This window comes from Chamaea fasciata, unplaced genomic scaffold (genome assembly GCF_029207755.1).
Source record: "Chamaea fasciata isolate MVZ Bird 193981 ecotype frontalis unplaced genomic scaffold, bChaFas1.0.hap1 SCAF_3, whole genome shotgun sequence".
Taxonomy (NCBI): domain Eukaryota; kingdom Metazoa; phylum Chordata; class Aves; order Passeriformes; family Sylviidae; genus Chamaea; species Chamaea fasciata.
In genome coordinates this window covers 160,179-420,713 of record NW_027094088.1, presented here as the reverse complement: position 1 = coordinate 420,713, position 260,535 = coordinate 160,179, and the positions used below count along the sequence as shown (strand labels likewise).

The window sequence follows — 260,535 nt, the reverse complement described above, 5'->3', positions numbered from 1 at the left end:
ATTGCACTGTATATCAACAATGGATGCTTAGAGTCTCATAAGGGACAATGATCCTAAAAGTTACTTTTTGCTCTGAAAAAATATGTACCTCTCATTTGTTAGGAGGTGTCCAAAGTTTTGTGTGTGAAATAATCGTTGTACACCTTGGAGAGAAAAGAAGCATTCTTAATTAGTTTTTCCATGCCTTGCACCAGGTACTGACAAATAAATACTAGTGGTGGCCACTTGTCAACCTTCAATCATCTATGCTTCAGCAGCTGCAGGACTGTTCTCTGGTATTTCTAAGCTTCCTTGAAGAAGTAAACTAATTTTCAGTAGTTCAGTTCCTATAAATGGATGTATTTTCAAGTGGTCCAGTGACAAATTCACTGTTGCTTATAAAGCACTTGCATGCCAGAGTGAATGCACAAGCGGCTGGATGAATACCTATGATCAGCTCAGAGAAGTAAACACTGGAAATGTCTAACCTTCAACTTGAGGCATTTTAAAACTTTTTTTCCAACACCAGACTCTCTGCTCTTTAAGAACTGCACCTTTAGGAGCACCCACCCTGTGCATACACACCAAAATCTATTAATTTGTTTTAAATATAAAGTTTAATCTATTGTGCTACATTTGTTTTCTCAGTAAGCAGGGTCACCCATCTGTCTTCTAACAAAACTCACCAAAATAAGTCTCTTCTTGCAAAATCTTGGTCTCTCTGATGAGCTCAGTTACTTTGATACTATAATGCAGAAAAATGATGCTGTGAGATTTCCATTTCTTTCCAGAAGGAAAGGACTTTGATGTCAGGCACCTGTGTGCTGGTTTGAGCCTCTTCACACTCCACATGAAGCAGAAACTGTGCATTTTTTTGAAAATTAATAACTGAAAACCTCTGCTTTTTAGTAGAGTGTATAACCACAGTTGTCTGGAAAGGTGATGTTTTACCAAGTTAAAATGTTTTAGTTGCATATCTCTGTGAATTTGTAAAAGCTATTTTTTGGTTCAGCTAACAAACTGAAAACCTCATCAGTTGTGGAATAGTAGTTGAAATGCCCCAGAGGGACCCATTTCTGAAATTTTCATGGTAGTGTCCTTGGTGAATAGCTGGGCCATGGTTTTCAGGCAGTCTGTACATTGAGTCACGGTGCAGAAAGCACTTGCAGGGAAGATGGCCCAGCAGAGCAGGCAGGTGTCCTGTGGGCAACCACAGAGCTGGTCTGGAAAGGACTGCTCAGCCCCGGGGAGATGGGACAGGTTGGCTCACAGCAAAGTTCGTGACAGCAGAGAGAGCTCATTGTTCGACACTTTGTTTGTAAGCAAAGCCCGGCACTGCAGAGAGTGAGGTGGGAAACAAGGCCTTCATCCCTGCTGGTGTGGGCTTGAGGGCTGGGTCACATCAGAGCTACCAGGGAAGCAGAGCACAGCAAAGCTGAGGACTTTCCCAGACAAGCAGAGGTGGCTTGTGTTAGGGACCACAGCCAGAGGAGCAGATCAGCAGAAATCTGCTCAGTAAACGTAGTGGCTGGCTTTCTTCAGTCAGAGGGGCAAGCCCTTCTTGGGGACAATTCAGCTGTTTGAAGAGCACAGCATCCCAGAGGGATGGTGGAATCAATTGCTAAATTTCCCCTTGTGTTCCTGGAGCAAAGAGAAAGCAAAACGCATTGGAGTTGACCTGGGACCAGCCGTTTGCCCACCACCCATAAAAACCTCTCACTTATCCTCATGAATAACAGGGGTTTGAATTTACCAAGCAAAGTGATGGGACCCTCCAGCCTGCTATTCATTACTCCAATTAACAATCACTTGCCTGAAAAATGGGCCAATCTGTTTCTTGGGGAGCCACATAGAAAATCCACAAGGCAAGCCAATTAGCATACCAGTCCTCACCGTCTAGGGAACCTAATTTAGTTATTTGGTTGATCTAAGTACCAAAATATTGTTGTTTTGTTATGGAGCATATAATGTTTGTTAAATGGCTGCAATCCCCCGGGGCCCATATGCTGCTGATACTCCCTGCGTCCCCCCAAGCTGGCAGAGGCAATAAGGCAAAACTGTTTTGTCCCGCACATGGCCCCTGTATTTTCCTGGCACAACACGGCAGCTGGACGAAGGCAGAACAAACCTTCGCCACCCAGGGTGGGCGGGATAGCTTCCCTCCGAAATAGTTGCACACTTGAGCAAGCCCATTGTCTGCCCAGAAAGTATTTCAACCGCCTCTTACCAGGCAGCCGCGGCTACAAATAGTGCGCAGAGCCAGTGTTTGGACAACCTGTCTGCACAGCGCATTGTGCAGGAGCAATTAGTTTGCAAATTGCCCATTTGCACATCCGCGCATGAATTAGTTACACTGCTCCCACAGGGTTTGTTATTCTTATCGTTGCTGTTAAGGAAGGGCCATGAATAAAAAAAAGGTAATTTGGACGAACGCCTTTCTCCCCGCCAGCGAAAAGTCGGAGCCTCTTCTTCGGCGACGATAGGCGGAAGGTGGAGTCCCTAAGCTGGAAAAGAGTGATTCTGCGGGATGTTGCCTCTTCGTGTTTCTAATTCTCTGGGCTGATGCTGGTGTAATTGTGGCACGAGTTGTGCAAAGAATTTTGCTCATTTCATAGCTTTTTTTTTTTTTTGGTGAAAGAAAACACATGACAGCTGTCATACCTGGTCAGCAGAGGGACAGGATAGGTGAGGTGTGACTGTATCTGTCATATATCTGTCACCTGGCATTTTGGTCAGATATTCCAATTAATCTGTGCCTGCTGAAGAGGTTGTGCTCTCACCATCTTCGTTCATTTGTGCTAGTATCTAAGGGTTCTGCTGCCCAGCTTTGAACAGGCTGATGTTTCTCCACCATCCTCTCACTCTCCCGAGCTGGGTTTTAGCTCAGCTGCTCGCCTTGCAGGCCCTAATACAAGTATTCAGTTGCTGCTGTATGATCATCTTTTGGACCACTCCATTCCTGACAGACGTCCAGAGCCTTTGGTAGTCCAGTGGTGACTGCCAAGGCTGAGAAAAAATATAGAAAAGCAAGTTGTGGTCAGGTGATGTGAGTGTCCTGCATGGACATCTGCTTTTCTTCTGGGAAATCTCAGAAGCTGATGTGGGAGATGCTCTGTGGCATTTATGTTTTTAACTTCAAGTCGCCAGAGGCCTCATGGCAGCAGCACCCCACCCCCTCCCCAAATAAAAAAATAAAAGAAAATCCAGCTCTGCCTCATATCTTTACTCTGTAGTTTCTGATAATGTCTTTTCTGAGGGTCAGTGGTGTCACTCTACCCCATGTGCACATGACACTCTGTATGAACAGCCAAGTTCATAGTTGGCACAGTTAAGAACAGCACATTTTTTTTGGCTGCTGTAAATAACATTAGGGAATCCATGGTGAAAAATATGCCCTTTCTTTTTTTACCCAAATTCATCTTGCTTCTGGGAGAGAATATTTTCCAACCACCCAAGGCATTTTATTTAATATTTTCTTAGCTATTTTAGGTGCTATTCCAAAGGACTGTCTCCAGTCACCATCTTTTCCATGGAGAGGTAGATGTGTTTTTTGAAAGCAACAATCTATTTCTGCAAGTGGCTCAATTTGCTTGCACATCTGACCAGATCCTGTGCTATTTAGTGTTGATTTATCACCTTTGCAAACGTGATGGAAACTCAATAACCTTTAATGTTTCTTTGCAGCTCAGTGGTTAACCAAACTCCACTGGGCTGAGAAAAGGCTGATGTTGATTTGAGGATTTAGCAGTCAAATAGATTGAAAACTTGCCAATATGGGCACAGCCAATTTTGTATTACACTCATTTCTATTTAAACCAGAATGAAATAAAATTTCTTTGAGAAGCTGTAGTAGTATTTTATCAGCGTGTTAGCAATCTTTGAGCCAATTTACAATCTCATAGAAAAGGGTCATTTGTCTGTTCTGAAACCATAAAAAGCAGGACTTCCTCATGCTGTTTTAGCTCTCCCAAATTCTTTACATATTGAGTTACCTAATTTTCCTCCTTGGAAAGGTAAGGAGCAGGTAGTCACCTGCAAATTTCTCCAAAAGATGTGACCACTGCTTCTTTCTTTGTTTGAAACTGCAGAAGTTTATTGATTTAAAATTGTTCTGAACAGTGTATGAGAGCTCAACAACCAGCATTTTGTAGGAAGGCCAGCTAACAAACAGGAAATATGTTTGCTCTTGGTAAAAGAAGGAACTTCCTTCTTACTGTCTTTGTTTCTATTAGTCATGGTGTATTTCAGTGCTGTCTTTTTATTTCAGTGTCTGTCCTTGCCAATTCCTGCCTGCTAGTTGGTAACCATTGGTGTTACGATTTCCCTGGAGCTGCTGCAGTATAAAGCAATTGTGCCTGTGATCCTAAGTCTCACTTCCTTGACGGTCCTGAGATTTGAGGGACTCGGGCTGTGCATGAGGTAAAAAAGGATCAGGATGCAGCTTTCCTGCTACAGGCCACTGCTCTTCGATCCTAACTGTGGTCTAAATGCTTTGGGGAATGGGTGGCTGCTGCATTTTATTAAAGACGTGCAACTGAAATAATAATCGGATAAAAGGATCATTTATTGTCGAACGATTATGGAGCTGCATTATGTGATTTCATATCTTTTCCTTCAAAATCTCTGCATTTCAAACCAGCTTGCGGTTTTACTCTGTGCCATTAACACTTTGGTATTACACAGGAGTATATTTCACATGGCAATTCAGTGGGATATGGATTATGTTATCAGGAAATAAATAAAATTTTCTCAAGTTGGCCTTGGCTCTGCTGGTGGTAATCATGAAATTGTTTGTCCTTAAGCTATGGCAGAGGATTGGATTCTTAAAAAGTGGATAGAGAAAAATGCTTTTAGAGTGATTTCTTTACAATAAAAACATGATAGTCTTAAAGCTAACTGATAATCTTTGTGAGTCCATTCCCTGTGAAGCAGGAGAGCAAACAGATTCCCAGCTGATATAAGTCAACATAGTCCTGTTTGCTAAGAAAGCTGGGTCAGTCCACAGCAGCTGAGGATCCAGCCCCGTGACTGAAAGAATCCTCATCTTGCTGGCAAAACAAGGGAAAAGACTGTAACAGGATTTTGTGAGGACAAATAATATTACAGAGCAAATAAGATGGGCTGGAGACCAAATAGGATGGTGGTTTCATTTGTCATTTCTCAAGATTTTTTTTTTTTTTTAATTGGAATATGCACCAATAGAGACAAGTTGTCTCGTGGAGCCACTGAGGGCTGTTAACCTTTTTTAGTACGGTTCAGTGTCTACCACTGTAGTGGAGTTAGGCTCATGAATGGTACACCTTTAATAACAAAACTCCTGACTTAATCTCCTCTAGAGGTCTGCGTGACATTACTAGCTGTAATCTAACCCTTCCAGGTTATTGTCGATGCACTTAGGGGCATAAAACCTTCTTTGGGAGAATTAGGTATTTTCTCATTATGCACGCCAGTAGCTTTTCACTGAATATCACTCAATTTCCATGAAAATCTGAGTTTCTCTGGCAAGTTGCAGTTTACCTAGTCTATAAAAAAGGATCTTCAGAATTTTCTACTGATCTGTTATCTACCTACCTGTGAATTAATCGGGTGAGATACTCTCTGATGGACTGCTGGGAAGCGAAAGCAGTTTGTCTTCAGAGCAGGCAGATGCAGGATGTGTGTGGGGAAGAAAATGCTGCAAGCAGATGAGTCCCTGCTGTATGCAGAGTCATTTCAGGACAACGGCCTGGTGGCTGAAGCATCCATCCATTTCTGTTCCTTCCTCTGCCTGCAGGACCTCGTTGCCATGTGTCCTGGGAAAATGTGCAGCTGCTTGGGCTTACCACTGACCAGCAGCTTAAAAGGTGTTTAGGGTTCCCAGGGTTGCATGTAGACACCTAAAGTCTGAGTCCCAGGCAGGCACAGCCCATGCTGGATCTCAGCTCCTGTGGGGAAAGTAATGCTTCTTTTCTCTGCTCTTGTATATCCAGATTTAGCAAACTCTCCAAGAAAGGGACCCTCTCCTGCTTTGCTTGTCATGCTAATAGTAAACAACCACAGCATGGAGACTGGAGTGACCACAGCAAGAGGAGCTGTGTTTGCATTGCTGGGTCACCCCTCCTTGTGTCACAGATGCTTTACTGATCTTGTCCTCATCTGGGATGTCTGGGAATGCACAGGCAGCAGGGCTGTACCAGGGGTGCCTGTCCAGGTGCCCTCCCCCTTGGGAGGCAGGGGCTGACCAGTGCCTGCTCTCACACTCCTCGCAAGGTGGAGCAGGGAAATCAGGTCACAGCAGAGAGGGGTTGCAGTTTTGCCATCTGCAGAAAGGTTTGTGTGAGTTTGACATGCTGGGTCAGTGGCAAGTGTCCAAGGCACTGGGAATATTGGAGAGTCTCATCCTACAGGGTTATGAAAGGCAAGGAGAACTTTGCTGGCAGATGATATCTCCAGCCAGGTCTCACCTGCACCCAGCTACAGCTGCAAACCAGTGTTGGTCTTGTGCTGCCCAGATTTTGTATTGCTGAAATGTTCGTGTGTGTGGAAACCTTTGCGGAGACCATTGCTGAGATGTGATCATGTGCCGAATCCTGCAACACAGGAATGGAACAAGCTGGTGCATTCCCATTTCCCACCATGGCTTGAGCATGGGGAAGAAGCAAGGGGGGAGATGTTACGGTGTTTGGTACTGTGGCTGTATTGTGAATAAACCCTCTCTGCTCCAATGTACAGGAACACAGGACAGACCTGGCAGGGGTCTCCATGTCCTAGAGAGCTGGTTGTTCAGGGAATCACTGAGAGCTCATGGCTAAGCTGGAAATCAAATTGGAGCCTCTCAGGTGCTTGAGACAAGTCGCCTCCACCTTCTCTTTCTAACCAGCTCATCTCAGGTCCTGTGTGCCATTCAGCTTAGAGGGCTGCACAACACTGGAGAAATCCCAGGCTGATCTGTCTAACTCCTGCCAGATAGTTTTGTTCTGCTTTAAGTTCATTGCTTTTTCTTTTCAGAGACTTGTTCAGTGGGGCTTGGCTTGAAGAGGGGCTGAAATGCCATCACACATTCTGCACCTCATGAGAGGAAGTGTAATTGAGCCACCTACCTCTTAAACACATTGGCCACCTTTGAATAATCAGGGAGAGCCACCACAAGGGTTAAACACTTTATTTAGATGGCTTTGTTTGTTACGTGTGTGCTTTGCTTGTTCTGAGAATTAACAGAAGATAAGCTAAAAGTTCATTTATAAGAGTATTAAAGGATAATTATGATGGAGTAAATGCAGCAGGTCAAAAGGCATTATGATGAACAGAATCGTAATATAGGGCTTGGGAAAATAAGCTAAAATGTACAATGCCTAACATCACTCACTGAATGCCACAGAAAGTGTTCTTTCTCACAGTTTCTCTCTGCTTCTACATTCCCACTCCTAATTAAAGTACCTCCATCAGAACTCTGCTGTTTGGGCATGAATATGTCATGATAATCAATTGCAGTAACTTAAATTAAACTTTTGGGCAGGCATAAATATGTGACCTTTTAATATCAACGAAATGATAAAAAAGATTTGGTAGGAAATCTGTTTCAATCAGATTAGAGGAGAAGTGGGTAAAGCTGATTACAAGCCCACTAAACACAGTATTTCAGCAGTATTTGTTCAGAAACAATAGCGTTAATTCTACTTTAACAAGTATTATCTGGAAAATCAATAATTAATGGTAACCCATTATCAACTTGTAATTTAGCACAGAGATTAAGTTGGAGGAGAAGTGAAAGCGAATGGACAACCTGCTTTTACTTGACCTGTCAGGCTGATGGATTAACAAGTGACAGTAGGGCTTCATATTTTTCTAAAGGAGAGGTGGTAGAAATAAGTCAATTTGGGCCTCAGTTTTGCCCCTTGCCCTCCATCCTCCTCAAGCTTTGCAGAAGAGCTGCCTTGTGCAGCCAAATCGCTGCAGCCGGGGGGTGACATCTGCAGTGGCACTTAGTCCTGGGACAAAGCTGGGGGGGGCATCACCCCCAAACCCACAGGATGCACGGACAGAGGTGAACAGAGGAGAGGAGAAGGTGCTGTTTGTAGGTGGTGCGAGCATCAGCAGCATCACCTTAGCTGGGCTTCCTACAGGGGCATCCCCCTCTTTAACATCTTCACGCGACTCCCAGCTTGCCCCCTACCGTGCTTCCTTCCTTGACTGACAGGACTTGTAGTAACATGTGGGAATGCATGTGAGCAACCAAATTTTCCTCAGCCAGCTCCTTCCTTCCCCTTACCACATCAGCTCTGTTTGGGGAAACAACCTTTTCTGTCGTCTGTGTGGCGCTGGGACTCAGATGCCACCTGTGCGTGGGCTGGAAGTGGTGTGCACAATTTGTCTCTGCACCAGGTCATTGCAGCAGATGCCAAACAGATGATGGTTTTGTGAAGACAACATTCTTCCCGAGGATGCAGATGTCCTGATCAAAGATCTGTGTGATGCACAAGTGCATGATTCTCTCAGGGTGTCTCTATGTGTGTTTGCTGAGGCCAGAGCAGGCTTTTAGAACAGGAATATTGCTGAATTTCAGGTGGACAGCAGAGAGCCAACACTTCTACCTCGCGGCTGGTCTGCCCATCTTCTTCTTCTGGGCAGAGGCTCTTTCTTCCCAGAGCTGAGTTACCTACCTGTTTTTGGGCAGAGTGGGATGCAGTCCGTGGGCTGTAGTGGTTTATGAGAGCAAGAGAGTAAAAGGAGGTGGGTTGAGGACAGTGGAAAGCAAGAAAGCCAGTGCTAGAGGGCTTGTGGAGGCCCTGGAGCAGCTGGACATGGCTCTGTAGCCACCCACAGGTGGATGCTCTCTGCCTTGCTCAGAGGCACTGGGCACAAATGACGAGCAATGGCCTTTGTATAGAAGAGAGGCAAGTGTGCAGGAATATATTATCTCTTTTTGCAGAGCTAGAGCTGGAAATAGCGGCCTCTTGGACTGGCCTTAGGTTTCCCACCAAACTTGCCCTCACTCTTGGTGTGGGTGAGGAACACCACGGCAGCATGAGAAGCACAAGAGGTGTACTTGTCTCTCTGTTTCCACTGGCTGCGTCCTCCACTTCTGAGCTGCCCTGACAGGGCAACTGGCAGGCTGATGTCCCGACACTGGCTGGGCACAGCTGGCCCTGGGGCACAGTGTGCAGAGGGGTGGTGATGGGGCTTTCATGACAGTCAGCAGGGCGGGATGCTCTCTGCAAAGGGAACAGATTGAAGGCAGATTGTGCGGGTGAAGCAGCACCGTGCTACATAGATAGGGAGTGGCTTCAGAAATGGCATTTAATCATTCAACATTAACACAAGACATCTGTCACCACCCTTGGCAGTGATGGTGCTACACAGCAAAACAATATGTTCTGGTGCTCCTAATCACAGGAAAAACACTACTTTTTTTGCAGAGAGTTCTTTTAGTGCCCGGCACAAATCCTTCTATTTTATTATAGCAATCCCAGCCAAATCCTCCAATAAATGGAGTTTTTATTAATGTGCAGCTGTTGAATGAGAAAAAAATAAAACTCAGAAATAAAAATGAATCCCTGAATAATCAGGCTGATCCCATGCAGTAAGAACAAACAGGCCGACCACATACTTACAGCTTTTTGGTATTATTTAAAAATATGGTATGGGCTTTTCTTTCCCACTCTATTTTTTACACAGACCTGATTAGATTTTGCTCAGGAAGATCCAAACCACTTCTGTGAGCTGGAAATGCAGCAAGGAGTGAGAGGAGCTAGGATGAGGGTTACATCCAGTGTGTGCCTGATATTTGCCTGCTGTCATGGTCAGGAATTTGCTCCAGCCAGGGAAGTGAGTGGCTGGGTGGCACAGTGCCCGGGGCAGCTGGGTTTGGCTTTGCAATGAGGGGTGTGCTTGCAAAAGAGAACAGAAGAGAGTGTCAAAAGAATCAGGGTGGAAAAAGCTAAGCAACAAAAATCCTCTGACCATGGCAGCTCTCAGCAGAGGATGGCATGGTTTGCTTTAACTAGCTGCAGTTTGGTGCTCTTTGCCTTGCCAGGTGAAATGCCAGTCAAAAGTGCTATTCTGCAGCTAAAAATGAATGAGGAGTGATCCCATGGTGCTGTGGTGGGTGAGGCAGGTGCTGAGCTGGGGGAAAGAACAACGCCCACCCCGCATTTAGCCCCAGGTCCTTTCCCTGTGCACGTCCTGCTCTGCCAAAGCATCTGCGAGCTCTGTGTGATGAGTGGAGAGGCCTGCCAGGAACAGAACAAATCTCCTTCCTTTATGCTCGCTCTTGCTGCCGGGAAATCTGGTTCAGCCCTGCCCCACCCTCGGCCCAGCCCTGCGACTGCACGCGCGATGGGAGCCGGGCTAAAGCAGGTCCCAGGCTCCGGTCCAGCTGGCAATCCTGCCACCATCCAGGGCTGCTCCCTGATGGCTCTGGCCCAAAGGAGAGTGCTGAATGGGCAGAGATGTAGGAGAATTGCTGGAGCTGCCTTCGGATGTGTGCAGGTGTATCCAGGTGGCTGAGACCTCGGACAGCCCCATGTGATCCCACCTAGAGTCAAACCTCCAGCAGGAGGGCAAAGCCAGCATGGGAAGCACTCCCAGAGCCAGCAGGGATTTCATGCTACCCGAGGCCCTCCGAGGTTAGCTGTGGCCATTGGGACAGTGCCTGTCACCACAGCCAGGCCCTGACCACCCAGGGGTGCAGCCTGGCCGACGTGAGGCAGGAGGGAATGTCCTGAGCAGATAGCACCCTGCCTACGAAATGGCACGACCATCTCTGCTATTCATTCTGATTAAATTCGAGCCAAAGTAAAGCCCTAATTCTTCTGATTAAAGCTTAGAAGTTAAGCTCTTCGGACAGGATGTGTGCCTTGCCCTGTGCTCTCCTAAACCACTTTGTCCATTCCATGACAAGACACTAACACACTCCTATGTGTTTTTTCTCAGACAAATATGGTATTTATATGTGGTCACCTGGCTATTTTGGAAGCAGGGAAGTAGAAGGAACTGCTCCAAGCAAAGCAGAGGTCCACGTCTGCCAGGGTTCATCCTTTATGGATTGGGCTTTTCCTAGAGGAATTGCCCTGGGAGAGATGCCTCAGCCCAGGCATGGGTTGGGGTGTTACAGAAACGCTGTGTCACCTCAGGTGCTCTCCAAGCATGGGATCAGTCGCTGTCACCGCCCTGCAGGGAGTGGGTAAAAGACAACTCACATGGTGAGCTGGGGTGTCAGGGACAGGAGCAGATTCGCTAGTGTTTCGGCCTCCATGAACAGGTACTTTACCCAGGGTAGCTCTGTTATGAAGCTTTCCTTGAGTGCTCTGTACCCTGAGGGTGTGGGATAGGACTGTGGAAGAGGCTCACCTGCATCGCACTTGCCTTTAAGGAGAAGCTCCTGTCACCTGCTGGGAAGTGTGGCCCTGGGCAAGACCTGGGCTGCTGTGGTTTCAGCAGGGTCTGGGGACACATCCTCAGGGACTCGTCTTCCACAGATGTTCAGCTTCGTGCAGGGAATCTAGGAAACTTCTGTCTAGAACATCTGGCATGGGGAAGCTCTCCCATCGTTTCCTCCTCTGCACCACAGTCAGAGGCACAGCCTGGTATTGTTTGTCACAGATCAATGCATTTACCCATGTGGAAAAATGTCATTACCACCAGGGCTCGGCTTTTCTTTCCCCTTGAACCGCCCCTGCTGTGCTGGTGAGGGGCTGGCTAATTGCCTCTTTTCTCAGGTTGCCCCTGGGGATGGCTGCCCCACAGCCTGCCACGCAGCTCAGCTGCACTCTCAGGGCTTCCCCAGCCGAAGGGGCTGCTTTGACAAACAAATGAACACTCAGCCGCTGTGCAGGACCGTGGGGCTCTTTGTTACATCTCCTCCTGTGAGCTAAAGAATCAAAGGGAGGGGTCACTTAAAAAGAGAGGGAAGGATGCATCACGGGCTCCCAGCCAGGAGGGGAGATGCAGGTAACCTGCTCGTCTGTGCGTCCTGCTGGGATGGACCCCAAAACGGCACTGAGGCACAGGTTTCCTGCCCCGGGCAGACAAGAGCAGAGGGAAGGGTATTGCCCGGGGTTTCTGCTGTCACTGCTGCGTGTTCACCTCTCAGGAGTCTGGGAGTGCTTTGGCTGGAAGAGCTCTGCAGGAGCTGCAAAGGAGGCTGAGCCGGGGGACGTTGAAGGAAACTGGTGACCAGGCATCTTTTCCCTGTAGAAACTGGAAACTTTCTAGGTATCAAACAACAGGAAATAAGAGCCTTCACTGCAATTTCCAAATAGGAAGAAAATACATTTGTTCCACCATCAAAATCCATCGTAACCTCAAGCCAAAAGGGCAGACTGCAGACAACAGTCCCACCACAAATGAGGGCTTTATTTCTTCCTCTTATTACTTTTCTTCCTCTTCTTTTTCCCAGAGTGTAACAATACCAATAATATAAGTCCTGTTTGAGATGATCAAATAATTTTTCATTGTCAGCAACATTCAATCTGTTCACTTTATACAGCATGTTCCCTTTTGGCATCAAGGCCCACCTTGACTATGTTAGAGGAATCCTGTCAAAGCAAAACCCAGGTGCCTGTAGAAAAACTGGAAAGTCCTCTGTGCTAAGGTCTATCCTTTATTGTAGAAAAAATAAGTCCCCCAAGAAAATTTTACAAGTTTTACAACTCAGTGCTGCCAGTGTAAGAGGATAGAGGAGAAGATGGTGTAGGAGGGACATTGGTGAGAGCAAGGCTGAGCTATAAAAGGAGAACCAGGAAGGAGAATTCCCCAGGTGTTGAAAGATGCCCTTTCTGCATCCAAAAAGAAAATTGCAGAAGGCAGTGTCAGAGCACAGAAAACACATCACTGGGTGTGTGGAGGAAAGCTGGGCAGGAACAGCTTTCCTGCAGAGCCAAGTAAAATGGGTGAAGTGAGCCACAGGAGCCCCATCTGTATTTCTCACACCAAAAAACGTGGTTGCCTACAAAGATGAGACAGGCAAGCACATGCACTTTCATTCTTCTGAGAAGGAGGATCCATGCACATGAATATATTTAGGTTATTTTTCTCTTATTTCTATAGGTCCTTTAGGTGGTCTGTTTGGGACAACACAGCTTGGGTAAAGGGTCATTTGCTTGTGCAATGTCTGATGGCATTTGTGAGACTTCCACATCAGTCTTCAGCTAAAAGACCCCAGTTTAGGTCTCTCAGGAGTCCAGTTGTTTATGGGGGAGAGGGAGGACACTGTGAAACTCATTAATGACTGACCTGGTCTGCCTGAAAACCAGCAGTTTGTGTTGGGAAGCCATGCTTCAAAACCTCCCCGCTCACTGCAGAGTAGCTGGGAAAGCCCAGGTGCCATTTGTCACAGCAAGCCCAGGCCAGTGCTGAGAAAGGGATCGGCACCTCTTTGCACAGCTTAAAGCTCTGAATTCACCTGCAGGCAGAGGTGCCCGTTTCAGCACCTGTTAGCACTCAGGAGAGCTCATCTAGAAAGCCGTATTATGGGGAAGAGTGAGAGTAGTTGCCCGTGTGCTGGTGTCCCCTGCTTTAATTAGGTTAGTTTCTTTCATGGCAAGTGCTGTCATACCAAGCTGAAAAATCAATACCATATGGCACAGCAGTCAGATAGCAAACTTGGAGATTAATTAAAGGAGAAGTGCTTCTGTTAGGTCTCAGAGCACAGCGCCTATGATTAGGCATGGCTGAACTGGTTTGGAAATGCAAAGGCTGGGCAGCACCAGAGCTGAGCTGGAGGCTCTGCCACTCTGGGGTCAGAGCAAACTGCAGTCTCCCTTTCTTTACTCACTGAGATCACTGGGTAACACGTTTTCCTGGATTTTCTTGTGTCTTGCTCCCAGGCCGGGGGACCGAGGTGCAAAGGGAAGCATTGTTCTGGAAGATCTCTGCTTGGTGAGGTGCTGGGTCTGAACGTGGAGAAAGTGCTGCCAGGGGGCCGGCTTTACTCCTAGGCTGGGAGCTGGGAAAGCCATGGGAAGGAGAGGAGAGGAGAGGAGAGGAGAGGAGAGGAGAGGAGAGGAGAGGAGAGGAGAGGAGAGGAGAGGAGAGGAGAGGAGAGGAGAGGAGAGGAGAGGAGAGGAGAGGAGAGGAGAGGAGAGGAGAGGAGAGGAGAGGAGAGGAGAGGAGAGGAGAGGAGAGGAGAGGAGAGGAGAGGAGAGGAGAGGAGAGGAGAGGAGAGGAGAGGAGAGGAGAGGAGAGGAGAGGAGAGGAATCAGACTCCATCACTTGGGAAGTTCCATTTCCAGGGCACAGACCAGAGTGGGACAATGTCTACCCCGCTTTTGGGACTTGCTGATTTAATGAATGTGGCAGCTATTGTGTGTGTTTGGGACCCTCACAGCCGTTTTTCTTCTGCCGATACTTTCTTTTCTTTTCGGCTTTAATGAGTGTTTCTCTAATTGACTTGATGATTTCTGTTTAATTAGCACATTTTGGAGGAATGATCAAAAAATAATAAGATAAAGTAATCAGACAAGCATAGTGCAAAGGAATAATAGCTCCTTTGTGGGGCTAATTGGAATGGACAGTCCATCGGCTAGTTTGGGGCTCCTCACAGTTGGATATTCCCAGCCTAGTTGTGCCTTGTGCCCAGAGCTTCCAAACACCCACATAGGCCCAGCTTTGGTAGTCATTTCAATTAGCTTTAATGAGCTGCGAATGAGCACCAAGGAGAACCGACTCTGGGCCTGACCTGTTTTGCCATTGCCCAGACTTTGCTTCAGGCTGTGGCAGCAGAGTTTGCCCAGAACCTGCATCAGGTGCCAGGCCCTGGGTAGCACCAGGCAGAGCATCTCCAGGGAGGGCTGTCCCAGCTCACACACCCTGTGCAGGACAAGAGGGGGTTGCCCACGGGGATGTGAGATGGGCGGATAAACAGTACTAGAAAGCAACAAGTTTGGCAGAAGCAAGAAGGAGGGGAAGCAAAAAGCAGCAGCTGAAGGAGCAACCAGAAATCGGAGATACCACTGTTGTGCCTACTCCATCTGGGTTTCTTCCTGAACACTCTGTCCCTCCCTGTTATTCCCATACATACACGTCTGGAATAAGCTCAGTCTCCTCCCTAGGAGCAGGAACAATGCCTTCCATGGGCTACATCACCTGCAGATCCTTGGAGATACACAGGGTGAGCTCTGCTTGCTGACCGACTGCCAGCCATGCTTACAGTTGATGCTGTAGGTGCAGCACCTTGATGGCCATTTGTTTGGCCAGGAATTAATTAGGAGATGGACTCCAGGCTGCTGTGACAGCTGTCTGCGTGCGGCACTTCCCAGCAGTTTGATTAAATCTGTGACACTCCAGATGTGAGCGCCCTGTGCAGCGGCACATGGTTTGCTCTTAAACTCCACTTAAACCGTGACTGCTCTTCTGGTTTTAATCAAAGGCAAATGCCTTAAGACAGAAATCTGCAGAGGAATTAGTAGGGATGTCTCTGGGGCATGCGGAGTGGGACATGGAAAGGGACCCCCCGTGCCAAATTAGGGCTGACAACACTTGCCGTAAGCTGGGCTGGCAATGCCACTGCACTGAGCAGGTGGTGCGTGGCCAGCTGTGGCTGAGCTCAGCCTGCAAACCCTCTGCTTCACCCACATCCAGTCGAGCTGCAAACGAAGCACTTCCCACAGCCTGACAGTGCAGAGAGCACAGGTTCCCTCATTCATTTGACCTGTTCACACCGCCTGCCTCTGCAAATCCATCATCCCAAAACAGACAGTACTTGGCCACTGCATAGACCTGTTTCTAACTGGCCAGGAGTGCACACACGACCCACCACTGAGCCCTGCTGCAGCCTGAGGAAAGCCCCATTGCCTGCATTTCCAGGAGGAGGCTCATCTATAACTTAGAGATGGGGATTTAGCCTTGCAAAACACAGGTGTGACTGGCTGCAACAGCCACCTCTTTGCTGCTTTCTCCCCAGCTATGGCCTGTTTCTCAGTTCCTTTTCACCCTCGTGTCAGAGGCAATGCTTTCTCAACAGCCGTCACTTCCCCATGTTCCCAGCAGGATGTGGAGGAGGCAGAAGAAAAGCCCTTTCCTTTTGTTTATTGAGGTTCCCACCCTTGCTGAATTGCCTGTGTTGCCATCAGCTGGCTGCTCACCCTGCTGCACTCCACTCCTGGGTCACCCTGCACCTGTGCAAGGCCCACCATGGCCACCAGCAGGCTGGCTGAGCTTGCCCTGCGCAGCAGGAGCCCAAGGGCTGTGGGGCCAGCACCATCCCGGGGAGCAGGCTCCAACCTGCCCCTGTGCTGCTGTGCCAGGAGCAGATGCAGGTGTGGGCTGTGGTGCTGGGGAGGAGGACTGTGCTGAGACTGCTGGTGCAGGTACAATGGATGGGTGTGCAGTACGAGCTGGGCTTTTGGAGATGGGTTCTCCATCCAGCCTGGGGCACAGGAGCCTCTTCCACCCCGAGCTGCCTGAAACTGTCAGATGGTCCTTTATTATTGACCTGATTCATATCTAAACCAGGGAGGTGAAAGCTGTCTTATCCCATTACTAATCCCCTAAACCAGGCCCTTCAATACCTTCTCCGTGCTGCCCCCTCCTCTCTGCTACAGCAGGTGGTTCCAGGCTGAGTGCACATCCTTCTGGGGCTTTCCCTGAGCCCCGTGGTGAGGACAGGGTCTCCAAAAACCCACCAAATGCTGGCTCTGGAGTTATCATCAGCTGCGGGGGGGTCTGCCAAATTGCTGCATGTATCTGTAACTCCTAAGGGCTTGCAAGGCTTGTTCCTGGGGTCTGAGTGGGACAGCTCCAGGCATCCATCCCATCATGGGTGCCCTCCATCCTATAGGTCATGGCAGGTGTCTGACACGGTGGTGGAGCAGCCACGGGGAGGAGGGGATAACCTGTCCCACCTTGCTGGGCCCCTAGTCCTGCAAAGTGCAGCAGGGACGGGGGTGCTCCAGCACCAGCTGCAGGCAGTGTTCACGCCCTGGGACACGGGACTGCACTGGGGTCCTGTGGCCTGCTCTGGTAGAGCCCCGTGGAGATCCTGGCTGCTGGGGCACCTTGAGGCTGCTGGGCCGGCTGGCACAGGCATCCTGCCCGTGGAGAGGGGGGGCAAACCCCAGGGAAATTAGAGCAAGGGGCGATGTTTGATGTTCTGCTCTTTAAGCGATTAATAATCTTTCGGCGTCGGAGAATCAGCTGAAAATCTTCCTTAGAAAATAATGAGCAGAGAAACATTTACTGATTAGTCTAATCCCAGCTAATCCTATCTGATGAGCATATATCAAGATATCCTTTAACTGATTTATTGTCCAAAGGACCGGTGGAGATGCCCGTCTTCACCGTGGCTGGGGGAGCTGGGGGTGGCAGCAGGAGTGTCCCCACACCCCATGCCACGTCCTGTCCCGGGAGCGGGTGTGTCCCCAGCCCCCAGGGCATGGCCTGGGTCACCCTCGGCCCGGGCGGCAGCGCCATATCCAGGCCACCTTGCCAGCACGGGGAGATTTAATCGCTATTTCCATTTCTGCATCTATCGGCTTTCTCTTGGGTTTGAGCTTTTATGTTTCATAAACTGATTAGGAGCAATTATACGTGCTTTATCCCCAAACTTTCCAAATGCCTAGGCCATATGCATATTTAAGGCTTCATCATCTCTCCCAACAGCTCAGCCTCAATGTAAACTGCTGAAATCAAGCTGATTCTGGGACAACATCAAAAATTAGGGTTTTAACCACTAATATCTGCTCGAACAGGAAATTTGTTGTGGGTGGTGGCCGGATTATGACTTCTAATTACTGTGGCAGATCCTCCCTGCCTAGCAGTGAAAGTCTCCTATTCCAGCAAAACTGCAGCAAAAGCACTCTGGAGAAGCGAAGGTGCCCAAGGGGACCCCGAGGTGCTCTGTGCCTGGGCAGGGGGCAGCCCCAGGGGGGGGGATGCCCCAAGCATCCCTCCATCCTGAGCACACGAGCACCCTGAATTGGGCGGCTTGGGAAGCATGGCCACACTCCCACACCTCCCATTCCCCTCACACCCATTTGCCTTCCTTGGTGAGAAGCACGACGGTCCAGAGGGTCCCCCCCGCCAGCCCCCAGCGCCGGCCACGGCAATTATCCTAAATGAAAGTTATTGTTCTGCTAATCCCGGGAACAGCTTGCGATGGGAGATTTGGGTCTTTCTTTAATAATGCAAAGTTAATGCGGAGTCCCCTTGTAATTATCTTTATCAGAAGGACCCTCGGTTAATCTGACCGTCCAATGAAGGCCTGGATCAGGCGGCCCGTGTAAGCCGGTTGTAAATCATTTCCATCAACAGATGAAGGGAAGGGGGAAAAAAATTGCAGCCCAGGTGCAAGAATCTGGGAGCAAAAGGGAGCACAGAGGCCAGGCACCTCGAGGCGGCCGTGGCCCTGGTGACAAGACACCTGGGGTCAGGGAGGGTCCTGCCCAACAGCCCCAGCCTGTCCCCATCCCTGTCTCTAGGGTGCTGAGCCCAATGGGATGTGGGGCTGAAGGGTCTTGGGCTGGAATGGGGGTACCGGGGAGTGCACTGCCGGGCACTGGAAGAGGAGATACGGGGACACAGGGACATAGCAGGGGGTTCCTGGGAGGAAACCCGGAGAGGGAACCCACGGGGATGTGAGGCGGGTTTATGGAGGAGGGGGGGAACAGGGTGGCCGGGCCGGGGCGGGACAGGCACTGGGAGGTGGTCCTGGAGAGGATCTGAGCGACACCGCAGGGGACGCGGCGGGGGGCGGTGAGGACCGAGGGGCGGGGGCCGAGGGGAACGGAGGGAGGGACGGCGAGAGGGGGCGGCGGGGGCCGGGCGGGGGCCTGGGAGGGCCGCGGGGCCGGTGCGGGCGGGAGGGGGGACAGAGGCCGTTAATCCGGGGATTGGGAGCACCCCCCCGCCGGTCTGGAGTGTGATTGGAGCCGGGACCGGCGGCGGGACGATAAAAAGGGCGGCGGGCGGCGGCGGCCGGGCCAGGCGGCGGCGGCGGCGATGCCGGGCCGGGCGGAGCCGTCGGGGGGACGCGCGGCGGCGGGGCCGGTGGCGGTGCCCGTACCCGTACCGGTGACACCCGGGGCGGCGGCGCGGCCGGGAGGCGCGGGGCTGCGGGCCAAGGGCTTCGCCATCACCGACCTGCTGGGGCTGGAAGCCGAGCTGCAGCCGCCCCCCGGGCCGCCCCCGGCCGCCACCGCCGGTGCCTACGAGGGCGGCGGGGCGCTGGGGCTGGGGCTGGGGCTGCTGTGCAGCCTGGGGGGCCCGGGCGCCCCGTGCCTGCTGCCCGCCCCGCTGCCGCTGCTGCCCGCCCGCGGCCCCCGCCCGCCTCCCGGGCCGCCGCCCGCCGCCCGCCGCCACAAGGAGAACATCTCCGGTGAGCGGGGTCGGGGTCGAGGGTGGCCGCCCAGGCGCGCACGGGGACCCCCGTCCGGAGCCGCTGCCGGGGCTGCCCCGCACCCGCGGCCGCGGCCGGCATCCTCCCGGCCGTGCGCGATCGGCTCCCGTGCTCCCGGTCCCGCCGGGATGCCGAGCCTTCCACCCTCCGGCAGGCGTGGGCTCCCACCCCCTGCCCCGGGACGGCACCGCCGCTGCGGCGCCCCGGGCTCGGCCGTGCGAGGGGACCCGTCCCTGCCCCGGGGCCGCGGTCGGGGAGCTGCGATCGGTTGCCCCGCTCTCGACGGGAACGTGACTCTTCCCCTCCCGCATGCTGCTGCTGCCAGATGAGGACAGCCTGTCTGGGGACGCCGGCGACATGAAGATGTCCACCTCGCAGATCAAGAGGAAAAAACGCCGGCACAGGTAGCGCCCGGGAGCCAGGCTGTCCCCGTTCTCACCTCCTCGCTGCTGCCACCGTCCTCCCGGTGTTCCTCTGATCCCCAGGCTGGGGCGGTCGGTATCCCCGAGGGGGGATAAAGGGAGGAAAGGGAGGAAAGAGGAGGGCTGCAGCTGGGGTGGGGGGAGGATTTTCCGGAGGAAAACCTCAGCATGGGGGTGCTGCCAGCCTCGCTGTTTGCCCAGGGGTCCGGACGGTGTGACAGGATGCTCTCTCCTCTCGGCAGGACTGTGTTCACAGCTCACCAGCTGGAGGAGCTGGAGAAGGCTTTCAATGAAGCGCACTACCCCGACGTCTATGCCCGGGAGATGCTGGCTGTGAAGACGGAGCTGCCGGAGGACAGGATACAGGTAGGTGGCTGCAGCCGTCCTCTCTCTTCCGTGGAGTCTGCGGGCTGCCAGCATCCGGCCGTCTCCTCTGCCCCGTGGCAGTGAGTGCAGGTGGTGGGAACGTGGTGGCACTGAAACGCTGCAGGGCGCCCGGGGGGAGGCTCAGCTTCTGCCTGCTGGCACCGAACAGCTTCCAAATGGACGTGCAGAACCAGGGGACTGAGCCGGCCCCAGCAGTTGCTCACTGCTGGCAACTTGGCTCTGTCCCCCCACTCAGGCAGGAGCTGGGAGCAATTCGGAGCTGCTGGGCCAAGCTGTGACACGGCAGCTTGCTCACTGGCTTGCCCCTGTGAGGGACACGTGGCATTTTAGGGCCTGATGCTGCTCCCTTATGGAACAGCTCAGTGGCTTAAGAATGAGGTGGTGGTCTGGGCAGCGGCCTGGTTATATCTACACCCCTCAAGCCTTCGAATACAGGAGTGGGGTGGGAGGAGGGACCTGGGCACCTTCTGTCATCACTGGTCACTGCATTAGGGAGCCCTTTTTCTGGAGAGGCTGGTGCTTTGTGGATCAGGCAGGGAGGCCCCGCGGGCAGGCAGAGCAGCGTAGGGTGACTTTGGCTGGGATCACCCTCCTGTGCCACGATCAGCCTCGTGTTAACATGTGCTCCCTCTCCCCCCCTTCCTCCCCTCTCTGACACCCACGTGTGTGCCCTCCCTCACACCCCTCCCCACACGCCGCCCTCCCGGCGCCGCCTGCGTGTCCGCACCCCGTGTCTGCACACCCCACGCCTCCACACACCCCACGGCTGACCTGTGCCCTGGCCGGACGTTCCCCCGTTCCCAACGGGCCCTGGACGCCCGCCCCGGGGGCTGTCTCCTCCCCAATCCCACCCCTCCGTGCTCTCCTGGCTGTTACCCCTGAAGGTTTGGTTTCAGAACCGAAGAGCCAAGTGGCGGAAGCGGGAGAAGTGCTGGGGCCGGAGCAGCGTGATGGCCGAGTACGGCCTCTATGGGGCCATGGTGAGGCACTCCATCCCCCTGCCCGAGTCCATCATCAACTCCGCCAAGAGCGGCCTGGTGGGATCCTGCGCCCCGTGGCTGCTGGGTGAGTGGGAGCTCGGGGAGCTGCTGGGGGGATCAGGGCTCAGCTTCTTTCCTGTGGCTGCCCTTGCCTTCTTACAAGAAGGAATGGGGGCTCCCCGGCCTGGGCTGTGTGCAGGCTGCCAAGTGCCCCGGGTTTTCCACCTCCTCCTTGCAAAGAGCAGCTAGGAAAGGAAAAGGAAAGGAAAAGGAAACCCTTTTACTGCTGTGTCAGATGGGTGCCTGCACGTGGGTGGGTATCTCTGCAATGCTAGCAGGCAGCACGGGAATTGCAAGGCATCTAAGAAGACACTACCACCCACCCCTAAACTGAAGGTTCCTCAGAGCTGCCCCCTGCTCACACAGAGTCAAAATCCAGGTTGGAAAGGGTCAATACAGCACACCTCTCCCTTTAAGCCTTCCCTGCTACAGGGGAGGTACAGACTAATTTTGCCACAAGCCATCCCCTCGGGCTGCAGAGAGCAGGGCTCTGGGTTGGGAAAGGCTGGTCGCTAGAGAGATCTTTCCCTGGGATGCAGGCAAGAACTGAGGGAAGCAGCAGTTATGCAGGAGGTGATCCTGAGCCATCCCAGGCAGAAATAAGCAACCTGTGCCCTTGGCTTTGCTCTCTCCCTTCTGCAAGGTATGCACAAAAAGTCCATGGAGGTAAGCAGGAAGGCAGAGAGCCAAGAGAAGCTGGCAGATGGCTGGCGAGTGGAGCAGGAGGAGGAGGAACTCAAAGGGACTCAGGCCAGTTCCCAGAGGGGCTCCGACAAGCTTGGGCCTGCAAAAGACTCGGAGGACACAGCCATCGACCTCTCCAGGACAGCCAAGCACGAGAAGAGGGGTGTGCTGAGGCAGTACATCAACGGGGACCCCCCCACAGAGCAGAACGACAGGGACCACTGAGCCTGGGCTGCCCCGGAGGAGGCCAGACCTCACAGCATCCTGGCCACGCCATAATATTTATTGATTTATTGATATATATATTTTTTTTCTTAAATAACAGAACTTTTATCTCAATTCAGGGCATTTTCAAACTGGGCACACGCATCCCCTTGTCTCCTCACTTTCAAGCTGTTCACTTCTCAGCAGAGCCGGGGTGGAGGGCGGCAGAGGGGTCGCATGGGGCCAAGAGCAGTGCGAGGACAGGAGCGCGTTGTGGTCAGCACCGATTGCTGCTGGGGAGGAGCCCCCTTCCCCTCCGTGCTGGGACCACTTCCCCAGCTAGCCGGAAGCACAAAGAGGAGCAACACAAAGAGGAGAGTTGCTCCCTCCTCCAAGACACAGGTGCAAGGATGCTGCAGGAGTTTACAGACGCCTTCTCCAGGCGCTTCCACCCCGGCGCAGCAGCTGTGTGTGAGCCCTTCCAGCCGAGCACACGGCTCTTCCACCTCAAGGGGTTTTGAAACAGGGTAGGGTTCATCCTCAAGCTGGTGTAACCTGACTGACAGGCAGGTTTATACTCCCTGAGGATCCAGCCTGCCAACGCAGCCTTATCACTGGATTTACACTGTGCATCTTCCTTAACTCGTATTTGGGAGAAGGGGGGTAAGGATGTTTTTGTTTATGCAATGATTTTGTACACTCTTGAATGTCACTTGCCACACTATGCATGATAGAATAGACCTTCTTGAGAAGCAAGCCATAGTACCCTGGAGCAATTAAACAATTTTGTGAATTGACATAAGAAGATAATTTGTAATTGTCTGTAAAAAGTGTTAATGTCAGAGCTGTTTCTTGGTCGCCCTATATTTATGTCTAAAAGCACTTTAGTAATCTGGAATTTTGAATGTGGCTCTTCCTGTATTGTCCACCATTTATTTATTACACATCCATAAATAAAATTGTGGTGTATCTTTGGTTTTCATGCTCTGCATTGCAATTTATACCTTCCTTTGACACATCTCATGGCAGTTGCTGGACTGGTCCATGCACATGCCTCAACAGCTCTCCTGGAACACCTCCAGTTTCATCTACCAGCCAAAACATAACGGAAAATTATCCAAAGGTTTTATTAAAATCTGAGTAATTCCAATTTGGAAAGTGTCCTAATACAGCTCAGGGGGTGTGTGGCCAGGTACTGATGCCATCACCTGGTCCTGCCTCTGCTGCTGGGCCTGGCTGCTCTCACAGATGCAGCCACAGGCTGTGCTGGACAGGGGGAGAGTGGGGGGACAGTTCCTGGGAAGAGCAAATCATTATGTGGCAGATTTCCTGCCTTTCCCCTCCTTTGCACAGCCAGACCCCACCAGGCAGCCAGGGGAGGGGTAACATATGCACGGCAAATGCAAGCTTTGCAGAAAAAAAAAAAAAGTTTGCTGGGGGGGCTGTGGAGAGCACAGTTCAGGAAAGGACCAGCCAGGGCTTATTGCAGCAGCAATTAGGCTCACTGAGAGCCGAGACTTAGCACATTGGAGGCCTAATCCTGCCTGAGCAGCATCTGCAAACCTTTTATTTGGGCTGTGCCACGCTGGCACTGGATGCTTGCAATCCCTTTTTTCCCCCCCTTTGGTCTGCCTGCTGCAGATGGCCTGGCTCTTTGCCTTGTGCTGGCTGCAGCGCTGTGAGAGCAAGCACGTCACCACCACCAGTGCCACAAGGGGAGACACTGTAATTCCAGCGTGTGCAGGGTACAGACCCCTGACGCTCCTGGTAGTGCCTGGTGGGCTCCCAGCTCCCACCACAGGCTGGGAAGGAGGAGCCAAGAGGAGGGCTACTGGCCCGAGGCACTTTTCATGTGCTGGGAAGGGACCGCGGGGCACAGGTGCTGGTGGGTGGCAGTGACTGCCCAGGCTCAGCTCCTGCTGACAGGGTCTGGTGCCCTCCTTGGGGCAGGGAGTCACTCCGGGACTCCCAGCTGTCTGCACTAACCCTGGCAGGGAATTAATTGTCCATTATCCCCCAATGTCACTGCCTGGAGCAGCAACAGGAGCAGGCCAGCACGTTCCTGTCGTTGCTTCAGGTTTGATCCATCCTGAGATCAGTGGCAGCCAGACCCAGCCACGGCTCCTGCCAGTGCTGGCTCAGGCCCGGGCCAGTGACAGGAGAAATTCTGATGCCAGGCCGCGGCTGCCCCTGGCACACAGCTCCACTGCTGCCCACGTCAGACCCCACGGCCGTCCTGGTGGCCGCATCAGGCCTGGTGCCATGAGCTTCCCTTGGTAAGGAGCCCTGGGGGTCCCTCAGCCACCAGTGCTGGGCTTGCTCGAGCAGGAGATCCCTTCCCTGTGGCCCAGGCACGAGAAGACAGTAAATTCAAGGCCGGTGTCCAGCACATGCAGATGTCCCCACTGACCGAAGCTGGCTGCCAGGCAGCCGGGGGTGCCCGGCGGTGCTGGGGCCGTCCCGGGGACGGGCCCAGAGCAGAGAAGGCTGCAGGGCTGCGTTTGCGGAAGCACCTTCACGGTGCCATTTCCGCGCAGCTTGAGCAATACCGGTATGGAACCGTGTCGCCTCGTTTCGGCCACTCCTCCCGAGGCGCGGGAGGATCGGCAGCGCAGGGAGCGGGTCCGAACGCTTTGTCAGCGCTCCCTCGTGTGGAGCGGGGCGGTGCGACACGGCCAGCGGCCCGGGAAAGGGCCAGAGGCTGGCTGGAGCCCGGGGGGCAGCTGGAAGCCTCACTCCCTCCTCTGATCCTCACAGACCCCCGCGGGGGCGCGTCTGGACCCGTGCTGTGGATGCAGAATTCAGGAATCCTGCGGGGTTTGTGTTTCATTACTCCCCAACTGCATCCCCAACGGGCACTTGGTACAAGGAGCAGCCTCTGGCAGAGGGCACAGGCGCTGATCAGAGCCTCTGGCTTTCTCCGGACTGCTCCAGGGCCGGTCCTGCCCTGGGGTGCACCAGGCACAGCATCGCCCGCTAGCTCAGGAAGGGGATTGTTCCCTCTGCTCTGCACTGCGGCGGCCTCACCTCGAGTCCGGGGGGCAGTTTCGGGCACTGCAGTGTAAAACAGACACTAAAATTATCAGAGAGCTTCCAAAGGAGGGCTATGAAGATGCTGAAGGGTCCGGAGGGGAAGTCTTGTGAGGAGCAGCTGAGGTCACTTTGTTGAGCTTGGAGGAGGCTGAGGAGAGACCCCACCGCAGTCTGCAGCTTCCTCACGACTGAAGCACGGGGGCAGACACTGATGTCTTGTCTGTGGTGACCAGTGACAGGGCCCCAGAGAATGGCTCTAAAGCTGTATCATGGGAGATTTAGGTTGGAGATTAGGAAAGGTTTCTTCACCCAGAGGGTCACTGGGCACTGGAACAGGCTCCCCAGGAAAGCGGTCACAGCACCAAGTCCGACAGAGTTCAGCGGGTGTTTCGACAAAACTCTCGGGCACTCTCTGCGATTACTGGGGTTGTTCTGTGCAGAGACAGAAGTCAGAAGTTGGACTTTGATCATCCTATGTGTCCCTTCCACCTCAGACTATTCCATGATCCTGTGATTTCCTAGGTTAGTTCAGCACTAGCACCGACACAAGTCCATTCTTTTAAACCAGGTGCACGCGTTCAGCCCGCAAAATCTCCTCATGCTGCCACCGGCGAGGGCACCGGTTCTGCTGCGAGTGCCCTTTCCCTGCGATCCCACACTCCGCTGCCGCGAGGCTCGTGGGGAGCGGAGCAGCCGAAGGCCCGCCCGCCCTTCTGGCCGCATTCCCGCTGTGTCCCCCCTTCCGCAGGCTCTGGCCGCAGACTGCGGGAGCCCGGGGAGGACGGGCGACACCGGCTCACCGGGCGCCGCCGCCGCTCGGAACGCGCGGCGGATGCCGGCCTCCCCAGCGGCGGGGGCCGCCCTCCCTGCGCCGCCGCCCTGCGACCTCGGCGGGGCGGGGCGGCGCCCGCGCTCCGCCCCGGGCCGTCCCCGCTCTCCGTGCCGGCCATGGCGGTGGCCGTGCTGCGGCCGCTGGACGCGGCGCCGGCCGAGCTGTGTCCGGCCGCGGCGCTGCTGCTGGCGCCGGCGGGGCTGTGCGCGGCGCTGCGCGGGCGGGGCGGCGCGCTGGTGCTGGCGGTGCGGCCGGCGGGGCGCGGCGGGGCGCAGCCGGTGCTGCTGAGCGCCGTGGCGCTGGAGGCGGGCGGGCGGCGCGGCGCGGAGCTGTGGCTGCGCGGGGCGCTGCTGCGGCGGCTGGGGCTGGCGGCGGGCCGGAGGGTGGCCGTGTGGCCCGTGCGGCGGCCGCCGGCGCTGGCCTGGGTGCTGCTGGGGGCGGCGGGGCGGGCGGGGAGGCTGGCGGGCGGCGCGGTGCTGGCGCGGCGGGGCGAGGCGCTGCCGGGGCCGGGCCCCGGGCCGGGCCCGCTGGTGCTGGAGGCGCGCCCGGCGCTCCAGGGGTTGCTGGGCAGCGGGACGCGCACCGCCCTCGCCCCCCCGCCGCCGCCGCCCCCCGCCCCGCCGGGCGCCGCCCGCGGCCGCCCCCCGTCCTCCTCCACCGCCGCCGCCGCGCCGCCCCTCGTGTCCCGCTTCGCCGCCGCCGCCGCCGGGCCGCGGCTGCGGGCGGTGCCCGGCGGGGCGGGCGGCGGCGGCGGGGCGGAGGTGTGGGTGAGCCGGCGGGGGCTGCTGGCGCTGGGGCTGTTCCAGGGCGAGTGGGTGCGGGTGGGCGCGGAGGGCGCGGCCCGGGAGCACCTGGCGGCGCTGCTGGCGCGGCCGCCGCCCTGGGAGTACCCGCGGGCCGCCCGCCGAGCCCCGGCCGACGGCACCGCGCTGCTGGCCCCGGCCCTGGCCTTCAACCTGGGCTGCGATCCCGCCGCCGCCGCGCACCTCCGCCTGCAGGTGAGCCCAGGCCGCTGGAGCATCCCGGGCAGCGCGCCCGCGGCACCGCGGCTCACGGCGCACCCCGTCCCCTCCGCAGCGGTACGAAAGGACCGGCGCCGCGGATGGCAGGGGCAGCCGGTCCGTGCTGTCTGTGCCCCCGTTCGCCAAGGAGCTGCATCTGGAGATCGTCTGCTCGCCGGCCTACAGCACACGGGGAAGCTACGACTGCGTGCTCTACAGGCACTTCGAAACACCGCGGTGAGCTGCGCGGGGTCCGTGAGATGCTCTGTGTGTGTGTGCCACACGCTGGGAACGTGCACATCTACACCCCCAGGGCAGGTGCCGTGTGGTTTTAGAGTGTCCCCTTGCACTGTCCTGTCACGAGCGTGCTCTGCTTGGACACAACACTTCTTGTCCCGTCCTTCCAAAGTCATCTCCAAGTCTCCCGCCTCATGATTTCACCATCCAGTGCTGAGGGCTCACAAGTGCTGCACCCAAATCTCTTGTGGGCCGTGTTTGTAATCCCAGTTTTCAGCTGAGTAGTCAGGAAACTGGATGTGTTGCCATCTTCTCTTCTGACGCCTGTGCCCGAGCATCTTTCATGAGGCTGCCAAGGCTTTCTGTTGGAATTATCCCTAGCTATTCCATAGAAAAGGTGGCGATTTCGTCTGAATGAGACACTCTGACAATCATCTTGTATACCATTCCCAGAAGGCTCCCCTTAGTAGTCTGGATAGGCCTGGTTCCACCCAGTGCATGCCAAGTCTTTCAGTGGCTATTGATAGTTCTATTTACAGGCAAGGAGTGAGTCAGTATGAATAGTGACTTTCTTTTGTCTAAAAACACTTGTGATGCAGGGCAGGGAGGGCACACAACCAGGAGGATTTACTCTCTTTCACTGGTGAAACTCTCGGGGTTTTTTGTAGGCTGGTCCAGGAGGGAGACATCCTGTGTGTTCCAACATTTGGAAATGCTGAGTTTATAGAACTAAATGCAGACAAGTTCCTAAGGTAGGTGTCAACAAACTTCGGCTCTATTACTTGGTACCAGAAGAGCAGAGATACTTTTCCATTATTGACTCTTTTGAAATCAGACAGTTTATTCCATTCTGATCTGTCCCTGGATTTTAGTGTTTTATCTGTCTCTTAATATACTGTGAAGAGGGAGATGTTTTTGTTGGGTTATTGACAGCTGCAGCTAGGAGGGAGGCCTCTGTTAGCTCATTCGAGTAGTCAGGAAGGGAAGAAAGGAAAAAAAGAGGTAGAGCAACTGATGGGGATAAAGAGTAAAGAGGAAGGGGTGGCCTGAGGGCAGTCTGAGCCACATAAAGCAAGCTGAGTGGGAGCTGGGCTTCTCAACTCCTGACAAACAATGAAATGTGAGTATAAGCCCCGGGAGTTCATGTTAGAAAATCTTTCCTGTTTGGCCACCAATTCTGCCTTTGGTTTTGCTCGTGTGCCTTTGGAACAGTGATGCTGAATGGGGGAAGGAAGGTCCCCTTTGTGTCAGGATGAGGGTGCTCTGAGTGGCATTCCCAACACTCACATTGGCTGGTCCTTACGCATGCTGCAAGAGGACAAGAGTATCTCTGCTTACCTGTCATTTTCAGCCCTCTGCTTGTTGACATTGATATTGTTCCTTCCTTCAAGATCTTGGCTAAGCAGTTTAGAATGCTCGTTTTTTTTCCCCCTTAGGTGGCCAGAGCTTTATTTCAAGGTGAAGAAGATCGTGGGCATGGTGGAAGGCGAGCAGTCCGAGGGGTACCTGGTGGACACCCAGAACACCTCTCTCTATCTGGTGAGATGTCACTGGGGAGCAGAGAGGGGAGACCTGAGCCTCAGCTTGCACTGTGGGTGACCACTGTGGAGGCTTGTGCCTCCTGCCATTGGGAAATGACGTTTCAGGATGGATTTTGTCCCTCGGTCTTTACTTGGGTGGTGTTTTTCCTTTCTCACAGGTGGGTTCCACAAACAGCACCGTCCCGTCTGCCCCAGCCCGTGACAGCAGTGAGTTCTGGAGCAGTTTGTCCCCTGCGGGGCTTTCTGACGTCGTGAAGCAGCTCTGCGATGCTCTTCGGCCTCACCTGCACCGTGGGTGAGTTGGAATTCCTCGGGGTGAGCCCTGGGAGAGGAGGGATGGGGGCACAGGGGGATGTCCCTGTCTGTTGCAGGCCCAGGGCGCTCCGTGGCGTGGGCAGCGTTCTCCTCTCGGGGCCCGGCGGCAGCGGGAAGCTGGTGGCAGTCAGGGCTGTGTGCAGCTGCCTCAACCTCCACCTCCTCAAGGTAACTCCTCCCGTGGGCAGTGGATCGCTGGGTTTACAGCACACACAGAATTATGGAAATGTTCTTTGAGTCAGCCCTGCCTTCACCCCTGCTGCAGCCATGAGACCAGCCTGTCCAGGAGCTGCTTCCCTGTGCAGGTGCGGACAAGTGAGGCACAAATGATGCTGAGATCTTTAGCTGAGAGGGAAAAGAAGAGCAGACCTTTGGTTTCATGCCTGCACGTGTAACAGACCTGGCTCAAAATCTCTTGGTGTGTAAAACAGCTGCCCTGAGACTGTGCTCACATTCACCACCACCCCTCTGCCAAGAGCAGTGAGGTGGTGGGTGGAATTCACTGGAGTTGGTTTTATGTGGAATATGATATAGTTCAAGGCGATGGTCAGCATTAAGAATTTGGTTTTATGTCAATGGCCCCATGAAAACTTGTGCTCTGCTCTCCTTATGTGTAAAAAATCAGATCACATTTTATGTAACAAACTTGAGAGTGGGTGCTGTTGCTCGGCAAATCCGTGTCTTGACCCACAGAGTAAACTATTTTCCCCCTGTTCTTTTCTCTCCAAGTAAAGCTGTAACGCTGGGTCAGTGGAGCAGGTAGATAATGCCTTGGCCTGCTGCTGTGCAACTCATCTGGACATGATCCTTTGTGGTGCTGAGCTCTGACTTTCCTGCAGATGTGCCACACCTCTTGGCATCCAGTGCAAGAGTGCAGGGATTTCACAGGACCTTCAGATCCGTGTTTAGGATGTGCTTGGGAGCACTCTGTCACTGTCATGTCCTCGGGTTCTAGTGGGGTTTGTGTGCAAGGCTGCAGCTCTGGTTTCAGCACTGTGTGCTGCATTTAAAGACTTACACGCTTACTGTTGAAGACAGAGACACTTTCTGTCCATCTTACCCCAGCTTTTATGCTCTCTCCTCCCTTTCTCACTGACTGCAGGGCTTACACTGCCATTCCCCTGCTCTTCCCTTTCTCAGACTGTTGTGTCTGCCATCCCACCAGCACACAGGAATTCGTCCCCTCTCTAATCTCCACCCCTTGATGATAGGCATTTTTTTGTCCTTTCTCTCTGCCTTCCAGTATTTGCCTACAGATACTGCTGCCCTTAGGCCTGCCACAACCCTAACTCCTGTTCCTGCAGTACTTGGAGCACAGGAGTTCCTCAGCTCTGTATCCCTGTCCTTACCCTTGAGGGAGCTGTTCTCCCTGCTTCAGGCTGCCTTTTCTGAGGATGAAACTTGGGGGATCCCAGGGATGGTTTGGGTCTCCCTGGACAGCCTGGCAGCACCAGGAGGCAGCACTGCCTGTTCCCAGGCTGCTGTTCAAGGGTCACCAGTCGCTTCTCCCCCTGCGTGACTTCATCAGGTGTTTGCTTTGTAAACAGTGCCTGGGCCTCTCGCCACCCCTAACTTCCCCCCAAACACTGTCGCCTTTACCTTCCTCCTGCACTTTGAGCCTGCCTGGCACTGCTTGAGCAGTTTCCTGGGCCTCCTGCTCTACTCACTGCACTGTTCTGCAAGATACTTTGTTCTGCCAGTCTTCCACAGCTCTCACCTCCCTTCCAGCTGAGGTTGCTGGGCTGTGATACCCACTGTGTCGATCTCTCTGGTCCCTTTGCCTCACCTTTTTCAGAGTAAGACCCTCCTGCCCACCTCACCTCCTGCAGAGGAGCAAGGAACAGCCATTTATCCATGCCACGGCATCCCGAATGTGCCTGTTCTGAGCAGGACCGGAATGTGTCTGTGGGAAATAGCGAGTTTGATCTCCTCTGAGCCGTGAATTTCCTCTGGAGAGCCGTGCGGAATGTTGTCCCCAGGCCCCCAGCTGCTGTCTGTGCTGCAGCTGTGCTGTGTGGTGTGTCTGGCAGGTGGATTGCGTCAGCCTGTGCAGTGACACCAGTGCAGCCACAGAGGAGAAGGTGCAGGTGGCCTTCGGCCAGGCCCAGCAGTACCAGCCCTGTGTGCTCCTGCTGAAGGACATCGAGGTGCTTGGCAGGGACCGGGACGGGCTGGGAGAGGACGCCAGGGTCATTGCTGCTCTGAGGCAGCTGCTGCTGGACAGAGACCCAGCACTGAGGTATGGACCCTGCACGTGTGCTGTGGACATCCCAGGAAACGGCTCGCTTCTGCCAGTGGCCTAGCCGTGGCAGGGCCTGTGTGGTGGCAGTGTAAGAGGGCACTTCCACAGGCACCGTCCCCTTTGTGTCCACAGCCACCCTGTCCTGGTGATCGGCACAACCTGCAAGCCCCAGGATGTTCCCACAGATGTGCAGACTGCTTTCCTTCATGAGGTGAAGATCGAAGCCCCTTCCGAGGAGCAGAGGAGGCTGATGCTGAGCGTGCTGACTGCCAGCCTGCCTCTGGGCAAAGAAGTGAGCCTGTCCAAGCTGGCCCGCAGGACTGCCGTGAGTGAAACCACAGCAGCATGTGGGGATGGGCAGGCTGGGAGTGCTGGGCCAGTCTCCCCTTGGAGAAAGGGGGTAATTCCCACAGCCCAGACAACTTTTTCCGTGGTTAATCCTGGTGCTCAGACACCAGCTTCTAAGTGCAGATTTCTAGTGCCTACGGACTCCCCGCCTTCTGCAGAGGTGTTGGCGGATGTTCAGCTCTGCTAATGAAAAAACATGAAGCTAGAGCCTTTAACCAGAGGCTCAAGGAACAGCTCTGCAGGGAATTTTTCCCCATACTTTTACTGACCTGGGTGCAGCTGTGGTCAGGGCCTGAACTGATGCTCTTTGTTTCTACATTCACAGGGGTTTGTGCTGGGGGATTTGTGTGCCTTGCTGTCCCACAGCAGCCGGGCTGCCTGCACCCGCATCCAGGCCCTGAGGTAGCACAGGCAGCAGGGCAGGGGTGGGGAGGGGCTGCAGCCAGCGATGGGGCAGAGCCTGACTCCTTTCCCTTTCTTTCCTCACCAGTTTTCCAGGCGGGCTGAGCGAGGAAGTGGAGAGGGATTTTTGCGCTGCTGGGTTCCCGGTGCTCGAGGAGGATTTTAGTGCTGCTCTGGACCAGCTGCACGACGCCCACTCACAGGCAGTGGGGGCCCCAAAGGTGGGGGAGATGCTGGGCACAAGGTGGGGGTGGGTTCTGCAGGGCTCTTGGCTCAAGGTGCCCGTCACAGATCGGGCAGGGCTGTGCTCTGGCACGTTGCTTCCTGCTCTGTCCTTCTGTGTATTCCCCCAGCTTTCTGTGAGAAACAGTCCTCTGGACTTTCCCCCATCAGTTTTCACCCTCTTGGCTTGGAATTTGTCAGGGGAGCTCTTGCAGTGCTAATTGCAGACCAGTTAATTAGCTGGTGCTGGAGCTGGCATGGACTTTGCTGACAGACAGGCAGCTTGAAGACCTTGGGGTTTCACCAGGGAAAGTGACACGGAGAGTCTGAGAAAACCAGCAGTCGGCTTCTCAGGAGGGGGCTGATCTGCCTCTGGCAGCTCGGCTCCCAGGGAATTTGGGGTGACTGGTCTGGCTGGGTAAGGTGGTGTTAGGACCAAGCAAAGTGATCAGAGCCTCTTTTCCGTGGCTGTGAGTGCGAACAACTGAGTTCAGCACAGGACAGGAAGCTGTGGCCTTGGAGCAGCTCCCCTGGCACCTTCCCCAGCTGCCCACTTAATTCATGAAGCGAGCTCTGTTTGATGGAGTTCGCCGAGTTTCCTGTAAGACAAATAACCACAGAGCATGCCCAGCAGTGGGCTGTGTGAATGGGAGTTAATTTTGTTTGTATTTTACGTTCCTTTATTGATTTCTTAGTAATTGGCTGCGGTCAGGAAGCCCATTAGCAGACCCGAATACTCTCCACATACGTCACTTTCAGTTCCCTGCTTCACTTTCTGGTTACAACACATTTGTCTGCACTCACAGCCTGAGCCTTCTGGAGAGAACTGACTCCAGACCTCCACTTGTTAACAGTGCCTGCACCGTGTCTTAGACTTACAATGTGCTCCCCTGAAAACAACTTTGCTGCAGTTTTCCAGCTCCTGTGCTCATGTCTGTAGAGCTCTTTCTACTGAGACAGGATGAGCAGAAGTGCAGAGGAGAGGGCAGCTCTTCCACTCATTGTCACTGCAGAAGAAGGGCCTGTGACCTTTTGCTTTAAAAGTTGGGGGTTTTTATTTTGAAAATCCTTGTTTTGTTTGACTTAATTTTCCTGGTACACAGCTAAAGAAATAAGATAAAATCATCTCCACTAGTGAAGGAAGGAGATGCAAATTGGCCGAGGGGGAAAGAATTTTGCCCTAAGCTATTTTTAAACTCCCCACTTGTGCTGGCAGCAACAGCCAGCAGGTGGGGGGAAGTGTGGGGCTTTGCTTTCTCTACATGCTCCCAGGAGAGCTGCTCTGACTCTCAGGAGGATGTCATGCAGGCTGTGGCATTCCAGCTATTCCTAAGGCCATAAGCAGAGCAGCAGTGTGCTCTGGGATAGTTTCATAGCTAATAGCCCAGGCGGCATTGGCTCACGTGTCTCAGGTTTGGTGTCTCTGTTCTCCGTGACCCCTCACGTGTCTGCGGCTGACCCCATCCCTGTCTGTTTCTCGTGAGCATACATGGACTTTGTTCTTGCATCCCCCCTTTCAAGAGCAGTGAGTGTTCCATACACTGTCCTGCAGGGTGTCTGTCCCTCACGTCCTCCCTGCCATCACAGAGGTCCTGGCAAGGTGTGAAGCCTCGCCCCTATGGGGGACAGGGTGCCCTGAACACAAGTCACTCATAGTTGCCAGATCCAGATTTTATTTTATTTTATTTTATTTTATTTTATTTTATTTTATTTTATTTTATTTTATTTTATTTTATTTTATTTTATTTTATTTTATTTTATTTTATTTTATTTTATTTTATTTTATTTTATTTTATTTTATTTTATTTTATTTTATTTTATTTTTTGTTATTTTTACCCTCCCTCATGCATCCCAAAGGCTGTCTGCAGCAAGACTCTCTCCCCTCAAAGCTGCAGGCAGCCCTGGCAGATATTTTCCGTGGGGTGATTCTGCTGACAGATGATACGAGGGGCAGGGGAGGGTTGGAGATGAAGTGCACTCTGCGAGTGCAGCATGTCTGGGGACATGTTTGTACAGTTTGTTTTCTCCATTGCAAAGCTCAGAGGAGGGGAGATGTGGATTCTGGATACTGGAGCTGCCCAGGCACGCTCGGGGCTCAGGAATTAGTGCTGACAAGGATTCTCTCTCTCCTGGCAGATCCCCTCAGTGTCCTGGCAGGATGTTGGTGGGCTGCAGGAGGTGAAGAAGGAGATCCTGGACACCATCCAGTTGCCCCTGGAGCACCCAGAGCTGCTGTCCCTGGGTCTGTGCCGCTCTGGTCTGCTGCTCTACGGGCCTCCAGGGACAGGGAAGACCTTGCTGGCAAAAGCTGTGGCTACAACGTGTGCCATGACATTCCTTAGGTGAGGAATGTGGGAGTGGGGGGTTCACAGAGTGGGACTGACTTCCTCCTGGCAGGGGGTGGGTGTCCTCTCACTGACTGCCCCCTCTCCCTGCCCCACAGCGTGAAGGGGCCGGAGCTCATCAACATGTACGTTGGGCAGAGCGAGGAGAACGTGCGCAGTGGTGAGGATGTGCATCCTGCCCCTGCCTGGGGCACATGGGGCTTTCCTGCAGTGCTTAAACCCCCCTCGCAGCTCCCACCCACGGCTCTCAGCCAGGCCTTGAGCCCAGCTGTCTCCTACAGTCGGTAGCTCCCTGCTCCTTCCCCTGCTGCTCTCTCTGCTCCTGTTGCTCCTGTCCCAGTGTTCCTGATGGGGCAGCAGCCCCTCAGAGGCACCGCTGAGCCTCGGGGCTGTCCTGCTGGGCGCTGCCTGTGCCCAGCCTGTTGAGCAGGAGCAGTTGGTGGTGGTGATACAGTGGCCATCTGGTCTGCACCCACAGCTCTTCCCTGCTGAGAACGTAGCAGGTCCAGTTGCTGCTGACTGCTCCTCCACGTCTTTCTCACCTTTTGTGCTGTCTCCTCACAGTGTTTGCCAGAGCCAGGGCAGCTGCTCCCTGCATTATCTTCTTTGATGAACTGGATTCCCTGGCCCCCAGTCGTGGGCGCAGTGGAGATTCAGGAGGTGTCATGGACAGGTGAGTGAGCATCAGGTGTCCTTGGGAGAGCAGGATTCCTGCCTCAGCTGCAGCCCGTGCATGAGATTGCCCTGAAAGGCAGAGTCCATTCCACCGCTCTTCCTCTGTTTTTCCCCTCTCTGCTCCCTTAAGCTGTCAGCACAGCCTGTCTCTTTCTGAGCATTAGTACTGCTGTTTGCATTGCCTCAGGTTCCCGATTGCCCAAGCTAGTTGTGCAAACATTTGGTTAAGACAGTCTCTTCCATCTGCTTCTGTGGCTGCCAAGTGCTCCCTTTGGCCTCTCCAAGGTCATCCTTCACACCCCTGCTGTGCTGTCCTCCTATTAGCTGCTGTTTCCCTGTGGTGGGAAACCTGTCAGCTGCTTCTGGTAGAAGCAAAGTATGTACAGCTTAGAGATACCCGGAAACAGGGTTATTTTCCCTAGGCCTCCTCTGCTCTTCTGCTAAGCTGGCAGTCCCCATCCATTCTTCGTGTTCTGAAGAACTGTCTGGGGTTTGGACTAACATGCAGTGAGCCCACATGCTTGCTGGCTGTCCTGGAGAAGTCTGGATGGCTCTGTAAGGGCTCTTCAGGGAAGAGAAATAGGAGCTGAAGTCCAAGAAATGGACCTGCCACTGGCCTCACTTCTTCCTTTTTCCAATGGTGGCTGAGAGAGACACTGGGTGACACTTTCCAAGGCCTGGCTCTAAGTATCCTGTCTTGCTCCCTGCAGAGTTGTCTCACAGCTCCTCGCAGAGCTTGATGGCCTTCATTCCAGCAGAGAGGTGTTTGTCATTGGAGCCACCAACAGGCCTGACCTCTTGGACCCAGCTCTGCTACGGCCGGGCAGGTATGTCACATCCTTCCCTGCCTCACTCCAGGGCTCCCCAGGCCGTGGTGGGCAGGGCTGTGTCCCCACCGTGTTCCCTCTTCAGAGATTGTTGGCGAAGGGCCCTGGCTCACAGGAAGCCAAGGGGAGGCTGGTGCCTGAGGCTGTAGCAGCAGTGTAAGGTACCAGGGCTTGTTGCCCCCTCCACTCTGGTTACTGCCCCAGCAGCACAGCAGGGCAGTGAGGGATCTGCTGTCGCACCAAACAGTGGCAGGAGTTGGTGCCCCAGGGCCCTTTCTGCACAGCTGCCCCCCAGCCAGTCCTCAAGCCTGTGGCTTGCTTGTCCTGGGGCAGCAGCACTTGGTATCTGCTGTTGTTGGACCCTGTGTGGTCCTGTCAGTCCAGTTCCCCAGCTGCCACTGTCCCTCCGAAGAGCAGCCCTGCCCTCCAGCACATCCACTGCCTCAGGCTCTGTGTCATCCACAAACTGGACAGCGAAAGGGGCTGTCCCAGGGCCTCCCTTCAGCTCCTGCTGGTGCACAGGGCTGGGCACGTGTGGCAGGTTTGCTTTGGCTGTCCCCAGCTGTCCCCTCTCTGCTGGCAGGTTTGACAAGCTGGTCTACGTGGGCGTCAGCGAGGACCGCGAGTCGCAGCTGCAGGTGCTGAGCGCTGTCACCAGGAGGTGAGTGACCCTGCGCCCCTGCAGCGTCCTGCCAGCACCTTGCAGGAGGTGCCACGGCCCTCCTGGGGCTGCTGCTTCGCCTGCTCCATCTTGGCTTCATGTCTGAACCCTGGGGAGCACCCGAGGTCGCTGAGCCACAGCCTCGGGCAGGAGGGCAGAGCAATTTCCAGAAGCTGAGCTGGGACTGGTTTCTCTACAAGGTGGGCAAAGCTCAGCCTGCCTGAGCAAGTGGAGGGGCTGGTAGAGTTTTCCAGACACTGTGCCACCATGCTCTTCTTAATCTCAGCCAGACCCTAATGGTGTAGTGAGGCTGCAGTGCAGCTGCAGGACAGGAAGCTCCCATTTCATTCCTGCAGGAGCTCCCCTGCTGTTTCCCAAGCCAAGTGTGAAGGAAGCTCCGTTCAGCTCGCTGCCTCTCCTCCTGTGGTGCACAGGGCTGTTCAGGCTGTGATCTGTGTCCCTTCCCAGTCACTGGTTGTGTGGGATCACTGAGGAGCAGGGTTTGGCTGCTTTCCAGCCACTCTGAGCTCCTGAGAGGGAGAAGATGAAGCCCTGCAATTCGGGTGCAGAGGTACCACCCACCACAGCTGGGTGAGTGGCTGTGACTGCCTCTGCAGGGACTCTGTCCTGGATAGCTGTGATCACCTCTGCCTGTCACCGTAAGTTAGTAGGAGAGGTGAGAACACGGGCTGGCTGCAAGCAGCTTGTCACACCCTGTGTCTTGGCCACCATGCCCTCCAGCAGCTGCTGGTCGTGCTGAAGGAGGCTCACTGTCTGCAGCGTGGCTCTGATGGCATGCTTTGGTGTTACAGTGGTTTCTACACTGTCATTAAACATGTTCTCATCCAGCCCTGGCTGTAGGTCGTTCCCAGGCATGTGGAGCACCTAATTTATCTAGGTGAGAAGTCAAACACCAGTGGCATAAACAGACGGTGTTCTAGAGAGTTCATCCTGCACCATGGCCCCAAGACTACTCCCTGCATCTTTTGTGCCTCCTAGCCTGGAACCAGAGAGGCCCAGAGAAGCTGTGGATGCCCCATCCCAGGACGTGTTCAAGGCCAGGCTGGATGGGGCTTGGAGCTTCCTTGTCTAGTGGAATGTGTCCCTGCCTATGGCAGGGAACTTAGAACTGGATGATCTTTAAGATCCCTTCCAACCCAGGCCACGCTGTGCTGTGGTGCTGTGATTCAAAGTTTCCTTTGATCCTGCTTAGCAGGAGAGAGGACCTTGCTGCAGGGATGTTTCAAAGAAAGGTGATTGTTGAAAAAAAAACAATAAAGCAAGCTCATAACTTTTTCCTTTTTTTTTTTTTTTTTTTGAGCATGCAGAGCACATTCTGGAAGTGGCTAAACATGGGTACTCTGCTTGTTCCTGCCCAGTCGCACTGGCTGCCACAGCACTCCTGGTCTGTTTTTTCTTGGCTCTTACACCTGCATTTTTATCTCTCGGCAGGTTTAAACTGGATCCTTCCGTGAATCTCACCACCATCCTAGAAAAGTGCCCAGCTCAGCTGACAGGAGCAGACATCTATGCCCTGTGTTCAGATGCCATGATGTGCGCTGTCAAACGCAAGGTGGAGTGGATTGAGGAAGGTAGGAGCCCTGCCCTTACCTGTCCCAGTTGTTGGAGCAGCCCAGGGGCAGAGAGGAGAGTTAACCACTGCAGGTGGCTGGGCTGTGTGAGAAGATCCTCGGCAGCTCTGGGACCGCAGTGCTGGGCTCTGGGTATTGCCAGGCAGGCAGTTTCTGCAGATGTGGTCATCTCCATCCGCCCCCTGTGCTTGGTCCCCGGGGGAAGGAGAGAGGCACAGGTTTTCCTTGCAGTCTTTGATGGCTGGGGAGTGGGCTTCTGGATCTTGCCAGCTGCCCCTGTTCTCAGCCCTTTCATGTTCCTCTCATGCAGGGCTGGACACTGAGAAGTCTGCTCTGATCCTGACCATGGAGGACTTTCTGCAGGCTGCTGCCAGGCTGCAGCCATCAGTCTCTGAGCAGGAGCTGCTCAGGTACAGACTCATCCAGCAGAAGTTTGCAGCCTCCTAAAGCTCAGCAGAGCTGGGACTGGAGAACAGGCACAAACAGGCACCTGCCTGCTCTTCTCTGATGCCTCCCGGGCCCCCTTCCTTCGAGCTTGGGTGGAAATAGTGTCTGTGCAGTTTCCCAAGCCGAGGCCTGGTGGAAGTGCTCCTCTGCTCCCCCAGGAGGGTGGTGGGTCCTGTAAGGGTCCCTCACACGTCAGCAGTGCGTTGTGGCTGCTGGGAACTTAGCAGGGTGACTTCCTTGTGGGGACAGAGCCGTGGGCAGTGCAGCAGTGTCTCCATGGGTGACAGGCCGTTCATTGGTGGGGGAGCAAGGCTCAAACTTCACCTGGTTTGGCAGCAAGTGCAGGGCTGGAGGCAGCTGCTTGTTGGGCTCTCAGCCCCCAGGGAGAGGTGCTGGCCAGAGGGCAGTAGGGCACAGGGCACTGCTGCTCCAGCTGGCCTGGACTTGACATAGTCTCTGAATAAATACAGATTTTTTAGCACTAGGTGCTCACTGCCTGACCTCGAGTTGTTGCTTCTGATGGTGTCTGTAGGCTCAGGAAGGTCCCTGCAAGTTTTTGGGTGGGCTCGGTGGTGCAGAGAAATCATTGTCCTGCAGGTAGAGAGGGGAGCACACCTGTCAGCTAGACTGGGGCCACTCTGGTCCTGCCAGAATGGCTGGAGCCCGTGGTGGGTGAGGAAAGCCTGAGGGAGAGGCACTTGCTTGGCTGCGAGCTGAGCTCCCTCTGCAGAAGGAGCCCAGTTCTTGCTGGAGGCACTGGCTGACAGGACGAGGCACTGGGAGCAAGTGGCAGCAAAGAAATTCCCATCGGATAAGAGGAAAAACGTGTCACGGGGAGAAGAAGGGGAGCTTCAGCTTTGGAAATACTCAAACCTTGTTTGGAGCAGCCTGGAGCTGCACTGGTCTGCACCACTTGGCCCAGACCCCCTGAGGTCATGTCTCACCTCCCTCTGCAGCTCACAGCAGCTGCTGGCAGCATCACAGATCCCGATTCCAGCCTTTTCCAAGGGTGCCGAACAAATGGCACCCCGTGTTTGGCAGCTGCTGTGGCCAGGTGCCTGCAGCTGCCCTCAGCCTTTGTGCAGCCCAAGGGGTTGCTGGTGCCAGGCTTTGGCCCACCTGCAGAGGCACTGAGCCTGCTGACAGCTGGATCCCTGGGCCAAGCGTGGCTGTGAGGGCCTGCTCCCCCTGGAGCTCCTCTGCTAAGGGCTGGTTCCACAGGAGCTTCTGGCATTCCCTGTGTGAGTCCCCAGCTGCTGCATGCCTGCAACACCTGGTGCTCTGAGCGTGTTCAGGCAGGGCTATCCCTGACCACACTGCTCTGTGCTGCTGGATCTGGGCACCACATCTTCCCCAGGGAGGAATGGAGGGAGCTGCAGCCACAGCAGCAGCACTGGTGGAGGCTCCAGCGTGGAGCCTCCCCACTCTGGGAGCTCCAGTGGCAGGGTGGGTACCCCTGTATGGGGCTGAGGGGTGTCAAGAAAAGGAGCCAGCGCCTGACTGGGAGTGCACGTGAAAGAAACAGGTCCCAGCACACTCGTGTGGGCCGTGCTGCAGGGACTCAGCTGGGATGTGCAACCACCTGGGAGCCAGCTCACCCCTCCTTCCGCTTCAAGGGAGCCCCCAAGCCCCACACTGCTGGCATGCTGGCACCTGCAGCTGTGCCTGCAGCCATCCTGTGCTGCCCCCAGGCTGAGCACCTCCTTCCAGAGTCCTGAGGAGGCTGTGGCCGTCCCCCTTGCCCCATACCCTGCCCATACAGGGACACACGAACCACGATCGCAGGCAGCTCTCTGTTCTTAATTAAGGGGAGGGGTCTCCCAGGCGGCTCTCAGCCATGTCCCCACCCCCTGCTTGGACCCACAGTTGCTTGGAGCTCTCAGCCACCACAGTCCCATCCCCGTGGCCCCCTCAGCCTGTCTTCTTCACGACGTGGATGAAGTAGCAGGGCACGTGTGCCTGTCCGGGTGTGTAGGGCTGGAAGTCTCCCAGGACGCTGTGCTGGCACTTTCCCTGGAAGGCACCTTTGAGCAGAGCTGTGAAGGCCTCCAGCCGGTGTGGGTAGTAGGAGAGCCGGAACTTGCTGCAGGGAGGCAGTGCTGGTGAGGCAGGGGGACAGCGGGGCACAGTGCCAGCCATCCCCCGCACCGGGAGCCACCTCTGCAGCTCTCCTCACCTCAGCTCGGGGTCTGCCCCCGCCTCGGTGGGGGGCACCTGCACCGTGTAGTCCAGGGTCACCATGTGTGCCTTGTTGTTCACCAGCAGCACTGAGGTGGTGATGTCCTTGGTCAGGTCGCTCTGGGAGACCACAGGAGGATGTGTGGGTCCTGCGGGGACTCAGCGGCCCCCAGGCTGGGCACAACGCTGCTGCCTGCCCCACCTGGCCCCCTTGGGGACGTGGGGCTGGGGCAGGGGGGACTGGGACGGGGCAGGGGCTGCCAGCCACCCACCTTGTAGTAGATGTTCTTCCCGGGCGGCGCGCAGCCCGTGGCCAGGATGTGATCGTAGTTGCGGTGGTCGATGACCAGGACGCCCCCGGGCCGCACCATGCTGGCAATGTTCCTCAGGGCCAGCTTGTGGTCACTCTGGTCCCCTGGAGAGGGAACTATGGCATCTCCAGGCACTGGCTGTACCCCACGGCACGGCCCACGTGCCCTCATCTAACCCGTACACACGTACGCATGCACGCACAGATACCTGCCCCTACCATCTTCCCCCAAATCTCAGCTTGGAGAACCCACAGCCCCACCCATGGCATGAGCTCAGGCATGTTCTCAGCCTCACTGGAGCAGAGCATGCCACGTGGGAAACCCACCACCCGACTTTGTGGCACAAGTCTGGGTGTGCCTCCAGCCTTGCCAGACCTGTGACACTGATGCACAAACCTCCACCGTGAGCATGGAACCCAGTGGGCCCACTCATGTCACTGACTGTGGCCTCAGCTCCACCCTCCTCCCTGGAGATAGGCCATGAAACAGCAGCTCCACTGTGTGTAATCCCGTCCCACTAATGCCATGAGTTAGGACACGTCCTCAGCCTGCTGGAAGACACCATGCACACATGCATAGGGGCTCCCCCTCCTCTCCCCTGCCCCAACTCACCTTTGAAGTCAGGCAGGTGCGCGAAGGAGTTCCCGAGGCAGATGACTGCATCAAACCCATCCCCTGGCTTCTCCAGGTCCTTCTCCAGAGTGAGCCAGTTGGCCTCCTCAATGACTGCAGCACAGGGAAATGGATGAGGGCAGAGAGACCCAACAGCCTCCCCTGTCTGCGAGACCCCACCCCAGCATCACCCAGCCCTCCCCGGGCCCCTGGCCGGCAGCCGGACAGGCAAGGACCATGGCTCGTCTCGGCCGAGCAGCTGTCACTGCCAGGTCCCCCCCGCAGCAAGGCCACCCGGATGAGTGGCCTGAGCACCCAGTGTGCTGGGGGAGAATGTCAGTGCCCGCAGGCCCCTCCCGGCCCCCACAGCCCCCGCACCCCATCGGTCGAAGGGCTCCTCCTTGCGCCGCTCCCAGCGCTCCTTCAGCGCGTACTTGAGCATCTTGTCGCTGGCATCGACGCTGGTCACCTGGAAGCCCTCCTCGAGCAGCATGATGGAGTCCACCCTGGGGACACGGCTGTCAGCGGGGCTTGGAGGGAGGGGGCACTGGGGATGGCCGGGGGCGGCCAGGCCCCGGGTAGCCCCGGGCAGGGAGAAGGGACACCTGGGAGGCGGGCGGGAGCGGGGCGCGGGGCCTCACCCGGTGCCGCAGGCCACGTCCAGGACGGAGCGGCAGCGGTGCTGGCGGAGCAGCGCCAGGAGCCAGCTGCGGTACTCGGCCGTGCGGCCCCGCGTGTCCCCGATGTACAGCTGCCACACGCGGGCCGCCCGCCCATCCGCGTACTGGTCCGGCAGCCCCTCGGCCCCCACTCCCAGCGACCGCGTCCGGTACACGCTGTCCACCATCCCGCCGCCGCTGCCGCCGCCCGGCCCCGACACCGCCGCGGCCCCTCGGCCCGGCCGCGCCCCGCCCCCGCCCCCGCCTATCCGCCAATCCCCGCCGCGTCCGCCCCCGCGCGCCCGCCAATCGCCGCTGGCGCCGCGCCCCTCCCGCCCCCGGTCGGGCCACGCCCCCCTGGCCGCGGCCCCGCCAATCAGCGCCGCCCGGCAGCGCTCGCGCCGCGCCCCTCACGGCCCCGACCTTTGCGGCGGGGTCAGGGCCCGGGCCGGGCCGCCCCTCACCGGCCGCCCCTCGCCGGGCAGCGCCGGGCCCGCACCCAGCAGCAGCAGCAGCAGCAGCAGCAGCAGCAGAAGCAGGGCCGGCAGTGGCGGCGGCGGCTCTGGGGAAAACGTCTTTATTTACAGTCCCGGCGGCGTGCGAGCAGCCGGCGGCGGGGCAGCGCTCGCGGCGTCCCGGAGCTGGAGCCCCCGGCAGGGATGCGGCAGGGCTGGGTCCGCGGCTCTGTGACACCGAATCGCGGGATGGCACCCGGGCTGGCGAGGCGGGGCCAGGCGCTCCGGTCTCCCCCGGGTCACAAGTCCCTTTTCCTTTGGTACCCATAGGCACAGCGGGGTGAAACCCCGGAGCGGGCGGCCCCGGGGGCAGGAGCTGCGTGCCTACAGCTCATCAGCTGGGCTGTGGGTGAGCGGAGCCTGCTCCTGGACCCCCTCCAGGGCCTCCCCTGTGTCCGGAAGGCTGGCAGCTCCCTCACGCTCATCCTTCTGGCCCTTTTTCTTCTTCTTCCCGCTCTTTTTTTTGCTCTGCTTCTCCCCTACGCTTGCCAAATCACCCTTCTTGCCAGTCCACTTCTCTGCCAGGCAGCCTAGGGAAAAGAGGACAAGAGGGGCAGAGGGGGCTCTGATGGAGAGGCAGGGCTCCCCATGCTTTAGCAGGCTTCCCTGCCCTCCCAGGCATTCCTGCATCATTTCAGCCCCAGGCAGCAGCCAAGACTTACTTGTGTCCTTTCCTTTTAGCACGTGATTGGCACAGAGAAACTGGGAGAGGTCCTCCGTCTGGTGGTGCCTGTACCAGTCTTCGATCACATCTTCATACTCCTCTACCAGCACATCGCACTAGGGCAGAGGGGAGAGCCCAGCTCCAGACACGTGCTGGTGCATGTGGCAGGACCAGGATCAGCCTCCTGCCACAGGTCCTGCCAACACCCTGCAGTGTACCCCTGGATGCTCTCCCCCTCCACTCCAGCCTCCAAGGTCAGAGCAGCCCCTGAGGGCCAATCCCAGGAGCGGGGTACCTGCTTTTTGAGGTCAGCCACCTCAGCGGAGGTCTCGTTCCACAGCTCGTAGGGAATGTCCATCACCACCTTGACACCCTTGTGCACCAGATTGTGCAGGGTCTCGAACGTCTCTGACATGCCCTGTGAGGGAGGGAGCAGCACTGCCTGGTGAGGTGGTGATCCTCCTGCAGGGCTCCCACTCCCTCCTCCCAGTGTCAGCCACACAGCCCTGCCCAGCCGTGCAGGAACATGCATGCCAGATCCTGGGGCACCAGCGTCACCAGGGGGGAGTTCAAGGGGCAGCGAGTCCCCCTCTGCAAACCTGGTCCCAAAGCCAAGGGGACGACAGCCCCTGGTTCCCTCCACGCCAGCCCACAGCCAGCACAGACAGCACCCCACTTCTGACTGGGGGCAGCGTGGCCTCGCACGCCAGGCACTAGCAGGGGATCCAGCGGATGGGAAGAATGAACCTGGATTGTCACTCTGGCAGTGCAGGGATGGGTGAGTCACGGCCCATGAGGAGGGAGAGCAGGAACAGGAGGAACAGCCCTGACCTTTGCGAATCTGTTACTGCCGCTCCTCTCCTTGTGCAGGTTGTAATCCAACAGCCGCTTGCAGATGTTCTCTGTCACCTCAATGAGCCGGATGTCCCTGCACGGAGAGGAGGAGGGGCTCACCAGGGCACGGGGTGAGCCTCCCAACGCCCTGGGGGCAGCGACAGCATCGGGAGACTCCCGTCCCACCCCCACTTACGACTGTGTGTACTTGACAGCAGAGCCCTTCCCGTCCAGGAAGCCGTACTTGGTGTCGATCACCTCCTTGGTCCTGCCCGTCTCCTCGAAGGCGGATTTCAGCTCCACGGCCACGTACTTGCACACTGTGGGAAGGAGAGAACACACACGGCTTAGGGGTGTCACTGTTCTGACAGGCAGAGTGACAGAGCAGCTGGGACAGCAGCAAGAACCAGCCCCTGGAACTGGGCACACCAAAGCTGCTGTCAGCACAAAACACATCTTGGCCATCCAAAGAAATAACCAGGAATGGCTCACCTGCTTCCAATGGAGAACACATGAAGCAGGAGCACCCAAACCAATATTTCAGTGTAAACCAGCTGCTGTGCACAGCTGGGAAGTCACACAGGCTGCAGCTTTCCCCCCAAAGCCTCCATCTCCCTGCCACAAGCTGCTCTCTTCCTTTTGGAAGAGCAAGGGCTCTTTTCACAATGCAAGCCCAGGGTGGCTCAGAGTGAGCCACCACCTGGTACTGGTTCTGTGCTCTGGGGACACTGGGGCTGTGCTGGGGACTGAGCAGCTGGCAGGGCTGGGTGACAAAGGTGCTGGCTGTGAGCTCCAGCAACACAACCCGGGGCTCTGCCTGCAGCAGAGACCGTATCATCAACAGATTTAGAACACAGTGCATGGTTATTTTTATAAAACTAAAAAAAAAAGCGCTTTATTTCTTCTGTAAAAAGAGCCCAACAGAGCTATAAAAACAGACAGCAGGAAGAATATCCCAGGGCTTTACAAGTGGGAATGTGGAAGGATGGAAGCCAGGCATGGTGTGGCCATTCCTCCCCCAGAAACAGGGTCTCAGGAGGCTGGAGAAAGCTTTGTCCAGTGCTGTGGGATCCCGTTTGTCAGGAGTCACCCCTTCTTCGAGCTCCACTTTAGGAGAAAGGGCCAAGCTCCAGCAGGAAAGGTCTGTCAGCAATGAGCCACTGTCTTCTCCCAGGCAATTCTGTGAGCTGAAAGACGCCCCAGGCAGGAGGAGAGTGAGGTGGCTTCCTCGGAGCTCCCAGACACGTTGAGAAGCCCTGTGCACACCTCCTGCACAATCCTTTCTCTGCTGGCACCAGGGGCTGGGGGCGACCGTGGCCCTTTCTCAGGTGGGATGATAGTTCCTTCCTGCAGCCCCTTGGAACTCAGACCTCAAGGCTGTCCCCCTCCAAACCACACCTGCTGCCGTGTCCCCACACATGCCAGGAGTTCTCACTGCTGAGTCCAGTTATCCAGATCCTTCCTGCAGCTTTTGCTGTGCACTGCCACAGGTTCCAAGCCTGGGCAGGAAGAGGAGCAGAGTGTGGTCAGTGCTTGCTCTGCTGCTTCTCTGAGCTTACGCTGGTGCCACAGCAGAACCCGGACATCAGCATCTCCAGAGCTGCCTCCCGGGCAGGGAAAGCTTTGTAAAGAACTCCCTATTTTTCATTATTTTCTCTCTGCTGTCCAGCTCCACATACGCTTGCACAGCAGACAGAGGAAACCGCACCAGGCAGCAAATGTCCGTCACGACCTACCCCGGATTGCCTGTGAACCAAAGGGATGCTCAGATAGGAAGCATCACGGAGACCCAACTGTCAGCAGCACACACGGGCAGTCCCAGCTACGAACCGACAGGCGACCGAGCGACTGCCGGGAACAGCGGTGCCCGCGGGCGGGAGGCGGGCACAGGGGCAGCCCGCGGGGGCGCAGCCCCGCACCAGCAATCCCCGGCCCGAGCAGACCGCGGGCGGCGGCCGATCACCCCGGTCCCCGAGGCCCCGCTTACCCTCGCACTTGCTGGGCAGTCGCACCCAGTCCGAGTCGTCGCCCCCCGCCGGCGCCGCCGCCATCAGCAGCATCAGCACCGCTGCCCCCGCCGCCGCCGCCATGACACCGCTTCCGGGGCGCGCTCCCGCCCCGCCACGCCCGGTTACCACGGCGACCCCGCCGCGCCGGCCAATGCCGGAGGCGCGCGTGACCCGCGTGTCCAATCCCCGCCGGCCGCCGCCAGCCAATCCCGGCGGGGCGCGGCCCCCGTGGCACCGCCCCCGGGCGGGCCCGCCGAGCGCCCACGTGGGAAAGGCGCGCACGCGGCCGCGGCCGTCCCCGGGGTCCCCGCGGAGCCCAACGCGGCCCTCCTGCCCCCGCAATTCTGGAACCTTCCCGCCCCGATGGGGCCCCTTCCCGCCCTCCGGGTCATCCCGGGGCCCTGCCACCCACAGAAACCTGTCAGCCCCTCTCTCTCGTCCGCCCAAACCAGGATTCCCACCCTGTACCCCCCGAACCAACACTGGGTCTTCCCCCCTCCTCCATTTGGGGGTCCTCTCTCCAATCTCCAGAGTATTTCCAGTGACTTCCGCACCCCTACACCAAACCAGGGGGACTTACCCTTCGGGCATGGCAGTTGCCCATGCCCTCAGCTCTTGGCGAGAAGGATGGAGGTGAAGACAGCATCAGAGAGCAAGACCTTCAGCAGCACCACACGGACAGCCATAAGCAGGGCTGCCAAGGCAGGGGCCGGTGACACTGCAATGGAATGGTGAGGTGGTGCCTGCCACGGACACCCCACTGCCCCCATGTCCTCTCCAGGCCTGCCATGGGGCCACGTTTGGGCCGACTTGGGATCCTTACTCATCCCAGAGACACCTCATGTCACCCTCATGCTGTTCCTGAGGGCAGGCTGCCTCTGACCCAGTTCCCCATTCTTCCCACCAAAGTGAAACTTCCCTCCCTCTTCCCCAGTCCCACAAGACTGTGGGGAAAACCCATCCCAACCACCACACAGCCCCAGCCAAGTCACTGCCAGGGCTTTCTCCCTGGCAACTGACATTCCCAGCAGGCAGGGGCCAGAGACTCACCAGCTGTGCTGCACAGCTCTGCCGCCTCCTCGTTGCCTGTGGGATGAAAGAGCAGCTGGGGGGACGCTGGCAGCCCAGCAGCAGGTGCACGGCAGGGCTGGCCACAAACCCCTTCCTGTGATCGGGACAGCAACGTTTGCCCCTCGGGCCTGACACCTGCGCCCTGCTGGCCCCAGAGGCCCTGCCCGCCTCCCTCCTCAGGGGCCGCCAGTGCACCCACGAGGCTGGGCAGCAGCGGCCAAGGCAGGCACGGGTGGCAGCAGGGTCATACCCGTGATGCGGATGGGGCTGGAGCTGTGGGACGGGGAGGTCCTGTTGGCGCCCACATGGCAGGAAAGTTCTCTCTCGCGGGGGGGGTCACTGGAAAGGAGGGAGACGGAGCAGACGGTGCCGCCATCCTCCTGGGAGGCCCCATAGGCAAAGGACTGCAGGATGCTACCATTCCCACCGGAGATCCAGACAGCGTGGCCAGAGCTGGGGGCCAGGTCGCTCACCACGCACACCACCAGCTGCCGGCGCTGCCCAGCCAGCACCATGCTCAGTGGCTGGGTCAGCGTAGGCAGCGGCACAGCTGCCCTGCCAGCTGAGGGAGACAAGGTTTAGGGGCGCTGCTTCCCTCACATCCCACCCAGTACGGCTGCCAGCTCGGCGGAGCGCAGCCTTTGCATCCCGGCTGTTCGACACCCGGCCTTTCCGCCTCCTGGGTCTGTCCCGGGGGTACTCACGGGGCAGGAGCGGGAGCAGCGCGGCAGCCAGCAGCACCCGGAGCAGCTCCATGGCAGCTGCAGCGCACGGGGCCGCCGAGGGCTCAGCGCAGCTCCAGCTGCGCCGCCCACCGCCGGGGCTGCGGGGCCGCGGCTGGCGCGGCGCTCCCCCGCCGCTGGTACGGCCCCGCTCCGCCCCGCCGCTCCTTGCCGGCGGCGCCGCGGGGCGAGGCCCGGCCCGGGGGGGCCGCGGACCGGGCGGGAACCGCCGGGAACCGCCTCGCCCCCGGGGACACCCCCGCCCCAGCACGGCGCCGCTCTTTATACCTCAAGAATAAACTACACGAGAACTCCGGGCCCGCAGGGAACGGCTGCGCCCGGGAGACACGCTCTGCCCCGCGGTGGCCGGGGCGGGCAGAGGGGAACGGAGGACGCCCGGGACAGGGCGGGGTGGCAGCTGCTGGGGACTTAGGGGGAGGACGAGCTCCAGTCCTACAATATCCATGTTGCACATGCACGAGCCAGGCTGGAAATGCCTCTGCTTTATTCTCCTTCAGCTAAACGCACCAAAACAAACCCCAAACCGCAGCAGGGCTCGGCTTGGTGACACCGAACACTTCCAGGACACACCTGGCAGGGCAACCTTGGGTACTTGCAGTCAAGGCTGTTGACTTCACACAGCAGAACTCTGTGCCACCTTCTTTATGATTTAAGGCACATGTATTGCAATAAAGAAAAACAAAACACGTACAATAACTTTAACACAAAGTCATCATTAAGGCATACGTTTTTCAAAGACTTTTCTTGAAAAAAACCCAAAATTATGTATTCTTTTGTAATTTCCAGCATTCACTTCATGCTGCTTTATGACCTCTTCATACCTGCAGTTTCTTTCAAAGAACCCCATCACTCTCAACCCAGGAGCTTGGGCAGAGCAGCAATATTGCCTGATTTTCATGCACATCTCAATAGCTGGTGATCCTTTAGAAGTCCAAACAAACAAACAGAGCCATCTTTCCTTGCCTCACAGCTTGGCAACCACCCTGTCGCAATACAAACATAAAATTAATCTCGAATTCTTCTGAAGAACCTGAGCACTGACTTAATACCTGAAACTCAGGGACAAGGACAAGACTTGGTAAGTGCCTCCTCCCTCCAACTGTGACCATGCCAAGGAGCAAGCTACTCCACATTCAGCTTTGTTTTTATGTTCATGGCTGCCAGCTCAGCCACAAAGTAGCGGAAGACGTGGGGCACAGGGACAACCTCGATGGCATCCACCTGGCTGCAGATGGAGCAGGAATACCTCCTGCTGCTGGTGAGGGAGGAGTGGGACAGTTTCTCCAGCACAGGGGACGCCATGCTGCCGCAGCTGGTGCACACGTAGGCCACGGAGCCGTCGGAGCAGTTGAACAGGCGGTCCTGCAGCAGGAAGGACGTGCCGTGGGCCAGCAGCGCGTCCCGCTCCATCTCCCCAAAGCGGATCCCGCCTTCCACGTTCCTCCCCTTGACGGGCTGGTTGGTGACGGCGTCCCGGGGCCCCGTGGTCCTCACCTGGAACTTGTCGGAGACCATGTGGCGCAGGCGCTGGTAGTACACCACCCCCACGAAGATCTCTGCCTCCAGCTCCACCCCGCTGATGCCACTGTACATCTTCTCCGTCCCAAAGTAGTTGTAACCCGCGCTCGCTAGGGTCTCGCCGAAGTACTTCAGAGCAGACTTCTTCTCGCTGAAGGTGAAGGGAGTGGCGTCGTAGGAGACCCCGTGCAGGGCCGCTGACTTCCCCGCCATGCTCTCAATTAACATCCCGATGGTCATGCGGGAGGGAAAGCCGTGAGGGTTGAAGAGGATGTCCGGAACCATCCCGTTCTCTGTGAAGGGCATGTCCTCCACGGGCCAGAGCTGGCTCAGGATTCCTTTCTGTCCATGGCGGCTGGCGAATTTGTCTCCAATAGTGGGATTTCGGGGAACCCTCACAGTGATGCAAGCTTTCTTCAACTTCCCAGTGCCACGGTCGTTGCTGCACAGCCTAACGTTGTCCACAATGCCCACTTCCTTACTTCTGTGCAGGTGGAGCAACAATCATAGCAAAGGTGTCAGGTTTGCTAGTAATTTGTAGTTTCAAAAGGAAGATGAAGCAAAAAACCTAAACCACTTATAAAATGCCTTTGGACAGATGAGAAACACCACCATTCTTCAAAGTACTACTCAGCAGTGAAAGAACTTAAGGCTATTTAAGAATTAGGGCAAGGAAGGAATAAAAAGGCATCTTCCAAGTGCCATTCAGATACCACTTCCAGGTGATCAGGTAATGTGCCACCCATGACTTAAAATAAGGATAATTTCAACCTGATTCATCTGTATCACACTTTGCACCTGATAAACTGCATCCCACTGCCATTTCCATTGTGTTAAGGCAGAAACCCCTCTCCCTGCCACCAATAAATTCACATCATGCTGATGGGATCCCAAAATAAAGAACCCAATTCAGTTCTTCAATAGAGAGGGAGGTTCAGAGCAGAAAGGGAAGGCCAAGTGTGAGCTTTGACAAAAAGTGTCCTGTTCAGGCACTCATTCTCCAAATGAGCCCTCAGCCTGATATTCCATGTGCCAGAGGGGTTTGCTGCAGGCTGAACTATTATCATGTCCACATACAACCAGCCAAGGCAAATCACCAAAATAATATCCTCCTGGGAGAAGCTAGCTCTGCAGCACACACTGGCTTAGAGAAAAGATGTGATACATGCCTGGGAACCCCCTACAGCACGAACCTCATGCTCTCTGCCACACCATGGACACTGTTATGTGAGGAGAAAAGGGAATATCTGCAGGGGAAGGGCCAACTGCTCTCCCCACGGGGTGAGCAGAGCCAGGAGCCACAGGCTGTACTTACGGGTAGTACGCAGTGAAGGTCTCCCCTGTGTTGAGGTTCATGAAGCTGTAGAAGGGGTCCCCAGGCTGCAGGATAGACCCAACAAAAGGCAGTCCATCAGCATCCAGCTTCTCCCCAGCGTTTGGATCGCTAGGCCTGATGCCAAATACTAAATTATCGCCTGCCTTGCTGGCTTTAAGGGAAAGGTCAATGCTCTCCACCTTGATAACACTTCCATAAGCAAATCCTCTCTGCCAGGAAGATTTATTTACAATCTAGAAAGGAGAAACAAAAGCCTGTAAAAGACTTGCTGGTAACATAAAAGAAAGAAAACGTTGACAAAGGTAAGCATCAGATCAAAATGGGAACATTGCCTTTTTTGAAGCCTCCCTGTAAGTCACCATTCCAAAACCTCAAGCCTCACATAACCCCTATATTTTTCAAAGCTGGAAGGCAACTGCCTTGGACAAACAAAGCTCTGCTCTACTCCCAGCACCTCCAGCACTGCCTGCCGTAACAACACAACCTCTGTGCTGCTGAATCTGCCCAAGAAGTGTGAGGACCAGCAGAGGCAGAAAGCAGGCTCTTCCCCGCTGAGTATCACCCCTACTCCCAGTCCCCCACACAAACTCCTTCACAGGACAGCAGGATTTCCTCCTTCTGGTGGCTTACCATTGCATCTTCCATGTCATAGCCACTGTAGGAGATGACAGCCACGATGGAGTTGGTGCCAACGGGATAGCTGTCCATCCCATAATAGTCATACATGCTGGGCCTCACCAGAGGGCTCTGGGGGGTGTGCAGGTGGTACAGCTTGTTATCGGAGCGATCCTTGTAGTTGTACACAGGGAACCCCATGGTCTGCTTTCCTGGAGGGAAACTTGGATTTATTCCTTTGTGCCTCTTGTTAACAAAAAAGCTGGAAATACTTATAAATTTAGAGGGATTATCATTTTAAACCCGTTGGCATTTAATAATTGACCTAAGCCTGGCCATAATTTTTCTATGAAGCACAATGCTCAATTCCTTTGACAACATTTCATAAGGACGACATCTAATTTTGTTTTCTTTTTGGCAGATTTGTTTTCTTTTCTTCAATTTCAAAATCCCCACTAAGGTTGGTATGGTGTTTCTGGTTTTGCTTACTTGCATACTATGGGCTTTTTTTGTTTTATTTTGTTGATTTGGGGGGGATGTACGTGTGTCTTCCCCCCAGTGTTTCTCAGAGTAAAGGCCCATGTTACATATTTCCAGGCCAAAAAGCTTTTGCTTCTGCAGCATCAACATCCTGGCAAGGGAATCAAATTTTGAACAGTCATATTGCTACTTGCAGAAAAGTATGAGAAAGAGGTAGTGTTTTAAGGACATCTTTCTGATAATACTGTCACTATAAATTCAATATACTAGAGGTGTTACTGAGGTGTTAATCCCCTTGCCCAGGGTTTTGCAGCATTGGGTACTACAGCACTTACCCATCTGGCACTGGTACATGTTCCGTGGACTTTGGTTGTGGTCGGAGAAGGGAATGAGATTGGCCACCACGCTCAAAATGCTGTGAGGGAAGAGCTCCTGGTGGGTGGTCACCCCAGGCACCACCTCTGACTCCAGCGTGGCCACGTTCATGAAGATCTGCAAACATCAAATTAGATAATGCTTGCTCACTGCCTTCTTTTAAAGGGAAGAGAACAAAACAAAGCTGTTTCCAATGGCTTTCTGTCTATTTCTGTTCTGATCTCAAAACGAGCTCTCCAGTCCAGCTGCGACATTTACCAGAAATCAATTTGCAAGAGTGAAAAACCCCCTTCTATCACCTATTCTAGCTCTTCAACACAAGCCTCATCCTCAGGTCTTTACACAAATATTTTTGAAACCCATTTTTGATGCCAGGTACCTCTGTAACATGGGAATATGCAAACCCCACCTGTTCCAGAGTCCCAATCCATTCATTCTTTCCATAGGACAGGTTCCTGACAGGCCGCACCATCCGGCAAGGGCTGGTGAAAATGAACAGCCCAGGATGCAGGCTGGGTTTTCCTGTCTTTGGGATAAGGACAACTTCTGCCCGTGCAGGAAATCTCTTCTCTTGTGTTATCTGTTGGTGCAAAGAAATAACAATCTAAGAACACAAACCAAGTTTAACTACACTGCAACCACCTGGTCACACAGTGAAAATGTCAACCACAGGTGTAGCCACCAACAAAAAGCTACAGAGCAGAGTTCTTGGAAATACTTCTAGAAAAACCTCCACTAAAAAAGAAAGACAGAATATGTCTTATCTTTTCCAAGAAAATGTTCTTTCGAAAATGGCAACTACATAAACCAACAGATAAAACATAAGGGTTAAAAAAAAAGGTTAACAGAAAAGCACACTCCAATTCCAATATATGGCTAAAGACAAGTTATTGGGTAAGATTAAAAAAAAAAAAAAAAAAGAAGGAAATGGAAGCCTAAGAAGTTCCAAACACTCCTATATTTGACCACTGCACGCTGAAGATGTTTAGCTAAGAAACATTTCAAAGAAGACAACAAACCTTGAACCGGCGCAGGGTTTGTGCAATCTCGGGAGCCAACTCCTGCTCTACCCAGCCCACCATGGAGCCATCCAGCACAACTCTGTAGCACTCTGAGTAAGGCTGGCTGGGGGCTGCATCAATAGGGGTGACACCTGTGGGAACAGGGGGTTGATGGAAGGAACAGCCGAAAAAAAAGGCAAAGAAAACAGTCAAGTTATTTCTGCACTTCTCAGTTCACACCAAGGAACTTTCTGAGACGTCAAAAAATTCTTGGCAAAGCCGCAGACAGGTTGAATGGAAAATAAAAAGCATTTATAACTTAGAATGTCATTCCCCTCCCCATTTTTCTGACTGAAATAAGGATTCTCATTTTTGTGGTAATCACAATTGAACTGCAGTTCAAGTCAAGTAATTGCAAAGTTACTACTTAGTCCAGTTTCTCAGAGCTGTGAGAAATTCCTTGTGCTTCAGTGAAGATCCTCACACCACAGCACACAGCTGAGAGACTGACACTGAATGTTACAGGCTGATGTGCCTGTGCAAGCAATGTGTTATTTACCACTGAGCAGCAGCCCAGTGAGTACAGCTCAGACTTGATTTCACCTTCTCAGCTGAGCAGTGTGCTGCGATGCTGCGTGCAGGACCTGTCCCAGGCACAGGGCTGCAGGGCAGGGAGGCAAGAAAGGCCAACACCCCACTGAAGCACGGGGCCGGTGAGACATACCCAGGGAACACAACAAAGGCGGGATGTCCGTCACGGGCGCCATCTCGGTGACGATCTCACAGAGAGCTGTCATGTGGTTCATGAGCCCACAGGGCTCCCCGTCAGGGGTGTCCACAGGGCACAGGAAGCCCCAGGACTCGGGCAGCAGCTTGCGGACAGTCGTGGTCCTCATCTGCGAGAAGGCGGCCCCGCGGTGGATGCAGCGGAAGTGGGACAGGTAGCGGATGAAGTTCAGCTTGTCCCCCACCACGCACAGACCGCTGTCCTGCAGCATGCCCAGCCCTAGGGAACACGGGGGATTCAGGTCAGGACCTCGTCCAGCCGTTAACAAATACAGCATGATGTTGCAAGGCAGTTTCTTATTTTTCACTGACAACCCCTGAAGATGCTCACACTGCATCCCAACAAGGGAGGTGCACGTGCACAGACAACTCAGTGACCTGTAAGAGACCTAGAGACTTTAAATTCCAAGCTATTCCTTAAAATCTAGATCCTTTTACAAATACGTGGAAGTAACTGCCGGTGAAGAGAGTAGGAATTTGCAGCTGGCATGTTTTACCAAAATTCTGCAAGTTTTTAACCTAATTTCATTTTCTTGTGGGCACTCCATTACAACACTATCGTACAGGACACTTCAGGAAGCATCAGCTAAATCTGAATATACATCAGCAAACCAGTTTCTCTCCATTTAAGCTCACATGACTAATGGGGCAGTTCTGATTAAAAAATGCCCCTTCTTTGTCTCACACTGCGCCTTTTAAGAAGAAATAATCTTTGGGACAGCAAACCAATTTATGGTCACTGTTTTGGACAATGCCAAATTTCATTTCAACTATTCATCTGGGTAGAGGCCTTGCTTTCATAACTAACCTGTTCTATACCATGCACGATGCCTATGCTTGTGCACAAATCTTGCTTTTTTCCTCAACCATCCCTTTCTTCAAACCCCTTTTGGCAATTCAGTTACAGTGTACAATGTCTGCCTACAAGCAGCTGTTTCAAGTTAAGAGCTCAATTTTACATTGTTCCTCGTTCTGTTTTACAGGAAGAAAAGAAAGAAAGGCATCTTAAGTCTGCAGATTTACCTGTTTTAGACCGCAGGTTGCCAGTTGCAAGCAGATACTCAAATGGCTTGGTGAAGTCTGGTGCCAGGCTGAATGCCTTCACCAGGCTGTCTGTATTCAGGCTGGTATCTGCCTTTTCTGCTCTTTTCTCCAAAACAAACCTGACAGACTGCAGCCAGGTTTCAAGCCTCTCCTAAGGTTTAAAAGGGAGAGATTTAAAATTAAAACAGGACAGGAAAGGCTCGAATTAGAACATCAGTTCTAATCTAGCACATCAGCTGCACATGCTACAGAACTCCTCTGATGTTAGCAAGATGGACAACTTTTAAGAACTGACAGTTTTCCACACTTATTTCCAACACTGACTTTATTCCATCAAGATGCTGATGGTATATGTCAACACAGAACTAAAAGGAAAACACCCACCCAACAGCTTGGCAGTCACTTCCACCCAGGATGGTGATGAGTCTGGCAAATGAAGTACAATAACAGAATTTCATAAAGCACTGACAAAACCCAAAGCAGAAACTGTACCTATAATCTGATCACAAGGATAACTCTGTATACAGTGTACAACACTGTGTCTACTGTATGCTTTAGACTATTTAGGATCCTAGGATTCAAAAGAAAAGGGGCTGTTGAATCATTCCCCTGCTGATCTGGCAGCAAGGGCTAGGCAGGAAAGCAACTTTTCCTGGTTCCTGGTAGCTGTTCTGTACAGCACTAAAATGCTTCCCCAAGTTTGTTTTCAAACCACTCAAGTAGTACAGAGTTTATTCACAGTCTTTCAACAAAACAATGCAAAAGAAAATTCTGGCTAAAGGGGAAAAGAAAGATTAAAGAATTATGTAATAACTCAGGGAAGTATGAGAACTACTATTCCACAGTGAATTTCGTGGGACAGTCAAGCTTCTGAACATGACTACTCTCCTCCCAGCATCCTGAAGTGAGGTATCCCTATAAACTGAATTGGAATAGATGAGTATTAAGTTCCCTGTTTAAGTCAGAAGCATGTTACCAACTTTCTGGTCCATAAAGAAATTTAAAGATGTGGGAGCCATGACCTTACCTTTAAGAACATAAGGAACAGCTGTCCTGGGGTAAGCACCTCATGATTCATGAGACTGTCTGGATTATCCTCCATGCACTCCCCTTTGGCAAAGGCATAGAGCTTCTGGGTCATCATACAGAGCAGGTAGAACTTCTCAGTTCTGTTGGTCAGGTGAATACAGATGCAATTGCTGAAGGAAGAGAAAGAAGGAGGACAACCACCATGATCTCTTCATGCTAGCCTCATGTCCTTCAAGTTTCTTCTAAATAACTGGAAACCATTTTTTTAAATAAAAAGCCTAACAAGGCGAGCAGACATAAACTACACAATATTTCTGTTAGAACTATCACTGTCCTGCCACAGAAACCTCCAAATCTCCACTGCTACCAAGCCATGTATGGAAAACTGTGGGCTGAGCAACAGTCTAGCACAAACAAAAAAGGAAAACCACACCTAATTCCTAAAAATGGAGGAAGAGCAAACATCTACTTTAGCAGAAAAATGAATTTTTTAGTTGAATGCCCACCACACTGACAGTCTCAAAGCCAATTCTTCCAGTGCTTTCTATCTTTTTTCATGAAATTGGATTTTAAATAAGATTTTAAAGCATCTCTTTTCTGCTATTTTAAAAGATAAAAATGATTCAGACTTGACAGAGATTGTGTGAAAGTGATAATAAACTGCAGTATTTCTGTTCAACACATGGATCCTCAATCAGTCACAGAGCTAGCTTTAACCTTCTCTTCCTCAACCTTTGTGTTTTTCATCAATGACACCACAAAAATCCCATCTAAATAAAAACTGTCACCCTCTTGTGAAACTGTTTTGGGAGTACTCGTGTCAACCCACTAAAATACAGATCATCACAATATTCTCACATCTGCCTACAAATTCAACACAGTGGCACTGGATGACACCCAGGCACAGACCTCAGGATGAAATCTGCAGCCTGTTCATTGCTGTACCACTCAGGCAGGTTGAGTTTGACCCTGAAGCTCTTTCCCAGGTAATCCAGGACGTTCTGCTGTGTCAAACAGCCGGCATCCACCACCGCTCTCATCATCTCAGTAACACAGTTCACATAGAAGGTGTCCTCTTCCCTTCCTTTCACCAGCTCTTCAAAAATCTGGTAGTCTGGGAAATTAACTAATGCCTGAGAGACAGAAGTTTAGCAGGTCAGAAAAATAAGGTCATAACAACATCTGTCTACAAAATACAGCTAAAGAACTAAGGCACCCCATGATTTAGGTTTTCAGCGCTGTAGAAATGCCCTTCCACAATGAAAACTGCAAAATGCTGTGGGATTGAGATGCTGAGAGAGTAATGCAGGGGATATTCATACACCAGTAATGATCTCCATCCAGACCATTCCCTAGAAAAACCCCACAAAACCGTGAGTGGGACTCTCCCTTCATCTCTTGTCCTTGCAGTCACTTCCTCTGCTGCAGACTGAGGGCTTGATTAGTGATACACAGTTTGGATGACCTTTCTCCAACCAGAATAAGAAGGCTGACTGAAAATACTCCAAGTGGAATTAGCTTCTTCTCATTACTTAAAACAAAAATGCTTCACAAAACTTCTGTATTTATTCAACATAAAAACACAAGCGTTCATTGCTCACCTTCAGAGCAAATCCCAAGGGGAGGAAGAACAACTCTTTGCGAAAAATGAAATTCACCATGACACAGCCATTCTCCAAGTAGTGAAGGTTCATATTTATTGCAGTATGCTCATCCTTGACACAGTGCATCAACAGCCCTGCAAAATCACAACATCAGCATGAGCTGCACAGAACCAAGGGGCTGCATTGCTGTGTCACGTCCAGGGAGGTGTGAGACAATTCATGAGAGAAGCTGTGGTACCTGATGGCTGAGAACATGAGGCAGATCCCTCACTTCAGTGTCAGTGTGTCAGCTCAACTCAGCTCTCAGCTAAAGAGAGCTGTGTGTCAGCACAGTCAGCACATTTGCTGAGAGGCTTGGAAGATGCAGAAAGTTTTTAAAGAAACACCCAGGCCTCAACTATCTTGTTCGTAACCTTCAGGTGCAGGACAGAGTAACACACAAGTGCTGTTCCTAACTGCACTCTTATCTCTGTGTTTGGGTGGCACTGCTGCAGCAGCGTTTCCTGCCCCACACTCCTCACTGCAGGACAAAGAAAAATAAAACTAAAAAGGACCAACTAATCTGGCACTGTCTTGAAACAAACTAGTGTGGAACTACAGTGTGTGCTCATGGTCCAGTGAAATCACTAACTGGCAACACCTGAGTTTGTATGACAAAGAGAAGGTGCAGCCATGAACCTAATTTACTCTGCCTTATGGATATTAAATCTGCCACCATGAAATATGGACAAAATCAGTGAAATGAGCTCAGCAGATTACACTGACTTGTACTGAAGGTGGGCTTTTAGTCACACCTTCCACAGAACAAAAGGTGACAAGTCCTGCAAAGCCTGGAATAAAACCTCCTGGCTCCCCATGGGTAGATCAGACAACTCCCACAAGGCAAGTTCCTGCTTCTTGCTTGTACCATCATGGTGGTGTGTTTACCCTTTATTCCTATGTGCAGCAAAAAAAACATTAACACTACATGAGAACTGTAACAAAACAAACTACCAGAATTCAGCTACAGATGGTCTCTCCTGTTTGAGGACTGTCCTCAAGCAGTCGTCAGCAGGATGCTGCAGGAAACTGCTGAGCTTACCATACTCTGTGAAACCAGGGCCTCTGTTTTTCCACTTGTGTCTTGTCACTGCAAGGGGGAAGTTTCGCCTGGGCATAATCAGCATCCTGATTACTTTTTCTAAGCCATTGATTATGAAGTAGCCTCCCATTTCCTGGCAGGAGAAGAAAAATCATTTTAATATACTTAGAAACCCAGAACTGGTATTGAGAGTAAAAGAAAAAAATGCCTGTACTATACACAAAAGCCAAACATTTAAAGGGAAATTTCAAGACATGGTTCAGCACTGCTTTTGGAAAGGCTGCACTCCTTAGCAGGGACTTATGAAGTCTAAGTGTAGCAGAGTGCAAGGAAAAGGATGCACGTTCCACAACTTAGAGGAAGAAAAAACCTTTGTGATCAATGAAACATCTCTGAATGATGTTTCAGAGATCTGACATCTCTGTCACATCTCTGAAGAGCAGACATTAACTTTTTAAAGTAAGTGCTCTGAAGTTTTCATTTTGAGTTTGTAAACCAGAGGGATTTTCAGAGTAGATCTCTCTCTGGTCACATAAAGGCTTACTTTCGTGATTTTGTTTTGTAGTTTGCTCTCTCTTTTTTTCTGAGTTCAAAATGCAGCACTAAATAAATCTGTATTGAATTACAGACAGCTAACATGCTACTGGGGAGACAGGGAAAGAGCTGCAGAAGACAACTGGGAATGGAAACATCTCTTCCAACGCCTGTTCTCCAAATCTTTCTCCCTGCAGAGTCTCCTTCACAGCACCCTCAGTGACTGTGTAGCAGCTGAGAGGTTCTACACCAACACTGCAGGTACTGACAGCAAACAGATCCCTCTGTTCAAGAACAGCCACGGCTGCAAACTTCTCAAGCTGCTTCATCGAGCCCCCGCAAACAATCAAGAGAAAATGGGAAGTCAAACTTGAAACAAAATATAAATGTTCAAGCCCTGCAAAGAGAAGGTGACCTGACAGACTGCTCAGGTAAAACACAGACTTTCCTGACCCTCCAAAGCCCCATTACCTCTTCCTCCTCATGGTGCTGCATAAGGTCTTGTGGAGAAAAACCACAGAGGTTGCACAATTTGGACCTCACCATGATTGGAACATACCCCAAGGGCTGTTTGATAGTCCCTTGTGGCATGCCATTCACTGACCAGCTGATGTCGGCCTAAAACGATACAACACCAACAGTAAGCAAGTTAAGTTGCCCTTTCGATATTTCCTGCGACATGAACTGTACCTTTCATACAACCACAAGCAGCTGAACAGACATGTAGCACTGTAAAATGGTAATAATAATAATTACAATAAAAGAGCCAGTAGATACATGCGTAGAGATTACGCTCTGGGGAACAGCCAACGTGGGTTTGCAGAAGAAAATCACACAAGTCTGGAGTCAGGTAAAGAAGCTGCTTTGTGAGTGAACAAGGTTGGTCTGGCCTTCTTTGCCTTTCAGACCATTCAACAGAGCAGCCTAAATAAAAAAGGCCACAGGATAGGAATGGAAACCTCAGAGGGTAACAGTCAGAAGGGGAAGAAGAGAGCAAGTGTCCACTGAACAGACATCCACACTACAGGCCTGACAAGATCTTCCCTTTCTTCACTCAGCGTGTCCATGAGTGATATGAAAAGCAAGAAAGAAAAGCATGCAGGAAAGAAAATTTATTGACAAATTCTGGCAGTGGGTCTGTAGGAAGACTGTGGGAGCAAAGAATCCTAACTTTACATGCAGAACAATGGGCTTTGAAAGAGCCACCATCATGCAGGAAAGAAACATTGGCACTGCAGTACAAGAACATGGGTTCAACACCTGGGAGCAGCCAAAGTGAGCAAACTGAGTCTCAGAAATTACTGGGAAAGGGAAATGCTACTGAGTCCCCTTTAAATCCATGGGCCAGCCTTACACAGAGACTGCTGCAGTCTGGTCTACAGCTTTAGTGATGGCTAAGGGTCCACAGCTGCTCAGCAGAGTGGGGCTCACATCTTACCCTGGGGCAGTGGGTACTCAGGGAGGGATACGGAGCTAAAGCAGCACGGTGGAAATAGGCAATGATTACTGACTGCTTTCTGCTGTGTGTGGGCAGGGAAGGGGAGAGGTTAACCTGTGCCAGCACAAGGCAATGTGTTTTCACACAGCAAACTAACTACTGCTCCAAGCATTCAGAAAATAATTAAACAGACAGACAATGGGAAATAATTCGGATAAGGAAAATAAAACCAGCTCTAGCTCAGGAAAATCTAAGACCTACAGGGAATACAGCTATGAACAGTCTGCACTGCCCCACTCCATTTTCAGATAAAGTACTGCACTTAAAGTGGCTTTTATCACGGTAAGGTGTCCAGCTTCAAAGAAATAAAACAACAACAATAAAGAAAATAAGCAAAAACCCAGAAATTCCAAGCAAGCATTCCCTTGCACCAGGTGCCTCACACAGGCAATGAGCTCAGACACAACTAAACCATTTTAACAGAAAACAGCAGTGTGCAATCCTTTTACACTACAAAGGAAAATATTTGCTGGGGATGCTTCCTCTCTAGGCAAATTTCAAAAGCGCTTCAGGAAAACCATGAACCTGTGAACAAGAGAGATTTATAGCTGTGGACTTCTGTATAGGAGCAACGCTGCTATTGAAACCCGGACTCCTGCGGAAACAAGACCTGGATGATGCTGCTCTCTGGGAGGACACGGGTCTCCATCCAAGGTCTTCAAGCTGGCTGGCTGCTTGCAGGGAGAAACGCGATAGGGGAAGGAGGGCAGCGGGGCCGGGACCACGACAAGCTTGATGTGCGGGGAAAAACAACATCATCAACACCCCAGGGCCCAGGCGGGGCAGCGCTCCCGGAACACCCCGTGAGGCCGGGGAGTGGGGCCTTTGGCCACAGCACGGGTGCCAGGTCCCGGCCGGGACAGGGACACGCGTGTGCGGGGCTGAGCCAGCCCACAGCGCGGAGACATGCCTGTGCGGGCCCGGGGCACGCGTGTGCGGGCACTTACAGTGATCCTGCCGCGGTAGGTGCTGCGGAGCCCGCGGCACTCGGCCGGGAACACCCTCCTCTCCTGGCACACCGTCCCGGCCGGCACGGCCGGAGGGGCGATGGACACGCCGACCAGCACCAGCGCCAGCCGCGTGTCCTTCAGCGCGAACTCCACCGGGGGCACATCCTGCAATGGCACCGGGTCAGCGCGGCGGCGGCGTGGACGGGCCCGCGCCCCCCGCGCCGCGCCCCCCGCACCTGCACGGCGCGATAGACGCCCTCGCTGACGGCGTAGTTGAAGGACTCGATGTGGGCGCTGGTGAGGTCGCGCTGGGTCGCGGCGCGCCGCGGCGGCCGCAGGCGGTGCGGGTCCGGGCGCGGCTCCGTCCCGGTGCCCGCCATGGCGCGCGCGGCTCCTCACGGGAAGCGCCGCGCGGGGCTCGCGCCGCGTGCGGGGCTCGCGCCGCCTCCCGCCGCGCCCGCGCGTGCGCCCCGCGCCTGGCCCCGCCCCCCGCGCGCGCCGCTCCCCGCCCGCCCCTCATCCCCATCCCCATCCCTGCGGCCGCTCCTCATCCCCATCCCCATCCCCATCCCTGCGGCCGCTCCTCATCCTCATCCCCATCCCCATCCCCGCAGCCGGTCCCTATCCTGATCCCCGTCCCTGCGGCCGCTCCTCATGCTCATCCCCGTCCCTGCGCCCGCTGCTGTCCCCGCCCCACGCCCAGCCCGTAGTTCCGTCCCCCCGAGCTGCGCTCCTCCCGCCAGGCTCTCCCAGCTCCCGGTCGCCCCGTGCATCCGTGTCGCCCATGTCGCTCCCCCCGCCCGGCCACGGGCGCCCCAGGAACAGGAGCCTAGACATCCACCCATCCCCGTCACTCTCTGCCACTTCCGCACGCCTGGAATCCCGAACAACCCCGCTATTCCCCAGCTCCCATCGCTGCCGGGCCAGCCCGGGGACATCTCTCCCAGTTTCCGAGGTCCTGGGGACTTGACCCGGCAGGGACCCGCTGCCCCAAGGAAACACCACAGGCTGCGGGGTTTGCATGTTTTAATGATGGTTTAGGAGATGTGGATAGACGTGAGCTCACCGGAGAGCCGGGAGCTCCGGCATTCGCCAGCCCCACATGCACATGCTGGCCTGAGAGCAGCCGGGCACACGACCCCGAGCCAGGCGTGCGTGCCCCGCATCCTCTCAGCTCCAGGGCTTCCCAAGGGCTGCGGCAGCAGAGTCATGGAGCACGATTATGAACGGCACAGCGCTGCTCTCCTGGGAGAGAGCGGCTTGTGGGGAACAAGAAATGCTGGGAGCAGGGACATGCAAGCAGTCCTGGAGGGCACTGGTCACAGTCACCTGGATGGAATCAGCGTTCGAGCCTTCCTCAGACTTCTCCGGCCTTCTCCACGGACTGTGGGCAGCCACCAGATTTCAGCAGAAGCACAACATGACTAACTCGTATGGAACAAGCCACATGGGAGTTACCTGAAACCCAGAGTCCAGTGGGACCAGACCCTGCTGGACAACGCAGCCAGAACACCTGGGCCAGAAATTCTTCATGGATGACATGAAGGGATTACAACTAAGACTAGAGACATTCTGCAGTATGGTAGGTGTCATCTGGAAATCCAGCAGTATCCTGGGTGAAAGCTCAGGAAAGAGAGTAAGACCTTTTCTATTGACCTTTTTAGCTGAAATAAACTAGAAAACATTTATTGTTGTATATTCCTAAAAAAAGAAACAAACAAAAGTCTCACAGGGGTTTGTGAGCATCACTTGCAAGGTACACCCATGGCTGCAATGCCCAGGCCTCAGCCACACACACATCCTCTACTCCACCTCGTAGCCAGTATTTTGGGCAAAACTGTAGGCACTGTGCTCTCTCTTCCTTTATCATTTACCTTCTGTGCTTTACTTTGGGGGGCACTTTGAGAGAAGGTGGAAAATACACCTTTTAGTCCAGAGGATGTTGCTTATTCCTGAAAAACTCAGCAAAAAGAGGATTCAAGTGTCCCTGAAACACTACCACCCCCAAGCCCAGCTGGAAAGGCAGGGGATGAAGAGCTGCATCGTCTGTAGTTGTGGCTCTACCACCAAGCATTATCTAAATTTCCCTTTTGAGAAGGATGGGTCTAGCACCCCAGACAATGAGCATTTCTCGGTTCATTGTGATGGGGAAAACTTCCTGTTCTCGTCTGCCCTAGAGTTTATGAGAGCTCAGCTGTCACCTCAGGCACATCCTGCATGACAGCAATTGCTGTGAGGTCTTCCCACTGCTGGGCAAAAAACGTGCAGGTTTTAAGCTCAGCCAAGCTAACATGAAAATGTCAATGGAGATGGACTGCAGTGAAATTCTGACACCTCTGTGCTATCAGAAGGTTAGAAAACCCAACCAATCCTTCCCCCACTCCCTGCTTATCACCCAGCCCCTTTCCATCACGATTGTCTGCTGCATGAAGAACTCTGAAATCTCCATCACAAGCAGAGATGGGTACACCAAAATGCTAGGTTCTTCTGAGGAAGGCAGAAACTCCATTGCTTGATTCACTTCCCATTACACACAGGCAGCTTGTAATCTCCACACTGTCTTCTTGTCTGCTTCGTATTTGGAACAGGAACCAGTTTCTTTCCATGACCCTCTCTCCCTGCCAGAGGGATGTGCTGGGCTCACGCTGCAAATTCAGATACACTTCTCAAGGTGGGAAACATGACAGGGATTTAGGTTACACTCGAAGCAGATCTTAGCTCTGAAATTCAGACATCTCAAGGCATTTAACCTCTCCTTCCCCCCAAAGCACCTGATTTCCCAGATGTGTGGCAAACAGGAATCTGTCTCCTGGTCTACAAAACCTCAGCCACCTTCCCCCTAGCTAAAATCAAGCCGTGGACTGAGACTGCAGTATTTGTCAAATGGAGCAGAATAAAATTGGCTGGATCAAATGGGATTTGAGTAGAAAGGTTTCAGGTTCAAGCCTCAATTAAATCATGAAGGTGAAATCTTGAGAGAAGAGCCTAAACTCACTGCAGTGCCTCACAAGAGTCTGGGATCAGGTTTCTGCTACTTGAAACACTCAGCAAAAAGTGATGCTAGAAATCCTACAGCCTGTTGGTGAGCTCCGAGGGGGTCTCTCTACCTCTTTTAAGGAGAACCCAACTGCCTCAGACTGGGACAGACACTGATTCAAATCTCAATAGGAAAAGGGATAGCTATAAATAAAGAAAATCGCCTTCCTTGCTTGGGTTAATTCACCGCCTGCAGTTCAGCACCCTTTTGCCAGCCATTGCCTGGGTGTTCAGCCAACCAGCCTGGAAAATGACCTAAGGAAACTGACGTCCTGGTGTTCCTGGTTTTAGGCACCAGGAGAGCTTGCTCCTTTCTATGTAATAGAGCAGGAACAAAGGAAAGGAGTCACCTATTTGGAGCCGAGCTAAGGCACTAATGATGCAGTAGGTGAGGAAAGAATACACACAGCGGGAGGAGGACAACTCCATCGTTCTCTTCACTCACTTCCCTTAAAAAACCCAATGTTATCTCTATAGAAAAGGAGGAGCTAATACAGCATTACAGTATCCCTGCTGGGGTTTCATTTTAAGGTTGTTCTGTTGTACTCCCAGAGAGATTTGTTTCAGGTATCAAAGTCACAGGAGCTGTTTCTAAAGTGGATTTTGGTGAATGCAGGCAGAGTTATCTGAGCAGCTCTGGCTCATCACAGCTCTGTGAGGATGCCTGTTTTGTTGTTTTTCCCTGTGGTCTCCCAGAAAATATGAAGCCTGTCTCTATGACTTTTTGGCATGTTACTGAGATAAGCCACCCAACTGTGCTGACCCGAGGGGTGCAGTCTCTCCCTGTTCACAGCAGTGGCAGTTGCGTTGTCATCACAGCTTGATGAAGATCGATGACGACTGGCTCATCTTCTGCCCAGTGTCGTTGAGGGGGAAAACGCTGGAGATGGCTACATCCACAATTCCTTGGCAGAGCTCTGCATACAGCTTCCTAAGAGATGAGGGAGAGAGGGAGAATCAGACACCCAGGCAGGACAAACCAGCAGAACCCTGGCCAATTTTTATGTAGAAAGGTGTTTTCCCTGCAAGATCTACAAGATCCATTATAAGGAGTTTCAGGGTGGCAAACAGGAGGAGAGCAGTATCTCTTCCACCTCCTCCCTGTTTACACCAACAAATATCTTCTTTTTCCATGGGATAATTCCCAATATTGCTCCCTTTCAAAAAGGATCACAAACCCCATTATCTGCGTTTACAGTCAGGTCAGGCTTCTGAGCAGAGGCTCCAGACTCCCAGATTTGAGTCTCCACAAGGTGCAAAGGGGCAGAAAACATCTCAGGGCTCCCCGTACCAGCCTTCCAGCTCAGGAGGTTGGGATTTACCACACCAGACCCTGTTCACACGGGAATGGGCCCAGAGGGGCTGCTCTGAGTCATTCCTGGTTTGATAAATGCTGTGCTGGCGTACACATCAGCTGGTGAGCAGGCACAGGGGCCTCGCAGGACCCTCAGGTGTGTGGGATGGGTTTCACCATGGCACAGCTCACATACAGCAGGGTTAGGGAGAAGAGAGACAACGTGTTTGAGATAACAACAGCTTCATCTTCTGCTGGAGGAAATCCACGTGTAACCTCCCTGGATGTGCTGGCATCTGGGACAAATTTAGTACCACAGCTGTTTTTCCCAGGATTAACAATGTCTTTTGCTCCATGCCACGGGGGCAATGTGACAGTGTTTTTTCAGCTCCTGGGAATGTTATTGCTTACAGCAGTGTGTTGGTTTTTTTTTTTTTTTTTTCCCTCTTTAAATGGGAGCAGTGTGATACGAGTGCTATAAATAAGAATAACCCTGAACAGGAGAAGTCACAAATAGCCAAAACCAACCTTACCTGCTTTCAGTTTTCCAAGTGCCCAACAAAGCCCTGGCTCTTCCAAGAGGCACAAGACAAACAGGGCACTGCTGCAATGCAAACCCACCTAGCAACAGCCGAATTCTACCCATACAGCAAGACAAGGAGGCGCAAGGCAGTAATTGCACCATGATGTACGCTGTGGACAGGCCATCCTGGACACTGAAAGCTCCCCGAGCTCCAGCCCCGGAAAAGCTGCTGAACAGGCTGTCTGGTAGGTTTGACCTGCATTTTTTGTCTACTGTTAGTGATGATCTAACCTAATTTAATCAACATCTAATCTGATCAAATTCTAATGCAGTGATGTACAGCCTGTTCTGCTGTTTTGTTTTTTTAATATGATACAGATGCTCACTTAGCAAAAAAATTCTGGTCTCCTGCAGCTGTCTCAGTCACGTAATGCAGCACCTCCTGCTGTGCCCACACAGAGATGCTCATGGCCAGGACTGTTGGGCTGTTCCAGCCTCCCTGTGGCTGCTGGAAGAAGCTATAATCTAATCCCTGTGATACCAAAAGATCAATTAATTCAATTTTTACTGTGCCTGTGAACTCTTAGCAGAGAAACAAGGCATGCAAAATCTGTTTTCCCAGCAAGGATGGCTGGAAGGTAAGAAGACATCTGGCTCAGGAATCCAGGCACAGCCAAATCAAGGACTCAGTCTGGCAACCTGGGGACGGGTTTTTGGTAATGGGCAAATTGTAACATGCACGCAGTGACTGTATAGAAGCAAGACACTTGTAAAATCACATGGGCACATAAGGTCAGGAGTTATCCCCTGGGTGACCTGAATAAATGATGCTCTTCTTAACACTAAATTGGTGGTAAGAATTTGGTAACAGAGATCTGGTAACATCTGCAGCATCCACAGTGTGCTCTGCGGTCCTGCTGCAAATTTAGTCCCTCACTTCCAGCTGCTGCCCTTAATGCTACTCATTTAACATGTGTTCATACAAAGAGCAGCCACCAGTGGCTTCACAAGAGAGACTGAGAAACAATCTGACCCCCAAAGCGTTAAATCAGCCAACGTAACTTCAACCCAAGGGTAATAAAAATGACCCAAGTTACACTCAAACCCATTTGTTCAAAAACCCAGGTTAGTGCCCCATCCCACGTGGGAAAGAAGCTGGGGGATACCAAACACAGAGACAAGAGTAATGAACCCAGCCTGGCTGGCACTGAGAGCGGTGTCCAGTGTTAGCCTGAAGAACTCCCTTGCCATTCACTGTCTTTCACCTTTTTCACTCGGAGCTGGGACATGAGCCACGTTTTGGGTGAGGCACGTGGATGGTGGCATCACCAGGGTATTACAGAAACTGATTTACTCACTGGGCACATGCTGGGGCTCCGTTGACTTCTATTAGCCAGACCTTCAGCTCCTCATCCACCATGAAGTCAAAGCCAAAGAGCTGGAAGCTCTGGTAGTGAAGATGCTTTGTGCTGATCGCAGGCTCTATACACATAAGGCAGCTTCTGTGAAGGGAGAAACAGAAACTCGAGGCTGAGGCTGCTGGGGACACGTGCACTGCACAGTTAAGTGAGAGGGGGTGCCCTGGAACTGCCCCATATTACAAGTTATGTCCAACACATGCCTTGGTCACCAGGTCCCTGCAAGTGAGATCCTGTGACCATGAAAATCCATGCGAGGATACCCCTGAGTTAACTCACGAAAAGCTGGAGAGCAGCACCCTCCCTCACCACTGGGCCAGGCAGGCTGAAAAACACGATGTGCAATGCCACAAAGAGCTGCGGCAGGGCCCCAGGGAACTGCCACTGGATGCTCATTTACCTGCAAGCCCCTCAAAGATTATGCCACGTCTTCTCAGTGCAACTGACAGCGACGGGGCACTGGCAAAGCATATTCCTTCATGAAGGAGTGCTCTGTCAAGACCTGGATCCTCTGCAGCACTGAGCTCTCTCTCCAGGCACCTTCTGTGCCCAGGAAGGAACTGGCTCTTGTGGCCTGAGTAAGATGACCCAGGCAAAAGCCATGAGCTGCTGCTGGCTGATGGTGCGGCAAGCATCCAGAGCCTGCACACCTGAGTCCAGCCTCACTCCCCCTCTATCATCTCTATGCCCTTTTTAATCTCAGCCTCTCCCAGCCCTGTCTTTTGACCTGCTCTCTTCCCTTTCCACTCCACCTTTCTCCAGCCACAGCTGGCAGAGACATGGACACATACCATGGAATCAGCAGCTCCCATGGAGGTGCCTTGTCACTGCCACGGGGGTATTTATGGCCTTATCTTGAATTTATGCCATTGAAGCCCTTCCCTTGTTGCTCTCTCTGCTTCCCCAGCTGCGTCCACACACACCCCCTGTCCCTGCAGGGTTATGCTCTCCTAGGCAGCTGCCTACCTTATTATGTGTTTGATTTGCAGTAAGATGCTATTCTCAAGCGTTGTGTTCAGGGCATCCATCAGGTACTGGTTGAACTCCTCGAAGAACATTTCATTCCCTTCCTCATACCGCCCGTAGTTTTTGGAATATTCCTTCTGAATGCAGTGATTGGTCAAGTGGCAGGTTTTGTCCTGGAAATTAGCACTGTTATATGGTTCGGAAGAGGTCCGCAGGACACCCTCTCTGTAGAGGTAGATATTATATTGATGATCCACGAGAACCCAGCTCCTGGGGGACAGGAGAACAAACTCTAGTCTCAGTGGCTCAGAAAGAAGCGGCATGAAAAAGAAAACCGGCGTTACGAAGGCAGAAAAGGTTACCTGATGTCAAACTTGCGATGCCCTGGCTCTAAAAGCAGAGGGTTCTCCAGGTATTTCTGAATCACGTGCACTTGTCCCTGCTCATCGATGAAGTCCAGGAGCTCTGCAGCCTCTGAAGAAATCAGGATCCCTTCCCCTGGCACAGAGAGTTGAAGACAAAATTAGGCAGAGGATCCTTCTACCTCACTTGGAGCATTTTCAGGCCCCGAGTGGACCGTGGCTCATTAGCCCAGGAGGTGACATGCAAGAACCTACAGCCCCAGTGCCCAGGCAATGTCACAGCCACTCCACGGGAACGAAGCTGTGGAGGGATCTCTTTCCTGCCATGCCACGGGCTCTGGCTCCCCAGAAACCTGGCCTAATGCAAACGGGAACCAGGGGGGTGTGACACAGCACAGCCTGCCCAGGGCACGTCTGCAGGGGGGTGGCTCCTGAGGAGATGCACAGACAGGGACCTGGGCAAGCAGTGAGGCAGCTGCTTGGCTTGGGGGCATTTTGCTTTCTTCTACGTCTTTTTTCTTCTTCCTATCTAGGCCTGGCAGGGGTAGGAGGGTGTGGTGGTGCTTGTATTTGGCACTTGACAAATTTGGTTTTGTTTTTCCCTGTTTTTCAGCAGTTTATAGAGAACAGGGGGCTTGGCACATTTTCTGTAAAGATTTTTGTCTTTCTTTTTTATTTGGGGAGGGAGGTTTGTAGGTTTCTTTATCCCAGACTCCAGACTCTTTCCCTGTCTGGCTTCTCTGGCTGCCAGAGGCAGCCACACATGCACACTCACCGTTGCCTTGCTCACTGCGTTCATTTAAGTTATTATTAAAATCACTGCTGAATAAGGAAAATTACAATTTTAAATTGTTCATCCACGTACTCAGTGTTCCTGCTGTGGAAGCCCCTCGTTAAAGAAATGAACTGTGCCGTTTAAACACTCCCACATTTTGGCTGAGGCTGTCACTGTTCATTTCTTGCAAGAGTCCCAACAGGATAGTTCTGCTGCAGAGCACTGAAGAGAGACCATTTTCCTTCTGGGATTTCATAAAGGAATGATGCCATGAGGGATAAGCCAGCTCAGGTAGAGTTATCAAACACTCCTCTAGCACTGTGCCTGTCCCTGAGGCATTAGTTAACTTTCTGGACTAAACCTCATGACTCAGTCTTAATTTTGTGCTGAGTGTTTTTTGAGGAAATACTGTGCAAAAACCCTCCACTCTTCAAGGGGGTATCAAAGGGGTTGCAGAGGTTTGGAGCACAGGCAGGGTTTGACAGGAGCATCCCATGAAAAATGCTCCCAGCTGTGATTTCTGAAGGTCGCTGTCAGCACAGCCCTGCAGGTACTCCCACTGCTCCATCCTCTGCTCAGCCTTCCAGCCCTACCGACCTCCCTTCCCTCCCAGCACCCTCCACTGAAAGGAAGGCTGTCATCAAAGTATCTTTCTCACCCATGCTTTACGTAGGGGGCAAGATATTTTAGTCTGGTGATCACAGCAGGGCAGGGCAGGGCCTTGCACCGGCACAGCTCCAGGCTGCGCACGGGTGGAAGGAGGGAAACAACATCCCCACGCCAGCAGAGCCACTGCAGTGGGGACATCAGCAGGCACCTGCTCCACACTGGACAGATGGCAAACCAAGGGCAGGGTCAGTTCACTGTGCACCCAGGCAGCAACCCAGTGAGGCAGCAAAGCAGCTTATGTGGGGCAGCTGTCCCTGCTCTCAAAGAAAACACCAAAACCTCCAGCCACAGTTGCTTAAACCCTTAAAACCTTTGAGTCAGGGCATCCTAAACCTTGAATTTTCCTGTTACTGATGGATGATCAAGCTTCTGTTAGACCTGTCCCAAGACAGGGGCTGTGCCTGAGCTGTATCTTTCTTGGTAATTAGCATGAACAAGCTTTCTTCTTCATCAGAAGTAACCCCAGTTGTATAAAACTCCCCTCTAGAAGACTATGATGAGATCCTGCTTTCCACTTTAATTTGCAGCAGCACAGTGATGAATACAACAGGCTACTCTGCTTTAGTGCAGAAAAGATGGGATCACGCTTGCGTGAAGTAGCTGAAGAGTCTGAACCTGCTCAGCCAGCAGCAGACCACAGCAACTGCCTTTTCCAATGCCCAGATGGATTGTTTTTGCCAGGCTACCCACACAGAAACACACTGTCACACTGGCGTAACAAAAGGACTCATCTCCCCTTCGTTCCTGATGAAAACAAGAATACTCTTCCAATGCTTCTTGGTGACACAGCCAAGAGAGCAGAACAGAGAGGGAAGCCAGCGTGAAGGACAGTTTTATCATGCAGCCTCCCTGCAGCCAGCTCTGGCTTTCACATTCTCTTTTTGCAAGGCTGCATCCAAAGTGACTCTGCAAGTATGAGTAATCCATGTGGGCTTGTCCTCTCTGAAAAGACCAGGTCCTTCCTCAGGCTGGGCCCTGCTGCACACATGGCAAGGTAAGTTTTTAAATGCAGCCATTCTAATAACGTGTCCATGGTAACACCGTAACTGACGGAGAGCACAGTTATCAAAGCACTGCATTTACAGCTGTCCAGCCATCTCACAGCTCGCTATTTCTGTCGAGTGAGTGATGGAATGACCCTGGAACAAGGCAGGACACACGATCACTTGGGTATCTATTGTCTTACTCAGATTAAATGGACAGACAGACAGACACTGAACTGCTTGTCTTTGCTCGGGTACCATCCCCTGAGGCTTGGGTGCAATTCAACACACTGAACTCGTGGCTGCTCAGCCAGTCTCTCACTGTGACCATGGGCAGGCCACTGGCACCAGGCACCTGAGTCTGGTTGAAAGACAAGCAGGATTTCCACCCCGGAGAAGGCAAGTTAAGCTGCAGCGTGAGGAGCTGGGCTCCTTGCCCTTGAAGGCTGCAGTGCTGCCTGCCTCCCTGTATCCTGTTGTGCTCCTGCTCTCCACAACCCCTCAGTGGCTGGTCCCTGCCCCCTTCTCCCCACATTTTGGGTGCCAGGCAGCACAGGCACACCACGCGGCTTGGCTGGCACGGTGAGCGAGGCCCTTCACGGACGCACCAGCGCGGCTCAGCCAAACCCTGTAACCCTACAGACCGAGTGAGGAATAAGGAGAAACGGCTCCCGGTGGCGGTGGGGAACGAACCTTTGGCGCCAGCCGAGGACTTGGCGATCCAGACGTTGCCCTCGCCGCCCTCCCGCCGCCGGTGGAAAGCGGCCAGGAACACTTCCCGCTCGTCCGTCCGCGAGTTGTTGATCAGGTGGCGAATCCCGTTCTGGGCCGGGGCCACGGGGGTCTTCAGGTTCGTTGGGTAGATCACGTATGACTCAGGGAACCACGTGCAGGACTCCGAGAGCTCAGGGCTCGTCTTGATCAGCCTGGGTGAGGAGAGACAGGCTGTTAACCCCGGGAGTGCCCCCACCGGCATGGGGATCTTTAAATGGGCAAAAATCATCATTCACTGGGCTCTTCTGCTTGCTGATGAGTGGCAGCTTACAGATAGTCTGTGCTAAATAATCCTGTTTTCCTCAGACCCTTGAAATTTCCTAAAGGTATCATGGCAACCCCAGCCCACAGCACAGCACTGCTCTATGAACCAAGACCTGCACACTCGCATTTACTAACAGCTGAGAGATTTCCACCTAACTGAAACTTGTGGTGCACTCCCTGCATCATCTCTGCACAAGGGAACTGAGGAGGTATTTTTGCTGACACAGCTCGACAACTGGAAAAAGGGAAGCCAGAGCAGTAATGCACTCTGTGCCGGTGCTTAGCCCTCGATCCCATTCCCACTGAGATCAGACCAGGTGTCCCAGCTGTGTGGGAAGAACACTGGGAAGCCACAGAAGGCAAGGGCACAGTTACATGTTCCACATCCCACGGTGTCTGGGATCCCTGGGCACATCCCTCCTACCAGTAATGTCTGGAGACAGCAGCAAATTCCTGTTAGCAGAGCTCAGGCCTGTTTTCTTTCAAAGTCAAGGGAGCTGCCTGCCTCTCCAAATGCCTGTGCTTTACTTAAGGCCAGAAGCAGAGCTCACGAGGTGCTGACTCTCTCCGTGCATTTGTGCCTCTCTGCTGAGATGGCAGCGAGTCAGTGGCACCTTGGGAGCCCTGAGGAATGTCATTTGTTGTCCTCTGGGCTCCTGAGTAGCATGATGCATGGTTGACCCCACAGTTAAAAAGGTCAGCCTAGCTGCAGGAAACAAGAACAGGTGTGCAAGTGCTTTTAGCACGCTAGGTAACAGTCTAAAGAGAAATCCATCCGAGGAGTGCTCTAAGTGCTTGTTTAAAAATATCTTCCACTTTCTGACAAACGCCATCACCACTGCCAGGAAAGGAACTGGGAAGAGGCTCTTTGCAGAGGAAGGAGAGGCCTTGGATCAGCACACACAGTCTGCAGGACTGCATCAGTGAGAGGCAGCACAGACTGTGATGGGCAATCAAATTGCTGAAGGAGACCAAGAGCTCTGACATAAAGACACTCAAGTGGGAGCAGAGTTTGCACAGGGACGAGGGTTATCTACAATGAAAGTTTATCCACATTTCCCCAGGAGACCCTGGCATGGCAGGTCATGCAGAAATAACTCCCAGAGCTCTTCCAGGAGATGTCTCCAAGCATTTGTTTGACCAACAAATCTGATTAGCTAAAGGCACATTAGTGTCCCTTCTCTGTATGAAACAGAGACTAAAAGGAGAAGGTTTTAATTAAATGTCTGCAAGGAAAAAGAGCAGATACGTTTGGGTTTCTTCCTTTTGATTTGGCTCTAATCTGATTCAATACACTCCGTGGTTTCAAGTAGATACAGCTGAGTGGAAATGGCATTTCCCCCCGAGGTTACAGAGAGGCCTTTGTGCACACAAACAGCTCCAGAGACCAGCCCAGGAGCCTGAAGACAGCACATGCTGGGACACTCCCCGGGCAGCTGTTCTGTGGAACACCCTCCAAACAGGTTCAACACTCAGCAAGGGTTAGAGGAGAAGCTTCTGCCAAGCCCATCTAACATTTCAGTGAATTTCTTACTTCACCAGAGATGCTTTGCGGCACAGCTTGTCTGCTCCCCTGTAGTAATTCACCAGCTGCACAAGTCCAGGTTCATGGCCTAAGGAGGGGAAACAGAGGTCAGACAAACTCCTCAATGAATAAAGGCAAAACAGCTGCTTGGTGCAAAGGGCCTGTGCAGTAGGGGAAAAAAATGGAGGCTGTTTCCTTGCCCTGCATTACAGAAACAGGTTGTGAACTGGTTCTGGTTCCTGTGGCTTCTTCCATTTAGTTACAAAAAAACCATGCAGTCACCGACTTGTTTTTAATCTGACACACCCATTCTGCAAAGGGAAGCAATTTTTTCCTAATTCACACTGGGAACTGGCAGCACTACTCAAAAGTGTTCTCCACCTGCTGGTGTAAGTTTTTAAGGACCAAGATTTCAGTTACTCTTAAATACAGGTAGAGGATGCAGGGAAACACACCACGACACAAAGATCACAGCTTACCAAAGGGCCTTTTTTCTTTGTCACGTACAAAAGGACTCCCTCTTGGGCCTGAAACCACAAAAAACTGGGAAATACTGCAAGATTTGGAGTCTTGCTTCTTTCTAGCAGTTTGCAACAAGACCTGTTGGATACCTGGGGTGAGAAGGAACCTCTGGGAGTCTCTGCTCCAACCTCATGTTCAAAGTCTGAGCATCTCTACAGACATGTACTGACTTCTCTAAGTCCTTGTCCCAGTGCTTGGCTGCCAACCCGTGTCCCCTTGACTACCCTGGCAGCCCCTCCTTTGGTAACCCCAGGATGTTTAAGCCTTTCTTGCACTGGCAAGTCCCAAACTGGCCCCAGTATCCAGGCCCGGCCTCAGCAGTGACAAACTGATGGGTACCTCCCTACCAACACTGAGCTCCACACCACAGCCTGCCTGCCTCTGCCTTTTCACACTGCAGAAACACTTGTGCTCAGCTGGAAGCTCTCTGGGAGCCACCAGAATCCTGAAAAAGGATTCAGAGTTTTACTTATCCTCCTCGGTGTTTGCCTGGGAAAAAAGGCCTGAAGCAAACGTTACCTTAAACACCAGGCAGCTGCAAGATCACAGAGACTGAATATCTATTTTCAGCCTGAAAAGTCACTCCTCTGACCTGGGTCACTTTTATTCACAAATCTTTAAATACAAGACAGCTGAAAACCATCCTGCAGAAAAGGTCTGCAACTTCAGGCACTTCAGTGTGCAGCCAGCACATTTTTCTTTACTGAAAAGAAAATAATAAAACCCCACAAATTTTCTTCTGTTTCCAGCTTATCCTGGGGAGACACATCCTCACCGGGCTCCTGAGCACTGCCATGGAGCAGCAGGCTGCAAGGCAGAGTTGGGTGGCCACCAAAGAGGGACCACAAGGCAGGAGGGGAAACTTCTGGGGCACGTTGTGAGGTCTGCAGCATGTGTTTTTACGAGATTAAAAAGCTGCCAAGGCACTGACCAAAGCGGCAATCCTCTCCTGGCCAGCAGGGCATAGAGCCCAGCATCCCCTCAGCACAAACTGCTTTTCTGCTAGATGTGGACACAGCTTAAGGGTACAATCCCCCAGGAATTAGGTTATCAGGGAGAGCCACAGAGGCCCCTGCAGCTGGGCAGAAGCAGTGGTGCATGCCGACAGTCCCCAGTTCTCTCCATGATCCAGCTTAGGCCCTGAGTAATGCAAATCCCTACGGCTCCCCGAATTAATGTCTGCTTCCACCGAGTAGAGCCCTTAGGAAAACCAAGCCAGCTTTGATGCAACAGTTGCTCAGGAAGATGAACCAAAGAAGATAGCGCTTTTTGGAAAACGCACCAAAATAACCGTGTTATTTTTGGTCTGAATCTACTGATTTCAGGCAACCAGCTCCTGCTACAGGAGGATGGTTTAAAGAAGCCAGTGCCAAAGCGTGGCCCCTCTCCACGGGTTATAGACACGTCTTGGCCGTGAGAAATGGTTTGAGGTTTTGGGCATTCCACAGCAACATACGCTGGAGGGCTCAGGGAAGCCCTTCCATCACCCCAGGACACTTCTGGAGGATGGAAGGGGTTGGTTAGAGGTGGCCACAAGCCCACCGTGGCTGGGTGTGCCGTGCACGCCTGCTCTCATCAAAGATCTGCACTCGTTCTGCAATGAGGCCTGATGCTCACAGGCCCTCCACGCCGGGCAAGTCAAAGCACAGGTCTGCCTGCTGTGCCTGCTGCCAGCACGTGTGAGCATCCTCACTGCCTGAGCCTCTCCTGGTGTTTCCCTGCCTGCCACAGACACCCTGACACCGGGAGGTGACCAGATGGCACTGCCATGTGATGGGGACTTTCCACTCACAAATGTGGAGGGAGAGGTGCTGGAGCTGGTGACTTGCACATTGGGAAGAGCAGTCAGAGGTGGGTCTCTGCTGCAGGAAAGGGGCTGCAAAGCCACGCTGCACCAGAGCTGCCGGTGCTCTGAGGGGGCTCTGCCTGTTCTGATGTTTCTGCAGCCAGAAGCAGTGCTGCAAAATCACCCCAGAAAGAAAGAAACCAGGGCCAAGATGACAGTGCATCCCTGCTCCCTGCCACGCCCTGCAACACTGCCAGTGCCTGGCTTGGCTCTCCCTGCCCGTGGGCACTCTCCCTCCCTGCTCCTGGGCTCTGCACCATCCCGCGGGGCACAGGGCCAGGGTGGCAGTGCCACGGGACGGAAGCGGGCACGGCAGGCGGGGGACAAGCCTGCACAGGGCAGCTCCCACAGCCCCGTGCGCTGCCGGGGTGACAGCGGGGTCAGGCAGCAGGGGAAAAGGTGTTGGGGCAGGGGCTGTAGGGGGCCCGACACCCTGAATTACCCACACCCTGCTCCATCACCCTCGCCGAGCCCTGCAGAGGCTCACCCACACCAGCCTCGGCTCTGGAGCGAAGGTCTGAAGGTGCCCGGCTTGGACCTGTTCTGCCTCCTGTGCGACGGAGCAGAAACAGCCCCGCACCGGGCAGGGGATGGGGATGACACTGGAACCACCGCGACCCCAGAGGCGCGGGGCGCCTGGCCGAAGCCCCGCAGCGGCGCCGACAGCGCCAAGGGCAGCGCTGCAGGGCCAGGAGGGCGGGCCGGGATCCGGGGGTGCTCCGGGACCCGGAGGTCTGCCACAGGTCACTGGGGGGCTGCGGGTGACCCTTGCGTCCCCCCCGGCCCTGCCACTGCTCCACCACGGCACAGGCCACAGCCTGGGCGAGTGCTCGGGGGAGCACCGGGGAAATCACTCTCCGGGAGCTTGGGCGGGGGATCCTCCGAGCCAGCAGGGCCCGCAGAGAGCCCGGCCGGCGGTCGGCTGCCCAGGGACCCCGCGGTGCCTCAGCTTTGTTGGGGCGCCGGAGGCCGGCGACAGGGAGCCGCGGGGACAGCGACAGGGCGGGCGGCGGGGCCGGCGGGCAGCGCCTCCCGAACCGCGGGGACTCTGCCCGGGCCCGACCCGCGGGACTCTGCCCGGGCCCGAACCGCGGGGACTCTGCCCGGGCCCGACCCGCGGGACTCTGCCCGGGCCCGAACCGCGGGGACTCTGCCCGGGCCCGAACCGCGGGACTCTGCCCGGGCCCGAACCGCGGGACTCTGCCCGGGCCCGAACCGCGGGGACTCTGCCCGGGCCCGAACCGCGGGGACTCTGCCCGGGCCCGAACCGCGGGGACTCTGCCCGGGCCCGAGCCGCGGCTGCGGCGACCCGCGGGGACGCTGCCCTGCGGCGGGGGACACCGGGGAAGGGAGGGCACAGCCACGGACCGGAGGGGAGCGGGGAGCGGCCGGGCCCTGCTGCCGGCGGGGGCGGGAGGAGCCTTACCCAGCCTGCCGAAGGGGAGCCGGTTCCTCTCGCCCAGCATCAGGTTGAAGCGGGGGTTGTCCCTGCGGAGGCGCCGCCACTGCCCGCTGGCCAGCAGCAGCCGGCTCACCTCGGTGTACACGCTGCTGCCCTCGTCCCGCACCACGAAGGTGTACATGGCTCCGGGGCGGGGGAAGGCGCTCCCCGCCCTACCCCCGGCGGCTCATGGGGCCCCGCCGCAGCGCAGGCAGGGCCCTGCGCGGCCGCCGCCGCCCGGCCCGGCTCCGCATGGCCGGGGCCGCCCCCGCCCACCGCCGAGAGCCTGCCCGGGCGGGGACTGACCCGGAACCAGAACCGCCCTCCCGATCCGGAGCGCCGGAGCCGGCTCCCGCTGTTGCTCCTCCCCGCCCCGTTACGCCGTGCGCCCGCCGGGGCGGGGCCAGGCGCTCCCGGTGTGACACGGGCGGGGAGCTGTCACCGGCCCCGCCGCTCCCCGGTGTGATCCCGGCCCGGGTCTGTCACCGGCCCCGCCGCTCCCCGGTGTGACCCCGGCCCGGGTCTGTCACCGGCCCCGCCGCTCCCCGGTGTGACCCCGGCCCGGGTCTGTCACCGGCCCCGCCGCTCCCCGGTGTGATCCCGGCCCGGGTCTGTCACCGGCCCCGCCGCTCCCCGGTGTGACCCCGGCCCGGGTCTGTCACCGGCCCCGCCGCTCCCCGGTGTGACCCCGGCCCGGGTCTGTCACCGGCCCCGCCGCTCCCCGGTGTGATCCCTTCCCGGGTCTGTCACCGGCCCCACCGCTCCCCGGTGTGACTCCGGGCGGGGTGTCCCCTGTCGCCCAGCACAGGCTTGGTGCCAGAGCTGCAAGCCCCGGTCCCCTGGGTGCTCCAGGCCCCCGGGGATGCTCACGCTCCCTCCCCGCGGGGCCGCTGCTGGGCTCGGACGCCCGGCCCTGGGTGCCGGTGCCGTGCACTGCACTCCCGAGGCTGCAGCTCAGCTCTGAGCCGGTAGATCTCCTCCTTCCTAACCCATTTGACTCTCCAAATCACTTCTTATCGTCTCCTGCCTTAGTGCCTAATTTGGTTTTTCTGGTTATGGAAAGGTCTTCTTGTTTGTAACCATCACTGCTGTCTTCCTCACAAACAAACATGCAGCAGACCAAAGATAACTCAGAAATTCGAAACCTGAAAGTCAGATTTCCTCCCCACCACAAATAAGGTTTGTCTTAACAAACCTATCAATAATGAAGATTCTGAGGGTTAGAGGTGGTTAATGTCCTGTTTTTCCTACAGACACTCAATGAGTAATAACATCAGCATTGCATACTCTATGTGGTTGCTATAAATCATGATATATTTCCAAGAAATAAAGAACATTTTGCTGAAGGAAACACAGATTGGTCATGACCTGCACATTGCCTTTCCTTTTTTTGACAGCACAAGGTAAGTTGTAAAGTGATTCATGGATGGAAAAAAGTAATTTTAAAAAATAGCTGCTGTCTTATAGCAGCTAAAAAAATTCTCCAGGCAGCTTATTTCTACTAGGAGGTGCTCTTGGACCTGGGATTGGATGTGCCTCTGCATCTGTTTCCAGATGCATCCTCAGTGTGTTTTCTCTTCAGTGTTGTGCGTGGTTTAGCTTAAAACACCTCACAGCCCAGCACCTGGGACTCAGATCCTGAAGCCATTCCCTCTTTCTAGTTTGGGTATGTGCTGTTTAACAGGATTCAAAATTTATAGGTAATTCCAACTGATAGATAATTTGGTCGCCCCTCTCTGTTTGCATAATTAAGTGCAAGAGGCAAAGATATTCCATGACGTTAAGATCAATTTTAAGTCCAGTAATGAACTACTCAATATTCCATGCAAAGTTTCCTGTTGCAAGGTGGATTTTGTGTTTTGTGTTTGGGTTTGGTTTGGTGGAGTTTTTTCCCCCTATAACTTAAAGTATAATTCTCGCATACACACTAGATTTAAATGCAAAAGCTTTTTTCTTCTTCGTGTATGTAGGAAGAATGCTTGCAGTTAACCCATTCTCGTTCGGATTCCTGCATGTGCTTCTTGCTGGCTTTGAGCCTCAGTGTGAACTCTCCACACCTTTTCTAAACAAAAGAAATATTTGCAGCTACAGTTTATGCTTTAAAACAAACCACAAATTACCACCCAGCGGGATTTATTAGAACTTATTTGTGTTTGCATGGTTCACACTCAGTATTTGCCTTGCTGCATTGTTTCTCGAGGCGTATAAACCAATGGACTGTAGTTTCTGGAAGGCCGTGCATGGATCTGACAGCTCAAAGTCCAACGAGGCCAAAGACCGGCGGAGCTTAGCACAAGGTGCCTTTATTTCCACACTCTGTTAGAGCTCTGCATCCTCGCTGCTGGCCACGCTACAGAGCGGGTTTTCTCCTGCCAGCTGGCGTCCCGATCTGCCGCCTTCCTGCAGTGTCCTCAGTCCCACTTCCCTCGGGAGTGAGGTGGGCGGGCGGTAAAGGCTCGTTCCCGGGCAGATCAGAGCACGGCTCAGTTGTGCGGTCCTACACGGCGGCTCTCCTCACTTCGGGAGAGCCTGCAGTGGCACGCCCTCGGGAGCGCTGCCTTCTGGTGGCACTTTTACTCTGGGAGAAGAAAAAAAATCATGGCCATGGCTGATGGACAGAAAAGCGAACCGCAGGCAGCAGAGAGGGATGTCCCCTCTCCAGGCCAGAGCCCCCGGGCAGGGCAGGGCAGGGCGGAGGTGACTCACGGTGGCTTCTCGATGTCCTCGATGCCCTCGGGCAGGCGCACGTGGAGCGTCTCCGGCAGCAGGAATGCCACGGCCCCGCTGCACACCGCGACCCCGCAGTAGGTCACCTCGGGCAGGGACCGCCACACCTCGTCCAGCAGGAACATCAGCGGGGCCAGGGCCCCCCCGAGGCGGGCCATGAAGGAGGTGTACCCCATCCCATTCTGCCTGGAAAGGTGCAGACCACCATGGGAGAGAGAGGGCTGCTTGTGTCGTGTCAGACCTCTCCCTTTCCCCCGCAATTTTCTCTAAGCGCTGAGGCTTTTCCCCCCCTGGCTTTTTCCTCTGCCATTTTTTTCTTTTCTTTCTTCACGTCTTCCTAAAACTATCATATTTCCAAGAGATCAGCTGTAGCTGCTGTGAGAAATAGATTTATGTCTATTATGAGAAAGAAGCTGCGGTTCCACACTAAGAATGCCTGCTCTAAAGCAGTTTCCACTTTGAATGTCTAAAACCCTGAGAGCATTTTCTAATAGTAAGACTAGTGAGTGTCCAGCCTGCTTAGAGCTAATCCAAGTGCCTCCTTCTCCCAGGTGCTTCTGGCAGACACTGGAGATGCCTGTGAGCACTTTTGGTCCGAGGAAGGAGACCAGAAATAAGACCTAATTTTGAGGGGACGGGTGGCATTTCACACTGATGACAAGGATCCCAGGGCCTGCTTGTGCATGTACAGGACAAGCACTGCAGAAGGAGCCAACAGTTTTGTCTTCGTCAATGTCTTTGAGCATGAAAGATACAAAGTGGTCCGGGGTATAAAGTAGCAGACCAGTGTGACGGCTTTGGTTTAAATGTGAATGGTTCCCCGCATGCAAGAGGCCATTGAAAGCTGAAGGACTAAAAGGCAGAGGAGGGTACTCTGTGCAGGAAGGGACAGAAGTGAAGTTAGCCGCCGAGCCTGCTGTGATTTGGGAGGGTTTTTTCAGACTTGCACAAAGAAATCAGTGAGGTGATTCCCTCCACCAGACTTAGCTATATCCCAGCCTATGCAAATGCTAAATCTGGTGTTATGTTACCATTACCCAGGTATGTCAAATAAGCTGTTTTTCCTCCTGAAAGGCTGGGTAAACCCTGCTTTATTATCACCCAGTGTCTAAAAGACTCTCAAATATGTGGTAGTATGTGTCCCTTGTAAAACATGGTATTTCAAGTTATTATTTTTAGGTTCTTTTAACAGTTCCTGACAGATGATCACAGGGAACAAAGACTTTACTAAGCACAGGTGCTTTATGGAGTGCAAAGATCTTCCCACGCAGAACACTCCTCACCTTTCCATGCATCTTCCTGTCAGCACAACCGAACCACCCACAACCCAGGTGAAGAAAAGGGTGGCTTTCTGCCTCTCTCTCGTGAGTATAGGAAACCCCTAGAACCTGCCAGCTCCAGGGGCAAGGGGCCAGTGCTGCACACATCCTGCTGTGCTGATGGCCAAGGCCTGAGGGCAGCACCCCAGCCAGGCCCTGGGGCTGTGCTCAGGTGGGTGGCGTCTCTCACCTCACAACCGTGGGGTAGAGCTCCGAGGTGTACAAGAAGACGGTGGTGAAGGCAGCTTCTGAGAAACCCTTGCCCATGATGGCCACTACTGAACGCAGGGAGGCAAAGGCTGGGGGAAAGAAAAGGCGTTTATGACAGTGAGCTGCCCCCAGGAAGAAACTTCCAGGGATAAGAAGGGGGAAGGTTCAGTGCTCCCACACACAAAACAGGGAGCTTCACAGCCCTGGAGCTGCTGTGTCCAGGGTTTGCTAGGTTTAGTAAGTACTCGCCCAAGTGGGAGCTGAACTGATGACAGGATAGGTCCCCACAAAGTCCATAATTTAGATTGGCACTGTGCCTTGCCATTGCTGGACCCTTTAGTAGTCACTTGACAGTGTCTGGAAACCCCCTGCTGTGCCCAGATATTAGGGTTAGCCCTCCTTAGTGACCTCGTCTCATAGACACCCTTCAGGGGCAGGACTTCTCTACACAGAATTGCCTGTGGACAAACCCCTGGCTCTCCTTCTCCAGCGCTGCAGAGAATGGAGCCCTGCCCCGTGTCCTGCGCTGTGTGGAGCAGAGATGGTCTCACCCGTGGGGATGAGGATGTTGGCCCCGATGCAGAGCCCGGTCAGGATGAGTGTCCACGCCTGGCTCTGCCGCCGGCCCACCCGGTTCACCAGCACGTACATGACCATCTTGGCCGGGATCTCAATGGCCCCAAAGACAAACTGGGACAGGTAGATGCTGAGCCCAAAGCCCGTCAGGTTCATGCTCATGCCGTAATAGGAGAAGGCAACACCAAACCTGCAAGGAGAGGGTGGAGGTGGGACCGAGGGAAATCCCTCTGGGAACTGCAGGATGAATTTCCCCCCCTGGGAAGTGACACTGCTCACCACACCACGCCAGAACACAGAGAGATCCTCCTCAGGACTGGGGTCCTGAACAAGCTGATGTAGGAGTAACTCCCTCCCATGGTTTTGTCTGTTGCCATCCTTGTGAGGACCTGGCAGAGATGGAAAGAAAGAAAGAACTCAGCTGCTGTACTGGTAGGATGCAGGCACGAAACCCGAGACAGGCTGGGGACATTGCCCTGCCCAGCATCAGATCCACACATTGGATTTTCCATACATTCCTTTTGCAGAACCATTCTCTGAGCACACATTCTCAGAGGCACATCTTCCTATAACTTTACAGATTGCCTGCTATTTTAGACCTCTTTTTCTTCTCAGGGCTCCTTCTCCCCTCTCACCTACATGCCCCATGTAGCAGACAGGTCTGTAGAGAAATGGCAGATGGAAAAGTCAGTGTTGGCCAGTTCCACCCCCTTCCCCATGTGGCCGCCTGCTGTTGTGTGAAGAGCTAACACTGCGCTTCATGCTATGCTCTTAGGAGTGCATTCATTTGCAGAGTAACTATTTATCCTTCTACTTGTATAAATTCAGAATACCTAAAAAGTCAGGCACTGAGAAGGGAGCCCTGCCTGTGAAGAAGAAGGTAATGCTTGTCCAAAAAGCCTTTTGGCAACTGATTGAGAGCTAAGTACCAGCAGAGTTAGTAAGTTCTACTCACTGTGTATTTACTCCAGTATCCAGTCCACTGAGGCCTCTTGCTGTGGCAAAAAGGAGTGGAAAGGCATTCCACCTAATGGACAGGATTTCTGGCCTTATGGGAGCTGAGCCGGGGCTTTATCTTGAGGAGTGAATTTCTGCTTTCTAGAGCAAAACGCCCACAGTGCCCCACTGACCACACTGCAGGCTAAGCATTGCTCCAGGTATCAAACAAGAAAAATACAGAGAGACAAAGTGGGAAAAGAAGAGCATGTGTCTGGATCTCCAGTTCCTTACCTCTGGTGAGACAGCAAAGTCTTTCCTTCCGTTCATTCTTGCACATCTGAGCAGGTGCCTGTGGGCTTGCTTCACTCTGCCCTTGGCTATGAGCCACCGGGCAGACTCTGGGACCCACCTGCAGGGACAAGGAGAAGAGACCCTCCTGTTGGAGCTGCCTGCTCTCCACCCCACACACATGGCTCTGGCATCTTCTCCATGAGACTTCAGCTCAATATAACAACTGTGGGGCATGGCAAGAGTACTGGGGCGCCCTTTGACATGTGCATGCTCTTCTGCCCCTAAAGGCTGAGCTGGCTGAACTTTCAAACTCTTACCAGTTAAAACTGGCCCCAGGGAAGTTTTATTTACATGTTTGTGCTTTCTGGGACTCTTTAAACTTTGAAATTGTCAGATATTTAAAACCACAATGTGGAAAGGATTCAGTGAGCTCTAAACATGCTTTGTTAGTTGCTAAAATGATCCGGTTTCCACAATAACCAAAGCCTTCTGCACTCTGGAGTCTCCCACTAGAATGGTCTGAGACCAGATCCCTACAATCCAATGTTTGTGATTCCTGTGCCCTAAATCAGATTGCAGTAAAACAAATGAACAGCTGTTGTCACTATTCAAGCAGGAATTGAAAATGATGTGTAGAGCAAAAATGTTTGGAGAATTGGTCTTGTTGAAAGTTTTCATCTCCTTCCCACAAGCTTACAACCTTGGGAAATATAAAGAAGGAAAGATGGCATTTTGCACTCATTGCCACTGTCTCTAGAGAGTAATACCACGTCTTTTGGCTGTCTAATGTCTCCACTGAGTTCTGACATTGTGTCAATAATATCTACAGAGTTCCAAATTAGATTTTAATTCCATACTTCAGAGACTTTCAATTTTCTGCAGTCACTGACCTTATGGGTGCTGGAAGACTGGACTATAATTTGTTGGAGAACTAATCTCCATAAAAGATAGTAACATGAGAAGAAAAATCAAACAGTAATGATGAAAAGGGGTGGGTTCAGATGCATCTGTGAATTTCAGCACTTCCAAGGACTGTTTTTTTATGGCTGGTTGTCCTAGAAAGAGAGCAAAACAACTCAAACTGAAAAAGTCAGCAGAACACGTATTTTACTTGTGTTGGACTTGATCAGTCAAATACCAGAAGTTACTCTTTACACTGTCAATGAATCAACTCTCTATTCTAGTTTGTATTAGGGTTAAAAAAAGGAAAAAAAAAAAAGAAAAAAAAAAAAAAAAGAAGGAAAAATCAAACTTTCTTTGATTAAATGAACCATCTACCATTTTAAGGCTTGAGGAGATGTCAGGTATTTCCTAAACAAGGCTACAGGGGGGAATTGGCCCATCAGGATGGTTACGTACCTGAGAGAAGCCTTGGGAAGTGCAGAGATAAATGAACCTGACCTAGCCTGAAGGTGCCAGTGGCTTTCATGGAAAATTTGGTGGCAAAAGTATCCCCCCCACTGAGGTGGGGACAGAGAACGGGTAAATTTTTTATCTTGGGTTTATTAAGGATTAAAGCCTGGATCTGGTTGTGTCTTCCTTTACTGGAATCTCTTTTCTTGGCTCTGAGCCATGTCTGGCAGAGCTGGCAGCACCAAATCCTGCTTCCACCTGTCCTCCAAATGCCTCAGCCCCAGCCCTGCCTCCTCCTTGTCCCCAGAACTGTGGCATAACCTTGTCTCCTGGCCTTGCTGGAGAGACAAAACCCAGGCCACTCCAGTTTTCCAGAGCTGCCAGGCCGGGGCAATCCAGGTACCGGGCACAGATGAGTCCTGCTCGTGTTGAGGAGGCAAATCCCAGCGTGGCTCCTGTCTGGTGGCTGCACTCACCACACGCAGACGATGCTGAGCAGACACGGTCCTGTCACGGCCACCAGCAGCCAGTGCCACTCCCGCACCAGGTAGGCTGCCAGGGCCAGCAGCATGTTCCCCACGCTCCAGAAGATGCTGCTCAGGATCCCGGTGAAGGTGCGGTGCTGGACATCCACCCACTCCATCCCTGGAACAGGGGGGCGGATTTCAGCTGGGACTTCTGCAGGAAGGCAGGGCCTGCAGGGATTTCTAACCAGGGCAAAGCAAGGGAACATCCCTGGTCTTCTCCTTCACAAAGTCCCACTGTTTGCCCCATATTTGGAACATTTAAAGTGTTCAGCCACGGCACTTAAGCTCTTGCAAAGGTGTAAGCCACTTAAATAAAACTTTAAGAAAAGAAATACTGGGCATGTGTTAAGAAAGAGTGCTAAAACCTCTCTTGGTGATAGAGATTTTTTTAAATCCCATTCAGTAGCATTCAATTGGTCTTCTTCATCAACCCGATTTTTTTCCCCTAACCATGTTGCCTGCACAGTTTCCCATTTCTCTCTCCATTCATCAAAGAAACATATTGAGAAAAATTGTCATTCACATGGAGTCCACCCAGAGCAGAGAGCAGCACACGCGTGAAGCCAGGTGGGGGTCTCCCTGTCTGTGTGTGTGAACTAAAAGCCAGTTTTCCTCCAAAGCTTTGGACGTCCTGCTGCAACCTGTAACAATCAGAAATGTCCCTCCCGAGCTCTACTATAACTTGCAGGAATCAACCTTTATAACAATAAACAAACACAGCGGGCCTTGGGATTTTTCAGGTCTTGTGTGGGCTTTTCCAGTACTGGAGCAATTTTAGCTTGATTTCGGCTAGATCTGCAAAAATCCTGGAAATTTCTGCTGCAACCGTTACTTTTTCTTGGGTACAACACTTTTTGCCCAGTATGTCCCAACTGTACCTACAAAATTATCCAGTGGTTTACTGGATATCCTGAAATTTGGAGCTTGTTTTTATTATGTAATTACCTAAATCCTTCAGCTTCAGTTTTGCCTAGGTACGTGTGATTTTAAAAAAATCATTTTTGGTCGTTTTTCTCATTGTAAAATACAGATCGGCAGCTTAGGAAAACTGTGAGCAAACTGGAAACTGTGGAAGTACAAACACCCTGTAAATGACGCACCATCCTCTCATGCTGAGGACAGGGCGATGCTGCTGAATTGTCCTGACAGTGTGTGCTTGAAAGGCGAGAACTCTGTATGCGTGGAAAGGGGCAGAGACTTTGGAATACGGCTTTTATTGTGTTATTGATGATGCTTGACAGGAATTGGGTAGGCTTGTTGCAACAGAAGTACCGACAAGTGGTTGTTGCATTTTGAGCAGACTGTTAAATATTAATTAGACTAACAGCAACTTGGAATTCTTGGATCCTTGCAAGAGGGACGTCCTGTAATGAAACTGCACACGCAGCAGCTTCCTGACCCCCGCTCCTCCCCGGCCTGGCAGGCACGTCCCTTCTCCCTTCCCACCCACCGCCTGCCAGGAGCCCCTGGGCCCCCCGCACTCACCCAAAGGCAGGACGATCAGGGAGAGCCCGCTCAGGGCCACCCCGGTGAGGGTCCGTGTGATGGCCAGCATGGTGTAGGACACGGAGGTGGCGCTCAGCATCCCGCACCCCACGGAGCACACCAGGGACAGCTGGAGCATGGCCTTCCGTCCGAACCTGCCAGGGGCACGGGCCGGGTTAGAGTGGCCAAAATCTTCCTACCGAGTAGCTGTGGTCAGCTCAGAACTCCATTTTAAATGAGAAGTTTAAATTATTTCTCTATTTTAGATTAATCTGTCCTGAAATTCTATCTTCTGATTCTCTCGTCCAGTCACAGAGTCCTTTAGCTCCTTCTGCAAAGTCTCCACGCTCAGAGCCCATCTCTGCCAGACTCAGCATCACCTCCCCACTTGCTCCCTTCCCAGATCATTTATATTTGTACTGAAAAGCACAGAAATCCAAGCAGAGGCCTCTCCCTTGTCATAATGGAGCACCTGCACCTCCTCTCTTCTTCCTGGCTTTTAATTATTTAGTCATGTTGAGACCTTCCTTCTTGTCCTGCTCTTTTTCTTCATTCTGAATTTCTCTCCCTCCAGCTGTGCTATAAAACCACTGGAGATATGAAGCCAAGGCACACAGTTTGAAAATCAGCCAGGTGTCTTGGGTCCTTGTGAAAATATACCCATATACCCTTGGGTAAAGGTATGGATGTAAAAATTCCCTTCTGCAGCACTGAAGTCTCTGGGCCCTTCACACTTCAGGTTCCCCTCTGCAGTGATTTTGCAGCTTGCTGTAAAATTCTCTCATTTCTCCCAGAGGAAGGAAAGCAGGAAGCCGTTTCCCCATAATGAACAGTGTACAGGGAATAGCACATCCCAACTCCCTGGACTCCCTGCCCTCTGATGGGTTTCCTGGCTTTGCTGTCTGCAAAAATATTTAGTTTCTTAACTGATGTCCTTTCTAGCTTATTACTTGGATTTCTTTTTTTTCCAGGATTATATTGTCACAACCCGACATTTAACCAGAGACAGCAGATTTATCCCTGTTTTCTTCATTGCTTCAGCTCTTCCTTGAGGAATAAATACCTCCCTGCTTCTAAAGAATCTCCTTTACCCTGATCCTCTGGGAATGACAGATTTTGGTTGCTGGAGACTCTTTTGAGCTGTGGCAAGCATTTGCTCTGAGCCCCTCACTGTGGTGTCATTAGCTAATTTGTGTATAATTTACAAGGAGTTAAAACTCTTTTGGCCTTTCTGTTCAGCTTTGTATGAATTAGCTTTCTTCGTTTTTGGGGTTTCTTTTTTTGGGGGGGAGGTTTAGGGTTTTGTTTGTTTGTTTGTTTGTTTGTTTTTTACTTCCCCCCCCCCCCCGAAACTGGTCTTGCAGACTGGATTTGTTTGTTTAGTTTTTTATTGTTCCTGCAGCAATTCTGACCCCAGCCAGCAGCACCTCTGGCTCCTCACCGAGGCCAGAGCTGCTCCTCCGATCCGGGAAGCATTTCCTGGCTCACTGACCCGGGGAGCCTTTACTAAACCCTGCATTGCTTCCCGGCATGGTGTGAACCCCATTTCCCGGCGAGAGGCAGATCCCGCCACGGCAATTCCCCGTTCCCCTCTCCCCGCCCCTCTGGTGGCCTGTGGAGGGTCACCCCCGTGTGGAATTCTCTCGGCGGGGCGCAGGAGCAGCCCGGGAGGGGTCAGACCTGTCGGAGAGGTACCCGAACACCACGGCCCCCATCGTGACGCCGATGAAGAAGAAGGTGGCTGTCGCCTGGTTCAGCCCGCGCTGCTCGCACACGAGGTCCCACTGAAACAAACACAAGCCAAAACCACAGTCAGCGCCCGGCTCGGGCTCTGCTGCCTCCTCCCGCGCCTCCACTCCGGCGGTCAGACTCTGTATCCTGCGGTTTGTATCTGCCCAGTCCGCTGGAGGGGTGGAATCCTGCCCCAAGCTGCACATCAGACAGTGCCACAGTCCTGGAGTCCCTGCTCGCACTGAGACAACCAGCACTGTCTTTCTAATCCAACTGTGCCCCTTTTGCCTGACCAGATTTTCCCTTCCCCGAGACCTTGTGTGGTTTGTACTGTTTTCCAAGGACAGTAAAGCATTAACACCCAGAGGTATCGCCGCTAGCCCTGGCAAAGTGTTTCAGAAGGCAGGTAGTTAATATTTGATGGGCAGGGACCTTTTGCAGGCTCAAGGTTATGGCTGGTTATGAGCTCCATCTCAGTGGAAGACCCTCAGAGACAACATTTGATTTGGCAGAGATATTGGTGGTGAGAGAAGAGAGGCAGCACAGTCCTGAGGAGAAGAGGAGGAAGGTGAAGATCAGTGAGGAGGGATGGCCAGGGGATTAGAAGCTGTAAAATGTTTGGAAAACTAAGAGAGGAAATCGAGAGCTCATATGAAACCCTGACAGGATGCAATCCTGTGCAAATGCCATGTGGCCCACACAGAGAAAATCCTACATCTGTGTCTTTCCCCTGCCACCTCACTCCCTCCCAAATCTCTCAATCATCTGGAGAAATTAAGATGATTATAATGGGAAATGTTGGCATCAATCTAGGCAGGATGAGATGCTCTCTCATTTATTATACAAAAATAATATTAATAAATGTTAGCTCCTAATACTGAGCTTCAGAGAGCTTCCCCCTCCCAGGACATCTTCTCTGAGCAGGTCACGTCCACTGGTTACAACGCACAGATTGCCCTCTCATTCAGTGCACTCAGCAAACACCTCTCCATCTTCTCCTCAAAGCACTGAGCTAATTTCAATTTTGGCTGGATCACAGGCCAGGAATTACCTGGGTGGAGATGGTGGAGGTGAACTGCGAGTGGTCATAGACCCATCCATGCTGGCAGTGCTGGATGATGGATTTGTTTTCTGGTTGCAGAGAGGAGTTGAGCAGCAGGTGAAACTGAGGCTGTGAGAACATCTCACAGGAGCTGAAAGTGCCATCGGGCTTCCGAGGGATGCTGATGAGCAGAACTTCCTCCATGGTGAGATTCACAAATGCCTCTTGGTGTGGAATTGCACAGTGATGAGAGGGGGTAGCAGCAAGAAAATTGTGCAGCAGGAAATGCATGGGGAGGTTGATTCTTGGGAGGCAGAGGATAGCCAAAATCAAAATCTGGAATCTGCCAAAGCCCCCAATTTCCAGCAAGAGATCCTCGAATTTCATCTTTCCTATGGAGTTTGCTCATTCAGAGCAGCTATGTACCAAGGAGCAGCAACATGAGCTTGAAAAGCAGCCTCTGTTCTTGGAGCTCAACTTTTCATACAGCCACCTCTTTGGACTTTGAGACCTTGCTGAAATGTGTCAAAAGTCACAGTGGAACTCTCACTTAGGGTATAGCCAAAGAAACGATCCTGTGTGCCCACAACACATCCCTCTCAAGCAGACCCCGCACAGGGCACCTGCTCTTTTTGAGTCCTTTCCCCCTGCTGTGGTTTTGGAGAGGGACACCTGCGTTAGGAAGGGAGGCTGTGGGGAGAGCGCTGTGAGAGCGCTCTCTCATGTGAAGGTCCTGCAGCAAGCTCTGCCTGGAGTGAGCTGGTCACAGGCCCAGACCTGCTGGACCATGACAGAGGCCTCTGGAAGAGTGGGGGTGTCCCGCTGTGTCAGGGCATCCCAGGACACCAAGCTTGGCTGCTGAGCGCCAGCTAAGTGTGTTTTGGTGTGGTTTGTGTCAAGCCCTTGGAGCAGGGACTGCGGAGAGGCTGAGAGGCTGCCTGGGAGAGAGATGTCCCAGGATGGATGCAAGCAGGGAGGTGTGCCCTTTGGGGTGAAAAGGTGGGTGAGGGCCACCTGCTCACCCGTGCCCTGCAAAGAATGGAAAAAGTGAAAATGTTTCCCCACGAAGTCCTTTTCCCCACCTGGAAAGGTGTTTTCCCAGGACAAAGGCAAGGAGCTGATGAGAGCTGCAGTGCTGGCAGGCAGAGAGGCTGCGCCTCACGCTGGGGCCACGACACGCTGTGCAGGGTCCAGCCCTGTGCTGGGGTGCTCTGGGCACCGATGTGACAGCCCAAGGAGTGAATGTGCAACACCTGACAGGGCCACTGGTGCTGCTGCCTGTGCTGCACAGGCTGGGGATGACATTGGGGCTGTTAAATACAAAGCAGCGGGAGAAGGGGCTGACTCCGCCTGGGGTCCCTGCAGGACCTTCTCCTGCAAGTCCCTCCACACCCTCCTCACACCTGGGGACAAGACGTGAGCCCATGGGCATAACACATCCCAGAAGGTCGTGTCCTAAGCGCAGGGGGCAGACCCTCACACAGCAAGCAGGAGCAGCACCCTGCGAAGGTGCACTGGAGTGCAGCTGCTGAGAGCTTGCTCGAAGTTATCTCCCGCGGCATTTCCACCCGTGCCCTCCCTCCTCCACCAGCCCTGCGCTCCTGAGTGTCGGTAGGTGCCGATACGTCACCTCCAACCTTTCTCCAAGCTGTTGGCCCGGGACGTGCTCTGCTTTGAAGCAGCTCCGGTTTGGGCATTAGCCATGGAAACAGGCTCGTTTGTGGTTGGGATGCAGGCACAGCAGGAGTCTGGGCTCAGGGAATGCTGGAAGTGGTGCCGGCTGCCAGGTGCTGCCAGGTGCTGCCAGGTGCTGCCAGGTGCTGCCGGGAGCTGCCGGGAGCTGCCAGGTGCTGCCGGGAGCTGCCGGGAGCTGCCTCTGCACGGCCTCGCCCGGCAGCCAAGGGTCCAGCCCTAGCACCAGCTAGGGATGAGGAGATCCAAAAAAGCTTTTCACAGGGCTCCTGCTGTGGCCGATGGTGCAGACCCAGAGTCGCCCAGGCGTTAAGTGCTGCCAGGGCACAGAGCACAGTAACACCACGATCTGTGACCCTAAGAGACCTTTTCCCTTTACAGCAGCATATCTGGCCACCCACGTTTCACTAATGGGCTGCCCCAGTGCTTGGTCCGAGGCATTTCAGTGCTCATCCCGGGCCAGGCACGGAGGATGCACACGGGAGTGAAGTAGGGACACCTGACAACCCCGTGCCTCCGGGGTTACAGTTTAAACTGAAGTTGGACTAAAGGACAATTTTTTTTTTTTTAACACCCGTCTTCTAAGAGCAAGGGAGACAAACTCTAATTGATGTGCTGCTGAACATTGACACTGCAAACAGATCCAGCCTCCTCACCAGAAATGAGATTACAGATCACTGTTCTGCAACTCCCAGGGCTCTGCTGCTCGTACTGCATTGCTTAAAATGTACATGGCTCTATTTTTTTAACCCAAATGCGCTCCTTTACCCAGTCACCAGCTTTAGTTGATGACCAACACATGTGCAAGGTCTGTGGCTGACTTGACTGAATTAACAAAGTTAATTAGACCTGGCTTTCTTTTGCAATCTTTCTTTCTGCTCCCTTTCAGAAAGCAAACTACTTGTTGAGAGATTTGGATTAGTAAATTACTTGGTCACTAAGGCGTTAGCTTTTCTGTTTCCAGCAGTAATTTCCTAACACCTTCTATGGAGCTGTAATGGCCTGGATGGTACAAGGAGTGAAGGAGCTGATTTGCTCCTTTAGCAACTGGAGCCGCCCCACAGGAATCTCAACTGCTGCAGAGCAGCTGGAGATCTGATCAGGGCCTGCAGGCTGGTGCTTAAATGAGCATTTTCTCCGTTCTCTCCAAGTTACGCCGAAGTGCCATGAAAATCTGTGTCCATCAGAGCCACTGAGCTGGACCTGGCGTCAGAGGGCAGAAGAGTCCCCTTCTCACTGCGGCTCAGCACAGGCTCTGATGCCTGCAGGAGGCAGATGTGGCACACAGAGGGAGGCTCCATTCTTCCTCCGATTTGTAAAGGCACTTTGGGCAGGGAGATCCCACAGAGCTGGCAGCGTCAGCTGAGGATTCCCGCAGTGTCAGTCTAAGGTGCTCTGTGCCGCACCAGCATGTCCAAATGCTCTTGGCAGGATGTGTGCACACCAGATTTTGTAGCTCTGTCGGGGAAGGGGCAGCCAACAAAGAGCTGCTGGGGCTCCTGAAGGTCTTGGTTTGGTCAGAGAGGAAAGGGAGTTGATGCCATTCTGACTTGGTGCCACGTTAACAAGCCTCTGCTTTCCATTGCTTGCAGTTGTCCTGTGTGCAGCTGTTTTACTCAACCGCACAAATGACAACTGTTTTGGAAGCAGACTGGTTCTGGCCAAAGCTTTTCTTACCTGTCAAAAATAGAACATTGATTCCACCTTAGTGTGAAAGGACACCAGCCACTTCCATGTCTTTTGCTGTGTGTGATCATGAATCCACAGCCAGCAGTTGTGTGCTCCCTGCTTCCCAGACAGATCCCCCAAACCTGTCTCATGCCCCTTCTTACCCCTTTCCCTATCTCATGGAACTAATTTAATGTCATTTTCCCCTAACCGGTGCTTTTGGGAAACTGTAGCGGGGCAGAGATTCAGCCCAAATTATTTGGCTGCATTTTACTGAGGAAAGGGAAAATCCAAACTCCTCCTTCAGTCAGGGAAAAAAAGACACAGCAGGAGTAAGACCAGACAGGATCAAATGTTTTCAGGGGTGAGATTCCACCTGATTAAATCACTCTGTTAGACAGGATAATCCTGTGTGAAGTAAAACATGTATCAAATGTTTTCAGGGGTGAGATTCCACCTGATTAAATCACTCTGTTAGACAGGATAATCCTGTGTGAAGTAAAACATTGCCAGGGCACTCAACACAAACCCACCGGTCCAGGGAGCAGCATGAGCAGGGAATGATGACCCAGGAGCTGGGAAGACTCCAGGACTGGCCACGTCCTCCTCAGCTGGGCACAGACCCAGAGTCTCAGCAGGGCTGGCAGAGCCGGGGTGGGACAGAGCCCATCAACAGCCTCTTGTGAGGCTGCTCCAACATGAGCAGCCTGGTTTAGCTTCTTCCTCAACTCACCTTCTCACCTGACAAAGGCAGAGGCTGAATCCAGCACGTTGTTCCTGACAAACCTGCCTTCCAGAGAAACTCTCGTTTTGCCATCCAGGGCTGGTGACGAAGCCCCTCTGGCAAAGCCCCTCCTGGCAGCTGATCCATGCAGTTCTGAAATACTTCTCAATTTCCCAGTTTATGGTGCTCAGCTTTAGTTTTCATCTGCCTCTTTCTGACATAGACTTTTAGGAGCTTTTATATCCCAGTGTTTATTTTTATGATTTTGGATTCTACACTGGAGTCAAATGTGATTTCTTTTGGCTATAGGAGAAATAAAATCTGTCACCATAGGAATATCTTTCCAAGGGAGCAGGTTTTTTTATTCTTTTCTGTTCCCTCTTCCACCACCCCTTCCTAAAGCTGGGTACTAAACTGTGACTACGTACCCCTGGATGTGGTCTGCACACCACAGGCATGAGGTAACTCGAGCACGATAAAAGGAATTTTGTAAAAAATGTTCTCAGCTTAAGCATCAGATGGTCAGAGAGTATTAAAAGTCAAACCATGCCAAGTTACTGGTTTGCTCTTGCTCAGCTTCTCACATATCAATGTGTAGGTCCAACATGTCCACAAATGTGGCATCGTAACTGTGGCATCTAGACTTTGCAAAGCGTATTTTTTAATTTTGTTGTTGCTGTGGTTATAAAAGCAGGCTTTTCTCTCTGACAAGTGCTGTTTCGGGAGTGGATGGCTGCTGCCTGCAGTGTGGTTGTAAAAAGGTTTATGGTGAAGGAAAATGTCTTGCAACACTAATAAACGGGAGAAAACACCAATGAAAAGGTAGACAGGCTTTTAATGGCATCATCCAGAATCCCCTTTTAATAACAAATCTAATGACAACTGTATCTGATATGAAGAAGAAATGGCATAATTGTTTATTTTTTTTTAAGATGTGATCTGAAATTAAGACAAATTCCAGGTGGGTCTGTACACAGACAGGGCTTCTGTGATGCATGCCAGATTTTATGGCCAAGAAATTTGCCATGCAGTTGAACCAGATTGTGGTTCCTCAGTCGGAGTCCTACATTCTGTTTGCAGTGTGTAAACATTCTCCAGCTGCTTTCCTAAAGAATGCAAAGAAGATATGTAGAGAGATTCAGCCTTGGGATTCAGTCACATTTCCAGGCAGGCAGTACCACGGAGCAGAAGTCCTGTCTCCAGAGCGTGCCAGAGGCGAAGGAAAACATCGGTGAGCCAGGTACGTCGTCTGAGTGTAGAGTCACATGCTATCGTGATAAAAGGAGATATATAAAATTATCTGTGTTTCCAATTCCTGTCTGGAGAAGCAGCAGGTCCCACAGCACAGCAGTCCTGCCGACACTGGCTTCACACACAGGGGTACCCCCACGTCCTGCAGAGCTCGTCCCACCCTCCGCAGGGGTGGTCCCAAGTCTGTGCCGTGCATTCCCGAGGAAACAGCAGCCCCAGCCTCCTCCAGGGAACCTGTGCCAGAGCTCCCTGTGCTCCAGGCAGAGCAACATGAGCCAAGCCAGAGGCAGAGCGGCCACTGAGGAGCACCGTGCTGACACCAGTGCCGCAGTGTCTTTGCCAAGGCAGAGCTCTCACCCCTGAGGCCCCTCTGGTTCAGGAGCTAAGAGCAGGAGGAATTATTATCTTGGTCCCTACCAGGAACCCAGCTCTGGATTTGCTTTGGTAGCTCCCTTCCTCCTTTCAGCACAGAGGGCATCAGCGTTTACTTTAAACCTGCATTCCAGCCATTGGCAGCTCCAGAAATAAAGGGGATACCGTTCCTCCTTGTGACCCAGCGCACTGGCCTGCACGGGGCAGGGCTGCTGCACAGGCTGATGGCCAAGTCTGCCTCAGGCTCTGCAGAACCCCGGCAGAAAGGGACTGACCTGGAGGGAACATCCAGTGACTTTGAAGACAAGATTTGCTGGAGGAGCTACATGAGGAATGAAGTGACAGGAGAGTGACGGTGGATAAATCGCTGTCATTTCACGGGATTCTGGCTGTACTTGGGATCACAGCCCACCTCAGCCTGCAGGCAGAGCTATTCCCTGGCCTTGCAAAGCTACCAACCCCAATGCTCATGGAGGTCTTAACATCAGCTGGCTCTGCTGCCACTGCCAGCATAGTCCCAGCCCCCTGGAATGCAGCACCCGCTGCTGCTGCTGCTGCTGAGGAGCACAGCCTGCAGAGGACCTCGGGAGCCAGCACAGAGCGAGCCCACAGGCTCCCACCCAGCAGCCCAGTTACAGGCACACACCACATGAGGAAAGGGCCTGAACGGCAGCCCAAGCTCTCTTCCTCCTGTGGAGGTGCAGGAGTAGCTGGCAGACAGATGGAAGTGCTTGCAGACGCTCAGGTGGTCCCTGTGGGCTTTGTCAAAACGGCCTAGCACTGCTGGAGCACAGGCATGTTTCAGTTCAGCCAGAAGAAACCCATTTGATGCCAAACTCATTATGTCCACAATGGGCCTTTTACTGTGTTCACAGGATTAGTTTAACTGCAGGTGACTGATGCGTGGGGCAAGGCTTAGGTGGGCATTGGCGTCTGTGCACGTGGAATAGTGGTGGGGTCAATAAACTATACAGAGAAGAAAGAAGTGTGCTGAGGGACCACTGAGCTGCTACCGGAGCTGCCCAGGCTATCAGTGATCGTCTTCTTACACAGATCTACAGCAAGAAAACACCTCTGTGTTGGAAAGGAGAAATGTGAAAGATTTTCTTGCCCCAACACAACCTGCTTTGGATCAAAACTTTCACCACCAAAATCTCAGTGCTTGTGATAGCCAGGGGCAGTCAGTGAACAGCAGCGCTCCAGATCCATGCTCCACAGAGCTGTGTGTCAGTCCAGCAGCTGTTGCACGTCTGGTGGCAAGCAGGACAGCTGTCAGCCACCCAGGCTGGCGTGTTTTGGCCCTGGTTTGTGCTCAGGCAGGTGGAGCCTCACAGCTGACGTGCACTTTGGTAGAGTGGTACCCTGTTCCCCCATCCACATTCACTGCACACAGCAGTCAGCCCTGCACACATCTGAAGTCACAGATGAGACTTCTCTGAAGGTAGCAGGATCCTTTTTAACCTTTCGTCACTATATATAATGGTCACTACTTATATTGTTATAATAATATATATATATATATATATATATATTCTTTACTTAAAAAAGGGCAAGCAAAGTCTCCTGCCTCTCACTGATTCCAAGCACAAGTGACCCAGAGATATTTGCTACCGAAACACCTTTTGCACCAAGGCAAGCAGAAGCGCCTGTGCTGCCAACCAGACAAATTAGTTAAGCAGCTCCATCCACCCATGTGTTTGAGCCTCTCCACAGTATCAGCCTGACTGGTGCCATCTGTCCTTTTCCTCCCTCTGCTCACATAACCCATTGCCACACTGGCTCAGCGCTGAGAACTGCCGTTCAGCTTCCCCCCTTGGCACATCCCTCCCGTCTCCGTGTTTCTTTGCAGGCAGCTCCTGGCCAGCCAGCAGCCATTGGCTCCTTTTCACCAGCCAGGGTGCCACCTCGGCTGGTGGGCAAGGCCCCTGCAGAGTGAGGGCTCTGTCACCAGGCAGTCCCAAAGACTCTTGGAGTCCCAACACAGATGAACAAGACCCGTCTCTATCTCTCTTCCCGTGCAGATGAACGCACAGATGAAGGAACAATGGTGGCCTGCCCAGGAGTTCCCTCAAAACACATACAGGCACAATTGCCTGCAGGGACAGAGCCACACACCCCCAGCAGTGCTTGAGCAGATCCATGCGCCCTCAAGGTGTGACAGAGCTTGCACGAGACTCACAGCAGAGAACAGCCTCTCCCACCTTTCTGGGATGTGACAGCCCACCATGCCCTGTGATGCCAGACTGGATCCTCAGGCATTCCTCAATCACCTAACTTCTCTCTAACATCACAGGCCTCATCCCCTCTTGTTCCCAGACATGTTCTTCTCTGTTTGCTGCACCTGTGCCAGGTGCCCTTTCAACTTTCCTGCAGGACAGCAGAGGAAGAGAGGACCCAGAGGAGATTCTGTGTGTGCTGCTTCCCCAGACGAGAGCACCTCCATCCAGGAGGGCCTGACCTGGGGCACACCATGCTGTTGACGTACCCTCCTGCTGCCCTCCATGCCAGGGACAGCTGGGAAGCAGGGCTGTGCAGGAGTCTGGTAGCACAACCACGAGGAGAGATGACTCACGCCAGTCTCAGATCTCCACGGAGCCAGCTGCACCCTCAGCCCAGTCCTGTCAAACAACACTGTGAACAGCTGTTATTTTCTGTGCTGGCCATCTTTCCCTTGCTTTCTGAAACCTGTGGGACCTCTCGGGCAGCTCTCCAGTATATACCAGCTTTGGCATGCATCCCAGTGGGACCAGGAATCTACTGCACCACAGAGAGAGACGATACCTTGGTGTCACCAGAATCCTGCCTGCTTCTTTTGGTTGGGTCATGGTAGAAAGACCTCTTAGAAGACAGCTCAGTTTCACAGAAACCTTTCAATAAGAAAAAGTCCCCGTAGTCCTGTGAAAGACTTCACTGGATGGTTGCTTCACGATTACAACCCTGCCCGACTTCTTCATCTGCTGCTCTTGGCTGCTCTGACCTCCCTGCTCTCACGTGCCAGAGGAAGACCACAGAACCACAGAACGGTTTGTGTTGGAAGGGACAATAAAGATCACCGAGTTTCAGCCCCTCTGCCATGGGCAGGGACACCTTCCACTACACCAGGATGCTCAGGGCCCTGTCCAGCCTTGTCTCTGCCCTGGAGCTTCCTTCCTGACAGAAAACTGTCCTTTAAACTTTTTCCTGAACAAATACACTGATTGTGCTTTATTGGCTTCCCATGATGAGGCAGGTTTGCTAACCCTGTTAATAGTCCTGTAGTCCTCTTTCAAAGCTCTTTCAATGTAATTTTTGGCATGTGCATTAAGACCTGGATGGATCATCTGGTAAAGGCTTCACAACCAAGTCTTACCATCTGAGCACTCTAAAATAAATAGACCTTCAATAAATTAATAGGAGTCCCATTATGATTTATATTTCTGGGAAGAATCTGTCTTTGAGTTTACTTTGTTTTCTAGTTTCTAAACCTGCAGTGCATACTTAGGTTCTAGTATGACCCATATTTCAAACACAGAGAAAGTTATAGTGCCACCAGAAGAAGTGGTCACAGTCTCCATGTGTCCTTCTGTTGTGTGACCAAATGGTGAACCAGAGTGATGAAATGAGGGAGATAAAAACCAAACTGGAGAACCAGAGCAGTTCGTGTCACGCTGGATCAGCATTTCCAGCCACTTTACCAGAGAGCTGCTGCAGAGTAAATGTGGTAGGAGTGTGCAATGAAGCAGCTGGAACTTGGAGGGTTGTTGCTTTTGATGGCAACACCAGCTCAGTCCAGCAGACACAGCCTGAGTTCCCTCTGAGTTGCCAGTGCTGCTCTGCAAAGATGAGGGCATGTTTTCAGACTAAGCTGTGCTGCTTACTTGACTAGGGTGAACCACATCAATGAAAAACACTTGGAGCTGGGTGAAATAAATTCTTAGTGTTGGCAGCACTGAGATTGTTATATTTAGAGGTAATTCCTGTCTCCTATTTCTACACATTTCCCTGCTGAGGTGTGCAAGGAGTACCCTCTTCTCCCAGCCACCCTTTCACAGCTCTCATACTCCTTTCCAGGACTCCTGCAGATATGAGCAGCTTCAGGATTCCTTGAACTCGATGGCCATCATTGTGACTGCATTCATGTTCAAATGAATCAACGGTATTGCTGTTCAGATTCCTCTGTCAAGCTTTGTTGTCTGCAAACAGTAAATATTTGCAGATAGTTGCAACTGCAGGCATGGGTGTACAGAGCAGCTGTATTTTTGTTCTGTCTCATGCAAAGCCTCTTTTAGGCATGACAATGGTGTGAAGCACAAAGTATCTGGGTCTGGAGTGTTTTCTCCTATGAGGTGTGGGGAAAATTTTGTCCACTTCAAGATCTCATCAAGATCAGACAGGTATCAGTCCTCCCTGCTTTCACTTTCAAGCTTTCCTAATTAGTCTGGGGGCTAAACAGTTAGTTGATTTAGTTCTAGCTGAGTGTTAAGCTTCTGCTCAGATAATATTACTTGAAGAGCACAGCCCTTGCTTTTACATTCACATTGTTTATCCTCAACATGTGGCAGAGGTGAGCACCAAGGAAAAGACATAAACCCCACCTCTGCCACTCAACCCACTGACCCCTCAGATAGAAATGCACGTGGCCATGGCATGGCAGCAAACCTCTCACTGCAAAGCAGCAGGCTTTGGGTATACTACAGGATAATGATTTCCCACCCTGCCGTGTAGGGGAACTTTCAACCACAGTGCCAAAATTCACAAACACCAAGAGTGTGACAATAAACCACAAGGAATTCAGGTGCAAGGGTCACCCAGGCTAAAGGCATCCCGTGACTATTCACATCTTCACGACGGAGCTGTGTCTGTGGACTACAGGTCTGTGGCACCAACCACATGCAGGCCGAGAGGAACCACTCCTGCTGGGGGATGCAGTGTCCACAGATCACAGCCTGGTGTCTGTGACAGAAGTGGCTGCAGTGTGCTCCCTTCTTCATTAATTGGCAAGAGCTTCGATTTCCCAGCAAGCTGCCAACACATCCCTACTTCCACCCACCACACAGGCCTCTGCCGAAACACAGCAGTGTCTGAGCAGCACCGCTGGACAGCCTCCTCTGTGGGACACACTGGGGCAGGTAGGAGCATCCAGCAAGACCTGCCTGTCTCCTAATTCCCACCTGCAGAGGCATCTCTGGAAAGAAGAGCCCTCTCCTCCTTACCCCTTCTCTTAGCACACAAGGATGCATCCATCCCTCTTGAATAAGCTAGTGGCAATCCCTTGCTAACACAGGTGGTGGGAGGTGAGCCAACACTCAGGGAGATGGTGGCGACCAAGGCTGGTGTTTTCCCAGCAAGGAGAAAGGAAGGAGCTGCCCGAAGGACAGGAGCCTTTCCCTTCAGCAGGTCTTGCTCTTGTCACCTCTGCTCCTCCTTCCAAGCTGGAGTCGGTGTTGAGGAGAGGTATTGCTAACAGAGAGGGGAAGCCCTGGGCAGGGAGGCAGGTCAGGCACTGGGCAGGCTGCCTGGGTCACAGTTTGGTGCTGTGCGTTAGCAAGCGTGAGCTGCGGGCTGGGTGTCTGTCTCCCTCGGGAAGGCTCCGTGGCTCCGAGGCTGCCGGGCCCCTGGGAGCTGATTGCGGTGTGGGGTGAGAGTGAGTGAAGCATTCAAGTACAGCTACTGCTATACACTCGTGGGTCCAGCATGGAGGGCTGTGCTGCAGCATCTCAAGTGTATACTATATGCAGAAGTTGCCCAGTCTGCTGGGCTCGCAGAAGAAGATCATTATCTGGCAGCTGCCTTACTTTCCAGGGACACCTGCTTTCCTTTGGTTGCTGGACTCTGAGTCTGGGTTTTTCCTCTTTGTCGTTTTTTGGCCACGCCAGGAGATGGCAGGGAATCTCCTGTAGGCCCCGGGGCCTGAGCTGAGGGCTGAGGTCGGGGGGAAGGAGGAACTCGCAGAGGAGCAGTCCCTGGTTTACGCTGTCGGCAGGGAGAAGGACTTTCCCTCCGGGGCAGCAGCTGGCTTCTGGGGGAAGTACTGGGGTTCCTGGAAGGAAGGACAGGGCTCCGAGGGGATGCACCACTGGACCTCTGCGAGCTGCTCCGTGCAGGAAGAGAAGCGGAACTCGGTGACGAAGGAAGCCGACTTTGTACCTGTGTTGTTCGGCCCTCATATGGGACACTTCCAGCTGGTCTCTGTGTCTGAAGCCTGCAGAGGAAGAAAAGAGGGAGGATGAAGGGGAATTTTGCAAGGGACTCTTGGGCTCCTGGCAGGATTGGCATGAATGTTGCCAGGCAATTACAAGGAGCCTCCGGCACCAGGATGGCAGAACCTACGCTGTGAACCAGGTGGGGCACCAGTTTGAACACCATCCTGTAACTCAGTGCAGTTAACTGCTAAGTGTTTGCCTTAATCCTCCAGCACACCGTGAGTCAACACGCAGGCATGGTATCTGGGACTCTTCTGAACATGCAGAATGGATGCAGCAACCTCTTCCAAGGCAGGAGATACAATCTGGGCATGTGGGCATGAGTTGGATTGCACCAGTTGGCCTCTGATGGTAACTGTGATGGAAGATAAACCAACTGAGGCAATCCCAGCTGGCAGCCTCGCTGCCCTTGCGGCTCTAATTGCAATAGTCAGGCCAGGAGGCCAGGTGTCCCTGCAGAGTCATGGCTGTGCTGCAAAACTGAGAGCTCAACGCTGGGGGCATCTGCTATTATCAGACCAAGTGAAAGGGCTTGTAAAAGGAAGGGTCTCAAACCAGGGCAAGTGAACAGAGGCTAAAAAAACCCAAAGAGAGGTGAGTATTTCACCCACCTGCAGGCTGAAATGACTGTAGGAACAAGGATGGACTATGCATTCAAGCTGAGTAAAGGATTAAGCCATGGGAGCAAGGCCCTGGGTGCGTGTCCTCAACAAGCCCAGTTCTTTGCATTTGTCACCATTCTGGTCTTACCTGCAGGCAGCAGCTGCATCCTGTGGGGAGCTGCACAGCCCTGCCATTGCAGTGGCCACAGAGCTCTCCGACCTCCCCGCCTCCAGCGGGGTTTTCACTGGCACGATAGGACGAGGAATTCTGCTCCTCGTGCTTATGGCTCTCTCCTCTCTCCCCAGCAGCGCAGCCTTCTTCTCTCCCTTCCGTGGGATGGAGTCATCAGAGTCATGGGTGTCCTCCTCAGACCCGGTGGCTGACAGGGTTTCGGAGGCTCGCCGCCGCTCGTCGCTGGAGGAGGCCGAGGAGGAGGCACCTGAGGCCAGCCGGAGGAGGCGGCTCTGTCTCTTCTCCATCACCAGGCGAGCCAGGTCGGGTTGCTTTGCCCTCTTATAAAGCCTTTCTTTGGCTGAGAGTGAAGTTGAAAGGTCTGAGCCAGTGTCCTCCTCAGAGAACAAAATGGGTATCCGGCTTCTATACCTGGAGCCCAGCGGCCTCCTGGGGCCCTGCTGCGGCGTCTCGAGGACGGTCTCTGCTCGCTTCAGGTGTTCTGTCGCTGATGCCGCCTTCTCGAGGCCAGGCTCCCTCGTAGCCACCTTGTCAGGCTCTTCCAAATCCAGCGAGAGCCCCGCTTTGCCGGAGAGCTCCGGCTGCTCCTGGGGAGGCTTTGGCGTGCCGTTGGGAAGGGCCGGCTGCTCCCCCACAGTCTCCGAGGTGGTCTCGATGTGGTTGGCCGAAAGCGCGCAGCTCTCCGTCTCTGCCCCTTCCAGCCCGGAATGAATGCTTCCATTCTCCGCCAGCACCAGGTTGTCCTCCAGCTCCTCCTCGACGATGACCTCCTCGAACTGCCCCGGGGGGCAGTACTCCTCGTGCCGCATCAGCTGCCCGCTGGAAGACATCACATTGAGGTGGGTCTTCTCAGCAATGTGAACAAACGTGCGCTCGACTTTGGTAAACGGGGAGGAAGCTGTAGCCACTGCCACGGGAGGCTTTGGTTCAGATTTAAGGACTGAGGACAGGGTCCCTGGCTCAGACACATCCAGCTGGCTCCCCATGGGCTGCGGCCGCTCGCTCTGAGGTGTCAGTGCAGCAAGAGTGCCCAGATCAACTTCTGGAGGTAAGTCTGCGGCCACCGGAGACTTTTTCAGATCGCCTGGTGAAAACAGCACTAATGTTTTTGAGCCTTCCTCCAGCTCCAGGTCCCCATCAGCAGTGGACGCTCGACCCTTGGACCCTTTCTGGTCATCAGCCAGGAGCGTGGACGGTGCGCACTCCTGGCTGCGCTCCGTGCTCTTCTGACTCAGGTCGCTGCTGGAATCGCTGTGCATGTCAATCTCATTGCCCTCCTCCTCCTCCTCCTCCCCCTCATCCTGCTCATCTTCCTCCTCCTCATAGTCTTCCTCCTCTTCTTCCTCCTCCTCCTCCTCTTTTCCATTCATTTCCAGATAAGGTTCCAGAGGTTTGCAAGGAGCAGTCAAGACAATATTTGAGAAATCAACTTTCTTTATCCGCTGGGATAACTTAGGCTTTTCCCAGTAGTTGCACATATCTTTTCTGAAGTCTTGGTAAGGCAAACTTAAAGGCACTGCCTTGGGCAGGCCATTCATTTCAAATGACTTCAGCATGTACGCCTGCAGGAAGACAAACGTGACAAAAGAGGAGAGTGAGTTAGCATTCAGACACAGCATTGACAGAGAAGACATCAGGACCAACAGCAGCAGGAAGAATCCATGGAGAGCATCTAATCCATCACGCTTCCAAAATACATGCCTGAGCATTCATAACTCCATCATTTGATTCATACAAACCTTAGAAAAGAGAGATTCACAGATACTTCTCAATGAAGGGAAAAAAAAATGTGCCAAAAAAGTTTCTTTGTTAGCAGTCTGTAACCTGGACCTAACAGAACCATTTCCAAGCAATTCCTCAGGAGGGTTTCACGTTTCTCAATCTTCTTCAGCATTTACATATTTATGACAGTATTTATATGTTTACACGATCACTCCTTCCTTACTGGACCCACTTAACAACTGTTTTATGCCCAGGCCACAGTGAACTCAAGGGGCACCTCTGGGCTAGATAAGTTTCCTGATCACTTTCCATTGTCCCTGGGGCAGTAACACTTGTAGTGCTACTGTGTTCTCCTGGTGCACCATCCATCTCCCCTTCTGCTCCCACATCCCTGTAGCCCGTCTCCTGCAGGCTTCTGCTTCCACTAAAATCATCAGCAAGTCATGAAAGCTGGCACATAAAGTGTCATTATCAGACCCCCGGGTGTCCAGCCAGGAGGAGTGAAGGGCAGACAGGACAGGTGGTGGGGGCACTGCTTCTCCAGCAGCAGCCTGCGGTAGTAGCAGGCTGTGGAAAGATTGCAAATGATCCTACAGAAAAACAGTAGCTCACACACACATGCACACACTTGACCAAACAAGGCCAAAATAAATAGGAAATGCCTGTCAAGCATGGTCTAATTAACAATCAGTTGCAAATGAAAATCACATCAGCACCATTCTGCAGGACGGATTTAAAACCAAATCATTTACAGCACACTTTTGTTAGGGCTTGCAACTGTAACCTCTCCATAAAATCAACCGGTCAATAATGCATCACATGTTACCCTTGAAAAGTCCTAATCATGAACAGCAGGACTCCAAACATCTGCATTTTCCAGCGGCATTCGACAGCGCCAGGGGATATTTAGGCTACAGAACTAAACGTGCACCCACTTAACCATGTGAGCTCCAGAGCTGTGAACAGCTACCACATTCACCTGCCCGTGGGAATGGATCTTTTTGTCTTTACTGGGGAGAAAAAGCCCTCAGTGGCTTTTCAGTCCAATTAAAACTTGTGCTGAAGATCTGCATGTACTGAGCCTGAAAAATGTAATTTTTTTATGCTCCTGTATGACAGAGACATTTCAAACAGGTTGGTGGGCAGCATCAAACTATTCTATGTGGTGGTAAGTTGTTATCCAGTTAATATTTCTTTTTATATCTTATAAATTTAAACACAGGCTTTGGCAATACCTCTGGAATCCAAAGCTGCTTCTCTTCTTTCATTAAAGCTGAAACCTGGCCCTGAGGATGGCCCTATATTAGCCTGGTCTGGGCTTTCACTGACCCACTCTGCCTTTTGGATCAGGATGGCAGACGTGGAACTTGGATTGGTAAGAGGCACTTACCACCCTTTGCAAAGGAAATCACCCACGTGGCTTCTTCCCTCAGGCATTTCTTGGAAATTAGTTCATTCAGTAGCCTAGGATTGGATTATGCATGTTGGCTGGGTTTGTTTTTCCCAAGAAATACACCCACAGTGCTATCCTGGAATCCTAAACAAACAGAAGCACTTCCCCAGTGGGAATGGACCTGACCAACATCCTGCCTTGTACTGAGCCTCCCACTGGGAAGGGTTCCACAACTCCAACAACAGTTCCTCTGCTGCTCTACCTCACAGCATTTTCTAGAAGCTGTGTTTGATGATGCAGATGGACAATTGCTGTTTTTCTTTGCACAGTGAAATATGTACCTGTGTAGACCTTCAAATCTCTTCCCAGCCCTTGGCTTGTGTCATCTCTTCTGCTTTGTGGTCAAAGCGAGCTGAATCCAGCCCTGCACAGCATATCCTGTATAGGCCAGAGATATGGTTTCTGTGCCCTGCAGTCTGGCCCACCAGCAGCCCTGTCTCCAGCAAACCCCCTTTCCTCAAGAGCTTTTCCCTTGCAGGACATCGAAAGTTTTCCTGAGGTGAGGTTGCACTAAGCAATAATGTATGACATGGAGCTGTACAGCAGGATGCTGCTGTAAGAAAAACAGTAGCTCTTTGTTTCTTGTGCTCTGGTGCCCCATTGAGTCACACTGTAGATAACTTTCTAACCCCCCTGCACTTCCAGCTCTACAAATTCCTTGCAGTATTTAGCAAATGGACTGTCATTCTGTCTGTCATTTCAATTTCTCCCTGTGTGTTCTGCTTCCCTGTATGGACACTGCACCCTAAGCACAACAGTGACTGCTTTGCTTCTACCTTTGGGGGACCTGGACTGCTTAACTTGCTGCGTGCAGTACCCCAAACACTGCCAGAGCACATTCCTTAAAGTAGCGCGAGACAGTTGCTGCTTTGCCACCGTAAATGCACCACGGAGAAAGTCCAAAGGACACAAGTACCCAGCTACAAGAAATTCTGCTGAACAAGGTGTTTCCAGTTTGAACCCCTCATTAGAGAAACCTGGGTCCTGTCTCGACAGTCTTTTGTACTACATCACGCTCAGCTGCTCTAGGACTATTCCCCAAAGGTCAGAGAAGAACTTTTCTGCTCTGCTGTACTAATGGGGAGGAACTGAGGGAAGATGTCAGAACAGAAGTGGAGAGGCTTAGCCTGTATATTAAAACTGTAGAGTCAAAAAGATACAAGGAATCTCTGAAGATCTCTGCTCCAACCACCCCTCAAAGCAGGACCAACTTAGAGCTGCCTGCGCTGGGCCACATCCAGCTGAGATTTTAGTACCCCAAGGACAAGAATCTCACAACCTCTTTGGGACCCACTCCTAGAGTCTGAGGCTCTTCATGGGGAAAAATGTGGGGGGTTTAGGATCTAATTCCTATATCTAATTTTCCTTTCATGCAACCTTTGTCCGTAACATCTCATCCTTTCACTGTGCACCTCTGAGGAGAGTATGGCATCTCCCTCCATCAGGCAGTTCAAGGCAGAAAAAGGATGCCACAACCAATCCTGTTTATAAGGCAGAACAAACCCAGATCTCTCAGGCTCTCCTCATGTCAGATGTGTCTAGTTCCTGGCCATCCTGGCAGCCCTCTGTCAGGCTCACTCTCCTGTGAGCAGGAACTATGCCATGAGCTAAGGCAGACACATTTCCCTGCCTGTTTAGCCTCAGATCTCCACTCCTGACTCTCTCTTGGCTTGTCAGTCACTTGTCCAGGAATGCCTGTGGTATTACATGTGTCTGAGCATGTGTTCCCCACAAGGTGTGCACGTTTCACCTCTTTAACATTTTGTTTCTTAATAAAACTTGTCTTAGATTATTAACTAAGGTTGAAGTGCTTGTGAGTGCTGCCCAAACAAACATTTTAGGACTTTACCTACTTTATGGTCAAACCTAGAAACCCCCGGATGGAACTCTGGAGTTTTGCAACAGAAGGCAACTGGGTTGCCCAAGATAGAAATAAAATTTGAAAGAACGTGGGACAGTTCAGGGTCTCAAGATGGCCTGACCATGGGGTCTGGTCATACCTGGATGACTGCCCTAGATGTGAAGGACATGCTTTTCATAATTCCCCTTCTTGACCGTGTTTTCTTTTCATTATTGCTTGATCTCTTTATGGACTACTGAGGAAAGGAAAATCATGGCAATGATGTAACTGCACATGAATGTATTAGAATTGTTAATAAGTGAAGTGAGATTGTTCCAACAACTGTCTGTCCCACACACCCAACTGACCTTATTCACACAGAACGGGGATTCAGTGGGCATAGGTCTCATTGTAATCTCTGGCAAAAGGGGCCAGAGCAGGTGGAGACACCACTGGAGTTTAGCTCCCACTCTTACAGTGATAGCAAAATGAGGTGCTCCAACCTTGAAAAGGGTTGGTGTCCCTGTGAAACAGGCAGAACACAGAGAGGATAGCGTGTTACCATGAGGGAACTTCCCACCTCCCAGATATAGTTCATAAGGGTACAGTGTCACCTGCAGGCACTGCTCAGGAACCCACAGGGATCTGTCTATCTGGGACACCTCCGTGGAATTGTGAAGGAATACTTCTGCACATTGCCCCTCCCATGGGAAATTCATGGCTCACGTTTCACAGCCATGACGGTTCAAGACTGGTCCGAAGGGGAAGAAATCCGATGGATATTTCACATTCCACAATATCCCCAAGCTAATGGTTCTGTCAAATGCTTCAAGGGTTTATGTTACTAGATGGAAGTTCAGGTCTCGCTTCAAATCTTATGCTGCAGTTAATCCAAGCTTTTGGATGGACACACAGTATGACTCAAAGAACTGTGTGTTCATCTCCCTCAGTCTCACAGCTCACCAGTTCTTGGGAAATATTAACTATAGATTTGACCAAAACTTAGGAGATCATGTGAGAAAAACCACACAAATCTGACTTGGGGAACTAAGGAAAATATATTCTGAAGTGGCACAAGAGCAATACAACCACATGGAACTGCAACATCCCTGAGCCACCATGAGTATTTGTGACTAATAGGGAATCCTGGGGATTTATCATCATCCCCAGGACACGGGTACTAATATATCATGAGGAATTCTTTCCCAAGGGTGTGAGGAGTGTCACAATGCGGTGTCTGGTCTTTTTCGACTAGCAACAACACCAGGCCTGACATGATTTGTTTAGAGCTAAGCAAACCCTTCTGGGGCACACCAAGTGACTCAGCAGTGATAGAACAAGCATGGTCTGCTGAGGGATGGTGATGCCAGCACACACTGGGATTATATATTATATGTCACATAAATGCAGGAAATCACACACCTTCTGTCCAGTGTTCCCTTTCAGACCATGCTCTGAACCATGGCATCACTGATCCTCCTGCAGAGCCTGACAGATGTGCACATCTGCCACACACCAGCAGCCTCTCAGGGCCGAACTAAAACACACTCTGAAGCATGGGGAAGATAAGCTTTGGCCTTGCTAAAGGCAGACACAGAAAAATCCTGCCTGACGCTCCACAGAATTCTCGGGAGAAAAGGGGATGCACAGACTGTGGAACCCTCTGAGACCACAGCCTTATCCAGGCTCTTCCTCCCAGACCGTCACCTGCCTGCACAAACTGCTCGCTGCCTTTGAGGGCTGGAGTCTTGTGATTCTTCTCCATGAGGGGAATTTCCACCACCCTTTCCACAGGTACCAGAGCCTTCACAGCCCTCGAACTGAAATCACAGTGTGGCCTTCCCAAAGTACATCAAACACATCGCTAACAGTCATATAACTTTGTTTCTACTCCCAGATGTGTCTTGACTGCAAGTTTTTGGTGATCACATGCATAAGCAATAGTGGAACTCTCACTGTTCCACCAGATCTCCTTCAGCTCCCTGTGCAGTGCTCCCACATACCCAAGGATGAGCAGGGGACACCATCCCAGAGCAAAGGAAGTAGAAAAACAAAGAAAGAAAGCAAATAAAAAAACCCAGCCATCAACAAGATGCTGCCTTTGATTCTTTAATAAGGTTTTGGTAGTATACAAGCTTTTTTTGTTTGTTCATTTTTTCTTTTTTTTTTTTTTTTTTTTCCCGATTGTCTGGATCAACATACATGGATTTAAAAAAGGCACAAAATCCATTGCACAGCTTCTATTTCATTTGTTTTTGATGACATTGCCTGTTCATTGTGGTTTCAAGTGTAGGATTTTACAGTACTCTGCAGCATTTACAGCATGATCTACATACAGGTAATCAATGCATGCTTTTATACAGGAGACAGAATTCAAATTCTCTCTCAGTATTTCTATATACACAATAATACAGTCTTTTTCTTCTGAAAAAAAAAAAAAGCTTTAAATTGGTCTTGCATGCTTGGTATACCAGAAGAATTAGTGCAAGCATATATTACAGTGTTATTGCAGTACAAAAAGGGGTTGACCTTAGGCTCTAAAGGGATTAGATAAGGAAGAATAAAAAGACTCGAGGAAAACAAGCTTTGGATCCCTTTAGTCAACGACGTCCTTCCAAACGGATCCCTACACAGTACTGCCTTTAAAGCTACAGCAGGCTGTGTCCCCTCCATCTCCCTGCTGCCTTCCCCCTGAGACGAACATCCACAGCCTCTGCAAACCTTCTGTCCCTGGCAGTCCACGAGGACTCCTGGCAGCTCGAGGAATCCCTTCTGCCGGACCTCTGAATACTGGGGACCTGCTTGGAGGGGACTGCGCTGAGATCCACCGCTTCAAGCAAACTCAAGTCCCAGCAGAAGGAGTTTCTCAAGCAAACCAGGAAGCACAACAGGTTCCCTACAGCTTTTGTCTCCCCTCAGTAGCAACGACCACAGAAACTCACATTCACCTCCTACTCAAGTAGCAGGTGGTTAAATATGGTTTGGACTCTCCTGCTTAGCAGCAACAGAAGTCTAACAGGTGACACAAAGGTAATGCAAAGGAAGGATATGCTGGTCCCTGAGATTCTTCATGGGAGCTGAAAAGTCTGAGAAGCAGAAATCAGGTTCTCAACACGATGTTAATTGTTCCACTGGGAATGGGAAGAGGCCTTAGTCCTGAGAGATGCAGACGACACACAGACAGCAAGAGCTGTAGTCCAGTCTTCCCTGTAACAGCTTTTATTTGGATACTATCAGGACCTTAGCATATCCTGGAAGTGACATTATCCTCTGCCAACATAGACTAAGCTTGATTGGGACTGGGAGATCTGGCAGGGTTGACAACAGTGTGTGGAAAAAGCCTAGACTCTGAGTTTCTGAGGCAGCTCTTTCCTCAAACCAGCATCAAATGAGGTAAAAGTAGCAGGGGTCTTAGAGCTGCCACGCTTACTTGCAGAATCACTGTGTTCCGAGAATCAGCACCATAAATGTTAGAGATGTTCTTCCACCCAGCATCTTACCATCAATGCTCCACAACCTTTTTCTTCATTCTTTTTACCAACGTGAATAGGACAATCCAGTCCTGTGCTGGGTAAGTGCTCTGCTCCTCCCTGTTTGTGCTTTCATATGTTAGGTTTGTGCCAGTTTTCCTAGCATCTTGGATGGAAGCAAAAGCTCTGCAAAGGTGGCATGCCTGCCACTCAGCTTCCAACTCTGTCCCCACCAGTGTCTCCAGGGAGAGCCAAGGCAGAGCTCCCTGTCTGAGCGGACACAGGGACCACCTCATTTCTATCACTCACTGGGGTCTCGGGAAATAGTGAGCCAAGTGGAAGGAAATGATAAGCCAAAAATTCCTCTAGTCCCTAACTGTAAAGGCAACTTAATAGCAGCAAGAAAGAAGAAGAAGAATATTCTGAAAGCTAAACATCTTCCTAAGTCATAAAAATAATCAGAAATCAGCAGTGCTGAATAAGAACCTGATCTGGTAGGGGTTTTCTAGGAAGGACCAAGCTGAAGGGGCAAGAGGCCCACGGAAATCCTCCTCATCTGACTTGTTCAGAGGAAATTTGCCATTACTGTGTTTCATGTTGCCAGATAATTAATTGCACTCATAATTAAACTGAGAAACTTGTTGGAGTTGTTGGAGGAAACCCTGGGGATTTTTACGAGGCAAGTGCACTAGATGAGGTAACTCATTGAACCACTTTGCATATGAAAAAATAAAACCTCCAAACATAGAGCAATTTTCTTTTTTGAACACTAAAAGACATGCAAGTGAATGTAAAATGGGGATTGCTTCCAATCCCCAGGTTACATGGTTAGCAGCTTGTTCAAAATGTACATTCATCGTAACATCATTTTTTTCAATGGCAGGTGTGATATAAAGAAGTTGCAATACAGCAAATAACACTTAGAAACATTTCCCAGAAATTAATCTTTGCACTGTCCCCTGGAACTGCCAATGCAGGTGTTATAGTGAACCAAACACAAAACACGTGGCATTGAAACGCAACAAAAAGCAAGGTAGCGCCACAATGATCAGCCTTTATGTGTTTTATTTCACGTTTTAATAGTACCCAAAATAGATGTTTGCATACTATAAATCATGTCCCCAGTGCCAGCACTGTTCCCATCACCAGAATACTCTGCCACCGGCTGACAGCAAAAGGAGAGACATGTATTTATGTCACAACATATTGAATGAAGAGACCTGGGCTGGGCCAGGTTACTGAAATCAGACCTGCAGCATGCAGAGGAGGCCGAGTGTACCACCTGAACCAGACGCCGTAAAGATACTTTCTGTAAGCGGCTGAGGTTTGTTCTTTGCAACAGCCTTTTCAGCATTTGGGGGTGTGCAAAGTGGCCCACTACTGGCACAGCAACTCTTCTGTAAGGCAGGACCACGCGCGACCACGAGTGGGTCATGCACAGACATAAACATACAGACAATCAGAAAGGGAAGCTCCAGCATAAAGCATCCCAACACCATCCTGGGGACAACAATGAAATCAGGAAGCATATCTGGCTTACTTTGGTCAGCCTCTCCAGAAATTATCTGCTCTTCCAGTCACTCTGGGGAGAGCTGGCAACTACAGGGAAACAGATCACAAAAAAGGTACCCCTTGTTCTCCAGCTGAGAAATAACTGAGGCAATTTTTTCCACAATAAACACTAACAGGATTTTAGGGGGTTGCAAATTATCCATGATTTTAAAGGCTTCAGACCTTGTCTGCTAGGAAATGCAATTTTGGTTTTTTTCAGCTAGCCTCTTGCAGCCCATCTGTTACTGCCAAGCAGAGCTAGACAAATACACAATAGCTATCTCCAAATTGTTCTTTCCCATTTTTACCAAAGGGAAACAAGAAAAGCAAAAATAAAAAGAAAATATTCTCTTTTGAATAGATTGGGATAAAAGAGCCCTTTCTTATTCAATGTGAAAGTAGCAAAATGGTCTCAGCTTCAGGTAAAGTTCCTAGAGTGTCATGAATAAATCTCTAATGACAACCATTAATAAGATGTGTCATTCATATAACCCAGCAGTTGAAAATATAAATAAATTCAGTCGTTGACGCAGAACTGCGTCAGTTACTATGTGGCTGTAATACAAATGTAACCGGATACCACAGAGACTCCGTGTAGCCTAAGGAGGAGATGCCAAACCCACTGGACAAACACGGTTGGTGTTTGTCACCAATCCCCCCAGATAAGCAGTAGAAAATATTCTATTTTCAAGAATAATCTTGTGCTGCTGTCAAGCTCCTAAAATTCCACATTTACGTATCATGGAAGATCGATGGCGGTGTGAGAGAGAAGGACACCAGAAAACAGGAAAAGGACTGAACACCTCTTTTCATGCTTTCTGACCTTCAATCTCACATGCATCCTATTGTTGAGATACTTTACAAGAGAGGAGTGAACAAGCAATGATTGGATTTTCTTGCCTTATTTATTTACAAAGGATCACAGCACCAGATTCAAATAGTGCATTTTTCCATGAGAGAGCAAGGGAAGTTCCTGGTGATTTGCAGTCAAAGAAATGCCTCAGTGATATTTGTTGTATTTGGTATATAGATCCCACCCACTGTCCTGATGATTTACAGATTGTGAAAAAATATGCAGGCCCCTGAAATTCCCTTTGTGCAACCCGACATCTGGCTTCATCCTGACATGTTCTGAAAAGGCTTTTTTTGCTGCTGACTCCCCCATGTCAAACAGCAGGGAAGTGACTCATGGGAACAATAAAGCACTTGGGGATGTTTAGAGTGTAAGAGCCCATAGGAAGATATGAATACCAAAAGTGCTGTTTCTGAATAAACTCCGGAAAGGCTAAACTGAGGTGTTTGCCCTGGTTTCCTAGACTGCACAAGGGTCTTTCTGGCTGCAGAAGGCTTCTACTACAAAACAAATCACCAAGACTCTCAAAAGAGGCTGCACAGGTTGGGGCAAAGTAGTCAGTGGCAAAGATGGTACCAAAGCCTGGCAATGCTACTGAAACAAAAGACAAATGAGGTAGATAAACACTCCAAAGTGAAATCTTTGGAAGAAATGTTTGAAGCACAGAGCAGTGTCCCAAATGACACTTGTTTTGTTTCTCATCTCAAGGGCTCACAGCCTAGCTGAGTTAGAAGAGGAGTGTGTTCACTGGCTTTAGAGCCACTTTTGGAAAAGAAGCAGCCCAGCTACTGAAAAGCCACTCAACCTCTGTGCCCCTGAATGGGCTGGGGAAGGTGCTGAAAACACCTTTGCTTATTATGGCTGATCAGTTCAAGCCACAGGCCTCTTTCCAGAGGTCTTGTATCTAAAAAAATAGCAAAAAGGAAAAAGAATTGTTAACTGGTTCTCAAAGGCATGCTGCCTCCTCGTGTAACACCTGGGTCTGGCTGCTCCAGAGCAGCAGGGGAGAGATGCATGTCAAATGGAAACGCAGAAGAAACAAAGAGCTTGTTTGAAACAACAAGACACTTTGGTGGCCCAATGGCTATGGTACAGGCTTGGTAAGGGAAGAACAGTCCTTATATGTGGCAAAGTAAAGAACACCAATCCCCAAGAAGGAATCCACCAGTCTGTGACAGCCCCGGTTTAAGACAGGCAACAGGAGACAACACTGGTGTGTTAAAGTTTACAGTTAATGAAGAGTGTCAGCTCTGTTGCACTTCTAATTGCCCTCTCTGGCCACCTGAAATACCCCTATTTGATTTGAAACCTCCCCACTCTCCCAGCTCCGAGGCTGGAGAATGGGGACAGTCAATTTGCCAGCCCAGAAAACATCCATTTGGAAGAACTTGAAGAGTCTGCAACTGGAGTTGTGACATTTTCTCACTCACAGAGACCAGGCACTGATTTAAGAGGAACTTAGAGACATGCTCACAACAACAGAAGCGGTTTTCAGCCAGCTATTTCCATGGTTTGCAAACGCAGATGGTACCTGTGTCTTATGGGAAAGAGCACTGCCAGCTGTCTAAATTTAGCTGCTGAGGCAGACTGGGGGGAGCTTGCTAAGTCCTACGGATTCCAGGACTTGAAACTCATGCAAGTGCCCTGAAAATGGAAGGCATCTCCCACTCCCATTTTTGAAATCAAGCTGCCTTTAAACTGTGTGACCCTCACACAGATTCCATGTAGAGCTGAGACTGCTCCCATTGCCAAAATGTGCCACTTTTTTTCCAATTTCCTCCAAGGAAGTCAGAGGGAGGGCAAGATGTCAGAGCAGCCCCATGGCTGCTCAAAGTGCCGTGGGGATTGTACGGGCCACCATGAGCTGGGCAATGCATAAGAAACCGGTGCAGGAGACATGCTCTGCGAGTTCTTGGGAATGGCAAAGGCAGAAGGCGGTGCAGGTATCCAGGGATGCAATAAGGATGCGGGGGATGAGATTCCATTAATGCCAATGGAGGCAAACCACGGCGTTTACCAACGTGTGGAGTGGGACACACACAGGCAACCAAGGTAGAGCAAAAAGATTTTGTCATATGGGGAAGAGATGGGAGAGGCCAACTGGAACAAAGAGAACCTCTCAGTGAGGTGAAGGTGAGGGGGTTCTGCATGTGAAGTCTACCAGCAGCTGGGGGCTATAGCTAACTGCTGCTGTTCTTGCATCCAGATTCAGATTTCAACAGAAGCTGGGTGGCAGCTGCTGAGCAATGTCTCTGCTTCCAGAGCAATGGCGAGATCCCAGAGGAGAAGAGCAGCTGCCTTTTCTCAATCTAACCTGGAGGCCGCTGTCCAAGTACAGCTTCTCCATCCTGGGCAGGGGGTGTGTCAGCTGCCATTCAGCCCAACAAACACAAGTTCTGAACAAGCTCGTCCCTTTCAGAACACCACTCCCGCAGCAGCCTTGACCACCACAATGCCCAGGTTCAGACATACACCAAAGAGCAGGAGTGGTAGGACAGGAGCGACTTCATAGTGAAGAGGTAGCGTAAGGATGGGGTTGTATCACCCATATGGCTGTTTTACAGGGCATTTCTATCTCACTTTCTGTCATCACTACAACAAAAGAGACTTTAAATAGTGAAAGAGGATGCACCGTAATTCTTTCACATGCCTGCCCCCCGACTGCACTAAAAAAGAATGGGAATGACAGACAAGGTCCTGCTCACACCAGGGACCATGTCATCATGGGGGGATCAAGAGGATACTCCTAATGAAAACTGGCATCTGCAGAACTGCACCTGTGTCAGTGCAAGCTATTTTCAGTCAACCCCCTCCCACCAGAACTGACCCCCTGAAAATGAATGAGCGATGGCACAACCACATTTACCCAGTGCTATCTTAACCCAAGCATTTACAGTAACATTTCCACAGAAATCGTATCTCATTAGCTCCTTCCTGAGAGAAGGAGGCTGAGGAGAGAGCAATAAATTGGAAACATCTCTCGTTCTGCATAGAAGGAAAAGTGAAAGGAGCCAAGAGGCCGAGATATAAAAAGATGGCTTTTATATGTATATACAAGTGATGAACATTTGCTCACTGAAGTAGATAATGAGATCCCAGCAACAGCTTCCTGTCCTGATGGCAATGATCTCTGTGAGGGAGTGGCAAATGCTCATTTCCAATTTGGATTCTGAGGAGAACAAGGGCTATGTACAATGGGAAGCAAAAGAAGAGTATCTCCCTAAGGATGCAAATCCCGTTCTTGGACCCTTCTGATGAACACAATTTGCCCAAGAGTCTGATGCTGAAAGGGAATTTTACTTCACTAGTGTTGATTCCCACTGGCTTATTCCATCTGAAGAACTAAAAAAACCCTACCAAACATAAAAGGACAAATAACTAGGGCAACTAACTTTTCAGCCCACAGCCCCATGATCAACTTTACATGTCAACAGCCTTCCATCAGTTGGGGTTTTTTGCCAATGATTTTGGACATATTTACATTTATAATTGCAGTCATTATAAATTAAACACAATAAATAAATGCAATATAAATGTAATCTACATAAGGTTTCTTTTATAATTGCACTGCAACTAGTTTCAATATTAATTTATTACATTTCCATATATATAAAAAAGATCTCTTTTCACATTTCTTTAATTTGCCAACTATTCCTCAACAATGTGTAGATTCCATAGTCATTAATACAGCATTAGATGAAGATGTTTAAAAAACCCTTTAAATTGACTTTTTTAGTACTTTTTGCATAATACGTTACCATCAGGATTCCAGCCATTAGCACCAATTAATTTGTTCAGAATTAAATTGTAAAAGGCATATTGATCATGAAATAAGACTTCCCATAAAATCCAGGCGACAGCAACATGCAATTATTCCAGTATAGAGCCCAAATTTGATGGTTTAACAGGATTGGTTTAGAAACTAATATCCCACCTTACAGAGACTGAACAGCAAAGAATTCAGTGTCTTTAAATAATGTATTTCAGTGTTTACCACGCACTTATGTCTTTAAAATGACCATCTTTGCTATTTTATCTTCCAGCACTTAGACTCGTATCTTTGCCTGGCAGGTTAAAACCCCTCTTGCTCTATTCAGGCAGAGACAGCTACCAGCAATCATGTCACTTTTTAGTTTTGTATTTAATGACAGACTGCATTTTTTCCAGCTTATTCTACAAGGCAGGTTTTACAGAAGCATTCTTGTATCACTTCTTCTCTTTTAGGTTTCGAAAATCTTCTACAAAAATTTCCATACAAGACTTGGCTATGTCTGGTAGTGATCTCACCAGCACAAAAGATTTCCCTTTGCTCATATCTTCCATTTTCCTGCTGATACACCGAAGAAGAACGTATTACATCTTTTTTTTTTTTTTTTTTTTTTTTTTTTTTTTTTTTTTTTGCAGCAGCATAGTGAGAACTTAGATGCAGCTAATTACTTCACCTAATTGCCACCTCATTTTAGGAGACAGCACCTCCCAGGGCACAGTTTCTCTCATTCTGTACATGTCACTTACATCTTCCATACTCCAAACATGACCTTGTCCCTGCGTGGATGCAATCATTACTTTGAACACAAGCAATTTATCAAGCAATTCAGATCCTTCTGCAGAGCTGGTCTGTCAGTTAGTGTTTTATCATCCACCCACCTTCTGTCACTGCAAACCTTCTCCTCAGTGATTTCTTTGTTCTTCTTGACAGCCACTAAAGGCATGGAATAGTGCTGAGTTAAGGGCAGGAGGTCAGGAGTCCTAATGAGAAACAGCCCCTCTTGTAAGAGATAGCAACATATAAACATACTTTGTTTGTCTAGCTGGCTTTCAATTTATTAATAACTTTAACTGGAAGAATTTTTACTGAAGTCTATATAAATCAACCATCTTTATAAATCAGATTTTTGAACTTAGAAGAGCAGTATCAAGTTTATGTGAGTAGCGTTATGATGAGTAGCATTAGATAGATTACTGATGTTTGAAAATTATGTTTGTAGCTACCTATTGGCTAGTCATTGGTTTTGTCTGAACAAAAGGCTTAGAGTTTATAAACACCCAGTTATCTAGTTTGTTCCTTTTCTGACTGGCAAAACTAAAAATTGCTTGATTTTTCTTTAAAAATAGAACAAGAGTAATTTTAATTCCTAAAACTGACCTTGAAAAGTGAACATCAGCGTTTTGGATGCTATGAACAAAAATCATTAAGAGTTACTGATTTAAGTCTAGTGCTTTCACAAATTCCATTTTTTCTGGAACCTGTTCTTCCATTAAAGTCTCTATTGAAGATGGAAAAAAGTAACATCAGAGCAGAGCCTACTTAGGGAAATCATACCTTCTCATGTCACTTTGAGAAGAGCAAAGCCTTGTTCTTTCTGGTATCTGTGCTTGACAAGGGAACCGCCGAATAGGATTTGACTAGCGGTTAATTCAACCCAAGTATTTTTGGCAATGCCCAGTACCTTTTTAAAAAATAAAGCTTGTGAAAAGATTGCAGGTAAAATTTTTGTTTGAACAGTAAACTGTCCTGTTCACACGTGTTCTTGGGGCAAATCAAAAGACATTGGCATCACTGAATTCAGGAATGACTGTGGGAAGAGTCTGGTCATACCTGTGCCAAATCTTCTCAAGGAGAGTGTGTTGCCCCCCCATTCCTGCACCCCCAGGATGCTCTGTCAGCATGCCAGCCTGTCAGACCATGTCCTGCAGCACGCAGACACACTGGGCCAGGTCCTAGGAACTTCAGAAAGCACCACCCACCGTGTCTGGGGCTGCACTGTCTGGTCTTGCTTACAGGAGGGTGAACTAATAGCAAGGGAGCCTCAGGCAAGGCAGATGTACCTACAGAAAGCACTGCTTGGGAGGAATTGTTCCTTGTAAGCCCACTGGAAACACCCTACCTGTGCACGGATACCTCCATGTCACAACTCCCTTCCAACATCCACACCTACTCCAACCCATTTTCACATCTGTCTGAGCTTTCGGCATGTTTTCTTGCCCGTATCCTATGCTTGTACATTTTCTGCACAGTATTTTCCTTTGGACTTGCGCTTCCCTAGAGCCCTGAGCACCAGCAATGACTCCTTCTTCCTTCACTTAACAGTCTGTACTGCCTGCTCTCCCAGAAGATGAGACCAAAGGCTCATGGCAGTAGAAGACAGTTACTACATCCACTTAACTACAGAAAGTCTTCATGCAGTCTGGTGGTTTACGCTGCAGCTCTACTGAGAAGGGCAATATATTTCTGCAAACACAGGTAATAAGGATACTTAAGACAATTTAAATTAACTTTCATCTCCCTTTTCTTTTGAGATTCACAGTTTTAGCAAAGGGCTTCATGGGCTCTGTACACCAGGAGCTGAGGCCACTTTATTTCTCAAATGAGATCTGTTATCACAGGCATTTCCAAGCAAGGCCAAGAAGCAGGACTGCTCTGCCATTGAAAAGCTGCAGTTGCCTAAAATTTCCGGAATTTAAAAACAGCATAATATACAGCTGGATCAGTAAGAAAATCTTTGCTATCCAACTCGACAGTCAGTGCCTTTTGGGGGCAGGGAGGAAAATTTGGAGCAGCTTAGGAGTGGAGAGCAGACAAACAGTCCCACTGTCATGTAACAGAGGCACAGCCAGAGAGACAGAAATGTGTGGTCACTGTATGGAAACCAAACTGCAACAAAAACAAGGGGATTTCCAAAGCCAAAGCAACAAAGAGATACATGATTGTAACTCCACAAGAGGGACAAACCTGAGGTCCTGCCTCAGGTGAGCTTTGAGTGGGAGTCTGCCTATATCTAGATGGAGTAAAACTGCCTACAGATTGGGCCCAGTGTAAGACACCAACAGAGATGCTTGAATCGATTTGCGGAGGAAGGTAACGCTTGCTGATACCTCCGCAGTCTCTCCATTCCAGTCATAACTCGACAATATTTGTTGCTCGATTTCATGTGTTCAGTGAGGCAGCCCTGCACCTCCTACCCCGAGGCTGCGGGACGCGCGAGCGGGTTTTTCAGATGAGCCCTGGCATCCACCTCTTTCACACACCGCACGTTCACCATCTGCGTTCTCATCTTCAGCCTTGCTGCCGCCCCTCGCTCAGGCTGCTGGGAGGTTTAGAAAGGCAGACGTTCTCAGTCTCTGTGGGGTCTGGTTGCAGGGGCTTTGGAAGTTACAGTACCTTAGGCCAGTGTTGTCTGGGATTCAATATTGCATTAAGTGGTGACACACTGTGGGCGGGTGGGATCTATTATTGCATTATGGAGGCTGCTGCTTCCCTGAACAGGCTATGTTTTGTGTGTGAAGCGGGCCCACACCTGCTGGAGCTGGGACCTGGAAATGCGGAGGACGGAAGGCATGAGTCTGTGGTTTCCTGCCGTGAGGGGCATGTGCCTGCGGTGGGGCATGCGCACGGGGCTGCTCTCCGCCGAACGGCTGCGCTGTATGAAAGTGCCACCAACGTGAGGGTAGTGTTCTGTCTCCAGGGTTGAGGAGGAGAAAACGGAGGACGCCAGTCTTCTCAGGGGGCTGTACCTCGGGAGGGAGTGCTGAGAAGGCCTGTCCTCCTCCAACTGAAAAAGACCAAGAAGAGTGGAGGAAAAGGTGTCAGGCAAAGACTTGACTCGCCCCTGGTTTGTGATGCGCATGCTGCCGACATCTTCGCTGGCGGATGAAAAATGCTTTTGCTCTACACAGGGCCTTACCTACTGCTCTCTATGGCTATCTGCTCCCAGGGATGCTATGGGCACCATGGAAGCCTGTCTTTACAGGGGGCCTGCCATGCTCTCCCCGGCCACAGGTGGACCACAGTGACACCAGCAGTGCCAGGCTCTGCTACTCCGTCCCCTCCTCTGGCTCTTCAGGCCACACGCCTCACCCCTCTGCTCCACTGGCAGTGCTCATCTTGGCACGTCACTAGGCTATTCATGCATCTTGCACATAGGTAAGAGTCAAACGCTGAACACACTGGGAGACCACATGGATGATTAAAGGTGAAACAGTGATAAAATGATTATGTGTATTTGAAAGTGAGAGATTCTCAGGGGCTCTTTCAAATGGTTCTCATTAAAACTCACTCCAGGGATTTGAAAAAGCAAGTTTGGGGGTTTTTAGTAGATTTTTATCACATTTACACTGCTGGCCTCCTGATACATTTTTATATTGAGTACCTGCAGGGGGAGTGTTAATGCTTCCAGTTTTGGTAAGCAGTGGATAGACAGCAGCTGGACAGGCAGGCAGAGTATAATTCTCCTTTCAGTGAGAAATTCAAAACACAGGAGAACATGAAGAGAAGATGCACTCTTAGGTTTTTTTTCTGCTTCTGTGATCCTGGGATAGCCAGGAGAGGGAGGACAGTTTTTGTCAGGATGAATTGCAGTCCCTACATTCCCTTTATGCTCTGAATGGAGAAGAGAGGCATTAGGAGAATACTTCAGATCCTTCACCCTGAAAGTCTTAAGCCCTTTCTTCCCTTTCTACCTCTTTTATGAAACTGGCACTTTCACAAGGGTCAGCAGTCTCAATCTCCAGAATCAGACTTTTTTTTCCTGGAACCACTTTTTTCCTTTCAAGGGAAGGAAGGGAAAATGGGAAATGCATTCCTTTCCTTGTGCTGCATTTCTTTTCAGGAAGTCTCTGCAGGTGAAATGTGGAAAGGTGATATTTGGTTTTCTTTCAGCCAAAACTGCTCTCCTTACCTTACTGGAGATGTTGCCCTTGCACTAGAGAAAGAGCCGAATGCCATCCAGTGTCACCTCTTTCCTGTCACCTTCAATATCTTTGCAGTGCTTTGAGGCAGATATCTTATCTTCAGAAGTGCCTGAGAGCTACTCAGTTCGTGGTTGGCATTAAATGTGAAAAGCAATTATTCACAGTCCTAAATGTACTGCATAGATCAGAGTCTCAGATAATAATAATATAATGCTGTCATACAGAGTATTCGAGAGAGACAAATAAAATCCAGACAGCAGCTCTAATTTCTCATAAAGACAACCATCTCCTCTTTGCATAGATGGTGTAGAAATTCCACCCTGGGTGTGCTATTTGCAAGCTGCACAACTGTTACTGGAATTTTTATTCCTAATTTTTGTTCCATGTTTGGGTTCAGCATATTGTATGATTTCCAAGGTATATATCATCTCAATATGGTAAGGACTTCTCAGATCTCAAAGGATCACTCCAGCTGCCCAGAGAGACCTCCTCTACAGCACAGGACCAAGGAACTTGCCCATGCCATGAAGAAGCTTTTCCAACACCCCATCTGTAAGTGCGCTTTGGTATTGCTGCCTCCAGGATGAAGCTTTTGCCACCTTTTTTTACGGATGCTCTAATGCTTAAATTACTCAATCAATGCTGAAGGTGCAGCTCCCCTTTATCCCTTTGCATCAGGCTGGACCACCTTCCATCAGGCCTATTCTGCTCTGTTTGGACAGGATCAGTAGGACACTTTGTATGTGAAGTCCCAGGAGAATACGGTACCAACAGAACTCAATATATTTTACAGATATAAAATGTAATTAAGAATGTCGACTGAGCTTAAGGTTTTGATTGCTATTGCCTGATATATATATATAAAGAACATATGTGAATATTACTTCCACTACCACCTTTTTGCTGATCCTTTATTCCTGACACATGGATGGACAGGGACCCTGAATCTAAAGAGTATAAGAGGCCAACTCTATATTCATCCTTCTCCATCAGTTGACAAGATTCTCCTCTCATGTGGAGCGAAGACAGAGGAGCTGACTGTCAAAGAGTCACATCATCTACAACCGGCATCAAACACAGACCAATGGGAATTACACTGAGTGAGGAGCAATGAGTCTTTCCCTCTGCCAATGCCCATTCCCAACTCCTGAGAAATGGTCCCCCAGGTTCCCTCAGAGCAGCCCACAGATGACGCTGGGAAGGGAAAGGAAACCAAGACACACAGCACCTTTTCCCCTGCTGCCCTCTCTGACTTGAGACATGGACAGTTTTAAGCAAGTCCACTTTCTCCTGGCTGTGTGAGAAAAGAGGCTGAAGATAGCACCAAGATGATACTAACCGGTGATTTTAACTACACAGCTGAGCTGGTGAGGAAAAACATACTAGTGCCTCTCCACACTGGGACTTTTTCTAACAGGTGAACTCTAGGACTGCAAGAATCAGCCGAAGCAAAATGCTCTCTGAACCCTGCAGAATACATTCAAGGGTAGGTAAAGCAGAGTAAATATCATCTCCCACTTTAATTTTTCACTTCTCTTGTGGTTTTTAGATGTGACATCATTTGGACAGGCATGTTTTAGGCAGGCAAATTCCCAAACATTTTGTACAATGCCAACTGCACTAGCAGCAGGGGAGATGGAGAGTCAAGAAATAACCTACGAGCACAGACTGAGCATAGTCAGAAATCATTTCCAAAACTCATAAATGTATGAACACTTACAAGTCTTTTCACTGCAGAAGGCGGCAGTAAGTTGCCATCCCTGTCAAGTATCAGTGAATTTATTCAGCATACTTAAGAACTTGACAGATTTTTAAATTATATTGTGAGGTATGGATTTAAATTATTTCCAACAGTAACAGCAACCCTATGTCAGGATTAACAGGTAAACAGAAGTGCAGGTTCAATCTTTTCTTCCAGTCATTCCTTATCTATTTCCATAGCTTTATCTGCACACTAGTGCATAAACCCTGCCCTGAGTCTTATCAGGATGTCCCTGAAATGCACACATTAAAGGAAACCCTTAGAGCTCTGTTAAACAGAGGGATTGAGTGGTACACAGAGAGAAGGGCTTGAACAGGACACAGCTTCTGGTCTTCCTTTATACCAGGTCTTCCCATGAGATCTCTGCTCCACTGCAGCCATTTTCTTGTCATCTGAAACTGGGAGGTATCTAATATGTGAGAATATTTGGGTCAGAAACTCCCCCAGGCTATTCAGAGCCTCCTCTGTACTTGACTTTCCTCACAGCAGCATCTGATCATTCTGTGCTCCCTCTTACACCCACAGAGTTTTAACGAGGACAGCACTATCTCTCACATCTGAGCTACGGTATCTGTCTTCCAAAAGACTGACATATTTGAAGAAACATCTGAGTTCTAAATGAGGATAACTCAGGGAACTAAAGGCTGGTCAGCCTGGAAAAGGACATGGAGCAAATCCTCCTGGAAGGAGGCATTTCCAAAGATATGAATTGAAGAAGAAGAAGGTGCAGTCAACATGGATATATGAAGTGGAAATCGTGTCTGATGAACCTGAGAGCTTTCTGCACTGAGAGGACTGGGCAGGAGGTTCTTGATCTTGACTTTAGTAAGGTTTCTGACTCTGTCTCCCATAAAATCTTCATAGACACAACAATGAAATATGGGCTAGATAAATAGATAGTGAATTAGACTGAAAACTGGGTGAGCTCCTGGTCATAAAATATTGTGTTTGGAGAAAAAACGTCCAGTCATTAATGGTGTAGCCAGGGGCTGATAATACAGCCACTACTACTTAACAACTTAATCAGTGACCTGAATGATGGGACAGAGTGTACCTCCTGCAGGTTCACAGATGACACGATTCTGGGAGGAGTGGCTGACACAGCAGAAGGCTGTGCTCACATTCAGAGGTGCCTGGATAGGATGGTGAAATGGGAAAAGGGAATTTCACTAAGTTCAACACAGGGAAGTGAGGAGGAACAGAACACACTGCGGGCCACTGGTTTTGGAAGCAGTTTGACAGAAAAGTACCCGGAGGTCCTGGTGGACTCTAAGCTGAACACAAGCCAGTAAGGTTTCCTTGTGGCAAAAAGGGCCAACAGCCCCTCAGGATGCGTCAGGAGTGCAGCCAGCAGGCTGAGGGACATGGTCCTGCCCCTCTGCTCAGCACTGCTGAGTCACACCTGGAGCGCTGTGTTCCGGTTCTGAGCTGCACAGTACAACAGACACGTGGACATGCTGGAGACAGTCCAGAGAAAGGTCACAAAAATGATGAAGGGACTGGAAGACCTTTCATTTGAGGAGAGGCTGAGAGAGCTGGGACTGTTTAGACTGGAGAAGAGAAGGCTCAGGGGGATTCTTAACAACATTTATAAATACCTGATGGGAAGATGGATCCAGACTCTTCTTAGTGATGTCCAGTAAAGTAAAAGAAGAAAGGAACAGAAATTGAAACACAGGGAATTCCATTTAAACATTTTAAAAAGTTTTTTTACCATAACAGTGATTGAACACTGGAACAGGTTGCCCAGAGAGGTTGTAGAGTCTCCATCCTCAGAGGTATTTTGATAGGACACTGTCCTGAGCATCCTGCTCTAGATGATCCATCTTGGAGCAGAGGGTAGAACTAGATGATCTCTAGAGGTCCCTTCCAACCTCAGGCATGCTGTGATTCTATGACAATCCAGAAGTCACTGTCTTTCTGCCAGTTACAAGGGATGGCTCACAGACTGGAGCCAGAGAATGGAGAAACAGAAGGAAGCATTAGAGCAGGGATTCCCCATTGGCCTTCAGTGAGTATGCTACTGACACCAAGGGATGATCACCAGCTTTTGGGACACCAGAACGAGGTCACAAATGAGTACAACAAAGCCTATGACTTCAGTCATGGTAATTCAGCATTTAGTGAATTTTTTACCTATCTTACAGGCTCAGTTCATATTTGAAGATAAGGAAGATTTACTCACCTACACACACACACACCCACACACCCCCCCACCTTAATCACAGTTTTAATCAAACCCAGAGAAGTATAAGCATGAGCTACAGAAAACATCTGCCATTGCTAATGAGGCCTTCAGTATTTTCACTAGTTAAGTCCTTTGTCAACTTCTTATTAGTGCCCCAGCCATCTGTCCCCCCGTATTTGCTGCACCTAAGGAAAACAGGTTTCTACTTTCCTTTAGACACCAAGGCCCTTTGAGAGTTAACAGCTGGTTTTGTGACAGCAAATGGAAAAATATGAGTACCACTGCACAGCTGCAGTGATAACTGAAGGATTCAGACATCAAAGGAAGAACAACTAAATCCCAGCCAGCTAAAGAAGTCCAGTGTTGATCTGTGTGTACAAAGCTAGGCCACAGAGTTAACAGAGGGTATTTCAGAATATAGGAACAAAAAAAAAAAAAAAGCAGCTTGCTGGAGAACAAAGGCTGCCTGATATATTAGCAGTAATCACCCCCAATCCCATTAATTTACTTTTTTGCCTGCTTTTTAAATATCACTGTGCAGTGATAAGAAGTCTCTGGGCTGCACCATATCCAACTCTCCAGTCATTTCACACAGGGCTGTATGTGCTCTGGCCAAGAAGGCCTCTCCAGCCGTCTTTAGCCACACTAAAAATGTCAGTAAAGTGTCCCTGCTGTGGTTTACAGCTGGCTCTTATTAGCTGGCTCTTACCATGTTCATTCCATCTTGCAGACCTTGCACTGACCAACCCACAGAGCGTACAGACCACAGCAAATTCAGAGACGGACAGTCCCTTCCAACTCTGCCAATCTTGCCTGAGGCAATTTCTGGACACCTGGGGCACTCAATATATTGGCTTTCTACAGCAAACACCTCTGCCTAGGAACCCTGCAATAGAATGCAGTCTCTATGAGAAGCATGTGCTGCTTCTTTTCCATGCTCAGCAGGACAGCCCCACTCATGCCTGCTGTCAGCATTTCTATCCTTCCTGTAAATGCTGCAGCCTCATACACCTTAGCAAGGAACATCTTGCCAGGTGATCTGCAAAGATTTGCTTCAATTCCTTTTACACAGATTCTCGTCTCATTCATGGTTTTCTTCTTGTACCTCTTGGGGATCCAGAGAAGAAAAGAATCTGGGCAAGACCTGAACAGAAGGATGTTCTTTTAATGTGCTCCAGTCCAGCGAACACTTCCTTGGAGAATAAGCTCAAGAGGGAAGCAGAAATGAAATTACCATCCTCCAGACAGGAACAAGCAGACTGCACAAATGTCTGTCACAGGAGGGTATCACTGTGTACGGGACCCAAAACCTGCCTGCTCTTTGCTGTGCTTATGGATCCCATGTGCATCAGAGATCTCCATCAACATAAAAATACAAAAAGCTCTTAAGGGAACAATTTGATTGTCTCTTGCACTGAACACTCTGGGACAGCCCTCTTAGAAATGAAGATTAGATATGACAGGAACTCAGTGCCTAGTGCATCATATTTTTCCAGCTAATCTAATAAATCACCTCCCACTAAAAATTGAACTGCTTTATAGTATCAGATGATCACAGGAAAAAAGCAAAACCAAAAGAAAAAAAGCCCTCTACAACTATATGAAAAAAACACAATAGGTAAAGAACATTTCTGTGAGTAAAAACATGGTAACAGCAATGCTTCTCACTGAAATAAGGTTGATGAGATATATGTGCTGGCTGCCCTGAGCTTTTCATTAGATATTTAGAAGAAAGATTAATTTCAGGGAGTTATTCTATGATTTGCATTGCTGTGGGCCTGTGCAGTGCTGATGTGTGATTAGATTAGAGGGCATTCTCTTGCCATACACTCCTGTTGCTGCTGAGAAACTATGTGGAGAAGATGTGCTAGCAACACCTCCATGCAACTAAGCAGTTACTAACACAACTCTGTGGGAGAGCATAAGAGGAGTGACCAGAGATACCCAGAATCACAACTGTGCTCTCCTCTTGGCCCTGGACCAAAATGGCTGAAAGATCTTTGTAACAGTGTGTCCTTTAGAAGGACATCACTGGCTTTTGGGAGCACTTCTAAGGTGTTCACAACATTTGCCAGCGCTGTCAGTCGAGTTTTACAAGAGCATCCATGCTTGGAATCAAAGACTTCCCCAGCACAGCTGAGGTTCCCTAAGATGATGCTATGCTAAGCAACAAGGTACAGACCCGGGGATCTTACCTGTCTCTGAGGACCAGTAGGTTCAGATTCTCGTCTCCTTTGTCGGAGAGCTGGTGCTGAATGTAAGGGGGAGTGGGCTGGACTTCCTGTCTGCTGTTCATGTCTACTGTCAGACACTGTTTGAGAAGGTCCTTCATGTCTATGGGAACTGTCCTCCTCAGTCACAGGCAGCATGCCCCGACTTCGCCCATCGTGAGTCTTGGGCCTCACTGCAGCGTCTGCCCCCAGGCGCCTTCTCTCCTCCCCATCTTCAATAGGCCTTAGCTCCTCGGGCTCCTCATCCGTGGTTCCAGAGGTGCTCGGCTCAGCACCGGGGTGGAAGTCCTTCAGCTCTGTCTCCTTGTCAATGATAACCCACTCCTTGCTGTCAAAGTCCTCCTCCTCTGCGAGCGGCACCGAGCGGAAAGCGTTGCTGAGGGCTTCGTGCTCCACGGAGGCCGACACGTCCATCCTGCCGCTGGCCTGCCGGTCAGCCTGGCCGGTGTCGATGGACAGCATCTGGGCTGGCTGCGAGGAGCACACGAGCCGAGACGGAGAGCCAGGGATATCCATTCGAGACCTGGAGACACAGCACAAAGCCATTAAAAACACATCAGGTTTGTGGTTAACGACAAGGATCGCAAGAGAAAGCCTGTACAGCCCCTCTCACTCATTTCCTGGAACGCTTCAGAAAGACAGGCCTAAACAGAAATATTTCTTTAGAACCTACAGTGGCGTGAAGAAGTGCTTCAGTACGACAGCCAGTTCAGCATCTTTCCCCTGTAGACAGGATGATAACCATTTTCCCCCAATAACACCTTTTTCCTTTGTTAAGTTCTACTGGCTTGTGAAAAAACCCCTCAAACCATGTTCTGATCAATGTTTCTCATTTGGCCTGCATCTGCTGCTTGCTTTGCTCCTCTGCCTATCTTAGAGGCCAGCAGCTCACTGCACATATCCAGGGTGTCTGCTGCCCAGATTTTAGGACAACTGCAGTGTTTTCAACAAGGATAATTCAGAAGCTTTGCAGGCTCTTCTGGGGAAAGCCTTCCATATGTCAGGCATTACATTTTTGATGAAGAAAGGGGAAGTAGAGAAGGAGGTGAACCGAAAGTCAATGTAGATAAAATTGTGAGCCTTGGCTGATAATCTAATGATTAGGTTGGTCTCAACAGCGAATCCTCAAGACTCTGCTAAGAGCAGCAGGAGGCTACAGAGGGTGAACAAACCTTCTTTCATGTGGGTCTGCTTTCCCATCAGCCGTGGAGAGCCGCTCTGACTCGGGGCTGTTGACGCGGCGGTAGCGGAGGGAGCGCACTTGTGCGCTCGGGGACTCCGGAGGCACTCGGACAGGGGAACTGGGGCACACCCCGTTTCTCTGCTCCTCTTCCACCATGCACTGAGTCTGGAGGGGATAAACAAAAAGAACTTCAAGATCTGGCCAAAGACCTTGATTTCTACCCTTCACTGCTGCTCTGGACCTTCTCCCAGGACACACTTTCAGCTGCATTTTCACAGTCTACTCAAGCAATGTCTGAAGGGAGGCAGGGTCCCTCTGCCCTGGCAATCAGCTAGTACTAAAATAAGGTACAAATTTCAAATCAATTCAAATATTTAAACATCTTTACAAGGTGGCCTATGCATTTCAATTGCCCTGAGTGTTGATCCAAAGGAGTTCTCATGGGTTAACCTACTGCACACACAAACCCTAACTGCTTATCCAAGATGTCCAAGAGCCTTGTTTGTCAACATTCATTTAAGCAGGGGTCATGCATTATATTGCAATGTACAAACTTTTACATCTGGTATGACTAAGGCATATGCTAATTACCGGGGTGGTCTGGGGTTTTCGTTTGTGCTTTTGTTTGTTTTAATCTTGGTCCTTTAAACAAGGTCTTCCACAACATCCACTCAACCACAACACCTGTAAGAGCTTTCCACAGACCCAGGGTCATGCAGGGAGGTGAACAAGCTCATGGACACTCTATCATTCCATATTTCATACTGCCTTATTCAATTTGATTTTTTTTAATTTAGCAGCAGACAAAGGAGCAAAAGTAGGTGACCAACACAGCTGCCCTCTGCCTTCCACAATGCTGATTTCTCTCGGAAGAGAGGGGCAGAAGCACAGAGGCAGAATGGTCCACGGGCTGCAGTAGCAGCACACGGTGTGCATTCAACACTGCTGTGTTCCCAGCCACACAGCGTCAGCTGCCACACACTGCCTCTGTGTGGGGCGTGCGTATGGAGAGTGCTTACCCTTCCCTGCCCTACATTCCCTCGTCCTCTATTAATGCCAAAGGGTCTGAACACAAGCAGCATCTCAGTAAAATGCTGCTGATCCAGAGAGTTGCCTTTGTGCATACAATGTGTACATGGCAAGGCAGCCAGTGCCCATAAATTAGCAGACCTAAACCACCCAGGCTGGAGTTAGAATGCATAAGTAAAGAGCCTTTGCAGCTGGGGAGAGCAGAGGAGAACCTTCAAGCATTAGAGGAAAAGCAGAATAGATTACAATGATTTCATCCGTAATGCAGTCTTGGCCAGGAGAAGGTTAGTGGCAAGCGAAGGTGAAATGTGTTTGTGAAGGGAGCAGAGTGCTGATGTAACTGCTGGGTAGCATCAGCTTGGTAAGGCTCAAGAGCAGAGAACTGGGGGATGCTGTGGGAGAACAGTGACAGTAAGCCCTGTCCTTAACACAGAAATTGGAGAAGTGGGACAGAAGGAGATCTGAATTGTCTACACAGAGACGTAAGGATCATCTTAGACAGTTATTAGTGAGAGAAAACATGGGCAAGCTCCACTCATCCCCTAAATACTAAGAGCAAGTCAGGAAGAGACAGTTAGTTACAGTGCTACAAGACTGGACAATGAAGGATGTGACGCTGTGAATAGCAGAAGGGTGTTTAAACACACCAGCGCCCCTGTGGTTCTGACGCCTCAGATTACAAGCAGAGGTAAGGCTGTGCCCTTAGGTATCAAGTAAGAAGCATCCTTCTTTTTTCCACATGGTGACTGCTACTTAAATAAAAACTGATCCTCTCTCAGAGAAGAGTCAGACTAAAGATAGTAAGTCTAGCAAAGCAAAAGGACAGGCAAGAGTCAAACTAAAGATAACAACAACCCTCACAGAAAGAAAGGACTTCAGCTTTGGAGAGCTTGCTGCCCTGGGCTTTGCTGCACAGACTGCTGGGTAGCTACAGAACCTGCCGGAGCTGAAGCACTCACTGCCATGCTAAGTAACTCCCTAAGCAACCTGACGACAAATAGCACAGTACCTGGCACGAGAGTCACCTGGCTGTGCTGTGGAGCCTCTAGAAACCTCTCCTGCCTTTAGCTGCTGTTATGACAGGACTTGTGAATGAGGTACCTAAGACATGACACACAACTAGCACACTGAAAGGACAACCCTGTGCAGAGTCTGACTGAAGAGCATCAAGGCACCTGGTGGTAGAAATGCAAAGAAAAACACACAGAAGTTGTTAGGATTTTTCTGTAATACTCTTTTAAAAAAATATATGCTGTGTGAACAGAACTGTCCCTCTGCTTCAGGCTTTTCTTTTTTAATATACCTTCAAATGAAAACTACTGGGAATGCAGAGCTACCAGTGAGAGATGAAGAAGTAATTTGAACTTGGTTCATAATTTCTCAGTGCTGGGGAATGTCCCTGCTAATGTTCCATACAGATAACACATTGATCTGAATTATCTGCATTGGAGAATTTTAAGCAAATTAGATTAGATTATTTCTTGTCCATACATAATGTTTCTTGATAAGACTAAGGACAGTGGAGATACCTATACTGCTGAAATAAGGACTAACTTTGTACCATTGGGACTGAAGTGAATTTTAGTCAGCCCTAGAAGACTAACAGACTTAACCTGCCAGTCTACAAATATCCATTAAAGACGGGTTTGTGATGTGAATCTGATATGCTTTTAAGTCTGATGAACGTTTCTCTGCTAACAGATTCTGTATGTATCTAATGACCTACCACTAACACTAATTTACTTGCACTATGTAAATTAACCTGATTAATAAATCAACTGACAGATCCTTATACTTGACATTTATCATGAAATCAACCTTCCGTGGGGATGCCTCCAAGAAATTAGGTAACATTTACAAGAAAGGACAAAGAACCACCTTAGAGATTATGAGGAAAATCAACTGAAGTATACATTTTATGCTAAAAAAGCTTAATATGATCTTGGAATGCAGAAATATGAGAATATGGTCATGGTTTCTCTCACTCTTCACAGGGATGAAACCATTGTTAGACGCTCCTTATAGATTTTACTACCCTTAAGGAAAGTTTAAAAAAGGAAGAGAAAAATGAGTGATGACTGAAGATACAGAAAAATACAGCTTAGGAAGACATCTCTGATTACATTTATTTATCCAAGAGGTTGGGACACAATACAATTTTGGTTTATAATTTCCAGTGGGACATTTCTGATATTTTATCAGCTATGCAAGGACTAGAATTTCCTTGCATGAAGTATCAAAATCCTAGAAAATTATATGTTGGTAAAAAAGATTCATTTTATCATTACTGCCCCCAAAATGTCACTTGCATACAGATCTAAATTAATTCCAATGGCTTTTGCTCTGTGAAAAAATTGTTTGCAATTTCCCCTTTCCACAGGAAAATTCTTCTTTTTTCTTCAACGCTTTTTGGGCTTACTACAGAGGATGCTACATCAGTGGATCTGAGTGGCTTCTAGCAGTCTATGAAAGCATTGCCTTACGTCCAACAGTCACAGGGGACAAGGAAATTTTCTTTACTTTGCTGATGCTGATCCTGAGTTTGTTGCGATTCACATCTGTCTCTTCCCAAACTTCACCCTCATTGAAAGCCGTGTTTGGAGCCTGACCAAGACCTTCCACTGGCCGACCTGACAGGATGGGAGGAGCATTCTCTTGATCACTCAAATGTTCACCCTGTAGGACATCCTCAGTGTTCTCACGGAGCAGGTCCCCGGGTACCGGAGTGACATTAACCACCCTACAAAAGAGGCAGGAAGAAAAGTAAAATTATCAGCATATAAAGAAGGAAGCCAATCACACTGCCCCACAGGAATTCCTTAGTAGATTTTAGGGTATTACTAAGTTGAAAAACAGGCAGTCCCTGATGCAACATCCTTAATCAGAACAGGAGGATTCCATACAATGAAAGTTACAAAGATGGTGGGATGGATCAGTGAAAGCCTCTTGGAATTCCTGATATATACGCTGAAAACTTCTTCACAGGTGCCCATCACACCATATTGAGCTGTGAAGAAACCTCTCCTTTTGCATGAGCAAATAGGGCTTACTAGGCCTTATAGTTTTTATCTTCCATAACATTACTAGGGACTGTTGTTATCCCCGAATGTCAGCCCCTCAAAGGCACCAAGACAGAGCAGTAAACCAGGCCATGTCAGGCCTTTTCTATTTGGACTCACCTCTACCTCTGAGCACCAGTCTCTGTGTACTTGTGCAGCAGCACATGAAACACACCATAAACAGGCTGAGGAGCTGTGCAGGGGGTGTGAACAGTGCACGCACTCAGCTCACTATCCATCACCACAAACATGAATAAATATAAAAAATGTCAGATCAGGTGGTGCCTGCCATGCTGCTCCAACTTCCCACGATCACAATGGTCTTGAAATCTTAAAAAAAAAGAACTGAGCTTGTTGTCCACTGTCTGACTGGCAAGGCTACAACACTCACCCAAACATGGCTGCTGTTTGCCTGGTGTTCTGCTGTGGTGGAGTTGAGGTGCTAGTGGACAACAAGATATCTGTACCAGCCTTCTCCCAGTCAAAGGCTTCATTTTCAGTGATGCCCCTTTCTTTCATGCTGTTCTCGAAAACGGACATGATTAGCTGGAACAGATTTACAAGAACAATTTCTGGTAAGTAGGCAAGAGTGGCTCTCACAAAAAATCTGAAGTATGTGCACGAGGACCGAGTGCATCCTATGATCTCCAGTTTGCCTATGAAATGTATTAAGAAATGAAAGCAAAACTTATAAAATTGCAGCAGTTGTCTCTCAGGCTGGTTTTGGCTTCATATTTCTTCCAATCTACAACAGAAATGCATGCAACATTTTGACACTGATTCGATGAAATCTTGCAGTTAGCTTGTTACTGCAACTCTAAATCCATAATTTCAATTCAGCTTTCCTCTAGATTAGACAGTACATTATGCAGAAGAGTACATTTGATATGCAGAGTTCAAGGGCTGCCAGAAGACATAAACAGAACAGGAAAAGGCAGTCCTAGGATGCAGACTCACTGCAGTGTCTGGCTCAAATATGGCTTAGTCAGGAGCCCTACGTTGTGCTTAATGTGCACAGTGTGGCCTGACACACTCGGCTGTCTAAGAAAATAAAACTCTAAACAGGATGATACAATTTCCTTTATAAGATGGCAGGTACAAATGCTCATGCTGATGTGCTTTATGCTCGTTGCTGTTCTAAGAACTGGTATCCTCTAGGAGAGAATGAAACCACTGTCAGTAGTTCTCCATGCACCAATGCATTAGCAGAGAAATCTGATGTTCTGCTGTCAAAAGGAAACTGGATGCTGTAGGCGAGGTCCTATATTTCTAATAAAATTATTTAGCTAAATAATGCAGAGCTGACAAGATTCAGCCTGTCAGTTCTCCTCTAAAGGAAGAGACAATGTGATGGCAAATACATTTGGCTTATGACATTGAATCAACACTAAGTTATGAATAAAATTTAGCATGAGCAAACATCCTATTTGCAATTATATTCCAGTTCTGTTTATCAGTATGATCAGAAGGACAGGCAAGCCTGCCATTTCCTACCATCCACCAAACTGCAGTAAAATGCCTATTTGCAGCTTTCAGATGAGCCATCTTTTTCCTCCTTTTGGTGACCCAGAACCCTAGAATCAGGTGCACACTCCTGTGGTAGCACTACATTTGAAGAAGAGAATTTCCAGAGTTGGCGGTGAGACCAAGGCACAGGAAATTCTTAGGATTGTATTTGTTTGCTGACTGCTACTTTGGAAATGATTACCGTTATCTTTCAGAAATTAATATCCTCACAAACTCAAAGACACCTTGCAAGAACTCCACACATTTGTAGAGAGATGCCCTTAAAAAGCCATCCTGGCTTCTGTTCATTAGATCACCCTCACCCATCTGTCCACTAATCCCAGTCTTATCACAGCTTTTGATTCTTCGTGATGGGCCTGTCAGTATCAGGGAGTGGTACCTTCTGAAGCTATTTAAAAGTTGGTACTGCTTCTGCCACCTTCCATTCCTTGGACATGGAAGCAGTCTGAAGTAAGAAACCACATGATAAAACTAGATGTTCAGCTGCCTTATTCTTAGCACTTCTTCAAGGACACACTCAGTCAAAAGAACTTTTGTTACTTTCTGCTGTAAGTTATTCTGTAACTCTTGCACTTGACTTTGCAGGCCGTTAGGGATTTTACAGCGCTTTACTGTGCTCTCTCTAGGGTCTTCTTTCATGGCTGAAGGATACAGGTGTACTCATCTGCCATTGTTCTCAAGCTATTTAATGGACTTACTGAGCCTTCTCAGCTTTCTCTGAAACCTTTATGCCTCTGATGAAAGGTCAAAGCTTTACAAAGAGAGAGGTGGAGTGGAAAACTGCACGAACAGTCCCAGCAACAGCCACTGCTCCAGGAAAGCCATGCAAAAAGTTACTGGATCCTGTCTAGGGATCCTCTGCCTGCAGACAGAATATTCAAACTCAGAAGGGTTTCCACACTCACTACCAGCCTCCCCTGCTGAGTTTCCTTCTGCTGGGCAAGACCATGTGCAATTCCAACTCTGAGTATCAAAACCACTAGTGGGATAAAGAAGAGGTCCAGTGTGTTTCTCTGTTAAAAATGTTACTGTCCACAAGGACATAAAGCTTAACTGCACATCATGTCTTAGCACGGCCACGTTTTGGGCTGTGGCCCAGAGAATGGGAGAAGCAGCCAATGGGGCACAAATTACTCACTAAGCTGTCATGATACATCTCCTGGCCAAGGCTCAGGAAAGGAATCACAATCAGTCCTGAAATACTGTTTATCAAGCTGCAGATGCCAGACTTTTGTGGGGAGTTCCCTTTTGGAGGCTTCTTGCCCAAGCTGCACCTGCAAGGAACTGAAGGCAGAAAGGCAATTCGCAGCTTCAGTTAAATGTCCTGCTGTGGAAGAGCTGTTTGTGATTTGTACTGCCTGAATTCTGTCTGGAAACATCTCCTTCCATTTCAGTCTCAAGGATGGCTTTTTGGTACCATCAGGACACCATTATTTTAAACTGGAATAGAATATAGGAGCACGCAGGTCCAAAAGCAGCTTTGGAAATCTCTAATCCAACCATCTGCTCAAAGCAGAGCTAATTAAAAGGCAGATCATATTTGTCATGCAGACAATCTTTGGAAATCCAAGGGTGGAAATTCCACAGCTTTTCTAAGTACCTGTTTCGTGTACAAGAACCTACACTCTGAAGTTTCCACCCCCCTAGATTTAGTCACAATTTCCCTTGCTGCATCTATTCTCCCAACAACTCACCCTGAGGCAGTGAAAGGCAGCAATCAGATTCCCACTTTGACTTCTCTACTCCAGGACAAACAAATCCAGCTCCCTCTGTATCTCATCAGTCCACTTCCACCCCTCTGTAGCTCTCCCTCTTAGTGGGAAATGTTATTTTTCCACTGCACTATCCAGGAAGTATTTGCCTTTCTTTTAATTTTTAAAAAAATCTGTGGTTGCCATGTTACAACATGCACATGGCTAAACCACAAAGGCACCGCTGGAGAGAGTTTGCTGGAACACCCTCCTACCACTTTGCCACTATCAACAGCAGCAGGCACTCAGATAAGACTGCACTGATCTAATAACATAACATAACATAACATAACATAACATAACATAACATAACATAACAACATAAAATGTTGTTTCCATCACTGTCTTTACTGCATGGAGAAAACCACTGTGATTAAAAAAAAGGCAACCCAGAATCAAGTTGCTTCAGTTCAGTTGTGCTAGTTTGAGTTACTCACATATAGGCTGATAGCAAACACTGAATGGGAGGAAAAATCCTATGTTAGATGAATATTAAAGAAAGAGATAATAAAGGCCAAGGCCTGTATGAGTCTGCAAGAAATCAAAGAGGCTGGTGAGCACCGTTGAGCTGTCAGTGTAAGCTCTTAGACCTTGGCATGCTGCGCCAAAATTCTGTCACATTTGGAGTACCTCAAAATTTTTGTGTCTTAATGAAAGCAAAAAATACTGTGTTGTTTGGGAGGGGCTAGCTGGTGTAGAGTCCAGTATTATTTTGGACAGGGTAGTGGAAGGAGATGAGGAAACTTTTGATGTTTTGAAGAACTGTACAGTTTAGCCTCTTTCTCATGGTTCAAGGAAAGGTATTCCTCAGCCAGACAGAAACACATTCACAGAAATGTTAAAAAATCTAAATGCCAATCTAGAATGCCATGCATCACACTGGTAACAAAGATAGGCTCCCACCTGATAGTCTGGCTTGGTGAAGTAGTCTAGGCTTGCAATGTGATCCAGGAAAAGGTGGAACTCTGAAGGCATGTGTTTTAGCAGCATTCGGTGTTCATACTTTTCTTTTATCATGCCAACCTGCTCCTGGAAAAAAACAAAATGAAACAAGTTCAGAGCCAAGAATCCCTTCCATTGCTTCACATTTATAAAGACTTATCATTCCTGGAACACAGACTCTCCCTAGACTCAGCATAGTGTCTACACACTTCTCCTGTTTGCTGTCCAAGGCACAAGGAGGTTGTGCACTGCAGGCAGAGGTCAAAGGGGAATCTTGAGTCAGAAGCTTGCTGCACAGGTGACCTACTTCTTTCCAGGGATTTTATTCTTTAGCACAAAGTGTTTCCAAGACAATACGAACACTTAACTTTATTCTGTTTATTTTTCTAATTTCAAATCCCATTTGGCCTGTTTGGCACAGCAAGGCGTTACCCTCCTGTCTTTCTAAAGGCTCCAGTCTTTCCACTTGTACTGTTTACTTTGCAAGAAAAAAGTAAAACCCACTTGATCAAATATAATTGACAACGTGCATTAAAAAATGTCCAGTTACTCCAAACAGGAGAAGCCCACCCTATGTATCAGAACACACAAAAGCAGGTTAGCATCTCGCAGCAAGATCTGATAAAAAGGGGACTCTGGCTTGACTCCACAAAAAAAGCTGCACTGAGCTGCAAGAGGAATAATAGAGTCATAATAATTAAACTGTAGCACCCCTTCTTAAGCACAGACACCAGTTTTCCTACCTTATCTTTGATCTTTCTCCATGGAAGCTGACCAACAGCAAACTCCACCAACATGTAAAAGAGAGACCACAGATCATCGTGTCTACCCATCTCCTGGAGAAAAGAGACACCAAGACTGAGGAGCAAAGTTCCACATTGCTAGGGGTCCAGGTGCACTCTCCAGATGAGCTACCTCATTTTAAAAGGCAGGAAGAGAAGCCATACTTCCCAGCCAATGATTAAAGAAGCCAAATTAAAGACTAAAGATAAATATTTACTAATGGGAAATGGAATAACCTAGATTAAGACAAACCCTGAACTGTATATAGAACATTTATTATTATTTTTAAGCCTAAATATCATTCAAATTTGCTCAAGGGTTTTTGCAAAAGACTCACCATCATGCACCACAATTTACAGATTTATAACATTTCCACATAAAACTCTCCTCCCAGGTTAGTGAATGGGGAATGGAAACATGGGGATAAAGGCTGAAATTGTCAAAGCACATGAATTCATTTTTGGTGCTCAACTTCCAAAGTCTAGGATATGAATTCTCAAAATAGCCTGCATTATACAGCAATTTTTGTGTCTAAATATACATTCAGCTGATGCCAGCTACAGCTGGGCCTACTCAGCTCTTGCAAAAATTATACCTCAGGTTTCTCTGCGCCTCTCAAGAAACAGAAAGAATTGATGATGGCATTCAGCTGCCCTCCCCATATCACACTTTACAACTTTTGTAGACAATAACTTCCACCTTCCCTAAAAAAACCTGACATTTCTTCAGATATCATAAGTAATCCTACAGTCTCATTCCAAGTAAGGCCAGAAACCTGGAGGTAATGCAGGAGGGCTGATAGTTTCCATCTGGCAGGCACTTAGCAACAGAAATGCAGAACTCAGAACCACAGAAGATGCTGACTTAGAAACGACCCATCAGGATCACTGAGTCCAACTCCCGGCCCTGTGCACGACAGCCCAAGAATCACAAGCTGTGCCTGAGAGTGTTGTCCAGACTTACTGCTTACTGTCTGCAAAGGATCACTACTGAAATAGGAGAGATGAATGTCTTGAGAAGAATGTTAGATGAGCCTTCTAGAAGCATTTGTAACGAAACAGCCCAGACACTATGTAGATAATGGCTCTTTTCAGGAAAATAAACCCTAACTTTCACCAGGTAGCTCTTCCCCTGATGGCACGATGTTAATATCAAAAATTACAGATGAAGAATAGATTTGGTGACCTGGCACTTGGCAATTCCTGGCCAAGTTCTGCTAGAAACTAGCAGCAAGCAGCCTGGCACTTAACCAGATTTCCCCTTCAGTGTGGTTTACTTTTGCCCTTAAAAAGTGTCTGGTAATGCAATAATTACAACTTTAAAGTTTGCCAACTAGAGAGGACTCCTTAACTGAAGTATAATTTGGATTTTACAGTCAGCAGCCTTAACTACCTAATGTAAATCTTCTGATAGAGACTAACTTCTGTAGATAACAAACCAGAACTCACATCTCTTGCTCCTTTGGTCCCGAAAACAGGTTTCTGAGGGGGCATTATCTCACTGGTATCTCCTTATAACTCCGAAGTACTCACCCTGTTTTTGTGTGCATTCACGGAGGCATAGCGGACGGTTCCTCGGAAACCAGCAACGTTGCGAGGCTGGAGGGAGACGAGAAATATCTCAGAAACAGAGCAGATGACTGAATCCCCTGTGCAGCCAACTCCTGAGAACCTCTTGTCTAAACTGCTATTTGGTACGCACCCAAGGAATACAAGGCTCTTACTGCTGCCTTGCGCGCTAGCTACACAGAGAGCGTTCTCTGACTCTGCGTTCCTAGGAAAGCTCACTTCACAGAGAAGGCAAGGTGGTTACGTGCCGTGTTAGAACAGTCATAGTCCAGCCATAGAGGTAAGAACATTAACCAGGATGAGAGTTTCCTTTTTAAACTCCAGATCAAGGGAAAAGCTAGTAAAGAAGTGCAAAACTGAGTCATGAGTAACACGAGCTAAGCAAAGCCTGAAGGTGGCCTGGTCAGGATGGAAATGAGAATCACCTACTCTGCCAGATGACCACAAACGTTTGCTGACACTGCTGGTCAGCATCTTCTGTACGACTTCAACAAATTATGAACCTCCAACTTTCAGAGTTCGTGCTTTTTACCAGATTCTTTCCAGTATAGCCTATCTTTATTTTCTCTCTCCCTGATTTTCTTTTACATGTCCTTGGGAATGAAAGGCTTAATATAGTGGGTGTGGAAAGGCAGTCCTGTGACTTATTTGTCTCATCTGGAGGCTCTCTCTGCTTTAGGGCGTGAGCAACTCTTCCAACTCTTTCTACTGCTGCCTCCACGAGAACATCAGACCATGTGAGTTCACTTAATGTAGATGTCATTCTGAAAAAACTTGCATTTAAATAATGACATCCAACAAATTCTCTTAGTTGAACTAGAAGCACCAGAGTTACCGAGACTGAAAAGCAAGTACTTTCAAAATTCTTGTGGTAAACCAGGTTCAGGCTCAGACTTCTTCCATCATGAGGCTAAGCTTGAGCAAAGAACTAAACATATTCAAAATGAACACCCTACTCCAGCAGAAAATCAAGCATATTAATAACAAGTTAATTGAGTAACTTGTCCCACTGAGGTCAGTGAATTCAGGTTTGTTCTTTCAGCAGTGCCTGTACTTTCAGAACTAGGCCTAAAGCTCCATACTTTTATTCCAGGGCACCCTTCTGTCACTTTAAATATGTACAATTCAGGTGCACCCCTCTGGGTACAGGGAAGTTGCTGTGAATTTAGATATTCTCAGAAAGAATAAAATTTCAATGTTTTTTTAACAAGTTCACTAACATCATGTAACTTACCCACACCTGTATGGTGTACAATGCAGCTCTTCAGTTATGACTCTAAGCAAAAAAAGCTGCAAGTCTATCTTATGTTTATGCTAATCTATCTTATGTTTATGCTTATCCATAAGAGAACCCATATGCATGTCCCATGCACTTAACCCAGCATTAATCTTGAAGTACACCATCTTGAGCTATAAGATACTTATTTGGCAGCAGGTAAAAGCAGAGATATTATATTTGTGATCGTGTACCTCACTGCTCTCAGAACTATGCAATTCAGGATTCCCACTGACAAACAACTGCAAAATATTTTTCCAAATTCCAGAGAATTCACTGATGTGAGTTCCTGGAAAGAAGAATACTGGCCACTGGAATATAGCCATCACCATAAATTTGCTCTACACTTGAAAAGGAAGAAGACACTCCTCTTTTCCATTATGAATGGAAAATTGTGTGTTTAGATACTTCTCATGAGATATAAGGGTGTATTGTGAAAACTCTAACATTTAACCAGTGATGTTTTCAGAATAAAAATTACTCAATTTTTGCAGTCCATGCAAGTACTGATCCAAGTACCACGTGTGCTGGCTTCAGTATGTCAGCAATGTCTCTAAAAATTGTTTTAGATCAATACTTCCTATTTCTGGCACGCAGGCTATCTGTGCAGTCTTTAATTAGATCTGTTCTGAAACCAGTGCCAGGCAGTTTGCAAGCACTGGTAGCAAACCTCTCCTCTCTCAGGAGCAAAGCAAAGTCCAGCTGTTGGTGCAGGCCTTTAACCATGCAGTTGTCCCACAGCCAACATGACCGGCTGCTCCCGAGCTGTCCCACACCTGAACCCACAGAGTTTTCCCTCCTCTCTCTCACGTGGGACCTCAGGGAAGGGAGAGAACTGCAACTGAGCAAGACACTGCAATTGTTTAGACAGGACCTTTAGAATCCTTTGAACAAAACAGGCAGATGCTAACCGTGTAACAGTGTCCTTGGCTCATAAAGATTGCACCTCTTCTAACCATATTTGCCTGCCCTGCCAGTCACAAGGAACTGGTCACTGCAGCCAAGTATTTCCCAGGCTGTGGAGATACCTTGTTTTCCATCCAAACAAACAGCTCCTCCCTGAGCATTTGTTGTAGCACATGCTGCATACACAACTATTACTGACTTTTTTCCTGAATTCATAAACATTAGTTTTCCAGATGAGTTCTTTACACACTTCATTTCTTCCAGTTACTAAACTTCATCCCACCACTGCACTGGCCAGCAGTGGAAAAGAGCCTGGATAAAGCATTCTTGTTATCCAGACCAGTCCACAGCTGACACGGAATTGAAATTGCAATGGTTAGGAGCTTTAGACTGTGGATTCATACATAATCCAACTGATCTGAATTCCCAAAACTATGAATATAAAAGAAGCTAGCAAGTTGAAACACAATTTTAAACCATACCTGATTTATTTTTTTTTTACACATCAGTGTTACTATAAAAAATGTTATAAAGTGTATCTCTTCTTTCACTGATATTGTGTCTACCATAAAGCTAAAGTACTTTACACTTCACAGTGCTGAATTGTGTTAGAAGCTTGGTTTAAAATGAGTCTCAGCTTGGGAGAACATGTTAGATCACTACACAGAGCAAAACCTCTGTGCTCCTTTCACTGTGTTAGCAATGTTGACTACCTCACAGACAGACACAGAAATAGGTAACAAAATCCTGTATGAAGTGGATGCATTTCCAAACTGTGCTCTTATACACTCATCATTCTCCAGGTCAAACACTCAGGATCATTTGCATTTCAAGTGCCAACAGTGTCTCCCTCATGATTCACATGAAGTCTGTCTCTCCTGCACACTCCTCTTTGATTTGAGGAGTGCTCATATTTCCTCATTAATATGAATCCCTGCTCCTCATACCATATTCATCCATAGAAATTAAAATAATTCCTTTTGCCTCACTGGCAAAAGGAAACTGGATACTTTGAATGTCCCAGTTTCCAGCTGCCTTCCTAAAAACTTGTATTTGGATGCCAGTACTTTCCTCCTGCTGTTTCTTGTGACTGTGGCACTCTCATGACCATGACCATTGGTTCCTCCCCAGCTTTCTGGAAGCCTGTGCAGACACCTCATGAGATGCACCACCTTTGCCCCTGGCAGGCCTGCTGTCATCTAGGATACAAACCTACCTCCCCTGAAATCAGGAAAAGGACTTTCAGCAGCAAGAACGTGAAAAATAAGTTAGCACAGTTTGAAGAGAAGGTGGTGAAGAGAGAGGAGATGCCACAGATCACGGAATGCATTTGGAGATATATCTTGCATAGAAATGGCTTGTTGGAAAGGTTGTGGTAAGAAGGAAAATTTAAAGAAAGCTTTAACTGAACTAAAAGGAAGTATCCCTGTGACCTCTAGGAACCTTCTGCTTCTTCGGACAGGTTCATGAGGGACATGCAGGGATATGCCTCTCCACCTCTTCTGGTGGGGACAAAATCCACACCTCTTATATGCATTTTGACTTTTTAATTTAAGCAGAAGCATTCTGTAGAATCATTAATGACTGCATCATATTTTATGCCTGTGGGGAGTCAGAAATGAATAGAGGAAGCTGGAGACAGAAAAGTAAGATGAGAAGACTCCCCTCCCCTTGCCTCTGAAACCACAGAATTGACAAAATCAGTCTGGCACCACCCAAGTATCTGCCAGCCCCTCAGGCAGAATCCCAAGTGTTCTAGGCCTTTGCATCACATTTAGGTAGCTGTCACAATCCTGCTGAAAAACAAACAGATCATGAGGGAAAAAAGAAAACCAGGTGTAATCTGGACTTCCATATATAACAAAAGCACAAACCAAAATGAAAACCCAGAAGCATGGTGATGGCTCACTCACAACTCATAGCAGAGATGGTTACGAGCAGCGGATGGGAAGCCAACGCATCAAACACAGCCTCAAAAGAAGAGCCCAAAAGAACTGTAAAACAGAGAGAAACCCAAAGAAAAACATGATAAAAAAAACAACAAAATGAGAAAAAAATTAAACAGAAATGAATTAAAAAACATTCAATACTATATCCCAACAGAAATCTGTGTCTTGTTTAGCTGTTGCCATCTCCCATCACTCTTCCCAGGGCTGTTGGCCCATCCTGTGCCGAGTTTCACTTCCACACGAAGCCTTGCGTGAGCCTGTGTGATTTGTGAGTGCTCTCCAAGTGGTGAGAGGGGGCCCTCTAGGGAGGACCTTCCCCTGCCTGCACCTCACACCTAATAAAACAAAGGAAAAACGAAGCTGAGAGCAGCCACGCAGACAGCCTTACCACAGGTCACTTGTACGCTCTCCTGCTGTGGTTTTCCTTCCTACCATTATCTGAAGTGTACACCTCCCTTCCTCCCCTAACCAAACTGATCTAACAGCCCTCAAGGGGACTGGCTCTCTCGTCTCTTGCCCTCCTCATCCAGAGCGAATTCTAACATTAGCACGTAAGGTTCTAAAAATCAACAGCAATGTCCCTTTCCTATTTGAATTGTTACGGGTTTTTTGTTTTGTTTTTTTTCTGCAACCACCACCTCGCTTTCTCACAAGCAATCTCCATACAAACAGTGGCTTGCTGACTTTAGAGGTTTCACAGCTGCCAACTTCAGGCACGTTTCCCTTTCCCTGGTGACTGCTGCCATGCTCCACTGTCTGTGGGGGCATGCAGAATGGTGGGCTGGGAGAGAGCAGGATGAAACTCAGTGCTGCTTTTAGGTCACATGAGCAGTAATTGCATCTGTGAATGGCACAGTAGAGAAATCTGAGGGGCATCCTCCTCAGAGGCAAGAATTAATATTATAATGTATTATATAACTGTATAACTCAATTTAGTGACCTGAGGAAAGACACTGACTGCAGGATACTTATTCCAGGAGAAATCAAGTAAAAAGCAATCCACACTATGGAGTTTCTTATTTGAGTCTCACTATTCCGCTTTCCTAAAAATGTGCAAGAATTCCAGAAAATTTGCATGAAATTTAGTTTTGGGAAAGCTATTTAACTCTCCTGCTATTCTTTCCAAATCAAAAGACACAAAGCAGTTGAGTTAAAATGCCATCGTTGCTACTTCACTTTAGGAGAGTTCAAAACTTCCAATGAATTTAACATCATTAAAGACCAAGATACTTTGTCTTTCTAAACAGCATGCACCACATGATACCTGAACTTGTGCTGAAGATGAGAATGTCTTTCACACAGAAAAAACAAAGAATGAGCATTTTTTTTTAGTCAAAAGCTTATTTCAGTCGTAATCCTATTATTCAGCTATCATGATTTTTAACAAGAGATCTTTGGCCTCAGAGCTGCACTTGCTCCTTACATGCAAGGTCCCATAAGGCAACAAGCAGCACAGAACATCCCCACAGAAAGAACAGAGTGCTAAGTAAGAAAGGTAAGTTTTTCATCTGCTGAAACAGACCAAAGGAACTACTGAAATGGAAGTGTTTTGGAGTTACACTTCCTTTGGGATTTAGAGCTCAAAATGCTTTCCTGGAACCAGATGGAGATGATGATTCTCTTCAATCAAAAGGAAGAAGACAGAAGGTAGTCGTGGCAATCGCTGAGATGCAGCACACTGAAGTACAAACCTCCCCACCCTCCGAACAGACATGAAAACCACACCTCCCTCCTTCCAGAGCACACTCTCATCCCTAAGCCACAGGCTGCTTTGAGATGCAAGTTTAAGAACAGACAGGTTGGAAAGGATACCTTTTGCACGAAATACAGGAATAACTATTACCAAGAGGGAGGAAGTGTTTGACCTGGCAGCAAATGCACTTACCTGACTGAGGGGAGATCTGACCTGCAATCCAACTCGAATCCAGCATTCACTCACCTAGGGAATAAAGCCTCTGATCCCTCATCACCAGCCACAGTAAGAGTTTTATATTTCTCCCTCCATTTCCAGTGGAAAGAATAGTCAGAGCTTCAAGTGGAATAGCACCAACCAGAAGGAATGACACATTCAGATGTAAAGTATACCCCCCTGCAGCTTGGTAGTAAAAGCACTCAGAGACGGAAAATGGGATCTCAGCCCCCTGCAGGTATACATAAAATCTGAGCCTGAGTTGTCCTTCCTTTTCCCTCATCCCTTTAGCAGCTGCTGTGTAAAATAAAACCAACAACAACCTGATGTAGAAGATCTGAGGTCACCCTCTTTGACCCTGGGCTTTACGGTGAGGAAAGCAGAGAAAGAGCCACATGTAGCAAGACACCAGATTCCCTGCTTGCTAAGAGAGTTTCAAATCCATCACCTAGTCTGCTTTCCATACATTTAATTCCAACAGCATTGGATTTCTGTAAGTGTGACGTTTTAAATCAGAACATAATCTCCCTTTCTCAAGCCCAAATTTGCTATTCCAGCAATGAAAGTAACAATGAGAACCTTAATTTTTGTGACGATTTGTTCTATAACTAACCCGTTCCCAGTGAAATTGCATTTCTACTATATATTAAATGTGCAATGTTTTTAAGACTTAAGTCCATTCTTTTTCCTTTTCCTCATCTCTGAACAAACGCAACTGCACTGTGTTTTCAGCCTTTCCTGTGATTACCTTTTTACAATATAAAGTTTGAAACAAAAATTATGTTCCCTCCCAAGCTAATACAGTAATACAGCTCCACAAATCTGTTATTCTACTGCAAAATGTTCACTCCTTACGTAATACTACAGATTTGCATGTATTTCAAGTACAAAGCAAGTATAAAGCTACTGGGCTTCTATGTCTGAATATCTGGGGTATTAGGATGTAGAAGTTCCTGTCCTCTGTGTTATTTTATAGCTCATTTTCCAGTGGGGGGAAAACTACTAAGTAGAAAAAACATGCCATCATCTCCTCTTCTAATACCTTGCTCACTGCAGCGAAGTTTATTTTTAACTCTATGCACAGACATTTGGAAGATAAATACCTTTTTGTCAATTAGCTGACACATTTCTTCAGCCTTCCTCACGCTCTTCCTGCACAGGCTGTGCACTGTCCTGCCTACACCGTCATCCCTGTGCCCACTGACTCCCAGAGCCGCCCTCGTGCGTGTGCAGTCTCTCCAGCAAGGCACTGCAAACTACTGCAGTGCAGTCTGAGCCACAAGGAGATCGAGATCTAATCAATGGGCTGCAGCTGACTAAGCTAAAATAAAATGCCTGCTGAGCAGAACAGCCCACTGTCATATCCTGCAACTGGAGAGAGGCTTCAGGAAAAACATAGCCTCTTTTCAAGTAAATAATTAAGATCACGCTGCTAAACCCTTGAAAGCTTTCAATTAATATTTGTGGAGCCACAGGGAATACATTTCTGAAGGCAGGGTACCACGGACAGAGGAAAGGCACATGTTTTCTGTACTGCATGTGACAAAACAGGCAGAGCCAAGCAGTGATCGAGGAGTTCTTGTCCAAAACCTGACCTACATTAGCACAGAAGACCTTCATGACTCAGAACACCACCATTACATAAGCATATGTTGTGCATCATCTGCAAAACAATGTTTATGTGAATTTCCCCCTTCAAATTCACATTTTCTTCTCACCTAGCTCTCCATATCAAACAGATGCTGCTAGTCCAGCTCTCTGCTATAAAAATTAATGCAAGATGAAAAATTTGATTTATGCACATTTTAAAGAATTCTACATATTTTAAAAAAATCAAAATTTTCTCAGTTCATTCCCCAGTTGCTTAGTTCTGCTGTCCTAACACTGACTACTGATACTGCTGCATGGCAAAGGTGGGTTGTACAGCCAGGATGTCACGGTGAATAAAACTGCTCATGTCTCTATCTGAACCACAGCAGAAGGTTGCATCCAGGGGAAATAACAGTTAAATACCTAAAAAAGATCACTGCATCCTGCAATGTAAAATTTATTACAAAAGGTCTTGGGATTCTCCACAAAATGGACTTTTTGGGTGGGAGAGAATAAGGGAAGGGGAGAAAATCGGGAAGAAAAAACTGGACTTGTTTCACAGAAGAGTATCCCCTGCAACTGCAAGCGCTAGTATTTCAGAGACTTTAATAAAATTCCTTTCATTCATCTTCTTCTGCATATTATAATCACAATCTTTATAATCCCTCTTCACACAAATTTGCCATTACTGTCTTCTGAACACTGCTTAGATCTGCAACACCTTCTTTGAAACTGGACGGGTGGTATGTTATGCATCAGCTGTTACCTCATCTAGATTTGTACAAAGGCACTAAAAAGGCGCTGTAGTTTTCACCATCCTGTTCCATACGGGCCATAGCAACTGCATCAGTGGCCCTGTTCATCTCAGGTAACTTGTCTCTGGTCCTAAAGGAGATGCTCCTGGATATCCTACAGGCCAGCCACAGGGCAGATGCATTCTGTTTCATCTGGCACGTGCAACAGCAATTTTTAAAAGGCATAACACTCATTCAGGCCCCCTAAAGAACAAAATCAGCACAAACATACCTAGCTGGGATGGCTACCTTTCTAATTAGAAGTCTGCACAGCTTTTCTAAGGGAAAGTACCACATCACCAACAGTTTTCTCTGCAGCATTTGTGCATATAAGCAAGGGCAAGCTAGTCCATACAGTACAGCTGAGTTTTCAAAAACATCTGCCTCTTAAATGGTCCACACTACAAGAGATTGCACTGCAAAATATGTTTCTCTCTCATTTGAGTGGTGTCAAGTACAGCTGTCCTTTAAAGAGGCAATAAACAAGGAGTTTTGAAATCAGGCGAATTCAGAACATTATTTCCTTCATATCAAAGTTTAACTGCGAGGCTGGTTTTTAACGTTTAACAAAAACTTTGGCATGAAAAGCATGAAAATTTTGATGTAATTTTTCCCCTCTCTTTATGGCATTTATAAGTAGGACAGTAAACTGATAACTAACAGCTGTAACAGCTGAGACAGCACTTAACAAAGCAAGGATGTGAGGGAGCCCAGGAACTTTGCTCAGGACAGTGTGGGCCTCACTGGGCTTGCAGTAATGGTGGTGATGGGCCACCATTGATTGGCCATTGATTTCAGGCCAAACACACCTTTCTGAATACAGATGACAGATCTTAACCAGAACTTCCCATCTTTTAAACAGGAGAGAGTGTGGCTTAGAGAGGCAGGGAGAAGTAAGAAACCAGGATCTCCTCTAGCGGTTTGGGCAAGCTGCCTCACTGTTCCTTGGTCAGGAACTTGCCCTTGCAAGTGTTTGAAAACAAAACACACTGAAAATATTAATTATTTTTTGTCCACAAGCAGTCTGTCCCGTCTAGCGTAACAGCCAGAGTCCCCCTCGCTAGCCAGGATGCTGGCTGTGATCCAAATGCCAGAAACGCTGCTGGTAGCCAAAGGAAGAGCCCTCAGCCAGGCCGTGGGCAGCTCCCAGCACACCACAGACACCACACGGCTACATGAGCAATGCACATCTGCTCTGCCTGTCCAAAGGAGTAACTATCAAAGCCTGACTTCTACAACCCGCAAAGAAAGAACAAATAGTGGGACTGTTGAGAACAGCTGAGCTTCCCTGACTGCCAACAGAGGGAAGAAAGGTTGCTGATGCTTCCTTACACACCGTCTGGCCCCGACCATCTCCTGCCTTTATAGAGCAATGTAAGCTCCGACAGACTGCTGCCCAGCAGACTTGGTAACATGTGGCAACGGGCAAGCAGCAGAGGGGTGAGACCATCCCTATGAAAGCAAATCTGTGCCACAACAGCCTTCCTCCAAGGACTAACATTTGTGCTAATATCACCATCCCACATAAGGGGGATCAGTTTTGTTCTCCTAGAAGCACAGGATAAATTCAGATTCAGAATAAATCTGAATTCAGTTACGTCAAGTGGGCCACAACTTTACAAATGCTGAGCTCTCAAGCTGAAGTGTCAAATAGCCATCCTCTTCAGAGACACAGAAATCTAACCCATAACACTCATCAAAGGCTCAGGAGAGTAACAGCTTCCTATGTAAAAGCTGCTGGGGTAGCCCTTGAAAGAAGGCCTGGGGAGCCAGAGTGGTAACAGCTGAGCATAGAGAAAAAATAATGCCTAATGAAGATTATGCAGAGTAGAAATGATCCCACTTCAAAGTTTTAATCAATCTCTAGAAAGTAAGAGGCAAGTGGTAAGTTAGAAAAAACCACAAAACCCAACAAATCCTCAGCATCCTAAAGACTTGGCTCATTATCTGTATTACTAGAAAGTCATTCAGAGATTTTCTGAAAAGGTGACAGATAAATAGATTGTGGCTCTGAATTTCAGAGGATATGAAAAGAGCTGATGCTTTTATGGTAGTATTCATAAAGTATGACAATGCTTCTGAAACTATGGGAAATTGCAGAGAACCTACGTGAGCAGAAAATTTCCATTAAAAAATTGAACACGACTGAAAGCAAAATCCAGAAGTGCTTCCGAAAAAAGAGAGTGAGCCCCTTCCCTCACCTCTCTTGTGTATTGTACATCAGAACCAAACCGCTCAGGATGATTATGTTATAAATGTGAAAAACTTATTCTTCATGGATAAATTAATGGAAAGAGGATGGAGGAAAAAAAGTTTCCTTACTGGCTTACCTTACTTCTTCAGTGAAACAAGTGACAAAAACACCACAAAACATCTCATTTCTCTTGCCTTCATACCACCCTTCACCTCCATCTCCTTCCTAATCCTCAGTGCATTACTTGGGCACCACTCACACTGTGCTTCTCCAGACAAATGCCGGTGTCTGGTAAGTGGGACTCAGAGTGGTATCAGGCAGCAGGGACACAAAGGGACCAAACAGCCCAGTGACTACTGTATAATGTTAAAAGGCACTGAAGTGAATATTTATGTGGTTTTTTGCTGTATAATTTCAGTCAAAAAGGATGACCCCCTGAAGTGTGGCATGGGAGAACAGGTATATTAGGTGTATGAGACTTCACCCTGTATGATCCTCCTGTGTCCCAAATGAATGGAGCCTTTCTCCCCCTTTCAGGAAAGCACACTCCCACCCTTCTGGGGATGGAATATATCTCTTTAGGAAAAGATCATATGTCATTCATCCTCCTATGAGACCCACCTGTGGCAAGCAACCAATGAATCACCACATTGGCCAGAATGAAGAGCAACCTTCCCAGAGAGATTGTGTGAGCACCCTCTGCTTGCACTGTGTTCTGAAATAAATCTAGGAATTCTCTGACAGATCCTAGAACATCAAGCTTTACACATCCTTATGAGTGACCCCAGATAACACTGTGCTGGTAAAAGAACTGAAGATCAAACCCATATTACATGGCACAGGTCATGCCCCTGCCCTTACCTCCCCTCCAGGAGGCCCACTGAAATAACCCTGCTAGGAAATCTGGATTGGGGCAGTAGACATAATACCAAAGCCAGGAAGGGTGAGAACAGCATTACAGGTTGCAGCTCATAGGAAGCTCAGCCTCAGAGATCAGGTCAGCCTCCAACTTCTAGCACACTTTTTCATGAAAAGCTTTAAGAATACACCAGGCTGTTTCCCCAGACCACAGAGAATTGAACTAGACCAGTCCCCTGGGGCTACAGAAGTTACATGGCCAACACTGGGCTCACCCTCTTTGTTAGTCCATATAGTACTCAGCAAGTACTGCGAGCCTTTGGAGAACATGATTATCCTAAAAGAAATAAAAGAAAACAAAAAAGGCCACACATCTTTTAAGACAAAATCTATCATCCCTTCTTAGATCCCCAACTCAGCTGAAGTCACTTGCTGCTTCTCACTGCAGAAAACGCAGTGCAATATAATAACCACGCACAGCAACAACCAAACAAACAGAACCACAAAACCTTTCCATTCCTAATCCGTTGCAGAAATGGAGAAATACTCCTTGAAATGTACTTACTGGTCGAACTTCCCCAGTAGTGTTGGTGTACTGGCGGGCCAGACCAAAGTCTAACATGTAGCACTTCCTGTATGTTGAAGGTAAGCGGCCCATTGCAAAGTTGGACTGGACAAAAAAGGAAAGAAAAACGTCAAATTGATGCCAGCAGCTTGGGTAAGAGTGGCCATTTGTTAGCAAAATTTCATCACGTAGCTTCACACGCCTCTGGTGGAAATAAGTCAAAGAGACTAATTTTAAGATGCACCTTAAACATCATGATTAGAGAACCACTGCCTTGATTAGAAGTTCACCTTGCAGATAAGAGACTGTGGAGTCTCAAAATTGCTAGAATTCACATTAGCTCAGCTAAATTTCAGCTGCTCTGAGAAAGAACTACATTTGACACCACTAGCTCTGCACTGAGAATTCCATGACTTGCATAACAGGCTGGAGTTCTTGTAGACAAATGCTGTTGTTCATGGTTCAGCTGCTAGCATGAATTATTCTGCCCTAACTCCCAGGATCTCCATTTACTGCATTGCATTGCCTAGCTCTATCTGAACATTCAGGCATATAGAAACCACCAGGCTTGGTTTTTACTAAATAAACCAATAACATACAAACAGAGCAGCTTCCTTTTTTACCCTCAATCCTAGTGTTCTATTCTATACCATAACGGGTGGCTGCCAAAGGATTTGTAGCCAAGTGACTGGTTTTCAGCTAAATCTGGTCAGCCAAAAGCAGCTGATTTTAAAAGGAGCAAATGAGTTTGTCAGGAGGAAGTTAGGTATGGCACAGTAACAAGTTTTCAGGTCAAGCAGTGAAGAGCAATAGGAAGAAGACTGCTTCTACAGTGAGACTTGGAATTACCGTCCTTTGCCTAGGCAGGTGACCAACAATGTGACTGCACTTCTGACACTGGTAACTGTGCTCCAATTCTTTTGGCAATCACTTACACAGCGTTAACAGCATGATTTAGGTAAGTCAGATACATGAATTGGCATTTATTCAAGTGATGTGTCACAGAACAAGACTTCCTTTCTGAACAACTTTTACAGTGATAGTTGGCTGGACTCCAAAGGACCATTCAGAACTAGACTGCTTCATCATGGGATCTTGACTGGTGCAAGTATGACTGACAGCTACCAACCCACCATGTAGCAGCCTCTGCCAATAAAAGCTGGTTTGCCATGCACTTAAAGGAAGGACAATACTCTATGACTATTCTGCACCTATGGGAAATAGCCAACATGTCAGACAGTGGGAGTGTGCAAGGAAGCCTAAATGTATCTGCCGAGACCTGCCCATACTCAGACTGTCTTTATTGACTCAAGCAGAATAGCTAGACATAAAACCAAAAGGAAAATTTCCAAAACAACATACAGGCTTGATGTCACGATGCAGGAATCCCACAGAGTGAATGGCTTCTATTGATTCCAGAATCTGTTTGCCCAATCGCAGCGTTGTGCTCAGTGTGAAAGTCCCTCTAGGCTGACTCCTTCTGAGATCTGCAAGATTTCGGCCCTGAAACAGTCAATAAAACACTTAAACCATGACAGGAAAGCAGAGCCTTTCACAGCTGTGAGTTCTAACATGCAACCCCCAAAAAGCAGACATGCTACTCAGAGACAAGCTCACTTCTTGTCTGCTTTATTTCTTGTATAAGATCTTCCAGTAGTTAATTTTAGCTTTTAAGTGATGCACTTGCTGATAAGAAGATACCAGATTGTTATCTTGGGAAGTTAGCTGGCCACTATTTGTGCATTAGGCACAGCATAGACAGCAGTTCCCTGGACTGTAGAGACCAGCATCTCCTTACTGTTAAACCCAGACCATACAGAAGCTGATTTAAGAACAACCTCTGGCTGTTCTCTGAGCCTTCTAAAGATTAAAGCAGTACAAATTCGATAAGCAGGTCATGATGCTGCCGTTTCATCAGAAACTTCCTAGCACACATTGTCTGGTTTGAGCTCAAGCCACCATTGTTGTGGCAACACCACAATGGGGAAAGTTGTCTATCAAGAGAATCATACCCAAAATCAGGAGAGGAAGACTTTTGCACTGACTTAATACTTATCAAAACAAATTGTCAATTTACCTCCACCTAATTAAATTTCTCAGGAAAAACAAAAGGGCTACCAGCTATGCATGAAAACAAATTTAGGAAAGAAAAAGGAAAAAAGGGCAGAGTAAACGCAAGAAAAATCCCAGTGTTCTTTGATGTCTGTCACCTCAGCTTTGTCTATACCTCTCTAGCTTTGTAAAGAGAAGCTACTAAAATGATTGTATTCCATGGCAGAGTGCTCTTCTAGCCCACAGAACTAATGCATTTACCAACTCATTAAAAACATGAGGAACAAGAGCCTGCTGTTTCAGAGAACATTCACAAAGAACAAAAACCATAGGGACATGCTGTTCATTAGTATGCTTTAGAATCTCTTGATTCTGCTTCTATAAAGACATACATAGAAGACATCTAGCATCTGTAGAAGACATATGCTTATAATACAAGTCCATGTGAATTCGAGCAAAATCCCCAACAGCAAATATACAGAAGATTCCAAACAGTTGAGGAGAAAACAGAGATTACTCTCCAAATGCCATCTCTTCATCCACTCATTTCCAGTTCTCAAGTTATTTACAGACATTAAAGTGCCAGCTGGCTCATGTAGCATATGACAAGTCTCTCAAATTGTTTTGAGCCATGTTTCACTTCAGGCTCTGGACCCTTGAAGAATCACACCTGATACAGGCCAGGTCAGAGATACAGCCAAGCCACAGCAGTCCACCCAGGTTTGCTCTACTTAACATGAACAAAATCAAACTAAACCACCTCTCTAGTGCTTATCTTCTTGAATTTCTATGACACTTTACTAGAGGCAGCAGAGCTTTGTCACTGCTATTCTGAAACACCCAAGTTACTGAACTGACAGCCGATCTTGCTTTCCACTGTAAAGCTGTTCCTTGAACACCAGCTCTCTTATCCAATTATAACGTGGAGAGCAACGCTCATTTTTTTCAGGGTTGCACACTGAAATGTGCTGTAATGGTGCTACTGCTACCATGAAAAGACATAAAATGAGCATTATTTTCCTAATAAACACCATCAGGCTCATTATGGAACAGTGCAGATGCACTGTTCAAAATGAGTTGCAAAGCTTGAGGGTGGAAGCCTCAGTCCTGGTGACTGAAGAGAAAGGGAGAACTGCAGTACACAACAGTCAGAGGGACACGTGATAAACCATGTCTCAGCAGGTCTGGAAGTTGAAGGGGAATTTTAGCCTGAAGAGTCATGGTGCAGAACTAGCTAATGCCTTATGTATCAACATCTTCATCTGCAAATAATGAAATCATTTTTCGCTCTGCCTACTCTACGAGCTCAGTCAAGAACAAACTAGAAGAGGACTTTCCAAACTAGAAATGCAGAGGAATTTCTTTCCAAGATAAAGTTCCTTTTATCAGGCTTGGTAAGGACAGGATTGGGAGGGTAGAAGCCTTGTCCTTCCATGAGCTCCAGGCTAGTCCTTTCACAAATCATATTCATACTCACACTGCAGCAGCAGCAGTAGCCAGGGTTGTTTAGAGAGCTAAAGGATTTTTTCTACGCATAACAGCAGTTGGGATGCCAATGGTACATACAAGGCAAACCCAAGTACCTGGAGTTTACTGGTTTTATACAACTGTCCTTCAAAGCAGAACTACAAAAGAATCAGAAGTTTATTTCAAAGAAGTACTGGGATCTGCTGGTACCTGTTTTACTTCACCTACAGTCTAGCAGTGTAGTCACCATGTGGTAGCTACCCAAGTATTTGCCCTTATTGACTTGCTATCAGCAGTGTTCAAACAGGAGTGAACACTTCCACAGCCGAAGCTGAGTTACTGCTGAGCTTGGGAGAGACAGGAGGGGCAGAGATCACGGCCTTTCACAGAGAAACTGTGCTGCTGCTGTGACACCACTCTCACTCTGAGCTCTGATACGAGACATGTTTTGAATGCTGCATCACAGCTCAGCAGGAGGTAATTCAAAGAGCTGCCACTGCTGCACAATGCTGTGGGTTGCTCCTGTGAGCATTCTGAATTGAGTGCTCTCCCCAGAAAACTGACAGAAAGACTTCTTAAACAGAAAAGCAGAGCTATGAAATATTTTAGCACATATTGACGACTGGAGCCATCCCAAGGGATATCAGAACAACACCAGCCCTTTTCACTGTCGTGCATTCCACCCTCTGTGTACAAGCAAGTCTTTACACCAGCACTTGGCCTTGTCTTCTCAACGTAAATCCTTCCCAGCGATGCCATCTCTACTGGACAGACAGGGAGGCAAAGAACAGAACTCACCTGAAGCTGCATGACCACATAATTAAACTTTTCATTTCTTCCACAGCCAATAAATCTGCAAACATGATCCTTTCCTGAAAAGAAACAGAAATGAACAGAATAGAACACGATAACAGCCGTGTGATCATGATGTTTAGAGAAATGGTTTCTGATTCAGGGCTGGTACCCATAAAGTGATATCAGGTAAGGAGTTTCGCATAACAAACTGAGCTCAGCTCATTACACCAACTTTACTCAGTACAAGCTAACCTGTACACATCACCACCACACTTACCTACTAGCACTGCTTACCCTAAACCAGCTAATCTAATACTACCTCGACATGAACTAACCCTGATTTTAATAGTCAGAGACACCTGGAAAAGAAAGATGTTTATGGAAATACTCCATTGAAACATTAAAGCAATTTCATAACAACAGAAGGAAAAAAATCAGAGCCATTCAGTGTCAAGTTCTGGCATGATATTAGTACAAACTACACCTATTCAGACAAAATCAAACTAACTCAGCCACCCCACAATACTCAGCTGGCCCTGGGGGGGAACAGAGGCTGTGGTTTTAGACCCTGACCCATAATGGATTTGTGATGGTTTGCTCTCTGGATTCTTGGAAGGGGAAGGATGAGGCATTGATTCCACTAATAGCAGACTGCTGGTCACAGAGTAAAGGTTGATGCACACCACAGTGGTGAACTCCTGGTTCCTGGCAAGGTTTCTTAGCAGGGAAGGGAAGAGGGTGAGTATCACTGCACAACTTTGCCCTATGTTTCTTGGTAGCACTTGAGCAATGGTGATTTGGATTAGTTTTTAAACCAAAGCTTGTTGTTTGACAATTCCCAGTTTTAAAGGAAAAAAGGGAAGAACATGAACAGACAGAATAATGAGTAACTGCAGAGCCTGTAGCACCCTCAGGGCCCTGCTACTGCTGTCACTGTGTGCACCACAGGCCCGGGGCATCAGAAACCGCTGGGGACAGCAGGACAGGACAGAACAGGGACGTGGGGGGCAGCAGGAGACAAAGGAGCAGCCTCCTCACTGGAGAGCCAGCGCTCTGACCAGAGCACTGCACACAGCTGTGAATACAGAGCTCCATCTCAGGACCCTCAGTAAGAGCATTCGGAGCCTGCCCTTGAGGGCCCAGCAGCATCCCACACCAGAACAACCCCTCTGATTTTGAATGTATTTCTAATTTTCTTTTTAAATCAGTTTCCTCCATAACACCATTGTTTTCTGGATCACAGTGTTTTACAGGAACACAAAGCATATCAGTTTTTATTATTTTTGAGAGTTGTTTGCTTGTTTAGGATGACAATGTGTTTCTATAATTGTAGAAAATGATGAATGGACTGACAGTTCTTGATGACCTGCATCCCCAAACTGACTTGATTTTATACTGAATCCTCCTTTCCAATCTAAATCAGGCTCAAACCTGACTTGTTGGGCTTGGGAATTTAGGCTCTGCCATGTGCTGTTTTGCAACACAAGCAACACCAGGAAAACAGAAGGGAGGTAAGGGAAAACTGTGCCCAGTTCTGCATGAAACAAAAAGAATATAACAGAGTGTAGAAAAGACAGGCCACATTTAGAAGTGGTGCATGTACAGCCAGCCAGTTATACAGGTGCAATAAATGCCTGCAGCATCAAACCCTCTGGGTCCCGGAGGCTTTCACTTATTTGTCATCTAAAGGAGGCACTAGATTACAACTGTTTGCTCTCTTGGAACACTTCATGCCACGCTGAAGTAGCAGATGGAGCTGACAGTCAGGTGTGACTTTGGGACCCCCGTAGCTCAGTCCTGAGGCTGATCAGAATTATAAAGCACACAAGAACAATCATGTTAATAACCTCCTGTGCAGACAGGAGGTCATTCCATCCATGAACTTCCCTTTAAGGCAGCAGGAAATAGCCCTCCCTCCTCACGCCCTCCTCAAGCATGGAGATCACAGCAGAGAGCAGCAAAACATATTGCAACCCAGGAAAGAAAGAAGGGGGGGAATGTTTTGTTGTTTGGTTGGTTTTTTTCCCCCCCAAGGCATATTTGGTATGGAAGCCTCACAACCATTTTACTGCACTAACTGCAAGATGACAGTTGCTCCTTTGCTAGACTGCTCTGCTCAGCAGTCACACAGATATTCCAGAGGGCCACAAGTTTTACCATAGAAAATATGCTCTGTATCTGCATTTGTTTGTTACTAAAACAAAGCAAAGAATAGGGCAATAGATTACAAAGAGTTTTGGCCACTTAATCAACTAACATCGGAGGTATACATCAGCCCAATGTTCATAAGCACTGACTTGGGAAAAGTTTCAGTGTATTTTGTTCACAGGCATTTAGTTAAGGCAAAATTTTAATGCTCAGCTGTAAAAAAAAAATCTTTCTACTGCAATCTTTTAAATACAATGAATATAACAATGTCCCATATAATACATGGTAAGAAATATTTCAGTCACTGATACAGTCTTCATCACTCTTGTTCTGAAGAAACTTAAAAATTACAGTCAGTAATTATGTTCTCATGTGTAAGAACCCCTTCAACCCTTGGAGAGATATTCATGACCTTGTAGAGATACGATTAAAGTCCCCATTTGAATACTTTAAAACTTCCATTACATGAAAAGCTTTCATTACACAGCGCCTGAAAGAACCTAAATTATGATCCTTTTTGGAGTCTATTTTTTCACATGGATCAATTTCAAACTGGTAGACACCAATATTCATTCCAATCTTCTACTCGTTTAAGTTCTTCAATATCCGTAATGTATTTTCAATGCAGCAATGAAACGAATCAAATAAATGCTAAGAAGGAAATATATGAAATTAGTGTTGCAACTTGAAGTTGGTTTTTTTTGTAACAGACTCTGTATTTCCTGTGTTTTCACCCGTGCTTTCACCAGAAAATCAGTAACCACTCTTCTCCACAAAGTTAAAAAATTTAATCTTTTAATTTTATGCTAAAATTCTGTGATTCATCTTCATAGAGCAGCTGTCTCATTCCTATCAGTTCACCCAAAACGCTGAAGTAACTTCTGCTGCACAAATTATCATAAATCTCACAGCAATTGTTACTCCTATTACTGTTACCTTACCAATTCTTGCATTTTCTCCTGCGCAAGACTAACACTGATACAACATCCGGAGTTCAGCAGGACCCACCAGGATGGTGGCAAGGAAAGGAAAGTGTAACATTAACAAACAGCGCCAGAGAACTGGGTCTGTTCAGCCTTTAGGAAGGCAACAGAAGGGAAACTATCTGCTGCTCCACCCCACCTAAGGCAGGAGTGCCAAGAAGATGGAGCCTGACTTTCCTCCGAGCTTGTCCTGGTTTCAGCTGGGCTGGAGCTCATTTTACTCCTAGTAGCTGTTACAGCTACGACATCCCCGGAACCCCTAACCCAGCTCTTGAGTGGCAAAATTACCAGAAGTCCCACCTGGGAGAAGGGCCCACGAAGGCCAAGGGGTATTTAAGGCCAAATTCATGGCAAGCACGTCTTCACCTTACCTCCTCTTGGAGTTTCTATCAGCTGAACATTGTTGGAACCCAGGAGTTGGCAGTGGTGTGTATCCTTTTCTGTTCTGTTTCTGTCCTTCTCTTTCTTCTTCCAGTTCCCTCTTCTTAAGTAACTTAAAATCAAATGGGCTTAGAGTTGTGAAGTTGAGTGGACTAAATGAGTGCTTTGAGAAGTGCTTTGTGTTGACAGAATGCTGCTCCTAACCTTTTGCCAAAGCTCTCTGATTTTCTAAAGCTGCCAGTAAAGTCTATTTTGTTGTTCTGACCTCTGGAGAAGATCGTGTTGGTATTTCTCCTGTGTGTCTAACTCAGGAGTGCACGAACAACCATAAGTCCAGTTAAAAGCTTCATTGAGAGAGTTTTTTGGGGCCTTGCAGGAGCACAGCTGAACAGCTGGGCCAAAGGGATACTGCTTACCATGGGATGCCATGCCCATAAAGACTGGGGCCAATTCACCAGGAGCCACATTCCACTGCTTGGGAATGTGCTGGGCATCGCTCAGAGGGTGGTGCATTGCTTGTACTTCCTGGGGTTTGTTCCCCCCTTTCATTTTCTTATCTCCCTTTTCATTACTACCGTTATTGCTCTTATTTCTGTTAATAAACTGTTCTCTTCCCAGCCCATGGGTTTTATGTTTTTCAGCCCTCCCCATCCCATGGGAGCAAGGGTGCTGTGTGGTACTCAGTGCCAGCTGGGGCTCACCCACGACAGAGGCACACAGAGAGGCACTGGGCATGAGCTGCAACATGGGAAGTTCCTATTAGGTGTGATTTCTTTATTCCTCCATGAGGATGGTGAAACCCTGGAACAGGGGCCCGGAGAGGCTGTGGGATCTCCATCTCCGGAGGTTATTGAAAACTTACTTCACTGATAAAAGCCCAGAGCAACCAGATCTATTTATTTTCTGCTTGGAGCATGAGGTTGTACTAGAGACCTCCAGAGATCCCCCCGAGAGCCTAAATTTTCTTCTGGATCTCTGGCACACACTAGGAAAAGCCCAAGTTCTCAGGTCACTGAGCATAACAGAACTTGCTTGAGCACTCAGCACTGCTGGGGTCTCTGTGATATGCACAGCTATAGACATGTAGCTGTACAATTGCTCTTAACCGGTATTTGGAAAGCTGCAGTTGTTTCTCAGTGCTCTGCATTATAGTGGACATTTTACAGCTATCCTCTTCTTTATTTGCCTGTCAGGTTTATCAGCTTATCACAGGTTTTGCATTGTGGGGATACTGAATTCACTTCTGTACAAATATTGTACATCAATACAAATATTCTTGTACATCAATACAAATATTATTCATCAGGACTAGAAAACGAAATGAGCTATTTTCACCATCTTCTAACTTTACTTGGAAATGCTGCCTTTAGCTTGCCAGAGCTGGCTCACATAGACTTCTTTCCTCTGCAGTTACCAAGTTCCACCTCTGGCCAGACACACCAGCTGACTTCAGGGACTTGTGAACTCAGCGGGACAAAGGAACTTTGAACATGAAAGAAGACAAATTCTGTGCTGGAAGTACGGCTTAAATAAATACATTACTCAACAGTTATCAGCTAGGATTTAACCAACTGGGTCAAGCTTGCTAGTGCCTCTGTAATAAATCAATGAACTAATAGACACGTAACTCAAAAGGCTGGTCATTGCCCCCTAATCAAGCAGTTAAAGGTAAAATTGCCTGACCTTGCACGGCACAGTTTCCTCTAGTTGTTTCCCAAAACTAACAACTCGAAGAGAAATAACTGATAACAGATCCCACACAGGTCAAGGCACAATACTGCCGGAGCAAAAATTCAACACAATCTCAAAAAAACGTGGTTTAAATCCTTTTTCAGCCATGCCATGACCTTCCCCCCACCCAAAGGCACAATAGCTGGCACAGAAATCATGTGTACCACATGCCAGTTTGTTCAAACACTTCCACAGAGGAAAATGCAGTGCTGAGTGGAGAGGCTCAAGTTACAGCAAGTCAGTGAATCTGCCACCCTGTGATGGCCTAGAAGCCTGAAAAGAGCAATCTGCTCTCCTTTCTAGTCTTTGCAGATAGCTTGCTTATATCCACATAAAAAAATACGGCAGAGCCATATAAAGGGTGTCTACAAAAGTAACAGAAACCGAATCACAGAGAGTTAAGGCACCACTTTAAACACAAAAACCACAAGAAAACTCACACATGTAATAAGAACAAAACCCCCTACAACTGGCAAGTAAGAACAGCAAGGTTCCTTTTCTTCCATTATTTTGCCAGGAAACTCCTATCTGTCTAATCCCTGGCAATAAAGAGGGAACAAGCAGTACAGACTTGCTTTACTATCTGCTGCAACAAAATCAGGTACTCGGAAACCACAGTGCCTGTGACCAGCCTGCATCTTGCACAACTACTCAATATGCAGAAGATCTCTGCACTGCAGAATAATATTAATCAGAGTCCTACACAATGAAACTGGTTACACTGAAAAGAAGGCATTTACAAAGAAAACAACACACTGAAGAGAGCTTAGCAGTATCTGGCAGCCGAGCGAGATCAAAAGGAAATACTTAGGGCCTTTTAGCCTCACACCAGGGCAACACTGCCACTGCAGATGAACAGAAAACAGTGCTCAGCACCAGAATAATCTGGCCATTTTAAATTACAATCTGCTAGGCTGCTCCAAAGAGCATCCCAGCACAGGAGACTGCATGTTGTGGCCACATCCATCTTTAGAGAGCCTATGGACCAGAAGGCATACAAAATGCACTCCTTGTGAGAGATCCCTGTACAGAGCTCTGCTCTCACAGGTCCCCAGGGGGCTCCCAGAGACACCTAAAAAGAAGTGGGTAAGGACAGGGAGAATACTTTTGAATTCAAAGCATTTGCTTCTGAGCCTCATACAGCCCCAGCTGAGTATCTAGAGAGAACACAATTCCTGGTTTGGCACCCAAGATTTCCACACCTCTCTCTGCAGCAGCCCACTGGATTTAATCAGGGATACTGGTTTACAATTTCTGCAATTAAGGTTGCTGTTAGAAAGGCAGACTGACAGGGACAGCCCAAGCCAAGCACCTCAAAAGCTATGCCAGAGCTGTTCTCACAGAGATGTGGAATTTTGATTAACCTCAAAGATCTCATAGATAGGAAACTGAGTGTGGGTAGTACTGATGCTCCTTTGCACCTGAATATTGCTCCACAGCATTGGGAGAAAAATCACACAGAGAGCAGGCAGGTTGCTGTCCATTTGTGTTTCAAAGGGTTAGAGAAACATTGAAGAGATGAAAAAGCATCTGCTCATCCAGCTGTGATAGCACGCTCCCTTCCATATGTTCAGTGATAGGAACCCATCACATTTTTTCTCCTCATGATTCAAAAAACCAGGAGTGTCAGAGTCCTGGTTTATAAAAGCACTGAGGTTTTAAAGAAAGCTCCCATACTGCCTTAAATCATCACAACTACCACGTGTCAGTGTTCCCTGAGTGGCTCTGGGTCACGTAAGGTTTTCTCTGAGCAAACAAACCATGAAATCCTATTTCAGGAGCGCACGAAGTAGTCCCCAACTCTGAAATGAGAGTCCAAACCAACAAAAGCATCCTTGGACAGGAGGGCAGATCAGAACTACCCCAAAAGCAAAACCCCCCAAATCTATGATGGTTATAGTGTAAAATCCCCAAGCCGTACCTGCTGGAGATGTGCAGGCATGAGCAACTGCTGCTACCCGCTGACCTGCAGGTACTGCACTGCTCACTAACAGAGACACTGCTGAAGAGGCTGAAACACAGAAAACCCAGCCAAAGCCTTTCCTGCTCTCTGGACATGCAAGTTACTCATGCACTTAGCCATACAGATCTTATTTCCATCTACTTTTTAACGTATGTGATCCAAAGGCTTGCCTACACAGCAAAACACTGGCAGGTACAATTAAACCGGCAACCTCCTCTGCTGGGGACAATCTGCAGGAAGTGTTTTGCCAGCGCAGCTTAGGCTTGGTTTCAAATTGCTTGACTGCAAAGTATAAAATCCAAATACGTTAAAATTGTGTGCAAATACTACAATCACACACACCTCACTTAAAGGTAGTTTTACACTAGTGATTAAGGTAATAAAATGAGGGCTTGGCACAAAAAATAGTGTTCTGACAGAGAAGCTGTACTCATGCACAAGTTCACTGTGCAGATGTGCCCAAAATATCCCTGAAACAGTTTCTGAATTTGTGATTGGTTAAGATTTGCAACCTTAGTAGTGTAATTCTCTACTAGCTTTTCTAGGACTAACAAGACAATGTAAGGCTAACAGTGCCTCTTGAGGATTAAAATAAAAAGCTATATTGTGGTGCTCTGATTAGAATTGGTCAGATAGACTAGCACCAGACAGAATGTCCTGAGCCCTACAAGTCCAGCCTGAACAAGGAAATATTCTACAGCAACTTTGTGGGACCAGAAGCTTTTGATTTTAACTAATAAAGTCTATGGAAGGCAAGAAAAAGACACAAATGTTGCAAAAAAACCTCTGGAGTATAGGTGCAAGGACAGGACAACTGAGAGCTTCAGCTCATCATCTGATGGAGCAAGAAAGTCTGTAAGCTGACTTCTCAACTGAGTTTCATCCAAAGCATAAAAGGGCCCCATTGCTGGTATTTCACAGACCCAAGGAGACAGTGAACAGAACTGGAAGTTTGGTCAGAACGACGCTTTAAGATCCCTGCAAGTAACAATGCAAGTTAGAAAGAATTTTGCCCTTGGGAAACATATCAATATCTAAACAGATGCAGAAAACACGCTATACATCTAGAGAATTCAAATCAAGAATGAGCAGAACAAAATGACTCTGCAGAGCAGGTGAGAGATACTGACGTGGCAGTGATCTCACACAGCTGAGCTCAAGTATCTCAGAGCCATTTGTGCTGGAAGGGACCTCTTGAGAACATCCAGTCCACGCCCCTGCTCAAGCAGACAGCTAGAGCAGGTTGTCCGTGGGTTTTCAGTAGCTCCAGCCATCTCTCTGGGTAACCTGTTCCAGCACATGACCACCCTCATAGCAGAAAACTACGCATGGTGTTTATTAACAGGTACAGAGACTCTCTAGAAGAACCATTCCCTGATTGCTCCCCCAGCTGTTCTGTGTGGATTGCTAGCGCAGGAAGGACATTGTTTGGGACCCACCTGCAGCTGTGTTCCCCCTGTGGCTATTCCACAAACTGTCCCAGAAAGCCTAACTGCTGGCAACAGCCTGCAGTCTACAACCTGCAGCTACTGCACTCAAAGGTCAGGCTCTACCCAAAACAGGTCTGCAGGATGGGCCAATGGCCAACCTTCTCCACCCCAAACTCTGCCAAACTCCAGCAACTCGCAAGATTCTGATCACAAGCTCTGGAAAGGGCAGTAGCTCATTCATTATTTCATTAAGGTCGCTGTGACATCTGAATAGAAAACAATAAAGCTGCACTATTTAAGAGGGCCTGCAATTTTCAATTCTACCAGAAAAGTGCAGAGGAATTTTAGACAACACTGTTCCCTCGCTTTTCATCTGTAAATCCATGAACTGACGGTATCACCTATGGTAATACCAAAAACTTACTCCACCCACCAACTGCTGGAAAAAGGCAGCATCTCCCTTTCTGAAATGTTTCTCACCTCTTTGCAACACTCACAGTGAAAACATACACAATAAGTGATTCCCCATGCTCTCAACCCAATTTCTTATTTTAACTTTATCATTTATTTCAGTAAAGCATTTGGGGATTAGCCTTCAGCCAAAAAAAGCTAAATTCCTCACAGAACAGCTTGATTTGTAAAAATATGGCTGAAATAATTTGTCATTCTTACACGCAGGATAGCTGATGCACAGTCAATTCTTCTTCTCTCTTTCTGTCCCTTCCCTGAATATTTATTAACTGCTTTGCCAAGGGGTTTTTCCTAGTTCCATATACCACCACTCCCTCTCCCCAGTTACCAGCACCATCCTGTACACAAATGTGGGTGTTTTCTCAAGCATTTAGTATTCTCAACAATCTTCCCGAAATAAACACAAGTATTAGTCAACACCTTGCATGCTTTCTGATGCTAGTCCTAGTTTAGTGATTTCAGGTCATGCTTTTCAAGCATTCCCTGCCCTGGAATGGCACCAGTACCTATTGGCACTGGCCAGCCTGACAGCATTGTCTCACGGTACTCTGAAATCCATCGTTCTACACTGTCATACCCTCACTCAATTCAGAGCGGTTTCAAGTGTACAACCAAACAAAAAAAGAATCTCAAACACAGCCTTGCTTGCCCTCATTGCAGTGTGGTCAGACCCCAGACACCCACTCTGCTGTTCTCTGGAAGCTTGTGTGTCCAGGCCCTTCACACATCAACAAGAGTCCTCGTGATGGCCTGGGCTGATGTCTCCTTTACACAGCTCAGCTGCATCTATTACAATCCAGAACATGCAAAAGAGGCCTTATCAGTCCTCCTCTCGGGAGAGCTGAAATGTGGAAAACTATTTGACCTTCAAAAATAATTCACTGGCTTTTACCCAGAGGCAATCTGTCACAAACACAGAGTAACTCGTTTCACAAGGCCTGCAACAGTCTCACCCGTGAATTCAACCATCTCTCTGGACATTTGGTACAAAGGCAAAGGGATAGATTCATAGGCAACAACACCATCTGAAGCATGAGCCCTGATGAGAAGAATCCTACTCACTGCTTCAGCAGGTGCTTCCTCAGCCCAAGTGGGAATCCTGCAGAAAGGAACATCCCCTCACATGTCTATTATACAACAGAAACTGTACCTGGCAATAGCTGGCTTTGCCTTAAAAAGGAAATCCATGCACAATGCCCTTCAGCCAACAGTAGTTCTCAGTTCCTCAAAGGCAGATTTAGAAATTCCTTGTTTACACCCCTCCATAACAATCTTTTTAGTAGAAGCCCCCCTCCTTCAGCCAGGAACAACTGCATCCAGACAGCTCCCTTGCACCCTCATGAAGAACAGGCACACCACCTCATGCTTTGCCTTCAGGACAGTGAGCTACACGAAAAACTAGCCAATAGTTAGTTTCCCTACACTTCCTGTTGTCCACTTTTTGCACTCCTCTACTACTCAACCATTTTGGAGACTCTGTCATGCTCCAGTGCTCTAGGTCCTCTGGGAGGCAACCTCATTTCTTAGCCAGACACTGCTTCCTTTACTCCTTATTTTCTAATCAGTATCACTAGATTGCACAGACCAGTGGACCAACAGTTCAGTCTAGGTCTCCTCATTGTTCTTATATCCTGGCAGACAAAATAGTCCCTGCTGTTGGATCTCACCTGAGTTGCAGAATGTAACAACTTTCTGAGCTGGGTGACTTAATGTGACATCACATCTAGAAGGAACCTGAAGAGAAAACTCTAAAAACCATTTGCAGGTTTGGATTCTAGTTGTTAACATGCACAGTGACTTGTAGCACTTCCAAAGGGCTTTTTGCCTTACCTTGCAGCTTTTTCAGGACAGCCACTTCCATCTTGAGAACTTGCTTGGGCTGCTGAGCTGATTCCACCTTCAAGGCCACATTCTCACGGGTCAGCAAATCCATCGCCTCGTAGATCTCCCCAAAGCCACCTCCACCGATCTTCTTCAGCTGGAAAAGCACAAAGAGGTTTGCTACGATGTGCACAAGAGGGAACATCAAGCTGGCTCTCACAAAGCCGGCTCCTCGACTGTGTAGGGAGAAGAGGCTCAGCTCCCAACCTGTGCTGTGCCTGAATCCCTTCACTGCACAGCTTGGCAAAAGTCCAGCTACCCACTTGACTGTGCTATGTATAAATTCTTTGCTCTAACAACAAAGAACAAGCCCAGCAAGCAACGACAGGTGATACTTTTAAAAACAAATGATAATGCCTATTGCCTCCATGATGTTCTTGCCAAAATTCAAGAAAAGACCCTTCAAGGAGATAGTAGAACCACTGTCTAGACCATGGCAGATGCAAACTGTCATTTCCCCCAACAAATACATCCCTGCAGCAAAACATAACCATGGTAGTTATGTATACCTTCCAAGAAATAAGCTAAATTAAGTTTACATTTCATTCAAAGGACTCTAAAAACAGAACAAAACATCCACCGGAATCTTTTACAAGATGCTTTACCTGTTCTGGTAGTGAAGTTACCTCAGTGTCACATTTCAAAGAACTGCCAACGGCATTGCATCAAAACAGTTGTGTACAAGCCACTAGTACAATTCCATTCCGTTCTTTCTCAGTCTCTTTTTCTCTTTAGTTTGAAACCCAACCAAATGATGCTTTTTGTGTCTCTGAGCAAAATTAAAGACTGTTTCACAACAGGAATCCATGACTTCACCTGACATATACTCAAAGCTAAAGATGTCTAGGTTTCAGCATATTTGATATGTACCTTCTAGAGATAGATTGTCTGCCTGTTCTAGAGCAGCCTCTCCTTCAGAGAGCAAGTCAGGATCCTCTGCCTTTCCTAGAAGGTGATTCCTTGATCCTCCTTCTGCTGAGACTTGACAGCATATGTGCATATAGTTATATATAACCATGTATAATACAGACTCCTCATGTGTTGCAAGAGTCAATATCTATGCCAGGAAAGTAATTTTGTATTTGTTTCTCTTAGATATATTCAAGGCCTACTGTGCTGCCCAGGAGGAAATTCAGGTTTACTGCAGATAGATCAGGGCTCCTTTGATCTGCTTAGCACTTGCTCATTGAACCAAGCTGTAGCCCTTCCCTTCAGCATTTTGTGTTCCCTCTGTTCACAACTGCTCTGGAAGTCCCGAGTGCCACTTCTTTCCAGCAGCAGCAGTAACACTGAGTGAGCAAAAGAAGTTTCAGTCAGACAGATAGACAAACACTGATCTTACACAATGTTTAATGAGGTTTAGGTGATATTTTAGTGTCTTCTATACCACCAAAGACCTGTGCATCTGTCCAGTCTGCTTCACAAAAGGCCCTGCCTACCAAGGGTGACACAAAATTTTTTTTCCTCCCAAAGGTGACACAAATAATTTGCTTTTCTGGCTCTCAGGTCAAGAAAACCAGTTCCACATGAAGAAGGAAGTGTTTTCCATATTAACAGCTTGACAGCCAGCCTTGTCTCTGAAGCTATTACTTGATAACCCTTTCACAGTTGCTGTCCAGAGCAACTTCTCATCATTTTTCCTCATGACCTTCCATGGGGCTAAGCAGGCATATTCACACAGTAAACAGCCAATAACTAGGCCACCAGAGATTATTCATAAATTATTACAGTGCAGCCCTACTTCCACTTGGAAACTCACACTAAGTGAGCCGGCTGTTAAACATCTTTCTTTCAGAACAGCGCTACATTAGGCATAGCAACAACAAGTCTGTTAATACCTCAGGATTCAGTACACAACATCTTCTGTCATCTGACATATTAATGAAAAAGGGAAAGGGACAGTAAAAACTACACAAGGTATAAAGGTAAGGTGGGATCTGGAGGGACTTCGAGAAAGGTTGAGAAACTCTCAGGCAGAAAATGGGTAAGATAACAAGCAAAAGTCAACAGTGAAAACTACAACACAGCACAGTTGGGACGGAGGAAAAAAATAGGCTACCCAAACATCTCACTGTGTAGGTTAATTCAAGAAATAGCTCTGGGGAGAAATACTTGTGAGCCAGCATAGACACACATGATAGTCCTTTTCCATTCATTGGCCCTAACAGAACAGCTCTGATGGTCCAACACAGCTGTGAAAATGCAAAGGTACCACAACACAAATGGAACAACACAGTGATATGACTAGGATAAGATCTGTAGAAAGGTCCAGTCATATGGTGCACAATACTGAACACCTCGCTCTAGAAGCTTTCACAGAACTAGGAGTTGTTCATTTTAGGAGTAAAAGACTGATCAGGAGTCTGGAAAAACTAAGGACAGGCTAGGACTGCTACCTCAGAAAAAGCAAAGGAATGTATGCATCCGAGAAGCAGGTTCAGGAAAAAAAATACAATATTGAGACTGCACATCCAGCAGAACAGCCAAACTGGAGGACACAAAGGTCTACAGAGAAACAAATGGGAGATCACTAAAGATCAAAGCTTCTGCTGAATCAGAAAACTGATTTTATTCACACATTCGAGCCCATGGAAGGCTGTCAAAGCTGCTTTTGCTTCCTTGCATCCTTGCTCACACTCTTACGGGAATTATTCTCTGGCATACTTTTCCCAGCAGACCAGAGGGTACCACCTATTCAACATCACCACTAGCACTGCCATACATCTTGATTTTTTGGCAACATCCAGAGGCCATGAGCAGCCATTTCCTTTGCCCTGTTCCAGAGCAAGTTGTTCTAAGCCATGGTCTTGGCTGAGGTCAGTGGCTTGTGACACGTCCACTGCCTCACTGCCTGGGTGCTCCGTGGGAGCTCACTTTCTAGGGTGAACTCAGGCCAGCCTTCTGTTGGACACAAAGGAGAGATGGACACATACCACTCAAAAAACCACAAACCAGTAATGAAACTTCAAACACAAAGTCAAGGAAGAGAATGAAACAGCTAACTGGAACGACCTCAGTGGTAGTCACGAGTCACCAGCCCAGGTTAAGCCTCACTGCCTCGGATGTTCTCTTCTGGTCCTGTTTCTGACCTTCCACAGCCTATGGTTATGACAGGGACACAGGCTGCCAACACCAGCAGGATTCATCCCACACAATTGCATGAGCCCCTGTGTGAGCTGGGTGTCCAGGTGTCTATTCCAGGCTGTGGATTCAAGTGAAGAGTTCACCTGATCAAACAGGTAGGTACCTGGCCTTGGACACAGATAATCAGGAGTTACACAGGACACAGATGGCTCCCTTTGAAGTCTCCTTTAAATATTCTGAAGTATTTTGAATTTATCCTGAAAAAGACTCCTGTAGCACAATCTTCCAAAGCCTACTAAAAAAAACCCCAAAACAACAACAGCAAGATGCAGCCTTCTCACTAAGCAAAAATCAGTGCTTTCAGACACAGTTCAAAAAACCAAGGCAACACACAACCCCAGCCAAAAATAGGCTTGAATACAAAATTAATCTTTTATTCAAGCGGCATATACGATACCACTGCTCTAAACAAAGTCTGCCTTCCAAGGGTATTATATAAAGACCAGACTTCCCCAGGATAACATTCCAGGACTAAGGCAGGACTGGTGGCAATGTGCACTCTAAATCCAGGGCAAAGGACCAAATGAAAAGCCAGCAACGTTTAGCAAACTCAACCAGGGTCAACGCTGTCATCTACAGGCTTCAAAGATGTGACAAGGTCAAAGAGTGACCACTGGCTGTCTTCTAGGAGCACCTGTAGAGCCAAGCCTGCAACTCCTGCAGCCCAACTCAATGGGCTACTTGATCCAGAAATGACTTAACAGCTGAGGAAGAGCTGACCTTTGCTCATCAAACTCTCCAGAGTCCACTCCATTTGCTTAAGAGGACTGGATCTGATCTCAAGTGAAACAACCCCAGGTAAAACAGGCATGAACTGAGAAGCCAATCAAGAACTCAGCCAGCCACATCCTAAATCATCTGAAGACTGTCAAAGCCCACTTTAAGAAATTCAGAGTGAGACCAAAACAGGCCCCAAGTCTGACAAAGAACCTTGCTAGTCCCAGGTTCCCTCTTGGAATCATAAATGGCCTTTCTAAACAAGACAAGGTAAAGAATCCACAAAAGTTTTGTGGGGTTTCCAGCAAGGTTTCCAATACAAACAGGAGAGCTTTGGATCAAGAAGCTTAGAAACCTGAGAGAAAACAAAACATGGATTGCACCAGTAAAAGAACACACACATGTACACGAGTGTTCAAAGCTCAGCGCGGGAGCTGCCAACTCTGCCTTGCTAATAAGGGTCAGTTGTGAACTCCCAGCAAAAGGCATTTATGTGAAATAAAGAGAGACATCAAAATTCAGCTTTAACATCCATACCTAGCTCAAATAAAGTACAAGTTATGTTTGACTTTGTTCCCTCCCCTGAAAAAAGCTGTTCACACCATTCAGAGCACACGTGGGTCAAAACCCTCTGGGGACTCAGCAAAAATCATGTGGTTCCAGTACTGTCCAAATTTCATCTAATCAAAGCATCAAAAATTTCTGCAAGTAAAGAATGATAACTAAAAAGGATACTTCTAAATCTACAAGTTTTGATAAAAACACTAAACACACCTTGTCCACGTCTTTTTTCATAAATAAGAACAAAAATATGACTGCTCTCAGACAGCCAAACTTTACCGACATCAAGAGACAGGAAAATGAACTACCAACAGGCTAACTGCAGAGAACTACCATCTTCATTTGTCAAAGCTTTGTCAGCCAGCAGAAGGGAGGAAAGGAATTCAAGGAATACATTACACCAATCTAAAATTAGAAACTGGCTCAATAATGGAAGCATGCCAGCACTAAGAGCTACAAGGTTCAAGCAGATGCCCAGCCAGAGACACTGGGAGGACAAATTACACAAAAGACCTTCTGGCAGTTGCACCCCAGCATCACATAAACATGCCACACACCTGCTTGAGCAGGATCCATCACCCACAGCAAAGATTGGACCATACAGCTGGCACATTCTGGGTTAGATTCAGAAAGATCTGTGACAAAAGGAAAAAATGCTACTCCTGATATTACAGCTGTATGCTCACTTTAAGGTACAGTCCCTTTTTCCTTGGTCACTCGATCCTAGACTGTCCATTTCCTTGGGCCACCAGAAGTATTTTCATAGTTTTTCCTGATTACTCCAAGCCCCCCACAGCTTGTGGTTCTGACTGCTCCTACCCCAGCTTAAAGCAAGGGCAAGGCACAGAAGGCATGCCTAAAAGGAAAGGGTCTAACTTTCACACTTTTTTTTTTTTGGAGGGGGGAGAATGACTGTTCAATGAAGGTTCACAGTGCACAAGACAGCTAGCAATGGTCCAATTCCCAGCTCTACTCAGAGCTGGGAAAAAGGATTTCTCACTGCTATTTACAGCCCTTTGCAAGTCATGTCATTTCTCAGAGCCTTCAAGTGGGGAAATTGCCTCACTGCAGTACTTAAGGCTACTGTGAGACATTATAAAACATAAAAGGTTATTCCTCTAATTAGAGGTAGTTGATGTTGACAATGCAGCTGCACATTTCTATCTTTTCTAAGGCACAGTTAGTGGGTAGAGCTTCTAGTGGGCCCCAGTCACAGATTCATGCAACAATGAAGCACTGAATCCCACATTTAGTGCCTCCACCAACTCTAAAATTGGTTTGAAATGTTCCCTGTGAGGATCACTGATCATATTTTAGACTTTATTTGGAGCCTTCGGTGCTTGTAAGAGTTCTGCTGTTGCCAAGAATGAAGTTACTTTGTTTAGACTTTGTTACAAAAATACTCCCATCATTTACAGAAGTTTTAGCACTCCTGTCTAGGAAGGAGAAACTCGGAGATTGACTAATAGAGAATGGTACAAACTGAAATTAGCCAAGGTAAAGGAGAGCAGAGAATCCCAGAACCCCAGTACTGTCTGGGTAGGAAGAGACCTCTGCACACCACCAAGTTCAACCCCTCTGCCATGACAGGATCACCTGGAGCTGGTGACACAAGAACCCATCCGCGTGGGTTTGGAATATCTCCCTCTCTGGAGACTCCACAACCTCCCGGGGCAGTCTGTTCCAATCCCCTGCCACCCTCAATGTAAACGAGCTCTTCCTCATGTTAAGGAGGAATGAGCATTAGCAATCAAGCACCTGAAGCAAAGGCATCAGCAGAGTGCTGAAATTCAGCTTGGCAAAGAACGTGCACCAACCTGACCAAATTTCAGGCTCTGGGGAAGTTTCCATTTGTGCAGGAGAGACAGATAAAAGCTGCAACAATTTTCCTCTGAAACACTGGTAAACGCAGGGCATGTTTGGAGTGCTGTGTCAGTTAACCTGCCCACAGATCACCCTTCCAAAACATATATATGTGCTCCAGTCCAGAGCTGTAGGAGCACAGCAAAGCTCTCCTTCAGCTGTGACAGAAAGCTTTGGGAGGGGCAAAGGGGTTGTCTCCATCTTGGTGTCTAATCACAGAGAAAACTCAGCTCCCCCATCTGCTCTCAAGAAGCCAGGAGAAGGAGGAACAGTTTGAATTGCTCGAATATAAATAGGCTGTTCAGCAATAGGCCAGACAGAAAAGCGAAGGCTGCGGAGAAAGCTGGAACAAAGTGAAGACAGACAGGCCATGGGGAGCAACAAGAACAGGGCTGGGTTGAATGATAAGATAATGCTTTTTCTGAAGTGGGCTACTGAAAAATAAACCTAGCCACAGCCTGGAACTGAAGTGAATTCGGAGTCCCAAGCCTCTCTGGTCCTCTGCTCCCCACACTCCACTGCAAAACTCACAGGGCCACTGTACCACAGCCAGTCAGCGTAAAGAACAACTCAGTGCTACTACTGTAAATCACTTGCAGTTCAAACTAGTGAGGCTTCTGCTGGGAGTTTAAGGATTCAGAGAGTACTGGTATGCCCAGGTAAAAATTGAGACAATGGTATACATGGGATTTAAATGTTTTTTCAGCATTTTAAAGGCAAAGCCTGTCCAGGTCACACAACAGATGAGACAAGAACTAAAACTCTTACCATAGGATGATATAATTCTAAGAAGTATCCCAATAAATTTACACAGAAGTTGAACCAGCTAGTTAATCATGGACTTTCTGACTCTTGATGCAGCTCACATTCCAACCCAAAACATTTGGTTTTACGCTATTTTATTGTAATGCAAATTTTTATAGTCATGTCTGTAGTATTCTTTGCCACAGTAATTCGAAATCTAAGTTTCCTACTAAAACATTACTCAGTCTGCTGCAACAGTTCAATTCTACCTAAGAATCCTCGGCAGCTTCAGCCTTCTGAAAATACCATTCTGAAAACCTTCTTCCTGCAGTATCTTGCTAACATGTCAAACCTTATCAGTCCACTGTCGCTTGCCAGAGGCCAGGATTAAGTAGGGAAGTTGCCGTACTGCAGGAGGAGGAAGAGGAGGAGGAGGAGGAGGAGGAGGAGGGCTGTTTGGGCCATTAAAGCCAGGGCTACTCACCACTTTCCAGCGATCTTTGACCACATAGTTGGTCGGGAGAATGTCGACCTGCTCCCCTCCACCACTCATGTTTGGTTCGTCCTTGATGACTGCTGCTAGGCACTGCATTTGCCAGCCAGAGAGTATTTCAGTAGCTCCCAGTTTAAATGAGCCATTTATCTGGGGGAAAAAAAAAGGGGCAGGGGGAATGAATGACAAAATTATTACAGGTCACAGTGTAAGCACATGCTGCATTTCCACAGGTCTTGTTTATGACTAAATCAGAACCAGCCTCTCAGGAAAGAAGACAAACCCACCCCGCAAACACCTGAGCTCACTCCATGCATAACCTGACAGACACAGCCCTGCTCCAAGTCAGCAGCACAAGCTAAAGGGTGACAACCACCAGCTACACCATGCAGGAGTCCAGGGCTCTTGGGCTTGACCATGCAATGAGAATCCAACACCAAAACGTTGCAAGGTCTCTTATTGCTACCAGGTGAAGAAGTCTTGCTTTAGCAGAGCAGCTGCTACCTCGGCAGTTTGCACTGGATGACATCCAACACAAATCAGAAAGGTTTGCCAGGTATTGCATTCAATAAGCCTAAAAACTCTGAATAGGATAGAAGGACTGTACAGGGCCAGGGTTACAGACACTTCACTGTAATGAAAAGCCAAGCAGATGGGGAACGATAGAAAAGGCTTCAGCCAGGTACAAATTAAGTCCTTCTCACACCCTACACACAGTGCTAAAGATGATCAAATTAAAATACAGAGATAACTTGTGCCTGTGGTGTTCATCTTGCCCCTTTTTCCTGCCTTTATACAGAACTCCAGATAGCCTATGTTGATAATAATTTTAAGGGTCTTTTGTTATAAATCTGCAAAAATGACTTTCAGAAACACATTAACTCTGCTTTCCTTGAAGAAAATTAATGGAAGAGGCCTAATAAAAGATCTTGCTCAGATTTTCAACTGGCTTTAGAAGCAGGCTGGATCTTTTACTAAGCATGAATCTTGGCAATTCTATTGTCATTCCTCAAAAATATGAACATCTTCCTTTCCAAATATGAGCGTTACTGTAGCACTCTGGTTGTAGATTTAGATTAACAACAGAAATACAAGTTTTTTAAAAAATACCAGAGCTGGTCACTCAACCATTCCATTTCTTCAGGTCCAAAAAAAGGGGAGAAAAGTTACTAGTTAATTATGAGCACAAGTAGAGAAAAGAACTCATTCCCTAGCAATAAAAGGACTGAGAGGGAAGGCTATAAAGTGGCCAGCATGTAGTGTGCACAAGGAAGCAGCAGACAGAAGTATGTCAAAAGTGCAAGGCAAAGGATGATCAAACAACGCATGAAGAAAAGATCTCAAAGAGATCTTATAAAAATCTTCACAAAAGAAGATTTCATTCCAGATATAGAAGATAACTACATGGAAAAAAAAAGAGCAGTAGACTAACTCAGCAAGAGGTCTGCTGAGAAATGTTCAATCCAACACCTGCCAAAGGACAATCAAAATGAGAGAAGAAAAATAAGAAAAGCCTGGGTATTAAGGAGAAGAAAGGTGCTGCAAAATGTTCCGAATTCTCGCTGACAGAGTCCTGCACCTGTATGGGGTAGCTCTGCTTTCAATCATCAGGTACTGAAGTAAGAATGAGGAAAGAGAAAGTACCTGCTGTGTTTGGCAGCACAACATCTGTGCTGCTTCTTCAAATGAGGAAGTGGAGTGCCATTCCCAAGGCCCTTCACGCTCACCAGAACACCTGAACTGGCCAGCCCTAAGCTACCAGTGAGCACTGAGCACACAGCCTCCCTGCACATCACCTCAGGAGGCACAGGACAGAGAGCCCCTGCAAAAACCTCCCTAAATGTTGGCTTCTCTTGTGGTATTTAAAGAAAAGTTAGTCAATTATAGACTGCCCCAAACTTTTAACATTACAAACATTGACAGAGAAAGAAGTATTCTCTCCCCACTCTTGAAGATCTCTTCACAACACTTCAGCGAGGCACGTGCATAGCAAGATTTCGGTCTGGTGACTGCGGTGGAAAGTAATCCCAAGGAATAATTTTAGAGGAGAGCCTGAGCAGGAAAGCCCACGAGCACTCAAAGCTAGGCAAGGTACAATCGCTTTCCCTGGTGCACTATTCCACTTTCCTTTATCAAAATTTTCATACATGTGTACAAAGATATCATGTCTGTTATTTAAGGGAATCTGGCTTTGAAATAGAATAAAATCCTGCCGGGCAATAGCATGACTAGCAGCCATTTGGCAACATGGAATTACAGAACTAAGTTTACAGATATGCTCTGGTATTGCCAGAGGAATGCAGCCAAAGCAAATGCCAATTTAATTATAGTCTGAAACAAATTCCAAGCTGTTTTAGATGACAGCAGCAGCACAAATCCAAACTTTATTCCTCAGATAGTACAAATACTGCAGAAACATGCTCAGGCCTATAGGCCAAGCATTACCCACACCCATAGCAAGACATAACCCATTAACCTAAAAACCCAGGAGGATCACAAGGGACTAAAGAAGGAACGAAGGTACCTTGTGCAGAAACCACCAGCAGAGAAGGGAAGAGGTAAGAGATGGTCAGTGGGAAAGTGGTAAGGCAGTACCTCTCCTCCCCTGTACACAGCAGAAAGCATCATTTCTGCATGTTAAATGTTACCCAAGCATCCTAAACCCAGACACTGCGCCACCCTCCTCACCTTCAAAATGTATCGACCATGGCATATAAAGAGACATAACTGTAAGTACAGTGACTGTGAACACCAGAACTTGCAGTTTGTCTTTTCCTGTAGGAAATGGAACAGGATGTCAAGAAATTCTCGTACCCCTGTCCCATGAAGTTCAGCAAGCCCAAGGTGCTCTAAAACTGCCTTCCCAGAAATAGCAAGTGAAGCACAAAGGAAAGCAGCTGAGAAATAAACAGTGACAACAGTAGGACCAAATCCCATTTCTTGGCCAACCTCAGCATGAAGAAGTGTGAAATCAGCTCTTCCATACTGATTATCTCCTTCAGCCAACTATATAAACTTGGCAAACATATAAACTTTATAGCTGTATAAATCTAGTCTTGGCATTTATAACAAAAGAAATGCAAAAACCCCCAGTTCACCAGTTCACTGAAAGTGGCAAAAGCAGTCTGAGGAGTCATTTCATATGCCTTTCCAGCTTTTCCTCTCTATCCTAGACACCCATTCCTGGCCAAATTAGGACAAGATATTGGCCTAGATGGACCTGTGGTATGACTCAGTATGATCCAACTTGTGTTTTGGTGAGGTACTTTCAGCAGAAGGAGTGTATATATAAAATACATGTCTTCTTTAGCTCTTCAAGGTGTTCAGAGAGCAAAAAATAAAGAATCAATGGGAAAAGTCTCATGTACACAGCCCAACTACCTATCTTACAAGGTTCTCTTTCATGCAAGCAAAATTTTAAACACCTTTACTGGAAAAAAAATTTCCTCGTTTTACAGGATTATAGCATTCTTAAAATTAAACTTATAAATACCAAGCACACCCTGTGGGAATTCCTAATGAATATATGAGATCTTTCCTATGCTGGCTTGCTTCAGTCCCAATATACCAGAGTTGGAGTGTTCAAAATACAGCCACACTCTCACAAACATCACGTTTAAAACTCATCAGACAGGAGGTGGTTACTAAACAGCAGAGCAAAGCTAAGGAATTCTGTCTCTCACCATCTTACTATGGCTCTTAATCTCACTGGAGGAATTGCAATATCCCACTTCATTTCAGAACACATCCTTACCTCTGGAAGTCTATAAATTAGAACCATTTAGACTGCTGTAACCCACGACCCTCTTTACTTGATCAAATTCCCCACCAGGAACCACCTCAGGAGTGTGATCCACCTTAGCAATGGATCCCAGATGTGTTACGGAACGCTGATGTAAACTACAGGGTTTTTTGGGTGAGACAAAGTTGGGTAACTGAAAAACCAAAAGAAGTAGCCCAATCAACTGCAGCCTAGAAATCAGATCAATCTTCCTGTCCAACACCTGCATGGGAGGAACAATCAGAAAATAGTTGTAAATAGAATTTAAGCATAATTTAGCTGTTTCCAACATGAATATGAATGAAACAGATGGGGTGGGGAATTAAGATGAGAACATAACCAGTAGGACTGAGAATGCTTAGAGGCAAGAAAACAAAACCCAGCAGAGTTTCCAAGTGCCACTGCTCAGCAGCACTAGGGCTCAGTCAACGGCAGCAATAGCTGCATGGACTCGGTGTTCCTCACTGTTTTTCCAACACATAATACCACCCATAAAAATGAAATCGCTCCCATTGAAACCAACAAAACCCCCTTACATCTTTGTACCATGCACTAGCATTCTGTTACCAGGGCAGGAATGTGTAGAACAGTACAGGAAAAGAAGCTGATTTAAAAAAACACAGCGCACTGGACTAAGAGCCCCTCAGCCCTGGAATACACTGTGCTCCCTGCTGAACCTGGAACAGCAACGTAAAACAAGCCATACACTGTTAGGGTAGGTCTGACAGCAGGAGCTCATAAGGTTCTGAACTGTGCCTTGAAGACACATCTTCCTTCACTGCCTGCCCCTGCTGCAGCAAACCCCACCTAGAGAGCAGGATCAACTCCCATCAGCTGCAGCCTAAAGTCTCCTCTGTGACATATTCTTCTCATAGGCAGGGAATGGCATCAGCCTTAGAAATTCTGGACTTGCTGTTCACAGCAGCTCATTTCTGTAAAAATCAAAACATCTAAAGGTGAGGTTGCAAGATGCAGGGACTGTTTTTCATCTTTGAATGGTTTATGACCATTAAGGAGCAACTGGGAAAAACAAACAAAAAAAAGCTGCAATCAAGACAGACTGCAATCAATCAAGGCCCTGGTCCTCTGCTAACGTGAGGCTGCACTGAGCAGAACATACATATTTAACACGATATTAGGTGCACCTTGACAGCATTATTATGGCTACCCACTTGCACAGCCCACTGAATTATCACTGCCTGCACAGTGAAAGTAACAGCACAGGACTAGAGGAAATCAAACAAAACCCCTAAACAAGCAATACCACACTGCCAGAGACTGCATTCACACACACTACAGAGCAGTCAGACACACCAGTAATTTCTGTGCCAAACCCACCTATCTGCAGGGAGAATCAGCACAGGTAATTATGACAACAAATCATTAGGAACGTACACCAGATAAGCACGCCTACACTGCCAGGGGTTTACGTGATCCTAATCCTCCACAAACACATCTCAGCAGTAAAAGCAAAACAATGGGGAGCAGGAGAGTTTGAAAGGAAAGTCTATTATCTTCCACCAATCTCCTTGACAGAGATGCTCCAAATTTGAAACAAGCAGAACATTAAATCCAACGCCAGGAAATCCCTCTGATATCATAACGAGCTCAACCTCCTCTAATTTAACAGGCAAATATTGTGGTTTGCTCACAATGAACATTTAACTGCAGCTTAAGTATCTGTACCTGCAAAATCAATATAAATCACTACTGAAAAGCCTGAGTAGTCTGCTGGCAGCCAAAACAAATATCTGAATAAAATCAGGAGCTAAACAGAGGTTGCACTTATGGTATCAGACTCAACCTACACTGGGCACACAGGAGAATGTTGTCATCACCTGATCCTGGACCAGGGTGTGACCAGATCCTCAGGCGATGCAAAATGTCCCATCAGGCATATCCTCTCCCTCCTCTCTGCTTTTGTGCAGAGCCTGTTATTCATCTTCCATCAAATGTGGCCATTCCACGTCAGTTTTCAGAGTGGTCAACAGACCAGGTCAAGACCTTCCTGGAGTCCTTATTCTTGGAGAACAGGATTTTATCTTGAAAAAACTACTCAGGCACACAGCAAACTGATAATATCTGTTGCTCAACAGTCTTGTTATAAGCTATTATATCACATTATTAAAGGGCCCACAGCCTGAGATCAATCATTTTAAACCTCCATTCCAGAGAAAGCTGTGCTCATCTCACCCATTCAAAAAATTTTACGATAGATGCCGTCACCATAATCATCAAGTATTAAATAAGCTTGCCAAAAAGTTATTTAGAGGTTAGGAAAATAACAGTAAGTTCCTGATGAGAGATTTTGTGATTTGATTCAAGTTCTGTGGAAGCAAGGTATTTTGCTAGGAAAATACATGTATTTACAGATTTTCCATGTAGACTTCATATTACCAAGCACTTTCACAATAAAAATTAGCATAAGTGGGGCAACTGCCACTTGCTGCACTGATGTCACATCAGACTAAATGGGACAAAATCTTTTCAGTCTTCAAGCCCAATGCTGATCACAACAGATATTTTATTTGTTATTACACAGAAGAGGTTTCCTGGGACTGACAAAAACATGACAAATCACACCAACTGTTAGTCACTTAAATCATCCCTCTGCAGCCCTTCTGTAACCATTATCCCATTTCTGTAAGGAACTCTTCCCCCTAAGTTGGGGCATGCTCAGGGCAGCAGGTTCACCCTTCCTCTGCCATCTACAGTTTCATTCTCTGATCTGTCTGATCCCTTTTAAGTTTGCAGACAGCATAGGAAACTTTCCTGTCTGACCACTCAGGAGCCACACTGGATTTTTGTGCCCTTACAGGCTGTGTACATGAAATCCTCTCATGCTCTTCACGCCCCTTGCACATACCTCTAACTGGGGATGTTTGGTCTGGGGTCTTCTCCTGTTTTATTTGGGTTCCACTGAGTCTCTGGATGAACCAGCCAGCCCTGCATGTCCCCATGCCCTTTGTTTGGCAAAGGGGTGGCACCAGTTCATGGCCCCTTGCCTGGGCCTTCCTGGCATCCAGGGCACAACCTGTAGCTCCCACCACAGCTGCACACCCAGCTACCTGCACCAGGTGTGTTCCTCAACAGTTCTTCCTTCCTCTTAATTAAGCACACCTGCTAATGTAGTAAAAGGAAAAAGAAAACAATTTTTAGGCATTGAACCACTGTCCTTCTACAACATTATTACACATAACAAACTTAACAGAATTAAAACTAACAAGATTACCACTGGGTAGAGTCCAAGGTTACAGATTCCTGTGCATAAATACTTAAGTGATTCCAAATATAAAATTATGAAAGATATTCCCAGAAGCCAGTCATTTATCAACTGGTTGATCATCACTACTTGTTTGATGTGAGAATGGCATATTCTATTTTCCTCACCCAAATCTTTAACAGCAAACTAGGAACACAAAAAAACAGTACCCAGACCTTCCCACACAGGTTCCAATTTGGATTTCCTAAAGAATACCTCAATTAACACTTCACCTCCAGGCTGTATATAATGTACCTGCATTTCAGGTGGATTGGATGGATACCACTCAGCACACTTACTTTGCTCTTTGAGCTCTTTGTGCATATAGAAAACATACTGGATCAAGTACTCACATCCACCCAGTAAGCTGGACTCCACTGGGATTTAAGTTCCTGTTAGCTAAACACCTCCCCTGGAGAGTCTGTGATTCTCCAGAGCCATCCATACCTTTTGCACTTTGTTAGCTATTGCCTCTGTTCCCTCTGCAGCTTTATCACGAAACCATCCCAACAATCCCAACAATCAATGAGTGATTACATTTTTCTTTGGCAGAATCAGTTTTACCTCAATTGTCACAACTCCATCACCATTTTGGGTTGCTTCCCACTGTCTCTCTTCTTCTGTTGAGCAGTCCTTCTTATACATAGTCCTGAGGTCTATCAAATGTGGCCTTTGCCTCTGGTCACTGCCAGAACAGCACCTTGTCCCAGAGGCTGCCTGGCCACAGCCTTTACAGCGGCACTGGGGGGGGTGATTCCTACAGATTCCTGTGGTGCCTCTCCTGATGGCTGGGAACGCAGCACAGCAATTTCTGCAGGTAACTGTAGTGACTCTAGCAAATGGCCTATTTCCCCTCCACTACCCACTGTCTTCCCTGCTGATATGAAAGTACCCATTCTTCCCAGAAGACTCTCGCTGCATGACCCAACCCAAAAGCACACTGGGAGTCCACACAGATGTCAACTCGTTTTCCTTTGAAAATTGTTGGTGCAGCAATGCCGTAACAACCCAAGCTGGTGCCTCTGAGGAAGAGCCTTCAACAAGGGAATCCCTGGGATACTGCACCCTCACAGCCTGTGCACTGCTTCCAGTGGTGATGTTTACTCTATGCAAGAACATCCTACAAAAAGACATAAAAATTCTCGTACATGCAAGCTGGGGCTTTTTCATTCCTTTCTCCACTGCTGTCTCAGTCAGTTTCCAAGGAACAGGAGTGTCCCCAAGACTATGGAGAGCTTTAGAAGCAGGTCAGGACTGACTCCATAAAAGCCATTTCCAGATGTGCCAAGAATGCCATCTAGTTCACAACTGTCAGCACCTGCCTGTGTTCTCCCAGAACATGCAAACAATTGCTTCCCATCCAGGAGTTTTCCTATCAATGGAGTGAAGCAGCACTGTGGCTGAGGCATGTGCCTGCTCCTTCTGCTATCAGATTTTACACCAGCTCGCTGTGTGAGGGAAAAAACCCTAAAAACCAACAAAACCCGCAGTACAATCCAAAAACACACCAGTAAAACCCCCAACAAAACTTTAAAATGTGTTCTTCTGTGTTGCAGCAGCCGTCTTGTCAGAGGGCAGAAATGAGCCAAGACACTGACTTCTTGTTTATCACAGCATTAAAAGGGCCCTGGTTTGTTCCTCTTTACAGCTCAGCCATCCTGACTCCAACCATTCACTGACTCTGGCTGCAGCAAGCTCCTACTGGAGGTTTCCCTTGCAGTCTCGTACTGCTGGTTATTCCCTGCTAAACTCTGACTGCGGGGATTGGTTTGCAGACTCTGACTTCAGCTTTTACCCAGTTAGACTGACTGCAGGTTCCAACAACAGGCCATAACTGCACACCCAGACTGACCTGACAGCAGGGATTCTCCCTCCTCAGGAGAAGGTTCCTCCTCCTTCATGGTGATCCCCTTCAGCAGCTCATCCTCTCCCTTTTATCACACATATCTTTACTGGCTATTGCTGTCACTCATCAGGGGCCAGGCTGTATTGGGCAATTAACACAGCTGTTATTTATCAGGGACGAGGACACCTGTACCCTCCTCTCCTACAGTTCTGGACAGGTTCATTGTCATAAACCACATTTATACTTTGATCCTTAATTTTCCAGTGCTATGCCAAGTAACTGAATTCTGAGAATTTCCTATTACAGAATGTGGTCAAAACTTGTTTCTATAAAAAAGCATCATGAACCTTATGCCATATTTTAATGTAAAAATGATTTTCTATACATAGCTGTAGTAAAGTACTGGAAAAGTAAATTTTGTACGTGACTTGGTCAATGCTCATAGCAATTTCCCAAACCTATCTCAACCTGCAATGAGTAATTGTGCATTCTGTGCTCAGCTTGCCAGAGTAAGCTGGCTCCTGGTGAATGTTTCTAATAATAAATACTCCACAGACAGAACAATTACTGGTTCAAGTCCAGCCTGGGATGTTTGGAAGGGGAAAAAATGTATATAATCTCATTCCAATCAGAAACACAGGCAGCAAGGTTAAGGAAAATGTGTTCTGCAGAAGAAGCAACAAGAATACCATAAATACCAGCTCCTGAGCTGCTACCAGACTTCAAAAAAGGCTGCAGGACCTAAGCAACCAGACAGCTCTGAGCCCCAGAAACCAAATGGCTCCTGTCATTTCCCTCAGATAACTGTCACAAGAGTGACAAACTACTTGATTACCTGTTCTTTGCATTTCCACCTTTCACATTTTCTTTTTTGCCCTGTTGGCTCAATGGACAAAGCCCCATAAGCCTCGTCTCTGCTTGAGATGCAAGCACTCCTTATTTCTTCACAGAAATGGGGAACAGCAGAAAGAAAAAAGTGTCTCTTCAATGAAATGCTTCTTAATACAACCAAACTCATGCTTAGACATCTATTAATAAGCCATAGAGGTCATGAATACAGAGCAGAGCACTGCTAGAGAGAGGCTCAAAAAAAAAGAAGGCAATTCTGTCCTTGCCTACTGGTGAGAGACAGTAGAGTGCAGTAATCCATGCCCCATGGCTACTAAAAATCCTGGCTCCCAAAAAAGGGCTGGAAGGTGACTTCCACCTGAAAACTAAACTCTCTAAAATGCATGGAATTTAGCCCAGAGAAACCCCAAAAAGCCAGGGAATGTAGTGGAGAAGTACCTCCCTATTATGAAAATTTAAGAAACTGAAGGGCTCTGACATTCTAGCTCACCCTCTGCTAGAAGCTGAAGCCTGACAACTGCAAATAAGTTTTTTATGAGTGTTTTCCTTAAGGACAGGCTGTGGAACAAGAAAAACGGTGGATTCTCTTCCCAGACCAAAGCTGCGCACCTCTAAAAAGGCATGCTTTAGCTACTGCCAATTTTACTAAAAGCAAAAACACACCAAAAAAGATCCCCCAAACCCCAACACTCACCCAAAAATCACATTTTGGGTGCTTAGAGGCTAATGAATGAAAGGTGAGAATTAATGGGAGCATTGTTACACCGTATTACCTACATTACACCATACATCGTACAGACCCTGATGCTCCAGGTTCCCAATTAGCCAAATCTAAAAATCTGCCCGAAATGAAACAGTTCCCCTCTCTCCTCCCAGCTCTGAACTCCTGTATGTAGGATTCCACCATGGGCCAGTGGGCCACCATGGGTTCAGCGGACTGTACCAGCAGAAAAACTATTCCTCCTCCTAATAACTAGGGGCATTTCCTTGGCTTAGAGCTTCCTGACCCAGTTCATTGCAGGCTCAGCCAAAGGCAAGGGGCAGCACGATGGAGGAGCAGTACCTCAGATCCACTTCAGCCTCAGCCACGCTGTGCTCCGTGTGTGTCTCCACAGCAGGAACCTCTTGGCCTTCTGTGAGATGACAGGATTCAGTCCCTTCCGCTCAAAAACACTGGAGTAGCTCTGCCCGAGGCCAACCTTTGGTTTTTTTTCCCCAAGGATAACAAAATTTAAAGAAATCAGTTAGTTTTGATAAATTACTTGCACAACTCCTAAACTAGTAAATTTTAGAAGTCTAATGCAGCTAGACTCTGTTTAAATAATTCAAGACATAATTAGACCACAAAGTCAAAGTTTCCTAATACAATGTCACCACAAAGGTGACTTCTATTCTCCGGCTGCGGTGCTACAGGAAGCAAACAAGCAACTTTCATGAAATGAGGGAAACAAGCCAGACAATTTATTAGAGTGTCCAAACAAGAGCAGCACTGTGCTGACGCCTCTATGAAGGTGAAAGTATCAGAGAGTTACACCATATCCTTGCTTCAGTGAGCAGAACTGGTACCAAGAATTTAAGCTGCATGTCAAGAAGCTATAGACCAGTCAGGGGCAGGAGCAGCACAGAAGGTGCTAGGAGGCAGATTCTCACAAAGAACTACAAGATCAGGGAAAAAATGGGCTGAGTTTTAGAAGAAACATCACACACACACACACGCAGAAAGAGCAGTTTCAGGATTATGGGGTATTTAAATGGGACCCAAAAAACCAAAGAGATTCAACAGGTTTCAGAGGTATGGGAGGGAACAAGGATGAATGGATTCAAGGGAGAACACGGAGTTACCCAGGCACATTCTGCAGAGCTCCATGGAAAAGGTACACAGAAAAAGGCCAGGTCGCTCCAGGGGAGCAGGAGTACTACATACTACAAAATAAACAGACAGACTCGCATGAGATAAAGAAATAATTTTGTATCAAGGCTAAATGGAAAGAAATGTAATAGTAAAGCTACCCCATCAGATCAGCATAAAGCAGCAGCAGTGATTTGCCATGTGAGAACAGATGGCCTGTGCCTTTAGGAAACAGGAGGCAATGGGGAACTTCACTTTCCTCATGCAGATCAGGATATAGTACCAAGATGAAATTTTAAATATGACTTACAAATAATTTCACTTTGTTGAATAGAAATATATCTCTGAAATGTATGTATGTATGTATGTAAGAATGTATGAAAGAAATGCATCACCTTGAAAAGAAAGAAAGAAAGAAAGAAAGAAAGAAAGAAAGAAAGAAAGAAAGAAAGAAAGAGATTCTTTGGATAGTGCAACTTCTACTTCATTTTAATTCTGACTTACTGTGCCAACTGAAGATTTTTAGAATAGAAGATGTGTGCAGAAGAAGAAAACAGTACAAATTATTCCAAGTGATGATGTTTTTCCCTGATGATGTAAACGAGATTAAGTAAATTCTTATGGATAAAATCTACATATTTTCTACCCATACGTGACCAGAGGCTACCCAGCCAGTCTGCTAAATGATGGACAGAGAAGAAATAGAAAGACTAAAAGAAAGATCAGAAAGAAGATGCCAAGGATTTTTGGCTGCTGTTTATTTTGAAGAGAGCTCTGCAGAGGATCTGGAAAATCAGTCTTCCACAACAGACATGTTAAGAAAGGATTAAAAATTAAACTAAGTGGCAGGCAGAAGGGAGAAGCCCTGATTTATAGATCTATTGGGATAGGCAAGGTGCTTTTAGGAACACTCAACAAGCACACAGACACGTGTGGTTTTAAGGCCAAAGGCCTTGGAAATGACGATGTTCCAGGATAAAACTAAAGTTTCTCTAAAACCAGTGAATGCCTGAAAGAGAGGAAAACACATAGGAATGCAGAGCTAGGTATCACAACAGAGTGCTCTTGGCACACAGGTCACACCTTGTGTACAGGGAAAATTACTCAGGCCAACAAATAAAAGGCTGAAAAGCTGCATCCTGCACCACCAGGGTGATAAGGGGCATAACCAGAGCAAGCACAGTGTGCCCATCTTCTCAGCCTTTCCTGGAGCATCATCTCTTGGTAGAGAAAGGGCTGGAGCAATCCAGGGGTTTGGCCTGAGCAGCTGAGTTTACGATCCTGTAACCAAAACCAAAACCTTTTCACCAGACATCAACATCTCCCTTTGTCTTTTCCTGTCTGACTGGGAGTCCACCAAAGCTTTGGAAGCATCTCCTGCTGCACAGACAGACAGGAATCCACTTCCATCTGCCACAGTGATACCAGATTTCTTTCTGAAGGCTGAGATGCCTCATTTCTTCTAAGAAGAAATCTGTGCCCACAGGCATTCTCTGCTCTCCATTGCACCTATCTGGCTGGAGCCAGCCCAGGATCCAGTTCGTTCCTTTCATATTGCTCACCAAATTAAAGATGACACAGCTTGACACCAAAAGGCAAGGGTTTCCAAACACATCTTATGTGATTAGCTCTACAGTCCATCACACTGTCAACAACTTCCTTTTTAACTACAAAAAAAGATCCTTTCCCATGTGTGCAGCTCTCGAGTAGTGGAGAAGGCCCAAGAGAAAACAGTGTGGGACTGGGTAAGACCAAAAGGGACCAAGGGATTGTGAATCCCATGAAAAAAAATCTGCTGTGGCAGTTTTACATTTTCCCCGTTGAGTCTAACACGTTGATGTATCCACCAGCCTCCAAAAAACTAGAGTTGTTCATGTGAAAAACCACTTGGTACATGAATGCCCAAGACACATTGCTATTGCTAGATTCTTTTCCATATTTTGGGGGATAACTGCTATGGCTCTCAACAGTGTGCTCCACAGGCACTGGGCACTGTTATGGAGAAGACCATGGCTTGGCCTGACCAACAAGGATTGCTGCTGTCCAGTTCCTGGCTGGGGAAACTCTCACGTGCAAGGGAGTCTCAGTTTTCAGATGCACCACGTAAAAGCCACATCATCTCCCTCACCTCTCATTCCAAAAGCTTCAGTAAATACCCAACAGATTCTCCCACTCTCCCTCCAGACTAGGGGGTGAGGTGTCATAGCTGGCCTTCCTTATTCCTCCCCCTCAAAGCAATCCTAACATTTATTCCAATGGGATTGTGTCCCACAATGAAATTTAAGGGGATTTCATGATGTTTCAGAGAATACCCCCCTTTTTGTTATCTTTGATGGAAGAAGGGAAGGGAAGCACTGGTTGTGCCCACTCTGTATCTTGCTCAGTAAACCAGCAAAGCTAAAACAGTTTTTTAGCAAATGCTTCCACAATCACTCCAGCAAATATTTGGCTGTGCCTTGCAATGCTCAAAGTAGAAGATACCAACAAAGCCCACACATCCTTAAAAATTAAGGAACTTTACAAAGTCCTTGAAGATTTTATAAAATCCTCTACAAGGACCTATTTTCTGTCCTCTGCTCTGTTTTCAAAGTGAATGAATGTTACTGGAAGGTCACTATGGAGCTTTGGCAAACAAATCTAACCTAGGAGCTTCCTGAACCCTGCATGTTGACACACACATAGATAAGACTTAAGGCAAAAAAACCTGAAGGGACACAATAGAAGAGATGAGCCCACAGCAAGACCTTCGTGAGAGGAGTGTCAACCTGATAAAGCATAAAGCAATGTGTCAACCTTTTGATGAGACAGAGCAAGGCATAGCATGCAGGGATTACCACGATGAAGACATAGGAGAGGAACTTGGCTCTTCCTGGATCTGTGTGATCACTCCTGCTTTGGAAAATAAGTGCCAACTGCTTCCACTGGAGGAGAGCTCCAGGCTGCCTGTTGCAGCACGGAGATAACATTCGTCTTCACCAGCAAACGATGGGGATGGAGAGCGAAGGAAATCCACAAGGGCCGTGAGCACCACTTCATTAGCACCAACACTGGGGGCTGACGGAATAGATTTCCTAGCACTAGAGACACTCCTTTCTAGAGGACCAAGAGCATTGATCTCACAGGGATCTAACTTCTCCCTTGAGGACTATTCAAAAGAAAGAAAAAAGGCTAGGCAGGTGTCCCCAAGGCTGACCCTGATAAAAGTGTCCTACGAGAGATTCCAGTCTTTTATTTCACCAGAGAAGAGGAACTTAGCCTACTCCTGAAGGAACGAGATTATCACCAAGAATGCAAAAGCACACAGCAGTAACAGCACTGAATACCACGTACACCACTCACGAGAACCACACCTCAAAAGTTTCTGATTCCACCTATATCACCATGAGGATGCTCCTTATGGGCTCACTGGCACACCAAGGAAAAAAAACAGAACATTAACACATCATTCCTATTCTGCTCCTCTTTATCCTCTCAAAAGAAGGCAGCACACTGAAATGTGGTGACACACTGACACTCGTGAGACAGAACTGATGCTCTTTAGTCAGAGCACCTGTACAGGCAGAGCACCTACGAGCTGAGGGAGCATTAGCACACCCTGTGGCACAACACAACACGAGGCTAAATTCCACTCATAGGAAGTCCCCAGGCTGAAAATCTCTGTTGTGACTTTTGGAGAAGTTTGTTGCTAAAAGGCAACACTTTCAGTGACACTACAAGAAATCCATGTGAAATGGTAGAATTACGAAACCTTTCCTTCTATCAATCAAACCACTTTGCAAGCCTAATAAAATCCAAAACGGATTTGGTTCGAACTGCTCAGGAACATGATACCAACAGGTATTGAAGTCCCTACCCCTCAAAACCCACGGCGGGTCTTGAACTCGTCATGCAAGTAGCTGTCAGACTGACAGTGTCACTCCAGTGCTTCGTACAGCATCCTGGTTCCCTGTTAAATCCTAGATGCACGTCAAGGTCATGGTGCTCATCCCGAGAGTGGGTCAGACCCAGGTTACCGGATACCTCCTCTCCCGGAATGCAGGGAAAGCACAATGACTGTGGACACATCCAGCAATGTCAGCCTGGGCGCCACGAGCAGTACCGACACCCCAGCAGGAGACTCTGCGCCCCAAAGCTTCGGGAGACACGGCCACGCACACAGGGGCACCATTTCCACCCCGCCAGCGAGGAGAAACTCTCAGCCTCCCGCCTGAAACCCGAACATCACGGAGTTATCCCAACGTAACGCGACGGAAGCGCTCCCTCCCGAGAGACCTCTACGGAGCGGGCTGGCTCTCCACACGCGGCCGGACAGGCACTTCCCCGGTGGCCGCGGGCAGGATGCCGTGCCCGGCCCCGGGCGGCACCTGACCTCCTGAGGTGGCCGCCACCCTCCGCGGCTTTCCGTAGAGCCCGGCCCGGCACAAGGCCGCGGGTGCTTTCGCACCTCGGCCCCCGCCCGACACCGGGGCCGGCGGCGGCCCCCGGCACCACCCGGCGGGGCCGCTTCCTCCGGCGGAGCCTCTCAGGGATCGGGGCGCCCCCGCCCCTGCCGTGCACAGCGCAGCGAGGCCACGGCCCGCCCCTCCCGCGGCGGCAGCCCCGGGCATCGCCGCGACCCCCGGCCCGGGCAGGAGCGGCGCTGGCGGGCGGCCGCCGCCCGGGCCCCCGCCCTGCCCTCACCTCAGGCCGTCCCGCCTCCCCCCGCCGAGGAGGTGGCCGCGTCCGCCCCTGCACTGCAGCTGCCGGCACGCCGCCCCCCGACTCCCCGCCGCCCCTCTCGGCAGTTGGTTCGCCCCACCCGGCCCACCTTCTCATTGGTGGCACCGGGCCATCACTCCGCCGCTGCCCGCCCACCCCCGCGGGCACGCTGGGAACCCGAGTCCCGCCAGCGGGACTCTCTCCGTTCGGCTGGAGGCGCCGGGTGGGGCGGTAAACTACATCTCCCGCGGCGCCCCGCGCGCAGCCCCGGCGCGGCCCGGCCCGGTGCGGTCCCCGGCGCCGCATCTCGCAGGCCGCCAGCGAGACGGTCCGTCCCTCCCTCCCTTCCCTTCCCTGCCCGTGTCCGCCGGGGCCGGGCCCGGCCCGGTCCAGCTCACCTGGCCCCGCCGCCGCCGGCGCCTCCCGCTGCGGCCGGCCCAGGCAGCGCATGCCCCACGCCCTTCAGTGCGGCTCGTCGGGCGAGGTGCCGCCGGCCCGGCGCGCTGCGGCTGCGGCTGTGGGACGGGCCGGCCCCGAGCGCATCCTCCCCCTCGGAGCCGCGGCGGGCGGCGGGATTCGCCCACAATGCACCGCGCGCCGCACCGACAGCATCAGCCTGACATCACCCGCGGCCGTCCCCGCCCGGCCGGGCCCGCCCCGCCTCCACCGTCAGCCGGCACCGGGAACCGACTGGCGGCACATGCGGCTGGGCACCGCAGCGCGTCGCCACTCTGCGGGCTGGGAAGCGCCCTGGCGTGGGACTCGGCCTGGACCGGGAGCAGGACCGGCACGGCGCTGCCCCGCCCTGGGACCGGGAACGGGACCGGCATCGGCAGTGCCAACGCGATCGCAGGCCCTGCCAGGACGGGGACTGGTGCTCGTCTCTGCCTGGTGGCATCAGCGCTGGCATCACAGCATGGCCCTGGGCACCCCACTGCCCTGGGACTGGGGCCAGCGCTGGCACAGTCTGCACAGGGCCGGGTGACTGCACTGTTGGGACCAAGGCCAGAGCCAGCACATCTGCCTGAGACTGTACTTTGCATTGCACAGGGGCTGGCAGCGTTGCCACTGTGGGCCTAGCGCTGCCCTGTGCCCTGCTGGCAGTGCAGTCAGCCCCAGCAGTGCTGGCCTGCAGCTTTTTACTCCAGCCCTCTGGGGCCAGAGCCAACATCGGACTGGTGCACTACACTGCACGGCGAGAGGCAGCATCACCACAGTCTGGCCAGGACACTGCACTGGCCTGGACACTGCACCGCTAGGATCAGGACCGTTCCCCATCCATACATGGCCAGATCTTGTCCTGCCAGGGCTGGGAACAAGCCCAGCAGCTCACAGCTGGGTGGAGCACCCCAAAATGACAAACGGCCTCGTCCCTGCGTGCAGCTGAGCAGTGTGCCTGTCCCTGGGCAGTTTCCGGGTTCCCCCTGCCCTGAGGGGCACAGCTGTGCACCTGCTCCAGAGAGGTGCCATTCTTCCTGCTCCAGCTCACTGCAAATCACATTGTACTTGAAGCACAGATTAGCACGTGGCTCCTACAGATGTGCTGTGCAAGGCTCATGGCTGTGCCTTCTTGTTCTCTTTTCACTGCAAATCACCCATTTTCCAGCTGGTCCTCACACCTCTGTCCCAGACTGTGGATGGGCACTCTTCTGTGCCTTATACACCTTCACAAGACACACTGCAAGGGACACTGCTGCCAGACCCTCCCTGCAACATCCTGGTGCCTTCTCCCTGTCCCCATCAGAGCGTCCTCGTCAGACCCCACCTGCTGTTGATCCATAGATGGAGGTTCCCATCTGACTTGTGAGTGGAATGTCACACCAGCTTCCACAGGGCTGCTGTGCTCCCCAATCCCTTGTAGGACGTGTCTCCTAGCCAAGGTTTCCCCCCCCCAAAGCAGTCCCTTGGGGCCAGGGTGGTAACTGAGGGGATTTGTTGTGACAAGATGGACGTGCTTATGCCAAGGCAGCCCCAGCACAACCCTGGCCACCCCCAGCCACTCAGATAAGGGAGAACAGGGCTACCAGGCCCCCACAATGTTCCTCCACTGGCTGGAGCCCCCTGCACTGAGGACTTGCTCAGTGGCAGCATTCCACAGGGACTCCAGGGAATCTCTAGCCCTGTAGCAGCTCATCCTGCAGGTCCCAGGGATTACGACACCCACAGTTGGACCTCATGCCAAGGTTCCTGTCACTCCAGGTATACGATTGAGAGATGATTGGCAGTTGCCATGTGAGCTCTCTGTGCTCACCCAACCACTTGTATTCCCGAGCACTGGTTCATGGCGCTGAGTTGGAGAGGCAAAGGAAGTGTGCAAACCAAAGTGAGGTGAGGGAGCTGGTTTTCCCCAAGAGGTCGTCTTTACTTCTCAGTATTCTCAGATCCCTCTCTCACAGTGCTGCTGGAGCACCAAGCACAGAGCCAGCAGTAAACTGGATTGGGCCATGGTACCAAGCTGGAGGGGATGAAAGGGTTTGATGCTGCAGCCTTTAGTCCATTCTCAGGCTGGGCAGCCCCAAGTGCTGCCTAAGGGGAAGGCAGTGTGATGTGGAGATTCACCAGCAAGCACTTTCTGGAACAAAGCACATAGCAAACCCAGTCTGGCCTGCTGATGCAGGAGAGGAGCCAAATGGGGAGGGAAGTTCTGTGTTGATGGATGTCAGCAGCAGCACTGAATCCCCTTGGTTTGAAATCCTGCCTTGAGTAGAAAACTCTTGTGAATGGGACAGCTGATGGCCTGGCCTGTATAAAAGCAGTCTAGTTATCTGAATACTTTTAAGTATTGTTTTTCTCCCCTGTCACTCATTGGGTATTTATTACTCATTCATAAATGGAAGTACAGCAGATCTACATTTTTCACACAGTTTTGACCTCTGTTTCAGGTGTGGCCAGATGTGAGCAGATCTGACAAAGATTCACATTCCAGAATAGCTCAGGTACTCAGCTCCTTCAAACCTGCTGCAGTTCCTGTTGCTTTGGACACGGGGTCCATGCTGATCTGTTAAAGTGGTACCTGACCAACTGCATATTAGCTTTATTTCATCCTTGGTCCAAGCCTCCCTCTAAGCTTGCTGTTCTGCAGATGGAGCTGAATGGGCTTAGAAGCCTGCTAGAACAGCCACCTGGGAGCACATCCAATTTAATCTGCAGGCAGAAATGTAGCTGAAAATGATCAAAAGATTTTAGTAAAATCTGGGTTAATTGTGACTTGGGAGATTTCTAACACAGACCAGCACGTACTTAGCTCTGTGATGGTGTTTCTGCCTGGTCCTGACTTCCTTTGTGGAGTCAGATATCAACTATGTGCACACCATGTCAGAAGACCATTGGGAAGGACAGTTAGGAGCAGATCAGTGATACAGTGATAACCAAGTGACAGTCTTGGATTCCACAACTTTACTATTCTTCTTTTTAGGTCATAAGGGAAAAACAGGGGGATGAGCAATTGAGAAACATAACACCTCGTTGTGTAAGTCTTTCATATATTGACAGGAATCAAAGTTGAGGTCAATAAGTAACTGCTGGTAGCAGTTAAGAATAGAAATAGATGTGGAAAGTTGGGGGGGTGGGGTTTGGGATTTTTTTGGTTTTTTGTTTGGGGTTTTTTTGGGGGAGGGGGGTTTGTGCTGTAGTTCTTTCAGCAGAAATCTCAACCCACTACTGGCAGTGCTCATCAGTGCCTGCCATTACACTAGCACAGAAGACCCTTAATCCAGGCCAAGATTTGCAGATATTCAGCAGGTGCCAATTACCTGCTAAAATCTCCTGCAGGGCAGTGAGATTGCCTGGCTGATCTGGGAGGCTTTGCCAGGAGGCTTGGCTGTAGCAGGGAATGACTTCTTCTGCCCTGACAGCCACAAGCCTTTGGAAGCTGCCACACAGAGGTGGCATTTCCAGCTCACAGTCACCAGGCTTCTCCTGAGCTGGGAATGCAAGCATTCCTGTTTGGACTCCATAATGCCAGAGGGCCCTAAGAATGGAGAGAGACACAGTGAATGCAGGAAGCAATTCTGCGACCTGTCTTTTATCCAGCACCAGCTTTTCCTGGCACACTCAAAAGACTTAAGAATTGCTGCAACCCCCCTTGATTCTCAAAGAGTCAACAGCCTGATGCCAGCCTTCATTCACTTGTTCAGAAAGTCATAGGTAGAACAAGTAGGCATTGAAAAAATCTCCGGGACTCTTTTCACCTCTCCTCATCTCTTTTTCAGGCAAGAAAGGAGATTTGGGCTTGTGCTTGGGTTCAGCAACCCATCTGAAGGGATCAGTCTGGATTGTGCTGCTGCTGGCCATGGTTTTCTCTGAGGAAAAAGGCAGCCAAAATTTGAAAGTGGAGTGAGTTTTGGTGAATCATGAGCAAAACAAAACTTGCTGACAGAAAAGGAAGATCAGCCTTGGTGGAAGAGAACCAGAGGAGGGTTCCCAGATTTCAAGGTCTGCAAATGAAGCAGGTAAGCCTTAAAGTAAAATAATTTAAATTCATGCTTTCTTTTTTTTTTTTCTTTTTTTTTTTTTTTTTTTTTTTTTTTTTTTTTTGACAGCTCGTTTGTTTCGTGAAGTGCATTCCTCTGAAATCGTGAAAGGGGTAGGACTTGGATTTAAGCAAACTTTGATAGAAAACTTGAGCAAGCCTTGAGCAAACCAAGTGAAAGCTGAAGTGCTCTCCGTGCCCCTGTCTAGCGCCAGGTGGCACACGTGCTGCTGCTTGGAATTTAGGGCTTGGGCAAACCGAAAGCCAGTCAAAACGCAAGGAAGCAATATCGAACTACAGCAGCCATGCCCTAATGCCAACTTTACGAGGAAATTTAAATTGTATTTATTCTTGCTTGTTACCTATAAAACACAGTAGAAAAGTTCAGCAGCGTCAGAAAACCTCAGACAAAAATCACGCACGAAAAAGTGCCTGGTGATATTTTTAGAACAGAAAAACACCCCATTTGTTTCTACCACTGCCAGAAGAAGCTTCATAGCATACAGAGTTATTTCAAGTTTTTAATCTTGAACACGGAATGTGCTTTGTCTACCCAAACGCTGGGAGTGAGTAGAGTTGGTGCTCAGGTAGTTTGGTGCTTCTTAAGAATGCCCAGACCATGCCACTCTGAGTTTTCACACTCCATGCTGGGAGGCCGGACCAAGCTCTCTAAAAGAATTAGTTTCTTCATGCCAGAAGAGAGCATGTCTCTGCTATGGACAAGTAATAAGCTCTGTGTTATCTGCTGTAAAACCTTGCTGCCCATTGTTGAGGGTTTGCACCATGAAGTCGGGGTGAAATCTGGTCCCTAGATTAATGTGGAGGAAGAAGTGTTCTGATACCAAATCCTGGAATTTCACGTTATGTAATGATGGTGCTCGCAGGGCTGCCAAGCAAAAAATGGATGTGTACCCCACGGAGAGACACCCCATTCTGAGCAGAGGGGACAGGGTTATGACAGCTGTGTGTATGGTGGTGTGCCAGGGCACGGCGTGTTTGCCACTCGCCCACGAGCACAAGTCTGCCGTGCCGTGCTCGCTTTGCGCTCAGCGTCCGGGTGCGTGGTGGTGGACACCAGCTGTAGATACGACAGCGTGCGTGCGTGCCGAGAGTTGCTTTTTATGTTAAAGTGCCTGGCGGTACCTGGGCACCCCTGTTGTGGCGGTGAGGATGTCAGCAGGGGCGCACCGCTGCCTGCTCATCCGTGCAGGCGATATCCCCACGGAGGAGAGTGCTGGGTCTCTCTCTCAGGCGCAGGCGTGTCTCTCGGGGTGTCCCGAGGCGCAGGGCGCTCTCGGGGGTGCGGGATGCGGCGCTCCCGGAGCCGCCCCGCCGGGGCAGCCCCTCCCCGCAGGCGGTCTCTGTCTGTGTCGCTCGCTCGCTCGTTCGCTCACGCTCTCCCGGCCGGGGCGGGCGCGGCGGGGACAGCGGCGCAGGGCTGTGTTCCCATGGCGCTGGCGGCCGCCCGAGCGCGGGCTCTGCGCGCCCTCAGCCGCCCGCGCCCCCCGGGCCGGGTCCCGGCGGCGGCGCGGAGCTGCTGCCGCCAGGCGGGAGCCCCCGGGGCGCTGCCGCCCGGCGGGTACCGGGCCTGGCTGGAGCGGGCGGCCCGCGACCCCGCGGGCTTCTGGGCGGACGTGGCGCGGGGGTGGCTCCGCTGGGACAGTCCCTTCCACACGGCCTGGCAGCCCGGCGCGCCCGCTGGTTCCGCCCGCTGGTTCCTCGGCGGCCGCCTCAACGTCTCGGGTAAGGCGTCCCGGCCGCGCATCCCCGGCGGGGCCGCCCGCTGCTGCTGCCGCCGCCGCGCCGGGCGGGACGCGTCCCGCGGGGCCGACTTCAGCCGGCGGCCCGTCTTCGGGGCTGAAAACGAGCATTTCGGTTGGGTGGCGCTGGGAGGAAACAAGCCGGGAATTGCGAAATGCTGGAAGGGGGGAGAAAATCCGAAGCCGTGATAACCCCTGGCTAAGCCTCTTGCTCGAGCGCTGCCTGGCGGGCGCTGCCCTTCGACCTGCGGAGATCGGCCGCAGCCCCGTCCCTGGGATGCCCACCTTGGGCTCTGCCCGCTGCCGGCGCCAGGTGCTGCCCGGCCCCGTGGCGGCTCAGGCTGATCCACAGGTGGGGAACGGTTGGTCCCAGGTGTTGTTGTTGGTTTTGTTGGGTTTTTTTGTTTGTTTGTTTTTGTTTTTGTTTTTTTTTTAACGAGGATCTTGGTCTTTTCCTCCAGTTTCACCACTCAACATGAAACAAGAGTAAATTTAACGTGCCTGCCCTGACTACCTTTGAGTTTTGTCCATGCCATATCTGCCTTGAAGGCTCCTCTGTGCTGCGGCCCGTGCTTCATCCAGTGGTAGTGAGGCCCAGCCCCATCCAGGGTATCACTCAGTGGTCCTCTCTTTTAACAGGCATGAACATTTCTGACCTTCATTTCCCGTTCCTCAGGGAGGGCTCCGGTTCAATAGTGCAGTAACTGTAACATCTCTGAGCACGTGTTTGGGGTTTTTTTTGTTTGTTTGTTTGTTGTTTTTCTTTTTTTTTTTGATCGCCAAATGAGGAAACCCTCCTCAGATCTTCTGAGAACATAAGAGAGAGTCTCCTCCCAGGGGTTGATGCCCAGCAGTGGATCCCAAGCTTATGGAGATGTGTGCACAGCCCTGTGTCCAGCACCCAACAATCAGAAGATTTTAGCCAAAATTTTGTTTTCATAAATTCCTGTTGAAATGAACGTCTTGTCTGAGCACAGCCTATCAGGGATCTATTTCTTTCCTCTATAGAGTGGGATCAACACTTACTTCTAGGTCCTGTGTCAGATCTTTGATATCCAGATATTGCTTGGCCTTGGGCCTGGTTCCTCAGCAGACAGAAAATGCCACATGGTTTTCTTTGCATACATAAAAGGAAATCATAGACCTTTGAAACAGATGCACAGAATTAATCAGGTTTGCTGTTGGTGGTTTTCTTTTCAAGCGTGATGAAGGCAGTACTTTGTCACAGCCAAGCGGTTGTTTTTCAGTTAGGAGACTCTTGATTTTGTCCTTTCACCTCTTGATTTGAACACTGGCTGCAGAAATAGGGCAACAGTTCAGGTCCCTGATCCGGAACATCCTGTGTGCACATCTTCCAGCACAGCTGAACCATCAGCAACTGAGTCATCTGATGCTCTTTGCTTGGGGGCCTTTGCAGTAGGATTCTGGGGACCTGTGAGTTTCAGGGCTTCTGGATACCTGGCACTGTAACTCCTGACCAGGAGAATAACCTGGCAAACTACTGCATTTCCCACCAGGACACATTCCTGGGAGCTTGTCTTACTGAGACCAATTGTTTCTGAGCAGCCAAGGAAGCAAGAAAATGTATGGAGAAACCACTAGGGTGTAGTAGTAAGGGGAAGGTCACTAAATTCTATTTTGTAAAATGAGCAAAAGGCTCTTGTAAGCCTAAGATCAGGAAGGAGACGATAGCATTTGGCTCCGGTTCACCTGCTGGTTCTTACTGAGCACAGAGCTAAAGCTCCCACTTGGCTCAGCCAGGGCTTTCTGACGCAGAAATTCCCTCTGAAGGCTGGTGTGGCTGCTCACAAGTAAGAAAAGTTGCTTGGGCAATGAATGCCACTTCATGTGATTCACTGTAGCGTGGCACATTATGTGAGAGTGTAGCTGCGAGGAGCTTGGAGGTGAGAGATGCTACTTGTTGTGGACCCAGCCACAGCAATGAACACAGGTAGAGGAAACCAGTGTATAACTGCTTAAAGCATTCCCCACTAGAGCTTTTGTCCTCTTGTATCAAATTAGGATGGCTTAAGAAATGGCTTTGTCTCTTTATACTACTGCTGCAGGGTTTTGCATTAAAAAAGACTTAAAGACTTTCAACAGCTAAAGAATGCTTTTTCAAATTTTTGAGACTAACACTTGGTCTTGTAATGAAATGTGTTAAATCTGAGGGATTTATTTCTCTGTGCACCTTTAGGGGCTCATTCCCAGTCTGTGTGGTGGTGTGATGGTGCGATCGCAGAACAGCCAAAGCTACTACAGCACGCAGCTTTTTTCAATTTATCTGGAAAAATGAAATCCTTTCCCATCAGTATTAATATTTCCAGGAAATATAATCTGATCTCTGCCAATTTTTAAGAAGGTTTTCTCTGCGTTATCCAGCAGTGTCCCTGACTAGTTTCCTATTGAAATAAAGTAACTGCCTTTGAAAGATTATAATGAAGTAAATATGTGTCATATAGGCTTGGAATTAATACTTAACAAGGATGTTCTCTAACTATCAGGGAAGTTGCTTCTGAACATGCAGGCAGGTTTCTTTTGTGGATTCTGTAAATTTCTTCAGGTTGGGTGCTCTCCCTAAGTCCTCCACTTCAAGTTGCTGAGGGGGAGAGATGCACATTTAAAAGGAAATTTTACGCCTTTAAATTTTAGGAGGTGGAATACACAGCCTGAGACACGTTAATTTTTCCTGTGGGTCTGATAATTTGTAGATGTTTAAACTTTGATTTTGCCATGGATCCTACAGTTTTAGATATTTTCAATTAGCTGAGGTTCAGCTCTTTCTTATACCCTGGAATAAAAATGTTTCACATGAGCTTTAATTAGAAAATGCAAATGGTGCAGTGCTAAATATGCCAGCTGGGAAAGACTGTCCGAGTTCTGTAGTGAAATGCTGCTCTGGGGGGCAAAAACATCAAAAGGGTGTCTTGTCTTTGTGCTGCTGGGAGCAGGGGAAGGATTTGGACTGGCTTAAGTTTAGCCAGTGGAGCTAAGCTGAGCTGAATTGGCCATGGCCTCTCTTGGGTTTGCATCTCTAAGGTCACTGTGCCAATTAAGTGTAGCATTTGTTGTATAGCTTTACTAGAGCTGGAAATGCTGTCAGTTCCTCTGTTATACTCTGTGTGCCTAGCAACCCAAAAACTGATGTTTCATCTTCCACTTGCTTGCTGTTGCTCTTGGCCAAGCTAGGTTTACAAAGCACCTTTCTTATGATCAGGCTTTGTTTAAACCTTTGGGGTTTTTTTACAGTAAATTGCTTGGATCAGCACGTCGAAAAGTCTCCAAACAGAGTGGCTTTGATCTGGGAGAGAGACGAACCCGGCACTGCAGTGCATGTCACATACAGGTATGGCACATTCTCACTATGCCTGGCAGTGTGGGGGAACAGGAAATGGGGTTTTTTCACCTGACAGTTTCCTTTTTGCTTGCTGGAGATATGCACGGGAAAATTTCTGTGAGTCGCTTCTGGTTTTCTCTTGGTGCAAACATCTTGTGCTGATGGCCAAGAGCTTGATACTGAGCCCTGATACTGGCTGGAGGGGATTTTAAGCTCCCCATGTTTCTCTTTCCCGTCCTTGGTGCAGTTTAGAGCAACCTTGAGGCTGCTCTGGGTGATGCTGACTTGTAATTGATGCTATAGATTGAAAGGTTTGCTAGAATATGGCATATTTCTATTCTCCTTGGTATGTGCCCTCATTCAGGAGACAAGGCCTGCCTTTCACATCATCTCTGTCTCTAGTGAGATTTAAATGTTTCCCAGACTTGTACATTCCTCAGTGCATGTTTTAGGGAGACAAGTGTTGGAGCTGCTGAATCTCAGGGAGCCAGATGTTTGTTCTGCTAGGTCAGAAAGTGAAGGAGATGAAGAATGTCCTAACATCAGACCTTTACAGGATGTTTTCTGGAACTTGTTGGGATTCCTAGAGCTCCTTGGGTCTGAATAGGTTCTGGTGGTCTGATTCATCTCCAAAATTTATTAAAGGTCCTGGAAACATTATTCTTTGGAGTGAGGAAAATGGTCAGCAGGGAGGAATGGGTGTAAAAATAACTTTGAGAGGTTAGTGCTCCATGCAACAGAAGTAAACACTATCTGGTATAAATCTGTGAAAGCAGCGCATTGGTTTTAATCTTGGTGTTGCCATTTGGCAGGGTGTTTGGGCCTGTTATTATATAAATATGTTTAATGAACCAGGTAGCTGGGCTAAGTGCTTTTGCATTTTGCCATTGTGGTGGTAAACATGGAGATGGCTTCTCCCAGAGTTCATGTATGGTATGTTTTTGTCGCAGGTTTCTGCACTTTTACCTCTTTCTTTTTGCCACAGGCATGGAAACTAGGGGTAGGAAAGAGGTGACAATTGTGCTCAGATCAACCTGATAAGAGAAGCAGCCCAACAGACAGCACATTCTCATTGAAAGTAACTCTAACCTCCCCATTAGGCTGCTACTTGAAATGTACTGAGCTGCTGCAGACACTCCAACATCTTATCTGCAATCTCTGGAGATAAGGGACAGCCTTTCTGAACAGCAGCAGGACTGGTTGTTTTCCTGGCCATGCCAAAATGCATTTGGAAGAAAGTAAATTTTCAGCCTGTGCAACTGTGATTGCTGTGACATGAAGACAAGTAACCCATATCTGAAAACTGGACCCTTCTTTGTGCAGGCTTACTTTAGTAACTGGTACCAGAAAGGAGAACATCCAAGTGAAAGACGCATTGGCGATCTCTATTTTCTGCCTGTATTTGTGAGCCATGTGTCCGTTTCTGCCTAATACTCTGGGAGGGACGTGACTGCATTTGAGTTTCTCAAGAGACTTTGGTCCTACCACGTGGTAAAACAGGTCACTTGGTTCTCTGCTTATCTCATTAAGGCAGGAATAGCTTTGTTGAAAACAGCAATACTCTGTGAGTATTTTGCCTTTTCTGTGGTCTTTGGGCTGCATTTTTGCAGATTTGGAATGGGACAGGAAGCTTTTCCCATGGGGTGTTGGCAGTGACTTCCCTTTGAGACAGAGTTTAGTTGAAAATCTTTTGCAGTAGCGCCTTATTTGAGCTAGAAGTTTTGTGATGGAAAGCATATCAGAGAAGGAAGTGGCCCAAGAGCTGGGATGCAGGTTGATCAGTCCTTGGGGAGACTTCTGTAGCACATCAGCCTCGGCATGAAGAGGGAATGAGAGGGATGCTGGACTTGTCTTGGCAGAAAAGAGATGCCCCTTTCCTTAGGATCGGGATGCCCTGTTAATGGCCTAGAGGCCTTAGAGTAAGGACTTAGCACTCTGAGAAGCCAAAGACTTCAATGTGGGCACTGCCTTATGGACCAGCTTTGAGTAAGGTCGTGGATTCAGCTGGGAGAGAGCTGTCCAGGGCTTACATGCAGCATATTGCAAGGCAGCAGTTTTTTGCATTGTCTGCTTTGCAAAGCTTGCTGCCTGAGCCTCTTCTCCTCAGAGATAAGCCCTGGGCGGCATAAGGAAAGGTGCAGCTGCTGGCCTAGGTCCTCTGCCTTCTCCTCTGAGGAGTTGTCAGGGACAAGAAAATAGCTGAGTGTTGGCCTTGTTCCCAACACAGCCTGCAAAGAGAGAAGGTGGCTGTGCAGGAAAAGGGCTGGAACGGGCTTTCTCCTCCCTGAGGAAGGGAAAAACCTTCATCAGTGGGATGTCCTCCATGCACTGGCAGGAAACACAGCTGCACTGGAAAGTGCTGTCCCAGCTAATTCATCCTTGGCAGAAATAAAAGCCTCAATTTGCCTCTGCTGTGGGCAAAGAGCTGGTGGGCTGTGCTATCAGTCAGCCCACATCCCCGTGCACACTTGTTAGCAAGGTGGGTTGTATTTGTGCAGCAGAGTTCAAGTGCTGCATGCTAGGGGAAGAATTCAAACGTCTGCTGGTGGGCAAAGATACCCAAAGCCACTGGGTAGGTGAAACACTTTGGTTTTGCACCAAGAGATGATGGCTGCCCTTACAAGCTCAGCTGTGATGATCTTTTTCACTGCTGAGTTTTGTCCTGTCTCTCTAGCTGATGCAACTCAGCCCTTCAGGGAAAAAAGTTCACTGGCCATTCTTGCGTTTTCCTCCCTGTGGGTTTCATTTCTATCAAACAGAAATTTAGCTGAGTTTCAAATTATCTCTGGTTTTGAATGGGAAGGCAAGAGACTTGGTTTTTCACTGCTTGGTAACAACAGGGAATAAAACCCTCTTGGGCTTTGGTGGCTGCGGTCAGCACAGTGGGGACGGGTCATGCAAATCAGTTGTCAAGAACCTCTCGGGCCCTCCAGAGGCTAAGCCACCAAAAACTCATTGGTAGGGCAGTGGCTTAGCAGCACTGTGGTGCTGTGAGCTGACAGCTGAATTTATTGTCAGAAGGGTCCGACCAGACCAGGAGTGTTTTGTCCTGCTCCGTGGGTATTGTCAGGGCTCAGGGCCTTTGAAACCTTGCAGAGGAATTCCCCAGTGCATTGCTGAGCTGGGTTTTTAAGGATACTGTGTCTTATAAAAGCAGGTAGAGTTGGTGGCCAGAGCTGTTGGGTTGCGGCCTCTCTTAAATTCAACAACAGGAAGTGTTGAAGACTAAAGTTACGCCAGCCCTCCCCCTGCCTGACATGGAGTTATTTATTCTCTCTGGTGTTCCCTGGTTTACCATGGTCTCTACAATTTATCCACCTGTTACCCAGTGGATCTGCAAAGTCCCATGGCTGTTGTCAGTGGGAGCAATGGGAAATGGGCAGCAGCATGCATTAGCTAACCTGTTTTTCAAAAGGGTTGCAGGTCTCAAAAGAATGGTGATCACTTTGGTGCAGAAAATGTTGCTGCCAGAGGGAAAGTTCAAAATGCAAAATACAAAGCAGGGAGAGAGGAAAGCTAAAGGACCAGAAATCAAGGTCCTAGGTAGATGGGAGAGAAGTGGTTGGACATTTTTCAAGAGCAACGTGACAGCTATGTCTTTAAAAAGCCAATGGATTTCTCCGCCTGAGCTAAAATAGATGAAATTGTGTTAGAGATCACAATGAAGACAGTAGCTGGAAGCCATGATGGTACTTAACCATTGACAGCAAAACTCTTTTTTACATTTCCAGAGCTGCCTTTGTAAGTTGAGGGTGCAAGTAAATCTTGCCCAGGCTTTCAGCTTTCCCCATCCAAGACAGCTCGTGGATTTTTCACCTTCTCACCTGAAAAAGGTTACAAGGGGTTTCCCTTGTCTCAGGTTCAGGATGTCTGCAGGAAGGCTGGGCAGTTGTGCTCTAATGCCCGGTTTGGACACTTGGCCTGAATTTTCAAACCATTTCAGCCTAATCCAGACTATGGCTCCAGGAAATAAACTGATTGCTGCAAGAAATACTCAACCCAGCTTTTGTGCCATGACAGCGGAGAACATGGCTTGGGCTAAGGCTCTAAACCAGGTACTGTTGAAGCCTGGATGTGGCATTGAATGTATTTTAAAAAAGTCTAGAATAATTTTGCAAAAGGCTGCTTCCCAAAGAATGTCCTGATGCATTTTTTTTAAAATGTAAAAGGAACTGGCTTCCTTTGTTTAGACAGCTGTACTCTGTCTTGCTGTGGCAAAAGGTAACATCAGACTTCTGCAAAGCATCCCTGAAATGCGTCAGAGAAGTGCCAGGTGGTGCTGATGGGTTTTACAGAAGTTGTTCCAGACACTGTGCTGAGCAATGGGCTCTGGAAACACAGGCACAACTGTACCTGGGGAGGGATGTGGGGGAAATGTCAGTTCCTGAACGGTGACGTAAGGACAGGGAGAGGAGTGCTGTCTGTTAGACTAAACAGAAGGACTGGCCTGAACAATGATCTGCTGGCTCTGTTGGAGGGCCAGCCTTGTGGGTCTTGTGCTTAGAAGTGATGCTGTGGTAGCTGAGGAGATGCCTGCATAGCGAGTGATGAGTCCGGAAGACAACGGGCTCAAAGCCTTTTCTGTTGGCAAAATGGCATACACCTTAGATACAGAGACACAGGAGTTGTTAGTTTTAGCCCTTAACACTCTGATCTTACTCAAATTCTTACTCAAATTCTACCTCATACAGGGAGTAACACATCCTGTCGGTTACCGCCGAAACCCACATTTTGGGTGGGTCCACGTGCCTCTTACTGGTCCTTTGTCAGTGCTCATTAATGCCTCTGTCGTCTTCGTGGCTTGCTTTGTTCTAAATGCACAGACTGGATCAACTGCTCTTTCTCCTTTGCAAATGGTCTCCCCTTCTGGGCCCAGCTGGTTGCTGCTTCCCCATTTCTCCACTCTGCTCTGACGCTTTCCCCACTGGAGCAGTGTTCTGCTCTCCAGTTTGTTCCCTTATTTGCTCTCAGCTCTTACCATTTGGTTCTGCAGAGGATCCTCGGACTGTTGTGCCATGAACTCGTCTGTCTCTGTCAGGAGGGGCTGGGCACTTCCTTTCGCTTGCAGCACATTTTCTTCTCCTGCGGTGGCTCTGCTGAGATCCTCCTGCTGTCTGCCCTGCTTGCACAGAGGGGGCTGAGTGCTCCAGGACGCTCCGTGTGCCCCACGGCTTCGTTCCTCTCTGGTGGTTATTCCTGCCTCCCTCTGCTGAGTGCGGTGCCCCGCTCTCAGTGGCTGCACTGAAATCCTTGGGAATGCAGGCAGCTGGTGGATGTGCCGTGCTGCCAACTCACCTCCTGGCCAACATTCCATGCCATTGCCTCGGTGTCAGGGGTGGGGCACTGCTGGGTTTGAGGGTTTCGGTTGCTCTTGACTCTTGACCCTGTGTGATGGAGGAACTACGATGCCAGGCGTGGCAGTAGTAGCAGATGGGGAGGGTGACGATGGCTGTGGTTTCCTCTTGCACAGTTCTCATTCCTCCCCAGGATGTGTCTGGATTGAGAACTGGCAGTGTGTAACACTGGCATGTACCAACTGCCTGCCTGTTAGCTAACAAAATGTGTTTGAAGGAGTGAGGGAGTCAAGAGGAGGATTCCTGACGCAGTATTTCTGCTAACTCCCTTTCTTGAACTGGAAAGCAAGCCTGACTTGCTGTCACAGGAGGCAGAAAATAATACCTGATGCTCAGGGATTCGTGGATTTCTTTGTTGGAGTTCTTGGCTTCACCTTTTCCTCGCCTTTGTGTCCATTCCCCCGTGTGCTGCAGCTCCGAGGCACCTCCAAGCCCTTTCTATTCCAGCATTTCAGCATAGAAAGAAGAGGCAAATAGATCCTCTAAAGACTGATAACGACTGCATAAAGACTGATCCACGTTGTCTATCGCCTTACTTACACACGATCATTAGGCAAATGTTAAATGGGGGCTATTCACAAAAACAATGAGGGCTGCTGCCATTGTGGTCACCGAGTCCTGAATAAGCAAAAGGAACAAGAGGAATGGTGGAGTTGCTCAGAAAACACACCTTAGCCAGAGATACTCTGGCATTTCTGTATAAGAGAAAGAGGCTGCAGCTCAGAAAGCACTTCAGTATTTTCCATTGCAGATAAGAAGTTTTCATTTTACTTTCTCACAGTTGTCTCTCTGGAGTTTGTTTCCCTTCATGTGCTTTGTAGTTGAGCAGCTTTTGTTTTGCCTCTTTGTTATTTATCCACATTGAAATCTTCCTTTAATGCAGCATCAGATAAAGTCCAGACCAGAAAATGTGGCCTTTCAGGACACGGCACCAAACCAATGGTTGGGTGGGAATTCATTATTGCACAGAGTCGCTCAGTTCATGAACTCAGTACTAAGCAAAATAATAAATCTAACTAACTGTGCACTTCCATGGTCATGAGGGGCTTGGGAAAAGGTGTTCAATGTTGTGTTTTAGAGTTTAGGCTGATCTTCCACTATAAGGAATTAGGATTCAGTCTGGGGTGCAGCTACTCCATCCCTGCTTTCTGCAGGTTTGTGGTCTCTCTGCAGGGGCAGCTGTTACCAGCTACTGCCAGAGAGCAGGCACTGAAAACATCTGGCCACCTCTCCCAGTTCAGAAATGGACTTTTTACTTGATGCAACAGGAATAGTCTTGGAATAAATAATACGAAGTGCTGTGCCTTGGATTTGAGGCTCGTTTTCCTTGTCTTTTTTCTTGGTTTAAGACAAGTTAAGGGGTGGACACTCCAAAAATTACTTATTCTCAGCCCATAGTTTTGGTATTTCCAAAGCAAGCACTTCAGCCTTTATTTCCATCTTGCAAGGGTTTAAAAAAAGGAGCAAAATAATTTTTGATGAACCAGAAATAACTTTTCATTTTATTTGCAGCTTAGCAACCAGTTGAAAATTGGGGTTGTTTTGTAGCTATGGCCAGTTCTGGGAGAAGAGGATACTTGAGATAAGGATTCATGCTTTACAGATTATTAGGGAATGCACCCCCCCAAATTAATTTCTTTGTTAAGAGTTATGGGGGTCCCTGGTGGAATCGCTTAGAACCCCTAAGTGTTCACAGGTGGCAGGTTGATGATGAACATGCTGGAGAGTAGAAGATGTCTCTCTTCTCTGGGCCTTGGTACTCCGAGAGTTCGTGAACCTGAAGGACAATTGTCATTCCTGGCAGACTCTGAGCTGATGATTGGCACCGGGAGTGCTCTGCTGCCCTTCATCAGCACCTTGTGCTGCACCTCTTCCCTTGGCATGGGACCACTCCTCACCTGGCACAGGATCTCTTGTTCCCAAAGCCCTTCCACTGCAGGCATCCAGAGCTGTTCAGTCCATGGCGGCATCTTGGTCCCGGGTGTACCTGCAATTGTACCTGCACCCCTGTGCAGGCATCAGAGTAAGGGAATGTGCAAGCCCTTGCCCACAAAGTGCTTTTCCATTCCTTAGAGGAACATTTTTGCTATTTTCACCATGGCATAGCAGAGTCCCATGAAAAGAGACTTTGTTCCTGTTCTTGGTATTCCTGGGTTTCTCTGCACAAGAGTAGCAGCAGTACCTGTGTTCTGCAAGGCTGTTGGGCTGCAGGTGATCCAGCTTTGATGAGAATCTTGTAAAATCTGACCCTCATACAAGTGCCTCCAGACTTCTCCTTTCTTTCCTTGTGCACGCAAATGTGTTGCTTACCCTTGCAATTTAAAGAGAAGCTCCTGGTTGTGGAGCACTTCCAGCTGTTGCTCGACTTTAAACAGTGTGGCCAGTCTTTGAACAACACTTCCATTTTGTCTTGTGTTTATCCCACTTGTGTTCCCAGTAGCTTCTGACTGAGCATCATGAGTGAAAAAGGCATCAGGAGTAACTGAAATGAACCCTGATTTCTGGAGGCAGCATGACAGCCCCTGTCTTCCTGGCTGCTGTGGCCACATTACAGCCTGGCAGCTCTGGACAGCGCCTGCAGCTCTCTCTTCTGTCCTTCTGCAGCAAGTACCACTCTGCCCTTTTTTCTCCTCTGCTGGCTACCAGCGTGCCCCAGGCCACCCTTCTTTAAGATGCCCTGTACTGCTGAGATGAGCTACAGAGGTGATCATGAAGCCTCGCTCTGCCCAAGTTCATATTTTCTTTGTTTACCCCATGTAAATCAGGTTGTGCAGTTGCGTGACAACATTCCTTCTGTGCCACAGGGAACTTCTGGATCTGACTTGCCGCCTTGCCAACACCCTGAAGAAATATGGGATCCAGAAAGGGGACAGGGTGGCCATCTATATGTCTGTGTCCCCCTTGTCAGTGGCAGCCATGCTGGCCTGTGCCAGGATCGGTGCTGTTCACACCGTGATCTTCGCTGGATTCAGCGCCGAGTCCTTGGCTGGGAGAATCATGGACTGTGAGTAGATGCAGACTGGGGAACAAACGCCTCTCTTTCAGTCTCCAAGGCATATCCCAGCCCTGTGTTTTCTTGGCAGAAAGAGTTTTCTTGGTTCATTCTCGCCTAGCAGGACAGTTCACTCTCCCCTGCAGAGTGCAGTGAGGAGCCTTTTCCTGAGTGACACATGCAGTGTCCTCTGGCCTTAGAATACTTAATAAATCGCTTAACATTCAGTGTGCAACGGATTATTGCTTGACAGCAGTGAAGCTGGAAGGAAAACCAGAGCTTAAGGGTAGGGCTTGATCTGTTGTTTTGCAGCATAATTGCAGTGTTTCTTTGATACTCTTGGACAGTACTAATTCTGCATTCTCAGTTGGGATCCTGTGATTTATGTACAGTACTGGAAATGTTGGCGGCCTGCCCCTGCTCTGTGAGCCCTTGTACCAGCAGACAGAGCTGTTCTCAGCCCCAAAGTACTTGTATATTGTGATTAGGTTAAAAGTGATGCTAAAAATAGCAACAGAAGAGGGAAATAGCCAATGGCTCATGTCCTAACAGTCACATCAGTTTCTTTGTGGCTAATGTCAGGGAATAAGTCTTACAGAAATTGTCATGTTCTTTTCTTCTTTTTAGTGGAGCTGATCTGCACAGAGCAAGTACATGTTTTAGTTATCTCTCACACAGGGAACTGGGAAGAAGCTGTTCTGCATGTCAGCTTTGCAAGGCATGGATGGATGATTTAAACTGCAGTGAGTGACACGTAGACACTGGATGTTGGGAAAGATTTCCTCACAGATGTGATAGGCATTGGAGTGGACTGCTGGGGAAAGGGTAGAGTAGATGCCATTGGAATGTTTTAGGAAGATTGAAGGGATAGCTGCTAGAAGTGGCTTAGCTGAAGCAGACCCTGCCTTGAGGTGGGGGAGATGGACTGGATAATCTCTAGAGGTCCCAACTACCCTTAATCTCTCTGTGTCTCAGGTTTTAAAGTGTTTTCATCAGTGACACTGACTAGTTTTGACTGACAGCAGTTCTGAGTATTTGTCACACGTGTTGTCGTATACATCACCCCCCAAGTATTGGAAGTTGGGTGTGCATACTAGCCTGGAAGACAGGCTGGCATGTCTGCTAATTCTTTCTCTTTTTAGCTGGATGCAAAGCAGTTATCACATACAACCAGGGAGTCCGGGGTGGCCGAACCACAGAGCTGAAGGCAACTGTGGATGAGGCTGTGAAGAGCTGTCCAAGCATCAAACATGTGTTTGTGGCTCAGAGAACAGATAACAGAGTCCAGATGGGTGACCGTGATATTCCCCTTGAAGAGGTATGTTGTTGCTGGATAACTCCTTTTAGGTCTGAGTGTTGGCTAGGATAATCTTTCTTTTCATAAGTGCTTCCGGGACCTGAGTTCTGCTCCTCACAGCATCTGGATCTTCATCCTCAAATGGACTGCCTGTATTTACAGTCTGCTAGGATTGTGAGTTGAAGCAGCTCAATCTATGTCTGGTTTATCTCAGCGTGGGCAGGGGTTATGCTGCTCCGTTTCAGAAGTCTTGCAAACAGTGCTGAGATTTAAGGAGTGTTTCCTGAGACGCAGAGGTCGTGGAGACCATCATGACTGTTGTTATTTTACTGTGCTCAGACACGGTGTTACGGATTGCACGTGCACTTAAACTGGACATTGTTGAAAGGCAGTGCAGAAATAATGAAGTTCCTAGAGAGGCTGCATCCAGCCATGAACAGTGTTGTGGTTGTCCCATGGTGGGAGAATAGTGGTGGTTTGGGAACATTTAGAGCCTGTGCTTCCTGGGGAAGAAAACAGCAGTTGTTTTTATGTGTTTAGCTGGCACATATGGGACTCCAGCCTAATGCAGAAGTAGTTTTATCAGTTTTCTGGCAGCAGTAAACAGGAACCACTCATGCTAATAATGCCTGGAAAAATAATCTCCCAGCAAGATAATTGCTCAAGAGTATCTGTGCTGGTCACGTGAGATAGCAGGAAGTACTAGGATAAGTTAAACAGAGAAGACAAGTTCTACTCAGAAATTGGTTTACTCCTTACTCCACAAAGAACATTCTAATTATTTTCTTTGGTCTGCAAACAGCCTGAGGTACTTTAGTGATCCAAGTGCTGAGCTCATCCCATTGTCAGTTTTGAGATCTGAAACAAAACAAGAATTAAACAGTTAATGGTGTTAACTGTCCTTACTGATCTTTACAGCAGCTGTACTTTGCAGCTCTTGTGCAACGGCTTAGTGCAAAATTTAAGCTCACGTTGTAATGGAGCATATAAGGATTCCATTCTTGTTTCAAAAACTCACAAGTCAGCCTGAACTGGCAGTGCTGAAATGTCACGAGAAATACCTGAGATGAGCAGCAGTGCTGTAACTCAGAGGCTAAGAATTACATTTTGTGAACTCTTCATGTTTTATTAAGCTTTGCTTGTCAGACACTTTTAAACAACTGGACCTACTGATGGTAATGTTCACTTGTAAATACAGTGTGTTTACAGTGTATTCTCATAAAAAGACAGTACCAAGAAATTCTTCCCAGGAGCCACCTAAAAACTCTTGCAGGAATCATTCATCAGGACAGTACAGAGCTGGAGAGAAGCTCTGACCTAGCAGGACACTGCATCCTTCCCTCCTGTGGTTCTGACTGCAGGGATGAGGAGAGATCTCACCCAGCCGGCCAAACAGGGGAGTATGAAGAGAGTGACTGAGGCAGGAGAGTAAAGCACTCTTCTTCTGGGTAGAAAAAGTAGGATTTGAGGATCAAATGGACAGGACAGTCATCCACTCCTGGAGCCAGGGAAGGGAGATGAACACACAGTTTAACTGTAGCACTGCAGTTTTTAGAGGAAAAGGAAAGTACTAAGCAGCACCTAGTCAGCCTTGCTGCTGCTGTCAAGTGTTTGCACTCGCATTTTGGATTTCTACCAGCAGCTTGCAAAGCCTTGAAATCTAAGCAGCTCTGACTTACCATTGTTTCTCTGAAATGTTATTTTATCTGGCCAGTTCTTGACTTCTCTGCCCACCAGAGGTACTGGTGGAAATGTTAGATGCTGTGCACCCACAGGAAGAACCTTTCCACCAGGTGAGCCCATGTAAGCTGTGGTATACCCATGGACCTTTGTGAGGGGCAACAGCAATAGGTGGCTCTTGTCTCTGGATACTGTTGCCAGACTTAGAGAGGGAGTGATGGTTGGCTCCATATAGCCAAAGTCTGTCTGTCATGACCTTTTCTTTCCTAGGAGATGGCCAAGGCAGATTCTGTCTGCGCTCCAGAGAGCATGGACAGTGAAGACATGCTCTTCATGCTGTACACCTCGGGCAGCACTGGGAAACCCAAAGGAATCGTTCACACCCAGGCTGGATACCTGCTGTATGCTGCTCTCACACACAAGGTAACTCAGCTGCCTCCTCTGGGAAAGGTTCACTTACCTTCCAGCAGTGCTAACAAGAGAGACCTGGATCAGGGAGGAATGCTGTGTTCTCTGCTTGCTGCTCAGTTGGCTTATTGGTTGTGAACAAGCTGGAAAACATCTGAACTGTGTAATTAATCTTCAGGATTTGTTCAGAGGAATATGATGCTGTGGAAATCTGAACACAGAGTTACAAAAGCAAAGAAGTGGCAGTGCTGCTCTTGCATTTAAAATGTGCCAATGTTGGCTACCCAGAATTTGCAGCTGAGGAGACTCTGGAAAGTATCTTACTGACATTGGTAATGTGGATATTACTGTAGTTTTTTGCATGGGGATGCTGGACTTTTTTATTTCAGTGAGGATCTGGACTCTTAAAACAGCCTCTTTGCATAGTACTTGTTGTCGGAAGAACAAAAATTGTATTTCTCCTCTTGTGGTTGCACCTCTGTTCTGCTTTTCCGGGTGAACTAGGGAAAATATTTTAGCCTCCTTTCTCATGAAAATGGAAAGAGTCAAGGCACTGCTTCTTGAAGCTTCGGGTCTGAGCTCTGCATATTAAAAGGTAACAGTGAAATGAGGAGAGGACTGTGGTGAAAGATCTCCATCTGGCTTTAGTGGTATCACCCTGTTTGTAATCACACACAATTCATGTGAAGGTTTTCTTTCTTTAGGCTGACATGGTTGAATTTTTAGAAGATTTGAATGTTCAAGTGTCAGACTTCTCTGCATGAAGGGCATTTCTAATATCAGCTTTTTAAAGAGACAGCATAAACACCAAGGCATCTCTTTCTTAGTCCAGAAGGTAGATCTGCACCCTGGTGCATTTTGTCCACCTGCAGAGTGCATGAGAGGGGAAGGCACTTGGAAGTGTAAGGTGAGAATTGTCTTTTCTAGGTAGAGGGATCAGCTGACCTGTGTGATCTCTGTGGTCTTAGAACACTCACATGTGACACTCTTGTCACACATTTATGGTTGGGTTTTTTTTAGTTCTGATCCATAAACCTGACTCCTTATGAGTCAGGACCTCTTCACCGTATGGTAGAGGAGTTCGATTTACAGTGGGAAGCATTTTCCATGTCCAAGACAATGAGTTCTCCAAGATCTTTATCTTGAATTTGATGAGCAAGGAGAGAGTAGCATCTGGAAAGTGATGCACTCATATAGAGAAGCTAAGCAGCTAAGAATATTTCTCAGTAAATGTTTTATGGGCACCTGTGAGTTCCTCCAGACCTCTCATGGAAATCTGTTGATATTGGTGAAGGGTCTGAGACTCTGTGGTCTGCAGTTTCCCTGTGACTCAGAACCAGCTCTACCATGTGGACCACCTGGAGCAGGCAACCTTAGGTATCCAAGGCTCCGAGCTTTGGTTGTAGCTTTGTTGCTCCAACTGAGCAGCTGCTGGTACAGCCGTGTTCCCATATGTTTGCAAACGTGCCAGGAAGCCTGGGGGCCCTGGTACTGGTCCCTCTGACTGGCTTCCCCACCTCGGGCTGCTCTTGGTGCGGCCGTGTCCCACACGCCTGGCTCCCCTTGCCCCGTGCACTCTCCTGCTCCCGTCTGGATGCCCAGTCCAGCGCCTTTCCTCTGAGCACCTGCCAACAGGAAATCAGCTGGCCTTACGTTTATCTTTGCAGTATGTGTTTGACTACCAGCAAGGCGATGTTTTTGGCTGTGTGGCCGACATTGGCTGGATCACAGGACATAGCTATGTTGTGTATGGACCCCTCTGCAATGGAGCCACCTCTGTCCTGTTTGAGAGCACTCCAGTGTACCCTGACCCAGGTGAGGAAGTGGTGGGAAAAGGTCTGGCTAGATGTGGCCAAAAGAGGTTTAGAGACCTGTCCAGCGTGACCTGCCTGCTCAGGAGAGGTAAGCTCCATTGCTTTGGATCATGTGTATACAACACTCAGGAACATCTGTGAATCCAAGGAAGGGGAAAAAAAAAAAGCTGTCTTTGGTTTTGCTTTGTACTCACAGTAGTAACAGCTCCAGCTTTGGCTGTTAACCTTTCAGCTGGGCACTTGCAGCGGTATGTCAGTGCTGGAAGGATAAGAAGCCAGTTTGTGATTTTGCAGGTCGTTACTGGGAAGTGGTACAAAGGTTGAAAATTAATCAGTTTTATGGAGCACCTACAGCGATACGCCTGCTGCTGAATTATGGAGAAGAGTGGGTGAAGAAATATGACAGATCTTCCTTGAAGGTTTTGGGTTCAGGTAAGGAGCATGAAATCTTCATCTGAAAAAGACAAAGGGTTCTAGCTGGTGAAATGAAGACGGCAGAGGAGCTCAGCTGACCACATGGGATGTGGTTAGAAAAAAGATGATAAAGCAGCCTCTGTGTGGCTTTTCAAATATTTTCTCAGCAGAGGAAGCAACAAAATCACATTTTGGGTCCATTGACCTTTTGTATGATTGCCTGTTTTTTGTATTATTTTTCAGGATCGCATTCTTGGCTAAAAAGATTTATCTAATGTTAAAGGGCACCACTTTGAATTTTACTGGCATGGGTGACCCAAGCAGCATTTTCCTGCATTATTTTCTAATCTGGAGGTTCTTATTACATGACCTGCACTGATTAGTTACTTCCAGTGATATTCATTGCTTGCCTTTTGGTCCTTCTGGAAAAAGTCAGTCCTCAGTTACATGAGTGCATTGCAGTCCTTTGTGCATCCCAGCTAAAGTGCTGTAAGCGTTCTGCTTGGAGGTCGTGCATCCAGCTTGTGCAACAAGGGGGAGAATGAACTCCTGCAGTCTTCTGGGTCTCAGGTTGTTTTCTTTCTTGTTTTGGTCTAGTGGGAGAGCCCATCAACAAGGAAGCTTGGCAGTGGTTCTACCAGGTGGTGGGAGAAGGGCGCTGTGCCCTCGTGGACACGTGGTGGCAGACAGGTGAGGGGCAGCCTTGGGGGGCAAAGGGGACCCTGACCATTGACAGGTTGCTGGTGGGGAGAGAGGGATTAACACATTTCAATTTGATCCAACAAGTCTGTCCAAAAAACCCTCCTGGCACTTGGATCAGCTTTGGAAAGTCTCTGGGGAGTTTTTGCACAAAACAGCAGTGTAACAAAATGTAAAAACAACAGCAATGTTGAGGTTTTTGTTTTCCTCTAAATGTTCTTTGATATTTTGAGTGCTGGAAAATGCCAATTGCTGCTAGAAATATGAGGCAGGGACTGAATTTCTGGGCAAAGCTGGCAATAGCCAGCTTGAATTGCAAAACTCATTTTCAGTTTATTAGCTGTACTGACCTTGTTATGGTCTCATCATGTAAAAGCACTGCAAGCACCACACAGCCACAATCTATACTTAGGTGTGCTTTGTTTTCCTTTCTGGGAATGGTCAGGGGAGGATGGAAAACTAAGCTGTGTAGTCAAAGGGACCTTTGACTACAGCTCCTCTGGCAGATTGGAATGGAGATTGGAGTGGAGACTTGCGGGCTGCCCATCAGGTGGCTGGAGGACAGTGGCCATCACCCAGCAGGACTGCTGGGGAGCACCTTCTGCCATGACTGAATTGATATTCTGTAGCTGTGGGCATCAGCTGAGGTTTGTTTGCTGTGTACAAGCTGCTGGACACAGTGACTGGCTGTCTCCAGTCCAGTTAGAGCAGAGCTGCTCTCTGCCTCCTGGCCTCCCTGGCCAGCAGCAGGGAGAGGCCACGTGCTGTACCCAAACTGGGGTTGTGCTGCCTGGTGGGGCCCTCTGCTCAAAGGAGTCCTGCAGCTCCTTCCTGGCTCCTTCTTCAGCACCCAGTCCTCTCTTTTCTGGGCACCAGCACTCAGGAGTTGCTAGAGGTGTCTTGCAATATGTCCTTCTCAAGTCGTGAGATCCAGTTTGCCATGGAGGCAAGAGCACAGCTGCTGGCATTCTGCCTCTGCTCTGAAAAATAGTCTGAAACCTCTGAAAAATAGTCTTAAGCTGCCACTGAGCAGCATATCCATTCCTTTTCCAGTCAAGCTGCTCCTGATTTCATCCTTATTCCTGCTAGCAGGCTCTCTATCTCAGTGTGATAAATTTTCTTCTGGCACACAACCAAGTTCCATTTAATCCAGACCTGACTTGCAAGCTCTTTCTTTTTAAATTTTCAGATTTGAAATAAAACCACCTCAGAATTCAGAGCAGTAATGTTAACTGAGATCTGCTTCAGTTACTTATTTCTTAAATCTTTTGGGTTTCGACATGCTAAGCAGAAGGAAAGATGACTGAGTAGGTCTTTCCTCATCATGTGCTTTCTTTCTCACTGCTCTGAAAGAAAACACCACGGAGAAGCAGTTATTTACTGCACGTTGATGTAATTGAGAAGAATCCAGTTTTGTCCTGACGCTTTCTGGTTTGTTTGTTTGTTTTTTTGTTTGTTTGTTAACTGGTGCATGCAGTGTTCATGCTGTGTAATCTATTTCCTCCAAAGTACAGCATTAGATCTTGTATTAAACTGTATTTCTCCAGGGATTTTGGAGCAACCACTGTCAGGTGAGAGGTTAAAATACACTCACTGGACAGTCCATTAGACCAAGTGCAGAGTAGTTGGTCTTACCTTGAACCAGGCATAGTTTTGCAGGTAAAGAGTTACCAGCTCCTGGAAGCATAATATAATGATAAATATTCATGACATTGATTTTATTAGAAAGTGGAATCAATCTTTTTCTACAGTTGATGCTTTAATAAAGAGGAAACCAATATAATCTTGGAAAGACTATATATGCCATTTAAATGTAAAAGGAGCGTGGGAAGAGATCATAGGAACAATGTGATGGATGCTGGCTGTGGTCCTGCAGTGTCACCTTGGCTATACAGTTTCAGAAAAGCTGGTTAATTGTGCTGCTGGGTGCAGTGTCCTCCACGGGACACTGCTCTCCGGAGCAGCAACCTGTTGCCAGCTAATAAAGCCTGGCAGGCATCAGCAAATGGTGATTTAAGAAGCCACTTTAAAGTCTTTGGATGAGGCAAATGAGTGAGCGAGCAATTATGAGAAGCAATTTTAATAGTGTGGTGTGTGCAGATGAAAAATTCCTATGGCTCTTGCTCTTAAGATACCAGGTTGTGATTGACAGTAAGAGAATCAAAGCTGTGTTTGAGTTTTAGGTATAGTTCTTTATGATGCAGAGGAGACACTAGGTATTTTCACTTTCGTGACTGATTTCACAAAAAAACCCAAACAACAACAACAACAAAAACAACAAAAAAATCCCCAAACAACAACAATAACAAAACCCAACAAAAAACCACAAAAAAACCCCCCCACAAAACAGCCACGATCAGAAGCTGGTTTTGAAAAACATCCCCGGATAGGCTCTGGAAGCTTTGGTTGTTGGCATCATCTCACATTGATTTAGACTGGGCCGGTGCTTCTGAAACAGATTCCCCCAAAGCAGTCACTCCAATCTGTCTGTGGTGGCAGAGAGCACCTGCTCTACTCTGCTGCCAGTTGGGATCTCTCCAGGGCAGAGGGGAGCCTAGTTCAAAGCACTCATCCCCTGCTCAGACTCTGCTGTCCTTGCCCAAAGTCTGGGTGAGTTTGTACTGTGTTGACAGCACGGGCACAGGTAACGTGGAAACAGTTTTTTTCCGCTAGCTCTGCCTCTGAATAGAAAGGCTTCGTAAGGGCAAGGTAGAGCCTAGAAGTTTTGCTTGATGTCATCTGTCAGTGGCTAAAACCAGTACTTCTAAACCTATTTATAATAGGTCTTCACCATGCAAATAATTTTTAAGGCACCCTTTCTACCGTGCAGCTTCCTCAGGGGCGAGACTTCACTGCCTCGTGTGCAGCTGGCTGCAGGATGTGGCGAACACCGTGTTGAAACACAGCTCTCAGTGCTGTATTTAGGATGAGCACTGGCTTAGCAAGAGCAACCTTCAGTTTAGTCAGGGTTCCTGTTGTGATGCAGGTTTTGTCTGTGCAAACAGAGAACAGCAGGTGTCTGGGGTGCTTCTTCCTGGAACTATTCAAGCTCCCCTTTTCAAAATTAACAGAACCATGAAGTGAATGCATGCCCATCGATGAAATGGTAAATACTACTATGTGTAAGCCACATGTGAAACCATTTGCTACAGATCTAAAGCTTAAAGCCATCAGAGACCCTCCTTCATAGCTGGATGCAAATTCAGGGTCAAATTCAGCCATTCCAACCCCTGGATTCAATTTTCACAAGCTCAGCAAAGCTGCCAAAGGAATGCATTCTCTGTGTGACAGAACATACCTTTATTTATAGAGTTGTATTTTTAAAAGCCTTATTCTGCTTTGGTTTTGTTTCTCTCTTGTGTTTCTGAATTAGATTTAGAATAGGAAAGACCTCATTAAGATTGGAGTCTGATTTAATGCTCATCCCAGCAGGAATGAAAAAGGATGATTAAAAGGTTCAGTTTTGACTAGAAGATAAAGCTCGACCTGCCTGTAAGGGGTGGGTTAATCTCATACTCTGTAATAGTAGTAATTCAAACTCCTGAAGTGCTTTTCCTGCTAACCTTAGACAGCTGTAGAAACACTAGAGGGAGATAAATCCCCTAACATGCTTATGCTTTTCCTGTAAAATCACTTCTGGGTAGGAAGTGGGGCTGCCGAGTACTGCCCACGCCAGGCCTCTCCTGCTTTCAGATGTCCGTGCTCCTTGGTCCTACAGAAGTCATTCCCTGTGGCTCGCTCTTGTGAGGTGGCTTCACTGTTTTCCTCTTGATCTAAGAAAAGCTGGAATTTGCTTTCACCCAGCGGTGGCTGGACTACATATATTTTGTTTTCCATTTTTCTTCCAGAAACCGGTGGCATCTGCATTGCCCCGCGGCCCTCAGAGGAGAAAGCTGAGATTGTTCCTGCTATGGCTATGAGACCTTTCTTTGGGATTGTGCCTGTGCTCGTGGATGAGAATGTGAGTTGGAGCTATGCTGGGTGCCCAAACAAGAAGCTGGTGTGTGTTTCTGCTTGAATCACCTTTTGGACAGCAAAGGAGCAGGACCCAGAAGGATCCTGTTTCTCCTTAAAAATGGCAGAATAGATGAGCAGTTTTTATATATATATATATATATAGAGAGAGAGAGAGAGAGAGAGAGAGCGCGAGCATATCTCAGTTGTCCATACAGGTTTGCCAACAGGACATTGCAAGTGTTTAGAAGAGCTGCGTGCATTTATTTTCTCTACTTGTGACCCTCCACTGGCAGTCTGCAGTGAGCAACAGGATCAGTAACACAGAAGCTCTTTATTATTCCTCTTTTGTTCACCTGTTCATCCTTCCTGTGCTTGAACCGGCAGGGAGAGGTTATAGAGGGCAATGATGTGTCTGGTGCACTCTGCATTGCCCAGCCGTGGCCTGGCATGGCCAGAACAATCCATGGAGATCACCAGCGCTTTATTGACACCTATTTCAAAGCCTACCCAGGTAAGGAAAGTGCCAAGGGAAGGCAGTTTCACTGCAGCAAAAGCACAGTGAATATTTTCAGCAGTACTTTCTGCTATTTCTGTACCGTGGTGGCTTGGGGTTTGTGTCACAGGTTGCAAGCGTGCCCTGATGGTTTTAGGTAGTGTTGACCTTTATAGCTGTCGAAAGGGATGTAGTTTCTAGAAAACTTTAATGCCCAAGCTTTAAAGTCCAAATACCTTTTTCTCTGGAGCTTTGTATCTCACTTGGAAAAAGGCATATTGGATGAGAAATACCTCCCGCACCACTGAATCTTAACCCTGTGTTACAACCTTCCATTTTAAAATGTGGTCACCGTGTCTGGTAAGTAACTGGGAGTGGCAGGGAAACGTTTTTTGTAGGACATTGGACAAGGTAACTGTCTTGACTCAGGAGAAGAAACTGAAAGGGATTTGAAAGCTATAGGGTAGGCAAGAATAAGACAGGCAATCCTGAAAATTGTACAGAATGGGCTGGATAATAAGAATGGGAAACTGGTACAATAAATTTAATGACCCCATAGTCCCTTACTAGTCACTACATTTGCATCTGATGTTTTGTTCATATTTAGCTGATAGTTGTTTAATTGATTTGGAAGGGCAGAAAACATCACTGAAAGTCCATGAATAGGACAATAATGGGTCCTGGCAAGAACCACCTTCAGATTTCACAGCAGTAGCTGCCTGCTGCTTCTCAGATGTGCCACTGGAACAATTCAGATGCAGACATGGCCTTGGTGAAGAGCCAACACAATCTGTGTTACCGGAGGCGTCCTCAGTGATGCTGGGGTTTCCAGGAAACCCTGGGTCTTTTTCAGTTTCCGTCAAATGTTTTAGACCCTCCATGCTTATCAAGGGGTGGTTTGGAGTTTATAGCATTGTTTCTCCCACATTCATGTGCTAGAGAGTGACTGTTATCTGGGATCTGAATCTTCGTTAGCTGGGAGGGAAAATGGCTTTTCATCCATCCTAGTGTAAGTGATTAAAAAAACTGGCAGTGTTCCCATGTACAAAATGTAATAGAGCTTCTCCCTTTCAGCTGAACAGCTGTGGTTTTCCATGTGTGATGAGGTGTAGCCAGCAGCAGTTCTGACCTTGACCAGTAGCCTGTGGCTCAATGGCAAATGGCATTTGACGTGTTTTTGCCTTAGTACTGTGTGCACCAAGAAGTCTGAGCACACAGCTGCTGTGCAGATGTAGGCATGCACAGCCTAGAGAGATCAGAGAGCCCCTCTTGGTTCTTTAAATCCAACTGGGTTGTGTTGCTGGAATTGCTTTTACTACAGGAATGTCAGCCACTGGTTGCTGCTGATTGCCTACAGTGATTTGTCCATCTTGGCAGAGACCTGAGCTTCACTGTCTCGGTGCTATTCAGGGCAGACAGCCCAGTTAGAGCAGAGGAGGGCCAGGGATGGCAGAGGGAAGTGGGAAGGAGTGGGAGGCAGGTCACACAGCTGTGAGCTTGCGAAGGCCTGCGAGCTGCCCGGTCCACCCTGCGCTACTCGCCATCCTATGGCATGGTCTGTCCTGCACCAGAGCCCAAAACCGGCCCGCTTGCTCCTGCTGATCAGCCCTGTGTCTTTGCTGCAGGTTACTACTTCACAGGGGATGGTGCTTACAGGAGCCAGAAAGGCTATTACCAGATAACAGGGCGCATGGATGATATCATTAACATAAGTGGACACAGGCTGGGGACGGCAGAAATAGAAGATGCAATGGTAAGTTCCAAGCAGGTGGAGGTCCCTTGACAGGGCATATCTGTGGGGTAGGGTGACCCTTTCAAAGCAGCTTTGTCTCTTGCCTTCAAACCCTGCCCCTGCGTACACGCAGCTTGATGCACAATGTGCAAAAGTGCAAGAGGAAACGGCTCCCTTCTTGAGGAGACAACAAATGAGCAAGTGAGGGGAGCCACACTGTGAGCAGTCCCTGCAGTTGAGCTGTCAGAGTTTCCTCTCAGTGATGTGGTACTGTTGCAGTTGGCGTTTGGGATGCTGGTAGACACTCCCTGAGTGTCTCTCCTATTTATTCCTTCCCCTCTGTTAACACCTGACCTCTCCTTCCTAAGCCTGTGGTTCCTGCTTATTTGAACTACCTGAGGATGCCTCAGAATTGAGCAGTGTTAAACATAAAGCCGCCTTGATTTATGTCAGCTGCAAATCTAGCATGTCGTTTCGAGAGAAAATAATATCATCTACGGGAATTGAAAACAAAAAGCCCTCGGAGTGTTTGCATTTAAAACTTCACCTGTATATTTATTTCTATATTATTTGCCTTGCTTGCAAATGGCACTTAAATGTAACATCCGATGAACCTGAGCTGTGTTCATATGGAACACGGGATCCTACTTTATCCTCTGTGAGTAATTCCTTTGTCTGTGCAACTTTCTGATCATGGCTATAGTATCCAGCTCCTCTCACAATTTATGTGTGTGTATGTATGTGTAAAAGAAAATATATTTATGTGCCTAGATTGCTCTGTGATGTTTACTTTCATGCGTTAATCTACTTTAAGGTAATAATCTGTTCTTTGGTGTAGGATGCAGATATGTTGTTTCTTCTGGTCTGTTTCTTCTACTTCTTACTGCAGAAGAATGTTAAATTAAACTCTGCAGTGCATCAGAAGTAATCACTGTTGTGTAGCGTAACAACAAAAATGCATTTGGGTTAGGGAATGAAGAAATCTGATTCTTTCTGCCTTCTGGTGTGCTTTGGGCACTTATAAACACAAGCCCAATGTGGACTGTGATGTTGGCAACTTGGCTTTTTACCTCTGCTGGCCACAGTTCTCTGTAGCCCTGAGCACTGCAAGACTCTGTTTGCTTGTGATTTGGCAGTGGCTAGTCACCATTTGGGACCAGTCGTGCACAAAGAAAGAGAAAGAGGGTTTCCAGATGTTGCAAATTCTGCTTGGTGTTCAGTGGGCTTAGCAGTGGATGTAGGAGTACTTATTTTTGTGTATAAAAATGGGGCCCAGGACAGAGCTACTCCCCGAGAGGTGGCAGTGGCCATGGCCACCAGCTGACCCTGCGGCAGGAAGTTAGCATCCAGCTTTCCTGTTGTGCTTTCAGCAGGATCTGTCAAGGGGAGGGTGAGATATATAGCAAGTTGTTTTGTTTGTAGAGCAACTGGCACAAAATCTGTAGGGCTTGAAGCAGTTCTGATTTGTGTATTTTTGCTTGACTTTTTGTGAAGGCTGATCACCCTGAGGTCCCTGAGACAGCTGTGGTTGGGTATCCACATAAGATCAAAGGAGAAGGTATGTGAAAAGCAGTGTCCTGACAGGACATCTGCATATACTTCCCTTAAATTCTAACCCAGGCTGCATGTTAAAAGATGCTGAGGGAATGGGAGGGCAGTTACCCTTCGGCTGACTGGCACCGCAGCCCCACAAGACAAAGATAGCCATGAAAATAGCTACATGTTCCTAACCTGGGTGTTACTCCCTGAACTGTTTTCATACATAGTGTTCATGTATACGGTAGAGCTTCCTTTTATAAGATTGTGCTTAGAAATGTCCTTTGAACAGAATGGGAATAGCTGATTTACACTGGCCAGCCTTTGATCCCAATAACACTTTGGTAATTTATGTTGACTTGTCATTGTCACTGAGATCAGCCACAGATACTGAGAAAAGGCTGGACCATCATTTGAGGGCTGGAGTCTGACTTGCTTTTCTAAAAAAAGATCAGTGATTTTCTTGTCAGTCCGTAGACTGTGCATAGGAATGATTTGAAACCTTCCTTGGCATTCAGATGAGCATCCTAGGTCTTTCCAGGCAGTATCTAATACGAGGTTGGTGGCATCTGCTCATTTTTCTTCCAGGTGCCTTTGCTTTCATAGTGCTAAAGAAGCAGACAGCTCGTGTAGACCATATCAAAGAAGAGCTCAAAACCCTAGTGGCTTCCAAGATAGCAAAATATGCTGTGCCTGACCACATTCTGGTAAGTGGGAGACTGAAACTGGTTCCAGCAACAGGAAATGGTCACATCAAGCAACCCTCACCATCCTGCTGCGGTGCTGCCGTTGTCCTGCAGGATAAAGAGCAGGAGAACAGAACTGGCTGGAGGGAACCAGGGAGGGGAGGTCAGGTGCAGTGGCCTGTCTGCATGTGAGAGAGGCACTGAGAGGCAGGGACACCGCCCAGCTAGCTTGCAGTGATAATTAGCGAACGTCAGACCTCCAAGTACTGACTGTTTCTGTTGCACAACATGCCTCGCCCTGGAAGCACTGATGAGCTCCAAGCTCTCTCTCAAGCCTCCTCACATTTCAGCAGCTCCCTCTGTATGTTAGGGGAGAGTTCACAAAGCTGGCCCTTAGCTGTCCCTCAAGGTCTGCCCGCATCCATTTCTCTCTTCTTGGGGGCAGTGACCAGATAGTTCTTTGAGGGGCTCTGCTTTAGCCACATGCATGTAAGGTGGACACCAATGCATAGGCAGCAGAATACAACAGGAGCAGGCAAGAGTGGTTTCTTCAACTTGGAACAGCCCAGGATATCCTCAGTGGATTGGAGAAGCTTCCAGAACTTGCAGGTCTGCAAGGAAATGCCTCCATTTCCCTGTGCTTTGGGGTAGTCCTGCAGAAAAGTCCTCTAACTCTTTCCTTGCATGTCAGTTAATGCTATAGAATTTATGTAGGAAAATGTGACACCTATTGGTGTCTCTGCTCAGTGTCTCAGAACTCTTCATCAGGCTCACATTTTTGCTAAAGCCTTCAGAATTTGCCTTCCCAGGAGGCATAGCCAAGGCATTTATGGTTGTTCTGGTTATGAAGGAAGGTGTGTAGGCTGACAGATACCAGGCAGAGAGAAACGTCATCACACAAGCGATATCCCTTGAGTAGGAGACCCTGCAGCTGGTGTGCAGAATTCTGTTGCTTTATATTCTTGCTCTGTAAAGCTGAATATATATATTTCTATCTGTTCTGGTAATGTGTTAAGATTTGTGTCATCATTGGTGCCTAAGTTTTCATGTGTAATTAGATGTTAATAGTTAACGGCATATTCAGAACCTGATTCCTAAAAGAGCTGTGTGTCCTGCAGGACTCAGTCTGGACATGGCAAATGGGGAAAAAAGTCCACTTAAAATAAGAATAAAATGTGTAGCTAGTGACGCTCCTTTCCTTGGATGTAATCTAGCGTGCTCCATGATCTATTTCCCAGGAGCCTCAAAGGAGCTCTGGCCATGAAACAGTGTGCCAGGCTTAGGATAGTCCAGCCAGATCTCCTTGTGATTTCCAGCAGGATTCGAGTTCTATTACAGGTGTGTCTTTCCCTTATTTGCAGGTGGTAAAGCGCCTCCCTAAAACCCGATCAGGGAAGATCATGAGAAGGCTGTTGAGGAAAGTAATCACTGAACAATCAGGCAACATGGGAGATGTCACCACACTTGATGATCCAAGTGTTGTCAAGGAGATACTGGATGCTTACCAGAAATACAAGAAGAGTTCTTCATAATGGGCAGCTCTGGGATTTCTCTCCTTCAGAAATGGGGAAGGTCTCAAATAACCAGGCAAACAACATAGTTCTCTCTTGATGTTTTTTTAAAAAAAGTGTTTCCTTCTAGGGGAATTAGATTTTCCACTCCACATTTTTTGAGATGGCACTGGGCTAGGAGCAGTCTGCAGTTTTCCCCCGTCAGTGAACTCCTTTTCCTTGCACTTAGGGCTCTTGTAGAGCAGCCATTGGTGGTTTCCATGAGCTATGCTGAAATTTAACATCAGCAGAAGCAAGATGCAGATGTTAATGTTCCTCTTTTTGATGTTACTGAACATGAAAGTGTTTTTTGTACAATACTTCTTGCTGTTTTAAAAGAAGCCCTGGAAAACACTTCTTCAATTTTTCCTTCAGCTTGGATATCTGAGTCCAAGCAGTTGTATTTCACAACTGTGGTGCCTTTTGAGCAATTCTGGGTATTCTAGTATATGTTTCTTATGCATTACTAGGGACATGAGAAGGACATGGCTAGGATGATAATCCTCGACTTTACCCATTATTCTAATATTTCTTTTGGCTTTCATCATATGGATTTGTTCCTACCACCATGTGTCCTGGAACTTCCTGGAGATGGTGAGCCTGTGACCCTTCCTGTCCCACCTAGGCAAGCCAGTACCAGCACTTGCAGCTGCTAAAAGGAGCCACAAAGCCCGTGACTGGACTTCCTACATGTCCTCAGTGCACTGCTGCCATGCTGATTTACCAAAGAGTTGAGTGCCATGTGGGTACCCACAAACTGCACGGTCCACTAAAAAAAGTGCCTCTTAGATGCCTTGTGGAAAATGGCAGCAGCATTCCAGATCAGCAACCTCAGAATAGCAGGGAAGAACAGCCTTTGTTTTTCCTATGCTTTCAAAACTGCAATCAGCATAGTCCTAATTTTATTTCTGGATTCATTTTGTCATGACCATGTTCCAGTTGAAGCACTTCTTAGATTTTGGCTGTACAGAAGAATTTGCTACTAGGGCTACTTACTCCTGAATTTAATTGGAGCAACATTGCTTTTTTCAGAGGGACTATGTACTGGAAAGACAAAACGTGCACCTAACTGAAGGCAGGAAAGGCAGGAGGAAAGTGGGTGGATGATCTGTAGGACTGGGAAAGGCATGGGGAGTTTCTTGGCCAGCAGAGATTCTGGTACCACAATGGGAAGCAGGCTGCTTGAAGTATGATATGTTCTCAAAGACGGGTGTGTGGTCTTAGATCCCAGAGTTCCTTTGAGGACACCAGCTGCATTTGCTTTAAAAATATATATATATTTTTTTTAAAATGTCTCTAGGGACTGGATAATACAGTAAGGAATACCATGATTTGTTAAATATCCCATCCTTTTGACTGAAATGCATTTTTACATAAGATAAGTAGACACCCTGGGGACTTCCTGGGAAGCTGAAGATCAGGAGGTTTGAAGGTTTGATAGAATTGACAGTATGTTAATATTTTAGGCGATAGACACTACTTTATTGCCACTGCAATAGAAAAAAACACCCAACCTGCTTCCTTATGTAATTTTCAAGTGGGAAGCAGACAAGAGGTAATGTTTTTGACAGAAAAAGTATACTCACTTGTTTAAACAAGTTGTCTCCATGCAGTCTGAAATAACAGTGTGAAGGAAGGAAAATTACTTTTGAACAAAATCACACACTTGGCTTTTAATAGAGAAAGTATTTCTTATATTATGGACGTAGAACTTCCTTGCCTTGTTGACCTGAAATTTCCCTGTGTGTTGTCCCAGTGGTCACAGACCCATGGTTTAATTCATCTAAACTGTCTCACAAACAGTGTCTGTGTGAGGAGCAGTGTGCTTTAGTGCATTGGGACATTTGTGCCAGCCGTGGTGCAGACAGAACCAGGCCTCAGTGCCTGTGAGCCACAGAGGGGAGAAAATGAAAACACAATAATGTTCTGGCACTCCAGACAGCCGGAGGGTATCACCGCAGGCATCCTTTCACCAACACTTCCTCAGCAGGACATTCCTACATTCCACAACGCTGCCATCCACAGGAGCTTGACTCATTCATTTTAAAACGGAAAGCAGTTACTGATAATACTCAGATTCCAGGTTTCATTTTTCACTGCACATTATGTAAGCAACTCTCTCACCTTGCTTTTTCCAAAAAACACTGGAAGTGTTACATGATGCCTTTTAAGGTACCCACAGAAAGCAATAAAGGAGCCAAGCACAGCAGCTTGCCTACATTTCAATCTATCACAGCCAAAGGAATTCCCAACAAACCTTTAACCCAAACATTTATCTGCCATAGAGGGCCTTCTCACAGTAAAAGGTATATCAACCAAACATAAAACAGGGAGCCAGAGGCCATCTGAATGCCTTGAAAAGGAAAGCTTAAGCTAGCAGGAATAATTCACATTTCTCAAAAGCTGCCTCTCCTTCCAGTAAGTAGCTCTTACAAACTTGATGGCAACTTCCATGGTTTTGGTTTTTTTTATTAAAATCACTTAATAAATCAGCCAAGAATACAAACCTCAAAAAGTTGTTTCTTCCTGCCATGTTCTTTCCAAGTTAAGGCTAATTAAGTATTCAGTATCATATGCAGTCCAGAAAAAATGAAGCCAGGAAAATCTCTGTGCCTTCCCTGGACAACACACCCTGAGAGCACGCGTCCCCCTCTCACCTGCAAAAACACCAAGGCTCAGCATAACTGATTTATAGAAGAGCTTCTCAAGACAACTCTCCAGCATGGAGCAAAAACCCCCACACTCCACCTGAGCCAAGGGAAGCCACAAGCAAGAGGGAAAACTAACACAGAACACACACAAAAGATCAATTCAGCACCAAAAAAGGCCAGAAACAAGCCAAATTAAAGCAACTTCTGCCTCCCAACTCCGCACAGGAAAAGGCCTCGGGATTCTGAGGCAAACTCTGACAGACTGACAGAACAACATCCCCTCGGCCCCACCTGTTACCACCTACCACATACCTAAATACCGTCCCACACACCACACCTTACAAAGAAATCAATTAAAACGTTCTCACTGTGATGCCTTAAGTTTTAGCTTTCATGTTTTCCAGATTCTCTGCTGCCTAGGGGTGTAGATCTGAGCCTCATGTTAAGTGCTGGTGAGCTCTCTTCACAGAGCAGGTAGACATGGTGCTTTTCCTGCTGAAGACCAAGGACAGCAAGTAAAACTTACAGGCCCAAAAGCACAAACAACGGTGGACCAAAGAAAGAAACAAGAAGGATGAGACTTCACAACCTGAAGCTGTTCCCCTGTTCCCCTTTCTTTCAGAGAGTCAGTCCCAGAAGGCTGCTATGCCAACAGCTTTGCACTCCTGGATGACGTTCCCCTCTACTGGAATGCCTGGGATGTGATGGGCTATTACTTGGAAACTATGCAGAGGAGCAGTGCACGCAGCACTTGGATTTTGGTTTTGCCCTGAGATTTTTGCCTCTCTGTCAGTCCTAGCTGTAAGCGAGCATTCACTCTGGAGAAGTGAGTGCCTGCACTGCGATTTGGGAACCTGGATCTACCAGGCTGAGACTATCTCTGCCTTCATTCCTTTCTCTAGGAAGCCACTGAGAACGCTGCTGAATCCTCTGCAATCACCCTGACTGGGGGCCTGCAGGGAAGTGTGAGGTTCTCCCTGAAGGTCAGCAGCACCTTAATCCAGGTGGTCATCCTGGATGCCGTGTGCCCGCACCGACGCTGCGGCTCCCTCAGCGCCTCCCCCCGCCACGCGGGCCACCCTCCGGCGGAAGGGCAGCTCCAGGCCGCGCGCACCGCCACGCACCCCCCGCCGGCCGCGACCGCACGGCACAGCCCGAGCCCGCCCCCATTGGCTGCGCCGCGGGCGGTGCGCGCTCCCATTGGCTGCGCCGCGGGCGGTGCGCGCTCCCATTGGCTGCGCCGCGGGCGGTGCGCGCTCCCATTGGCTGCGGGGCGATACCGGAGGTTGGTGCCCTGCTGAGGTGGTCCTGCCGCGGGGAGACGTCGCACGGCGGGGGGACGCAGTGGGACACGGCTCAGCTTTGTCACCGGGACTTTTCTGGAGCTGCCTCGAGGGGCCCCTGGAAACTCAGCGGGCGAGGAAACGTCCTCCTCCCCAGCCAGGAGCACCAGTCTTGGCCCCCAACTCAGTGTGGCAGTCTCCCACTAAGGCCCTTTTCTGGCTTCTCAGAGGAGGTCAAGGTCTGGCCCTGCTTCAGAACTGCAGAGAGAGGACGGAGATGTGGGGGAGCTGCTGGTATTGCAGCATCCCTTCCAGCATCCCCTTCCCAGCGTGCCTCCCACAGCACCTCCCCCAGCAGAATCCTCCCTGCTGCCACCCCTCCGGGCGCCTCATCTGCCAGCAGCACCTGGAACTTGTTGGCCGAGAGCATTGCAGGGACAGCTGTCATTTTCTCACACTCTGTCCCGCACACTGAAGGTCAGGTGCACCACGGGCTCATTGACCTCCTGCAAGTCGCTGGAGCTGAGGGTGTAATCCACGTGCCAGCACACTGAGCCCAGCTGGGTCAGTACGGTGGGGAGTGGGATGGTGTCAGCACCCCGGTTCACTCCAGCATGGTGATTTACACTGACCCCCACACTCCTGTTAAGACCCAACACCCCGCTCACACCTCAGGCTGCAGGCACTGAGCCAGTCCTGGAAGGGGCTCTGCTTCTCCTCAAAGGAATGGCACAAGGCGCTGGCATGCTCTGCTCTTGAGGGGAGACAAGAGAAGAACCCCTCTGCTCACACCAGGCCTGAAGCTGCCAAACTCCACCAAAGCACCTGGGGAGCCCCCAGGGACTGATGGCACAGAAAGGAGGTGACAGAGGACAGCACAGCAGCCAGCCTGCCCTCCATCTGGATGTGAAGGCAAGGCTGGGAACTGTCAGCAACATCCCAGCACGCCTGAGGAACCTTTGGGCAGCCCCAGCTGCTGCAGGTCACCTGACAGAGACTCACCATCTACCCAGTGCTTGGCCGCGCTGGAGAGGATGAAGCCGAGGACAGCAATGGTCGCCTTCAAATCCCCCGACTCTGCAGACGGGAGGGGGGGTGAGCTCTGTCACCTTGGAAAGGCATCCCCAGACACACTGCTGCCCATGCCTGGAGCATGGCTCCATCAGGGGATCGTGGTAAGGACAGCAGTGCTCACCTAACTTTGCATCTAAGGGCAGATTCGGGATCTTGTCATACTGTGGGAGAGCAGAGCACCACGGTAAACACCAGCTAACACACTCACTATCAGTGTTAACACTAACAATTCTTACCTAAATATTAATACTAATAACATATGCATAATATACGCATATTATTACTACTAGAAGAGGCCGGTAGTGTTCTTAACGCTGAGGCTTGCATGAAGAACACGAGATTAAATAATGTTGCTGATTATGCCATTGTAGTGTTGAAGCGCTTGCCCCCCCCCGCGGTGAGCAGCGGGCCCGCAGCAGGCGGGGGGCGGGCACTTGAGTATCTTGGCCAGGGTGCTGATCCTCCCAGCGCTGATCTCGGCCAGCACCCAGTCGGGGCGGCCCACGTCCCCGCAGAAGCGGAACCGCTGCGGGGAAAGAGGCGCTCACAGCCGGCAGCGGGCTCTGCACGCCCCCCCGCTCCCCGCCGCCGACCCCCCTCCCCACCACGTCGCCGCCGCTCCCTGGCCCGCGCTGCTACCGCAGAGTCCGCCTTGGCGACTCGGAACCGCTCCCGGCCGGGCTGCCGGCTACGCCCCTCCCTGCCCCGAGTGCCGACGGGCGCTCCGGTGGGGGCTCTGCAGGGGCCTTTCAGCCGGGACCGGGGCTCAGGGAGGGTCGGAGAAGGGGACGGGGGTCTCGGGAGCGGGACCCCGGGCGACCGCGGACCCCCGAGCGCCCCTGGCTCCGCCCGCCTGAGCGCTCGCGCTCCCATTGGCTGCAGCCTCAGCTGCCAAGCCCCGCCAATCCCGGCCCGCCTTTCTCCGCCCCATCCAATCACAGCCGCCCTTTCAATCCGGGCGCGGTCCCGCCCAGATCAGCCCGCTCAGTCGCGGCCCGGCCCCTCAGCCCGGTCCCGGTCCCCCGTTCGCCTGAGGCGTCCCTCCCGCCGCCCCGGCTTTGGGAACGAGCGGAGCCGTGCCTCCGCTGCCGCAGCCTCGGCAGGTGCTGCCGGGGCCCGGGAAGCGCGGCGGGAGCTCCCCGCTGAGGTCCCGGCCGGTAGTTCTCCCAGGGAAACGGGGAGACGGCGGGGAGCGGGCGGAATGGCGGGAGCGGGGCGTGAGGGGACAGCGGGGGGTCGCGGAGCCGAGGGGGGCGGGAACGGGCGGGCCGGGATTGGCGGGCCGACATTGCGCTGTGATAGGTTGGGCTGGCCGGGTCGCCGCTGCCTGAGGTTGTGATTGGCTGGGCTGGCCTGGCCCTGGGGGATAAATAGCGTGCCCTGAGGGGTCTGGGCGCTAATTCGGCGGAGGCGGGGGAGCGGCGATCGCAGGAGCGGCGATCGCAGGAGCGCCGCCGCAGGAGCGCCGCCGCGCCAGGACGAGAGCCCTGCGGCTTCCGGTCAGGGGTGCGCCGGTGAGCCCGTACGCGATTCCCGCGTCTGTCTGCTACCGTGTGGGGACTGGCGGTGTCCTGGGGCAGCGTTGCCGGCCGTGCCCGGTTCTTTCCGCCGCGCCCTGCGTGACTCGGACGGCCGGAGGCTGGTGCGGGTCTTGGTGCGGCGCAGGGAGACCGGCTGGGGCTACCAGGGGAGAAGTGCTTCCGTAGTTTCTGGATACAAAGTAACGTTTAAAATATCGGAAATAAAGCTGCATTTTTTTTTCAGTTTTATTAAAGTTTTATTTTGTTTTATTCTAAATAGCTATGAATTTTGTCTCTTATTACTCCGCTTCATTATTTGCGTCGCTGTATTACGTTATTTTGGTTTATTTTTGTTTTGTTTTGCTAGATATCTGATGTTACTTCAGTAAAGGTTGTAGGGCTAGGGCTGAAACACCGGTTGCGAGGCCAGTGGAGACATGAGGCCCCAGGGTGTGGAATAAGGACCTTGGCACTAGAGGCAGGCCCGAAACAATGCGGAGCAATGGGAATGCTGGGGCTGGAGTGGATAAATGCCACGGGAGAAGGGGATGGAGCTGCAGCTCAGGGCCTGCAGGAGATGCCTGGGGGGTTGCCAGCCCTTGCCCTGTGGTACCAAGCAGAGGCTGAGGGTGTGGGGGTTCGGAGGGCACCAGGGCCCGAGAACCAACGCAAGGGCACTTTGGGATGGGGGAGCAGGGGCCCAGTGGCTCTTCCCAGCCCCCGGTGCTGCCTGGGGGAGGTGAGGGGGGCCTTGGGGCAAGTGCTGGGCTGAGACCCAGCGAGAGGGGGAAGACAGATGTTGGGCTTCAGGTGCCAAGTGTTCCCAGGGCTGGGAACCCAGGAGGGTGGGTGGTAGAGCTCCTAAGGACATTGAAGCGATGATAATAACTGACTTGTGGCCTTATCAACAGTCCTGAGCTGCAGGGAGAAGCAGTAGCGGCTTTTAGCGGCAAGCAGCGGAACGCTGAGGAGCTGGAGCTGAGACAGCAGAGCTGGAGGAGACACAAAGATGGTAGGGTTTGGGGTGAAACCCCTGTGGGGCTGGTCTAGGGAGTATGGAGCCGGGACGGGAACTGCGTGACTGGAGCTGAAATCACTGTAAGGGGGGGATAGGGATGGTAGAGCTGTTGCTGCAGTAAGGATTAGTAGGTTGGGGCTGGAATGTGGGTACAAGAGCTGTGCTGAAACAACACAGAGTTAGACCTAAAACAACAACCATACTCTGAGAACCAAAAGCAACGTTATTATGTGCCAGTGCTGGGAAGACATGGAGACAAAAGTGAAACAAGAGCTGGCAGTGAAATAAAGCCTGTGGGTCAAGAGCTGAAATCACTGGGGCAGGGAAGGGGACTCTCCAGGGCTCGAGCTCAAATCACTTTTAGAGTAACATAGGAACTTTAGGGCTGACGAACTGACTGTGAGATTGGTGCGCTGAAATGACTGTAGGCCTGTGATACTGATGTTGTAGCTGGGTACTGAGCCCAAAAATGGGAGAGAGGGTGGAGATCTGAAAAGGGATTGCTGTAAGCTCCTGAAATGCTGGTGCTGCTGGGATATTGCCCGTGTCAGGGATACCCACTGTAGGGCTGGGGCTGGGATATTGACTGCGGGGTGGGCATAGACACGGTGGGGTCAGAGCTCAATGGCTGCTCAGCTGGGGCCAAGATGAAGACCCTGCCCCGTGGACGGTGGAGAATTTTCAGCTGCCAGAGTCGGAGAAATGCGCTCGTGGAGCTGGAAGAAGCGAGCTGGCCGTGAAATAAAGCTTGTGGGTCAAGAGCTGAAATCACTGGGCCTGGGAAGGGGACACTCCATGGAGTGAGCTCACATCTCTAGAGGGGTGGCAGAGAGATTGCCAGCGCCATAGCAACTCTAGCGCTGATGTACAGACTGTAGGATTGGTGCGCTGAAATGACTGTAGGCCTGTGATACTGATGCTGGGGCTGGGTCTAGAGCCCGAAAATGGGAGAGGGTGTGGAGAGCTGAAAAGGGATTGCTGTAAGATTGCTCCTGGAACGCCGCCGCTGCCGGGATATTGCGTGGGTCTGGGACTGCCACTATAGGGCTGGGGCTGGGATATTGACTGCGGGCTGAGCATAGACACAGTAGAGTGAGAGCTCAACTACTGCTCAGCTGGGGCCAAGATGAAGAAGACCCTGCCCCGTGGACAGTGGAGACTTTTCAACTGCCAGAGTCGGAGGAATGCGCATGTGGAGCTGGAAGAAGCGAGCTGGCCGTGAAATAAAGCCTGTGGGTCAAGAGCTGAAATCACTGGGCCTGGGAAGGGGACGCTCCAGGGCTCGAGTTCAAATCACTTTTAGCGTGACAAAGAAATTCTAGGGCTGATGTACAGACTGTAGGATTGGTGTGCTGAAATGACTGTAGGCGTGTGATACTGATGCTGGGGCTGGGTCTAGAGCCCGAAAATGGGAGAGGGTGTGGAGAGCTGATAAGGGATTGCTGTAAGATTGCTCCTGAAACGCCGCCGCTGCTGGGATATTGCGTGGGTCCGGGATTGCCCCTGTAGGGCTGGGGCTGGGATATTGACTGCGGGCTCGGCGTAGACACAGTAGGCTCAGAGCTGAAATCACTCTGGGGCTGGGATATTGACTGTGGGGTGGGCATAGACAGTAGAGTGAGAGCTCAACTGCTGCTCAGCTGGGGCCAAGATGAAGACCCTGCCCCGTGGACGGTGCAGAGTTTTCAGCTGCCAGAGTCGGAGGAATGCGCACGTGGAGCTGGAAGAAGCGAGCTGGCCGTGAAATAAAGCTTGTGGGTCAAGAGCTGAAATCACTGGGCCTGGGAAGGGGATGCTCCAGGGCTCGAGCTCAAACACTTTTAGCGTGACAGAGAAATTCTAGGGCTGACGTATGGTCTGTAGGATTCAGCCCGGCCCCACTCCCCTGGCCCGGGCTCTGCCCCAGTTCCCCAGCATCGGCACCGGCCCGGGCTCTGCCTGTGCGCGGCGTGGGCGCTGCCCCGCATCCCCGTCCCTCATGGTGCGGGAGAGGGCGGCTCGGGGCGGGCGGCAGCCCCGCCGCCTCACATGGTGCGGCCGGTCCCGGCTGGCGCCCTCGGGGCTGCCCGTGCCCCGCGGGCGGAGGAGGAGAAGGGGCAGAGGGAGGGCGAGGGCGGAGCAGCCCTGCCAGCGGCCGCGGCGGGAGCGGGTCCGGCGGGCGCGGGCGCTCGGGACGCGGGGGCGGCGGGGAGGGGACGGGAAGGGACGCGGGCTCCCGGCGGCGCCGTGCCGGGCGCTGCTCTCCGCGCACATCGCGCGGCCGGGCTGACTCAGAGCCGGCTGCACCTCGCCCGCCCTCCCCGGCTCTCCCCACCCCTCTCCGAGCAGTTCGCGCCTCCCTCTGCTCTAGAGGCTCCATCTCACAGTCTCCCCCATCGTTCTCGCCTGGCAATGGTTGGAGGACTGTCACGGACTTGCACACACCGCGACTCGTGACCGCGTTTCCCCGCCTGTGTTTTTCCCGAGGCAGGTGCCAGGTGCTCCCCATCACTCCCCGTCCCCCGCAGCCCAACTTCCCTGCCTTGCCTGCTCCAGGCGCCCTCGGCCCTCGTGCCCGACCCTGCCAAGTCTGCCGCTGCAGCCCTTACACCTCGGCTCACGGGTCTCTGAGGGGACCCAGCTGGGACCTACGCCTGGCAGGATCTCTGGGTGAGGGATTTCAGTGGGCAAACAGCACTGACTCTTCCAGGCTGCAAAAGGACCTTCTCTCTTTCCTCACACCGGTGGCACCTCCTTGCCTCATCCCCGCAGCGTTCCGACTCCAGCGGGTCTTGAGTTTGAAGTGTGTAGGCTTGGCTTAAAACCTTCACTGCAAAGTGGGGAAACATCTTGAAGTTACTTTGAGAGAGTCCAAGTTGTTCCCTGTAATCTTTTGTGATACAGAAAAGTGAACCGGTGAGAAGTTCCAACAAATTGTCACTACTACCTGCTAAACTACCTTCAAATGTCATTTGGTGCTTCTTTTAAGGTATGAGGGACTCAAGGGGATAAATCAGGACACTCATTTCCCAGTTCCTGTAAGAGCTGTCCTCAGGAAAGAGAGCTTAGAACCAACTCTGGAAATGGGGAATGAAAGCATCTTTTCTTCCTGGGGCTGTGCTGGGGTGTAAAGTGGGTAAACATGAATATCCAACTGTTTACATCCTGCTATGCATGTTCACACTGATCTTTCTCCTGGAAAAAAAAAAATCAACAAAACCCCATGAGTGAGTAGGTGAAAGATGATGGAACTGTGAAAAACGAGATTTTTTTAAAATGTAAAATTTAAAAATAAATTTAATAAAGTTATAAGGGAGATTAAAAAAGCAAAATAGGGTTGGTTGGGTGACTTGGCACTCAGCTAAGTCTACACTTTGCTATATTAAAGTTATACTTTAGATACTTTTTTATTGCATTAGTTTGTTGAATATTCATTTTTTTATAAATTAGTTTTTATATTTTAGGAATTGTTTTGTATGGCTTTTTTGGGGGGTTGCTTTTTTAGAGTATGTGGGTTTTGTTTGTGTTTTTGTTATTACTTTTAATTTGGGCTTTGGTTTGTGCTTTTTTTAGATGGTAGATGTTTGATAGTTGGTATATTAATAGTAGAGGGGTTTTTTTGTATGTTTACTGGATGTTGTTTTGACCAAACAGACAGTTTAAGCAAATAGCAGAGTCTTTTTTATATGTTTATTGGATGTTATTTTGGCTAAATAGACAGTTTAAGCATACTATATTAGCGAATATTACTATGCTTAGTTTTCTTTACTAATAGAAGAAATAAAAGAAAAACTTATATTTTTACTACAACATTATTACTTATATAACATACATTTTGCGGAAAGCCAACCCTATAATATAGATTTCTAACAGGACCAAACTAATTGTGTTAAAACTATTCCTCTCCTCCTGTTCCAACTGAAGTTGGAATGCATCCAGATTTGAATTTCCAAAGTCTGGCCCCTCTTTTCAGAGGTTACACTGAACTTTGACCAACTTGGTCTTCGTGTTTGAATCTGAATCCACTTTTATTCCTCACCTTGTCCCTTTTAACACCCAGAAAAACAACGGGGTATCACATATATCAGACTATGCCTCCGTAGTCTTGGGCAGCTGGTTTGATAACCAGGATGCCATGGCAGGGACAAACAGAATTTTGAGATTATGAGAAGATGGGATTAAACCTGTTTAGGGGAAGAGGACGTGCTGTGTCACATCTCAGCATCCCACATGACAACACAAAGTGACTCTGCAAGGCAAAGACTTAATTTTAACAGGTCTCATTGATACTAGGCAAGCCTGATTGTTATCTCAAAAAGCCATTGCCTAATGATTGGCCGTTAATGCCCGTCTCCCAGGCTCTTTCAGGGGTGGGTGGAAATAGTCAAAGCCTGCAAAGGACACTTAATGCAAATTGCTGCAGTCAAACCTTTTCTACTGTCTGTCCCCCGGTTTTGTGGGGGAAGATTCTCTTAACACAGCGGGGTTTTAAAATTCAAACAAATTTTGTGGGGGGTCATTGAAGCGCAATCAATGCAGAAGAATATAGACAGCATCCAAAATCACTGGGAAGTATCCCATTCTTGTGCTTGAAAGGCTTTGAATCAGAAGGTCTGCCAGGGCTGTTGCCTGATGAGTATTTGTGAATCTTCCCAGTGAGATAACGTAACTTTTTCTAGCCTGGTGATGCTGTAAGCAAAAGACCATCCCAAAGCGCAGGAATGAGCCTGGCATTCTTTTGGCAGTGTGCAAGTATAACCCGAAGGCAAAGGCAGTTTCCAAGTGGAATGACTGAACTGGGAGAGGTTTGAAATGCAGGTAACCTCCAGGGAGGTGAAGCGGGGAGGGCTGAAAGACAGCACAGCGCAAGAGGCAGCTGGGTGCTCCGGCTTGTACACATCTTCCAGGGAAGCCTTCCTGTGGAGAAGGAAAACTCACGGACACTGTGGCTGACAGGAACTGAAGACATGCTTTCAGTAGAATGGCACTGAGATATATGTATACACTTTCTTTTTCTTTTCCCGCTGAATGGGGGCTACTTTGCTATTCAACATTAACCTAAAAACCAAGTACCCTAAAATATAAAAAGTATTTTTGCGAATCTCTGCTATCCCCCGTGATGGGTAGTGTGTGAATAGAAAACTTGGAGACAGTAGCATAAAACACAAAGGCAGGAAGGGAGCAAGTGTTTATCACGATGTGCAGAATGCACCTCTCTGCTACAGCCTTGAAAGCTGCTTCTACAAGCTGGCAATATTCAGTTGCTGGAAGACAATATAACTAATCCAGACATGTTCAGCATGTAGAATTCCAGAATCTCAGCCTTGTCCTTCCCTCACGAGCAACAGGAATTGGATTAATTTTTTCCCCAAAGAAAAAAATCACTTGAAAGTCTAGAAGTTAGAATCCAAGAAAGATATCACATCTGCTTCAGTGAGTTTCTCTCTTTTGAACTTGGGGAGGAATTATTTTACTGTGCCAGAAATGCAGGAATTGTGTTGTTCCATGGAAGCTTTAAAAAAGCAAAGCCAAAATTTGAGCACTTCACTTCTTTTTCTCCTTGATATTCATTTTCCCTTGAACTTCAGCCAAACTGCCAATTCAAAACTCATATCATTGCTTAGTGTATGGAAATTCCGATAAAATTAGTGTGTCAGTTAAGAAGAAAACAATGTGAAATAAAGAAAGTGAATGTGAAAATAGTAATTTGAAATAAAATAGTTCAGTTAGATGGTCTAAAATCTTCTATTAGTGAAAAAAAATCACTAGATCTAATGTAGAATAACAAGAGTTGTCAGAAAAATATCTCAGAAATACTTTTACACACACACACACACACACATTCCTCTGTGTGTGTGTGTACACTTCTCCCCATCCTACTGCTTTTTCTTCCTGCTTTCTCCCCTGTAATTTTTTAAGAGCTGGTATTTGTCATTTTCATTCTATTCGCCCAGAATAAAATTTCCAAGAAGTTCCCTAATGTTCTTTTTGGCTTTTGAGAATTAAAACAAAGAAAAAAAAAAACAAAAAAAAAAAACAACCAAAAAACCCCCCATAATTAAGAACAAAACCCCAGGCCTTTCCCACATTTTTAAAAGCTTTATATTCCTGCATTCTGACACAGACAGAATCCACAGGACAGTTCAAACAAGTGGGCTGTTATCCTCTCTCTGTTTCTATGGAAATGAGTGTCAGACCACTTAAAACAAAGCACATACCTTACAGTAATCACTACATTTTGATTATTTAAAATAACAGAGCGCAGTTTTCCCAATCCAACCTCTATTTCTATGGATACAAGCTGAAAATCGTTGTAGAGAAGCCTGTTCCATAGTTTTTTCCAATTCTGAATTTGTTTTGGATGCTGTAAGTTCTCACAAGGCGCTATGGATGATACGATCTAACAAGAGCTTCAAGTGTGCTGTAATTTGAACTGGAGAGGACCAATTCTGTGAGCCAGAGTTAGGAAACATTCTTGTGTGTGTAAATAGAAATTGGAATGAATACTGAGTGAAGTACTCCACCCAGCAGGTTTAGAAGGAGGGGAATGATTTGCTGTTTTCTGCTATTTTTTGACTTGCTTCAGAGAGAGTGAGCTGAGCTAAGCAAGTTCTGAGTTTGGTGATCATGAGCTGCTCCTTGGCCAAACTAGTCAAAACACCATAGAGACCCCCACCACTTCACGAGACAGAAGATGTGACCCATGAAGTTTGCAAAGCCAGTCTCCTCACGTTTCATTTGGAATGAAACCTCACTCCGTTTCCTCAGGAGAGGCAGCAGAAGGTCCCCGCTCCCCACCCCCCTGAATGCTGCCAGTCTTGCTGGCACTTCTCCTGTACGCAGATTGTTTTTTCTAGCAGTGCACCTGGCACTTGTATAGACATGAAGTGAGAGGCATGGCCCATCTCAGAGAGCTTACTGCTGCAAACAAGAGAATGTCCCTGGTCACTTCCCGACATGATGTTTCAAAGACACAGTGGGAAAGACTGTGTGTCCTGCCCCTCAGTTAGGAAGGACATTAGGCCACAGTTACTGGGTGGAGCACGGTCAGGGAAATCACCCTCTTTGTCAAAGTGCTTTACTACGGTTTTATGAGCCTGCCTCTGATGGGTCGTTATCATGACACTGTTCCCCTTCCGTAAGTATTTAAGACAAGATTTTCCAAAATGACCAATGACTACGTACTTGAAATTCAAGACAGAAGCTTTTCAAAGCCACAGAATCAATGTCAAAACACTGAAAAAACTGTGGCTTTTCCAAGAGCCTTGAAAAACTCGGGCTTCCAGATGTCTCAAGTTAGGTATGCAAAGGCATGCAAAACTGATGGTGTTTCAGAAAAGAATAGCCCGTATCAATATCTAATCAGTGAGAGTTAATAGTTTTGAGATCCAGACCTCAGGCTAATTCGACCTGAGCACAGTGAAATTAGAAGCATATAACAAAAATTTAAAATGATATTGCAGTGCTTATAAGTGCCTGCTTTTCCCATCAAGACTGTAAGGGCTCCCTGGTAAATTCTGTGACTCAGTGACTTTGTCAAACTCAGACTGGATGATGCTTGAAGATTATTCCATGTGTATAAGGTGGGAAGGATTTCAGTACACAGAAATACCCGAGAATCGCAGTAGATACTCAGAGGTGCTCTCAGCAAATGCCTCCTCTGGCTATGCACAGCCTGCTCATTGACACTTTTCTGTCCTCTTCCCTCTTTTTCTGATCTTTCCACCCATCTTCAGCACCTGGGCATGCGGCCCAGTTCCAGAGTCTCCCCATGCTCTGACTCAAACCCCTGATGCTCATAATGCCTGGTCGGCAGATCCTCCCATATCGACAGGCTCTAATATTCCTCGTGGGAGGAAGATAAATTGCCATTAGTCAGGCTTAAAATGCACTCCTTGCACTCCAGCTGAAATAACTACGGGATTGGAGGAGGAGGAAGAAGAGGAGGAGAGATGATTTTGTTTTACAGCATCTAGAGTAAAAAAAGTTGTGGTTTTACCTCAGCCTTGCCAGCCCACTCGTCTCCTGGGTCCATACACGGACCTTGCACATACCCTGGACTCCTCGATGCCGAACTCCTGGAATTCAAGCTCTGCAATGACTGTGTCCAAGTGTGTGAGCTGGCACTGGGCTGATCCCAGCAAGGATCATGGAGGTGCAGGGCACAGGGCATTTGGACATGTGATGACAAAGAAGAGATAGTGTTGGGAGCATTCCCTTCTTGGGAGGCCGTGCCGAGGAGGTGGTCCTGTCAGCCCATCCCTGGGCAGCGTCACCCTCTCTCCTTCTGTCATCCCATGCCTCAGGGTGCCAAAGGCTGGAAAGCAGGAAGATTTGACAAAGAGCTCTATATCACACTTGAAATTTGGGGAAAAACTGAAGGAAACTTTTCTGTGTAATAGTTGTGTAAACTGAGAGCGAACACTGAGAGCTACAGTTTTAAGGTGCGATTTTGGATTAAATGTATTCCCTCTGAATGCTTTCTATACTTAATTTATACATAAAAAGAAACATTTATTTTAAGACACTAATGCGTTTCTTACCAAAGGAGTGAAGGGTGGGAGATTGCAACTCACAGATGAAGTGAAGTGAAACCACCACAGGGGTTACTGTAACTGTAAGTGGGGTATCCCAACAGCAGGACAGGTTTGGGCTGGGATTAGCATGGGCTGTATAGCTGGGGTCATGCAAAGGTCTGTCTGCAGCCCTTCTCATAGTCCCTCATCTGCAGGGAGAGGCTGTAGGCCTGGAGATCAGGCTGAGTTTGGGAAGGGTCAGGAGGACGCCGTTACGGAGTGATGTAAATGCGTATCAAGAGACTTGAGGGGTGGCAATGTCAGCTATAGAACAGCAAGGATCCATGGCTAACGGCTGGAGATAGGGGCTGCCTGAGAAGGACGGGAGTGCTTAAGGCTGAAATCAGAAGAGAAACCTCGGTGAAGATTTTGTGTTAGAAATGGTCTCATCTGCCAAATCAGATATTTGTCTTCAGGATTGCACGAGTAAGGAATCCCACAGCAAAGAAAAAGGTTCAGGTTTGGGAGCAAAGGCAAGTTGGGCAGGACTGCGGGGCTGGGGCTTGGCTGTTTACCTTCTGTTCAGGACAGTAAAGGCCTCAGAGGACGTAACTGAGGCAGGAAAGGGTCGCTTGGCTCAGTTAGTCTTGTATCTAGAATTGTTCCTTGAACAAGGGGGGGAGCTGAGGTTCATGCAAGGGACCAGGAATTGCTTTTTAGCCTTGAAAATGCCAGAGGGGTGTGTGTAACTTGGATATGATGATAAGTTCATCTGGCAAGAATCACAGAATATTTTGATTTACTGAAAAACCGGGCAGCTCAGAAGTTACTACTCGACTCATTGCTGCTCCCATCTGTTGCACACGTAAGCACAGCAGAACATATGATTTTTTTCTGAGCCTGAGGTCTTCGACTGACCCTCCGTAAATGCGTCTTGCCAAAAAGCAGACTCGGGGGAGGAAAGTTGTCAGATATAATAGAGAAAGAAAAGGACACAGGCTTCAAAGTCCACTCCAGCAGAACATGGAAGTGACCTGGCTGGAAATGAAACCCGTAGTCTGCTTCCCCAGCCTCCTGGAAGCCTCTAACAGCTCCACAGGCAGTGAGGGGAGAGAATAATTTCACTTCAAGTTGAAATAAAAATAATTTTCAGTAGCATTCTGCAGTACTTTTAAAATACTAGAACCGTGAAATATGGTGTGATGATAACTATCAGGCTTGTAAGCCTGGTAACTAGGACTTTTACCTTGAAGATCTCAGTATGGGTACTTTAAGCCTTTTAAAACAGAGTTAAATCAATTTTTTTTTCCCTAGTTCTGCTAGCACTAGCCTTTCTTTTCGCCCCCTCAAAAACAGAGCAACTCCCTCTTGAGAATGTTATTTACTTTCCATATTATGTGCTTACCGATTTCTGGAATTGCCAATGTATTTGGATACCTGCATAAATTTAAGTTTCAAGAAAACTGTAAGGCTGAAACAAAAGAGAGAGACTGCTGCAGATGGGATACTGGGAAGGAATTCTCGTCTGTGAGGGTGCCGAGGCCCTGGCACAGGGCCCAGAGAAGCTGTGGCTGCCCCGGATCCCTGTGGCCTGACTGAACTAGAGGTAAAGCCGCCTGGGTGTCCTGCCCACGGCAGGGGGTGGGAAGGGATGGTGGAACGAGATTGAGGTGAATGTTTTGAGATTAATTCGTGGGTTTTTTAATAATATACTTTATAAGCCTGTGTAGTAGATATTTTAGAGTTAGTTTGTGTTTTACTGGATAACATCACTTTCTTAAGCGTAAAGGAATGCGGGGTTCCTGGAAGACATTCCTCTGCCGAGAGGGACGATAATCACCCATCGCGGAGAGAAAGGAGGGTGTGACCCCTGGCTGATGGAGCTGAGCACCGCCATCAGCCACCGTCAGCCGAGTGCTCAGCGCCCCACAGCCATCATCCCGACTGTCGTCAAGGACATACATCTCAATACCCGGTTCCAGCAAACCCGGACAAAAGCTTCTGTCTCCCCGGAAAAAACTATTCACCTGACTTGCAACCGTAAAAGACCCTAGATGAATATGAATCAAGAATCATACACACAAAGAACCCATGACGTAATCGGTTGCCCAAGCCCAAAAACTGTATAAAAACGGGCTCTGCACACTCTGAATTTGTGAACCGGAGGGGGACTCTGTGCCGTTCCATGGTAACTATTTTTAACTCTTTTTGCTCACCTGAGCACCGGTCGCTGGGCAGGCCCGACAACTCGGCCGGGGCGGGACCGCGGGAGCACCACCCTGCCCGGGCCGCGATATCTCCGGGCCGCTGCCGCTCCCGCTCCGCCCGCCCCTGCCTGCGGGAGCAGCGGCGATTCCGGGGTGCCGCCGTGCCGGCTCCGAACCGGGCATGGCCGGGAAGCGGAGCGGGGCGCCTGCGGCCCGCGGGACGAGGAGTTCGATGGCGCCCGCCTCACGGCGCTGCTGCGGAACCCCGCGGCCGCCGCCAAAGGTGAGGGGCTCTGCGTGGCGGGAAAGGCGCGCCCTGAGGCGGCCGCGCTGGACAAAGGCGGCCGCGCCGTCCCGGGGCTGAGGCGGCCGCGCCGTCCCGGGCTGAGGCGGCTGCGCTGGACAAAGGCGGCCGCGCCGTCCCGGGCTGCGGGGGCCGCGCCGTCCCGGGCTGCGGGGGCCGCGCCGTCCCGGGCGGAGGCGGCCGCGCCGTCCCGGGCTGCGGGGGCCGCGCCGTCCCGGGCGGAGGCGGCCGCGCCGCGCCGCGCCGTCCCGGGCGGAGGCGGCCGCGCCGCGCCGCGCCGTCCCGGGCGGAGGCGGCCGCGCCGCGCCGCGCCGTCCCGGGCGGAGGCGGCCGCGCCGCGCCGCGCCGTCCCGGGCGGAGGCGGCCGCGCCGCGCCGCGCCGTCCCGGGCGGAGGCGGCCGCGCCGCGCCGCGCCGTCCCGGGCGGAGGCGGCCGCGCCGCGCCGCGCCGTCCCGGGCGGAGGCGGCCGCGCCGCGCCGCGCCGTCCCGGGCGCCGGCGGCTGCGCTGGGCAGAGGCGGCCGCGCCGCGCCGTCCCGGGCAGAGGCGGCCGCGCCGCGCCGTCCCGGGCTGAGGCGGCCGCGCCGCGCCGCGCCGTCCCGGGCGGAGGCGGCCGCGCCGCGCCGCGCCGTCCCGGGCGGAGGCGGCCGCGCCGCGCCGTCCCGGGCAGAGGGGGCCGCGCTGGACAAAGGCGGCCGCGCCGTCCCGGGCTGAGGCGGCTGCGCTGGACAAAGGCGGCCGCGCCGTCCCGGGCGGAGGCGGCCGCGCCGCGCCGCGCCGTCCCGGGCAGAGGCGGCCGCGCCGCGCCGTCCCGGGCAGAGGCGGCCGCGCCGCGCCGTCCCGGGCTGAGGCGGCCGCGCCGCGCCGTCCCGGGCTGAGGCGGCCGCGCCGCGCCGTCCCGGGCTGAGGCGGCCGCGCCGCGCCGTCCCGGGCGGAGGCGGCTGCGCTGGGCAGAGGCGGCCGCGCCGCGCCGTCCCGGGCGGAGGCGGCCGCGCCGCGCCGCGCCGTCCCGGGCGGAGGCGGCCGCGCCGCGCCGCGCCGTCCCGGGCGGAGGCGGCCGCGCCGCGCCGCGCCGTCCCGGGCGCCGGCGGCTGCGCTGGGCAGAGGCGGCCGCGCCGCGCCGTCCCGGGCAGAGGCGGCCGCGCCGCGCCGTCCCGGGCTGAGGCGGCCGCGCCGCGCCGCGCCGTCCCGGGCGGAGGCGGCCGCGCCGCGCCGCGCCGTCCCGGGCGGAGGCGGCCGCGCCGCGCCGCGCCGTCCCGGGCGGAGGCGGCCGCGCCGCGCCGCGCCGTCCCGGGCGGAGGCGGCCGCGCCGCGCCGCGCCGTCCCGGGCGGAGGCGGCCGCGCCGCGCCGTCCCGGGCAGAGGGGGCCGCGCTGGACAAAGGCGGCCGCGCCGTCCCGGGCTGAGGCGGCTGCGCTGGACAAAGGCGGCCGCGCCGTCCCGGGCGGAGGCGGCCGCGCCGCGCCGCGCCGTCCCGGGCGGAGGCGGCTGCGCTGGGCAGAGGCGGCCGCGCCGTCCCGGGCAGAGGCGGCCGCGCCGCGCCGTCCCGGGCTGAGGCGGCCGCGCCGCGCCGTCCCGGGCTGAGGCGGCCGCGCCGCGCCGTCCCGGGCTGAGGCGGCCGCGCCGCGCCGTCCCGGGCGGAGGCGGCTGCGCTGGGCAGAGGCGGCCGCGCCGCGCCGTCCCGGGCGGAGGCGGCCGCGCCGCGCCGTCCCGGGCTGAGGCGGCTGCGCTGGACAAAGGCGGCCGCGCCGTCCCGGGCGGAGGCGGCTGCGCTGGGCAGAGGCGGCCGCGCCGCGCCGTCCCGGGCGGAGGCGGCCGCGCCGCGCCGCGCCGTCCCGGGCGGAGGCGGCCGCGCCGCGCCGCGCCGTCCCGGGCGGAGGCGGCCGCGCCGCGCCGCGCCGTCCCGGGCGGAGGCGGCCGCGCCGCGCCGCGCCGTCCCGGGCGGAGGCGGCCGCGCCGCGCCGTCCCGGGCAGAGGGGGCCGCGCTGGACAAAGGCGGCCGCGCCGTCCCGGGCTGAGGCGGCTGCGCTGGACAAAGGCGGCCGCGCCGTCCCGGGCGGAGGCGGCCGCGCCGCGCCGCGCCGTCCCGGGCGGAGGCGGCTGCGCTGGGCAGAGGCGGCCGCGCCGCGCCGTCCCGGGCGGAGGCGGCCGCGCCGCGCCGTCCCGGGCGGAGGCGGCCGCGCCGCGCCGTCCCGGGCGGAGGCGGCCGCGCCGCGCCGTCCCGGGCGGAGGCGGCCGCGCCGCGCCGTCCCGGGCGGAGGCGGCCGCGCCGCGCCGCGCCGTCCCGGGCGGAGGCGGCCGCGCCGCGCCGCGCCGTCCCGGGCGGAGGCGGCCGCGCCGCGCCGTCCCGGGCAGAGGGGGCCGCGCTGGACAAAGGCGGCCGCGCCGTCCCGGGCTGAGGCGGCCGCGCCGTCCCGGGCTGAGGCGGCCGCGCCGTCCCGGGCTGAGGCGGCTGCGCTGGATAAAGGCGGCCGCGCCGTCCCAGGGGGAGGCGGCCGCGCCGCGCCGCGCCGTCCCGGGCGGAGGCGGCCGCGCCGCGCCGCGCCGTCCCGGGCGGAGGCGGCCGCGCCGCGCCGCGCCGTCCCGGGCGGAGGCGGCTGCGCTGGGCAGGGGCGGCCGCGCCGCGCCGTCCCGGGCAGAGGCGGCCGCGCCGCGCCGTCCCGGGCTGAGGCGGCCGCGCCGCGCCGCCCCGGGCTGAGGCGGCTGCGCTGGGCAGAGGCGGCCGCGCCGTCCCGGGCGGAGGCGGCTGTCCCGGGGCACGTCGCAGGGGGTGGGTGGCACCGGTGCTGCTGCTGGCGGGGCTGGCGCACATGGCACTGCTCGGCCCCTCAGGGTCGCGGCCGGGCCGGAGCGGGCCCTGCACGGGGCGCCGGTGCCCCGGGTTGACGCTGCGCCTTTGCAGGGCTGGAGACGTTCGTGTCCGTCGCCAGGACGCTGCCATCGGCCCAAGTGTACGATGTCGTGGAGGGATACGTGAAAATTTCCATGGAGTGTGCTGAGATATTCAAGCTTCTCGATGGAGAAAGGAAGCCTGAAAGTGAAGTAAGTTGGACAGGGGGCTTGTAATTCAGGGACTGGCGGCTGCAGTCCCAACAATCCCACCCTGGAGAAGAAGCGACAAAAGGTTGCCAGAAAATGGTCACAGTGGCCAAGGCTGCCAGAGCTCCAGGAAGGTTTGGGCAGCGCTGTCAGGCGTGGGACTGTTGGGGTGGCTGTGCAGGACCAGGAGTTGGACTGGATGATCCTTGTGGGTCCAGCTCAAGATACTCTGTGGTTCTGTGAATAAATGCTTTGTGGTGTAGATAACTCTGATAATTGATTATGGCTTTGGTTTGGTTTTTTTCTTTTTTTTCTGGAAGTAGCAGTGGCAGAAGCACCTACCGAGTGGGAGATGCTCTTTTCAGTTCATAGATGTTCCTGGATTTAATGACACACACAGCCAATCGTCCCGTCCAAATCAAGCTGTTAAGGTTCTTTAAATGTTATCAAAAGATCTTTTAGGAAATAAGGGGATCAATAAAAGCAGTTAAGTAAGCAAAACAATAGTCTGGTGAAAGTAAATGTTCTTAGGTATCTCCCTGATATATCAGTATTTCTAGGAAGCTGCTGGTAAAGTTGACCTCATTTTTCTTATTTTAGCTGGACACAATTTATCCTCATCAGAATATGACGAATGAACAAAGAGTTCAATAATTTTTCACTCTGAATGCTGGTGCAGCATTGCTGACTGCTTACAACATAGTACTGTATTGTGTGGCTTTTTAACCATCGCCTGCTATTCTTTGTCTTCCAGTATCATTTTTATCTGTGTCGTGTTCAGTGACAGCCTTCCCTCAATATCCCGTTGCTCACAGGGGCTGGTGTTTGTAATGGGCGCAGCCCAGTGCTGTGTGGTTTCTGGATTCCTCTGCAGGGAAATAATTGCAAGACCGGAACAGCCCCAGTGTTTTTCTCGGGGACATTTTGTTTTTCGTCGTCCACTTAGGAGCAGCCGTCTCTTAAAGCAATGATTCCTTGAAACTACATGCTCTCCAAAGTGATCTTTTCCGAGAGGAAGCGTTAATTTGGGAGAGAATCTAAAAGTTAATGTCACTTTCGTGTGTGGAAGCTTTCCTCTTGGGGTGGGGTTACCCTTTATCGATGGTGGTTATTACTATTTGCTCAGCTAATAATTCCAAGTCTTACCTGATATTGTCAGATGCTAACATACTTTTTTATCCGGCAGATGCTGTTAGTCTTTCAAGCCCTAGAAGCCATTTTACTGAGGACAGCCAGCGACCGCTCACATTTGTGGGAATGAACATCGTCAGAAAGTTGATTCATTCCTATATGAGACTGGTCTATGCTGCTTTGTATTCTGAAAATCACAAGTAAGTCTTCTTGGTGCTCTGCTGGAGAATCTCTGTCAGTTGATCTGGAGGGACTGTACGGGACGTTTCAAAATTCATCTTGAGTTATTGCTAATAATCCACCTTTATTTAATAATCCTTTTCCACTTGTCATAAAATAATTGCCTGTGGAAGTCTTTGCAAAGTGAAAGCTCTGATGCATCATACAATCCAGTGCTGTAGGATAATTTCCTGAAGGTGTAGTTTTCATCGGTTGGGCCTGCCCTGGTGAGAGCTAACACTGGTGGTACCTTGAGTCCTCTTACTTTATTGCTGCTTGATTTGTGGGGTGGAATGTACTGCGTGGAACAGGGCTGGGCAGTCTTCCTGTGACAGCAAAAAGAGCTGCTCTTGAGTTCTTTGTTTTCCTGTATTTTTTTTGGAGTCAGGTTGCCATGTTTATAATAGATTTTTCTCTTTCAGACTGGCTTTTTCTGTAATTTTTTCAGTCTCCTAAAACTGAGGTCATTTTAGGTTGCTCAATAACTGTTGTTATTTAGTCCAGACCAAACAATTTCTCATGCTCCTGTGGATGGGGAAAAAAGTTGCAAATGCCAGAGACATTTCAGTACAGACCTGGGAGGAAGAGGGAAGCAGAGAAAAAATCAGACTGAAATTGACTTGGCCGAGGCAAATGACTCATCTTTCAGTCTTTGAGCAGAACTGGAAAACCTTTTCTCTGCTTGCCTAGTTCATAGGCACAGCTGTGCTTCCTGAGCTGTGCAGTTGATCTTATTGCAGCAGGCTTTTTAACCTGACAAAGAATCTCAAATGTGTAAACTGGAAACAAATTTTGAGGCTGTGCAAGATGTGCACTTCTGATGAAATGTTTAAAGATTGCAGGTTCTGGAGGAATCCTTCTAGAACCTGCACAGAGGGGGCTGCAGATTTCTGGTGGGAGATGCTCTGCATTTTCTGTGCAACCTCTTTGCTGTGCAGAGGGATTTTCTTTATTGCATGTCTAGATGGGATCTCTGCTTGAACCACACGGCTTTTTACAGATTGTCCATGACAGATGCACGATGGACAAGTTACAAATCTGTTCATGGTAGTGGCTGTTCAGATGATGGAGGTCTGCTGTCCTCTTATGTATTCCTGTTGAAATAAATGGCAGACCTCTATGAATTTAGGAGTTCATAGAATCATAATTAAGGCTTGCGTAGTCCAGCCCCACTGCCATGAACAGGTCATCTTAGAGTTGTTCGTTTTGGCACTTTCACCCTTTTAAACTACTTGATAAAGGGAACATCCAGCCTCACCTTATGGCCTAATTTTGGGGAAGAATATGAAAAGGCATTTCCTTCTCCCTTCCTCCCTCACCCCTCTTTCCCAGCTGCTGTTATTACTACCTAAAATAATTGCTTTGATTATTTAACTTCCCTTCTATTTTCTCTTGAAGTTTTAATCTGTTGGTTTGGTGATTAGTATAACCATGATCCTGGAAATAACCTGCAGGTTTTCCCTCTGCTTTGTCTTTTTAGGATGAGCCAGGGGTGCCTTACACTGCTGTCAGCAATGGTGGCTCAGGGCCCGGGTTCAGCAAGGGATCTATATAGTCATTTCGATTTCAATGAAATACCTGCCTGGATTGTTGGAAAGAAGATGCAAGAAGGTAAATTAAGGTCCTGCATGCAATGAAATGCTATGCCATGGCTCCACCAGCTTTTTTAGCTAACTGTTGGGAACAAACTGTTGCCAATGTTTGTTGTATTTTCATCTGCAAGAGCTTAACTCTCCCTTCCTGTCCTGTGTCAGGCTGAAGTCCTTGACTGTGCCTAACTGGACACATGAAAATGCCTTACGTGTTGCCAACGAGCTGTGGAGAAACATAAATGTACAGTTTCTGTGAACTGTCCTTCTGGTGTCTAAAACAGAGTGAAAGCGATAGTACACTCCTGGAAACTAGTCAGTCATTTTGTGGTTTGGTCCCACTGAAATAAATGGAAGTTGGAGAGGGGATATTGCTCAGTACTAATACAGGGTAATTGTGTTTGAAAGCATAAACAGAATAATCCAAATTATCTCTAACTGGAAATCCTTAAGAGGAATATGTGAGTGAGGGGAAGAAGTCACTCCTCTTTTTCCTGAAGAAACTATCTCTTGTTTCCTCCCTGTTTGCTAAAAATAGTCAGGATTGACACAAACCAGAACAAGAATATCTAAGTGTCATTCCAAATGCAAGTATAAAATTAATCCAGTATTGTTTGCAATGTTGACATATTGTTTCTAGATTTTAAAGATTACTTGCAGAGTGAATGTGTAAGTTTGTGTTAGGTTTGTGCCATGTGAGGTGAAAATTCAGACGTTTTCTTTATTAAGCAGTCAAATGGAAGGCAAAAAACCAAACATCCCTTTTTCCCTGGAACCACCTTTTATAGTTCTGGAACTGTCAGATTCCTCGAGTTTTGACCTCACTGCAGGAGTTGTCTGCAGGAGTACCTCCACCCTTAATTTTGAGTGCTTGGGTGTAGTCTTTTGACCACAAGCTGCTCAAGTGCTCCAGTAAGGTACAAGGAAACAAGCATCCAAAAGGTCTTACTCTTGTACAGCTTTCCATGAAATTGTGTCACAGCTGGTTATCAGAGGTGAGTTTTTAACACAAAAATACCAGGCCCAAAGCTTCCAGCAAAATTTTGTTTGTTTCTATATTTCTTCTTTCAGCCTTTTCATGAGTCCCTGCTGCCTTATCTTTTGCATACACAGAATCATCTTTACATGCAGATTATTTTGCACAGCAGGTTTATAAAAAATTGTAAACCATGGGGGGACTCTGTCAAGGAGTGTAGTGATAGGATGAGGGATGAGGTTTTTTTTAAAAGAGGGTGTATTTACATAGGATATTGGGGGGAGATTCTTGGCCATGAGGGTGGTGAGACGCTGTCCAGCACAGGTTGCCCAGAGAAGCTGTCACTGCCCTGTCCCTGGAAGTGTCCAAGGTCAGGTTGGACAGGGCTTGGAGCACCCTGGGATAGTGGAAGCCATCTCTGCCCATGGCAGGAGGTGAATGAGGTGATCCTTAGGATCCTTTCCAACTCGAACCATTCTGTGATCCGTTGTTCATATCCTGTGGTGCTGTTACAGGTCAGGGTGTCGCTGCTTCCACTGTGCCTGAGTTGGTAGTTTTATACTTGCCCCTTTTAATGGGCATTTTTGTGACCTGACCAAGCAGGGCACAAGTGAGGAGGTTCAGTGACGCAGGGTTTGGCATGAAACTGCTGTTCATGTTTCCTTTTTCTTTAGATCTGTGGCCTGGTCTCATATCTCTGGAATTGAAGAGCACGTGAACTAGCACATTTTCCTTTTTAGGTAAAAGTGATCTGCTTCATGCCAGAAGCGTTTTAGCTGAATACACTGTGGATGTATTGCATGTAAATGTGGGTCTGTGGCTGCATGCAGCATGTTTACAGAAGTTGTTTCATTTACCCATTTGTGGCGCTGGTACAGGTAATCAGCAGTTGCAGTATTGATTCTGCAGTTGGGTACCGCCTGTGTGCTGACAGCTTTTTTTTTAATTTTATATTTACATTTTTATGTTTCCAGGGGAGAACAGATGCCCGCATGGCCTGTATTCAGTTTGCTCTCTCCTTTCTCATTGCTGGTGGCAATGCAGTCTTGGCACAGGTGCTGGAATTAAAAGGTACTTCATAATTGCATTTGGGTTTTTGTTTTCTAAGGCACGGTCATTTACATGACCTAATTAAAATGCAAACCAGGTAGAGAGCACTAATGGGGCAGCAAAATGTCAGCACTGACAGTCCAAGGCTTGGAAACCAGTGGGGCAGCTAGGTTCTGTAGGACTGCAGCTGTAGTTCCTCAGCATTCTGTGGTCATCATGCTGTCACTTACTCCCAGTTCACCTTTAACAGCTTTATTTGCATAGTGGCCTCTAGAGAATTCCTTTCTAATGGGAGCTGAGACTCAGGCAAACAAAGTTTATTTGTGGCTTTCATCCAGTTTTTTCTAGCTCCCTGAGGGAGATAAAGTTAACAGGGAAGAGTTAGGTGTTGATTGTTTTGGTTCATGTGCTTTGCTTGCTTTCATTAATGGCTGGATAACAAGTAGCTTTTATGCCTCCTCCTGTTACAACTGAAACCTGAGATGGCTTTTCCTAGGAAGTGAACAGTTGCATTAAGTGCTACTGCTGTTTCTCTCAGACAGGTATTTGTTGTCTGCCTCTTGCCAAAAGCTTACGCTCACAAGTCTTATTTTGAAAGGGGAAAGGGAAAGAGAGAAATTTTTAAGTGAAATAATAAATTTGCCACAAACTGTAGTGTACTGTCTCGTGCACTTCCCCAGCCAAACCTACCTGACATTAGCTAAAAGTAGCGCGCCCAGAAATCGGCAGCACGACCATATCCTTTCCTTCGCTTTTTCCTGTTGTTCAGCCCTGCACTGAACAGCAGTGGGACTGGTGGGGTTCTTACAGGGAGTATTCAGATGCTCAGGTTGTGCTTTATATGTGTGAGCACTTGTGAGTCAAATTAGAAACGGCAGCTCTCGATCTAAGCACCGAATAAGTGGATTTAGTTTTGAAAGTATTCATACAGGAAGGTGTGGGGAAGGAAACTGGGGATTCTGTGGGTGTTTTTCTCATTCCTGTTGGGAAGACGGCAGGTCATTTCCTAGGCAAGCGTGCTGGAAATAAAGTTGCTAATGCTTGTGCTGGGTAATGGAGGTGCGACACTCCACTCTTGCTGTGAAGGAAGGAGAAGCCAATTATGGAAATATTTTGTTTAGGTTCAGATGATGCTGAGATGCTGCTTCTGAAAGCTGCACTGCTTCAGGTCATGTCTTTATCAGAAGGTTGTGCCCCACTTGGTAGCACAAAGCAACTTTGATTTTAGCAAGCTGCTAAAAGGTATGTGATGGGGGTTTGTATTTCCTCCAGTGTTTTCTCTGGCTGTTTACAAAGTCCACAGCAGAAGGGAAGGTTTGCTTTTCTGTGGAGATAAAGGAACTGTTTTCTAAAAGTAGCCCATTTTAGTTTCTCTGTTCTGTTTTTATTATTTATTAAGTTTTTGTTGTTTGGTCTTACTGTTGGATTGCCTGGGTGGTGACTTTTTAAAATGTGTTGTTGTTTCTCTGATGAGGGCCACAAAGATCCTACCCAGGCTCCGAGAGGCTCAGACACCAGTGCTTTGTGCTGCTGATGTCAGGTCAGATGGGGGCAGCTCAGGTTCTGATTGCACTGCGAGAGCTCCCTGACCTGTCACAAGAATAAGTGAGGTTATTCATGAGCTGGTGATAGCAGGGATGCAGGGAGAGACATGAGTGTGAAGTTCCATTGTCTGGAGCAAGTATTGTCGTGGTATAAGCATTTGTTGAGTTAAATTCTGTATTTTGCTCTCCAGTTTGTCCTTTGTCCTGCCTGTAGGTCACAGCTTTTCAAGGTTGCTGAGACTGATAGAAGAGATTTTATATTTCCATGCACGACCAGTGCTTTGTGCTGGGGTTAGGTGATGAAATCTCCCTCTGAGGGCTGGATTCCCGCCTTGGGTTGGCCAGCCTTCGCTGCAGTGTGTCTGGGGATCCCATGACATGAAGATCTGTGAATTGCCAGCTTGTCTCACAGTTGTGTTCTAAACCCTAAAACAGGAATGTTCTGAAGTCTCAGGCAGATGGACCGAAGTGAAGTTTGTTTCTTGCGTTCGCACCTCAGGTATCGTCACTGGAAAGGGCCTGCGGGAGGAGGTCCCTCCTCTTCTGCAGCACCAGATCCTGAAAGTGGCTTTGGAACTTCCTGCCAACAAGTTTGCCTGGTTCAGAGTACAGGTAAGAGGCTGGTGCAAAGTTATGTTTGCTTGCTCTGTTGTCCTCAAATGTTTTCCTCTGGCATCGCCTTGTTTTAAATTAGTCCAGACATTTTAGGGGTGACCCTTTTGTAAAGCAGCAGGAATTACAGTCTTAGCAGTAGTGAAAACTCCCTTCTGAGCTGGAAGGTTTTTTACAGGGAAAACATTTTTTGCCTCCCTGATGAACGGAGGAGGATGTTGCTGTAGCTCTTTGTGTCTCTGGAGATGTTCCCTCACAAGAAAGAGTGTGCTGGATTCCACTTGTCTGGAAAGCCTGAGCTGCAGACCAGGGAAATGAGCTACTGATGGGAGCCGTCCCACCCCTTCCCAAGGAGGATTCCAACATTTTTTAATGCTCTCCATAATTGGTGGAAGCCATCAGGGCCCCAACTCTATTTTACTGCAGGCTTGTCAAATAAGAACTCTGTCAAGACTTGGCTTGTCATGTCAGGAGAAAAGAGTGGACCTGGCTTTGCGGAGGTAGCAGGGATAGACATGGAATGATTAGGGAATGAAATATGATTGATGAGGGAAGTTGCTTTGTCTCGGGCCCTTTCAATAGTTGGGGGTTTCTGTTACTACGGTCTTCTTCCGCTTTTCGGGCAAACATTTTGCAAATGAATGCAACGATGCTGGCTCATTGACTGCAAAGTAGTGTAAATGATCCCACTGGTTTCTGGCCTTGGGACTTTTGGGCAGGTCTATAAAGTAACACGCTTACCTTGCGTATCATTGTCAGTGCAACATAGTCCTATACAGTGTTGCTGTAGCAGAGGAATTCTAATACATTTTTCTTGTAGGACATCTCTGAAACAGAGAAGCTATCTGGTGAAAAATCAGTCTTCTATTTACTGATGAAAATGTTTGTTACAAGTACCCACTCTCATCTGAAAACTTCCAGCAAACAATTAATCTTCAGGGTACGTATTTGAATTGAAATATCGGGATATTCACTATATCCCACAGGTCTGAAATGCCAGGATGGTAAAATTTGTTCTTGAAGCAGCAGATACCTTTACTGCATGATTGTGTGGTCGACACCGGATTCAGGTTTAATTTAGCGATGATTTTCTTTGTTAGATCAGTAGTTTTCTAAACTGTCCTACAGGCTATTTGTAAGGCGCACTTTTTTTCTGCCTGTGATGACATGAAGATGTACAACCCTCTGAAAGCAGTATAACCTGCTTTCCAGAAATTATAGAGGTAAGGTTTTTATTGTCCACTATGCAGTTGACAAGTCCCACTAGTGAGTGGAAAGAAAAGGCCTCTTGAGTTGAGGGGGTGAGGAGAGTGGCAGGTACTTCTTTTCATCGACCTGCGCTTCCTCTTTCCTTTCCCAAAAGAAGGGATCATGAAGTTACTGTACAAAAAGATCTGCATCTCTTGGAGTTTTGTATTTGAGGTGTTTTGAGGTTTATTTACACACCTCCCCCTTTGTTTCCTGGACAGGTTTTACGTGACAGTGGCGTGTTTGAGTACACATGGAAGGGAACTTTCAGTTTGGCTGGAACATTTGGATAATGCAAAAGAAGACCAGAAGGAAGCAGTGATTCAGTTTTTGGAAAGGGTAACAGTGTTCAAATTAGCTGGATGAACAATGCAAAGAATAATGTTGGTGGGAACTAGAGATCTTGTTCTGTTGTTGAGAAACCTGTCAAAGACCAGTGAATGGATTCTCAGAAAAGCATTATTTGGGGTTCTTTATACAGAGGTGGCATCATTCTTGTCTCAAATGGGAGGACAGGAAAATTATTTGCAGGAAAATGCAATCCAAAAGGATCAGTTCTTATTACAGCATTGTTGGTATAAGTGTAGAGAGCCGTATGTGTGGTACCTTTTATCTCCTCTTTAGGTGCCAAAATTATCAGACCTCAGTGAATTGTGATCTTTTACAAGGAAAGCTGACACTTGCTGTTACTCTTCAGGATGTTGAATGCCCAGTGCTTCATTTCCAGTGCGGTCTCCCCAGGGACTCAGTCTGTGGTAGCAATCTGGATGCCAAATTGCAGTGGACCTTTCTTTTTTCCACTCCCATGCAGAGAAGGAACCGTAGACAGAAGGCTGCAGAAGTGATATGGAAGTTGTCCTTCTAAAACCTGCCCATCTTCCAACACCTTTTTGCACACGGTCTTTCTTAGCAGCATATGCTTCCCCTGCGCTTGACAGCCAGCGCACTTACCTTCCTCTCCACCTTTGCTGACAGATCCTGCTGAAGCTGGTGCCAGAGCCCGGCCCCTGCACAGACAAGGCAGCAGACCTGGTTCAGGAAGCCAGCATGCTCCAGGTCACCGTGTTTAATTAAACAGGACTCTGATAACATCAGCATCCCCGTCTCTCACATTGCTGGTATGTGGTGACTCCTCAAACACAATTTCACGACTTGGGGCTACATTTTCTATCCCCAGTAAGCAAACTGGGGATGGATAACTATAGAAATCCTGTTAAGTAAGGACCTCCAGGACTCAGCCCTCCATGTGAACTTGGTATCAGAAGTAGAAGTTGGAGTTGCAGTTACCACTTTAACCCCCAAAAGTAATTTCTGATGTGGTTGTGCCACTTTAACAGTATTTGAAGTCTCTATTCATGCTCTTGCAGCAGCATTTTTGAACTCAAATGGAAATTTAGTCCTTCTGCCTGGGGCTGTTCATAGAATTGTGGAATCCCAGAATGGTTTGGATGGGGAGGCCCCTTAAAGCTTGTCAGTTCCACCCCCTGCTATGGACAGGGAGACCTTTCAGTAGCCCAGGGTGCTCCAAGCCCCATCCAGCCTGGCTTTGGGCACTGCCGGGGATCCAGGGGCAGCAACAGCTTCTCTGGGCAGCCTGTGCTGGACAGCAGCATTGACAGGCAGAGTGAAGTTCAGCTGTGATTTTTGTGTTGCACTTAACAATGTATTGCGTGACAAATGGGGCTTTCATCCTTTCTTTGATTTTTTTTTTTTTTTTTGGAGGGATTGAATTTAAAAAAAATGCCTTATATTCCTGGAGTGTTGCGTTCTGCCTCTGTTGTTTTCCCAGTTAGTCTAGATCCTCTGCTTAGATTTTTTTCTTCACTTATTAGATGTCCTGATTATATGGTGGATGTCCTGAGCGAGGGCAGTGATGGCTTAGATGAAGAAATTGGGCTCTCTTTAAATGAAGATGTGATTGTCCAAACATTTCCCTTCAGTGCTGTTGTTTCTGCTGCGTTGGAAGCCAGGAATATGCTGTTGCTTCAGTCTGAAACTGGAACAGGTACAGATTTTTTGGTTTAATGTGTCATTTCTACCAGTGGAGTGAGAAGTGGCATCATTTTTACCCATTTTTAATAATTTTTTTACCATTTATCGTTTTTTAGCTTAAGACATGACATTATCTTCCCTGCAAGCAGAAGGAGATTCAAATCCATGGTGTTTCTTGCTCAAGAGAGGCATTGAAGCTCTGTAGGTGCCTCTGCCACTTTTCCCTGACCTTGAAGAGAAGAGACACTGTCCCTGCATGGACAGTCTGGGTCTGGAGGTAGTTGGCTTCAGTAACACAGTGTTTTAAAGGACAGAGTGTGGAGACCAGGAGAGGAAAGTGGTTTCCATGGCTGTAGGCAGCTCTTCCGAGATCAGGGAGAGAGGACTGCGCTGTTAAATAGGAAATGGATGCATTTTCCAAAGAAAACTATTCCAGAAATGAAGCTCTGGTGGCAAAGTTCTGCCACCTCCTTGAAGAAAGCGCTGGAGTCCCAGGGGCATCAGGCGGGCTTGGAGCAGGACTTGCCAACTCCACAGCACCTCACTGCGTTCTCTGGGTGTATTTGGCGATCGAGTAGCACCGGGGGTGGACTGGAAGTCCCAATTCTGAAAGAAAATTCTATTTAACTTGCACACGTTCACTGGGGTGCGTGCCCCCGGTGCAAATCAGCTCTTCGCTGAGGTGGGGCTTGGCAGGGGTGTTTTGCTGTTGAAATACAGGCATATTTAGCACAACACAGTGAGGGTGGATTATTTACTTCAGCAAGTACTGATGTGTGGAGGATTTTTCAGGTATCTCAGTGGTCAGGAACATTTGTCTAGGTCACTACAAACACTTCTTGATCTTATTCAATACTTTTCTGAGTGATGCTTTGTGGGCTGCTGCCGAGGCCCAAAGGAATGAGGGTTGCCCCAGTGTCTGTGCTCATGTTAATAGTTTAATTTATTTTTACTTTTCTAGGAGCACGCATCGTGGAGTACCTTGTTGCTGTTTTCACTGACCTCCTGCCCTCTCAGAGAGAACCACTTGCTCTCTGCTTGATGTTCCAGCCCTATGATAAAGATCTCAAGTCCCTGAAAGTTGTTAAGTATCCTCAGCTCTACCAGTTCAGCCAATACTATAAACTCTGGATGCCCAAGCAATCTCAGGATCATGTGGTATGGAATACCTGAAGTTACTGAATTCTTGAGACAGTATTCCTATAAAAACCTTGCAGTTTCTAGGGGTGACATTTCCATCAGAAAAGTGCGGTTTTATTGAGCTAATTCTGTATTTGTTGTTGATCGTGTTAGGACACAAAATTTTGTGTTGGGACACAAGGACTAAAATGAAACAAAAGGTGTAAAAAAAAAAAACCCCAAAATGATTTCAAGAGGGGAGATAGTCTGCAAAAAAATGTCCACTTAGGCCTGGATGCTGACTGCTATTGCTGGTCAATGATAGCAGCTGACAGGTCAGATTTCAAACTGTTTTGTTTAACAGGAAACTGGTTTGTTCCTTCTTGTGAGTAGGATCATTAGTTTTGCATGGGCAAAGCACCTCCAGATTTTCCATCTAGGAAAAGTAGTTAGGGAGCCATTTAAAAACATAATCCTGGAGGTGAACAGCTTGGCTTGGTATTACTGTGTGGAAAGGGAAGAATATATGTTCTGATTTTTCTCTCAACTTTCTTCCACAGCTGCTTTTGTGTTCCTGACTTCCGTTGACATCGGGGACACGTGGCTTGGAGCCCAGGAGCCGGATATGTCACTTACCCGTGTCAGATGGGTCTGCACTCGTGCAGGTTAGGAATTACAGGATCGCTCGGAAACTCAGAAACAAGGAGAGGAAACTATTGTGTCTCTTTGCAAAAGAATTTATCTCCATCAGGGCATTAATTCAGGGAACTAACATTCCATCTTTAATGTTCTGTGCTCTGCAATTATCACACTGAGCCATGAAAGCCTCCTCAGCTGTTTTCATACAGACCTAACTTGTTTGATCAAAAAAATCGGTATTTTATTTCTGTGTGCAAACTCAGGGGACAGATTTTATTCAGCGTCTCTCAGGAGGACATTAAAGCTCGAACTTCCACTTTCTTAAACAATCTGAGACACAATATTACTTACCATTTTTATTACAGGCATTATTAACTTTTTGAAGAACCGTAAAGACTGTTTGTGGACGTGTGTGTC

The 260,535-nt window shown here is 49.2% G+C and overlaps 11 protein-coding genes across 14 annotated transcripts; 4 read left to right on the top strand and 7 right to left on the bottom strand.

Moving 5' to 3' along the window:
* The first annotated feature begins 18,894 nt into the window (after window positions 1-18,894).
* Window positions 18,895-22,986, top strand: VSX1 (visual system homeobox 1). Its single transcript, XM_066180340.1, has 5 exons — window positions 18,895-19,270; window positions 19,617-19,695; window positions 19,956-20,079; window positions 20,985-21,165; window positions 21,784-22,986. The coding sequence occupies exons 1-5, from the start codon at window positions 18,895-18,897 to the stop codon at window positions 22,047-22,049; spliced, it is 1,026 nt and encodes a 341-aa protein (XP_066036437.1). The 3' UTR covers window positions 22,050-22,986.
* Window positions 22,987-26,009: 3,023 nt separating this feature from the next.
* PEX6 (peroxisomal biogenesis factor 6) lies at window positions 26,010-39,250 on the top strand. The gene is made up of 17 exons (XM_066177608.1): window positions 26,010-26,891; window positions 26,971-27,131; window positions 27,800-27,883; window positions 28,568-28,670; window positions 28,831-28,967; window positions 29,044-29,155; window positions 31,018-31,226; window positions 31,362-31,554; window positions 31,903-31,979; window positions 32,068-32,200; window positions 34,339-34,544; window positions 34,646-34,707; window positions 35,112-35,220; window positions 35,933-36,049; window positions 36,633-36,710; window positions 38,163-38,302; window positions 38,613-39,250. The coding sequence occupies exons 1-17, from the start codon at window positions 26,010-26,012 to the stop codon at window positions 38,747-38,749; spliced, it is 2,940 nt and encodes a 979-aa protein (XP_066033705.1). The 3' UTR covers window positions 38,750-39,250.
* Window positions 39,251-40,528: 1,278 nt separating this feature from the next.
* On the bottom strand, window positions 40,529-42,763 carry GNMT (glycine N-methyltransferase). The gene is made up of 6 exons (XM_066177605.1): window positions 42,492-42,763; window positions 42,229-42,356; window positions 41,851-41,964; window positions 41,200-41,342; window positions 40,926-41,047; window positions 40,529-40,832 (listed from the first exon to the last, which is right to left on the bottom strand). The coding sequence occupies exons 1-6, from the start codon at window positions 42,695-42,697 to the stop codon at window positions 40,661-40,663; spliced, it is 885 nt and encodes a 294-aa protein (XP_066033702.1). The 5' UTR covers window positions 42,698-42,763; the 3' UTR covers window positions 40,529-40,660.
* A 307-nt stretch (window positions 42,764-43,070) lies between these two features.
* CNPY3 (canopy FGF signaling regulator 3) lies at window positions 43,071-46,634 on the bottom strand. The gene is made up of 6 exons (XM_066177606.1): window positions 46,510-46,634; window positions 44,719-44,842; window positions 44,520-44,616; window positions 43,984-44,106; window positions 43,687-43,804; window positions 43,071-43,554 (listed from the first exon to the last, which is right to left on the bottom strand). The coding sequence occupies exons 1-6, from the start codon at window positions 46,610-46,612 to the stop codon at window positions 43,349-43,351; spliced, it is 771 nt and encodes a 256-aa protein (XP_066033703.1). The 5' UTR covers window positions 46,613-46,634; the 3' UTR covers window positions 43,071-43,348.
* PTCRA (pre T cell antigen receptor alpha) lies at window positions 45,397-48,358 on the bottom strand. The gene is made up of 5 exons (XM_066177607.1): window positions 48,307-48,358; window positions 47,853-48,164; window positions 47,582-47,617; window positions 47,112-47,249; window positions 45,397-46,268 (listed from the first exon to the last, which is right to left on the bottom strand). The coding sequence occupies exons 1-4, from the start codon at window positions 48,356-48,358 to the stop codon at window positions 47,140-47,142; spliced, it is 510 nt and encodes a 169-aa protein (XP_066033704.1). The 3' UTR covers window positions 45,397-46,268; window positions 47,112-47,139.
* Window positions 48,359-48,807: 449 nt separating this feature from the next.
* On the bottom strand, window positions 48,808-62,506 carry POLR1B (RNA polymerase I subunit B). The gene is made up of 15 exons (XM_066177604.1): window positions 62,433-62,506; window positions 62,194-62,361; window positions 60,220-60,366; window positions 59,215-59,347; window positions 58,131-58,267; window positions 57,439-57,662; window positions 56,528-56,699; window positions 55,480-55,651; window positions 54,395-54,676; window positions 53,689-53,822; window positions 53,079-53,249; window positions 52,630-52,786; window positions 51,830-52,026; window positions 51,179-51,432; window positions 48,808-50,347 (listed from the first exon to the last, which is right to left on the bottom strand). Exons 3-15 carry the CDS (start codon window positions 60,337-60,339, stop codon window positions 49,468-49,470), a joined length of 3,033 nt encoding a protein of 1,010 aa, XP_066033701.1. The 5' UTR covers window positions 60,340-60,366; window positions 62,194-62,361; window positions 62,433-62,506; the 3' UTR covers window positions 48,808-49,467.
* A 699-nt stretch (window positions 62,507-63,205) lies between these two features.
* On the bottom strand, window positions 63,206-78,905 carry TTL (tubulin tyrosine ligase). The gene is made up of 7 exons (XM_066177603.1): window positions 78,580-78,905; window positions 74,795-74,873; window positions 72,916-73,148; window positions 69,796-69,931; window positions 69,434-69,703; window positions 68,408-68,551; window positions 63,206-66,163 (listed from the first exon to the last, which is right to left on the bottom strand). The coding sequence occupies exons 1-7, from the start codon at window positions 78,734-78,736 to the stop codon at window positions 66,046-66,048; spliced, it is 1,137 nt and encodes a 378-aa protein (XP_066033700.1). The 5' UTR covers window positions 78,737-78,905; the 3' UTR covers window positions 63,206-66,045.
* Window positions 78,906-80,719: 1,814 nt separating this feature from the next.
* On the bottom strand, window positions 80,720-91,228 carry SLC22A7 (solute carrier family 22 member 7). Of its 2 annotated transcripts, none has more exons than XM_066180338.1 (10): window positions 90,804-91,228; window positions 89,702-89,805; window positions 88,022-88,176; window positions 86,486-86,654; window positions 84,657-84,774; window positions 83,706-83,815; window positions 83,402-83,616; window positions 82,831-82,939; window positions 81,301-81,507; window positions 80,720-81,172 (listed from the first exon to the last, which is right to left on the bottom strand). In XM_066180338.1, the coding sequence occupies exons 1-10, from the start codon at window positions 91,179-91,181 to the stop codon at window positions 81,109-81,111; spliced, it is 1,629 nt and encodes a 542-aa protein (XP_066036435.1). In that variant the 5' UTR covers window positions 91,182-91,228; the 3' UTR covers window positions 80,720-81,108. The 2 variants fall into 2 exon arrangements, with proteins under 2 accessions (XP_066036435.1, XP_066036436.1); XM_066180339.1 differs by having other exon boundaries at window positions 83,500-83,616.
* Window positions 91,229-95,693: 4,465 nt separating this feature from the next.
* On the bottom strand, window positions 95,694-192,806 carry TTBK1 (tau tubulin kinase 1). 3 transcript variants are annotated; one of them, XM_066177599.1, is made up of 16 exons: window positions 192,630-192,697; window positions 186,748-186,883; window positions 175,938-176,096; window positions 168,374-168,521; window positions 157,440-157,513; window positions 154,485-154,625; window positions 153,123-153,227; window positions 141,046-141,111; window positions 139,474-139,566; window positions 138,692-138,817; window positions 134,902-135,056; window positions 133,972-134,191; window positions 130,412-130,587; window positions 129,204-129,762; window positions 103,434-105,040; window positions 95,694-102,682 (listed from the first exon to the last, which is right to left on the bottom strand). In XM_066177599.1, the coding sequence occupies exons 3-16, from the start codon at window positions 176,043-176,045 to the stop codon at window positions 102,256-102,258; spliced, it is 4,005 nt and encodes a 1,334-aa protein (XP_066033696.1). In that variant the 5' UTR covers window positions 176,046-176,096; window positions 186,748-186,883; window positions 192,630-192,697; the 3' UTR covers window positions 95,694-102,255. The 3 variants fall into 3 exon arrangements, with proteins under 3 accessions (XP_066033696.1, XP_066033698.1, XP_066033697.1); XM_066177601.1 differs by lacking the exon at window positions 186,748-186,883 and having other exon boundaries at window positions 192,630-192,806; XM_066177600.1 differs by lacking the exons at window positions 186,748-186,883; window positions 192,630-192,697 and adding an exon at window positions 192,214-192,244.
* A 5,344-nt stretch (window positions 192,807-198,150) lies between these two features.
* On the top strand, window positions 198,151-229,433 carry ACSS1 (acyl-CoA synthetase short chain family member 1). Its single transcript, XM_066177598.1, has 14 exons — window positions 198,151-198,445; window positions 201,712-201,808; window positions 209,958-210,157; window positions 211,288-211,463; window positions 213,393-213,545; window positions 215,198-215,345; window positions 215,639-215,776; window positions 216,356-216,448; window positions 220,306-220,418; window positions 220,799-220,925; window positions 222,533-222,660; window positions 224,134-224,197; window positions 224,764-224,882; window positions 226,223-229,433. The coding sequence occupies exons 1-14, from the start codon at window positions 198,151-198,153 to the stop codon at window positions 226,391-226,393; spliced, it is 2,022 nt and encodes a 673-aa protein (XP_066033695.1). The 3' UTR covers window positions 226,394-229,433.
* A 14,896-nt stretch (window positions 229,434-244,329) lies between these two features.
* Window positions 244,330-250,720, top strand: LOC136287918 (nucleolar pre-ribosomal-associated protein 1-like). The gene is made up of 4 exons (XM_066180605.1): window positions 244,330-244,492; window positions 244,691-244,942; window positions 247,863-248,002; window positions 249,186-250,720. Exons 1-4 carry the CDS (start codon window positions 244,330-244,332, stop codon window positions 249,258-249,260), a joined length of 630 nt encoding a protein of 209 aa, XP_066036702.1. The 3' UTR covers window positions 249,261-250,720.
* The last annotated feature ends 9,815 nt before the right edge of the window (window positions 250,721-260,535 follow it).

Excerpts from the sequence above, each read along its gene's own strand:
- VSX1 (XM_066180340.1), top strand. The coding sequence starts at position 18,895 with ATGCCGGGCCGGGCGGAGCCGTCGGGGGGACGCGCGGCGGCGGGGCCG. Across the intron at positions 19,271-19,616 it reads CCACAAGGAGAACATCTCCG|ATGAGGACAGCCTGTCTGGG; the intron begins GTGAGCGGGGTC and ends TGCTGCTGCCAG. Across the intron at positions 19,696-19,955 it reads AGGAAAAAACGCCGGCACAG|GACTGTGTTCACAGCTCACC; the intron begins GTAGCGCCCGGG and ends TCCTCTCGGCAG.
- PEX6 (XM_066177608.1), top strand. The coding sequence starts at position 26,010 with ATGGCGGTGGCCGTGCTGCGGCCGCTGGACGCGGCGCCGGCCGAGCTG. Across the intron at positions 35,221-35,932 it reads TCAGGAGGTGTCATGGACAG|AGTTGTCTCACAGCTCCTCG; the intron begins GTGAGTGAGCAT and ends TGCTCCCTGCAG. Across the intron at positions 36,711-38,162 it reads CTGAGCGCTGTCACCAGGAG|GTTTAAACTGGATCCTTCCG; the intron begins GTGAGTGACCCT and ends ATCTCTCGGCAG.
- GNMT (XM_066177605.1), bottom strand. The coding sequence starts at position 42,697 with ATGGTGGACAGCGTGTACCGGACGCGGTCGCTGGGAGTGGGGGCCGAG. Across the intron at positions 41,965-42,228 it reads GGAGCCCTTCGACCGATGGG|TCATTGAGGAGGCCAACTGG; the intron begins GTGCGGGGGCTG and ends CCTGTGCTGCAG. Across the intron at positions 40,833-40,925 it reads GGGGCAGACCCCGAGCTGAG|CAAGTTCCGGCTCTCCTACT; the intron begins GTGAGGAGAGCT and ends GCCTCCCTGCAG.
- CNPY3 (XM_066177606.1), bottom strand. The coding sequence starts at position 46,612 with ATGGCGGCGGCGGCGGGGGCAGCGGTGCTGATGCTGCTGATGGCGGCG. Across the intron at positions 44,617-44,718 it reads GCTGTCAAGTACACACAGTC|GGACATCCGGCTCATTGAGG; the intron begins GTAAGTGGGGGT and ends CTCTCCGTGCAG. Across the intron at positions 43,805-43,983 it reads TGGCTGACCTCAAAAAGCAG|TGCGATGTGCTGGTAGAGGA; the intron begins GTACCCCGCTCC and ends CCTCTGCCCTAG.
- PTCRA (XM_066177607.1), bottom strand. The coding sequence starts at position 48,358 with ATGGAGCTGCTCCGGGTGCTGCTGGCTGCCGCGCTGCTCCCGCTCCTG. Across the intron at positions 48,165-48,306 it reads GCTGCTCCCGCTCCTGCCCC|CTGGCAGGGCAGCTGTGCCG; the intron begins GTGAGTACCCCC and ends TGTCTCCCTCAG. Across the intron at positions 47,618-47,852 it reads CAGCCCCATCCGCATCACGG|GCAACGAGGAGGCGGCAGAG; the intron begins GTATGACCCTGC and ends TTCATCCCACAG.
- POLR1B (XM_066177604.1), bottom strand. The coding sequence starts at position 60,339 with ATGCCACAAGGGACTATCAAACAGCCCTTGGGGTATGTTCCAATCATG. Across the intron at positions 52,787-53,078 it reads GGATTGGGACTCTGGAACAG|ATCTTCATGAACGTGGCCAC; the intron begins GTGGGGTTTGCA and ends TGATGTTTGCAG. Across the intron at positions 51,433-51,829 it reads ATGACATGGAAGATGCAATG|ATTGTAAATAAATCTTCCTG; the intron begins GTAAGCCACCAG and ends TCTCCTTTCTAG.
- TTL (XM_066177603.1), bottom strand. The coding sequence starts at position 78,736 with ATGTACACCTTCGTGGTGCGGGACGAGGGCAGCAGCGTGTACACCGAG. Across the intron at positions 74,874-78,579 it reads GCTCCCCTTCGGCAGGCTGG|GCCATGAACCTGGACTTGTG; the intron begins GTAAGGCTCCTC and ends TCCCCTCCTTAG. Across the intron at positions 69,704-69,795 it reads CATCGCAAGTTTGACATCAG|GAGCTGGGTTCTCGTGGATC; the intron begins GTAACCTTTTCT and ends CCTGTCCCCCAG.
- SLC22A7 (XM_066180338.1), bottom strand. The coding sequence starts at position 91,181 with ATGAAATTCGAGGATCTCTTGCTGGAAATTGGGGGCTTTGGCAGATTC. Across the intron at positions 83,617-83,705 it reads CTGTGTTCTGGCGTGGTGTG|GTTTGGTGTTGCCTTCTCCT; the intron begins GTGAGCAGTGTC and ends CTCTCCTTGCAG. Across the intron at positions 81,173-81,300 it reads GAGGACATCGAGAAGCCACC|AGTAAAAGTGCCACCAGAAG; the intron begins GTGAGTCACCTC and ends TTCTTCTCCCAG.
- TTBK1 (XM_066177601.1), bottom strand. The coding sequence starts at position 176,045 with ATGCAGTGCCTAGCAGCAGTCATCAAGGACGAACCAAACATGAGTGGT. Across the intron at positions 168,522-175,937 it reads TCAAAGATCGCTGGAAAGTG|CTGAAGAAGATCGGTGGAGG; the intron begins GTGAGTAGCCCT and ends GTGCTTTTCCAG. Across the intron at positions 157,514-168,373 it reads TGTCCTGAAAAAGCTGCAAG|GAAAGGATCATGTTTGCAGA; the intron begins GTAAGGCAAAAA and ends GTTTCTTTTCAG.
- ACSS1 (XM_066177598.1), top strand. The coding sequence starts at position 198,151 with ATGGCGCTGGCGGCCGCCCGAGCGCGGGCTCTGCGCGCCCTCAGCCGC. Across the intron at positions 198,446-201,711 it reads CGGCCGCCTCAACGTCTCGG|TAAATTGCTTGGATCAGCAC; the intron begins GTAAGGCGTCCC and ends GTTTTTTTACAG. Across the intron at positions 215,346-215,638 it reads TCCAGTGTACCCTGACCCAG|GTCGTTACTGGGAAGTGGTA; the intron begins GTGAGGAAGTGG and ends GTGATTTTGCAG.
- LOC136287918 (XM_066180605.1), top strand. The coding sequence starts at position 244,330 with ATGGAGCTGAGCACCGCCATCAGCCACCGTCAGCCGAGTGCTCAGCGC. Across the intron at positions 244,943-247,862 it reads CCCCGCGGCCGCCGCCAAAG|GGCTGGAGACGTTCGTGTCC; the intron begins GTGAGGGGCTCT and ends GCGCCTTTGCAG. Across the intron at positions 248,003-249,185 it reads AAAGGAAGCCTGAAAGTGAA|ATGCTGTTAGTCTTTCAAGC; the intron begins GTAAGTTGGACA and ends TTTATCCGGCAG.